General features: G+C 55.0%; 77 protein-coding genes and 2 non-coding genes across 79 annotated transcripts in view; 42 read left to right on the top strand and 37 right to left on the bottom strand.

The window, feature by feature from the left end:
- Positions 1-383, bottom strand: part of B0H64DRAFT_22491 (uncharacterized protein) — a 1,456-nt gene extending 1,073 nt beyond the window's left edge. The window contains exons 1-2 of the mRNA XM_062799628.1: positions 189-383; positions 1-133 (exon numbers count right to left, since the gene is read on the bottom strand). The exon at positions 1-133 is cut by the window's left edge and continues 763 nt beyond it. Of these exons, the coding sequence (XP_062664268.1) occupies positions 1-133; positions 189-200 (145 nt within the window). The 5' untranslated portion in view covers positions 201-383. The remainder of the gene's footprint in view (positions 134-188) is intronic.
- A 615-nt stretch (positions 384-998) lies between these two features.
- B0H64DRAFT_22512 (uncharacterized protein) lies at positions 999-2,566 on the top strand. The gene is made up of 3 exons (XM_062799632.1): positions 999-1,370; positions 1,425-2,080; positions 2,146-2,566. The coding sequence occupies exons 1-3, from the start codon at positions 1,249-1,251 to the stop codon at positions 2,451-2,453; spliced, it is 1,086 nt and encodes a 361-aa protein (XP_062664267.1). The 5' UTR covers positions 999-1,248; the 3' UTR covers positions 2,454-2,566.
- A 225-nt stretch (positions 2,567-2,791) lies between these two features.
- On the bottom strand, positions 2,792-3,886 carry B0H64DRAFT_314110 (uncharacterized protein; the record flags this gene model as incomplete). Its single annotated transcript, XM_062800190.1, has 2 exons — positions 2,792-3,301; positions 3,353-3,886. The coding sequence occupies 2 exons, from the start codon at positions 3,884-3,886 to the stop codon at positions 2,792-2,794; spliced, it is 1,044 nt and encodes a 347-aa protein (XP_062664266.1).
- Positions 3,887-4,381: 495 nt separating this feature from the next.
- On the top strand, positions 4,382-4,610 carry B0H64DRAFT_312400 (uncharacterized protein; the record flags this gene model as incomplete). The annotated part of the gene is given in 2 exon segments (XM_062800158.1): positions 4,382-4,424; positions 4,438-4,610. Coding segments are annotated over 2 exon segments (216 nt in total), but the record flags the coding sequence as incomplete, so codon positions are not given.
- Positions 4,611-5,330: 720 nt separating this feature from the next.
- On the top strand, positions 5,331-7,475 carry B0H64DRAFT_369959 (uncharacterized protein; the record flags this gene model as incomplete). Its single annotated transcript, XM_062802066.1, has 4 exons — positions 5,331-5,517; positions 5,595-6,509; positions 6,567-7,360; positions 7,428-7,475. 4 exons carry the CDS (start codon positions 5,331-5,333, stop codon positions 7,473-7,475), a joined length of 1,944 nt encoding a protein of 647 aa, XP_062664264.1.
- Positions 7,476-8,019: 544 nt separating this feature from the next.
- Positions 8,020-9,177, top strand: B0H64DRAFT_315909 (uncharacterized protein; the record flags this gene model as incomplete). Its single annotated transcript, XM_062800266.1, has 2 exons — positions 8,020-8,085; positions 8,227-9,177. The coding sequence occupies 2 exons, from the start codon at positions 8,020-8,022 to the stop codon at positions 9,175-9,177; spliced, it is 1,017 nt and encodes a 338-aa protein (XP_062664263.1).
- Positions 9,178-9,781: 604 nt separating this feature from the next.
- B0H64DRAFT_437893 (uncharacterized protein) lies at positions 9,782-10,085 on the bottom strand (the record flags this gene model as incomplete). Its single annotated transcript, XM_062806294.1, has 2 exons — positions 9,782-9,996; positions 10,055-10,085. The coding sequence occupies 2 exons, from the start codon at positions 10,083-10,085 to the stop codon at positions 9,782-9,784; spliced, it is 246 nt and encodes an 81-aa protein (XP_062664262.1).
- A 4,109-nt stretch (positions 10,086-14,194) lies between these two features.
- Positions 14,195-15,300, top strand: B0H64DRAFT_22328 (uncharacterized protein). The gene has a single exon (XM_062799601.1). It carries the CDS (start codon positions 14,321-14,323, stop codon positions 15,059-15,061), a length of 741 nt encoding a protein of 246 aa, XP_062664261.1. The 5' UTR covers positions 14,195-14,320; the 3' UTR covers positions 15,062-15,300.
- B0H64DRAFT_22313 (uncharacterized protein) lies at positions 15,194-16,327 on the top strand. Its single transcript, XM_062799599.1, has 3 exons — positions 15,194-15,329; positions 15,426-15,768; positions 15,908-16,327. The coding sequence occupies exons 1-3, from the start codon at positions 15,326-15,328 to the stop codon at positions 16,212-16,214; spliced, it is 654 nt and encodes a 217-aa protein (XP_062664260.1). The 5' UTR covers positions 15,194-15,325; the 3' UTR covers positions 16,215-16,327.
- Positions 16,328-16,802: 475 nt separating this feature from the next.
- B0H64DRAFT_t14 lies at positions 16,803-16,890 on the top strand. Its single transcript has one exon. It is a non-coding gene; the product is annotated as a tRNA-Tyr (tRNA).
- Positions 16,891-17,226: 336 nt separating this feature from the next.
- B0H64DRAFT_22287 (uncharacterized protein) lies at positions 17,227-22,455 on the bottom strand. Its single transcript, XM_062799592.1, has 2 exons — positions 22,021-22,455; positions 17,227-21,950 (listed from the first exon to the last, which is right to left on the bottom strand). Exons 1-2 carry the CDS (start codon positions 22,248-22,250, stop codon positions 17,477-17,479), a joined length of 4,704 nt encoding a protein of 1,567 aa, XP_062664259.1. The 5' UTR covers positions 22,251-22,455; the 3' UTR covers positions 17,227-17,476.
- Positions 22,456-24,121: 1,666 nt separating this feature from the next.
- Positions 24,122-25,974, top strand: B0H64DRAFT_381759 (NAD-dependent glycerol-3-phosphate dehydrogenase N-terminus-domain-containing protein). The gene has a single exon (XM_062802822.1). It carries the CDS (start codon positions 24,196-24,198, stop codon positions 25,819-25,821), a length of 1,626 nt encoding a protein of 541 aa, XP_062664258.1. The 5' UTR covers positions 24,122-24,195; the 3' UTR covers positions 25,822-25,974.
- B0H64DRAFT_381758 (uncharacterized protein) lies at positions 25,975-27,655 on the bottom strand. The gene has a single exon (XM_062802821.1). The coding sequence runs from the start codon at positions 27,433-27,435 to the stop codon at positions 26,053-26,055; it is 1,383 nt and encodes a 460-aa protein (XP_062664257.1). The 5' UTR covers positions 27,436-27,655; the 3' UTR covers positions 25,975-26,052.
- Positions 27,656-28,485: 830 nt separating this feature from the next.
- Positions 28,486-30,842, top strand: B0H64DRAFT_334247 (uncharacterized protein; the record flags this gene model as incomplete). Its single annotated transcript, XM_062801096.1, has 3 exons — positions 28,486-28,778; positions 28,896-30,045; positions 30,101-30,842. The coding sequence occupies 3 exons, from the start codon at positions 28,486-28,488 to the stop codon at positions 30,806-30,808; spliced, it is 2,151 nt and encodes a 716-aa protein (XP_062664256.1). The 3' UTR covers positions 30,809-30,842.
- Positions 30,843-34,433: 3,591 nt separating this feature from the next.
- Positions 34,434-35,890, top strand: B0H64DRAFT_22224 (uncharacterized protein). Its single transcript, XM_062799584.1, has 5 exons — positions 34,434-34,592; positions 34,652-34,666; positions 34,724-34,773; positions 34,827-34,846; positions 34,897-35,890. The coding sequence occupies exons 1-5, from the start codon at positions 34,565-34,567 to the stop codon at positions 35,495-35,497; spliced, it is 714 nt and encodes a 237-aa protein (XP_062664255.1). The 5' UTR covers positions 34,434-34,564; the 3' UTR covers positions 35,498-35,890.
- On the bottom strand, positions 35,889-36,819 carry B0H64DRAFT_352413 (ribosome biogenesis protein SLX9-domain-containing protein). The gene is made up of 2 exons (XM_062801493.1): positions 36,682-36,819; positions 35,889-36,608 (listed from the first exon to the last, which is right to left on the bottom strand). Exons 1-2 carry the CDS (start codon positions 36,682-36,684, stop codon positions 35,931-35,933), a joined length of 681 nt encoding a protein of 226 aa, XP_062664254.1. The 5' UTR covers positions 36,685-36,819; the 3' UTR covers positions 35,889-35,930.
- Positions 36,820-37,207: 388 nt separating this feature from the next.
- On the top strand, positions 37,208-38,675 carry B0H64DRAFT_315122 (uncharacterized protein; the record flags this gene model as incomplete). Its single annotated transcript, XM_062800230.1, has 2 exons — positions 37,208-37,376; positions 37,429-38,675. The coding sequence occupies 2 exons, from the start codon at positions 37,208-37,210 to the stop codon at positions 38,673-38,675; spliced, it is 1,416 nt and encodes a 471-aa protein (XP_062664253.1).
- A 289-nt stretch (positions 38,676-38,964) lies between these two features.
- Positions 38,965-39,840, bottom strand: B0H64DRAFT_437883 (mitochondrial import protein Pam17-domain-containing protein; the record flags this gene model as incomplete). Its single annotated transcript, XM_062806293.1, has 2 exons — positions 38,965-39,068; positions 39,141-39,840. The coding sequence occupies 2 exons, from the start codon at positions 39,838-39,840 to the stop codon at positions 38,965-38,967; spliced, it is 804 nt and encodes a 267-aa protein (XP_062664252.1).
- A 1,015-nt stretch (positions 39,841-40,855) lies between these two features.
- Positions 40,856-42,508, top strand: B0H64DRAFT_314996 (uncharacterized protein; the record flags this gene model as incomplete). The annotated part of the gene is made up of 1 exon (XM_062800227.1): positions 40,856-42,508. One exon carries the CDS (start codon positions 40,856-40,858, stop codon positions 42,506-42,508), a length of 1,653 nt encoding a protein of 550 aa, XP_062664251.1.
- Positions 42,509-44,099: 1,591 nt separating this feature from the next.
- B0H64DRAFT_449173 (uncharacterized protein) lies at positions 44,100-45,385 on the bottom strand. The gene has a single exon (XM_062807077.1). It carries the CDS (start codon positions 45,295-45,297, stop codon positions 44,182-44,184), a length of 1,116 nt encoding a protein of 371 aa, XP_062664250.1. The 5' UTR covers positions 45,298-45,385; the 3' UTR covers positions 44,100-44,181.
- Positions 45,386-48,527: 3,142 nt separating this feature from the next.
- On the top strand, positions 48,528-49,538 carry B0H64DRAFT_449170 (uncharacterized protein; the record flags this gene model as incomplete). Its single annotated transcript, XM_062807076.1, has 2 exons — positions 48,528-49,010; positions 49,068-49,538. The coding sequence occupies 2 exons, from the start codon at positions 48,528-48,530 to the stop codon at positions 49,536-49,538; spliced, it is 954 nt and encodes a 317-aa protein (XP_062664249.1).
- Positions 49,539-50,147: 609 nt separating this feature from the next.
- On the bottom strand, positions 50,148-51,509 carry B0H64DRAFT_414544 (uncharacterized protein; the record flags this gene model as incomplete). Its single annotated transcript, XM_062805040.1, has 2 exons — positions 50,148-50,402; positions 50,679-51,509. 2 exons carry the CDS (start codon positions 51,507-51,509, stop codon positions 50,148-50,150), a joined length of 1,086 nt encoding a protein of 361 aa, XP_062664248.1.
- Positions 51,510-52,703: 1,194 nt separating this feature from the next.
- On the top strand, positions 52,704-53,952 carry B0H64DRAFT_22097 (uncharacterized protein). The gene is made up of 4 exons (XM_062799574.1): positions 52,704-52,942; positions 53,022-53,250; positions 53,377-53,593; positions 53,698-53,952. Exons 2-4 carry the CDS (start codon positions 53,030-53,032, stop codon positions 53,932-53,934), a joined length of 675 nt encoding a protein of 224 aa, XP_062664247.1. The 5' UTR covers positions 52,704-52,942; positions 53,022-53,029; the 3' UTR covers positions 53,935-53,952.
- A 46,849-nt stretch (positions 53,953-100,801) lies between these two features.
- Positions 100,802-102,188, top strand: B0H64DRAFT_449140 (uncharacterized protein; the record flags this gene model as incomplete). Its single annotated transcript, XM_062807075.1, has 1 exon — positions 100,802-102,188. One exon carries the CDS (start codon positions 100,802-100,804, stop codon positions 101,714-101,716), a length of 915 nt encoding a protein of 304 aa, XP_062664246.1. The 3' UTR covers positions 101,717-102,188.
- A 3,077-nt stretch (positions 102,189-105,265) lies between these two features.
- On the bottom strand, positions 105,266-107,050 carry B0H64DRAFT_21887 (uncharacterized protein). Its single transcript, XM_062799550.1, has 2 exons — positions 106,851-107,050; positions 105,266-106,728 (listed from the first exon to the last, which is right to left on the bottom strand). The coding sequence occupies exons 1-2, from the start codon at positions 106,890-106,892 to the stop codon at positions 105,484-105,486; spliced, it is 1,287 nt and encodes a 428-aa protein (XP_062664245.1). The 5' UTR covers positions 106,893-107,050; the 3' UTR covers positions 105,266-105,483.
- A 4,898-nt stretch (positions 107,051-111,948) lies between these two features.
- Positions 111,949-113,892, bottom strand: B0H64DRAFT_21815 (uncharacterized protein). Its single transcript, XM_062799535.1, has 3 exons — positions 113,571-113,892; positions 112,592-113,454; positions 111,949-112,522 (listed from the first exon to the last, which is right to left on the bottom strand). The coding sequence occupies exons 1-3, from the start codon at positions 113,626-113,628 to the stop codon at positions 112,199-112,201; spliced, it is 1,245 nt and encodes a 414-aa protein (XP_062664244.1). The 5' UTR covers positions 113,629-113,892; the 3' UTR covers positions 111,949-112,198.
- Positions 113,893-114,737: 845 nt separating this feature from the next.
- On the top strand, positions 114,738-115,964 carry B0H64DRAFT_21811 (uncharacterized protein). The gene is made up of 3 exons (XM_062799534.1): positions 114,738-114,828; positions 114,913-115,182; positions 115,260-115,964. Exons 2-3 carry the CDS (start codon positions 115,105-115,107, stop codon positions 115,764-115,766), a joined length of 585 nt encoding a protein of 194 aa, XP_062664243.1. The 5' UTR covers positions 114,738-114,828; positions 114,913-115,104; the 3' UTR covers positions 115,767-115,964.
- Positions 115,965-117,690: 1,726 nt separating this feature from the next.
- Positions 117,691-119,444, top strand: B0H64DRAFT_449121 (major facilitator superfamily domain-containing protein; the record flags this gene model as incomplete). The annotated part of the gene is made up of 4 exons (XM_062807074.1): positions 117,691-117,958; positions 118,019-118,070; positions 118,149-118,360; positions 118,414-119,444. 4 exons carry the CDS (start codon positions 117,691-117,693, stop codon positions 119,442-119,444), a joined length of 1,563 nt encoding a protein of 520 aa, XP_062664242.1.
- A 1,702-nt stretch (positions 119,445-121,146) lies between these two features.
- On the top strand, positions 121,147-122,719 carry B0H64DRAFT_381628 (mannosyltransferase putative-domain-containing protein). The gene has a single exon (XM_062802820.1). It carries the CDS (start codon positions 121,366-121,368, stop codon positions 122,437-122,439), a length of 1,074 nt encoding a protein of 357 aa, XP_062664241.1. The 5' UTR covers positions 121,147-121,365; the 3' UTR covers positions 122,440-122,719.
- Positions 122,720-122,818: 99 nt separating this feature from the next.
- Positions 122,819-124,052, top strand: B0H64DRAFT_381626 (uncharacterized protein). The gene has a single exon (XM_062802819.1). It carries the CDS (start codon positions 122,971-122,973, stop codon positions 124,003-124,005), a length of 1,035 nt encoding a protein of 344 aa, XP_062664240.1. The 5' UTR covers positions 122,819-122,970; the 3' UTR covers positions 124,006-124,052.
- A 362-nt stretch (positions 124,053-124,414) lies between these two features.
- Positions 124,415-126,838, top strand: B0H64DRAFT_21776 (uncharacterized protein). Its single transcript, XM_062799529.1, has 4 exons — positions 124,415-124,682; positions 124,755-125,161; positions 125,223-126,147; positions 126,208-126,838. Exons 1-4 carry the CDS (start codon positions 124,620-124,622, stop codon positions 126,727-126,729), a joined length of 1,917 nt encoding a protein of 638 aa, XP_062664239.1. The 5' UTR covers positions 124,415-124,619; the 3' UTR covers positions 126,730-126,838.
- Positions 126,839-127,177: 339 nt separating this feature from the next.
- On the bottom strand, positions 127,178-128,326 carry B0H64DRAFT_334206 (uncharacterized protein; the record flags this gene model as incomplete). The annotated part of the gene is made up of 2 exons (XM_062801095.1): positions 127,478-128,326; positions 127,178-127,402 (listed from the first exon to the last, which is right to left on the bottom strand). Exons 1-2 carry the CDS (start codon positions 127,832-127,834, stop codon positions 127,178-127,180), a joined length of 582 nt encoding a protein of 193 aa, XP_062664238.1. The 5' UTR covers positions 127,835-128,326.
- A 1,040-nt stretch (positions 128,327-129,366) lies between these two features.
- B0H64DRAFT_369931 (Formate/nitrite transporter-domain-containing protein) lies at positions 129,367-133,410 on the bottom strand (the record flags this gene model as incomplete). The annotated part of the gene is made up of 10 exons (XM_062802065.1): positions 129,367-129,611; positions 129,681-129,837; positions 129,868-129,986; positions 130,048-130,168; positions 131,412-132,402; positions 132,456-132,532; positions 132,594-132,899; positions 132,955-133,022; positions 133,074-133,110; positions 133,162-133,410. 10 exons carry the CDS (start codon positions 133,408-133,410, stop codon positions 129,367-129,369), a joined length of 2,370 nt encoding a protein of 789 aa, XP_062664237.1.
- Positions 133,411-135,268: 1,858 nt separating this feature from the next.
- On the bottom strand, positions 135,269-136,809 carry B0H64DRAFT_21650 (glycoside hydrolase superfamily). Its single transcript, XM_062799515.1, has 2 exons — positions 136,359-136,809; positions 135,269-136,299 (listed from the first exon to the last, which is right to left on the bottom strand). The coding sequence occupies exons 1-2, from the start codon at positions 136,722-136,724 to the stop codon at positions 135,553-135,555; spliced, it is 1,113 nt and encodes a 370-aa protein (XP_062664236.1). The 5' UTR covers positions 136,725-136,809; the 3' UTR covers positions 135,269-135,552.
- Positions 136,810-138,667: 1,858 nt separating this feature from the next.
- On the top strand, positions 138,668-140,380 carry B0H64DRAFT_381615 (uncharacterized protein). Its single transcript, XM_062802818.1, has 2 exons — positions 138,668-138,999; positions 139,187-140,380. The coding sequence occupies exons 1-2, from the start codon at positions 138,934-138,936 to the stop codon at positions 140,123-140,125; spliced, it is 1,005 nt and encodes a 334-aa protein (XP_062664235.1). The 5' UTR covers positions 138,668-138,933; the 3' UTR covers positions 140,126-140,380.
- Positions 140,381-141,161: 781 nt separating this feature from the next.
- B0H64DRAFT_21599 (uncharacterized protein) lies at positions 141,162-142,538 on the bottom strand. The gene is made up of 2 exons (XM_062799507.1): positions 142,364-142,538; positions 141,162-142,226 (listed from the first exon to the last, which is right to left on the bottom strand). The coding sequence occupies exon 2, from the start codon at positions 142,222-142,224 to the stop codon at positions 141,427-141,429; it is 798 nt and encodes a 265-aa protein (XP_062664234.1). The 5' UTR covers positions 142,225-142,226; positions 142,364-142,538; the 3' UTR covers positions 141,162-141,426.
- A 1,402-nt stretch (positions 142,539-143,940) lies between these two features.
- On the top strand, positions 143,941-144,833 carry B0H64DRAFT_414533 (glycosyl hydrolase family 61-domain-containing protein; the record flags this gene model as incomplete). The annotated part of the gene is made up of 4 exons (XM_062805039.1): positions 143,941-144,044; positions 144,114-144,526; positions 144,594-144,685; positions 144,762-144,833. 4 exons carry the CDS (start codon positions 143,941-143,943, stop codon positions 144,831-144,833), a joined length of 681 nt encoding a protein of 226 aa, XP_062664233.1.
- Positions 144,834-145,122: 289 nt separating this feature from the next.
- Positions 145,123-145,946, bottom strand: B0H64DRAFT_449095 (uncharacterized protein; the record flags this gene model as incomplete). Its single annotated transcript, XM_062807073.1, has 1 exon — positions 145,123-145,946. Exon 1 carries the CDS (start codon positions 145,627-145,629, stop codon positions 145,123-145,125), a length of 507 nt encoding a protein of 168 aa, XP_062664232.1. The 5' UTR covers positions 145,630-145,946.
- Positions 145,947-147,423: 1,477 nt separating this feature from the next.
- B0H64DRAFT_314031 (putative amidoligase enzyme-domain-containing protein) lies at positions 147,424-149,020 on the top strand (the record flags this gene model as incomplete). Its single annotated transcript, XM_062800186.1, has 3 exons — positions 147,424-147,769; positions 147,852-148,107; positions 148,297-149,020. The coding sequence occupies 3 exons, from the start codon at positions 147,424-147,426 to the stop codon at positions 149,018-149,020; spliced, it is 1,326 nt and encodes a 441-aa protein (XP_062664231.1).
- Positions 149,021-149,859: 839 nt separating this feature from the next.
- B0H64DRAFT_314670 (uncharacterized protein) lies at positions 149,860-150,698 on the bottom strand (the record flags this gene model as incomplete). Its single annotated transcript, XM_062800213.1, has 2 exons — positions 149,860-149,900; positions 150,011-150,698. The coding sequence occupies 2 exons, from the start codon at positions 150,696-150,698 to the stop codon at positions 149,860-149,862; spliced, it is 729 nt and encodes a 242-aa protein (XP_062664230.1).
- Positions 150,699-153,237: 2,539 nt separating this feature from the next.
- B0H64DRAFT_381607 (uncharacterized protein) lies at positions 153,238-153,758 on the top strand. Its single transcript, XM_062802817.1, has one exon. The coding sequence runs from the start codon at positions 153,261-153,263 to the stop codon at positions 153,657-153,659; it is 399 nt and encodes a 132-aa protein (XP_062664229.1). The 5' UTR covers positions 153,238-153,260; the 3' UTR covers positions 153,660-153,758.
- Positions 153,759-154,169: 411 nt separating this feature from the next.
- Positions 154,170-156,025, bottom strand: B0H64DRAFT_313756 (amino acid/polyamine transporter I; the record flags this gene model as incomplete). The annotated part of the gene is made up of 5 exons (XM_062800172.1): positions 154,170-154,307; positions 154,363-154,996; positions 155,063-155,465; positions 155,530-155,806; positions 155,873-156,025. 5 exons carry the CDS (start codon positions 156,023-156,025, stop codon positions 154,170-154,172), a joined length of 1,605 nt encoding a protein of 534 aa, XP_062664228.1.
- Positions 156,026-158,296: 2,271 nt separating this feature from the next.
- B0H64DRAFT_21528 (uncharacterized protein) lies at positions 158,297-159,130 on the bottom strand. Its single transcript, XM_062799493.1, has one exon. It carries the CDS (start codon positions 158,886-158,888, stop codon positions 158,607-158,609), a length of 282 nt encoding a protein of 93 aa, XP_062664227.1. The 5' UTR covers positions 158,889-159,130; the 3' UTR covers positions 158,297-158,606.
- Positions 159,131-159,263: 133 nt separating this feature from the next.
- B0H64DRAFT_21284 (uncharacterized protein) lies at positions 159,264-160,839 on the bottom strand. The gene is made up of 2 exons (XM_062799464.1): positions 159,830-160,839; positions 159,264-159,732 (listed from the first exon to the last, which is right to left on the bottom strand). The coding sequence occupies exons 1-2, from the start codon at positions 160,619-160,621 to the stop codon at positions 159,640-159,642; spliced, it is 885 nt and encodes a 294-aa protein (XP_062664226.1). The 5' UTR covers positions 160,622-160,839; the 3' UTR covers positions 159,264-159,639.
- A 142-nt stretch (positions 160,840-160,981) lies between these two features.
- On the bottom strand, positions 160,982-162,027 carry B0H64DRAFT_381599 (uncharacterized protein). The gene is made up of 3 exons (XM_062802816.1): positions 161,579-162,027; positions 161,299-161,522; positions 160,982-161,224 (listed from the first exon to the last, which is right to left on the bottom strand). Exons 1-3 carry the CDS (start codon positions 161,855-161,857, stop codon positions 161,059-161,061), a joined length of 669 nt encoding a protein of 222 aa, XP_062664225.1. The 5' UTR covers positions 161,858-162,027; the 3' UTR covers positions 160,982-161,058.
- A 1,422-nt stretch (positions 162,028-163,449) lies between these two features.
- On the top strand, positions 163,450-164,348 carry B0H64DRAFT_470751 (uncharacterized protein; the record flags this gene model as incomplete). The annotated part of the gene is made up of 3 exons (XM_062807848.1): positions 163,450-163,628; positions 163,686-163,846; positions 163,918-164,348. 3 exons carry the CDS (start codon positions 163,450-163,452, stop codon positions 164,145-164,147), a joined length of 570 nt encoding a protein of 189 aa, XP_062664224.1. The 3' UTR covers positions 164,148-164,348.
- Positions 164,349-166,698: 2,350 nt separating this feature from the next.
- On the bottom strand, positions 166,699-167,051 carry B0H64DRAFT_381597 (uncharacterized protein). Its single transcript, XM_062802815.1, has one exon. It carries the CDS (start codon positions 167,028-167,030, stop codon positions 166,740-166,742), a length of 291 nt encoding a protein of 96 aa, XP_062664223.1. The 5' UTR covers positions 167,031-167,051; the 3' UTR covers positions 166,699-166,739.
- A 1,473-nt stretch (positions 167,052-168,524) lies between these two features.
- Positions 168,525-168,782, bottom strand: B0H64DRAFT_314939 (uncharacterized protein; the record flags this gene model as incomplete). Its single annotated transcript, XM_062800225.1, has 1 exon — positions 168,525-168,782. A coding segment is annotated over one exon (258 nt), but the record flags the coding sequence as incomplete, so codon positions are not given.
- Positions 168,783-169,254: 472 nt separating this feature from the next.
- On the bottom strand, positions 169,255-170,014 carry B0H64DRAFT_21271 (uncharacterized protein). Its single transcript, XM_062799459.1, has 2 exons — positions 169,609-170,014; positions 169,255-169,549 (listed from the first exon to the last, which is right to left on the bottom strand). Exons 1-2 carry the CDS (start codon positions 169,819-169,821, stop codon positions 169,388-169,390), a joined length of 375 nt encoding a protein of 124 aa, XP_062664221.1. The 5' UTR covers positions 169,822-170,014; the 3' UTR covers positions 169,255-169,387.
- An 832-nt stretch (positions 170,015-170,846) lies between these two features.
- On the top strand, positions 170,847-173,130 carry B0H64DRAFT_315335 (uncharacterized protein; the record flags this gene model as incomplete). Its single annotated transcript, XM_062800236.1, has 2 exons — positions 170,847-171,745; positions 171,798-173,130. The coding sequence occupies 2 exons, from the start codon at positions 170,847-170,849 to the stop codon at positions 173,128-173,130; spliced, it is 2,232 nt and encodes a 743-aa protein (XP_062664220.1).
- On the top strand, positions 173,120-173,513 carry B0H64DRAFT_381594 (uncharacterized protein). Its single transcript, XM_062802814.1, has one exon. It carries the CDS (start codon positions 173,138-173,140, stop codon positions 173,432-173,434), a length of 297 nt encoding a protein of 98 aa, XP_062664219.1. The 5' UTR covers positions 173,120-173,137; the 3' UTR covers positions 173,435-173,513.
- Positions 173,514-173,572: 59 nt separating this feature from the next.
- Positions 173,573-174,585, top strand: B0H64DRAFT_470748 (uncharacterized protein). The gene has a single exon (XM_062807847.1). The coding sequence runs from the start codon at positions 173,685-173,687 to the stop codon at positions 174,513-174,515; it is 831 nt and encodes a 276-aa protein (XP_062664218.1). The 5' UTR covers positions 173,573-173,684; the 3' UTR covers positions 174,516-174,585.
- A 1,248-nt stretch (positions 174,586-175,833) lies between these two features.
- B0H64DRAFT_21132 (uncharacterized protein) lies at positions 175,834-176,578 on the bottom strand. Its single transcript, XM_062799435.1, has one exon. It carries the CDS (start codon positions 176,425-176,427, stop codon positions 175,924-175,926), a length of 504 nt encoding a protein of 167 aa, XP_062664217.1. The 5' UTR covers positions 176,428-176,578; the 3' UTR covers positions 175,834-175,923.
- Positions 176,579-177,138: 560 nt separating this feature from the next.
- On the bottom strand, positions 177,139-178,899 carry B0H64DRAFT_21152 (uncharacterized protein). Its single transcript, XM_062799441.1, has 6 exons — positions 178,730-178,899; positions 178,563-178,670; positions 178,330-178,470; positions 178,010-178,276; positions 177,404-177,962; positions 177,139-177,343 (listed from the first exon to the last, which is right to left on the bottom strand). Exons 1-6 carry the CDS (start codon positions 178,858-178,860, stop codon positions 177,341-177,343), a joined length of 1,209 nt encoding a protein of 402 aa, XP_062664216.1. The 5' UTR covers positions 178,861-178,899; the 3' UTR covers positions 177,139-177,340.
- Positions 178,900-181,541: 2,642 nt separating this feature from the next.
- B0H64DRAFT_369914 (uncharacterized protein) lies at positions 181,542-184,199 on the top strand (the record flags this gene model as incomplete). Its single annotated transcript, XM_062802064.1, has 7 exons — positions 181,542-181,628; positions 181,843-181,984; positions 182,394-182,515; positions 182,574-182,751; positions 183,014-183,131; positions 183,519-183,636; positions 183,831-184,199. The coding sequence occupies 7 exons, from the start codon at positions 181,542-181,544 to the stop codon at positions 184,197-184,199; spliced, it is 1,134 nt and encodes a 377-aa protein (XP_062664215.1).
- Positions 184,200-184,326: 127 nt separating this feature from the next.
- On the top strand, positions 184,327-185,414 carry B0H64DRAFT_21126 (uncharacterized protein). The gene is made up of 2 exons (XM_062799432.1): positions 184,327-184,821; positions 184,898-185,414. Exons 1-2 carry the CDS (start codon positions 184,651-184,653, stop codon positions 185,267-185,269), a joined length of 543 nt encoding a protein of 180 aa, XP_062664214.1. The 5' UTR covers positions 184,327-184,650; the 3' UTR covers positions 185,270-185,414.
- A 2,485-nt stretch (positions 185,415-187,899) lies between these two features.
- B0H64DRAFT_381577 (proteasome stabiliser-domain-containing protein) lies at positions 187,900-194,011 on the bottom strand. Its single transcript, XM_062802813.1, has 3 exons — positions 193,540-194,011; positions 193,427-193,473; positions 187,900-193,355 (listed from the first exon to the last, which is right to left on the bottom strand). Exons 1-3 carry the CDS (start codon positions 193,705-193,707, stop codon positions 187,961-187,963), a joined length of 5,610 nt encoding a protein of 1,869 aa, XP_062664213.1. The 5' UTR covers positions 193,708-194,011; the 3' UTR covers positions 187,900-187,960.
- A 355-nt stretch (positions 194,012-194,366) lies between these two features.
- B0H64DRAFT_352355 (uncharacterized protein) lies at positions 194,367-196,548 on the top strand. The gene is made up of 2 exons (XM_062801492.1): positions 194,367-195,404; positions 195,472-196,548. The coding sequence occupies exons 1-2, from the start codon at positions 194,864-194,866 to the stop codon at positions 196,530-196,532; spliced, it is 1,602 nt and encodes a 533-aa protein (XP_062664212.1). The 5' UTR covers positions 194,367-194,863; the 3' UTR covers positions 196,533-196,548.
- A 1,688-nt stretch (positions 196,549-198,236) lies between these two features.
- B0H64DRAFT_21082 (kinase-like domain-containing protein) lies at positions 198,237-201,145 on the top strand. The gene is made up of 4 exons (XM_062799420.1): positions 198,237-198,528; positions 198,584-198,614; positions 198,674-198,990; positions 199,044-201,145. The coding sequence occupies exons 1-4, from the start codon at positions 198,432-198,434 to the stop codon at positions 200,750-200,752; spliced, it is 2,154 nt and encodes a 717-aa protein (XP_062664211.1). The 5' UTR covers positions 198,237-198,431; the 3' UTR covers positions 200,753-201,145.
- A 1-nt stretch (position 201,146) lies between these two features.
- On the bottom strand, positions 201,147-202,476 carry B0H64DRAFT_21068 (uncharacterized protein). Its single transcript, XM_062799419.1, has 3 exons — positions 202,253-202,476; positions 202,043-202,196; positions 201,147-201,976 (listed from the first exon to the last, which is right to left on the bottom strand). Exons 1-3 carry the CDS (start codon positions 202,302-202,304, stop codon positions 201,241-201,243), a joined length of 942 nt encoding a protein of 313 aa, XP_062664210.1. The 5' UTR covers positions 202,305-202,476; the 3' UTR covers positions 201,147-201,240.
- Positions 202,477-202,810: 334 nt separating this feature from the next.
- Positions 202,811-204,375, top strand: B0H64DRAFT_414521 (uncharacterized protein; the record flags this gene model as incomplete). Its single annotated transcript, XM_062805038.1, has 3 exons — positions 202,811-202,898; positions 203,311-204,095; positions 204,157-204,375. The coding sequence occupies 3 exons, from the start codon at positions 202,811-202,813 to the stop codon at positions 204,373-204,375; spliced, it is 1,092 nt and encodes a 363-aa protein (XP_062664209.1).
- Positions 204,376-205,319: 944 nt separating this feature from the next.
- B0H64DRAFT_315783 (uncharacterized protein) lies at positions 205,320-206,728 on the top strand (the record flags this gene model as incomplete). The annotated part of the gene is made up of 3 exons (XM_062800256.1): positions 205,320-205,352; positions 205,517-206,577; positions 206,641-206,728. 3 exons carry the CDS (start codon positions 205,320-205,322, stop codon positions 206,726-206,728), a joined length of 1,182 nt encoding a protein of 393 aa, XP_062664208.1.
- A 2,137-nt stretch (positions 206,729-208,865) lies between these two features.
- B0H64DRAFT_414519 (common central domain of tyrosinase-domain-containing protein) lies at positions 208,866-211,157 on the top strand (the record flags this gene model as incomplete). Its single annotated transcript, XM_062805037.1, has 7 exons — positions 208,866-208,917; positions 208,981-209,258; positions 209,311-209,583; positions 209,642-209,946; positions 209,998-210,362; positions 210,514-210,860; positions 210,930-211,157. The coding sequence occupies 7 exons, from the start codon at positions 208,866-208,868 to the stop codon at positions 211,155-211,157; spliced, it is 1,848 nt and encodes a 615-aa protein (XP_062664207.1).
- A 17-nt stretch (positions 211,158-211,174) lies between these two features.
- Positions 211,175-212,603, bottom strand: B0H64DRAFT_352338 (S-adenosyl-L-methionine-dependent methyltransferase). Its single transcript, XM_062801491.1, has 2 exons — positions 212,258-212,603; positions 211,175-212,204 (listed from the first exon to the last, which is right to left on the bottom strand). The coding sequence occupies exons 1-2, from the start codon at positions 212,278-212,280 to the stop codon at positions 211,385-211,387; spliced, it is 843 nt and encodes a 280-aa protein (XP_062664206.1). The 5' UTR covers positions 212,281-212,603; the 3' UTR covers positions 211,175-211,384.
- A 135-nt stretch (positions 212,604-212,738) lies between these two features.
- Positions 212,739-213,966, top strand: B0H64DRAFT_20989 (transmembrane adaptor Erv26). The gene is made up of 4 exons (XM_062799400.1): positions 212,739-213,031; positions 213,153-213,386; positions 213,444-213,899; positions 213,961-213,966. The coding sequence occupies exons 1-3, from the start codon at positions 212,962-212,964 to the stop codon at positions 213,812-213,814; spliced, it is 675 nt and encodes a 224-aa protein (XP_062664205.1). The 5' UTR covers positions 212,739-212,961; the 3' UTR covers positions 213,815-213,899; positions 213,961-213,966.
- A 90-nt stretch (positions 213,967-214,056) lies between these two features.
- Positions 214,057-215,266, bottom strand: B0H64DRAFT_449068 (uncharacterized protein; the record flags this gene model as incomplete). Its single annotated transcript, XM_062807072.1, has 1 exon — positions 214,057-215,266. The coding sequence occupies exon 1, from the start codon at positions 214,774-214,776 to the stop codon at positions 214,057-214,059; it is 720 nt and encodes a 239-aa protein (XP_062664204.1). The 5' UTR covers positions 214,777-215,266.
- Positions 215,267-216,788: 1,522 nt separating this feature from the next.
- Positions 216,789-216,877, bottom strand: B0H64DRAFT_t5. The gene has a single exon. It is a non-coding gene; the product is annotated as a tRNA-Thr (tRNA).
- A 1,497-nt stretch (positions 216,878-218,374) lies between these two features.
- B0H64DRAFT_313852 (uncharacterized protein) lies at positions 218,375-220,165 on the bottom strand (the record flags this gene model as incomplete). The annotated part of the gene is made up of 4 exons (XM_062800180.1): positions 218,375-219,314; positions 219,381-219,604; positions 219,661-219,859; positions 219,909-220,165. 4 exons carry the CDS (start codon positions 220,163-220,165, stop codon positions 218,375-218,377), a joined length of 1,620 nt encoding a protein of 539 aa, XP_062664203.1.
- Positions 220,166-221,716: 1,551 nt separating this feature from the next.
- Positions 221,717-222,584, bottom strand: B0H64DRAFT_20934 (uncharacterized protein). Its single transcript, XM_062799390.1, has one exon. The coding sequence runs from the start codon at positions 222,421-222,423 to the stop codon at positions 221,845-221,847; it is 579 nt and encodes a 192-aa protein (XP_062664202.1). The 5' UTR covers positions 222,424-222,584; the 3' UTR covers positions 221,717-221,844.
- Positions 222,585-223,248: 664 nt separating this feature from the next.
- B0H64DRAFT_381551 (uncharacterized protein) lies at positions 223,249-226,097 on the bottom strand. The gene is made up of 5 exons (XM_062802812.1): positions 226,059-226,097; positions 225,712-225,966; positions 224,884-225,620; positions 224,437-224,825; positions 223,249-224,396 (listed from the first exon to the last, which is right to left on the bottom strand). The coding sequence occupies exons 2-5, from the start codon at positions 225,734-225,736 to the stop codon at positions 223,343-223,345; spliced, it is 2,205 nt and encodes a 734-aa protein (XP_062664201.1). The 5' UTR covers positions 225,737-225,966; positions 226,059-226,097; the 3' UTR covers positions 223,249-223,342.
- Positions 226,098-229,988: 3,891 nt separating this feature from the next.
- Positions 229,989-231,752, top strand: B0H64DRAFT_437837 (major facilitator superfamily domain-containing protein; the record flags this gene model as incomplete). Its single annotated transcript, XM_062806292.1, has 4 exons — positions 229,989-230,105; positions 230,188-230,232; positions 230,297-230,502; positions 230,627-231,752. The coding sequence occupies 4 exons, from the start codon at positions 229,989-229,991 to the stop codon at positions 231,750-231,752; spliced, it is 1,494 nt and encodes a 497-aa protein (XP_062664200.1).
- Positions 231,753-232,898: 1,146 nt separating this feature from the next.
- Positions 232,899-233,942, top strand: B0H64DRAFT_20797 (uncharacterized protein). The gene has a single exon (XM_062799373.1). The coding sequence runs from the start codon at positions 233,160-233,162 to the stop codon at positions 233,832-233,834; it is 675 nt and encodes a 224-aa protein (XP_062664199.1). The 5' UTR covers positions 232,899-233,159; the 3' UTR covers positions 233,835-233,942.
- Positions 233,943-234,120: 178 nt separating this feature from the next.
- B0H64DRAFT_381540 (uncharacterized protein) lies at positions 234,121-234,729 on the top strand. The gene has a single exon (XM_062802811.1). It carries the CDS (start codon positions 234,187-234,189, stop codon positions 234,514-234,516), a length of 330 nt encoding a protein of 109 aa, XP_062664198.1. The 5' UTR covers positions 234,121-234,186; the 3' UTR covers positions 234,517-234,729.
- A 224-nt stretch (positions 234,730-234,953) lies between these two features.
- B0H64DRAFT_20790 (uncharacterized protein) lies at positions 234,954-235,658 on the top strand (the record flags this gene model as incomplete). The annotated part of the gene is made up of 2 exons (XM_062799372.1): positions 234,954-235,213; positions 235,410-235,658. Coding segments are annotated over 2 exons (324 nt in total), but the record flags the coding sequence as incomplete, so codon positions are not given.
- Positions 235,659-235,670: 12 nt separating this feature from the next.
- On the bottom strand, positions 235,671-238,373 carry B0H64DRAFT_381538 (heterokaryon incompatibility protein-domain-containing protein). Its single transcript, XM_062802810.1, has one exon. It carries the CDS (start codon positions 238,204-238,206, stop codon positions 236,005-236,007), a length of 2,202 nt encoding a protein of 733 aa, XP_062664196.1. The 5' UTR covers positions 238,207-238,373; the 3' UTR covers positions 235,671-236,004.
- A 106-nt stretch (positions 238,374-238,479) lies between these two features.
- Positions 238,480-239,979, top strand: B0H64DRAFT_381537 (uncharacterized protein). The gene has a single exon (XM_062802809.1). It carries the CDS (start codon positions 238,739-238,741, stop codon positions 239,810-239,812), a length of 1,074 nt encoding a protein of 357 aa, XP_062664195.1. The 5' UTR covers positions 238,480-238,738; the 3' UTR covers positions 239,813-239,979.
- On the top strand, positions 239,980-241,448 carry B0H64DRAFT_334148 (uncharacterized protein). The gene has a single exon (XM_062801094.1). The coding sequence runs from the start codon at positions 240,164-240,166 to the stop codon at positions 241,253-241,255; it is 1,092 nt and encodes a 363-aa protein (XP_062664194.1). The 5' UTR covers positions 239,980-240,163; the 3' UTR covers positions 241,256-241,448.
- On the bottom strand, positions 241,449-244,623 carry B0H64DRAFT_352319 (P-loop containing nucleoside triphosphate hydrolase protein). The gene is made up of 2 exons (XM_062801490.1): positions 242,235-244,623; positions 241,449-242,183 (listed from the first exon to the last, which is right to left on the bottom strand). Exons 1-2 carry the CDS (start codon positions 244,242-244,244, stop codon positions 241,584-241,586), a joined length of 2,610 nt encoding a protein of 869 aa, XP_062664193.1. The 5' UTR covers positions 244,245-244,623; the 3' UTR covers positions 241,449-241,583.
- A 198-nt stretch (positions 244,624-244,821) lies between these two features.
- Positions 244,822-251,808, bottom strand: B0H64DRAFT_381532 (ankyrin repeat-containing domain protein). Its single transcript, XM_062802808.1, has 17 exons — positions 251,588-251,808; positions 251,462-251,548; positions 250,943-251,431; positions 250,820-250,903; positions 250,719-250,789; positions 250,658-250,676; positions 250,582-250,612; positions 250,506-250,542; positions 250,430-250,469; positions 250,337-250,393; positions 249,431-250,306; positions 249,329-249,394; positions 249,252-249,292; positions 249,150-249,215; positions 246,924-249,113; positions 245,284-246,838; positions 244,822-245,250 (listed from the first exon to the last, which is right to left on the bottom strand). Exons 1-17 carry the CDS (start codon positions 251,633-251,635, stop codon positions 245,128-245,130), a joined length of 5,880 nt encoding a protein of 1,959 aa, XP_062664192.1. The 5' UTR covers positions 251,636-251,808; the 3' UTR covers positions 244,822-245,127.
- Positions 251,809-256,081: the final 4,273 nt, after the last annotated feature.

The following is a 256,081-nucleotide window of genomic DNA, read 5'->3' as shown; positions in this document are numbered from 1 at the left end:
GTTTCTTGAAGGACGGCCCGACGAGGGGAGCGTTCTCCTGGCCTGCGGCTGCTGAAGGTTTGGCGGCGGGTGACTGACCAACGCGTGCATTGGCGGCATCGGGCAAAGCGCCCAGCGCGGTGCGCACATTCTTCTATATCGCTATCAGTTCCACATGAAGCCGAGGAACGTAGTGGCTGGGTACGGACCTTGGAATCCATCACTTTGACGCGTTTGGCGGGGTGTCGCGGGGGTGGTGTATCGTGTAAGAAAGGGCGGTTACGTGAACTTTTGGTACCTCGGTTTCTGCTGGCATGGGCGATTGTACCCTTTAATTCGGCTCCTGTGCAATTCTGATGACGCGGTATGTCCTGATCTGCAAACCAAAACCACGCCTCGATGTTTGAGGTGATGTCATGTCAACAAAACGCGAGCGCGCTGCCAAATGTCAAGGACAGCCAGGGATGAACAGGGATGCCCCTGACCTGACCTGATGATCCCAAGAGCCAGCCCACTGGGTCGGTCCATTGTCTGAGTTGGACTGCACGGCATCATTCAGCCCTAAATCGCGCTGTTGATCCTTCAAGTTCAAGAATCGACGTCGTTCAAGAACACAGCGAGACTCGGAGGGAACCTCTGGAGTTCGAACCTTCCATGCAGTGACTTCCGAGTTGCACTGAAGCACTGCAAGGTACGAAGTACCTGCAGCACCCCACCTCCGGCATCCATTGCTGCTGACCCCCAAAGGTCCGCCAAGACTTTATTCATGGTTCCTTCGCCCTCCTCTCGTTTTCTTCAAACCCATGGAAGTCATCGTTTTCAGACCGCCCAGGACTTCCAGAACATGGACAGGCGTCAGCGCCAAGAGACGGGCTTGCCGGTTTCCGATTCGCTACGAACCGCTCCCCTTCACACCATCGACGACCTGCTTTTTGAAGTGGTTCGTTCGAGCTCAACCGTTGGCTGTCTGCAACCCACCAAGCCCCTTCCAGTTTAGACTTTCGAAGGCCAGACCAAACCCCCCATGTCAACGTTGTAATGGACCACGCCAATGGGCCCAGCAATGCCCGAAAGAGGATGTCCTGCGGATACCTCTGGTGAGACTTTTGTGGAGGAGAGGAAGCGGCTGAGGATGTCCTTCTCCGTCAAGAGGATAAGAAGGGGAGGAGGCATCTGTCTCTTGGGTTTGAGTTGAGTTGGGTGACCGAGTCTTTGACCCTTCTCCTCCACTACCCTCAAGTCACGTCGAGACCGTCTAGCTCTTCCACGATGCAACTTCTCAAGGGCATCCAGACGGGTTGGGTGCTTGCCACTCTTCTGTGGACAGGCGCCCCCGTCACTGCACGCCCACATCAGCAACCGCAGCAGGGACCCCTCGTGAGGAAAGAATGGTAAGAAGATCTCCCTTCGTCTAGCAATACGTCCACAGCACTTACACCCACTAGGCGCACCCTCTCCAACCACGAGAAGTCCTCCTACCTCTGCGCCGTGAAGTGCCTCATGCGCAAGCCGGCCCTCACCCCCGCCTTCGACAACACGGGCGTCATCAGCCGCTACGACGACCTGGTCTACACCCACATCCTACAAACCTTCGACATACACTACACGGGCCACTTCCTCGCCTGGCACCGGTACTACGTCGCCGTCTATGAGCGCATGCTGCGCGACGAGTGCCACTACCAGGGCGCCCAACCCTACTGGGACTGGACCCTGGACACCCCCGCCGACCAGTGGGCGGCGTCGCCCATCTTCGACCCCGTCACGGGCTTCGGCGGGAACGGCGCCCCCGTCGCCGGCGACCCGACCAACCCGATGGAGGTGCCGGGTCGCACCGGTGGCGGCTGCGTCCAGGACGGTCCCTTCGCCGGCATCCCCGACATGGTCCATCTCGGCCCCATGGACTCGGTCACCTACAACCCGCAGTGTTTGAAGCGCGACTTCAGCCCGTATTTTGCTGGCCGCTACCTGGCCATGAACCAGACGCAGCTGACCCTGGCCGCGCCAGACTTTGGAGCCTTTGGTAGGGTGGTTGAGGGTGGCCCCAGCTTCGACGCCTCTGGTGTCCACGGCGGTGGCCACTATGGCGTGGGTGGTACATATGGTTCGTGTCTTCTTTTCTGCTCACGATGTGAATTTGGGGCTGCTGGCTGACTGGGTTGACTACAGGGCAAATCGGTGACCTCTACACCTCCCCCGCCGATCCCATCTTTTACCTCCACCACGCCAACCTCGACCGCGTCTGGTGGTCGTGGCAGAAGCTGGACCTCGGTGCCCGGTTGACCGACATCTCCGGCCCTATCTTCCTGATGGATTACGAGAACCTCAAGGGTGGCAACGTGACGCTGGAGTTCCCGCTGTCCGCTGGGGTCAGTGCCGCCAATGTCACGGTTGGCGATGTCATGAACATTGCGGCGTGCGGCCAGAACGGTGTGTTGTGCTACGAGTACGACGAGGTCTACACACTACAGGGTTAAACGGTATGTTGGACTATGGAGATAGAGAACGGTGCAGGGTTTGGATTAATCTAGTATTATTGATCTATCGTCTACAAAGAGACGCTAATAAGACGGAATATTTCCCAAGATAACCCCTCTTCGGTTGCCATTCCCAGCGCCCTCCAGCCTAACCTCACCAACATTCTCTTGGTCCGTCATCGTCCTCCACCCGAACTTGGTCTTCGTCCTCCTCCTCACCATTCTAATCGTCTTGATTAAATATTAATCATTATTTTAGGGTGCCTTTCAACTGTTTGTCGCATCCCGAGGTCTGGTCATCCATTTTCCGACGTTAGCTTGACGGTCCCGCTTCCCTCTCAGCTGGTGAGGTCCTCGTAAAAGATCAGCTCCCCGCGAACCGCCGAGTTGACGCATTTTTCGTCCGGATCAGACTCGGTTTCGTCGGGGACCTCGACACTCCCGTCGGCGTCGTACAGCCCGCCAGAGGTTCCACGCCACTGCCGATTCAGGGAGAAGCCGCCGGACGGCCTCCCCCCGGGCGTCATGTCGGCGAGCGCAGCGAACAGGCCCAACACGGCAAGCGACTCGGCGCAGACGGCCGCCTCCCCCCTCTTCTGGAGCATGCAGTGCCCCCAGCCGGCCGACCGCCCGCTGTCTTCGGCGAAGTCGTCGAGCAGGTAGACGTGCATGAACTCGTGGAAGATCGTGCACGCCATGAGGTCGACCACCAGGTTCCGGACGATGGGGTCGCCGCTGCCGGTCGTGGGGCGGCGCGGGGGGTTGTGCTGCGCCAGCAGCAGGGTCGGGTTCAGCCCGCGCAGCGTCAGAAACTTGCCCGTCGCGGGCGTCCACAGCCCCGGGCGCAGCTCGAGCACGCACCGCCGCGGGTTCTCGTCGCGCGCCGGCAGCCGCACCACGTCGCACACCGCGCTCGCCATGTCGTGCTCGTCGTCCCCGTGCAAGCTTGCCGGCGTTTCGTCGTAGACGAGCTGGTTGACGGGGTCGAACGCGTCCGTCGTCCCGATGGGCAGCCACCGGCTCTGGGCGAGGTCGGTGGCGTAGATGCGCACGTCGGCCTTCTTGCGCTCGTTTGTCCGCTCCCAGCAGTGGGCGAAGTGGTAGAGGACGCCGAGGACGTGTTCGGCGGACGTCCTCCACTCGTCTGGGAGCTGGGGGCCGCGGATACTTTGCGACCAAGGGCCCGTGGGGTAGCGAACGGGATCGGCGACGGGGACTTTAAAAATGATGTTGAAAACACGGGCGAAATCGGTGTCGGTTCGGCTCGTGAGACGCTCGTAGGCCCGCTTCGCCCAGTGGCGGGCTTCGGAGAGGTGGGCTTCGACGCCGCCGTTCGAGGCATTGTCGCAGGACGGGTCCATCCAATACAGCCACGTCAGCGACCCGGGGTTATTTGGGTCGGTGAAGTGAGGAGGGCAAAAGACTGTTTCCATCGTGGGCCGTTGTGGGTTGTGGGCGGTTGGGTCAGGGAAACGGGGATGGAATGAAGTCAACGAATATGATGTTGATGTCGGACAGAATCAGCGAAAGGCCCACGGGCAGATGGCCCCGACCTCATAAAGCGGCCGTGTGGCAACAACGATGAGCGCACGCCACCTCCTCCCTTCGCGTGCGTTGGCCGAGCGTGTTGACCGAGGCCCAGTGCCGTGCCAGCCCGTCCATCGATACCGGAGAGGCGCTTGGACGTGCGTGCATGTCTTACGTTTGGCTCTGAGAACTTGAAATTGGGTTCAGTACGGCTAGGCGCGGACGCTTGGGAAATATTCTATACCGTCCTATGAATATCCCTCCTCGAATCACCTATATGGGTGGTACCTGCAAGCATTCAGCACCGTCACCCGCACCTACATCCTTGAGATCAGTTCCGGTACCGGTGGGACCACCGTATTGTGCTGCCAATACTCCGGGACGTCTTCCAGAGCTCCACCTTCACTGATGTTTCCGCCGGTTTCTTCCGCGCGCCCAGGAGCGGTTCCGTACATAGGTACGTATGCCGACCGCATAGTGTTCGCCACCTACAACATGGAACTTACCCCCGAGGAGCAGGGCTTCGAGGAGGGCAGTTACGGCATCGTGCTGGCATTTAGCGTGCTGCACGCCACGGGCCGTCTGGATGAGATGGTGGCCAACACGTGGCGCCTGCTGCGGCCGGGCGGCTACATCACGGACATTCGTCTTGAATCAACGCCCATCATATTATTTTTTCACTCAACAACTCACTGCCTAGCTGTCAACGAGTTTTCAATTCACTCTCAAATAAATGTGATAACAAAAAGATTACCCGTGTCTTCATCGTTATTGTTGTTGTTCAGCGAGGGTCGGGAACTCCTATTCCAACAATCCAAGTCAATAAGGTGGTTCTCACGAGTCGTACTAGCAATTCTTTGAATGGCTCGTAGGGATTCAATTTACTCGGCTTCATAATAATGCCAAACCGAGTTTAGGTTTGCTGAGCTTCCCTTTCCTTGCTCTGTTTACCTACCTAGGTATCTTACTTTATAAGTAGCCTGAGAATCTGTAGGCCACCATTCCGGTAGCTAAAGTGCTTGTAAGCCGGTTGTTACCAGACAGGGGCAGAGAAGAGGTGCGTAACACAAAGACTCTGCCCAAAATCAGCATCGCATGCCAATTAGCGTCTTCGCATGCGCCATTGCCGCCTATGCATGGGATAAGTGTCATACTGCCGAGCCATTGGTGAACCAGGGATAGTGCAGCCTCCCAATTTGTGAAATTGAGCGGGGTCCGGGAGATGTTCAGGGGTTCAAAAGAGGTTAAACAGGTCAGATATGAGGAGGTAGTTACCCCATCCCCCGATTCTCGTCTTACACATTTTCATCAGTTCATCCTGCCACAGGTGCGGGCAGTACGACGGACAGCATGAAAATCACCAACTCCATCCCCTGTTTGTTTGCCGTGCTGCGTCTGACATGTGCCAATCCTCAAATCACGGGCAATGTCAAGCGGCAAGCCTCGCAGCTCCTTGACAGCTATGATTTTGTCATAGCGGGCGCCGGAACCAGCGGCTTGACCGTCGCGGATAGGCTCACCGAGGCGTTCCCTGACAGTTTGTTGACATTCTTGCTAGCTCTTTACTCCAACAATGGGAATGCTAAGCTAATGGCTGTGCACCTTCGTTGTTAGAAACTGTCCTCGTCGTGGAGTATGGCGAGATTGAAAACGCGCGGGGGGTTTTCGATCCTCCGACGATTGTCTGGGGAGGAAGCAGTAATTCGGCAAGTGGCTGGCTGCTCAACTCGACTCCGAGTCCGGAGTTAAACAACGCCACGGCCCTCGTCATGGCTGGCAAGGTTGTCGGTGGAAGCAGCGCCATCAACGGCCAATTCTTTGACCGAGGATCGCGCTTCGACTATGATTCCTGGGATCGACTCCAGAGTGGCAGCCCTGATGCCCGGAAGAAAAACATCGACTGGAGTTGGGATGGAATCTATCCCTTCTTCAAAAAGAGCGTCACTTTCACGCCGCCGCCTGAGGCTGTTGCGCGTAAATACAACTATACCTGGGACACATCAGCGTTTGATAACGTCACTCCCATCCACGCCAGCCTCCCACCGTTTTTGTGGGGGGACCACTTTGTTGGGCGAGATGCCTGGGAGGAGATGGGCATCCAACGGTCCCAGGAATGCGCCAACGGTGACAAAGAAGGCCTCTGTTGGATTCCCATCTCGGGACACCCGGTCACGGCAAGGCGGTCCTATTCGGGGATCGGCCATTACGCTGATGTGGTAGCCGACAGGCCCAACTACCATCTTCTGGTCAAGCATCAAGTGGCTCGTGTGGTATACCCGGAGGGGGACACGAAATCCGGCCCGCCTCTCGTGGAATTGCGTCCGTTGGCCGGCGATCCGTCATTCAACATCTCTGTGAAAAATGAAGTCGTTCTCTCAGCGGGAGTGTTCGGTACACCGGCCATCTTGCAAAGGAGCGGCATCGGACCGGCTGCTTTTTTGGAAAGCGTGGATATTCCCGTGGTCCTCGACCTGCCGGGCGTTGGCTCCAACCTGCATGACCACTCAGGCCCTCGGGTGACCTGGAACTGTGAGTGGCAACGCTGAACATGATGTCTGGAGCAGTCGTCAGCTAAACAAATACAAGACACGAAACCACTCCCCTTCTACCCTCTCCCATCGGACATGCTCAACGCAACCTTCGCCGCCGAGGCCGCCGCGGGCTTCAACCAAACCCCCGCCCAGGGCCCCTACACGCTGGCCATGTCCAACAGCGCAATCTGGATATCCCTCCCCAACATCACCGCCGACTACGCCACCATCGTCGACACGATCCGCGCGCAGGCCCAATCGCCCGACGCCGCCGCCCTGCACCTGCCACCCGCCTACAACACAGACCCAACCCTAATCGCCGGCTACCAGGCCCAGCTCGAGCAGCTCGCCGCGCTGTACGCCAACCCGCGCTCGCCCAGCCTGGAGAGCACCTTCTCGACGGGGACATCGCCGGGCGCGCTCCTGCTGCACCCGCTGAGCCGGGGCACGGCGCGGCTCAACGCGACGCACCCGTTCGAGCCGCCCGTGCTGGACTACCGGTCGGCGTCCAACCCGGTCGACATGGCCCTGCACGTCGCCCACACCCGCTACCTGCGCCGCATGACCGCCACCGACGCCCTGCGCGGGCTGGGCGCGGTCGAGGTCGGCCCCGGGGAGGCGGCGGCTGCGGACGAGGAGTTGTTGGAGGCGTACGTGCGCCGGAGTACCGTGCAGAGCTATATGCACCCGTGCTGTACGGCGGCGATGCTGCCGCTTGATAAGGGCGGTGTGGTGGGGTCGGATCTGAAGGTGCATGGGGCGGTGGGACTGAGGGTCGTGGATATGAGCATGATGCCGATACTGCCTGCTGCGCATCTCAGTGCGACGGCGTACGCTGTTGGTGAGAAGGTGCGTTTTTCTCTCTCTTTAACTGCCTATTCTTTCTTTCTTCCAATTGGGCTGACAGCATATACAGGCCGCCCATATCATTATCGAGCAATGGACGGAACAGGGCGAAGAGTAAATACCAAGGCTTCCCATGATCAAAAGGAAATGCTTTGTTCTATGGCCAGTTTTGCTCAATTTCGTTTTGCTTGATTTGATTTGTTGCTCCGTCTTGTTTTTTTCTCGACTTCGATGATCTTTTGCTCTTTGGGCTTTACTGCTCGATTTCGAGAATACGCGGCCACGTGATAAAAAGACGATACTGCTACTGTGTAAGTCGCGAGGTTGGGAATTTGTATCTTATTCCGAGCTGACTTGGTCAATATAATACGGCGTAAAGTAAAGAGTAAAGCCTCGAAACAGCTCCGGATGAGACAGGAGCAGGGCGCGGCACAGGCGGTTAAGTCGACCGGGAGAACGAGACCGAATACTAGTATTGGACCCGCACAGTGCGATCTTTACCCCCCTGCCATGAATCAGTTTCACTCTTTCCCCCTAAAAACACCGCCAGTTCTCAAGTCTTTAGCCATTTCCATTGTGTAACTATACTAGTAACTCGAAGTTATCATCACAACCCACCGAGACGGAACGACTACCTTTATGGAATACGGCCGGCCCATATAATGCTGAGGCGAAGTCACAGAAAGTCACGGGCAGGGTGCCTCGAGTGCAAGCGTCGCCACGTCAAGGTTTGTTTCTTTCTCGTCGTTTTCAATTCCTCAGTGTCCAATAAATCAGTTCTATTAATTCAATCGTTCTGGGGCCCGAACTTCCTCAATTTCAAATTACCTACCCGGGAATGCTAATGTGGTCTCTTTCACGGGCAACAGTGTGACGAACAGCGGCCAAAATGCATCATTTGCACGCTTTCAGACCGGGATTGCAGCTATCCAACCCAACCGGCTGGCTCCTCAACCCCCAACACACCGGCAGCAGGCATCCAGGAGGAGCCGGAACCGGAGCCGGAGCCGTCAGCATATTTGGCTGCCGCCATCACTACCAGCAATGCAAGCAACGCGAGTCCCGTCGCCGGTGTCCCCCTCCCCGACATTGCAAGCCAAGGGCCCATATCACCCAACTATGCGAACCAGACTTCCCCCGAGGTCAATCTAAGCCACATGGAGTTACTCATCCGCTTCAAGTTCGAAGAGCACGCTCCTGAGTTGAACGTCGAGATGCACGACTTCTCCTCGAAACTCCTATTCAAGTGTGCGCTGGAGGCCCCCTACCTGATGCACGAGATCCTCGCCGTCTCAGCTCGACGTCAAGCCGTCCTCCAACCTGAGAGAGCAGATCACTTTCTTGAAACCGCCATCCACTTGCAAACTAAAGCTGTTTCTATTTATAACGAGACGGGTGCCAGGGCTCAAATTGACCAGACCAACTGCTCCGCCCTCCTACTATTTTGCTCCCTTCTCGGCCGTCACCTGCTTGCCGACCTCCTCGCGAGGCGCGACACCGACTTTGGAGACTTCCTGGCTCGCTTTCTCGAGTTCCTCTCGATATCTCGTGGTCTGATGGCCATGTCCGTCTCTGCCTGGGATCTTCTGTTACAATCTGATATCAAACATCTTGTGCTCTGGGCGCTCGAGATCTCCCAGTCCACGCCCCGGGGGAACCACTGCGATGGGCTACAACGCCTTGTGGCCGAGTCGAAGGACCTGGACGCACCGTCCAAGGAAGCTTGTATGACCGCTATCGCCTGCCTTCAAGTCGGCTTCGACAGTCTGCTGTGGGGCGACACCCGAAACCAGAGATATTTGATGGTGTTCATGTGGTGAGTTCTGGTCAATCAATACACATGACTGACAACCACACTGACGAATCAAACAGGGCGCCCGCGGTACCTCAAAAGTTCACCGACTTGTTATCCCAACGATCACCCGAAGCAATTGCTATCATGGGCCACTGGGCACTCCTTCTCCATTACACGAGAAGTTTATGGCATATTTCTGGCTCGGGCTCGCATCTGCTGAAAAGCATCGCCGGCTACCTCGGACAGAGCTGGGCTCATTGGTTGTCATGGCCCCTTTCTGTCCTCGCTGCTGATACCACTACATAAGCCGCACAAACAGCGGCACATCCGATCCAAACGGCTTCAGAGCAGGCCCGGACTGATACGTTCGATTCTGGGTTAAGACGTCTCCCCTACCTAGAAGATACGCCCTTATCTTGCACGCTGAGACACTAAGCGCTTGGATTATGCACGAGGGGCTGAACGCATAAACGATTTATGATTGAGAGCGGGCGACACTTCAAAATCAGCCAACTACCACACACGGGATCGAACGACAAGCATTCATCTCGGACCCTCTCCTCATCGCCGCCTCCACCCACACACCATCTATTACCGACAACTCCTCTACTCCACTCCCTTTCGTGCGATCAGTTCGCACTGGAAGCCGCTCCCATGGGGTTCCAAGCGCCATCATGGTGCGGCTCCTCCATGTACCTCGCTATGCCCGAGTTCTTGCTGAGAGACTCCGCATACGGGTCCCGACTAGAAGCCGAACTGGTATTGCCTCTGCTCGAGCTCCCCTTCCTGTCCGACTTCTCCTTGCCCTTGCCCTTGGACTTGGACTTGGAGCTGCTTCCGTGGGCTACAAAACTTGAGTCAGCTTTATCTGCTTGTCTAAGCTGGGGGTGGGCATGGCTGACAGTGTGGATGGGTGGAAGACGAGGTAGCCATGTTGCGTTGTGGCGGGTCAGCGCTGGGTTGTAGTGTTGACAAAGTTGGGCTGATGGTGGACCGAGTTCTGCATGGAGGTTTGGGTTGGAAAGCTGGTGAACGGCAGAGGGGCGCCACTTTATACACGAAATGCGACGTCGATCGATGACATTCCGTCGGGCCATGGCTCCCCATGTCAGCATGAACTCAGCGTCTCTCACATTGCCGTCGCCAGCGCGCTTGTTGCTCACATGTCCTGTGGGTTTGCTTCGAAGGTCACATCCGGCATGTCTCGGATCGCTCAACTGACAGGCAGGACTGCATATTTGATGGAAGGGCTGCATGCATAGCTATAGCCCTCTCCCAAAAGCGAGGACCTCGGACGGACACCAATTCTAAGGTACATTCACCGCCAGAATGATGGCTATTTCCTAGGTTGGACTGCCTCTATATCTGTACGACATTCGATGGCCTGCTTTCTTCGGCTTAGTCTGGAGCACCACTACCTTCCCCGAGCCGGCAATCCCAACCGCCAAACATGCCGAGTCTTCTGCGTGCCATCAGGGAGATTCCCTGTCTTACACCCCGAGTAGCCGATAGATCAGCAAGTACCAACCACCACATCCTCCGAAAGGCATACTCGAACTCTCACCGCTATCCCTCATCCACTCCGATTCGACATCCTTAACGCCGAGGTCGCAAAGATCACCCACGAAATATCGGCGCATCCCATGTCGTACAACAACACTCCTGAGGGCCATCGGAGCTGGCTTGCCGCAGCTCTTGGGCGCTGAAGGAAACTTGATTTCTATTGCCCCTACGTCCGGAGGAATCGAAAGTATTTCCCAACAAGGCGGCAAGGGCGACAGGTCGGCGAACGGGTACTTGCAGCGCGTAATCCCACTGGGCATATGTCGTGGCCTGGGATTGGGTGCGGTATGCCCGCCCCTAGGTTGTGACCTGCAGTAGAAAGGGGTCGTGCCTTTCGGTAATGGCGGCGAACGGCCGTGTGTCGCGTGGTCTTCCGAATGGCTTCCTACAGACCAACAACTGGCCTGTAAGGAAGGAGGACCGCCAATCGAAGCAAACCCCATGGCGGGCGACTGGATCGACTATGCATGGGCCTTCAACCTCCTGGCGCCCCTAGGACATCGTCACTAACGGCCTTTGACTGGAAGTACCTGCTGCACCGGAACCGAGACCACTGCAGCCGGGCTACAGAACCTGCTTCCGCATGCGGTCCTCTTTAGCTGTCGGGAAACTGGAACTGGACATCCGAAAGATTGACAGCTGGGTACCACCACTAAACCCTAGCCATGGTGTGTTTGACAGCAGGACTCAGCTTCCCCATGACCGGGACTTGTCAAATGATATCACATGGCGATCACTTCAAACTAGATGGCGTCTATAACCGCTCCGCACACCGTGATCCTGATCTGACCGAGCACGCCGCCAACCACGCCCTTCACGTGGTAATGTCTCGGCGATATCTGGGTAGTTCCGGGTCCTCTATCATGGGCACATGCTCAAGTTCACTAGATTTCCCCGAATATCTGCGGAAGCCATGGGCGGCAGCACGATAGGCTCGTGCAACGACACGGGGGGATGACGTACCCGAAGCCGGAATTGCTGGATGAACCTTTGGCCTCTGGTAGCCCCGATCGGGATTCGACGATCGTGACTGGGACGTCCTAGAGATCTTCACTTCGTGTACAGGCGTCAGATTTCGATTCATGCCCAAGCTCGGCGTCACCGCCACGTTAGAAACCCTCCGGGGCCGCACGACCGAGCAAGTGTGCCCTCCGTAAGAATCCCAGGCCATGGGTGGTTGTCAAGATAACCATACGGGGGATAAACCGCTGTCTCACAACTCGCCACTTCCATATGGCCGGGTTTCACAACATGCGGGAAAGCTCGTCAAGTTCAAGTCAACCCACGCATTGCGGGATATCTTGCCGTCCACTGCGCATTCAAAAGGGTGCCCGACCAGCACCCCCCCAGCCGGGCATTGTCAAAAGCTGCAGTGGGTATTATCCGTCTCGGCCGAAACCACCATCACGGGACACCAACAGCTCACTAGTTCTCGAAGCACCGCCAGCTACAATCCGTCGCCTCATCTTGGCAATGAAGGCGACCATGTGCTGATCGGTTCATGCCCGGCATGGTGGTAAACCGCTCCGTGTCGGGTGGGCCGATCTTCGGGCTCCCAAGCATGCCGTGCGAGTCCAGCTGGATCGCATGACTGGAGCAAGTATCTCACCGCTACTTAGACAAAGCGGCCTTTTGTCGAGTCAAAAGAAGCTCTGCATCTTACCGAATCTCGCGTTCGGGAATCTGGGGGGCTCGTTGCCGCCCGCAAGGTACGTGATGCCGACAAGCCACTAAGGGGCATGCCGACGGGTGTTGACACAACGGGATCGCCAGCGAAAGGAACCGGTGCTGGGCTTGGGCGCAGGCCTGTGGCGGCGGGCCTTCATGCGGCCGGGGTAGGGAGCTGAACCGCGGGAAAGATGCCGGTCGGAGTTGTGCGACAGTACGTACCTGAAACTGCCGACCTCACGCTTTCGGAGACACCTGAGCTGATATGACCGTGCGTTGTCAGAAGCCGTTCACAACAAGCCAGCCCCTGACGCCCGGAAAACCATGGTTACCTGATCACACGGGTCCAGGAAGAAACCGAATGTCGACATCGAACCGCCGCCACACGAGTGTACACAGCAGGAATGCCACGTCCCCTATTTCTGAGGGAAGGATTCAAGTCTCGGTACATGATGGGTGACACAAAAACGTCAACTTCCTCTAGCGTGGGCTGAAGAAGAGCGCCATGCGGCCCCACCAAGCAGACTCGCCCTTTACGTACGTATCGCTTCTGGCATGGACTCGAGGGTGTAGTACGCCGAGATTGTCGCGATAGCAGTGGTGGGGGCCGTCTCTGCTCCGGCAGCCCTCTTCCTCGGGGCAGCGCCCTAGCGGTGAACATGGACATGCATACTAGGTACGTTGGCACACAAGCTCACAAGGTACCAAGGGCCCGAAGAGCCTCCTCATGAATTTGATACTCGGTTCACCCTGCTGACTTAGGTAATCAACCCCTTTAGCTCTGTTGGAGGTGTGATGCTATAAACCCCTCAGGGTCAGCAGGGCTCTTCCCGATCACATGCCTTGATCAGTTTCGGCGAACGTCGGGCTTGTCTGAACCGGGGCAATCAGCGTGAACCTTCTGTCGATGTTCTTGACCCATGCCTTCGTTTACGAACAGACTGCGAGCTGGGCGCCCATTCAAGGTCCTGGAGGGATACATGGCGAAGTGTTTCGAATTCGAGTTTGGGATATTATAGTTCTAATGACTTCGCGAGACTATGAGGTCAGTTGATATTAATCGAGCATTATGCTTAATGCGACGTCCCGAGTGGAGTCGGATATAATATCGGGTGGGGATGAAGCATTTATGAGTCGAGGGTTGTAAGAATTGCATCCAAAGGCTGGAACTGGTTCAATCATCTCGTGATCTGGCCATTTTCAGAATCTCACGAGGTTTGCCACAGCTCAAAAGCAATGGCGTCATTGTCATGTTGCAGGCTTGCCTCGAATTTACCCAAGAACCAAACTAACGCACAAGGTGCAGATGGAAATGAGCGGTGTTCATTGCGCGGTGAGCGTCACCCATGGTTTGGCCAATTCAATGCAAGTTTGGCGGGTTTGAGGTTTCGGCAACTATGTTAAGGTAGATATTTCCTTGCGGTGGCGGATTTCATCATGGGTTCCGAACAGTTGACATTGGAGGTTGAAAGTTGAAGGATCGATTGAGGCATGCCATCGAACAAGGGAAGGAGCAATATTGCGACATGAAAGACTGGCACCCAAACCAGAGCAGAAGAGCGGCACAAAACGGGAAAGTCGATCTCTGCACAAATGCTCCCTGAATTATTGGTAGCATCGTCGATATTTATGGGGCGGATCTCACGCCACATGCGTGCCTGGCCAGAAATCCACCCCGAAAGCATGCAGCGGCAGGAACAAAGTGTTGGCCTGGGCGGGAGGACAATGAATCAAGTGTCAAGGCCCAAATCGCGGCTTCCTCACGTTTGGGATATCCACACCGTAAGTGGAATCGATGGAATCGATTGGCAGCCCGTTCTTTAGGCCCGAGACAACAGGCGCTCAGGTGGTCCTCTTCCTCAGCGCCCGCTGGCTCCTGGCCAGCCCAACCACCCAGCCGGGCAGCCAAGAAGGACCAAGGAACCAGACCACCGCAAATGCGAATTATTGGCGCGTCTGGCATACGAGTTCCGTCGAGGCCGTCCACCAATCATATCGGGACGCCCCGCTGGGGTCTGTGCTCCAAAGCCTGGACCAGCCGCTCAATCTGGCTCGGCAGCAGGCTCAATTCCTTGCTTCGCGGCCTTTGGCGCCCCGTCGGAGGTCTCACTCAGCCCAAAGCACCACCACCCACGCTCCCACGCACTCGCACAAAGATCAGGTCTGGGTTGTGCAGGCCGCCGGGTGTTGCCAACATCCCCATCTCCCACTTTGCCATCATTTCTTCCACTCGTTTTGGTCTTCTTCTCAACCCACGCAGTTTCCCTTCTCGACGTCGCATTCGTTTTCTATCCCCTGTCGACGGCTTGCGTGTTTTCAAGATTGGAAACGCCGAGCGGACTTGCATGCAAACGTCTCAGTGTCGCCCAGGGACCCCTTCCGCTCGTTTCGGCCCCGATTACGAACGCCCAGAAGCCACCACCGATTGCCAAAATATCACAAACAAGCAAGAACCAGATCCGATTTCTCGAGCAAGAACACTGCATTCCTCGTCTTTTAGCTTGGCAACAAGAACGACGAACAAGGACAATTTGGCGACTACGAAGGAACCCCAATTTCACCCGGCCGCAGCAGCAGTGGGATTACGTCGCCAATACGAACCGACCGAGCGTTCCGGGGCCGAACGCCCAGCGCAAACGAAATCCGAAAAAGGAGGAAGACGAGGGACGGGACTTTGAGTCGGTAGTCGCAACAGGCGTCGCTGTTTTCGGTGCAACACATCAACTCTTTGTCTGAACCCCAACCGCGACCTTTCTGGTGACCGTTTGTGGCTGTGCCACCACCATTTGGATTACGGCTGGGTCGGGTTGTTTCGACCGGGTGGTTCGACAACCATATCAGTGACGACTGGCGTTGTTACATAACTTCTACCGCGCGCGCATTTTGATCTTCGCACGAACATTGTAGCCGCAACCGCTGCATCGTCCCAGGATCTCTCCAAGATGGGTATGGCCCCCCCGCGCTGAAACCGACATCATTCCGTCATTTTCCCCGCGGACTTGGTCCACACAACAAACCTAGGTTACTGACAGGTCATCGCAGAGACCACACTTTTTCCCGCAGCAACATTACCGGCTTGCATTACGGCATGCGGCCCTCTATATGATGTTAACGGCGCCTGTGTACCCCCGGTTGCCCCAACCGCCGAAGCTAGCGTCTACGATAGCTGTTTCTGCAACGACCCAAAGCTCGCCCCGTTCAAGACCGGCACTGCCGGGGTGTGCGACAGCGCCTGCACAGCGAACCCCGCCGATCTGGCCAGCATCCAGGGCTGGTTTACTGATTTTTGCAACAATGTCGGAGGCGGAGAGGGAAACGGAAACACAGGGCCGACATCTTCAGCAACGTCACGGCCGCAAGAAAATGGGGGAGGCGGCGGGACCTGGTATGAATAACCCTTGATTTCCAGATACTGGCGCCAATGTGGAAACGGCATGCCGCCGTTTTGTCGCTGGCCGTCGATCCATTCCTCGCCTATCTCAAAGACTCGGCGCGAATGTGCTGACCTTTCATGCTCCTCTTAGGCTCGACAATCACTACCAGTGGGTGATTTTCCTCGTCATCATGGTCGTCGCTATCATCGGCATTTGGGTAGGCGCGTGCGTCTGGCGCCGACGGTACATCCGCAAGAAGGACCGCGTGTATGCGCTCAACTCCAACCTCGCACATGCCACCGAATCCGGGCGAGTAGTACCCAACGAGGGCAGCAGCGCCGGCTCAGTCCATGTCCCCGGGCCCGGCATGTTCGATCCGGCACCGATCAGCTCCGCCGGCATCTACGGCGAGAAGTCAGAAAAGAAGAAGAAGTGGGCCTTTGGGGGGCGGACATAAAAGATCCCAACGGAGGACAGCAACACCAGGTTTCCACATTACACATCACACCTACACGCCGTATATATTCCCTTTTGTCATAGAGTGGGGGGGTTGAATGGACAAACAGGCCATGCCCCTTCGACTTCTTGAAACATGCCTGCTACGAAACTTGCGTACCGACGCACGGTCGCATCACACAAACCCCGTTGTAATTAGCTTGGTATACCTTGTTTCTTTCTTTCTCTACAAAAGAGATGGTTGGGAGGGTAAGATTGGGACTGGGGGACATGACAGGGTGCCTCGGCATTTGGCGTTGAGGACAGGCGTTGGGGAGAAACTCAAGGACATGCTTTCGTTTTCTTCTTTCTCTACCCGCGAAACAGCGCTGGCGAGAGAGATTAGCATGTTCGTACCGATCTTTATACCTTTTGATAGCTCATTGCATTCATTTCACAATAGAACATTTCGTTCCATCATCGCACCAGTTGTCTTGGTAGATTTTGCATGGGTCTCCCGCAACCCGATTGTGAGCTTGTTCGCAAGAAGTCGCTCCGAAGAGGGGTTAAATGTCAAAGCTTCAGCAAAAGTAATCAACAATTTATGAATCCCCTTGTGGTGTAGTTGGCTATCACGTTCGGCTGTAAAGGCATTTATTGATACCGAAAGGTCACCGGCTCGATTCCGGTCGAGGGGACTTGATTTTTTGCCTTTTTTCTCTTTACCCCTTTTACCCCTGAATATCCGGCCACCTCCTCAAGCAGCCCACCCTATCTGGTTTTGATGCAGTTTTTTCCGCAGAAATAAACCACGCCGATTGTCCGTCGTAATTGACGACTAGTAGACTGCAATGGAAGTCCCAAAGCCTTTGGGTGTGCGCTTTTTTACGCTGACACGGTTGCCGTCGTCGCCCCTCCACAGCCACGCGCACTTGGGGGGTCGTTTGGACTTATACGCATTTACCCCCTTTCATATCGCCCATTTAAGATCCAAATAGCGAAAACAATGCTTCATTTATTACCGTATCCAACCCTCATGTATAACTGATGACGCTGCAAATAATACCCGCCCGCTCCCTTTCTCCCGTGTATCATCATCCGTGGAACGAACACTTCAACACCGGCGCATCTATCCAAACCATTCATCTCGTCTCACCGCATCCCATTTTATCTCAACGGCAGCGCCTTCGCGCCCAGCCTCGCCTGTTCCTCCGCGGCATCCATGTACAAGTCAATCAGACAACCGGCAGACCAGGCCTGCGTGGGGGACTGTTTTTCGCAACCTCACGTCAGCAAAGACCGCCCAACTCGCGCAACACACCAAACCCACATCTGGACAATAGCACGCGGACAAGAAAGGGGAAGAAAAAAAGAGAAACTTACCGAATCGGGACACTCCTCCCCGCCCTTCTGCGTCAACTCGGTCAGGCCGGCCCAGGGGCTGCGGCGGATCATGTCCTTGCAGGCATTCAAGCGGCGCGTCACCTGCTGGAAGGCCTCGGTGCGGCCCTCGGCGTCGCCGTCGGCGCGGCGCATCAGGTCGAACTTGAGGAGGGCGCGCAGGAAGAAGCCGGTGGGCCAGAGCCACTCGGGCCCCTGGTGGTAGTTGCGGCCCTTGCTGGTGGCGAAGTCGTCGCTGTCCTCGCTGTTGCGGTAGTAGGGCCGGTAGTTGAGGTCGCTGGGGTCGAGCGTCGCCATGCCCGTGGGCCCGCGGAGGGCCGTGTCGGCGATGCAGAGCGCGTGCATGGCGTGCGCCGGGTCGAAGAGGTCCGGGGCGACCGTCATGGCGATGGGGAAGTTGCAGCGTAGTTGGTAGTCTTCGTACTCCTTGCCCGAGCGGAAGAGGTCCTTGTAGATGCCGCGGCGGTTGATCACGGCCGGGTTGACGTCGTAATCAGCGTCGGAGGAGGCGGAAATGGGGACGAAGAAGCAGCGCTCGAAGTTGGTTTTGATGAGGTCCGCCCAGGACCGGAGGGTGATTTCCGAGCCATCGGCCTTGCGGACAGATGACTGCTCGTACTTGCCCTGCTCATTGAGGGATGCTACCCAGTTGAGGGCGCTGTAGAGGAGACCGGTTATCTCGATGGCGGCGCCGTCGCGAGGAGTGCCCGGCACGCCCTTGGAGCCTGCGCGTTCACTCTCGCCCATTTTGTCCATCCATGTGCCGCAGTTATTCTGGTTGCCACCAAAAACGAAGCCATTGCTCCAGTCAACCTTGATCTCTTGGTTGAAGCCGTCGTCGCGCATCTGCATATCAAGACCCGGACCGGCGTTGGCCTCGCGGAACTTCATTCCTTCAGCGTGGCGTTGGAAGACTTCCTGGATAATCTCCCGGACTGAGCTCTCTTTGCTGTACGCCCGTGAATCTTCGGCGGAGAACCAGGTGTCGTCATATGGCAAGAACCGCCTCTTGACCTTCTCATCCAGAAGCGAGAGGCCGTTGGGCACTATCCGGGTGTAATCCTGGATGCATTGCAGGAAGAACCAGACAGAGTCTCGGGCATTGTAGCGAGGGGTATTGCCGCTTCCCAACAGGTTGGGGACCATACCATGCTTGACAACACTGGCAAAAGCCCGGATGTGCTCTTTTGCCTCCTCGAAGCGACCGGTGCCAAGGTACAAGCCTCGCAACGAGATGAAGACATCGCGGCCCCAACAGCGTGCCCATTCAACTGCAAAGTGGGGAAGACCGGCAGCGAGCGACGGGACTAGGCGGTTCGGATAGAGGGAGGCGGACTTCACTAGACCGGTCTGTTGTACACTGACCATGCCCAAGCTCTGTAGAAACCATTGGCCCCCCTGGATATTGTTGTTCATGAGTGAGATGCCCCTCTCGTTGGCGGCCATGTAGGCCGTACGAAGAACAAGGCCGAAGTACCGCGGAAGCAGGAAGCTGGGGATACCGCGGATTGCATCGAACCGTTCCCGTAGCCAGGCTACAAGTTTGGATAGGCGGTTGTAAAGTGTCTGCTGTGACGCACGCTCTAGCCTGCCCACGATGTAGTCGAGAGCCCACTGTCCGTCACGGAGGTGTTGACACAAGGGATGCGCGAGGTTGTTGTCCTTGATGATATCCTGGAGAATGCTCCACCATCCTTGAAGGCCGGCATAGACAAGCTTACCATGCCCTGGGATGTCGTAGACACCGTCCCGGCCTTCACTGGCATCCCGTTCCTCGGCCTCGCACTTGTATAGCAAGAAGTTGAGGTCTACCAGGTCGAGTTCCTCCACCGCAGACTTGGCGCCGGATGTGACGAAGGTGTCTAGGCCGCTCGAGTGCTCCGCTGCAGGGATCCAAGTCTCGAACAAGGCGATGCTGCCAGGCGGGAACTTGTCGCGTACGGTGATGAGAGTGTCATCACCCTTCACCTCCATACGGATACCGGGGACCGCAAGGAGGCGGCTCGGTAGGCCGCGCAAGTGCCGCCTGTCGCTTAGCACCTCATCCACCGCCTCCTTGCTTGCGTCCACCTCGAGCATCCAGCTGCCGAGGTGCTTGGCTTTGGTTCCTGTGAGGCGAACGGGGTTGAAGGCGCCGTTTCCGTTGCCATAGCCGGGGAATGCGGTATGCGCAATGAGGAAGTAGCCTTTCCGCGAGCCAGGGTGGACGCGATGGACGGTGACGTACTCATCTTCGTGGTGGATGTGGGTCTCTTCATAACCGTCCATGCCCATGAGGGTATGGATCTGGTTGAGCAATTTCTTAACGCCTGCGATGCCGCCCTTGCCCTCCCCAACCTTCACAGGGAACTTGGACGCCTCTGATGTGTAGAGCCGCGTTTCTCCGACAAGGTCCACCAACTTAGGATAGATCTCATCGTACCCCATGACGCTCCCAGTGGCGCTGGCGCACATGCTAACTAAGGCTGCGTTGGGCAAGGTGTCGCGAGCATCCCGCTTCTGAGCCGGAACTTCGTTGTCGTGTGTGCAATCCATGAACAAGGCTTGGACAGGGACGGGCTTGATGCGGCGGATGATCTCACGTGTGTATTCCTGGCCGTTTGTAGCGCTGGCCCCTTGATCCTTTGAGTGACTGCGCACCTCGGCACTGGAGATTTCGTCCACCTCGAAGCTTCCAATGGGCCGACCACCGTGGCGGTGGACCAGTCGGCTCAGCTCGCCGGTACTCCAGGCTTGCATTGCCTCGCGGATCAGCGAGCTAAGGCCGAGGCGTTTCACGAACACATAGTCCATATCTTCGGAACCAGTGAACAACTCCGCAACAACATAGAGGTTTGGCCGGACGCGGCGGGCCTCGTCGAGGATGTGTTCAGCGACATGGATGGGTGTCGAGTGGCAGTTGTCGATGCGGAAGCCGGCAAAGTACTTAGCGAGCATCCGCGCATATTTGGTCATGTGCTCCCAGAGCCACGGGCTGTCCTTCGAACTGGCCCCGTATCGCAGTTTGGTGCAATCACCCCAAACAATGACCTCCCGGCGGAGGTAGACCCGAGACTCCGGACCGGCGTTGTCGACAAGGGCGTTGCCACCCCAGACCCAACCGTTGTTCACCAGGACCAAATCCTCTTTCTTGTGCTGGGCGGTGACTTCATTCTGTGGCAGACGGGTGAAGTATGTCTCAATTAGGGGGTTCTCCTGGTTGATGGGCCCAAGCTTCGGCCCGTGATCATCCATACGGACGTACTTGATCCGATTGAAGAGCTGCTGGAGAGTTTCGTCGACCTCTGTGTCGTATTCTTCGTAGAATGACACGTTAACGATCTTGAGAACTTCCACAATCTTGGCCCGGACCGCTGCTTGGTCGGCAGCGGCCCCGTTGTCGCCTTCATATTTGCCGAACAGGGCCGAAAGAAGGGCAGCAGCGACGTTGGCGTCTACTTTCCTCCTGAACCGCTCGCCGAGGCGGTCCGTTCCTTTCAGGCCGTGTTCCACCAGCCATTTTGCGAGCTCTTCCGATGTTGCTGAGCGCAAAGAGTCAGGACCGCCGGCTGCGACGGAACCTTCAGGGAACGTGGTTTTGCCAACAACCCACGATTCGACAGCTGCATCGGCATCCCGTTCAACATCGGTGACGTAGTATTCCCAAAGACGGATCTCCGCGATGACTTCCTTTTTGATCGCCTCCATAATCTTCATAAGATCGTCCAGGGACTTGACCTCAGTCGGCAGCCCAAGCTGCTCCAACTTAGAACCCAACTCCAACAGCTTGGTATCCAGGAGGTAGGCGGATTCTAGCCACGGGGCCGTTGTCAAGTTGTATCCAGCTTCTGGGTGCTCTTGGAGCCATTGGCTATTATTGGCAGTGTGGTTCAGAACAATATCCGTCAAGCTGAGCAGCGAATGGTTCTTCTCGAGGCTTTCCACCATCTTTTGGACGTCCTTCTCGCCTTCGGGGAAACAGGTAGGGTCCCAGCCGAGTTGATCATACAAGCTGTAGGGCGAGTTCGAGGCGCCCCTCACCTGGAGCGGGGTGAAATGCACCATGTTGTAGCCCCGATCGCTGATGCCCCTGAGATGGCGCTCCCAGTCCTGCGGGTATTTGCCCATGAACTTGCTGATGAGGGAAAAGACGGACAGAGCCGGGAGCGGCAGGGGTTGGCCATCCAGCGCCAACCGCGGGGCAACGTCGATGTAGTACCATGGTGTTGTCTTGGTCTTGGGATTCGAATCATCGCCAGACTGTGTCAATTGGTTCGCTAGATCGGGTAACTCGGCGTAGGTGGTGTAGAATGCGTAGGCACCGGCTTCGTAGATTGGGATGGAAATCTCGATTGTGCGATTGAAGTCGGGGACGAGCCTGGGACGGAAATATTAGTATTCCGTTTTTACCACTCTAGATTTATCCTCTCGCTAGCAAAGCCACTTACTTGAACTCCCGAAAGCGGTCGCGGTGGAACTCGGCGCCCTGCTCGGGGATGTTGACCCACAAACTGCCATGGCGGCAGATGCTCGAGGTGCCCTCGATCGCAAACCGGATGGTGAAAGGGTCGTTATTCTTGGGTGCCAAATAAATATACTCGCCGGCGACCTGGGGCGAGCCATCGTCGTTCAGCGACAGCAGGTAAACCTCGTTGGAAACCATGGTTTTTGGGACCATGTTGTAGGAGGGGAAACGGAGCTCGGGAAGCTCCAAGCTAAATATGGCACTGAGGTAGTAGCGGAAGCCAAGTCTTTTCGTCGATCGCCCCGCGCGTTGGTCTTAGCGGTGCCGCCGATCGGATCCAAGGCACCAAACAAGACACAGGCACAGAGCAATTGACCTGATAATTCTCGACATCAGGGAACGGGTTTGTTCGGAACTAAATGTAAGCGTGGCAACGGTGCAAGCTGGCGGGTTGAGCGGTGGCGTCGGGCCAATTCAAGGATAGCTTCCAGGGTTTTCCGGAATTGAGGAGAGAGCAGAGAAGCATTAAAAGCCAAAAGCAGGCAAATGCAGCGAACTTGAAGCACCAACGACAAGGGTAGAGAGTAGGTAGGTTTAGGCAAGAAGAAACCGGGCGATGTTGCGATGTTGCCCGACGCCGCCCACGGGGCTCCTAAATCCCCCCAGCGAGGGCACAGGTTGCTGGCACTGCAGCTGTTGCACGACCAATTTGGAAAGATTCGGGTCAATTGCTGGGCCTGTTGGTCTGGCGCGATGTCATCAAAGAGGCACAGACAGCGGGCAGGCTGCGCCCAGGAAACGTGTTGGTTTCAACACGCCGATATGAATCAGCAAATGGGAACCTCGCCATCCCCTCCTGTTTCGTTTGGGTGGCTCGAGGATGGAAGAAGGCGAGGAGGTGGAGCCTCGAGATATTTAAACCGCAGCAACGTGCATTGATTGAACTTCGGGAGGAGGTACTGTGTAAGGTGGTACGCGCTACTCCGGCCGGGAATCTTATCCCCTCAGCCTCGCATTGAGCTTCCGGTACCTACTAATACTGCTAATTGCTCGTCCAGAGCTTGAAAGTTCCGGTTAGGCATAGTTATCAGATGTGCGAGCTACAACACTGGGTGTTTTTCTGCTAGTTTTCCGTTTTCACGGCGATGCTCTCGGTCTGAGTTGCTGTCGCATCGTGCCCCCGCCCCCACCTGCCTGCATGTTCGATGACATCAGCGCCCTGGTGCGTCTCTTGGCAGGTCTGTGCTTTCGAACAGCCCAGGCCTTGGGAAAGGGGAGCGTTGCGAGCAATTGCCATGTCGATCTTTTCAATGGTGGGGGTTTTGTTTCTTGATGCTCCAAATTTTGCGAAAAGTATGGAAGTCCAATGCTACGAGTTGGTCGGGCGAACAGGTGAACAAGCAGTTGGCTACAGCATTAGGCGCGAACATTTTTGCAGCTGCGTTGTTCTGTGTCTTAAATCCTAATGTCTTCTCTCACTCACGAGAGATCAGAGCGTCCCCTTGGGCATTGGGGGTCATGGCTCCATGGGCAGTCTCAACCCACTGATCGGTTGCTGGTGGGTTGACACCGGCCCATTGCCGATCGCTAAGAAACTAGTGTAGGGAAGGTGTCAACGGCCCGAGTCGCTATCAACGGTGCACCGACCATAACTAGTTATATGTCCGGCCCCGGGCCGAAAATACAATCTTGTCGCTCGCAGCTAAGAGCGCGCTGAAGGCGTCCGCGGTCTCCGACCCGCGAGGTAAGCCGCGGCAAGCTACGATATTCTGAACAAACTCCCTCGGCCCATTGGGCAAGAGGCCGAAACTGAAGCGTTTTCTGGAGAGCCACGATGGGGCTTATGGATGCTTGGCAGATCCGTGGCCTCGGTGACGGGGAGAGCGATCGGTTCGGCCGAGGCGTGTCGCGGAGGCCCCCTTACCAACGTGGAAGTCACATGGGAGCTTCCAGAAATTTGTGGACGAGGAGTCGTCTGAGAAGGGAAGGCGGTGGGATATTCTGCCCCTCTTTGCGTCATGGCTTGCAGAATGGGCCAACAGCGTCGCAGAAAATTCGCCGGCAGACAGTGGCGATGCACACAAAGACTGCACGGACAGAGGACCTTTTTGGCTGCCCAGTGTGCCATGTGCCAGTGAGGCTTTTCAAGGTCTTAAAAATGCGAGGGATCGTGCCGTCGCCCTTGCCGGCCGCATACAAAAGGAATGGTAAAACCACCCCTGGTTTGCTGGCGAATCCCTTCATAAGCCACTTCATCAGCCCATCCCTTCCTAACATCCACCACCGGTCACCGCCTGCCATTTCCTCGCCCAACGTGACCAATTTCCACACCCATATCCACTCAGGAAGCTGCACGTTCCGACTGCCCAGGCATAAACCTTGTCAGCCAATTCGATCACTTTCATCCCAACCTTCTCACCGTCCAGATTTCTCTCCACCAGGTCGTCCGAAGCCTACTAAATCAGCAACTCAAACCCGGCGTCTGAAGTCAACAAACAGCTTGACCTCTTCACTCTCTCAAAAACACATCCTCAACACTCACTACCTTTCCCGATCCACAAAAATGGCAGGGCCTTCGGACGCTATTCGGCGCAAGCACAAGGTGACGGTTGTCGGGTCGGGCAACTGGGGCACGACGGTGGCGAAGCTCGTCGCTGAGAACACCAAGGAGCACTCGGATATCTTTGAGGAAGATGTGCAGATGTGGGTGTACGAGGAGAACGTGACAATCCCTTCCGATTCACCCCACCACGCCGCCGTTGGGGACAAGCCCCAGAAACTCACGGAGGTGATCAACACATACCACGAGAACGTCAAATACCTTCCTAAGATTCCGCTCCCGAGCAACGTCGTCGCGAACCCCTCGCTAGTCGACGCCGTCAAAGACTCGTCCATCCTTATCTTCAACCTCCCCCACGAGTTTATCGGCAACGTCTGCAAGCAGATCAAGGGTCACATTCTCCCGTACGCCCGGGGCGTGAGCTGCATCAAGGGTGTTACGGTAACGGAGGACAAAGTCGAGCTTATCTGCGAGTACATCAGCGAGTCGCTAGGGATCTACTGCGGTGCTCTGAGCGGCGCCAACATCGCGAACGAGATTGCGAACGAGCTGTGGTGCGAGACAACAATTGCGTACAACACACCGCTGTGCGACCGGCGGGGGGAGAACGGGTCGAATGGGGCAAACGGAGAGCACCACCGGGACGCCCGCGGCCAGATCAGCAAAACGGAGCTCACCCCCGTGCCGCAAGACTACCCCCCCGCCGACCACAACGAACTCCGGAAGCTCTTCGACCGACCCTACTTTACCGTCTCGATGGTGTCGGACGTGGTTGGCGTGTCGCTCGCCGGCGCACTCAAGAACATTGTTGCCCTCGCATGCGGTTTCATCGAGGGCCACGGCTGGAACATGACGGCTAAGACGGCCGTGATGCGCCGGGGCATGCTCGAGACGATCCAGTTCTGCCAAGAGTTCTTCCCTGAGACGATCCAGGAGATGACGTTCTGGGAGAGCGCCGGCTGGAGCGACATGATTGTGAGCTGCACATCGGCGCGGAACTGGCGCTACTCCAAGATGGCGGTCGAGCGCGGCGTGTCTCTATACGAGGTTGAGCGGACCGAGTTGAATGGCCAGAAGCTGCAGGGCATCTCCACAACGAAGGAGGTCATGAGTTTCCTGAAGGCGCGCGGTGTACAGGACAAGTACCCGCTCTTCAAGGCGGTCGAAGGGATTGTGGATGGGACATTTGAAGTGAAGGATATCCCGGTGCTGTTTAGACAGTAAATGCGGCATTACGAGCGGAGTATGTAGACGGGTTTCGCTTTGATGGGGTCGCATCGTCCCACACGGGATGAGGGACCACCCAGCGATTATGTCTTTAATCAACTTTGAACAAGCGTCCTGCATTTCATGGATGATATTGAACTCCTCTAAAATCGGATATCCCGCCGTGAAATTAACGTAATGAAATGGTATCCGCCTAAAACGCAGCCTTCCCCGCCACCCCGTTTCCCATCAGTACTCATCCAGCAGCGCTCTTTTCTCCTCGTCACCCACCTCGCCCTTGCCCCTCAATCCGCTCGCAAAACTTGCCCTCCTTCCCTTCACAGTCTTCACTACCTCTTCCTCCGTCTCGTCCTCGCCCTCCTCAGTCCTCTCCCCATCCCCAAACAACTTCTTCCCCACACAGTCATAGCTCAACCACACCAGGTTGAACATGACCGTCGTGGCCGCCACCACCCACGGCGGCGACCGGCCGCGCCCGTCGGCGAACCACCGCCCGGCCATCATCAGCAGGATGATGGTGGGCGCCCAGAAGCCCAGGAACAGGCCCTGGCCCCACCGCTGCCGCGGAGTCGTCCGCGTGTAGGGCTGCAGCGAGGCCAGGTACGCCTGGTACTCGTGCGGCAGCTCGTGCTCGCGCGCCCCGTCCGCCAGCAGCTTGAGGTACCGCGCCGACGGCTGCGCGTAGTCGGGCTGCGGCCGTCGGACCGGGGTGAGCAGCCGGCGGAGCCAGCTGGGCGGGGTCCGTGGGGTGCCGTCGTCGTCGTCGTCGTCACCGTCCTTTTTGGTGGTGGTGGTGGTGCCATTGGCGGTGTCGGGCATGTCGGGGATGCGCGGCGCGTACAGGGTGTGCGCGAGGAAGGGTGTCGGGGGCGCGGGGATGGTCGGCTTCTCGGGCACGCGCACGCTCGGCGGGAGGGCCAGGCACGGTACGAGGATGTCGTGGTAGCTTGCGCCGCCGCCCTCCGTCGCGACGATCTTGGCGTAGTCTTCCGCCGTGACTTCGTAGACTATCCCGTACAGGCCTTTGTTCCAGACTGGTGGGCGGCGCGCGGGCCCGTTCCGACTATCCGCCCCGTCTTCATGTTGCGCAGCTGGCGGGCCGATCGGCGGGTGGGGGAGCTCTGGCGGGAACTTCGGCGGGGTGCCGGGGATCTTTCGGAGCGCAGTGTTGGCGAAGCAGGGCTCGCGGTAGGGGATGCCCGGAAGGTCAAACGTCAAATCCAGCGACGGCGCTGCAACGTTGACTTGACTTAGGGGACGGATGCCACGCATACCGAGAAACGTCTCGGCACACATGTTTGAGCCATAGGCGAGATAGAGGACGGTTTTGGGCTTGACGGGCGCATTTTGGTTGAAGGCTTTCGCAAGTATCGGTTCGCTTGGAAACGGTGTCGGAGCGACGTCGGGTTTGGAAAGCCGAGCGGCAGAGGTGCGGGGAATAGAGGAAATCGGGGGGTATTTTGGGAGAACTGGCTTTGGTCGAGCAGCCCAGGACCAGAGGATCTGGATATGGCGGAGACTCCAAATCGCAGTGTCGTCGTCGGATTTGGGAATGCGCGCCTCCTGCTCGGAAGCGAGAACCGATGTTTCGGGTAATTTGGCGGCCCCCATGATGTAACGTCAGTTGCTCAAGTCCGGTCCTAGGGCTGAAATCCGGCGAGGCGGTGGTTGTCGTGATCCGTGAGTGGAATGGCGACATCTGAGGGCGGCGCTTTTATAAGAGCTCGCAGCCCTCCCTGGTAACACAATGGGCCAAGCAGGTGCCGCGCTTCCTTTCTCAGCCTGGCAGCGTGCACACATAATCAAGAATGGTGGGTCCGGACTTCGATGGAGCTAAACTAATAAACTCCACGAAAACCTCCGCTGTTAAGCCGAGTCCGAGCCTGATGGGCTCGGAGGATTGATTATTAATGTTATTAACTCGGCGAGCTTGCGGCCGTCTTACGATAAAACTCTCCAATGGAGAAATCTAGGGGACCCCGGGTCTCAAAATGTTCCCCATCGAGGAGCGGAGAGAAATGCGAACCCCCCTCCGCCGGACCGGGCGTGCTTTGAGATCTCCGAGTGACTAAGGTACCAGCTCTTCATTTAACGATGAAAGGCGAACATGTGCCGGCCGTCGAGTGACTCAAGGGTGAGATTGGAAACAGCGCATTTGAGGCCAGGAAGCAAAAATATATAACCCTAACCCTACATTACACGATATCGTGCGGCAACCCTTCCACCTCCTCGCGACCCCATGGAAGTCGAGTATTTCGGAAGCTTGAAAATTGTGTGACTCAATCTGAAACAAATCAAGTCAAAATGAAATCTGAAGGAACTTGTGAACTGGATTTTGAGGTGACAGCTTTCCGGGTAAAGAAGCGTTGTTGTTCCCGTTGGCAAATGGCCCGCGCCTTCCTCTGCCTGCTTCCTGGGCGTGTCAAGACAGGAGGCAACCGCGTCCCAGACGTACCTACCTGTTGGATCTCGGAGTTAACTGAATGTTGAAATTAGGTGGTGTCCCCCAAAAAACCGCACTGCGCAGACTCTCACGCTGGCCCCCATCGGATCTTGAGCAACTCCCCCGAATGCTGATGTCCCTGCTATCTGCCCTGCTTCCGGTGCAGTGGAAATAGTCCGCTCTAAAAGCCCTTCTGTTATTCATTTTGACCGTTCGAGATGGACTATACTCGTTATTCATCCCAGCCAGCAACTGTCGACCTCGTTCGTGCCGACTTGGCCGAAACCTGGACCATCGATGGGTTTGACTTTGAGAGTCCGCAGCGGTCCCCCTCAGTTTCCCGTGTTAGTGACATGCTCGACCTCGAGTACATACCAACTCCCCGCCCCCCTACGTCAAAGACTACAAAAAGGGACCCCCTACCCGAAATACTGGGCGACTTCCTCGAGTTGTCGCCAACCCGGAAAAAGAGGCAGAACGAGAGCCAGGAGAGGCTGGACACTCACAAGCTGTCAGAAAAGGCGAGCGGTAAGTCTTGTGCTAGGCTTCCCCCGTCCGGTCTCCCGGATATTCCGTTCATGTCGACAGCCCCATCCGGTGACTAAACCAGGCCCCCAGGCAAATCGAGCAACCCTCCCGGGGGATCGCAGTTTCGAGATTCCAAGACAAATAAACGCAAGGGTCCCAACCAGTTGACGGCAGCAGCCGATTCACCCATAAAATCTTCCGTTCCCAAGCCCGGAAAAACGACAACACTTTCAACCGCAACAAAGGGACCAGCAAAGGTGTCCAACCAAGCCAAGGCGCCTCCTAGGTCTCTCCCCACCAGGGCCAATGCGAAAAGGGGGACGGGCGGTGACGACCTTTTCGAGTTAAGTGACGTTACAGACACGGAATCGGAATCCAGGCCAAAGAAGCGACAAGCCAAGCTACCATCGCCTAAGGGACGTCAATCATTCCCTCAACGCAAAGCTCGAACTACTGAGAAGGGGGCAAGGTCCCCCATCACCCGGAAGAGCAAGCCCACACCCGCACCGAAGAAACCGTCCAGTCGTGATGCTCCTCGGAAAAGCAAGGCCAGTGCTGGACCAACAAGTACCGACAAAACTGCCCATACAAACGAAGAAGAGGCGTCTAGCACCCCTAACTCTCAAGACGACGAGCTTACACCCACGATGGCTCGTTCTACCTCGAACGAACGCTCGCGCAAGAATGATTCTGTGTTTACCTTTCAAACCACAGATGGCCCAGGGAATATCGCTTCCCCAGAGCCCCCAAAACCTTCACCGGTTTCAGTGAAACAGAACGACGTTTGTCTACAGGCCCCGTCGAAACCCCACGATGTCATAACTCTGTCCAGCGAAAGTGCAGACGCAGACCGTGCGGCTACGGAATCGAATTCGCCTATGTTCATGGATCGATCCCAAGAAAACGTGCCTGCAGAAGCTCCTCCAGATATCTCCATAACGATCAACACAGGGCTAAGTTCTGACAAACAATCACCAAAAGGGCCACCTGTAGACCGTAGATGTCTCGGTTCTACCCCTCCAACTTCGTTTCAACCGGATGCGCTAGGACACCGCCACCAGAGCATTGAGCATTGCTTGCCCGCGAGAATACAAGAAGCATTCTTTTCCGACGAACAACCAGTGGCACCATCGCCGTCCCCAGCCCCTGAATCGGAGCCCAACTTGGAGGAATGTTCGGGAGTTGAAGACATTTGGAAGCAAGTGGTGGAGGATGATTCCTCGCCTGCCATTCTTCACCGAATTGTGACCGTTAGTGTATCTTCCATCTCCCTGTAGTAATCTGCACAGGCTAACCCTACCCCAGCTGCTGCACCGTTCTCTAAAGCCTAGAGAGGAGGTGATACGCGACATCGCAGCCGATTATAAGGCGAACGCTTCGAACTTGCTCAACAACTTGCGAGCCCGGCATGGCCGAGAGAAGAAAGACACTTTGACCGCTCTCCGGAAGGCGTCCAGCTCGTCTTTCGCCATCTTTTCGGGGGCAGGACAGGACATGGCAATCCTCATCGACAAGCTTCGAGACATGGATGTCGCCCACACAGCAGATACAATCAGACGGCCGGTCCTTGCAGAGAAACTTGATTCTGTGGTCATGCTGTGCCAAACCAGGCTAACCAACTGCGACCGGGAGGGGCTAATTGGAGATGGCGTCGCGAGCGAGTCTGACGATAGCCTTGATGGTCTTGCAGAAACCTATCGCCTCCGGTTGATTGAAACAGTTCGGCAATCCGAGGGTCAGTCTCCTAAAGTCCCAGGCAAGGTCGACTTACAGGTCGAGGATTTCATGAAGCAGTGCCTTTACGGCACAACCAAAAGGATCACAACCCCCACAGCCAAGAAGTCAGACAAACCTGCTCGGAATGCGGACGAGGCTCTGGAAGTCCTCTTAGACGGTATCATTAACACGCTGCAGGAGAGCAGAGAAGGGGGGAACCCGGACCGGGCCGCTGCTCAGGATATCGATATTGTCTCTGAGGACTCTGACATGGGAAATGTGGACATTTTAGCGTGAGGTATTATTGTTGCCTTAGCGCTTTCCAGCTAGGAGAGGACCCTACATCAGGGAGAAACAAAAAGGGACATTTGCAAGAGTCAGGGAATTGTCTGGAGGTCAAGGTGTTCACACGGAGGTTTTCACGGAATACTTAAGTCACGATTTGCTGAGGAGAAAATTCAATTATCTATTATACATCAAGCTGGAATGTTGAATGACAGGTACGGTGTTACCTAGTTCCACAAGGTATCACTATAGCTTAGTACTCCTAACTATAAGGAAATCCAATCCTGAAAGTATTTCCTTGTCCAAAAAAAGAGGAGGTAAAACCCAAAACTGTGAATCCAAACGGCTGCCCTCGACCGAGATCGGCAAGACCACGGCAGCCTCCAAATACTACCTGCAAACCTGTAAACGTTGGGCTTCTTGAACGCTTGGTTTGGATCAACTCATTTAGCAACCAAAGCCAAGTCCCGAGGATAAAAGTTATGTGACCAACGCCGAAGCGGCCATAGCCCTGTCGTTTGGCACGAACGGGGTGAGTGACTTACTAAAGGCAGACGGTCCATCAGGTCATTATGGCGATTTCTCCTCCCACACTAACGGTCCGCGCGTTTTGCGGCGACCTATTGCCGGGCTCGAACGGCGCGTGGAGTTCGGGACGGCCGATGACGTGCGGGCAGGGGGGGATTACGATCTCCGAGCGTCGAGCTCGTCATCCTTGGTCTGTGCCGCCGCCGCGGCGTGGCGCGCGTCGAGCTCTCTCGACGTGGTGCGGAAGACCAGCGTGGTGACGACTTCGACCTTGTTCTTGTCTTCGGCCTCGCTGACCTGCGAGGCGAGGAAGAGCGTGATGGGGGTCGCGGTGCGGCCCGAGGTGGTGCGGATCGCGCGCGGCTGCACGCCGAGGCCGCACGGCGGGAAGTAGGCCGGCTGGCTTACCGGCGCGGCGGTGTATGGGGTGTTCCTGGCGGTGGTGTTAGTTAGGTGTGTTTTGCTTTGCTTGTATGCGTTGCAAGAGCGGCTTGGGGCGAGAGCCAAGGCTTGATTGAACGTCATGGCAGTCTGCAAGGGGTGTAAACAATTCGGGGCTGGACTTACTGAGGGTTTTTCTTCTTGTCAGAATCACCAAGTGCGGCCTGTTTCGCCTTCTCTTCCTTCCACTTCTTGATCTCCTCGAACCCCATCGTGAGTTGGTTTAGCCTCCGCGGCGTGCTTGGCCGGAGAGGACCGAAAGCTGCTAGAGACAGTTCCCGCAGAGGGGGCGCGCGGACAATGCTTGAAAGGGTCATGTTAAAGGTTGGGTTGGTTACCTAATGTGACCGAATATCAAAAGTGAGCTTGTGGTGTGTCGAGAATGGCGGCAAGTTCAAGGTGTGGACTTTTCGGTTCCCGATGCAAAATTGCAAAGCAACCCAAAGCAAATCTAGGAGAAGCCATGGTTTTTACGTCCTTCCGTCATAAAACGCGAAAAAGGTGAGTCACCAAGTAGGCTTGCCACCGCACAGATACACTATATCATGAGGTGTGTTCTGTGAAAAGCACCAATAAGTTCCATGGATAAGGGGGTTAGGTTGTTATGGGCATGATGGAGTCATGGGCACTATTCATTATCGAGGCCCGTGCGGTAGCCATTCATAAAGCGAACAACACTATGCTTGTCCGCTACCTACTAAGTAGAACATGTTCTCGTCGTGTTCCTCCCCCCCAACAGGGGGGGCTTTTACTGCGTTACAAGTTGGGCTAGCATGACTGGTTGGCGGATAACGATAGGGAAAAGGCTATTCTGATAATGAATGGGAGGATTTAGAAAGACCAAGCTCTGAATACTAGTAATGTATTGGAGATGTGTGTCCTGGAAGACTGCCTCGTCCAAGTAGCAATTTGCATGGCAGCTCGGGGAACAGCTGAGGCTTTGTGGCGGGATCGCTTAGGAACCTAGCGATTAATTCTTCCTTCCATGGTCAATGATAAGTTTGCAATAGGTAGCCGTAATCTCACGGTTCTGGAAGTACCCCAGCCGCCTCCGGCGCATTATCAAAATGCTCATCATCGGTTTCTCTCTTTATCGATACCACCTTCACCCCTTAGCCACGAGACCCCGAACACAGGTCAATACCAATAGTTTCTTCCAGCATACTGGGAATGCTAAGACCCTCACGTGCTTGTTCTATGATTACAACCTGTATCCAACATAGAGCAGGGCACAAAGAAAAAATCTAGGTTGCCCCAGGATAACGTTATGCCAGCAAGAGCACATGATACCTTCACTGCAATATCGTTGTATGCATACTGTTTGTGTTACTCTTTCTAAATTGTCATCTGGCACCATGAAGAACCCATGTTATGCGGTTCAACACTTTGCATGTGCAGCTCCTGCAGACTCCATTGTTTGTGCTGCAGGATGTGACCCCGGTGGTGTTGTTCCCTCACGCCAGCGCAGCAGCAGCAGCAATGAGCGCATCGCCAGCGCCACGCGGTCAGCAATTGTTAGCTGCAAGACTGAATACTCTTGACCATAGAACCTTCAACTCATCCCGCTGGCCGCATTTCTCAGGGTAGGTGGGTGGTCCAAACCTGGCTTCAAACCACTCGAGCCCGGAATTTTGGGTTGCGTTAGAGGTGACGTCTCACTGCCGGCCAGCGCACCCACCCACCACTCCCCGGAGCGAAGCGTCTTGGCGCAGGCGCAGCGAATGGACCTCCGGCCTGGCCCAGACTGGGCGTCGTGTCACAACACGCCGGGGTGTGGGAGGACCGGGATTCGGTGACGTCGGTTTTGGATTGATATCATCGTCTTGGTCGGACTGAAAATCAGGATGAAATTTCAGGGTTTCAATACGTTCTGGTAGTGTATCATCTGAAATGAATATGGGCCATTGTTAAGGGTTTACATCCTTTTTTTAACCCCCTATTGTCTCGTCCCTGACGATTGTTACTCGGGCGGCTTTTGTCCAAAACTGCTCATGCCCGCAGAGCGCAGCCACAATGCAAGGGTGTGCGCGAAGCATTGGCACTCATTGCGGGGCCGCCAAATTCCGTGGCCGAGCCCAGAAAGCCTCGCTTTTCCTCCCGCTTTCTGCCGCCACGCCTTGTGCACCATCGTGTTCCCCGCCAAATCGTCCGAATTGGCCGTCGACGAGACTGTCAAAGCGGCACTCGACCGCTCTAAACCCTTCCCTTTCCCGTCGAGTTCCCGCGGCCATAGTATACGTAGCCGATCCTCGCCCGGATCCCTCTTTTCCTTGCAAGCAACGTCGAGTAGCGAAGCCTTGCTAGAGGGCCCGACAAGTCGAATCTCGAGTTCCGGTTCCTCCGCGTCTTCCGCGGCTGTCAGTATTTTACCCTCGCCGCCGGTCCTCTCGACTCCACCGCCACCCAAATCGACGTGTCAACCGGCCTTTCACGGTTTTCCTTCCCCGACACTCGATCTCCATCCCCGACCCCACTGCAGACCGCCGACAAGATGCGTTTCCGGCAGAGTATGGCTAGGCATTTTGGGGATAGCGTAAGAACAGATTCTTTCTCTACTCTGGTGGGGAATGTTGTTCGGCCTCGGCCTTTTACGTGAGCGTGGAAAATATTGGCTAGGGCGACTGATGTCTAGCGGGTCGAAACTGTGGTGGGATGCTTGAGCATCCAGCACTATGGCGAGAGGGCGGCTGGGTGTCAGCGCTGCTAGCAGAATGGAGATGTTGCAAGTTGTTTTCCGGGGATGATTGTTGCAATGGTTTTCTTATGTGGAACCATCAACTAATTGATGAATAGCTCGGAATGTCTTCCCCGAAACCATACCTTTCGTGTAAGTTCACCCTGGTCATGTTTTATGCTGTCTCACAGACTAACAACTCCTCTCATCAGACCACGACATCCGCCGTACGTGTTGAAACCAACCTTGGCTCTCTTCCAGTGACCTGGCTAACTCCTCTTTAGTTGATACGGAAGACATCAAGGCACTCAAGCACGATTGGCTGACGGATAGTGTATGCTCAGACCGTCTTGATTCTTATTAGTCTGTATACTGACGATATTGTAGGCCATCGCTTTTTGGGAAGAGTATGTTGGGACCCCGGATTCTCCGTTTTCCGATATCTAACACGCACTAGATGGCTTGAGCGTGAAGTCTTGCCCAAGTACCCGCAGGCTAGGATCGTACTTCTCCGGCCCGTCGTCTCTCATCTCTTGATGCAGACGACTGACCTCCAAGGGGACGCCTCGGCCTTGCCCGACTTCCGCAAGATAACGCACATTTTTCTTCCAATAAGTGACAGTCGCGACCGCTGGAACGCCGACAGTGGGAGTCATTGGTCCCTTCTACTCGTATCGGTGATTGACCGGGTAGCATTCCATTATGATTCCCTCGGTGGCTCCAATTTCTCCGCCGCTAAGAGGGGAGTAGAGCGGTTGAGCATTGTCCTGGGCGTCCCATTGCGATTTCATCAGCTGGAGGACACTCCCCAGCAGGAAAACAGCAAGGACTGCGGTGTCTTTGTCTGCATCCTGATGAGGCACTTGCTCATCAAGCGCCTTCTCAACGCCAACGCTTACGAGAAGGTGTCCATGTCGATGGCGGGGAAAATGGTTGACAGCCGCGGGGGGAGGAAAGAGATGTTGCGAATCGTCGAGTCGTTACGGAAGGAGGGCGAGAGGCGCCGGAGTGCCAGCCCATTCGCCAGCTCGTCGAACGACCCACCACGCATCGACTAGTAGTTCTGTGAGCAGGCGTTACGAAAATGGGCCACAACTGGGCGGCGTTCGCGATATTGTTTTTTTTTTTGGGCGTTGGGCAAGACCTAAATGGACATCAAGAGTTGGGCCGGTGTTGGAGCCTATTAGGATGGCGTTTGCGGTCGAAGGAGTTAGGGAGTTGGGTCGATCCCGAGTACCCCTGGGTTTTGATGCTGGTTTTTTTTTTTTGGCGGGTATTGAATCATGGCTCGCGTGGATGCAGCGGTTATTATACGAAGTAATATGGACGGCGAGGGGAGGGTAATTGTGCAGTATTTGCGCTCAGCCTTCGGACTGGCCCAAGTCGTCACATAATTCCGACCCCTGTCAAGGGTTGGCAACGCCGATTCACGTCTTTCAAGCGCTCAGCCTTTTCGTGCTTGTATGCTGTTTGGCATTGTGCCTTTAATATTCACGTCTTGTTTAAGAAGGCGGGATTCTGCTCCATCGTCGTAGAAATAAACCCCCGCAACGCCGCCCATCGACCCGACGTAGCCGTAGCAGGCTGCGCCGCCGCCGCCCCCGCGGTCTGTGTCTCTCCCTCCGTATCCATCTTCTCCTGCGCCGCACTCCCACCAGCAGCCGCGGAAGTCGTCCCCTCCGCGGAAGTCGTCGAGATATTCGCCAGCTGCGCCAGACTCCGCCCAAACCGCTCCATCTCGCCCTTGACCAGCCTCTCCTTGCGCTTCAGCGCCCCCGGCCTGCTCTTCAGACTCTTATGCCGCACCTTGCCCTGCGCGGCCTGCTCGGCGTCCATGGCGCCCCCGCCCGCCGCCGCCTCCTCGTCCATCCCGACCCGGATGTCGTCGAGCGCGTCCCCGAGCGAGTCCAGCGTCGCCACCAGCTTCTTGGACGCCCGCCGCCGCTGCTGCCGCTTGGCGCCGATGCCGGGTTTGTTGGACGACTTGGCTACCCGCGACAGGAAGGACGAGTGCTTGATCAGCCGCTTGTCGCGCTTCGAGTCGATGAACCCGTCGGACACGACGTTGTTCTCGCGGTGCAGCTTGCGCGGCAGCAGGGGGTCGGCTAGGCGCGCGCGCGCCTTTTGCCGTGCGGTGAGGCGCTTCGCCGGGGCGGGCGCTGTTGGGGCCTGTGGAGGGGGGGGGGTGGTTGTTAGTTAGTGGATGAGAGTGGGGTGCGGGGGATGGAGGGGAGGGGTGTACCATTGTGAGTTGTTGCCGTTTGGCCGCTTAGGTTGGGGTTCAGGTTTGGAGGGTGGGAATGAAGGCGTGGGTGCTGGTGGTAGTTCTCGGGCTTTGTGGCCGAGGATGGCGAGCTTGAAGTTCGCAATCGATGCGCTGGGATCGGGGTGTGGCAGCGGCGATTGGACTTTTTAGTGGGGCACTGCCTCACCGCTTTCCTCGCAGACCCACAAGGCGGGCTCGGCTGCTCGCCAAGACGTCCAGGATCTCGATGATGGTGGGGGAGGGGCAATTCATCTCAGCCCTACAGCGGCACAATCGGCATCTCGGATCCTTTCTGCGAGCAAGCGCCTCCGAGGTTCCAAGTTTGACGACGGGCCTTGACGCCATTGGTTCAATATTGGCGATTTGACCCATACATACACTATCTCTTGTCACAAGCTTGAGAGCCCAGTGAGCGCGGAAGAGGGGCAGGGATTCGGTGTTCGACGTGAAGAAAAGCAGAATATCTTTTTAGTTCCTCGCAGGTTGCATGCTTTCGGTTACGATGGTGCAACGCGAAGCAATAGATGCGGATATGACAGATAAACCGTTTGCCAACGGCCAAGCCACGGCTGCTACAAACCTTGGAGCAGATGGTGGCAGCCGGCGCCTCACAGACGAAGAGTTTGAGAGATACTCTCGTCAGATGATCGTTCCTGGAATGGGGAAAGAAGGTAATGTGGGTGAACACGCACAGTATTAGAAGTGGGCAACTAACATTCTCAGGTCAACTCCGCCTGATCAACTCACGGGTCCTCATAATAGGAGCTGGTGGCCTTGGCTGCCCGGCTGCTCAGTATATCGCCGGGGCAGGGATAGGGATCATCGGTATTGTCGACGGCGATGTAGTCGAGGCCTCCAATCTTCACCGTCAAGTCGGCCATAGCACCTCCCGTATCGGAGTGAAGAAAGTCAACAGCCTAATAACGCACCTCGAGGACCTGAATCCACTCCCTACTTACGTCCCTTACCCCTTCCAACTCACCCCCCAGAACGCTGCGGACATCATCTCACAATACGACCTTGTCATGGACTGTACCGACAATCCCATAACACGGTATTTAATATCCGATATTTGCGTGCTTCTCAGAAAGCCTCTCGTCTCCGCCGCGGCGGTCCAGAAGTCGGGTCAGCTCACGGTGCTGAACTGCCCCCCGACACCACAGGGCCGAGTTGACGGCAAGTACGCTCCCTGTTACAGGTGTTGTTTCCGAAAGCCGCCACCACCAAGCTCCATGGTATCCTGCGGCGAAGCCGGCATCATGGGTCCGGTGGTTGGGATGATGGGCGTGGCACAAGCCGGCGAAGCCATCAAGATCCTCGCTTCCGCACTGCATATCCCGTCCCCGACCACCGACAGCACGCCAGAGCGAAACCTGCAGCAACCGACCTTGCTCATCTACACGTACGACCTCGACAGCGCAGTCGGCCCGTATTCCTTCCGCGCGCTCAAGATGGGCGGGCGCAAGAGGAACTGTTTCGCGTGCGGCGAGAACTCGACGCTGACGCTGGAGGGCATCAAGGCCGGGGTCCCCGACTACGTGCAGTTCTGCAGCGTGCCGACGTCCAAGGTCGATCTCCCGCCGGAAGAGCGCATCACTGCTGCCGCGTACCACACGGCCAAGCAGAGCGGCGAGCTGCCGGAGCATATCCTCATCGACACGCGAGAAAAGGAGCACTTCTCGTTTGGGAGCATCGAGGGGGCGGTGAATACCCCCTTTTCTAAACTGTTGATGAAAGCGGCTGCTATCAAGCGGGACGGAAGTCCTGCGAGTGAGATCCTACCGGCAGACGCGAAAGACTCGGATGCACCGATCTTCGTGGTCTGCCGGACGGGGTTGGATTCACAAGAGACGGTGGAGAAGCTGAAAGAACTTGGGCTGGACAACGGTGGCGAGAGGAGGATTGTGGATATCATGGGGGGCATGAAGGCTTGGAAGGAGGAGGTTGATCCTACGTTTCCGTATATATGACCTCCACCTGAGTGGACATTTTGACGCTAGTACCCACGATGATCGCTTGGGGCGTGATGTCGGCCTGTTCAGCACAAGATGCCGGCGGTTATGTACCAAGAGGAGACTTTCGCTGGTTGCCTGGAGATGTCCTGCTGACTATGTTACAACCGAGAAGCCGCGAACTCCAGAACAAATAAAAGACGTGATAGACTGGACCACACTCATGTCGGCTACCCTTTGTGTATTCCGAGCCGTGCCACAGCACATTCTCGCTTATCAAGACAATTGCCGCCGTTTTAGCGGGTGCTCATACGAACGACCCTCCCTTTTTCTTGTTGAATGACCTCTGGTCCCTCAACCACTGCCTGTAGCCAGCCACGCTCGAGATCTTTTCGCCGTAAAAGTCGGGTACTGCAAACACGTTAGCTACACACCATCCCCGAGAAATAACAAAACACAACAAGGAACGAAAAGGCCACCCACCAGGATTCCGCACCGAGCTCGCACTCGGATCAACGCGATGCTTCTTGATGCGCGCGAAGAACTCGCTCTCCTTAACCGCCATGGGACCCTTGTACTTGCTCTTGAGCATGTTGAAGACGCCCGAGCCGAGGCTAGGCCCGACCAGCCAGCCGAGCGCCGCGGAGCTCATGGTCATGAGCCCGAGGGTGATGAGGGGGTCCAGCGGGATCCGGCTCACCACGCTGTCGGCCATGCCCGAGCTGAGCACCAGCGCCCCCGCCGACCCGCTCCCCAGCGCGCCCACCACGCTGAACCCGGACTGCCATCTCCGCCGCGCCTTGCGCAGCTGGAAGAAGGTGTTCCAGTCGAGCACCGCCTGCTCCGGGTGCGCCGTCGCCGCGGCCTTGGCGGCTGTTTCCGCGGCGCTGGCGTCGGCTGCGGCGTCCTGGGTCGCGGCCGGCTGGGATGGCTGGCGGTGGCTGGAGGAGTTGCGGCGCGGTGGTTGGGCGACTCGGTACTTGATGAGGGAGGAGGGCGTCGGCCTGGTCGAGAGCGGGCGGGTCTGTGGTTGCTTCGGAGCGGGGGTGGTCATCGAGAACGGGGATACGGTTAACCCGGCGGCGTACGGGCAGGTAACGCTGCGCAGGAGGGCAGGCTGCAGAGCGCCTGCGGAGCGACCAGCGCCCGCACGGAGCATGGTCGTTGTGGTGGAAGCTAGCATCTTGCGCAAGGTGGTGGTGCGGTCGAGCGCGAGGAACTGCGATGTAGTTCAGATAATTTAATGTGGTTGGTCAAATAGAGAAATTTCACATCGGAGTGAGTGGGGAGGCGTCTTGAATCGACAGCGTTGAGCAAGTCAATTGCTCATTCGCGGCAAGTTCGTTGGTTGCCCTTGCAGTTCTGGTGATGGATGCCAGAGCTGTGGTGGAGACCCATCCCACCTTTCGATTTTCCAGCCTCAGGCGCCAAGATGCCAATTCGGCCAGCTTGGGCGATAACAAGCGATAAGAGCTCCAGCAAGCGTGCGGGAATGCAGCTTCCACAACGTTCTCATGTGGCTTCAGAATCGGAACACCACTCTCAAAGGCGTATTCTTGAATGTAAGATGAATTAGATAAACATGGCCTGATGCGCTTGAAATTCTGAAAAAAAAAAGCTTGCAAGCTGTCGATGTAAGTTAGCAATTCAATACGAAATAAACGTAAAATACTAAAATTACAAACTCATAATTACGGCAGTTATTTGCTACTAAGCGAAAATAAAAAATAATAAGAAAATAATATAAATTATGATATTAAGAATTAGTATTATTTTATTTTGAACTAATTTTACACTCCCTCTTATGAATATTTTAGTTGTTTTATTTATTATATTATATTATTTATTAGATATATAATAGATTCCTTTAGAATACACAGTCGGTTGAAGCAACGGCGAGTTCCTTCCTAACCCAGCTCTTTGCCAAGATTAGGTAAGTATCGAGGAAATAGCTTAGTTATCCTTGACCCACCTGCAGAGCTTCACGATCGACGACACAACTCCCTTCAAGGCGAGAACAATTAAAGTTTTGCCGCCATTACGGCGTGCGGTCATGGTCCCTCTGGCCCAATTCTAAATCCAATTTGATGGCTCTGTTCTGTTATTTTTTCTCGTTTCTTATCTCTTCCTCTTGCGGGCGCTGAGACGCGCGGCGCATCTTGGGGCGCGTCGCGCAGCACCACCGAGAAACCCACGTCATGGACGGCAAACTACCCCCGCGACGTCTCAAAACGACAATCGAGATACCGCTTCACTCGATTCGTAAATATGTGCCGGGCTCCGGGCCACCGCCTCCCCGGATCTCGCTGGTCCCTCCCCGAGATTCCACCGCATACATCATCGACCAGTTTATCCTCCCCACCGACAAAGACATGACCGAAACCTCGAGGCGCTTAGTCCACTACCATATTGGGTTTACCGATCTGCCGGCGGTGAAACTCCTAATACCCTGCAACAAGGTGCTGGATTATGTCTCACCGCGCGAGCTTGAAGATTGGGAATACCAAAATCTGGAGAAGAAGCAGGAGCAGGCACGCCAGCTAGCCGAAAGGCAACAAGCTGCTCCGATAAAGAAGAAGCCCGGTCGGCCCCCTAAAGTTCCTATGGAGGACTTCGGCATGCCGCTAGTGGGCTCGGCAGACGAAGCTCGCCTTCTCGCCGAACAGGTTGCCGGTCCGTCCTTGTCCACCCCACAGAAGAGGAAGCTGGGCGACGTACTAGACGACGAAGGACCTGAAGACACTAGTGAGGAGGAGTCGGATGGTGCCGCGATTAGCCGCCAACTGGATGAGGAAATTGGGTTTGAGAGTATGGGGTTCGAAGACGATATGGTGGATTCGGAGTCTGTGGACCGGCTCGCGCTACATTACGATACCACCTCCGCAGAGACACCGTCCCGAGCTAGTAGCCTGGCACAGCCTGCACAAGATTCCTTCCCTGTGAGGCCCAGGATCGCGCCCGTGGAAACTGGCTCTTCCGGTTCGTCTGCACCCCCTGCTCCTCCACAACAGGTCACTCCCACGCCCGGAGGGTTACACCCAGCCTGGGCGCATGCGTTCGGCCAGCACAAGCGCCTTGACGAATCTTCGAGGCCTCACCCTCACGGCAGTCATGCTCAGCAAAGCAGCACGCCGTGGTTACCCGCTGTCCAGCCGCAAGCTAAACCGGCATCCAACACTGCATCAGGGTCCGGCACGGCCAGCCGTCACGCCAAAGATCCAACCTCGCGCTTTTCGACACCAAGTGCCGCAGGGCATTCCACTATTGCTTCCGATTCATCGGCGAGAAAACGCAAGGAACCAGTATCCAATGGGAAAAGCTCGTCGCAAAAGCAGCGAAAACCGAAGAAACCAAAGGTCGAGCAGCAAGAGGAACCGGCAGCGGAGGAATGGGAGGTCAAGGAACTACTCGATGACCAATGGTTTATGGAAGAAGGGGTCAAGATGCACAGATACCTCGTTCTCTGGGCAGGAGACTGGCCCGAGGATCAGAATCCCAGCTGGGAGCCGGCAGAGAACGTCCAGGACCAAGTTTTGATCAATCGATACCAGAAGAAAAAGAAAGCGGGCTTACTGAAGCCCCGAAAGAAAGCTCAAAAAACGCTGCAGCAGTATTTGGCGGGCGCCAAGTACTCCAGCGTTGCGGAAGCTTTCGAGGGCGATATCAACGAGCAGACGGGGCAGGCTACCGCCAACATGGGGAGCGATGCTGATCCACCCGATGAGACCTTCTTCGTTACGGAGAGCGTGGGGGTCGGCACGAACAATGGGACGAAATCAACATCGACGCCAGTCTTTGGGTCGTTCGACAGCATGCTCGCGCGGTACAAACAAAGCTTCCCGCCGGGGTGACGGCGGAGCGAATCGACAAGCAGCACCCACATACAGTCGCGGGGCCAGCGACGCGTTATTTACGATCCACCATGAAACCATCAGAAAGTCACGAGGACATGTACAACTACCAAGACGAGGTAGACGGGATGGATAAAGCGGTGTGACCCAGCGGGCTCGACACCAAGAGCAACAGCCCATCAGCCGCCTTCTGTCCGCGCGTGGTACTCCATTCACCAACGACATCGTGGCACCACGGACCCCCGCGTCGCAGTCTAGGATAAGCACGGCGTTCTCGTCGTGATCACATCCATTGGAGCAGAGCAGGCTAGCGACCTTTCCACGGCGCCGTTGGGGAACCTTCCTAACCGCCCGCTCTTCTCGGGCGCAAGTGGAGTGGTGGGGTGAAAGGGCACAGGCGTCGGGCGAGACGGCGCCCCCTGGGTTGCCCGGCTGAGGAGCTAGCGCTAGCGGAGTGATTAATGATACCATACGCCCCAAATCAGATTGGGGCGTCGTTGAATTCCAAAGACTTCATCCACTAAACGCCGCAGAATGGTTGTGTTGTAGTGACGAGTCAACTCATCCGTAGACGAAGAACCTACCGCTTTTACGGACTACCCAACTAAGCGTCCTCCCCGGGCACCACTCCCGATCGTATCAGGAAATTGGAACTCTAGAATGGCACCACCATCCCCTGGACACTCCGACTCCGACCCCCACGCCGTCGGGCGGTCAGCGGTTTCAGGCCGGCAGCCACATGGCGGGACAGGGGGGCCAGGCACTGCAGCCTCACGCTCCGAACTTTTGGACGTCGTCGGAAGCCGGCCGTGCTCGAAAAGAAGGAAAAAGAAATGTTGCTTTATGTTTCGGTCAGGGGACGAGTGGCGCCACCTCTGTGCGACACTCCCACCCGGCCGCCTGCAGGAGTGATCCGCGGGATGGTCCGCGGGCGTGGGGGGGCATAAGGCTGTGTGAGCGTGACACCCGTCTGATGGCGGGACGGTCTTGCCTTGGGTTTGGGTTTTGGGTCGTGCTGCTTTCGTTGGTTATGTTTGCTTCGGTTGCGTGGGGGTTGATGAAGGACGGGGGGTGGTGGTGAAAGGAGGAATCCCTGTGTAAGCCCGTTGCATTAGGCATGTATATGGGCATGTACGCTCGTATTGTTGGAGTTGGCGGTGATGTTGCTTTAGCTAGGCGGTCACGTATGCTGTGTATCCCGAGAGTGACAAGGGTAATGGACGTTTAGGAACTTTCATCGCGGTGAATGCAAAGTTGCATAACGGCAACCTTCCGAGGATCAATGGCATTGAAGCGTAGCTAAGGAGTTGGGAATACTTCCAAGACACCATTTCACATATTATCATGGAACTGGATCTCACTCGACATCAAATCCAATGATCATCACTTATTCCAACGGAACGGCAGAGCTACCTCTGTGCAACGAGATGGAAGGAATGTAAGCCTTACCGGCCCAACACGGTGGTCGATCAGAATTGTCATATGCGACACTTTTGTGGTCGTGGGCTTGATTAATCAAATGGAGAACACGAGCTCAAATCAAAGATTCTTCGGGCTTCTCGTCTTCACTCACTCCAGGCAACCAAGAGGGTTGAATGTAAGGAATGGCTCGTCAAGAGCTCGAGTTAGAAATAAGGGGTGCTTGCGCTGTAAAGTCTATCTAATAATAATACTCAAATACTCCAATGTTGCCGTTTCTCACCCGCCTCAGCGGCGAGGTTCCGTTCAATCTCCAGCACACCTGCCATCCCTTCTCGTATCTCCTTCACGGCTTGGCCGTCCTGTTCCAGCCGCTTGAACGGCAACCTGGGCACGGCACACGACGTCTCCCTCGGGCCGTGGAAGATGGGCATCGCCGCCTTGACGCCGACAAACCCATACCGGATCGCCAACCAATCCCCCTTGGCGACCTCATGCTGCAGCTCTCTCGCCTCCTTCAGCTTGCCCTGCTCAAACAGCTCCCCAATCCTCACACAAGCCCTCGGCGCGAGGTTAGCGAACCCACTAATCGTCCCATGGGCACCGACCACCAGGCCCTGGAGGATGAAGTCGGCACTGCCGCCCCCGACAAAGAAGTCATCCCGACCCCCCCTCACCTTCGGCACCCCCTCCACCAGCCGCGCCAACTTGCCCGTATTCCCACACGTCAGCTTCACCCCCACAATCCTCGGCATCCTCGCCAACCGCAACAGCACATCCGAGTCCAGATCCACGCCATTCGCCGCGGCCGGATAATTGTACACCACCACCGGCAGCGGGCTCTTCTCGACCACGCGCTCAAAATACCCCACGATCGCCTCCACATCCATCAGCCCGCGATAATACCCCGGCGGCAAGATCAACGCATGCGTCGCACCGGCCTCTTTCGCCTCGCGGCAGAGCTCGACCGTCTCGCGGACGGACTGCGCAGAACAGCCGGCGACGAGGGGCACGGGCGCGTGGGCGTAGTCGGCGTCGTGGCGCACGGCGTCGGCGACGGCCTCGAGCGCGGCGCGCCGCTCCCGCCGCGACAGGTGCACCGCCTCGCCGTTGGACCCGTGCACCACCAGGCCGGCGGCGCCGGCGGCGAGCAGCCGCGCCGTGTGCCGCTGCGTGGCCGCGATGTCGATGCCGCCGTCGTGGTCGTTGCTGTCGGTGGCTGCGGCCTGGAAGAAGGCTGGCATGGGGACGTACACGCCGCGGGGGAGGGGCGCGGGGGATTGTTGGGTTGGTTGTTGGGTCTGGGGTGGATTGGAGGAGAGGAAGTCGGTGAGTGTGGTTGGGGTGCTGTCTTGTGGTGGTGACTCCATTCTGACGGGTGGTATCCGATGGTCTGGAAAAGGAGACGGGCTGAAAAGGGGTTCTGGGTTGGTGGTGGTTCTAAAAAGGTGAACTCAGGGGTAGTTTACGCCTTGCCACTAAAAAAACAAAGAAGATCAAGTCGTCCAAAAAGGGGCCACGGGTGGGATGGATAAGCAGTTGGATGTGGAAGTACAATGGCAGAAAGTGCGTCGGAGGGTATCAGGTTTGTCTTATAACCTTCCTTGAAAACAAGGATCAGCGAGCGGCCGCTGACCAGCCATGCCGGATGAGGCTCTGTCGTTGCACCGGGTAGTGACCTTCCAGCGTAAGGGGGCGTCGATACCCAGTTGCCCGTTTGGCCGGCGTGGGGGTTCAGATCAAGCAAGTATTGCAGCCACCGGGGAACTTCCGGAACGCCTCCAGACGCGAGGAAAATGGGAATTGCGCCACGGGAGCTGCGTGGCATGTTTCAGGCCAGTTGAGCGTCTGATGTGATCACGGGAACGCTCCCCGGTATATCACACACACATGTGCATACAAGCCACGCTGACTGCTGTGCCCCGGGGTACCGTACCGTCACTGACGAATGGGCGACCGGAGCACTCGACGGCATGGTCTCAGTTGTCAAACCTCCAAGACGATGACGATGTCTGACGCCATACAAAAGCTGAATCGGGATACTGGTGAGGATGACCGTTGCTGGTAACAAACAACGTGGAACTCATGAGTAACAACAACAGACTTCGCGAGGATCGGAAGTCAATTCGGCAATTGGAAAAAGGAAAATGATGGAGAAATGGAGAAAGGTCCGGGAACGAGCGGAAACCAGGCACTGCCAGGCAGGTGTGAGGTTGCACAAACGGCAACCACAGGGCAGAGGGCAAACAAAACCTGGAAGGGACAACCTACCTAAGCCGGCTGAGGCCGGGTCTCCGTCAGTCGAAGCTTCCCGGTCGGCTTGACCCCCACGCTCGGGCAAAAGCTGAGATAGCGCATGGCCCTTGCCGCCAATGGCATCCATCCCCGCCATTCGAGAGAAGCTGCAGGGGCAAATTCCGACAAGCTTCAGCGTGCAGCTGCGTCCAATCGTGGCCGATCCTTTGGTCTCGTTCCTTTGGTCGCTCGGAAGGTGCACGATTCCCACGATCCTAAGCCGTCCCCACCCAATTCCGACAATCTGGTCGTCTGCGGGGGGTAGAAGCGAGAGCAACCCTCTTGCATCCAGAGGCTCAACTGATTCTAAACAGTAGATTGATGTGCTTGCCAGGACGTTGAGCCAGCACAACATGGCGACACGGTACATACATACACACAAACGTGACCACATTCCCAACAAGTTACAACACGGCAATTGTCATTTCTCCATTCCTCGTCGGTCCAAATTTCCACAACGGAAATTGAAGCGGAAAGAAACGACGATCCCTTGCATGAAGCACCTCTCACGTGAGCCATCGTCAACCCTCCATCGGATCCCGCGGGGGTAAAACGGGGTGGGATGGGGTGAGCTTCCCCATGTTTTCTAACCTTTTACGGTGCCGCTATCGACACTTGCCCGCTTCCTCGACAGGCCATCCAGGCTCGCCCACTTATTTTCTCGAAGGCACGACCTCCTGTGTCTGGGAAAGCCCGCCGGCCCCGATCCTCGTGTCCTAAAAGTTCCAGAAGCCCATTGGCTCTAGCAGACCTTGTGATCACGGAGGCCTCCTCTCGATCTGTCTCGCAACTGCGAGATGCGACTTGTCATTTCTCAATCGGCCGACATGATTCCCAACGACCACGAGACCTGAAGATTCTTACACCCCGGCGGTCACCTAGGTCTAGACCTCTACTCCCTGTCACCATCCTAGGTGTCAATCCCCAGCCGACGGGAACCCTCCCCAAATATGTGAAGACCCATCGAGCGATCATGTTTCCACATATCTGAGGCTGAAGTCGTTGCAACATTCCTAGAAAAGACGAAGCCACGCCGAGCTAGCGGCAACCTTCCATAAATCATGATCAGAACGTGTCACTTCCTTCGCAAACCCACTAGAAGGGCCGGTCACCGGGATGATTCCCGAACCTGAGCCGGGATTTGTCGGAGGAATCTGCTTCAACTACCCCAGTTCCGACGGGACATTGTTGGCAATGTCTGTGCTAGGTGGCTGGCCTTCTACTGGTATTGGTGGTCAAAAGCAGTATGGCCGTGGTACTTTTCATAGGCATGATGGTAGGGAGTGAAAAGATTCTCAGTGAATGAAGGAGATGATGGAGAGTTCATATCCTCCTCGTAGAGCTCCATCTTCACTTCAGACATGCTCTCGAATTGCGCCGCGAATGAGACATTGGCTCCTTGGATATGGGAGTGGTGGGCAGCTTTATCAGGGCAGGGAGTCAATCCCGCTGGTTTTGAATCAAAAGGCTCGAAATGGAAAGTACAGTCAGCAATGACAGTAATAAGGAAGACTAAGTCCCAGTGTTGCCGGAAGTGAGATATCTGATGGTGTAAACAACTCTCTGTCTTAATCACTGTAGTCCTGGAAGAATTAGTAGCTACACAAGTCAACTCACAATTACAGGGTGTAAATGGCATCTCGCCTTGAAGAATGTCTTCCTCGCATTTGTGCCCCTAGATTTCTGATCAAGGTGTTCGTTCTATCCTCGACATTTTGTGGTGAGATGATCCCTAAATTTAGGGGTTGGATAAAATTTGGAATGCATGAAACCATGGAGGTAAAGTCGCAAACTACCTAGCCACACCCAGGACTAAACTCCTGTAAAGACTCCTCTTCCTAATAGGCGCCCCCTGAGACACCCTTGGCTTCCCCCGGATTCACGGGTGACAAAGCTTAGTACCGAGTAAGGAATCCAAGTCAGGGAAGCCAAGGTGGCTACCGAACAAAGCCAACCGGGGAGGCGAGTACAAAGAGCTTGATAAGAGCTGGTGCGTGGTCAATATTCAGGTTTTTATTGAGCGTCCGAGAGGGTCCTTGAATTCACTCAAGCATCAATAAAAGCCTAGCTGAGGGCATCCTTGGTGAAGTTATTATCTCAGTCGTGTCCTACCGATCATAACAACCCTAGCTCTGCCTTATGAGCACCTAGTTTCTAAACTGGCAGTTTACATGCCCGGGCTCCTCCCCAGGCTCCTCTCCGGCCCCCCGCAGGTGCACAAGCTCGCGAACATAGGGAAGCCTAGAGCTACATTGAGGGCACCAGCAGATCCGGCCACTCACGCGCCTAGGAATTATCATTCACCATGGCCCCCCAGAACGCGGGTCCCTGCCCCTCCTCTTCTAGCAGAAAACTCTTCCCGGACCTGGCCATTATCCTAAACCCTTTCCTACACTTTGTATCCCTCCAGATGAGCACCACACTTCCCACAGAGCCGCACGTGAACGAAGCCGAGGAATCCTCCGCTAAGCGCCGCAAGACAGTCGACTTCTCCGCCAAAGTCGAGATGCGCCACGTTGATGAGAAGGACGGGTCGGTCCTGGCCGTCGAGACCAGGGACCTGCACCCCGACAGCGACGAGGAAGACCCCGCCTATCTCGGCCTGACGAATGCAATCCGCAACATCGACAAGAGTCTCTTCTTCATTTCCAGGACCGACTATGACGAAAATGTCAGGCCGGTGATCGCATACCCCGCCGACAAGTCGTGGAATTACGGCACGCTGGACGACTTGCAGTCGCACTACACAGAAAGGTATATGGTCCGGGTCGTGGCGGATCTTGCTCATGTATGGCTCCACTGCTACTGGTTTGCAGGTGCAAAAAGAAGCTGACAGCGATGACAGAGATTCCAGCACCGCTCAAGCTCTATCCTGCTTGCGCTCTCACGGATCGTGAAGAGGATCGAGGACGTGAAGGAAACGAAGCACCGGGAGCTAGGAGAAACCGAGGGCGGAGAGAGCGAGTCAAGTGGGGGTTATGAGAGACTTTTGGAGATGTTGGATCAGCCGGGCTATAGCGACGGAGAGAAGGAAGTGAAGGGCGAGGGCGAGGGCGAAGACGACGGGGAGAACGACAAGGAGAATGTCAAGAAGGACAGTGAGGACGAGGGGATCGAGTTCATGGCGACTAGGGCTCGGCGGACTCACGGCCGGGTGACGGGAAGAAAGATTGTGAGGGGTGGCTCGGGTAGGGGAAGCACCGGCGGAGAGAGTGCCAGCAACGAGGGCACCGGCACGGGAAGCGTCGGCAGAGGTGGCGTCGGCAAGGTTACCAGACGGCATAATCGTGCTCGATATAACTTCCGACAGAGGTGATTTTAGCGACTGGCAGGCAGATGATTAGACCTTGTGTGTTTTGTTCTGTACAAGATACGCTTGTTGATTGTGATATTACATGATATCTCCATGGTAATTGACTCTAGTGTTCCAAGAAGCACCAATATCCCGCCCATGTGGCTCGAGAATGTGTCGTAGCATCCGATACACTTATATGAATCACATCCAAAGTAATATTTAGGGAGTGCCTTACCAAGACATGACATACCAAGCGGAGGTTTCTTACCGACTCTCGACTGGCATGCTGATGCTACCGTTGTCCGCGCCGACGTGCAGTTTTCTGTCCGCATAAACTCCTGAAAAACGATAAGCCAACTTGATTAGTAGGTAGGGAGGTGTTGACAAACAAAAGAGTTCGAATGCGTAGTATTGGCACTCAGGGAAACAAGAGCAACCGAACTGGTTAAAGTGAAGAATGCCTTCGTTTTCCAACGCAAGTATTAAGGTAATCAGCCAGTAATACCAGCACTGGTGTTAAATGTGGGATGCCACCCGGCACCGGAACAAGAAGCCATCGCTATGCCAATTTAAAGAACCTAACGCCCATACCCCAACGCCAGTTACCATGAACCCCAGTGCCACACCTAACTAACAGTCAAGGCATTGGCAAACCCACTCCCACTGCACCCAGCGCGGCTCCTTCCCCAGGGCATACTCAAGACACCTTTCCGGGCTCGACAACTCCAGACCTTCCGCTTCCGCACCATCCTCCCTGGTAACGTAATGCCCCAACAACCTCAACTTCACATCTTCAAGCCTCTCCAGCCCGGCCTCATCATCCAAATCCGTCACCACAGCCGGCGCATCCATCGCCTGCCTGAACTGGCACAGAAACCGCATCGTCTTGGTCAAGCGGGAGTAATACTCCCCATCCACATAATACGACGAGAACGGGCTCGTGGTATACCACTCCCTACCCACCCCAACAGCACCCCCATCCCCATCCCCACCAGCAAAGACACACCCCTGCCCTTGCCCATCATCACCCCCCACCTCCCCTCCCCCCTCACTCCCAGCCTGGGAACCCACACCACCACTCCCAACAACCCCCCCCTCCACCCGCGCGCTCCCCCCCAGCAAATAAACCCCCTCCACCGCGGCCCCAAACCCGCCCCCCACCAACCCGACCAACGCACTCTCCACCTCGGGCGACACTGCAGCACCCGGAAAGAGGAAGGCACAGCCCGCGGCCTCGTCCAGCAGCGGCGCGACGTCGAGGCCGAGGTGGCGGGCGCCGCGCAGCGGGGCCAGGAGGGCCGGGTTTGTGTGGCGGGCGTCGGAGAGGGTGAAGAGCAGGGCGGAGGAGATTTCGGAGATTAGGAGGAGGTCGTGGGCGAGGTTGAGGCGGAGGATGCCGGCGGTGCTGCTGTGGTGGGGGTTTGTGGGGGAGGAGATGGGGAGGGTGTTGGGGAGGGTGGTGCTGGTGATGGTGGTGGTTGTGGTGTTGTTGTTGTTGTCGAGGGAGAGGAGCTCGTGGCGGGCTTCGGAGCAGCTTGCTAGGAGGGCTCGGGTGGCGCGGGTGGAGGAGACCAGGTGTGGGGTGGGGAGGATGTGGAGGGTTGGTTTGGGTTGTGATTGGGGAATGTTGTTGGTGTTGTTGTTTCCTTCAGGGGAGTCCGGCTCCGAGTTGGTGATGGCGAGGCGGACGCGGTGGACCCGGCCCTGCTGGCATGCCGAGAGCATGGCTTCGCGCCATATCTGCAGGCGGAGCTCGGCGGGAAGGTAGGAGAAGAGGTGGAAGTTGCCGCCGTGGCCTTTTTGCGTTGATGCTGGCGTGGACTTGGTGTTGTTGCGGGGGTAAGGGGGCCATTCACCCGGTGTCTTGGGTAGGTCCCGGTAAGGGTATGGGGAGTATGGACGTCCGCCAGGTGAGCAGGCGGACTGTGACGTTGATAAGCCGAGCGGCTGGCGGTGCCACGGCACGTCGATAATCGTTAGCTTTTCCTGCATGTTGACGGTTTGCATGTGGTCCAGTTGGGGCAGATGGTTGGTCCAGTGTGGTGCGTGTGGACTCATCCCGCCTTTTGGTCTTTTACGCCGTATAAGAGGAGCCTGTTCGGGCCGGGTTGGACACCGGCCCTGAAACGGCTAGCCGGCTTACTGGACGGAGTTGGACTGGACGAGCCGGTTCTCAACGACCGACCGGCAACAGGGTGGGGGCCAAGCTTGGGTCAGGATCGAGCCAGGGCCACCAGCGTGCGGCTGTGGCCGAGGACGCGGGGAGAACCTGGGAGCGGAGTGTTTGCGCCGCCCCTGCGCGGCGGTAATTACTAGTCTCTCGAATTTCGCTCACTAGCTGCCAGCCATCAATGAACTCCGCAGTGCACTACCCGACTGGGGCCAGCGGGCGTTGCTTATTCTCTCCGTGCCCGGGTTCCATCTTCCTTCTGGTAGGGAGCGTGTGTCTCTCCTCTGAGTCCTCTCTCTCCGTTCTCCCTGTTTCTCGAGGATCAGAACCCCAACACGTCAGAATCGATCTGCGCAACAGCCCACATGTCAGACTGTGGCTGCTGAGCGTACCGTGCGCGGGTCTTCAAGGGTGGACTTAAGCCTTTAGACCCGACGGACCGGGCGAACCAGGGCAGCGGGAATGGGCGTTGAGCGGGCTCGGTAATCTGCTGTTTCGTCGATCGAGGAGAGCGGTCGAATAATATTCTGCAGGAAGACCCGTCAGCTCCCACGAGGGCCACGAGGCAGGGCCAACAAATCCGACGCCGCTCGGAAACGCTGGGTCCAAACAGGCCAAGCGCGACTGCCGCCTTCAAACCCGGCTTTTTGTGGCCCTGTTTTGTGCCCGATGTTGGCGGCGAGGCAGCGAGGCGAAGAGGCGGCGCACGCAGGGATCGGTGCAATCTCCGCCGAAAATCGCAGCATTCCACCGAGGCACGCGAGGTCATCAATTCATCAATCCATCCTTTCTCTAAACCCTCGTCAATAAGGAAATCCCGAAAACGTTCGGTGTCCTGATAAGTTGCATTTGGGTTTAAACGAGTGGAACTCCGACGGAGCCCTGAATGGAGCCATGTCGAAGTGGAAATGGGAAAGGGGAAAGTGGACTCGGGCAGTGGTTCCCGGCCTGTGTGGATCGCGGGCGGCAGCTTGCCCGACAAGCTTGAAGTTGCCCGGATAGTGGAGCCCCGGCAATGTGAACCTTCCCGTATGGAATCAAAGCCTGCCCACCCTGGCAGGCACGCCCGGCACACAGGCAGGGGGTCTGGACGCGTGTCGATCACTGCAAAAACGCGGGGGTTACACTCGCGTCATCACCACGGCCATTACCAATCCGGACGTGGACTCTTGGTAATCCGACCGCAACGGCAACGACAGGCAACGAGAGGCGACGACAGGCCGACGACGACAAAGAGAGAAGGAGCGAAAACAAAGTATGTAAAACAGCAGCCATCAGCCGGCAATAGGAATAAGAACAGCACCATGAACAATCTCAGCTTACACCAGAACCAGCCGTCATCATGAAGGTTATCGTCACAGGATGCAACGGTCTCGTTGGCAGCGCCCTCGTCCGGCAATGCATTGCAAATGACAACATCACCCACGTCTTTGCCCTGACCCGGAAGCCGCTGGACGAGGCCGTTGCCAAGAGCCCCAAGGCCACTGTCATTCTCCACGACGACTTCTCCTCCCTCCCGCCCGACTTGTTGCGCCAGCTCGCAGGGGCCGAGGGGTGTCTGTGGTGGGTCCCACCGTCCCCCTAACCTGGGAACATGGGGAGGGCCAGGTCGGCCGGCAATGGCAATGATGGGGGGTGCTTGAGTAGCGTGGTGTGAAGAACGAATCGATCTCTGACGATCATCGGCAGGGCCATCGGCGGCAGAGCAACCCAGTTCCCGGACGTCGAGACGTACAGACGAGTCCAAGTCGACTACACGCTGGCCGCCGCGAAGGCTTTCCAGGAGACACTAGTGCCGCAGCTGCCCGAGGGCAAGCAGTTCCGCTTCCTCTTCTGCAGCGGCAAGTTCGCCGAGTGGGATCAGTCGAAGTCGCTGCACTTCATGGCTGACACCCGACACGTAAAGGTGCTGTGCTGTCTTGTCCTGTCTTCCCCTGTCTTGTCAGGCGCTGTCCGACGCCTCGTGGTCTCGCCTTCCCCCCTATGCAACCACAACTGACACCGTCACAGGGACAAGTGGAACGGGAACTGTGTGAGTTTGCGGATGCGGACACTGCCAAGCGCTTCGTCGTCTACTGCGGTCGTCCAAGCGGCATCCTCCCCGGCGACGCCGGTCTCCCTGCGAAGATCACGGGCAAGTTGTATGGTGCCATCGACGCGGACCGCCTAGCGAAGGCGTTCGTTAGGGTGGTCCTTGAGGGCTACAAGGAACGAATCATTGAGAACGACACGCTGCTGTCGCTTTGATTGGCCTGTGTTTGGTTTCGCCTTTGGAGAGTTGGGTTACTTGGGTCTTGTTGCATGAAGCCCGGCTGGTTTGAATGTATTTGATTGGATTGATTCTACGGTCTTGAGAAGAATGGCGGTGTTTTTTTCCAAGCTCGGAATTTCAATAGGTCTGTCTGTAGAGTATGAGCTAAGTGGATGCTTGTTTTCATCTACATTTATGCCCATGCTATACCTGCAGTGCTGAATAACCCCCACTAAACCTGTCGAGTCCCTTCCCACCGTCATGGTAACACATTAATTTATGGAGCTAGTTACAGTTGGCATGCCACTTGGAGTGTGTGGTCAATGTGCCCCACCGTTTGGAGGCCTCTTCTTTGAAACAAGACATCCGGTGGTGGGTTATGGAAGACTAGCCCGGAGCATAATTATCTCGATCATCCCTTTTCCCACCCTTTTCCAGGCAGGGGAGTCTCCACCGCGATGCCACGGTCTCAAATTACAGAGCAAACAATTACTAGTACGGAAAACCGAGGCTTGACAGGAACCAATGGCTTTGTTTCCGCGAGTCCGGGCGTGGACCGAGGATGGATCGATTCCGGACGGCAAGGCCCAAGCCGATCGCCGTTTGAATCCCGTATCCCAACAGGGCGGATCAAGCCCCCAAAGCCGCTAGTTCGGGAGACCGCTCCGGCCACGGCGTGTTTGATAGGCTCTCGATATGATGGCGGGTGCCACCCGGCTGAGCCATGCAGGCAAAGCAGCCATTGTGCGACTGCCGGTCGCCGTGGTTGGCCACCCGGTGTGACGGATTCCAGCGCCATCCCTTCAGTTGGCTTCACCGGGCTCGATTTCCGCAGGGTTGGTGAGACTGGGCGTCCAGGGACCGATTGCTGCTGCCTCCTCTTAGTGTCGTTACCCGTTTTCCTGCGCGTGATGGATCCCGTGCACTGACGGGGCTAGGCTCTTGAATGGAGATTACATAACTAGTGCAGTGAAAATAACTTTTTTTTAAGCTTTCGTCTCTGTTTAGGGGGTTACATTAATAGAACCTCAAGACATGCACGGATACCAACAAGGGGAGGACTCACTACCTAGTGGGACTGGCCATGTTGATCCGATGGTGAGCGTGATGGTCCGTTTCCAACTGACACTAGCGCGCCGACGATCCAGTCCTCGATTCCGGCCCAGCGATGCGGTATGAGGCGGCGAAGGGCCGGAGTCGAGCCCGGGAATGCAGGGCGACGGAAGCTGCCGCGCGAATATCGAGAGCCCCCCTGAGAGACTCGACTCGCCCCTGCGGATTGGTTAAATCGACTGTCTCTCTCGGACATAATCGACTGTCTTGGCGGCCCACGGCCGTATTTGGCTTAGCCCAGGTAGCCCCATGCATCTCCCACCAAAATTTTGCAGGGCGTTTCATCCGCGCGCCTGGGCATCCATCAATCGCGCCCGACAACTTTAACGAACTTTGAAGTTATTGATAGTTGTTAAATCGCTGGAAAACGCAGTCTTCGCTGAAATACTTAAAAATACAATAAAAATCAATTTTGTTTCAATTTACAATACTGCTAGCCCAGACTACCCGCCACCCCCCTTTTTACCAGCCCTATATACCCCGCCAGCCCTACCTACTAGATAGCGGTATACCCTGCTTACTCTACCAGATATACCAGTTGTAATATTATTATTAGGGGGGTTATTATTATTATTATAAATCGATAGTCCACTATATACCTTATATTTATACCGGTAGTAGTAAACTACTATAATAGGTATATCTATAAGGCTATTATTAGGTAGCGAAATGTAGTAGTGTTAGCATTACTATCGTATTCTAGGAGGGTAATAGCTATAGGGCTATATTTACCTACGATAGAGACGTTAACACTATAGCAAGCCCAGCTATTTAGTCTTATATCCCCTATAATTACTAGATAGTTATAAGCTTCTTTATCTTTTTATAAAGGTAATATAGTTTATTATAGGAGAGGTCCTACTTTATACCGGCACTGCCCTATATATCCGGTTATATACCCTATATATCCCCCTCTTTAATAAATGCCTTTTCGGGTAATAGTTATAGGCTATTATAGATAGTTTAGCAATTAATAATATAGTTAGGATCTCACTTATTTTATAGAGCTAGCTAGTTAGAGTCTAAAGGCTAAGATAGTTAGTAATACTATAATAAATATCCTATAATACCAACTTACCTATTCAGGATATAGCCGCTAGTACCTTATTAAGGGTCTCTAACTGAAGAACTAGAAACTAAACTCTTTGGAGAATTACTGAAGAAGATGCTGATATAGACACAGGCTGCGGAACTAAGGCGATTTACAGGCGAACAAAGATTCAATTCCTAGCTAAACACTCTTGTTCAGACCTGAGGTTAGGTCTGGGGAGCAACTGGAACTGATCTTTAGGGAGCTTCCCTAGGTGTCACGGCCACTGAGCTGGAAGCACAGGAGTGGGGCGCGGGGCGCCCCGGACCAATCATTAACATGACCAAGGAGCAGTGTGCTCAGTGCGCTCAGCGACTGAGCAGGGGGAGCAGTGTGCTCAGTGTGCTCAGCGACTGAGCAGGGTGAGCAGTGTGCTCAGTGTGCTCAGCAACTGAGCAGACTAAGCACCCAGAAATTAGATAGTATATAGTCACTCGTTCTGGAGAGCTCTGGGAGTTCTCCAGTTAGCAATCACAACTACAGTTCGCTACAAGCTCGAGAGCCTACTGTTGAGACAAGTCTTTGTTGTGCACCCTTTGGCTGCACCGAACCTAAGCACCCTTGAGAGAATACCTTCGACCGATACTGAACCCTAACAGGACGGGTCCAGAGACAGGTTCGTCACACGTTGCTAACTCCCTTTGATCTGTTACAGTTCAGGCTCGAAGGTAAAACGACATGGCAACTCAACCGACGCCGGGCCAGATCACGGCCGCGCTTCAGAGAGTCACCGAACGACTCGATGAAACTGAAGAAGAGCTTGCGAAGACCAAGGCCAGCAACGCGGCATTGGCAGCCCGACTTGCGGCGACCGAGGTCCACACCAAGGACCCGGCCAAGACAAAGGTCAAATTGGAGCAACCCGAGAAGTACGGGGGCGACCAGGAAGCCTTGCCAGGTTGGATCACGGAGATGCGGAACTATCTCGACCACAACTCGCACCAGTTCGCCACTGAGGAATCCAAGACCAGATACGCCGCCACCCGACTCAAGGACAAGGCCCTCAAGTGGTTCACGGGAACACTGAGTGATTTCCTCGGCGGAGCAATCCACAAACCCTTCACCAAAAAAGTCTTCGAGAACTACTCCGAGTTCGAGAGTGAGATTCAGAAGGTGTTCGGTGACAAGGACGAGAAGCTGCACGCCCAGGAACGGCTAGGACGGCTGAAGCAGACTAGGTCAGCCACCGCCTACGCCACGATTTTCCGACAAGACTCCATGAAGGCAGAGATAGACGACGAGGGGCTGATGCACCTGTTCTACGGAGGGCTGAAGGAGGAGGTCAAGGACGAGCTCTACAAGGAGAGCCGACCCGACACACTCGACGAGTACATCGCCATGGCTGTCAAGATTGACGACCGACAGTTCGCCCGCAAACAACAGAAGAAGGGCAGCGAGGTTCAGCGATCCGCAGGCTACCACAAGCCCAACGACAAAAAGAAACGCCAGCACCAGAGCACGTCATACGGCACGCACTCGGGACCCATGGACGTCAGCGCTGCCCAGGCACAATGGGCAGGAAAGAGAGATGGTGCCAAGGACAAATCAGGCATCACCTGTTACAACTGCGGGAAGAAGGGTCACTTCAAACGTGACTGCCGCAGCAAGAAAGAGTGGAGACCGGTTCCAGGGAAGGAAGCCGCCACCATCGACCAAGACACGGTCGGAAGAAGAACCCGGTTTCTGGAGGTCGCAGCCGCCAGCTACACGCAGGACGACCTCGAAATCGACATTGACCGAGTCATCGAGCAGGACGATGAACTCACCGACTCGGATCAAGAAGACTTGAGGAGCAGCAACCACCAGGAGGGGAATGACACCGCCCATCACGCTTTCATCGAAACGGATGACGAGGGAGAACTGGCTCCCCCGCGGTACATCCGACAAGTCGCTGAGGACTGGGGCATCACCCTGGTTCAGCAAGAGGACGGGCAATGGCGAACCCACGAGGGTGAAGGAGGAGTCAGCCCGAACCTCACCTTCCTACAGCAGAGGGTCCTAAGCCAACGGCAAAGGATCGAGGAGTTGTCGAGAGAGAAAGAAGAACTCGAGCAGCTTCTCCAAGCAAGGAACGACCAGTATGGACAACTTTGCGCGGAACTCGATTTCGCCAGAGAACGAGTCCAAGAGATCACCGAGGCCAACAACAGGGCCGGGGATCACGTCGAAAAGACATTAAGAGAGGCACAGGCCTTGCAGGACGACATCCGCCAGGTACTTCCGCATCACACACCGTGGGATGGACCCACCGAAGAGGCGGAGGAATACGAAAACGGAGTGCGATATCCCGAGCAACTTTTCGACTACGCACAGGAGCAGAATGCGGCGAAAGGAAGGAAACAACAGAACTGGGAAGAATACTGGACTCGACATCAGCACATCGTGCGCACCGGGCGACAAACCTCCGACCTTGAATGGTGGGGTTTCCGGGGCGAGAACAACACGGAGGGATTCCAGTTGTTGCCAGAAGACCACGAGCGGGTGAACCCACGAAAAGAAAGTCACATCTACCTGCCCTGGTTCCAGTGCATCGCGCACGAATGTCGGTACCACTTCCAGGACAAATTTCGCAACAGTTTCTGGCCCACGAGGGAAGAAAAAGGAATGCAACCCCTACCCATCAGATGGGTATACGACAGCGGCGACGCTCCCGCAGGCATGTTGTGGGACACCCAACGCACTCACGAGGGCAGGCTGAGGGTTAAACCCAAGGCAGCCTGGCCCCGACGCTGTATGGCGGGCGTAGGAGTCAACGAATGCCGAAGCGCAGACTGCCTACCACACGCCGACGAGAAAATCTGGGGATACATGGAACAGCAATCCCAGAGGAAGCCACACCAGAGGACGAGAGCGTCCCGAAGGAACGAGAGGCGCCCAGTTGAGGCATGGGCGGCCCAATGGCTCCAAGAACACCAGACGATTGACGCCGCAAGCCAAGGTGCGGACAGGGACGCCTTGAAACACCACGAGAGCTTGGGAAACGGCTCAGGGCCCTCCGAGGGGCCCGGAAATCTTTAACTCCACAACAACGAAGACAGGCTGCGCAGTACAGGAAGAACTGGCGCAAGCAGAAGCCTTACAACGACCTCCCAGCAGACGAACACGAAGTAGCTGCTGTACGAAGCACCAAGCCAGACAACAGGCTCTGGATCACAGCGCGATGGGGGAAGATCGAAGCCCTCGCGTTAGTGGATGGAGGAGCGCAGATGGATCTCATCTCGCCCGCATTTGTGAATCAACTCAGAATCCCATGGAGGATCAAGAAGCAACCACACGTCGTCAAAGGACCATTCGACACGCAATGGGTACGACGAGAAACAGAACCACTCGACATCGAGGTGGAAGGGAAAACCACCCAAGTGGTATTCGACATCGTGAACATGGGGCCAAAGAAAGACATGATTCTCGGACGCCCATGGCATGAGGAATACGACCCAGACATCAGTTGGAAGGGAGATGGCCATCTGCGACCGCGGGAACAGCGGGAGCATCCGACCAACTCGATGGGAGAACGCGCAGAACAGGAGCCACGGGAGAGCAGCGGGTCAGAACGAACCCCCTCTACGGGCCCACCGCAGGAAGCAGCCAGTGCAGAACCACGCACTCTGGAGTCCGGAAGAAGCGGCACACGACGAAAGAAGCAGACACGGGAGGAACGAACCATCGCCGTCGTCTCAGTCGACGAGCACGGAATGCTCAAACACGAACAATGGGTCAATCAGCTCGAAGCGGCAAGCATCGAGCTGGCAGCAGAAGAAGTCAGGGAACTCGAAGCAGCAAGCATCGAACCTGGGAACAACAAGTTCGCGTACTACGAGGGTACGGCGAAGAACGCGAAGACGGGGCAGATCCCAGACGACTACAAGGGGCACCCGGCGTTCACGGCAAAACATCTTGCAGGGCTACCAGACCACGGACCTTGGGACCACGAGATCAGACTCAAGGAAGGAGCCCAGTTGAAGTTTTTTAAGGTGTACCACACCAACGAGAAGCAAGATGCAGAGTTGAGGAGCTATCTCGAAAAGAACCTCGAGATAGGACACATCAGACCATCGACGTCTCCGGCGGGCTACCCAGTCCTCTTCGTCCCAAAGAAGGATGGAAGGCTCAGGATGTGTGTGGACTACCGGCAGTTGAACAACGAGACGGTGAAGAACCGCTACCCACTGCCACTGATCTCAAGGCTTCGAGATCAGCTGTCAGGAGCACAACACTTCACACGACTCGACCTTCCGACAGCGTACGCCCACATCCGCATCAAGGAAGGAGACGAATGGAAGACGGCTTTTCGGACACCCTACGGACACTACGAGTACCTCGTCATGCCGTTTGGGTTGACCAACGCACCAGCGACGTTTCAAGCCGCTATCGACCACGCAATTCGACATTGCCTCGATAAATTCGCAGTCTGTTACTTGGATGACATTCTCATCTACTCCAAGACACTCGAAGAACACAAGAAACACGTGCGGCAGGTGCTGGACGCACTGCACGAGCACAAATTGTCAGTCAACAAGGACAAGAGCGAGTTTCATGTCAAGAAGACAGTGTTTCTGGGTTACGAAATCTCCCCGGGATGGGTCAAGATCGAACCCGAGAAACTGGAAGCTGTTAAGACGTGGCCGACACCGACGAACGCCACGGAGGTCAGAGGATTTATCGGATTCGCCAACTTCGTCAGAATGTTCATCAAGAATTTTGGCGACTTCGCGAGACCTCTGCACGAACTTACCAAAAAGGATGCCACGTTCCAGTGGAAGCGGGAGCACGAGCAGGCTTTCCAGCGGATCCGCGATGCGATCATCGCCGACCCGGTGCTCATGCTGCCCGATCCAAGTACGCCTTTCGAAGTCGAGGCTGATGCTTCGGACTTCGCGATCGGAGGACAACTTGGTCAGAGGGACGAGGACGGCAAGCTTCATCCAGTTGCGTTCTTCTCCAAGAAACTCGAAGGGCCAAGGCTTAACTACCCGATCCACGACAAGGAGCTTCTCGCAATCATTGAAGCATTCCAGGAATGGAGACCATACCTCAGCGGCACGACACACGAAGTCCAGGTGTACACGGACCACAAGAACTTACGGTACTTCACCACCACCAAGGTGCTGAACGGACGACAAACTCGGTGGGCAGAATTTCTGTCCGAATTCAACTTCACGATCCACTACAAGAAAGGCTCAGAAAACGCACGAGCGGATGCCTTGAGTAGGAGAGCGGATCACCACGACAACACGTCTGAAGCCTCACCACCATTGCTACATCAACAGACAGACGGATCGCTACGGCACGCTTCCCAACCGACTGAAGACTACGAGATCGCAGCACTTCAGCAGCAGTCGGAAGATCCCGAAGCCAGGCCTCTGCAGCCGTTTGTAGAATGTTGTGCGACCTTCAGAGAACAAAGATTGGAACAAGACTTCCAAGGAATCATCGCGGACGACGAACGCGATGCATGGCAAGAAGAGCCAGAATCCAAGATCGCGGGATTGCGACTTGAAGGAACGAGACTCTGGTACCACGACAAGGCCTATGTCAGGCTGGGTGACCAAAAGGAGCTCATTCGAAAGATCCACGAGTCGAGACTCGGAGGACACATGGGAATCAGCAAGACAATTGCGAAAGTCAAGCAGAACTACGACTTCCCAGGAATCAAGCAGACAGCAGAAGGGGTCCGGGCGGAATGCGACCTCTGCAAGCGGAGCAAGCCAGGACGACACAAGCCGTACGGGCTACTACAGCCATTGCCAGTTGCAGAACGACCATGGAGTTCGGTGACGATGGACTTCATCACCAAACTACCAGCCTCCAAGGACTCAGTAACGGGAGTAGAATACGACAGCATCCTCACGATGGTGGACAGACTCACCAAGTGGAGTTACTTCCTCCCTTACAAGGAGACATGGTCAGCAGAACAACTCGCAGATGTGATCTACCGCAACATCACCTCGGTCCACGGCTGGCCGGAGGAATGGATCACGGACAGAGACACCAAGTTCGCATCAAAGTTTTGGCAGGCTCTGATGACGAGACTGGGTACGAAAAGTAAGCTCTCAACCGCTTACCACCCACAGACGGACGGACAGACGGAACGACTCAACCAGGTTGTCGAACAATACCTACGGTTGTACGTCAATTTCCAGCAGGATGACTGGGTCGAGCTGTTGCCAACGGCACAACTCGCCTACAACACCACCGTCACGGAGACCACGAAGGTCACACCATTCTTCGCGAATTACGGCTACGAAGCAGATTTGCGACAAGGGCCCGAGGTTTCGGTGCCCAGAGCGGCAGTCAAAGCCGACAAAATGAGCTCGCTGCACGCGATGCTCAAGGAAGAACTCGAATTCGTACGAACACGGATGAAGAAGTTCTACGACAGAAACAGGCTCGAGGGACCTCGCCTAGAAGAGGGGGGCAAAGTTTACCTCATTTCTCGAAATCTTCGCACGAAGCGACCAAGCAGGAAGCTCGACTTTCGCAAAGTCGGACCATTCAAGATCGACAAGAAAATTTCCGAGAACAACTACGCACTCGCGTTACCCTCGACAATGCGACTACGGACCAACGTTTTCCACATCTCGCTTCTGGAACCAGCGCCCAAGGGCGCACGACTCGACAAGGACGTCGAGGCAGAAGACGAAGAGGAGGAGTGGGACGTTGAGGAAGTCCTAGATTCACGCATCACGAAAGGACAGTTGGAGTACTTGGTTAAGTGGCTGGACTTTGGCCCAGAAGACAATTCATGGCAACCAGCTACGAATCTCAACTGCCCCGAGAAGCTTCAGGAGTTCCACCAGAGGAACCCTGACCGGCCACAGGAAACACCAAAGAAGGATCGACCCCGGCGAGCCAATCGTCGAAGGAGGGCCTAGAGGACAATCAGTCAGAGGACGATATCAAGGAGAGGACGACAGACTCTTGGGCCCCAGACGAATCGGCAGGCTGCGGGGCAAGAGTGGCCAATGCCTCTTCCCGCTCCTGGTCCTCGATGATGCGCTCCTCACGGGCGGCCGCCTTGTGAAAGCGCTCCGACAGAACAAGACGCTGAGTCCGAAGGCGCGCTAACTTAGAAGCGGCCTGGAGGATCACGGCGTTCGCCTCTGCTTCCTCCTTGTCCAGTTTCTCTTTCTGACGGCGAAAGGAGGCGGATAAGGTGCGCGTGAGACCATGGACGTCGCAATCGGGACGACCAAGCTCAAGGCAATTGTTGCACTTGACGGAACGATCCAAGGCTCGGCAGTCTTTAAGATCGTTGGCCTCGCAATAAGAACAAGGAAGCATGTCGATGCCAAAGAACGAGATGTCGCGAGCAAGGTCCTTGCGGCGTTGGGTACTGGAGGAATCACGTTTCGAGCTCTTAACCACTCGGTTAGACATGGTGGGCAACGAGGGACGAGGGGAATACTCACTAAGGGAAGAATGAACCAGCGTTGCCGGAGAGAAGAGAAGTAGCGGGTTAGGCCGCCGAGACGTCAGCCACGGAGAGGGGGCATCGTGTCACGGCCACTGAGCTGGAAGCACAGGAGTGGGGCGCGGGGCGCCCCGGACCAATCATTAACATGACCAAGGAGCAGTGTGCTCAGTGCGCTCAGCGACTGAGCAGGGGGAGCAGTGTGCTCAGTGTGCTCAGCGACTGAGCAGGGTGAGCAGTGTGCTCAGTGTGCTCAGCAACTGAGCAGACTAAGCACCCAGAAATTAGATAGTATATAGTCACTCGTTCTGGAGAGCTCTGGGAGTTCTCCAGTTAGCAATCACAACTACAGTTCGCTACAAGCTCGAGAGCCTACTGTTGAGACAAGTCTTTGTTGTGCACCCTTTGGCTGCACCGAACCTAAGCACCCTTGAGAGAATACCTTCGACCGATACTGAACCCTAACAGGACGGGTCCAGAGACAGGTTCGTCACACTAGGATCGGGTTCGGCTATACTTAAAAGGCTCCTTACTAAGCTTTATAATATTATTATCTATTTTAGAGCTTTAAGGCTCTATTCTATAATAACTATCCTTCTTTCTAAAAAATCTATTTTTAGATTTAGCTTTATAAAGTAAAATTAATATAGTTTATAACTATTTTCTATTACTTCTTTCTATAGAGTTACTGGCTGTTTAGAGGTAATTACTTTCTTTTTCTAACTATATATTTTCCTATAAATATCCTCTTTTCTCTCTTAATTATAAAATTTTCTTTCTTTCTTAACCTTTAATCTCTTATATTAGTTATAGTTTACCTCTCTTCTTATAACTATATTACTATATTATTTCTCTTTATTTATTATATATTTATTATTTTATATACTTATTATAGATATCCCTTACCTTTATCTACTATATATATATTATATATATAATATTCTAAAGCTAGTAGATAAAGATAATAGTTTATTACTATCTATTTAGTATAAGTTTAGCTAAACTTTATTATTTAAATATATATAGTATATTAAATATAAAGATATTAGATATATTATAGTTTATATTAATATAAATAATTAAAGGCTGATTAACTAATAACTTATAGGTAGCTAATACTATAATCGGCGATATTATAGATATATTAAAATATATTAAGGCTGGTTATATAATATATACTAAGGAAGCCGAGGAATTATTAGATAAGAATAGAAGTAGCTCCGATTTAGATAGAATTTACTATATTTTCTCTCTAGCTATATATATTAAGGTTGCTTATATAGTAAACTAGCTAGTTACTACCTTTAAGTCCGTTAAAGCTATTTATCGTTATTAGTATAGTATTTTAAATAAGAAAAAGCCTATTTCTATAAGTTATTTATCTATATTTCGCTTATAATATTATACTAATCTATTATTTAAGAGGTAAGCTATAACTATAATTATCTATTTAAGTCCTATACTAGTCTTACTATTACTTTATTTCTATATCTAACTTCTTTATATAAGGAGAGAGGTACTAAAGTATATAGTTTATACTAGAAAATCTAGGATAATTCACTAATATTTCTATAGAACTTTAACAACTATTTATATAATTAGAAATTTATAATTATATATTATCTTTACTATAGTAATAATAGGTTTCTTACTTAGAATATAGTAAAGGTTCGGTATATTTCTACTATCTATAAGGCTCTAACTAAGGAATGGAATAATAAGTCTATAGAGGAGTATATAGAAGAGTATTAGAGAGCGGTAATAAATAGCTCTATTACTTATTAGAGAGTATTTTAGTAGTATTATAAGGATAGTTAGCCTATTTCCTCTATTTAGAGAAAACCCTTTAGAGTAATAAATAACTTTTATATTTATCTTATTATATACTATCTATTTATATAAGATTCGGTAGTGATTTACCTTTATATTACTATTTTAACGCTTCTTCTACTTTATTAAACCCTAGAGTTCAGATTACTAGTGCTGTGGCCATCTGGGGGGCTCTACAGTACTATAATTGAATTTGTATAGCCTGTAGCTATATACTGGTATTTTGGTTGCAGCGGTACGATTACTGGGTGGATAGTTATCTTAGTTTGAAGAAGGTTGGTTCTTCTTTTCACTAAGTGCTGGTTTCTCCCGAATCGAGCTACCCTGTACCTACCCTGCACCTGGGTTTCCCAAGCGAGCTACCCTACACCCGGTTGTTCCCAACCGGCCTACCCTGCACCTCTTGGCATCCCAAGCAACCTACCCTATACCGGTGGTTGGCTCCTAAGCGGCCTACCCTATACCGCTTGGCCCTAACCGGCCTACCCTATACCGGTTTTTAAAGTAGTAATATAAATAGGCCTGGGCACTTCTAGGTATAGCTGCGAGCAGGTGAGCCTATTTTTAGTTAAACCTATATAAATGAGTTTTGTAGGATTTAGTTTTTTACTACTAAGACTGCTAGGCTGAATTCGGTACTATACCCTAGTTGGTAGGTATATAAGAAGGAAGTAGTAAATCCAACTCTAGTAGTTAAGATAGTAAATATAGAGGTATTTCTAAAACAATAGTAGTCTATCTACTAAATTAACTATTGTTATAGGGCCTAGGCCCTGTAATTACTGTTGGTCGTTAAGTAATAGTACTATATATTGCTTTTCTAAAGTATATGTTGAACCCTAGAGTTCAGATTACTAGTGCTGTGGCCATCTGGGGGGCTCTACAGTACTGTAATTGAATTCGTATGGCCTGTAGCTATATACTGGTATCTTGGTTGTGGCGGTACGATTACTGGGTGGCTAGCTATCTTAGTTTGAAGAAGGTTGGTTCTTCTTTTCACTAAGTGTTAGTTTCTCCCGAATCGAGCTACCCTGCACCTACCCTGCACCTGGGTTTCCCAAGCGAGCTACCCTGCACCCGGTTGTTCCCAACCGGCCTACCCTGCACCTCTTGGCATCCCAAGCGACCTACCCTGCACCGGTGGTTGGCTCCCAAGCGGCCTACCCTGCACCGCTTGGCCCCAACCGGCCTACCCTACACCGGTTTTTAAGGTAGTAGTGCAAGTGGGCCCGGGCACTTCTGGGTGCGGCTGCGAGCAGGTGAGCCCATTTTTAGTCAAACCTATACAAATGAGTTTTGCGGGATTCAGTTTTTTACCACTAAGACCGCTGGGCCGAATTCGGCACTGTGCCCCGGTCGGTGGGTATATGAGAAGGAAGTAGTAAATCCAACTCCAGTGGTTAAGATAGCAAATATAGAGGCATTCCCAAAACAATAGTGGTCTACCTACTAAATTAACCACTGTTATAGGGCCTAGGCCCTGTAATTACTGCTGGTAGCTAAGCAATAGTACTGTGCATTGCTTCCCCAAAGTGCATTGTAAGCCCTGTTAGTGTGTGCACTACAGGGCCTCACCCACCTAAATCTAATTAGTATATTATAAGCCTTGTTAGTGTGTGTACTATAGGGCCTTACCTACCTAAATCTTAATAGGTTATGAGCCTGGAAAAGTATTATTTCTAGCTGTAGGTTTATAAATTGCCCTGTAATTTAGAGCCTTTGAACGCTATAAGCTTAGCCTGTTTCTACTACTTATAGCTTAGAATCTCTGAATTCTTCGTTTCTCCAAGCTAGAAACTACTATAGGAACTTCGACCTATAGTATAGACCTCCTAGTATAAGGTCGTCAACTATACTAGATAGCTAACAGTTAATATAGAGCTTCTAGGGGCCTATATTTTAACTTTTCCAATAAAGCCTAAAACGTTGGTTTTCTCAAAGAGATAGAAAAATCTAGCTTAACTTCGAAAGCTAGGGGTTATTATACCTACTGAAGGTACTATATTTATAGGCCTTCCTAATAGCCTAATTAACTATATTAGTTCTACCGATTCTAGTAGATAGGTAAAATATAGTATCTTAAGGTACTAACTACTACTATAACTAGTAGTTGTAGTTAAACTATATAAAACAAGGACCTCTAAGAGCCGCACTAAGTAGAACTTAAGGCCCTAATAACCTACTATAAGGTTATTGGTCTAGGTAACTAGACTACTACTATAAGAGCAAATAGTAGTTACACTATATTAAGGCTAGTAGTATGTAAAAGTTTACTGTGGTTATAGTATAGAATATAACCCGGTATTTTATACCATTGAAGTTCTAGACCTATATAGTAGTATAGGCCCTATAACTACAGCGAAGGTAGTAATAGGATAGTACTTACTAGCCTACGGTAATTGGTATAGCCGCTGTAGCCTATAGGCCTGTATAGAGGTACTATGGTATAGCCTGGGGGTGCTAGGAGCCCCTAAGCCCAAATAGAGGAGTTGCAAACCCGATTAGAGGCCTAGGCTACCCAAATGGCACAACTATATACTACTATAGCTACGTTAATGGATAGTTTATAATAGTTTACTATTTAATAATAATAACGGCCCTAGATGCCTACCGAATAGTAGCTTATAGAAGCTATTACTTCTAAAGTAGAAAATAGAGTAAAGGCCGCTTTATAGGCCTAATAGGCCTGTAATACTAGCTAGAGCCCTCTAGAGCTACTAGTAGTACTACCTTATACGGTACTACTGCTAAATATAGTACCTCTAAGCCCTGCCCTATAACCTATTATACTATAAGATAATTCAAATAGTAGGTTAGTAAAAGAACTGTTAAGAAAGGTATACGATTTCCCTGAAAATCTACGCCTTATAGGGCCAGATAACTTCGATATCTGGAAATAGGGCCTAAATATTATGTTTAGGGCTATCGGTATACCTACCTTTCCTTCTAACCTAGAGGGATTTATAGAGGGTAGCAACTAAACGTTGGCTCTACTTTTAATGCTATTACAGAATAGTATAGGCCCTGGACTATAGGCTGCTATAGCCTGGTAAACAGACCCTGTAACAGCCTATAGGCTTCTAATACTATGGTATTCACACTCTACTGGAATTTAACAGGACTAACTATATAGGAAGTTCTATAAGTTGGATTTTAGTAAATTTAGTAGTTTTTTAGCGGATTTCAACGCTGAATTTTCCAACTTAGCTAGCCGGCTAACCTTAAACAAGGTTGAAATACAGCCTATAGACTAAGTGAACCACTACTTAAAGGCTATAGAAAAAGCCTTCCTACAGTAGGCTGAACAGCAACGTAGTTAAATGCAGGCCCTGAGGACAGTTAGCTAAGGTATTGAAAACCTGAATTTAAGCTTCTTAATAGCCAACCTTCTAGAAGAGTATAGAATTCCAGCCTCTACTACCAATAAAGGTATAGCTAATAGGGCCTATAGCGAAAATAAGGGTGTTAAAGGCCCCTATAAAGGCCCTAAAAAACAGGGGAAAAAGGGTCTTTAAAGCCAATAAAATACCAACAGTAGTAGTGGGAATAGTGGTTAAAACGGCTAAAAGAAGAAGAAGAAGAAGGGTTAGAGTTCAAATTCCAGTTCAAACTATAGTACCTAGCCCGATTCCTTTACCTATATTATAGAGGTATATAATATCACTATAGGGCATTATAGTAATAGTAGCGAAGATAGTAGTTCTGAATCCGATTTAGATACTAAAGAACTACCTTCTTTCTTCAATACTACCTACTAGGCCTTAAAGTCTACTACTAAACTAACTAGTAGGAAATCTTCGAAGCTAGCCTGTAAAGATTACTATAGCTACTAGGTTACCTCTAATACTCTACTCTATAATACTAGTTCTACAGACTATATTATAAATAATAGGAAATGGTTTACCAGTTTTACTAAAAATACTAGTTAAATACCACCTATTTATATAGGTAGTAGCCCTATAAAACCCAAAGGTATTAGAACTACAAAGTTTAAAGTACTAGTCTAGAAGAGTCCCCTAAAATACTTAGAGTTAGTCCTTAATAAGGCCCTCTATATACCCTCTATAGATATTAATCTATTTAGTAGGATCCGGTACTATAAGGCCAGAGGCTATTTGGACCGGGAAACGTTGAAAGGCCCTACAGAGTCTACCATTGCAGCTCTAGACTTCCAGAGATCGGGCTTCTTCCTTCAAATTGAAGGTCACCTTCAGCTAAGGCTCCATCTTACTAGCTATATTAATATAGTTGGTATAGGGTATAGCCTAGCCCAAACCACTAAAGATTTAGTAGTTAAACTATCTTCTAAAACCCAATCTTAGAAGGATAGTTATACTAGGTACGATAACAACGAACCTAGTAGTGTAGAGCTAGATAGTAGGGGTACTATCGGCTCTTCAGGGCCATTAAGCCCTGAATCTTAGGGTATACCCTGGAGGAATAGGCCCTATAATTCTAACGAAGGATCTATAGGCCTGGGTACCCCTAGGAATATAGGGTTATAGGATCTACCCTAGGGCTTTATAGTAGAGGAATGGCCCCGTATATAAATAGAGCCCTAGGATAACGAATCTTAGGGCCTTCTAGAGGAGGACTTGCCCCGTATATAGAGGGGGCCCTAGGATGGAAGTAGTGGAACTACTACTATAGTGCCTGGTTCTTAGGCCTATAAAGATCTACTTATAGTAGCTAAACAGTGGCATATTCGGCTAGGGCACCTTAGCCTATGCCTACTAAAGAAAACTATTAAAAATACTAGTAGTATCCCTAATTTAGACCCTATAAGGGAGGTTGATTTTCGATGTATAGTCTATTCTAAGGCTAAAGTAACTAGGAGGATAGACTGGAAGTTAATTCCAGATCCCCCGGCTGTTTTAGATATAATAGAGGGGGATATAGTAAAAATCAAGCTAATTCTATATAATCGGCTTCCTGTAGCCCTATTTCTAATAGATCGAAAATCGCGATTCCGGTGGGTAATTTTAATGCCAAACAAAGAGGGTCCTACTGTTTTTAACGCAATTAAAGGCCTATTTCGTAGTTTAAAAAACAAGTAGGGAAAATACCTAAGAAAATTCCATTTCGATAGTAGCACTGAAATTAATACCTATTTACAGGCCTGGTTAACCTGTAAGGGCATCGATATTTCTACCTCTAGCCCCTATACCTACAAACAGAACGGTCTAATTGAACGATCTATTCAGGTAGTTTTAGATAGGCTTAGATCTACAGTGGTTCTATTACAGTTACCGCAGTACCTCTGGTGCTATATACTATCTAGTATAGTAGATCTCGTTAATTCTACAGCGGTAACTAATAAAGACCTTATACCCTACCAGGCCTTCTTCGATAAATTAGAGCCTGATATTACCTATATACCCGACTTAGGGTAGTATAAGGCTATAGGTTCTAGAATAGAACTATTTATACCGAATAAAAAGAGGCCTAAGTCCCTGAAACTACAGGCTCGTACAGAGCCTAGTAGGCTTTTAGCAGCACTAGGAAATAAGACCTGCCTAGTTTAGATACCTACTAGAAGAGCTATAGTAAAATCGCCGTTTATTAAAATAGTTAACGAAAATAATACTATTCTATAAATACTACAGTACCCTCGGAGACCTTCTCTATAGGTGGTTATAAAGAGGATAGTATAGTTCGAAAGAGGGATAATATAGTAGATATAGAGGAAAATCCTACCTCTGAATCTACTAGTAGGCTTTACAAACCTACTGATCTTGTAGAGGATCTATTATCTACTACTATAGTATCGAAAAATTTCGAACCCTCTATACCTACTACTAATATAGATTAATCTAAATCTATAGGTAATAGGGCTAGGCTAAATAGCGAGCCTAATAGACCTACTATAGTATCTAATCTATAAGATCCTATAATGGCCGAATCTATACTACCCCCTCCAGTAAACCCGCTATCTAATATAGATATCGATATTGATTATAATATCGATCCTGAGGATAGAATGTAGCTGAATAGTTTTATCAGTTCAACTATATATTATCTTTCCAGTTGTTATAAGGCCTCGAAAGGCACTGCCTCAGAGCCCCAAACATTAAAACAGGTCTATAAATCTTAAGATAAAGACCGCTGGTTAGAGGCTATATATAGTAAATTCGATCAACTAGTTAAGTAGGAAACCTTTAAGTTCCTACTCTATAAAGACCTCCCAAAAGCCTGCAAACCGTTAACTAGCTGGTTAGTCCTTAAGGTAAAGAAAAACAAGGATAACCAAATTGTTAAATATAAGGCTAGATTAGTAGTTAAAGGATTTCAACAAATCGAAGGTTTAGATTTTAACGAAACCTTTACCTCTACTACTATACTACCTTTGTAGCGTGTCCTACTGGCTATAGCAGCTATAGAGGACTGGGAAATCGAACAAATCGATTTTATAGAGGTATTTTTAAATGGGGAATTAGAAGAAGAAAACTATATATAAATTCCAGACGGTTTTATAGACTATGCTTATAGGGCTTTAAAATCTACTAAGGCTTTACTAAGGAAGTAAGGATATAACCCTAAGGAGGACTAAGTTATACTTCTTTCTAAGGCCCTATACGGCCTAAAATAGAGTTCTAGACTGTAGTAAACCAATCTTAGTATTTTACTAAGAAAGGAGGGCTTCAAACTACTAGTTTCAGACTCTACTATCTTCTATAATCCTACTACTAGGATTTTTATAGTAACCTACGTTGACGATTGCCTCTTTATAGGGCCTGATATTAAGAAAATACAGGCCTTTAAACGTCGTTTTAACAAGGTCTATGCTATAGAAGATAGAGGCCCGGTAGCGTTTTTCCTAGGAGTTTAAATAGAGAGGGTTAGAGAAAAGAGAATACTATATATCCATTAAAAACAGTATATCGAAGAAGCTTTAAAGATATTCAGGTTGGATTCTAGTTAATCAATCTCTATACCCTTATAACCAGGAGTTACTAGTTATAAATCTAATATATCTAGTAAAGGCAGCCCTATAAATAGGTCCGACCACAAACTGTTCTAGAAGATAGTAGGTACTGTAATATATCTAATGCTCCTAATAAGGCTAGATATAGCCTTTACGGTACAGTAGCTCTTACGAGCTATATAGGGCCCTACTATAGAGTATCTTAATATCGCTAAAAACCTACTCCGATATCTAAATAGTAGTAAGGATTTAGCTATTTATTATAGTTCTACTAAAAAGGATATAGTAAATACTCTTTTAGAGAGGGTAAAGAGCCTACAATTAGTAGGCTTTTCAGATAGCAACTATATAGGCGATAAAGAAACGTCTAAATCTACTTATAGCTATTTATTTAAATTGGCCGGTAGACCTATAACCTAGAAATCGAAACGGGCTTCTACTATAGCCCTTTTAACAGTTAAGGCCGAAACCGATATACTTACAGAGGCTATACAGGAGTTTCAGTAGCTAATGGATTTCTTTAAGGAATTAGAGCGCTTAATTATAGGCCTAGTACCTATATTTGAGGATAATACTAGCTCTATAACTACAGCCTATAACCCAGCTCTACATAGTAGAACTAAGCATATACTGCTGAAATTCCACTATATATGTGAGAAGGTTAGAGGGGGCTTAGTTTCTATTAGTTTTCTTAATACTAAACGTATACCGGCCGATAGGCTTATAAAGGCTTTAGCGAGCTAACTCTTTAGGGCGTTTATAGACCTACTAGGTCTAAAGAAGCCGAGGCGTTTATAGTGGTTATTAGATTAGACCACCTACTATAACAGCCTATCTATTCCCTACTATTTCTTCCTTTTATAAATAGTTTTGAAATTGGTTCTATAATTTAGTTCTTTATATATATAGCTTCAACAGCTAGAAAAGCCTATAAATAGTATCTAACTACTATAGTTCTTTAGTTTTAGTTTAGTTAGTTAGTCTTTTTTATTCTCTTTGCTAGTATAGCTAAGGTTTAAACCTTCTATACTCTACTAAGTATATAGGCCTATAAAGAGGGGGTATTAAACCCTAGAGTTCAGATTACTAGTACTGTGGCCATCTGGGGGGCTCTACAGTACTGTAATTGAATTCGTATAGCCTATAGCTATATACTGGTATTTTAGTTGTAGCGGTACAATTACTGGGTAGCTAGTTATCTTAGTTTAAAGAAGGTTAGTTCTTCTTTTCACTAAGTGCTGGTTTCTCCCGAATCGAGCTACCCTACACCTACCCTACACCTGGGTTTCCTAAGCGAGCTACCCTACACCCGGTTGTTCCCAACCGGCCTACCCTACACCTCTTAGCATCCCAAGCGACCTACCCTATACCGGTGGTTAGCTCCTAAGCGGCCTACCCTACACCGCTTGGCCCCAACCGGCCTACCCTATACCGGTTTTTAAGGTAGTAGTACAAGTGGGCCCGGACACTTCTAGGTACGGCTGCGAGTAGGTGAGCCCATTTTTAGTCAAACCTATACAAATAAGTTTTGCGGGATTCAGTTTTTTACCACTAAGACTGCTGGGCCGAATTCGGCACTGCGCCCCGGTCGGTGGGTATATAAGAAGGAAGTAGTAAATCTAACTCCAGTAGTTAAGATAGCAAATATAGAGGCATTCCCAAAACAATAGTGGTTTACCCACTAAATTAACCACTGTTACAGGGCCTAGGCCCTGTAACTACTGCTGGTAGCTAAGCAATAGTACTGTACATTGCTTCCCCAAAGTGCATTATAAGCCCTGTCAGTACATGCACTACAGGGCCTCACCTACCTAAATCTCAATAATACTATAATAGGATTATAATATTATAGGTATATACTATTATTACCTTAGTAGTTTACTCCTATATCTGAATGTAGTAGTTTTCTTTTAACCGTTTAAAGGTCTCCTTAATCGCTTCTAATAGAGAGTATAGATCGAGATATTAGCTCTTAAACAAATCTTTAAGAACGCTATATAAGCCCTCTATATAAGAGGTAACCTATATACTAAAGTTCCTTTAGTTAGAGATAGAAAAGTAGGTAAACTTCTAGTAAAGTAGTAGGTATATAGTATAAATATAGTTAATATAGTCTATTAATTAAGTTATTAGATTAAATAAATGCTAGTAGAATATAGCTAAACCTACCCGGTTAATTATAGAATTCCTTCTCCAAAGTAGCCTACTCGGCCTAGAAAATATCCTCAGTATTGGTATAGACTACAGTATACTATACTGCTAGGAACCTATCTATATTGTTAATCCATTTACGGCTAGACCTAGCGGGGGTAGTACCGGTAAACCTCTTCAAATAGATACTGTAAATAGCCTTATCGAGATACTATTATTGTTTAGCCTCTTCGAGAAACCGTAATACCGCCTTATACACTATATCGTTATAGTTAACCAGGTTAATAAAGTTATTATTATTATAAAGGTAGCTACTATTACTCCTGTACTTACCTAGAACAATACCTTTAAGAGAGCTATCCCACTTCTTCTTTATATTATAGGCAACATTCTTTATAATATACTAAAGATATATCTAGTATTAAATATTATTAAAGACTATCCTATATACCTTCTTAAAAGCCTTATTATAATCTGTAATAATAGCTATAGATTATATAATTTTATAGGTAGTAAGGAACTATTATAGAGTAGTTAAAACCTAGGTAAATAACTCCTCCTTCTTACCACTAAACAGATAGTATACAATGTTAAACGTTATATATATAGTAGTAAGCCTAGAGATTTAAAGTAACGGTATATTAAACTTATTAACTTTATAAGTATAATTAAGTAACTAGAGCTCGGGGTTCCTCTACTATTATTTAATATACTAGTTATATATCCAGAATATATATTAAATCTTATTACCTAGTATCCCATCTTAACGGTATATCTTATAGAAGATACTAGGTATTATTATTAAATAATAGAGGAATTGTTATATAGGTATAAGTCGGCCCGCAATTTAGATCTTATTAGTATATAAAACGTTAACAATATCTCAAGGTTTAATCTCTAAGCTAGGGAATTCCAGCTATAGTACTACAGTAATATCACTCGATATTAGCTTTAACTATTTAATATAGCGTAAAATAGCTATAATAACCTTAGGGCTATAGACAGCCCTTCTATAGAGGGTAAGATAGCCTATATTAGCTAATTAGATTTAGGTGGGTGAGGCCCTGTAGTGCACACACTAACAGGGCTTACAATGCACTTTGGGGAAGCAATGCACAGTACTATTGCTTAGCTACCAGCAGTAATTACAGGGCCTAGGCCCTATAACAGTGGTTAATTTAGTAGGTAGACCACTATTGTTTTGGGAATGCCTCTATATTTGCTATCTTAACCACTGGAGTTGGATTTACTACTTCCTTCTCATATACCCACCGACCGGGGCACAGTGCCGAATTCGGCCCAGCGGTCTTAGTGGTAAAAAACTGAATCCCGCAAAACTCATTTGTATAGGTTTGACTAAAAATGGGCTCACCTGCTCGCAGCCGCACCCAGAAGTGCCCGGGCCCACTTGCACTACTACCTTAAAAACCGGTGCAGGGTAGGCCGGTTGGGGCCAAGCGGTGCAGGGTAGGCCGCTTGGGAGCCAACCACCGGTGCAGGGTAGGTCGCTTGGGATGCCAAGAGGTGCAGGGTAGGCCGGTTGGGAACAACCGGGTGCAGGGTAGCTCGCTTGGGAAACCCAGGTGCAGGGTAGGTGCAGGGTAGCTCGATTCGGGAGAAACTAACACTTAGTGAAAAGAAGAACCAACCTTCTTCAAACTAAGATAGCTAGCCACCCAGTAATCGTACCGCCACAACCAAGATACCAGTATATAGCTACAGGCCATACGAATTCAATTACAGTACTGTAGAGCCCCCCAGATGGCCACAGCACTAGTAATCTGAACTCTAGGGTTCAACACCCCCTCTTTGTAGGCCTGTATGCTCAGTGGAGTATAGAAGGTTTAAACCTTAGCTATACTAGCGAAGAGAATAAAAAAGACTAACTAACTAAACTAAAACTAAAGAACTATAGTAGTTAGATACTATTTACAGGCTTTTCTAGCTGTTGAAGCTATATAAAAAGGACTAAATTACAGGACCAATTTCAACACTATTTACAAAGGGAAGAAATAGTAGGGAATGGATAGGCTGTTATAGTGGGTGGTCCAATCTAATAACCACTATAAACGCCTCGGCTTCTTTAGACCTAGTAGGTCTATAAACGCCCTGAAGAGTTGGCTCACCAAAGCCTTCGTAAGCCCATCGGCCGGCATACGTTTAGTATCAAGAAAACTAATGGAAACTAAGCCCCCTCTGACCTTCTCACGCACATAGTGGAATTTCAGCAGTGTATGCTTAGTTCTACTATGTAGAGCTGGGTCATAGGCTGTAGTAATAGAGCCAGTATTATCCTCAAATATAGGTACTGGGCCTATAATTGAGCGCTCTAATTCCTTAAAGAAATCCATTAGCCACTGAGACTCCCGTATAGCCTCTGTAAGTGCATCGGTTTCGGCCTCAACTGTTGAAAGGGCTATAGTAGAAGCCCGTTTCGATTTCCAGGTTACAGGTCCACCGGCCAATTTAAATAAATAGCCGTAAGTGGATTTAGACGTTTCTTTGTCGCCTGCATAGTCGCTATCTGAAAAGCCCACTAATTGTAGGCTCTTTGCCCCCTCTAAAAGAGTATTTACTATATCCTTTTTAGTAGGACTATAACAAATAGCTAAATCCTTACTACCGTTTAGATACCGGAGTAGGTTTTTAGCGGCATTAAGATGCTCTATAGTAGGGCCCTGCATAGCTCGTGAGAGCCACTGTACCGCAAAGGCTATATCTGGCCTTGTTAGGAGCATTAGGTACATTACCGTGCCCACTATCTTCTGGAACAGTTTGTGGTCGGACCTATTTACAGGGCTGCCTTTACTAGATATATTGGATTTATAACTAGTAATTCCTGGTTGTAGGGGTATAGAGATTGATCGACTAGAATCCAACCCGAATATCTTTAAAGCTTCTTCGATATACTGTTTTTGATGGATATATAGTGTTCTCTTTTCTCTAACCCTCTCTATTTGAACTCCCAGGAAAAAGGCTGCCGGGCCTCTATCTTCTATAGCATAGACCTTGTTAAAACGACGTTTAAAGGCCTGTATTTTCTTAATATCAGGCCCTATAAGAAGGCAATCGTCAACGTAGGTAACTATAAAGATCCTAGCAGTAGGATTATAGAAGATAGCAGAGTCTGAAACTAGTGGTTCGAAGCCTTCCTTTCTTAGTAAAATACTAAGATTGGTTTGCCACAGTCTAGGACTCTGTTTTAGGCCGTATAGGGCCTTAGAAAGAAGTATAACTTGGTCCTCCTTAGGGTTATATCCTTGCTTCTTTAGTAAAGCCTTAGTAGATTTTGAGGCCCTACAAGCATAGTCTATAAAACCGTCTGGAATTTGCATATAGTTTTCTTCTTCTAATTCCCCATTTAAAAATGCCCCTATAAAATCGATTTGTTCGATTTCCCAGTCCTCTATAGCTGCTATAGCCAGTAGGACACGCCACGAAGGTGGTATAGTAGTAGAGGCAAAGGTTTCGTTGAAATCTAAACCTTCGATTTGTTGGAATCCTCTAACTACTAATCTAGCCTTATATTTAACAATTTGGTTATCCTTGTTTTTCTTTGCCTTAAGGACTAACCGGCTAGTTAACGGTTTGCGGGCTTTTGGGAGGTCTTTATAGGGTAGGAACTTAAAGGTTCCCTGGCTAACTAGTTGATCGAATTCACTATATATAGCCTCTAACCAGCGGTCTTTATCTTGAGATTTATAGACCTGTTTTAGTGTTTGGGGCTCTGAGGCAGTGCCTTTCGAGGCCTTATAACAACTGGAAAGATAATATATAGTTGAACTGATAAAACTATTCAGCTGCATTCTATCCTCAGGATCGATATTAAGATCAATATCGATATCCATATTGGATAGCGGGTTTACTGGAGGGGCTAGTATAGATTCGGCCATTATAGGATCTTGTAGATTAGATACCATAGTAGGTCCATTAGGCTTGCTATTTAGCCTAGCCCTATCACCCATAGATTTAGATTGATCTATATTAGTGGTAGGTATAGAGGGTTCGAAATTTTTCGATACTATAGTAGTAGATAATAGATCCTCTACAAGATCAGTGGGTTCGCGAGGCCCACTAGTAGATTCAGAGGTAGGACTTTCCTCTATATCTACTATATTATCCCCCTCTCGAACTATACTATCCTCTTTATAACCACCTTTAGAGGAGGTCTCCGAGGGTACTGTAGTAATTTGTAGAATAGTATCATTTTCGTTAACTATTTTAACAAACGGCGATTTTACTACAGCTCTTCTAGCAGGTATCCAAACTAGGCAGGTCTTATTTCCTAGTGCTGCTAGAAGCCTACCAGGCTCTGTACGGGCCTGTAGTTTCAGGGACTTAGGCCTCTTTTCATTCGGTATAAGTAGTTCTGTTCTAGAACCTATAGCCTTATACCACCCTAAGTTGGGTATGTGGGTAATACCAGGCTCTAATTCATCGAAGAAGGCCTGGTAGGGTGTAAGGTCTTTATTAGTTACCGCTGTGGAATTGACGAGATCCACTATACTAGATAGTATATAGCACCAGAGGTACTGCGGCAACTGTAATAGAACTACTGTAGATCTAAGCCTATCTAAAACCACCCGAATAGATCGTTCAATTAGACCGTTCTGTTCGTGGGCATAGGGGCTAGAGGTAGAAAAATCGATGCCCTTACGGGTTAACCAGGCCTGTAAATGGGTATTAATTTCAGTGCCACCATCGAAATGGAATTTTCTTGGGTATTTTCCCCACTTGTTTTTTAGACCACGAAATAGGCCTTTAATTGCGTTGAAAACAGTAGGACCCTCTTTGTTTGGCATTAAAATTACCCACCGGAACCGCGATTTTCGATCTATTAGAAATAGGGCTACAGGAAGCCGATTGTGTGGAATTGGCTTGATTTTTACTGTATCCCCCTCTATTATATCTAAAACGGCCGGGGGATCTGGAATTGTCTTCCAGTCTACCCTCCTAGTTACTTTAGCCTTAGAACAGGCTATACATCGAAAATCAACCTCCCTTATAGGGTCTAAATCAGGGATACCACTAGTATTTTTAGTGGTTTTCTTTAGTAGGCGTAGGCCAAGGTGCCCTAGCCGAACATGCCACTGTTTAGCCACTATAAGTAGATCTTTATAGGCCTGAGAACCAGGCACTATAGTAGTAGTTCCACTACTTCCATCCTGGGGCCCCCTCTGCACACGGGGCAAGTCCTCCTCTAGAAGGCCCCAAGATTCGTTATCCCAGGGCTCTATTTGCACACGGGGCCATTCCTCCACTATAGAGCCCTGGGGTAGATCCTATAACCCTATATTCCCAGGGGCACCCAGGCCTATAGATCCTTCGTCAGAATCACGGGGCCTATTCCTCCGGGGTATGCCCTGAGATTCAGGGCTCGATGGCCCTGAAGAGCCGATAGTACCCCTACTATCTAGCTCTACACTACTAGGTTCGTTGTCATCGTACCTAGTATAACTATCCTTCCAAGATTGGGTTTTAGAAGGTAGTTCAACCACTAAATCTTTAGTAGTTTGGGCTAGGCTATACCCTGTACCAACTATATTAATATAGCTAGTAAGGTAGAGCCTTGGCCGAAGGTGACCCTCAATTTGAAGGAAGAAGCCCGATCTCTGGAAGTCCAGAGCTGCAATGGTAGACCCTGTAGGGCCTTTCAACGTTTCCCGGTCCAAATAGCCTCCGGCCTTATAGTGCCGGATCCCACTAAATAGATTGATATCTATAGAGGGTATATAGAGGGCCTTATTAAGGACCAACTCTAAGTATTTCGGGGGACTCTTCTGGACCAGTACTTTGAACTTTGCAGTTCCAATACCTTTGGGTTTTACAGGGCCACCACCTGTATAAATAGGTGGTATTTGACCAGTATTTTTAGTAAAACTGGTAAACCATTTCCTATTGTTTATGATATGGTCTGTGGAACCAGTATCATAGAGTAGAGCATCAGAGGTAACCTGGTGGCTACAGTGATCTTTACAGGCTGGCTTCGAAGATTTCCCACTAGTTGGTTTAGTGGTAGATTTTGAGGCCTGGTGGGTAGCATTGAAGAAAGAAGGTAGTTCTTCAGTATCTGAATCGGATTCAGAACTACTATCTTCGCTACTATCACTATAGTGCCCTGTAGTGATATTGTATGCCCCTGTAATACAGGCAAAGGAATCGGGCTGGGTACTGTGGTTCGAACTGGAATTTGAACCCTGACCCTTCTTCTTCTTCTTCTTTTGGCCGTTTTGACCACTATTCCCACTACTGCCGTTGGTATTTTGTTGGCTTTGGGGACCCTTTTTCCCCTGTTTTTTAGGGCCTTTATAGGGGCCTTTAGCACCCTTATTTTCGCCGTAGGCCCTATTAGCCATACCTTTATTGGTAGTAGAGGCTGGAATTCTATGCTCTTCCAGAAGGTCGGCTATTAAGAAGCTCAAATTCAGGTTTTCAACACCTTGGCCAACTGTCCTCAGGGCCCGCATTTGACTACGTTGCCGTTCAGCCCACTGTGGGAAGGCTTTTTCCATAGCCTTTAAGTAGTGGTTCACTTGGTCTATAGGCTGTATTTCAACCCCGTTTAGGGTTAGCCGGCTAGCCAAGTTGGAAAATTCAGCGTTGAAATCCGCTAAAGATCCACTAAATTTACTGAAATCCAACTCGTGGAACTTCCTATATAGTTGGTCCCGTTGAATTCCAGTGGAGTGCGAATACCGTAGTATTAGAAGCCTATAGGCCGCTACAGGGTCTGTTTGCCAGGCTATGGCGGCCTGTGGTCCAGGGCCTATACTGTTCCGTAACAGCATTAGAAGTAGAGCCAACGTTTGGTCGCTACCCCCTATAAATCCCTCTGGGTTAGAAGGAAAGGTAGGTATGCCGATAGCCCTAAACATGATATTTAGGCCCTGTTTCCAGATATCGAAGTTATCTGGCCCTGTAAGGCGTAGATTTTCAGGGAAATCGTACACCTTTCTTGACAGTTCTTTTACCAACCCACTGTTCAAATTGTCTTGCGGTATAGTGGGTTATAGGGCAGGGCTTGGAGGCACTGTATTTGGTAGTGGTACCGTATAAGGTGGTACTACTAGTGGCTCCGGAGGGCCCTGGCTAGTATTACGGGCCTGTTGGGCCTGTAAAGCGGCCTTTATGTGACGAACCTGTCTCTGGACCCGTCCTGTTAGGGTTCAGTATCGGTCGAAGGTATCCTCTCAAGGGTGCTTAGGTTCGGTGCAGCCAAAGGGTGCACAACAAAGACTTGTCTCAACAGTAGGCTCTCGAGCTTGTAGCGAACTGTAGTTGTGATTGCTAACTGGAGAACTCCCAGAGCTCTCCAGAACGAGTGACTATATACTGCTATCTAACGTGTTGATCCCTCTGCTCCCTATGCTCCCGAGGAGCGATGGGAGCGTCGTGAGCAGTGAGTGCGGCGAGTGCTCCCCGTGCTCCCTTCCTCGAGAGGGAGCGTCGGGAGCGCTTTCACGTGTCGCAACGATTGGCCGTTGGACCCTTAAATGATTGGCCGGGACGTCCCGCATCCCGCAGGCCAAGACCGCGTTGGGCCTAATCCGTGACACGATGCCCCTCCTCCGCGGTCGACGTCCCGACGACCTTATTCCCTTCCGTGGTTCTTGTCATAAGGAGCCGGCTAGTCCTCCTCCCTTCGTCCTGGGGTGGGTGTCTCCCTTCTTTCTGCGCCTCTACCCATCATGCCTCCTAACCGTGTGCGAAAGAAACGATCGCAGAAATCCAGTACTGATCGCCGCCGCGATCGCGCATCCGCCCGAGACGAGTTTGCCGTTGAAATGGCCCGTTGTTCTCGTTGCAAAGAAAAGAACATTCCTGATTGCCGCGTGCCTCCTGAGGACGACGTCTGCACCGCATGCGCCAAGGTGCACAATAACAATTGTGACTCCTTCGGTTACGATAGTTCCGCCTTCCAACGCTTGGTCCTGCAGAAACGTCAACTGGACAAGGAGCGTCAAGAGGCCGATCAGGCCCTAGGCGCCGCCCTCGCGCGGGTTGACCGCTTGCGCCGTCAACACCAGTCCTTGGAGGATCAGGCACGCCGGATGTTTGACCAGGAGGGGAGGGTGCTGGAGGAGCAAGAGCGCCGCGAGGCTGCCGTCGCGCAGCCGTCTTCGAGTGCCGTTGTCGCTTCTCCCCTGGGTCCTTCCTGGGGTCAAAGGTGTGCCCCCTCTCTCTCCTGCTTCTTCTCGTCCTCGTGCTGACTATGCTAGTTTCTTTTCGGACGACCCCTTCCTCGCTGGGGTCGACTTGTCTGCGGGGTTTCCCTTGGTCGATCCGGGTTCCTCTGGTGGAACTCCTGAAGTTTCTCGGGGCAGTTGAGATTTGTAGCTGGTTGCCATGAATTGTCTTCTGGGCCAAAGTCCAGCCATTTGACCAAATACTCCAACTGTCCTTTCGTGATGCGTGAATCTAGGACTTCCTCAACGTCCCATTCCTCCTCTTCGTCTTCTGCCTCGGCGTCCTTGTCGAGTCGTGCGCCCTTGGGCGCTGGTTCCAGAAGTGAGATGTGGAAAACGTTGGTCCGTAGTCGCATTGTCGAGGGTAACGCGAGAGCGTAATTGTTCTCCGAAATCTTTTTGTCGATCTTGAACGGTCCGACTTTGCGAAAGTCGAGCTTCCTGCTTGGTCGCTTCGTGCGAAGATTTCGAGAAATGAGGTAGACTTTGCCCCCCTCCTCTAGGCGAGGTCCCTCGAGCCTGTTTCTGTCGTAGAACTTCTTCATCCGTGTTCGTACGAATTCGAGTTCTTCCTTGAGCATCGCGTGCAGCGAGCTCATTTTGTCGGCTTTGACTGCCGCTCTGGGCACCGAAACTTCGGGCCCTTGTCGCAAATCTGCTTCGTAGCCGAAATTCGCGAAGAATGGTGTGACCCTGGTGGTCTCCGTGACGGTGGTGTTGTAGGCGAGTTGCGCTGTCGGCAGCAGCTCGACCCAGTCATCCTGCTGGAAATTGACGTACAACCGTAGGTATTGTTCGACGACCTGGTTGAGTCGTTCCGTCTGTCCGTCCGTCTGTGGGTGGTAAGCGGTTGAGAGCTTACTTTTCGTACCCAGTCTCGTCATCAGAGCCTGCCAAAACTTTGATGCGAACTTGGTGTCTCTGTCCGTGATCCATTCCTCCGGCCAGCCGTGGACCGAGGTGATGTTGCGGTAGATCACATCTGCGAGTTGTTCTGCTGACCATGTCTCCTTGTAAGGGAGGAAGTAACTCCACTTGGTGAGTCTGTCCACCATCGTGAGGATGCTGTCGTATTCTACTCCCGTTACTGAGTCCTTGGAGGCTGGTAGTTTGGTGATGAAGTCCATCGTCACCGAACTCCATGGTCGTTCTGCAACTGGCAATGGCTGTAGTAGCCCGTACGGCTTGTGTCGTCCTGGCTTGCTCCGCTTGCAGAGGTCGCATTCCGCCCGGACCTCTTCTGCCGTCTGCTTGATTCCTGGGAAGTCGTAGTTCTGCTTGACTTTCGCAATTGTCTTGCTGATTCCCATGTGTCCTCCGAGTCTCGACTCGTGGATCTTTCGAATGAGCTCCTTTTGGTCACCCAGCCTGACATAGGCCTTGTCGTGGTACCAGAGTCTCGTTCCTTCAAGTCGCAATCCCGCGATCTTGGATTCTGGCTCTTCTTGCCATGCATCGCGTTCGTCGTCCGCGATGATTCCTTGGAAGTCTTGTTCCAATCTTTGTTCTCTGAAGGCCGCACAGCATTCTACAAACGGTTGCAGAGGCCTGGCTTCGGGATCTTCCGACTGCTGCTGAAGTGCTGCGATCTCGTAGTCTTCAGTCGGTTGGGAAGCGTGCCGTAGCGATCCGTCTGTCTGTTGATGTAGCAATGGTGGTGAGGCTTCAGACGTGTTGTCGTGGTGATCCGCTCTCCTACTCAAGGCATCCGCTCGTGCGTTTTCTGAGCCTTTCTTGTAGTGGATCGTGAAGTTGAATTCGGACAGAAATTCTGCCCACCGAGTTTGTCGTCCGTTCAGCACCTTCGTGGTGGTGAAGTATCGTAAGTTCTTGTGGTCCGTGTACACCTGAACTTCGTGTGTCGTGCCGCTGAGGTATGGTCTCCATTCCTGGAATGCTTCAATGATTGCGAGAAGCTCCTTGTCGTGGATCGGGTAATTGAGCCTTGGTCCTTCGAGTTTCTTGGAGAAGAACGCAACTGGATGAAGCTTGCCGTCCTTGTCCCTCTGTCCAAGTTGTCCTCCGATCGCGAAGTCCGAAGCATCAGCCTCGACTTCGAAAGGCGTACTTGGATCAGGCAGCATGAGCACCGGGTCGGCGATGATCGCATCGCGGATCCGCTGGAAAGCCTGCTCGTGCTCCTGCTTCCACTGGAATGTGGCATCCTTTTTGGTAAGTTCGTGCAGAGGTCTCGCGAAGTCGCCAAAATTCTTGATGAACATTCTGACGAAGTTGGCGAATCCGATAAATCCTCTGACCTCCGTGGCGTTCGTCGGTGTCGGCCACGTCTTGACAGCTTCCAGTTTCTCGGGTTCGATCTTGACCCATCCCGGGGAGATTTCGTAACCCAGAAACACTGTTTTCTTGACATGAAACTCGCTCTTGTCCTTGTTGACTGACAATTTGTGCTCGTGCAGTGCGTCCAGCACCTGCCGCACGTGTCTCTTGTGTTCTTCGAGTGTCTTGGAGTAGATGAGAATGTCATCCAAGTAACAGACTGCAAATTTATCGAGGCAATGTCGAATTGCGTGGTCGATAGCGGCTTGAAATGTCGCTGGTGCGTCGGTCAACCCGAACGGCATGACGAGGTACTCGTAGTGCCCGTAGGGTGTCCGAAAAGCCGTCTTCCATTCGTCTCCTTCCTTGATGCGGATGTGGGCGTACGCTGTTGGAAGGTCGAGTCGTGTGAAGTGTTGTGCTCCTGACAGCTGATCTCGAAGCCTCGAAATCAGTGGCAGCGGGTATCGGTTCTTCACCGTCTCGTTGTTCAACTGTCGGTAGTCCACACACATCCTGAGCTTCCCATCTTTCTTTGGAACGAAGAGGACTGGGTAGCCTGCTGGAGATGTCGATGGTCTGATGTGTCCTATCTCGAGATTCTTTTCGAGATAACTCCTCAACTCTGCATCTTGCTTCTCGTTGGTGTGGTACACCTTGAAAAACTTCAACTGGGCTCCTTCCTTGAGTTTGATCTCGTGATCCCAAGGTCCGTGGTCTGGTAGCCCTGCAAGATGTTTTGCCGTGAACGCCGGGTGCCCCTTGTAGTCGTCTGGGATCTGCCCCGTCTTTGCGTTCTTCGCTGTACCCTCGTAGTACGCGAACTTGTTGTTCCCAGGCTCGATGCTCGCTGCTTCGAGTTCCCTGACTTCTTCTGCTGCCAGCTCGATGCTTGCCGCTTCGAGCTGATTGACCCATTGTTCGTGTTTGAGCATTCCGTGCTCGTCGACTGAGACGACGGCGATGGTTCGTTCCTCCCGTGCCTGCTTCTTTCGTCGTGTGCCGCTTCTTCCGGACTCCAGAGTGCGTGGTTCTGCACTGGCTGCTTCCTGCGGTGGGCCCGTAGAGGGGGTTCGTTCTGACCCGCTGCTCTCCCGTGGCTCCTGTTCTGCGCGTTCTCCCATCGAGTTGGTCGGATGCTCCCGCTGTTCCCGCGGTCGCAGATGGCCATCTCCCTTCCAACTGATGTCTGGGTCGTATTCCTCATGCCATGGGCGCCCGAGAATCATGTCTTTCTTCGGCCCCATGTTTACGATGTCGAACACCACTTGGGTGGTTTTTCCTTCCACCTCAATGTCGAGTGGTTCTGTCTCTCGTCGTACCCATTGTGTGTCGAATGGTCCCTTGACGACGTGTGGTTGCTTCTTGATCCTCCATGGGATTCTGAGTTGATTCACAAATGCGGGCGAGATGAGATCCATCTGCGCTCCTCCATCCACTAACGCGAGGGCTTCGATCTTCCCCCATCGCGCTGTGATCCAGAGCCTGTTGTCTGGCTTGGTGCTTCGTACAGCAGCTACTTCGTGTTCGTCTGCTGGGAGGTCGTTGTAAGGCTTCTGCTTGCGCCAGTTCTTCCTGTACTGCGCAGCCTGTCTCCGTTGCTGTGGAGTTAGCGGTTTCCGGGCCCCTCGGAGGGCCCTGAGCCGTTTCCCAAGCTCTTGTGGTGTTTCAAGGCGTCCCTGTCCGCACCTTGGCTTGCGGCGTCAATCGTCTGGTGTTCTTGGAGCCATTGGGCCGCCCATGCCTCAACTGGGCGCCTCTCGTTCCTTCGGGACGCTCTCGTCCTCTGGTGTGGCTTCCTCTGGGATTGCTGTTCCATGTATCCCCAGATTTTCTCGTCGGCGTGTGGTAGGCAGTCTGCGCTTCGGCATTCGTTGACTCCTACGCCCGCCATACAGCGTCGGGGCCAGGCTGCCTTGGGTTTAACCCTCAGCCTGCCCTCGTGAGTGCGTTGGGTGTCCCACAACATGCCTGCGGGAGCGTCGCCGCTGTCGTATACCCATCTGATGGGCAGGGGTTGCATTCCCTTTTCTTCTCTTGTGGGCCAGAAACTGTTGCGAAATTTGTCCTGGAAGTGGTACCGACATTCGTGCGTGATGCACTGGAACCAGGGCAGGTAGATGTGACTTTCTTTTCGTGGGTCCACCCGCTCGTGGTCTTCTGATAACAACTGGAATCCCTCCGTGTTGTTCTCGCCCCGAAAACCCCACCATTCAAGGTCGGAGGTTTGTCGTCCGGCGCGCACGATGTGCTGATGTCGCGTCCAGTATTCTTCCCAGCTCTGCTGTTTTCTTCCTTTCGCCGCATTCTGTTCCTGTGCGTAGTCGAAAAGTTGCTCGGGGTATCGTACTCCGTTTTCGTATCCTTCCGCCTCTTCGGTGGGTCCATCCCACGGTGTGTGGTGCGGAAGTGCCTGGCGGATGTCGTCCTGCAAGGCCTGTGCCTCTCTTAATGTCTTTTCGACGTGATCCCCGGCCCTGTTGTTGGCCTCGGTGATCTCTTGGACTCGTTCCCTGGCGAAATCGAGTTCCGCGCAAAGTCGTCCGTACTGGTCGTTCCTTCTCTGGAGAAGTTGCTCGAGTTCTTCTTTCTCTCTTGACAACTCCTCGATCCTTTGCCGTTGGCTTAGGACCTTCTGTTGCAGAAAAATGAGGTTCGGGCTGACTCCTCCTTCACCCTCGTGGGTTCGCCATTGCCCGTCCTCTTGCTGAACCAGGGTGATGCCCCAGTCCTCAGCGACTTGTCGGATGTGCCGCGGGGGAGCCAGTTCTCCCTCGTCATCCGTTTCGATGAAAGCGTGATGGGCGGTGTCATTTCCCTCCTGGTGGACGCTGCTCATCAAGTCTCCTTGATCCGAGTCGGTGAGTTCATCGTCCTGCTCGATGACTCGGTCAATGTCGATTTCGAGGTCGTCCTGCGTGTAGCTGGCGGCTGCGACCTCCAGAAATCGGGTTCTTCTTCCGACCGTGTTTTGGTCGATGGTGGCAGCTTCCTTCCCTGGAACCGGTCTCCACTCTTTCTTGCTGCGGCAGTCTCGTTTGAAGTGCCCCTTCTTGCCGCAATTGTAACAAGTGATGCCTGATTTGTCCTTGGCACCATCTCTCTTTCCTGCCCATTGTGCCTGGGCAGCGCTGACGTCCATGGGTCCCGAGTGCGTGCCGTATGACGTGCTCTGGTGCTGGCGTTTCTTTTTGTCGTTGGGCTTGTGGTAGCCTGCGGATCGCTGAATCTCGCTGCCCTTCTTCTGTTGTTTGCGGGCGAACTGTCGGTCGTCAATTTTGACAGCCATGGCGATGTACTCGTCGAGCGTGTCAGGTCGGCTCTCCTTGTAGAGCTCGTCCTTGACCTCCTCCTTCAGTCCTCCGTAGAACAGGTGCATCAGCCCCTCGTCGTCTATTTCTGCCTTCATGGAGTCTTGTCGGAAAATCGTGGCGTAGGCGGTGGCTGACCTAGTCTGCTTCAGCCGTCCTAGCCGTTCCTGGGCGTGTAACTTCTCGTCCTTGTCACCGAACACCTTCTGAATCTCACTCTCGAACTCGGAGTAGTTCTCGAAGACCTTTTTGGTGAAGGGTTTGTGGATTGCTCCGCCGAGGAAATCACTCAGTGTTCCCGTGAACCACTTGAGGGCCTTGTCCTTGAGTCGGGTGGCGGCGTACCTGGTCTTGGACTCCTCAGTGGCGAACTGGTGCGAGTTGTGGTCGAGATAGTTCCGCATCTCCGTGATCCAACCTGGCAAGGCTTCCTGGTCGCCCCCGTACTTCTCGGGTTGCTCCAATTTGACCTTCGTCTTGGCCGGGTCCTTGGTGTGGACCTCGGTCGCCGCAAGTCGGGCTGCCAATGCCGCGTTGCTGGCCTTGGTCTTCGCAAGCTCTTCTTCAGTTTCGTCGAGTCGTTCGGTGACTCTCTGAAGCGCGGCCGTGATCTGGCCCGGCGTCGGTTGAGTTGCCATGTCGTTTTACCTTCGAGCCTGAACTGTAACAGATCAAAGGGAGTTAGCAACGTGTGACGAACCTGTCTCTGGACCCGTCCTGTTAGGGTTCAGTATCGGTCGAAGGTATCCTCTCAAGGGTGCTTAGGTTCGGTGCAGCCAAAGGGTGCACAACAAAGACTTGTCTCAACAGTAGGCTCTCGAGCTTGTAGCGAACTGTAGTTGTGATTGCTAACTGGAGAACTCCCAGAGCTCTCCAGAACGAGTGACTATATACTGCTATCTAACGTGTTGATCCCTCTGCTCCCTATGCTCCCGAGGAGCGATGGGAGCGTCGTGAGCAGTGAGTGCGGCGAGTGCTCCCCGTGCTCCCTTCCTCGAGAGGGAGCGTCGGGAGCGCTTTCACGTGTCGCAACGATTGGCCGTTGGACCCTTAAATGATTGGCCGGGACGTCCCGCATCCCGCAGGCCAAGACCGCGTTGGGCCTAATCCGTGACACTTTACTCTATTTTCTACTTCAGAAGCAATAGCTTCTGTAAGCTGCTGTTCGGTAGGCATCTGGGGCCGTTGTTGTTGTTGAACAGTAAACTGTTGTAAACTATCCGTCAACGTAGCTATAGTGGCATGCAGTTGTGCCATTTGGGTAGCCTGGGCCTCTAATCGGGTTTGCAACTCCTCTATTTGGGCTTGGGGGCTCCCAGCGCCCCCAGGCTGTGCCATGGTGCCTCTGTACAGGCCCGTAGGCTACAGCGGCTATACCAGTTGCCGTAGGCTGGTAAGCACTATCCTATTACTACCTTCGCTGTAGTTATAGGGCCTATGCCACTATATAGGTCTAGGACTTCAACGGTATAAAATACCGGGTTATATTCTATACTGTAACCACAGTAAGTTTTTACACGCTACTAGCCTTGATATAGCGTAACCACTATTCGCTCTTATAGTGGTAGTCTAGTTACCTAGACCAACAACCTTACAGTGGGTTGTTAGGGCCTTAAGTTCTACTCAGTGCGGCTCTTAGAGGTCCTTGTTTTACGTAGTTTAACTACAACTACTGGCTACAGCAGTAGTTAGTACCTTGAGGTACTACGTTTTACCTACCTACTAGAATCGGTAGAACCAATACAGTTGATCAGGCTGTTGGGAAGGCCTATAAATATAGTACCTTCAGTGGGTATAATAACCCCTAGCTTTCGAAGTTAAGCTAGATTTTTCTATCTCTTTGAGAAAACCAACGTTTCGGGCTTTGTTGGAAAAGTTAAAATATAGGCCCCCAGAAGCTCTATATTAACTGTCAGCTATCTAGTATAGTTGACGACCTTGCACTAGGAGGTCTATCTATAGGTCGAAGTTCCTATAGTGGTTTCTAGCTTGGAGAAACGAAGAATTCAGGGATTCCAAGCTACAAGCAGTAGAAACAGGCTAAGCTTATAGCGTTCAAAGGCTCTAATTTGCAGGGCAATTTATAAGCCTACAGCTGGAAATAGTACTTTTCCGGGCTCATAACCTAATTAGATTTAGGTGGGTGAGGCCCTGTAGTGCACACACTAACAGGGCTTACAATGCACTTTGGGGAAGCAATGCACAGTACTATTGTCACGGCGTGCACAAATGAACTTAGGACGAGCCTGAAGGTTGTACCCAATAACGAAAATACAACTAAAAGTAAAGAACTAAACTAAGTGCGGTTCCAGGGGAGAAACAGCGGCCTTTTATAGACGAGGGGACGGTCGGTTCCGGTCGGTCGCTGTTGCTGTTGCTTTCACAGGTTCCTGGATAGTTCCCAGATACAGAGCCCCTGTATCTAATCAACAAGGGACCTGTCTTGGTATTCAGTGAATGAAAGTGGATGCTTCAGAACCAAGCGTGCTGATTGGCGGATGTGTCGAGAGTGGATGCGCCAAAGGTGGATCCCCCGGTGCCGAGGGTGGGGCAGTGTATAAGTGGCTCATTACGTAACCAACCTTGTTGTGACTGCGCCGGGCCGTCACACTACCCCCCCCCAAAGAAAAGAGAGTCGTGTCCTCATGACTTGTACCTTCTTCGTGATCGTGTCGGTCCTTCCTTTGCCTGTGACTCCGGAAAGTCGTCTTCCGGGTGGTCTTCTTCATCTAGTTCCTCGAGGTGTGCCTTTTCCCATTGTGTTAGTCGTTTGGGAGGGCCTGCTGCCTCTGGGAACTCCTCGTGGAACTTCCGAACCACCGCTGGGGCGTTCTTAAAGTTTCTTGCTGGGTACCAGACCGGGTCGTCGTCAAAGGCGATCCATTTGGCCAGGTACTCCAGTTTCCCCCTTGTCAGTCGAGAGCCCATCAGTTTCTCTACTTGGTATTCCAGCTCCCCATCGATTTCCTCTGGTGGTAACGGGGTAGGGACTTGCCCCGGGAGCGGGTCGCTCGGAGCCTTCCTCAGTTTGTCGGGCGAGAAGACCGGGTGCATCTTCCAGGTGTCGGGCAGGTCTAGGAGATAGGAAGCTCCCTTCTTAGCTAAGATCTTAAACGGCCCTGAGACCGGAAAGTCCAGCTTGTCGCTCGGTCGATTCGTTTGCCAGTTTCCCTTCGTAACCATGACGTAGTCACCTGTCTTGAAGTCTTCCGGGCGTCTGTGCTTGTCAGCCTGTTTTTTCTGGGTGGCTTGGGCCTTTTCGAGGTGCTCTTTCGCTAGGAGGACGGCCTCCTGGATCCTGGAGGTCATCTTCACTGCGTCCTCTCTGCTGAGTGTTTCCGCTTCCGAAAGGGACTGTTGGGAACGGGCTTCCCAGTCGAATGACATTCGTGGTTGGTATCCGGTTTCCACTTCGAAGGGAGAAAGCCCTATAGACTCGTGCGGGAGGATGGCCTGGGCGAAGTCCATTGCAGGCAGGAGCTCGGCCCAGTTGTCCTGGTAGTGGTTGACAAAGGGCCTCAATCGCTGGTCGAGGTACTGGTTCATGATTTCGGTCTGTCCATCAGTCTGTGGGTGCTCGGAAGAGGAGAGCTTGATCTTGACTCCTAGCATTCGGCAGAACTCGTCCCAGAAGTGGGAGATGAATTGCGGGCCTCGGTCCGAGACCACCGAATCTGGAACCCCGTGGTTTCTCCAAACGTACTTGTAGTACATGCCTGCCATCTCTTTAGCGGTGGTTGTCTTGTAGCAGGGTAGGGAATAGGCTCTTTTGGTCAGTCGGTCTACTACCACAAAGACTTGGTCGTAGCCCTGCTTGTCTTCGGGCATGCTGTGAAAGTCCATCGTAACGTGCTGCCAGGGTCGGTTCGGGATGTCTAGGGGCTTCAGGAGCCCGGGTGTCTTGTCGCGCGGCTTGTGTGATCTCCTGCAGGTGAGGCAGTTGCGGACGAAAGTATCGATGTCCGAGAACATCTTTGGCCAGTAGTACCGTTGCCGAACGAGGGTCCGCATCTTGTTTCGGCCTGGGTGAGCAGTAGGGAGCTGCTCGTGGATCTCGGCCAACAGGTGGGTACGCAGGTTGTCCTCTCCTGCTACTACCAACCTTCCTCCCTTCAGGAGGAGTCCTTCTTGAATGGTCCAGTCAGTGTCATTGCCGGGCTTGCTTGCCATCTCTCGGAACGACTCGAGGCTCTCGGCTCCTCGATTCGCTTGCAGGATTTTGTCGATGAGGTCTACCCCCTGGGGACGTCCTTCAACGTCGTCGGTGTCGATGCTCCAGATCTTGCAGGCTTGGACGCTGATCGGAGGCTCCTGCGTGTTCAGGAGGTCTTGTTCTTGCTCGCTGATCTCCTGAAACTCTTTCAACACCTGTGGGTCTAACTTGTGAGCCGGCAAAAGGGTCTGTGTTCGGTAAGCGGCTTGGATCGCCTTCTGGGTGGTAAGGTCCTCCGTCTTCCTGGAAAGGCCGTCCGCTGCCGCGTTCATCTTGCCGGGCCGGTACTTGATCTCGAAGTTTAGGGGTGCTAGAAACTCCGACCAACCTGCTTGTCGGGCGTTTAGTAATCTTTTGGTCATAAAGTATTGGAGGGCGTGGTGGTCTGTCAAGACCTCGAACTTCTTCTGGATGCCCAGGAGCAGGGGATACCATTCCTCGCAGGCACGGACAATAGCGAGGAGTTCCTTGTCGTGGATGGGATAGTTGCCTTCCGGGCCGTTCATTGTCTTGGAGAAGTAGCAAACAGGTCTCCAAAGCTCGTCAACCTTCTGGGAGAGAACTCCCGCGATGACCCCGTCGGATGCGTCTGTCTCCAGGCGGGTCTCGCGCTCGATCTGGTAGTGGACAAGGAGTGGGGTCGTGGTCAGAGCCTTCTTCAGGTGGTCAAAGGCTTCCTGACAATCGTCGGTCCACTGGAAAGCTCGATCCTTCATTGTCAGCTTCTGTAGGGGTCTCGCAATGTTGCCGTATCGTTCCACAAAGCGGCGATAGAAGTTGCAGAACCCGAGGAAGGCCTGAACTCCTTTCACCGTCGCTGGGGTCTGCCAAGAGGTCACGGCTTCGATCTTCTGGGGGTCAACTCGGATGCCGTCGGTTCCCACGATGAATCCCAAAAACTTAGTCTCGGTGGTGTGAAATTCACACTTCTTGAGGTCTGCTTGTAGGCCAGCTCCTCGGAGCTTCTGGAGTACCTTTTTGACATGCTCCTGATGTTCTTCTTCGTTGTCCGAGTAGATGATGAGGTCGTCGATGTAAGCCGTCAGGAAATGGTCTAGAAACTCGAACACCTGTGAGTTGATAAAGCTCTGGAAGGTTGCCGGGCCGTTGCACAACCCAAACGGCATCACCTTATATTTGTACTGCCCGTAGCGGGTGCGGAAGGTGGTTAAGTCTTCGCTCTCTGGGTCCATTCGGATGCGGTGGAACGCCTGTCGGATGTCTAGCTTGGTGAAGATCTTGGCCTTTCCCAGCTGTCTCAGGGTATCGTCAATTAGCGGGAGGGGGGTACCGATTCTTGGTTGTCAGCGCGTTCAGCTTCCGATAGTCCACACAAACCCTCCATGACCCGTCAGATTTCAATGCAAACAGTACCGGGGAGGCGAAGGGAGCCGAGGAGGGCTCGATGAATCCGCGCTCCAAGCAGTCTTTTAGATAGGCCTTCAGGGCTTCCAGCTGGGTCAGGGTGTGCCCGTACAGTGGACTGGTTGTCAAGCCCTGTTTGCTTTCCACCTCGATCTTGTGGTCCGCTTCTCGGTGTGGTGGTAGGTTGTCTGATTCCTTCTTCGAGAACACGTCGGCGTATTCTTCCAGGTAGGGATGCTTGCTTGCTGCCGCCTCCATCGCCCTCTGTGTATCTTCGTCTTCTCCCTCGAGGAGCCTTTTCTTGTGATCGATCACCTTCTGAATGGAGTTGATAGAGCTGATTCCCACTGATACGAAGCTGTGTTGGTGCCCCGGGTTCCTCTTCAGCATCGTAGACATGGCTACAGCGCTGATCATTACTGCGCGGGCAGCGGTCTCAAGGCCTTTCGTGTCTTCGTATTGGCTCCATTCCCACTGGAGCCCTTCTGCAACCGTTCGTTCCTTAGGGGGGTCAGCGCTGTAAGGTTCCCGCAGCGCCTTTGCCATCTTTTGTTCGTGCTTGTAATGGTGGTCCGTGCTTGTCGCTTTCTGCGCCCCCTTATGTCCTCCCCGACCAGGGTGCAGTGGGTCGCACGGGCCGGCGGGCTCGGTGCAGGGTAGCTGCTCGGTGCGGGGTAGGTCCAGGGTAGGCGGATCGGGTTTTTTCCTTTTCAAGAGGCTCAGGGTCCGCTGTTCCTGTTGTCGGCGGTCCTGTTTCTCGATCGCGCCGTCGCGCCGCTGCATATCCTGCTGGTGTGCCGGGTCGACAGGCTGCGCACGCAGTTTTTCGTAGGGAATCTCGATTACCCGGTGGTGGGTGTCACGTGACCTTTCGGGTGGCCAGACGAGTCGTCGGTGCCTTGCATCGGGAAGCACGCCGTGGATCGCCAGCCAAATTCGGCCCAGGATCATCTGCTGGCTTGGTCCGAGAGGGGTTTCGAGGATGGGCGCCGAGTATTCCATTCGGCCGTCAACCCAGAGGTTCGAGACCAGTGCTGAGGTGATCGGGGTGCCGGGGCGTCCGTGGTAGTCGGTTACGGGGATCGACCGCCCGAGGGGGACGCGGATGAGGTTTAGTTTCTTTATTATCTCGGTGGACACTGAGGGATCGATCGCGGTATAGAGGTCTGCTCCTGTATCAACCAACGCAGTTAAGGTAACTCCAATTCCATTGCTAGTTAGGGTGCAGGGGACGGTGAGGCTGTCCCCGCCTATCAGTTTCTGGAGGTCTACCTTGATTGTCGATAGTCGTACATCAAATCGCCCTGGTAGGGAGGCTTGTCCCAGGGCAGCTAGTTTTCCGCCTCTGGGGCCGGAGGAGTAGTCGGAGTAGGTGCTGCAGCGGGTGTCGGAGCTGTGGTGGGAGCTCCCGTACCGAGGCGCCGGATCTCTGCTGCCATTCGCTTCGTGCAGTCCCTGGACGAGTGGCCGACTTCCTTACAGTAGAAGCATTTGTTTTCGGCCATCAGCTGGTTCTTCTCCTCCTGGCTGAGGCGTGGAGTGGCGCCTCTGCCTCCAGCAGGGGCTGGGGTGCCTGAACCTTGTCGAGCCGGGGTGCCACCGCGAGCAGGAGCACCAGAGCCTGCTCTTGTGCCGCTAGTAGAACCCTTCTCCTTCTTCTTTGGGCGAGCGAAGTCTTGTTGCTCGTGTAGGAGGGCCATCTCCGCACCGAGATGCCGGAAGGCCTCGAAGTCGATCCCGGAGTTGATGTAATCCCGGGCGAGAGCGGTCTGCAGCTTGTAAGTTAGCCGCCGGTTAAACTCCTTCTTCCATTTTGACTTCGGCTCCTTGGCTTGAGTCGCGTAGAGGATGAACTTCGAAGCAAAGTCCTGGTACTTGTCGCTGCCAGACATCGTCAGTTGCTCCAGGCTCTGTTCGGCCTTCTGGATCTCCATTGTGTCCTTGAAGGTATCCTCCAGGTACTCAAAGACTTCTTGAACAGTGGTAAAACGGTCCTCGTTCGTCTCATCGATATAGGTCTGGAGGTGCTGGAGTGCTGTGCCCTTGACCAAGCCAGTGACGTAGGCGAATCGATGGTCTTCGGTAGGGAACCAGTCGGCGTTTCCGGAGAGCTTCCGGTTCATCTGGCCCCTCCAAACCCTAAGTGTCAGGTCGTCGTCCATCGTCAGAGGGTCCGGGTCCTTGATCTTTGCGCTCCGGTGCCGGGAGCCTTGAGTGTTGTGGTCGTCGTCTTCCACGCTGGCCTGGGGGTGATTCGGGTCGCTGCGTTGAGCTAGCTTCGACCGGAGCCCTCGGGCCTCCCTGCTAGCCGCAATTGCCTCCTCCTGGGCCTCGGCCAGCAGGGAGTTCAAGTGGTCGCGGGCCTCGATGAGGTCCAGGATCTGCTGTTCCTTTGCCGCGTCGGGGTTAGCCTCCAGCTCTCGAACCCGCTGTAAGGTCTGTCGGAACAGGAGCTGGTTATCGATCGATACCCGGTGGAGAGTCTGGGAAAGAGAGATCGCTGCATCCCGCTGTGCGAAGAGCCTATGGATTAGCAAGAGAGTACGGCCTAGGTCCAAGCGGACCCAGTGCTGGTTGATCTCGTCGAGTTCTCCGTCTGAATCGCAGAGCTGGAGAGGGGTCTGGTTAAGGAGGTTATCAGTCCTCTTAGCAAATTCCTTAACGATGTCCTCGCCTTCAAGGTCCTTCTGTGCGAGTCGGTTATAGAGGTCCGGGAGAGGGTAGCTGCCTATATGCCCGTCGACGTGGGCCATCGAATGCCTGCTGCTGAGAGTTAAACCAATCTGCCGGAAGAAAGCAATGGTGTCCGACTCATCGTCGGTTCGGTTATAGTTTCCCTCGAGGGGTTTAACCCGCTCCCGGACTACTGCCAGGGGGTTGCTGTCTGGATGCTCCTCGGAGCCGTTATCCTCAGGGTGCTTCCCCTTTGGATCCTTTGATGGGACTGCCATAGTCGAGTGTGCCTGAATAGGTCTTCTGTTGTGTTGCCCCGCGGGTCTTCTGTCGAGATCTTGATGGATGTTCTGTCGCCGTCGCCGGCCGGTGAAGTGACTTTTAGTTGTAGTGTCACGGCGTGCACAAATGAACTTAGGACGAGCCTGAAGGTTGTACCCAATAACGAAAATACAACTAAAAGTAAAGAACTAAACTAAGTGCGGTTCCAGGGGAGAAACAGCGGCCTTTTATAGACGAGGGGACGGTCGGTTCCGGTCGGTCGCTGTTGCTGTTGCTTTCACAGGTTCCTGGATAGTTCCCAGATACAGAGCCCCTGTATCTAATCAACAAGGGACCTGTCTTGGTATTCAGTGAATGAAAGTGGATGCTTCAGAACCAAGCGTGCTGATTGGCGGATGTGTCGAGAGTGGATGCGCCAAAGGTGGATCCCCCGGTGCCGAGGGTGGGGCAGTGTATAAGTGGCTCATTACGTAACCAACCTTGTTGTGACTGCGCCGGGCCGTCACAACTATTGCTTAGCTACCAGCAGTAATTACAGGGCCTAGGCCCTATAACAGTGGTTAATTTAGTAGGTAGACCACTATTGTTTTGGGAATGCCTCTATATTTGCTATCTTAACCACTGGAGTTGGATTTACTACTTCCTTCTCATATACCCACCGACCGGGGCACAGTGCCGAATTCGGCCCAGCGGTCTTAGTGGTAAAAAACTGAATCCCGCAAAACTCATTTGTATAGGTTTGACTAAAAATGGGCTCACCTGCTCGCAGCCGCACCCAGAAGTGCCCGGGCCCACTTGCACTACTACCTTAAAAACCGGTGCAGGGTAGGCCGGTTGGGGCCAAGCGGTGCAGGGTAGGCCGCTTGGGAGCCAACCACCGGTGCAGGGTAGGTCGCTTGGGATGCCAAGAGGTGCAGGGTAGGCCGGTTGGGAACAACCGGGTGCAGGGTAGCTCGCTTGGGAAACCCAGGTGCAGGGTAGGTGCAGGGTAGCTCGATTCGGGAGAAACTAACACTTAGTGAAAAGAAGAACCAACCTTCTTCAAACTAAGATAGCTAGCCACCCAGTAATCGTACCGCCACAACCAAGATACCAGTATATAGCTACAGGCCATACGAATTCAATTACAGTACTGTAGAGCCCCCCAGATGGCCACAGCACTAGTAATCTGAACTCTAGGGTTCAACATTAGCACTATCGAAAGGATAGTTATAGATAGACTCGATTATAGTTAAACACTATTATTAATCTTCAATATGGGTCGATCGAACCGCCTTCACCCTCTATAAACAGCCTTTCTTAACGGTCTTAGTTACCGGTTATAGGTTATCCGGCCCTTTATCCTTCCGGGGTTTCGAATCTTTACCCTCGATATAGGCAATGTTATAGTGTATTAGCTTCTTATTTAAGTTATAATTCGATATCCACTGTTTAAAAATGTAGAAGCCGAGATCTTTAGCAACAACATTTATATCGTTGAAGAGGGTATCGAACAAATCCTAGATATAGGATATAAACAAATATAACGGATCCTCTATAGTATTATCCGAATCGGAATACAGTGAATCTATAGGAGGCGAATCTATAGGAGGTAAATCTATAAGGGTCTAGGGATTAAACGTTATATTAATCCAACCTTCAAAGCTTTAAGGAATAGCTATAGTAAATAGCGATAATAATAGTTATAACTATTATTATCGGTAACGGTATATAGCTAGCTAGCTAGCTGAGAGGAATATAGGCTAAGTAGGTAGCTGGGTGGGCTGGGCTAGCGGTATTGCAAATTGAAATAAAATTGATTTTATTATGTTTTTAAACGTTTCAGCGAAGACTACATTTTCCAGCGATTTAATAACTATCAATAACTTCAAAGTTCGTCAAAGTTGTCGGGTGCGATTGATGCCCAGGCGCGTGGATGAAACGCCCTGCAAAGTTTTGGTGGGAGATGTATTGGGCTACCTGGCTAAGCCAAATGCGGCCGTGGGCCGCCAAGACAGTCGATTGTGTCCGAGAGAGACAGTCGATTTAACCGGTCCGCGCCCCTGACCCTGCGATTTCGGTGAGATTGCCATGAGAAACGCCTCTGGAAGTCTGACGTGTCTGTGATCGCCGGAGGCCCGGGAAAGTCAGGTACATTTGTTGGTGGCCATGATTGTTTGCTTAACCATTGTTCTTTGGGCTCGGTCAAAGCAACCGAAATGTCGTTGAGACATGCATGGCCACCTGGTACCTTGCCGCCCCCAACCCAACCAGCCGGAAGCGAAAGGCAGGTTCCCGAGGAGAACCTGCGTCTTTGACAATATGGGTGGGCACGACAACCGTGAACCGACTTGTAGGAATGGGTGACATCGTGTCGTGCAGAGCGTTGATATGCAGCTCCTCAACCGTCCCGGGAGGGGGGCGGGCGGGCGTTCAGGGGCTGGCCCAACCTGATTTGTGCACTAGTTCACTTCTGTCCTCCACCGAGCTCCCCGACGGGGGCCAAGCCAGGGCTCGCGGGAGAAGGGCAGGGGAAGGCAGACCGAAGATAGCCATTCTCTTTCTCGTACCAAGAGGCGAGAGCAGGTGATGTGTCATGTGCTGTTTTCCGAGGGCTTGAACAGGCAAGATCTCATCTCGACAGCAAACCACCCGAGGTCAAAAAAAGGTTCCAAAAGGGGGAGCATGCGCTACGCAAGCAGGGTCGCAGGGTCGCAGGGTCGCAGTGTCGCAGTGTCGCAGTGTCACTGTCTCACAGTGTCGTAGTCACAGTGCCACAATATCGAAGTGGTGTGCAACTGGTGCGCAACTGCCACTTGCGTGGAGCGGCGAACCTGCTTGGAGGGAGTTCCGACCAACTTGGGGCAGGTACGCCCGTTTGCGGGGTCCGGAGTTGACTCCAGCGTGAGTGCGTGTTCGGCAAGCACTGCCAGACCCTGCAACTCGGCCCGAGGACCAAGACCAACCCAGGCCCATGGTATCGTGAGAAATGGCACAGACACTGCGACAGTTGGTGTTCCGCTGTTGGACCGCTTCGGGAGAGCTGCATGGGGAGAGGGGGGCTGATCTATTTCGCCAATTGGATGTCTTGGAACTGCACCCGAGAACATCTTTGTACGACCAATCGCAACTGCTCTCGTCCAAAGCAGGCCAAACCAAGCCCGTCCGCCCAGACTCCCAGATTCTCGGGACCAGAGTCCTGCATTCTTGCGCAGGCCCCCACAAACGCTTCCCTTCCGCATTCCAACTCTCACAGTGTTCGCTTCTCGCTTCTCGTGGCACTGACAGCAGCCAAGCCGAGCTGCGGCGAGAGGGTTCCCAAAATCGGAAGTCCAAGACCTTCCCAAGACATTGTGCTCGTGGTACCGCTGTCGCCCAGGTGCCCGGCGCGCCAACCCCCCCTGATTGAGAGATCCATTCCTCTGCGATTGCCGTCGGCAAATGCAAATTGGAGAGGGCAATTGGGTCGCACTCTGTAGCGACCCGCCGTGCATCATTTCCCACGTTCGGCCTGCGCACGCTCAGCTGCGTCCGGGTTGGGTCTGTCGCTATGAGGCCCTGATTGGACAGGGGAACCGAACATGCACAAGGCAAAGTCGCAGCAAAAGCAGGAGCAGGACAGCAGAAGAACGACAGGCTTGGCATCCCTGGCTGGCTGACCAGGACCAACGCCTCCTGATCTGGCTCACTCGTGTGGTTTTTTTCTTTCTTTTTAATAAAAGTCCATTATCATGCCCGCCTTGTCTCGGACCAGGCTCCCGGAACAGCCCCTCCTTTCTTGTTTTCTGCCCTGCGTCTGACGCCCTGCATCTGCGAAACACATAAAGATCTCGGTATCTCTCTCGCATGCCAGATTGTTGGGACCCCACCATCCCGTTCTTAGCCCGTCTTGACTCGACTCGGAGCTTTACTAGTGCCTTATTTATTTAAAGGTCGCGCATCTCCACTGCTCAACGTTACACTTTCCCTCATTGCGTCTGCGAAACATTGTTTGGAGTTTAATCCCACTGCAAGTCTACAACAAATACACACACACACACACACACACATCGCCACCATGCACCCTCCAGCAAGACAGCCTACTACCCAGAAGGGTCCAGACAGTTCGGCAATGGATCTCGCGCTCCATGCCTCTGACCTCCTCCTCGCATCAACCCAACAACACCAAAACCAAAACCACGACCCACAATGCGACATGGACATGGAGCCAGCATCATGTGAAGAACCACAGGACACGCTCCCAGCCCCATCACCACTGATGCACTTCCCCCACTGCCGCCTCGAAATCACCACCTTCCCCACCCCCAACGGGCCCGGCAAGCTGGAACAAATCGCCCTCCCCGGCGCCCTGGTGCGCACCCTCCTCTCCCGCTTCGAGAGCGACCTCCAGCAACAAGAAGACCAATACCAACAACACCAACAACGCCACCACCACCACAACCACCAATCAACCCCCCACACCCCACCATCACCACCAACAACCTCATCATCATCCCCATCACCACCAACCACCAAAACCAAACCCCACCCCGCCCTCACCAGGGGGGCGGCAGAGCGCCGCCGGCCCGTGCGCATCCAGCCGCACTTCGACGACGCCGCCGACTGGGTCTTCTCGCGCTGCCTGCTCGCCGACTTCACCGGCTTCCGCGAGGACGAGGCCGACGCGCTGTCGACGGCGGCCGGCGCGGGCCGGCTGTGCTGCTGGGCGAGCGTGGTGTTGCTGCCGCCTAGGGGGAGGGGTAGGGGGTCTGGGAGGAGGGGGTGTGGGAATGGGAGTGGGCGGGGGAGTGTGGGGAGTTTTGATGGGGATGAGGATGAGGAGGATGAGGATTATGAAGGGGGGTATCAAGGGGAGGGGTTGCAGGGGCTGGAGGGAGAGGATGGTGATGATGAGGGGAGGTGGGAGTTGCAGTTCGTGGTGCAGCGGGTGGGCGTGCGCGATCCCGGGAGTGGGTGGTGTGAGTGTTTCTGACAGTAAGAGGTTTTGGAGGAGTTGAGTGCTTGTCTTGGGGTCATCTTTGTGGTTTCTCATTTTTCCCTTACGCTGGCTTTACTGTTGTACCTCTATGGTTGTATTTGGATACCAAGGTGTGCGCTGTTCCATGCATTTTCACCCGATCTTGGGAGATGGCGTTTTGGTGGTGTTGTTGGTGTTGTGTATGTACATATCATACCGGCTTTGAGCCCCTCCCCAGACTCTGTAACTATCAACAACATTTCTCTCACACGGTCGACGAGACGAACCCTCGGTCCCGACGGATGCTTCGGCGTCTCAGAACCCGCCGGCCGTCCTTGCATCCCCGCGGTGCTTATCCTGCTCGTTCGTCAGCACCGCTGCGGGAATGGAAGGAAATGCGCCGAGCCAGATCCGGTTCCGTGGTCGAGCCCCGCAGTTCCTATCGTGGCATCGGAACCCCCTGAAGTCTCCGACCAGGCGGTGAGGGTCTAGACGGGTACCTTACCCTCGCCTACCGCGAAGATCCATGCAGGTCCATCCATCGGTGCAACCCACGGACCCGGCCATCCAGTTCGAAGGGACCTGGCAGCTCCTTCGCACTCGTTTGGCGCCCAATCAAGCCGTGTTTCTTTCTGTGTCTCGCAAGCCCAGCATGGGCGGTGCATGACCCATACCTTAGCGTCGAGCCCGTTTGTCTCACCCGTTCCCGGATTTGATGCGGATTCACTGTCACGGTGAGCGCTAATTCACCGAGCCGAGTCCCCAAGACTCCCAACCCGCCGAAGGATAGGTGATTTATCTGAGACCCCAAGTCCCGCTGTGCCACCGTCACGCGTGGTGCTGGGTGCTTGGGGGCGCAGCAACTGACTATCTCATGCCGCTGGAATCCCGACCCCGCGGCACCGACACGGAAGGCAGTCAGCATGGATGTTTTCCCAGGGCGAAATTGCGTAATCCTTGGACAGCACGCCGCCAACATCTCAACGAAAAAGATCTGCGAATATCCCGGTTTAAATCCGACACAATCGAGCTGATTCGACCTGTAACATGGAAAAAGTACCCGCACGTCACTTCTCGATGCTTACCAATGCCGGCTGCTCACAAAGCAACCCGTCGGACCCAATCCCCGTTTTGCCCGGCGAGGTTGAACGTTGTATGCATGGTTGTCTCCTCTAGAACTTGGATACCTCGCTGCCAGATATCACCAGACACACATTCAACCAAGCTTCATTGTCAAATTGTGATGGTCTGCCCGTTACGGAAGGGGAAACGTATCTGTTGACCCCGGGTTGTTAATGGCTGATGGTGCTTGATGGTTAACGGGCGGTTGGCCATGTGTGGATGGCTAAAGGAGGGTATATGGGACATAGAGCACCAGGGTTCCAAGGATCCACGTTTGCATAGCATTGACCAGACTTGCTGATAGTCTGAGGTTTCAAACATGGCGTCGTGCATGATAGGGAGGGAGTCACCAATGCTGCCACCAAACAACCAAATGTGAGAACATATAATACGGTATGCTTAACAACCACTCGTAAGATGCGCATAGTGTGAAAAGTAGCTCCTTGTTACCCTGACTTACGGGGAGGGTAGCTCCCTGCGAGGCATGCCCGCGGGGACATGAGATGGCTCAACACATAGCCGTACGTGGCTTGCGTTAGCTTCGCAGACCTGTATCGAAACAGGGAAAGGCATTATTGGCGTGGGATTGGAGTCCCATGGTTCCTAACCATGCTATCGCCTGCGGGCGTCCCGACCAAGGGTTGTAGTAGCCTAGTTCTGCTGCATAGTCTACACTGAGTCAAGGGGCAGATGGGTCAAGGTCACGCTTTAGGCTATAGCACTCGATGCTCGCAAACATTTCCATTCCGTGATGGTGAACGTCTGTGATTAGGTTGCTGTTTTGGAACCTTGTCTCCTACTGGCCCCTTCATTTCTGCACGGATAGGGCCCCTAGAAGCTAGTGGTGATGGTGGCGAATGAGGCTTGAGCTCAATACTTGGTATGAGGTAAAAACAACATCAGGGTAAAAGAATTATGTTTCAGACAGGGGCACCGTGGCATATCTCCCCTCGTATTACTATCGCGTGGTGTTGCTAGACAGACACCTCGCGAAGACTTTTCGATGCCCTTTGTCTCGCACTCTTCGGCGCCATTGCTAGGCGTGTCGGCCGAGTTAACGAAGGAAGGGCGATCCCGTAACTTGTCTCACATGGCCGCGGAGAGCGTTGATGAAGGACGTGGCGATGATCCAGGGGAAGCGAGCGTCACGACCGGGCTTCCATGGCTGAACCCACCACTCGGTCAACGAAACGGGTTTGATACATTCTAGCTCCAGAACTTTGGGAAATGTCAGTGGTGACCTATCGGGCTGATTTTGACTCCGTTGTCTTAGGCGTGGAACGACGTGACGGGCCGAGTCCCTCTGAGTCCCTTCGTTTCTGAGACAATTAGGTAGTACCGACCAACCCTAGCACTTGGCCACGGAGTTAATATACTTGCATGTAGGAGGAACAGCCCGTTTTGTTCATATGCGTTTCTTTTCTTTTCATTTCTTTTGCTTTTTTCTGTCCCACTTCTCTTCTTCGCGAATTGTAGCGGGACCCGGTGTTCTCGCCCCCAAAGGCCGTCCAACGGGCGGTATTCCGCCCTCCAGTTGGCCGAAAGAAGTCCCAGAGGAATTGATCCTGTTGGACCGAAGGGAGGAAAGAACGCTAATGCACGGTAGCCGAGAGGGGCAGCTCGGGCCGGTCCCGCGGAAATCCGAGTCCTGTGACCGTTCACCGTTGCCGGCCGGGGACCTCGACTCAACCCCGGCACGCCGCTCGGCAGAGCTTCTTGTGTGTTCTCGTCTCACCGAAATGGCGGGCCGGTCTGCACTTGGTGGTCCGCAGGAATGCCCGTCTTCAGAAGATCCTCCTCGCTTGTTTGGGCCCGGGCTTCTCGCTTTCGGTAATCGGGACTTTTTCGCTCTTTTGGAAAAAACCACCAAGAAAATCATGGGGCTGTGGAATAGGCGTACACGGTATTTACAGCACAGTGAAGTAATCAAGACAATAACTATTCGGCCGGAACTTTTGACGAATTCCCTTGGGTGCTGATCTTCTGCGATCCTTCTCATGCAGACTGTCGGTTTCGCTCCTGGCTTTCCGGGACGTGGCCTGAACACAACCGAGAGACAAGCGACGAGCTCCTTTCCTTTTTTGGGCAGGAGGAGTACTGTGTATGTTACGAACACGAAATGGGCACAGCTTGCCTCGGGGAGGGTTAGGGTCTATTTTGAGTGTGAAAGTGGCACCCGGGCACCCCCGAGACTGCTGAGAAAAAGCAAAGGTTGTTTCAAGTAGAACAAGGGGTTACAGCTGAGAGGAAGGGGTGCCTATGCCTTGAATTGGTAATAGTCGGCGCTCATAGAGGGGTGGGAAAGAAATGTCATGGCTAGGTAAGAGAGCACAGGAAGTTCGGACGGCGGCAGCGCTGTGATGTCAAGCATGGAGAGGCAAAGTGTAAGATGTTCGTAAGGTCAGTTGTGTCTTTCAAAGACAAATGAAAGCCAGGCGCCACGAAGCGAGACGCGCCCGCCAAACCGCCGTTGTGTATGAAGTATATCCGGATATCCCATTACGTCCCAACACCTCTAGAACCAAGGATGATGCTCCCCTCCACAAGTTTGCCTTTTGGTAACGATGCCGCCTACCTCAAGCCCTTAACTCCATTCTACCCCCTTGAAGGCCCAACGAAAGCAAAGAATAACCTCCCATCCTTCCTCTCTCGTGACCCTTTTAACCTCTCTCCCGCACCCGCGCCATCCCCGCAAACGCCGCTTCCTTCTCCCTCCTCATCTCTTCCATCTCCCTCTTCATCCGCTCCGTATCCCCCTGTAGGAACTGAATCACCCTCTGCGCCTTGCTCAACACGTCCACCTTGCTCATCCGGCGGTTGTTCTTCCCCTTGACACCGCCGCCGCCCCCGGCGGTACACAGGCCACCGTCGCCCCCCGAGGGACCCTCATGGTGTTCCTCCTCGTCACCGAGAATACCGTCCGGTAGGACGTCCAGCAGCGCCTCGAACCGCGCGTGTAGCCGGTGCCGGTACTGTTGCTCGACTAGGTTGTGGTTGGTACGAGCACGTTGGTGTGCGGGGGACTCGCCCGGCTTGAGGGAGGGCGCAGGCCGTTTGACGCGGCGGGCGGCGGTGCGGAGGGTGGGGCCTTTTGCGGAAGTCGGACTCTGAGGATGTGTTGAAGGAAGTGGTTTGGTCCGGGGTTTTCTGTCCGTCGTCGTTGGCGGTGGTGAGTGGTTGTCGTCGTTAGAGGAAGGGGCCTTTGCTCTTTTGTGGGGTTGTGGCCGCTGTTGGGAGTGGGAAAGAGGGCGCTTGCAAAGGGGATATGGGTGCGGTTGTGGAGTGTTTTCTTGTTTGAAGATTTCGGTATTGCTTAGGGGAAGAATACGATTGGCGACTGTGGTTGAATTAGATGGAGGAGGGAATTCGAATGCTGGGATCAGGAGCTGCCCGCTCGACCTGCTCGGCCCCGGGGTCTGGCTAGGCCAAGGGGCGCTGAAGTCGGCGGATAGTCCATTTGGGACCGGTGGGGCTGTATGACCCCCGGGGTAGGTGTGGTCGAAGCTCAGCGGGAAGCCAGTGTTTCCAGCCCAGTCATGGAACCCGGTATCGAAGATAACTGACGCTGCAGTGTTGGGAGGGTAAAGGAATTGGCTATTGTACTCGAGAGCCACCGGTTCGCCAACAGCTGGGCTTATTGGACTGGTTGGGGCCCACGATCCGGCGACGGATGAGACATCGTGGTTCGGCCAGTGGGGTGGCGATGCTGCAGGAGCTGTCGGTGCTGGACTGGGCAGCCCACAGGCGTGAGTCGACCTCTGTTTCTGCGTCTGGACCAAAAGCCCAGTGAAGCGCGAGGGGGGGTCGGGCGCCTGACTGGATGTCCACGACCCGCGTTGACTATCGGCAAGCGGTCGAGTCATCAAAGCCGAGGGTGGCATACCGCCGGGTGACCCATCAAGTGCCTGAGAACTCGTCAGCCATCGCTTCGTTTCCATTCGACTCACCAGAGCGATGGGCGGGACTCTATCTTTGTTGCCCCTCCGGGGGAACCTAGCGACGAAGAAGCTTTTGTTGGTATCCGTACCTGGGATGGCCCGTTTCCAGTCCAAACGTAATCTTGATTCATCGCGTCCCCTCGTTTTTAAAGCAGGGTTGGGTGATTTGCCTCCTTGTTGGTTGCGGCCGTGGAAAGAGGGGATGTGGTATGGTATGGTGGCACTGGGTGGGATTTGTTGCAACCCGTCCCGACACTGAGGAACCGAGGGCCCGAGTCCGGCCTAAAGAGCGGCGGGATGCCGTCGGGATTTGCATTGGACGGCAACGCTGAGGTCGCACCGCCGGTACAGGTTGGCTTCCGCGGTCGACTAACGGGCGTGGGAAAGACGGGGCACGACTCGCAAGAGCATGCCCGGTCCCTGAGAAGCACCTCCGGTAGATAACGTGCTAATGCGGCTGAGCAGCTCTCTCTTTCTCGACCTTCATTGCCAACGTGTGTGACGGTATCTTTGTGGCACCACCAGGCCTGGTAGTAGCGGGATTCAGCCAGGTTCTGCACCTCCGCTTCGCTGGTTGGGCTTGGGCCGCTTGGCTACGGGTAGGGGGGGAACAGTCCACTATGTACATGCTGAACGCTCCCTGCGAGGAGCCAAGCACACTGGTACGCCGCACATCCCCTCCGTCTCCTCTGCACTGCAGAGGATGGATGCAATGCAGTGTCATTCAAGTGGTTCCCGCCCACTGCCATTGGTCTTGGATCACGGCGACCAACCCACCAATAAAAGCGGCCTTTGTCAAATGAGAAATGCTCGCCAATCCGAGTTCTGGCTTGGTTCTTGGGACCTTCGTGAGGCTCCCGGGTGGCATACCCAGCTGACGATGACCCCTGGCCTCTTAGTGTGAAGTTTATGACAGCGCCAACAGTCGGTGCAATGTGACATTGATCGAGATAAAGCTGCAAGCTTTGCACCTTTCCTCGGTCGATGGAGATCGTAATCCTGTGCCTCGAACGCGAAGGTCACTCGGGATCGACCTCGACTGCAACGTCCGACATGGCCGAGCTTCCCTGCACTGCGGGAATGGAGGCTTGGGGCCTTTGCCGGAAAAGGGCCTCCAGGCCAGCAAGGCTACCGGTCCCTCTGTCTGCATGGTTGGCCTGCTGTTTCTCGTGGTGGATGTTGGGTCTTGGATGTCGACCGGGAAGCTGCAGGAGAACGCTTCGTGTCGCCGTCTCAGAGCGGAAGAGGCAGGCGACGGTGATCTTCTCCTGGGCCAGACTGGTCTGTCCGGTTTGGGGCACATAACCGAGTTCCTCTGCAGCGTCCCCTCCCACGTCCCGGCTCAAAACGCGGGATTGCAGGCGTCCAGTGCGACATGCGGACCAGGGGGGCAACTGGGGGGGCGAGGGTAGCCAAGACCGCACCTGCGCGGCGCTGGACTGAGATGGATTCAGGACAGGAGTTTTCAGCGATCAATGGCAGGTCTGGATGGCTGGGTCCCTGAAGGACACGCTGAGACAGTGACCAGCCACGCACCGGATTTGTGTACCCTGTCAAACCGGCGAGATGGCGCTGCCTCGAATGTGGGAGCGACACCTGGACCAGGTGCATGTTGTCCCACCATCCCTCCCGCCCTTCTCGACGTGATTGCTCGGATTTTCTGGATTCAGGCGACGGTGGCGGTTGTATTCGGCAACCTTTTCAGTGCGCTGGCTTCCCCGACGGCCGAGCGGGTGGAATTCCGAGCGCATGAATCGCGAGCTGCTCCCTGGTTGCCGCATCTCCGGCAACCATCAACTGCGACTGCCGAGCACTGACGGCTGGCTGAGACCTAACAACCGTGCGAAGTTGGGACTCGACAGGTCTCAAGGGGGACCTCGCCGGGGACCACACAGCAGTGTGACGACGCGCCGAGGGAGGAAACCCCAACCGACGAAGACCTGCGTTTGAATTTCTCAAGCGAAGGACGATTCGCAAGGGTTGAAAGCGCCGATGAAGGGGTGCCGCCGAGAGCCGAGCCGGGATGTGCCACTTACTCAAACAGCTTGGATAACCTGGGAGGTTTCTGCTCTCGGAAAACTTTGAGGCTGGATCTGGAAAGAATTGAATTTTCAAGCCCCCGACGGCACACCCCAGGGTCCCAAAAAGAGAAAGAGCGACGGTACGAAGTACAAGTACGGACGGAGCGGTGGGACACGACCAGCACAAAACGGGTTCTCGCCAATGGGAGTTTTGGAGCAGACAAATAATTCTGCAAAACCCCCTCCTTCCGCTCCTTCCACCCCGGCCGCTCTTCTAGTCAGCCGCCACGCGATTGCAAGCCTGCAACTCCGGCGCCAGTCAACCGGTCCAAGGATGCCCCCGAAGTCCCCGTTTGCTTGAATGGGCGACGACTTTGATGGTGATCATGGCGATGCGCCGATGCCATGGCCCTTCTTGACGCTCAAGGCCTCAAGCTGCTTCATACTATGCGCATACAAGTTCTGGTGCCTCCATGTACACCAATTACCGACCTGTATGCCGCGTTTCCAAATTGGTGGATCCGTTAGTCTAGCGGCAATGGCGCTTCTGTTCCTGAGACAACGTGTCTGAGAGGAAGCCGACTTTTGACCGCCGTTCGGAGACCTCATGTCCCCACTGTGGAGCGGAGGAGTCCGCGAACCGCCTGGGGTGTCGTCGATCGCCAAGCGCCCGAGCACAAGCTCCGAGACTAATTCAACGTCGTTTGGAACCCTGCTGTCTTGGTTGTGTTCTTGCTTTGCAAACGGGAAAGGATGGCGTCCCAGGTCAATCGCGTTGCTGCGTTTCCGATGTCTGTTGAGGCGGCGTGTCAACGAATGCCGGCTCCCTCGCGATCTCCTGGTTCGCCAAATTCAACAAATAGGCAACCGTACCGATTTGTTGGCTCGGTTGCACTGCAGCCGGCCCGGCATGGTCCTGCACCCAAGACATACCGAGATCGGGGCTCGTTAACTCTCTTGCAACGTCCGGCTGGATTTTACTAGGGCAGCGAGGTTGTTTCGACCATTTCGTCCGCCAGACATCTCCCGTGTAGCTCTTCTAGAACGATTCAAGCCGCGATGAGACCTCTCGGGAGCTCCCGGCAGCTTCTACCCCAAATGTCTCGCTGGTTCGTTTGTCGATCCTCGGTTTGTGCCAGCCCCGCTCCCCAAAATGATCCCAAAACGGACGCTGGTGCCGGCATATCACAACACAGCACTGGCGCCAACCACCCGTGCCCCGAATGTTCGGGCGTTAGTCGGCGCGCTATACATAGTTAGCGACATTGCAGGCCAAGCATCGGACCGCACGGCCTTGAAAGAGAGTGAGCGAGGATCGCAATCTCCAACTTGCTCCCCGTAGTTACTAGCTGCACGCCCTTCATACAGCGTTCGATATCGCAGCTCGAAAATGTCAAGCCAACATGCGGAATGATAATTGCCCAACCCGGAGATGCATGCCACCGCTCTATTCTCCCATCCAGGCCTCCTCAGAATCTCGAATGGGAGGCGAACCCATCAACGGTACTGATTCCTAGCATGTGATGGGGATGGCTGAGACCTACATGCTCCAATGGGCTGAGCTGCTGATGAGCCGGTGGCGCCAATCACACTGTGATCATGAACGTACATGTACCAGCCATTACCAGTTAACACTGCCAGCGAAGCATGCTGAAGAGCGAAGCGGGGTAGGTTGCAACACCCCGCGGTCCAGCCTTCGCTTCCGATTCCTCAACAAGCACGAATAACGAAGCTGGCGTGGATCGAACGCCTCTACGAAGTAATCACCATGCTTTCGGCATCAGAACAGCCACACTAAGATAGATACAGGGCCTCAGAAGCGGACCGGAAGAGAAGATACCAAAATAATGGGCCGTGACCTGATCACCACCATCAATTACATATTGCGACGACCCCGGAGACCGAAGCCCGCCAACTCCCGTTCACGTCGGGCGGTAAGGCAGACTGCCGGGGTTATTTTCTTTTGTAGAGGGGGTTCGTTTTGTGCCACGTCCATCTGACAAGTGACGAATAAAGCAATAAAGTGACCAACGAGCGACCCATGGTCACCGTGACTGTGACCGTGACGGACGTCTCAAGGGAGGAAGACCGGCTCACAACAATTACTACCCGGAGTGTGCGCATCTCCTCAAGGACGTGTAAGGCCTCGCATGTGCAGGTACACTGTAAACCGGGACCGCTTTCTGATATACCGGAAACATTCCAGCACGGGCGCCTCCCAAGCGATCATCTTCGGCCACCAAATCCGCCGCGGCCCCGCCCACTAGCACAGTATCTCACAGAACAACACCAGCTCCCGGGGCCCACTCCGCCGAGCGCACGTCGACCAGTCATACAACAAGCGCCGTAATCCCACCGCGGGAGCAGTTCCCGAACGCGGCCAGAGGCTGAGGAGAGATGATGAAGCGCCGCTGGCAGATCATCAACGCAAATACCACCCACATCACTTCCCCTTCCTCCCCCCACCCCCTGCCCCAACACACCCCACCACACCCCCATAACACACCCCCATAACACACCAAACCAACCAACGCCCACCCACCACCCCAACCACAGCTCTGGCGACCCATCACTCACCACAATCCACCCCCCCCCCCCCCCCCCCCCCCCCCCCTCGCGCTCGCCGACGGCAGCACCGTCCCCGACCGACAGCGACCTCGTCGCAGCATCGATCGATCACGCACGTCAAGACAGGCCGGCAGGCGGCAGGCGGCAGGCGGCAGGGGGTCGTGGACGGTCATGGAAGCCCGGCAGCGCAGACACAGACACATAGCAGGCATAGGCAACAGGCACAGACACAAAAAGAGGAGCCGGGTGGCGAAAAGAAAAACAAGAAAAAAAAGAAAAGCCGGGGCTGGTGTGCAGCGTACCGACCGGCAGACACTGTGCGAGGTTGGTGCTCGCCAAGTGCTTTGACGGCGAGGTGGGGTGCGGGGGTGAGGCGGGCGCTGGATTGTGAGGTGGAGGTTCCTTGGGGGGGGGGGGGCTTCGTTGGGAATTGCGAGAGTGTGGAGGTGAGGTGTTTGGGTTTTATTAGGTGGGGGCTTTGGTGGGTGGTGGAAGGGGGGGTGGTTGCTTGTTGGGTTCGTTCCCTACTTGTCGGAGTGGGACATGGCCAAGGGGTTGCAGGCGACGTCGTCTGCCGTCGTTAGCCTGAGGAAGCATGAATGGGCTCGAAACACATCTGCGTGGAGACGACCATTGAGAACTTGATGCGAGGGGATGGTGGATTAGCAACTATAGACCGCCTTTTCGAAAAGAAGCCCTCCCATCCATTTCACGCCGAACTCCTAAAAAAATAGAGATTACAGTTTCGGAACCCCAATAGTATGGCAAAGGGAAGAGGATAAGCGGACCGATGTAACGAGATGGATCCTCCCATGGTTTACAATTGGAGGCCGACCTCACCGCACCGTTCAGCCGAGACGGTAAGCATCGTACACAATCTCGGCACCCCGGCGGCAACCGCTGCCGAGCCAGGTGCCCGTGTTTATCTCCTGGTAGCGCTCGTCACCCGTCTCGAGCTCCATGGTGACGCGGAGCCGGTACCGGTGGGCGGCGACATTATCGGCGGCGACAGGGTCTTGCAACCTCTCCATGACGTCCCGTTCACCGGTCAGCCATCCGGTGACCTTGCAGATGATCAGCGCGGGGTGCTCGTCGTTGGTCTGCATCAGGTACCGGGCGTCTATGCGCATGGCGGTGTCCTTGACAGTCGTTTGTATATCTTGTCCACTCGGCTATAGGATTGCTGGTGTTAGACTCGATGTGGAGGGTAGGACAGGGGGACATGCGCGACGACTACTCACCAAAAGCACGCCCTTCCCCCAGCTTCCGGCCCACAGCCCACCGGTACACGATATCCAGCTCTGCCGACCGGCCGGGCCGGGGCCCACATTGAGCTTTGGCTTGACTTTGATGCTCATTCGAAAGTCGAGATCGAGAGCGGGTGCGGGCAGTGCCAGCGAGCTCGCAACGTCATCCTCGTCGAACTGGTGGCGGAGGTTGTTGGCCGGGATCTTATCTTTCAGCACTGCCTGGTAGCCAAGGCACGTCGTCAGATGCTCTCGCTGCCTCGACGTGTTCTTAGCGCGGACTTGGTTGCAGTAGATGCATCTAGCGGACATGCACTTGTCATCCTCCTTGGCCCGGAACTCGACAAAGGCTGCGTGGACGTCGCGAAGGGGGATCTCCGGTAGGTTTGAAGCCGGAGACTGCTTCGTCTTTTGCTTTTTGGCTGCTGGTGTCCCCTCGACCCCGAGTGACGGGCGGCTATGGCTAGGTGAACCATTGATCCGGGGATTGGGCATGAAGCTCAAGTTGGTGTGATCGCTCGCGACCTCATCGTGACCGTACGAAGGGACAACGGGCGGGATGGGGGGGATGGGGGGCGGGTGCGGTGGATGTTGGGGGTGTTGTGGATGTTGTTGTGCATCGTGGGCTGCCGGGTGTGGAGGGGGCGGAGGAGGTGCATGTCCCTGTGGCCCGGGAGCGGGAGCTGCGGCTGCTGCTGCTGCTGCTGCCGCCGATGCGGCCGAAGCTTGGAGAGCGACGTCGGGGTGGGCTTGGAGGTAGGGAGCGCACTGGAGGAGGTGCTGCTTCTGGCGGGTCGTGTTCTTCGCTCTGACCTGCTGGCAAAAAAGGCACTGCACGGAAACGCATTTCTGGTCATCTATGCATGTGGGGACGAACAGAGGTCAGCCTCCAGGATACTCAGCGCGATGGGTAACATACTGTCAATACGGGAACGGGGTTACTACCTGGGAACAGGTAGATAGGAAGACTCACCAGCAGCGCGAAATTCAACGAAAGACGTATGCACGTCCTGGTCAACGTGGCGCGGCATGTTTCCGAGACGAGGCCGGTACCACGACTATCGACGGGATAAAGCTGATGTTGGCGGCAGACTTCGTATTGAGGTGACAGAACGACGCGTCGCGGCGGAACAGCTTTGGAAATACCGTAACCAAGAGTGAGTGTCACGTGTTGATAAGATACAATGGCGGGAGCCAAGGGCCTGGGCGCGCTCTCCACAGGCCGGGTGCGTTTCCCGTTTTCCTTTCCTCATTTCGGAGTAGCATACGGCGATCATTTTATCATCACGAGCCTCACTGACGTCGGGTCCAAGCAATATTAACTCCCTTGAGGTCACCATCATGTGTTAACGAATTGAGCCACAAGTATATTATTTACGGATGTACAGCGGAATGATCTCTCGGTTCCACGCGTCTGTTCCCCGAGGCCGCACAAATCAGTGGCTGTCAGCCGGTCAACACAGAAATTGGCAACGGCCATGAATCAAGCCTGTCATTTTTTTGTCCCAGTGACTCAAACTCGCTAAATTTCCGCCACTTACTGTGTAGGTAGAATATAGGATGACGACAAGGGCGAGGCCACTCGGCCGCAGCTTCCGACATCAGGACGATGACCCATCACGATGCTTGCAGCTTCCTTCACGTTTCCGATCATTCTTGCCTGACGTATATCCGAAGACAAACGTGCATAGATTTTTGAACGTAGAAATCGATGCGGCCTGCGTCTACGGCCGCAGGTTGCCTCTGTCCGTGAGGCGAAATGTGATCGATATGGGTAAGCATGTGTATAACGACCGGCAAGGGACGGATGTTTTACGGCATTGCGGTTGGGTTTGGCAAATGACGTGCGCTCCTTAACATACTAGTGCCGTCTGAACTATCTACATGATGATTGGGATGAAACGTCGACGCCCGGAGGTCTAACTGAGCCATAGCCGCTCTTGTGGCAAACAGCAAGTCGTTTGTTTGTTTACCTCCTTGAATGACGACTTTGTGGCGTAGGGAAGTCCAGCGGATGAACCTGAGTGATGTCCGAGTCAGGTGTCAGAGTTACGTTTTCCACTGCCTGCCTTGGGTAAGGTTGACGGAAGGTATGCCAGCAAGGCGAGTGTAAAGAGTGTGCACGCGCCTGCCCAGCTCGCCGAAATATGTGGAGAGCAGGAGGGATCTGAGCGTAATGACATTGACCCCAGACATGCCTATGCAAGAGCGCAGAGGCCTGACTTCCCAAGGTACGCATCGGGTCACATACGAGTCCTGTCCTCCACTTTCACCTTTCGAAAACCTGAGCAGCTAACTCTCTTCTAACATGGAAGCTACTCCACTGATCACCTAAAGACTCCATTGTCCGCTAGTATCAAATACTCCCCCTCCACAGCGATTTTGGAGAGTTTGCCAGCCACGACGACCTCCTCCTGACCCAACTTCTTCTCAACCCACCACCAGAGCGTACCTTCGTCTTATTCACGCCAACCCACACGACAACATCCGTCTCGGACAACAGGGACATGAACTTCACCTTCGAAAGCACGTCCGAGCAGGAGCCTCAGGAGCCCAGCAGCTACCCTGTTCCGGATTCCAGCGCAGTGAGTAGTATGCTAAGGAGGGCACACTTTTTTCGTAGCCCTGGAGGCCTATAACTGTCTGGTACTGACTTGCACAGTGGGACAGCCCGCAAGAAAGGCGCCTCATGCTCCAGCAGTTCCGGATCCAAGCCCTCCAGCGCGAAGTCCACGAACGCTACGCGCCGCTTCGGCCATCACCGCTCCGGAACGAGATAGACCCGGCGGACCTTCCGGACCCTGAGGTTCCCCACCCTCAGCTGATCGACGCGGGGCTTACCGACGCCGAGCTGATCGACCCCGGGCTGATCACCCCCGACCCAACCGACCCCGAGTCAACCGGCCCCGACTCGACCAACCCCAAGTCAACCGACTCCGAACCAACCGACCCCGGACCAACCGACTTCGAGCCAACCGACGACGCGGACATGGCCATCTCGTCTATGGCTGAGAGCGGCGATTCGGGCTTGGGCGGGTCTGACAGCCCGAGCAGCCCTAGCTCGAGCAGTGACGAACCAGACTACGACTCGGACGAGTCTGACAGTAACCGACATGGGTCACTTCGACGCATGGCTGGGGGCGCCATCATCTCGCCAGAACCGGAGTAGAGCTTCGGTCTGATATTGATGATGGATGACATGGCCGTGACGGGGGCACACAGGTGTACGGACTTGAACCGCGGGCGGTTCAAGGGGTGAGAAGGGGTGAGCGCGAGAAGGTGCAACTACCTTAGGTAGGTAGCTTAGAAGGATCTGGGCCCGTTTGAACAGCGCCCAATAGATTATAATGTTAATAATCGCCATGGATTAGTAGCTGCAGACCGTCAGTTAGGTACTTTACCAAACACGTTCAGACATGCCCATTTTCAAACCTCACGGCACTCTGGAGACCGGACCTGACCGACTGGAGGAGAGATGCTCCTGGGACACCCCGGTCAAACCACCTGCATAGGAGAAGAGGCTGGCTGCGGGCCGAAAGCTTAACACTCGCCAGGATGACCCTGCTCTGCTCCATTTGGCGAGTGCATGAGAACCCCACACAACCAGCTCGCCAAGTCAATTTCTTCACCAGCTGAGCAGACAAGCAGACGGTTTCGATCCAGGCCTAAAGGGATGCATATTCTTATTCCGTTTGCCCGTCTCGACACCTCGGTTTGCATTTGGGTCTTTACTATAGATTATGGCCTAGCGGAGGCCAAATCAGAGCTTCAAGGAGAAACCGAAGGCATGAGTGGCACCGATTATACCCGGGGGACAGGTCTGGTCCGCTATATAACTAGGTACGTCATAAGCGAGAATTCATCGTTGCGGTCGTTAACATTTCATTCTTCATGTCGGCACGGCCAAACGGAAGCTGTTCGGCAAGCCGGTAGACAACGTGGTTAGCGGAGACAGAAGCCCGAAACGATAGCAAAACGGGGCAAGCCCGGATGCGCAGGGGTATCGGCCCGCGTAGTTGCCTTTCCCTTGAGCGTGGGCCGACCTTTGGACGACGTTTACCGTGGGTGTACGTCAACACGACGAGGTGGAAACCGACGGGAGTTCTTATGGTTCGCGTTCTCAAGACTCGACATCAAAAGGCTTTCTTGCCGAGTGTGATACTCGAACTATTGAGGCATCGACTTGAAAGGCCAGCGTCTAGTGACCGACCGCGCGAAGACGGCCCCTCTCGCTTCATCTCGTTTGTCGAGAAGCTTGATCTCGGCTCGCGAGGCCAGCACGTGTATTTTATCGTCAACTTCCCATCAACGTCTCGCGCTTTCATGGACGGCGAGATGCCGAGCAGCACAGCCAACCAGCGACTCTGCCGCCCACTTATTCCTCGCGCCGATCCCAGGAATGGATCTGGAAGCTCTTGGCGCTGTCACGCTGCCAAGGTCGGGTACTCCCACTACCCCTGACGCGATCAGTCGATGTCAAGATTGTGCATGCAGAATGTTTCAGGGGCTCCACCGTTGCCACTGCCTGGACGGCGATGGGGTGATAACAGCTCACAGCTCCAGCTATTTGAGACGCGGATTGGTCAAACCGCAGCTTATAGCGGACCAGATAGATAGATCCCTGGGGCAAACATAGACCAGATTCGGCCTCGTTTTTCTCGCGACTGCTCGTGGTTAACTGAGTCCACTGTACTTCCATCCCAACCTGAGTGGTCCATTCCCCGACCGAGCCCGAACAATGTCCGCTTTTTCATGTTGGAGATGGACCATGGACTATAAATACTACACGGATCCCTAGATGGTCAAAAGAGAAGACGAGGTGTGGGATTCGGGGCTTGTATTGCATTCTGTCCTTATAGTTCATCATAACTAATCGACATCCTACTTCGTATTCTCCTTGCTTTCTTTTTGGGAGTTGGGACCCATCGAGATCTGCATACTTCAAGACAAGGCCGCACGACTGTCGATCATTTAGACCGCCCTTGAATCCGACCCTGAACGTTGTCGAATCGTTCTTCAAAAAAAGGAGGAGGGAGGACCTGGGAAAACAAATCGAACCACACGGAAGTCGACTGTTACATATCTCAACCAGCATGCAAAAGACGGACAAAGCCCCCGACGGGGAGACCCGACAAGATTACAAGCTGGTGGCCTTTGCGGATGGGGATCCGGAAAACCCCAAGAACTGGTCGAAAGCATGGAAGTGGTACATCACCATGGTCGTTGCCGTCACATGTTTCGTCGTCGCCTTCAATTCCAGTGTGATCACCTCGGATGTGCCAGGTGTCTCCGAATCTTTCAACGTCAGCCATGAGGCTGCTCTTGTGCCCATCTCCGTATTCGTCGTTGGCTTCGGTGTTGGTAAGTTCTGTTTACCTGCTTTTTCGTCATATCTGGCAGGTGAGCTGACATATCCGGTAGGTCCCATGATCTTCGCTCCTCTTTCTGAGGTTTTCGGGAGACGCATCATCTAGTAGGTCTCCTTACTCTCTTCCCCAACAACGGCCAGAGGGGCGAAATAGTTCTGGATAGCTGACATTGACCCTACCAGTGGGTCTACCCTCTTTATTGCCGTCGTTTTCATCATTCCCTGTGCAGTATCCAAGAACATCGGCACCCTCATCGTTTGTAGATTGATCGACGGCATCGCGTTTTCAGCACCCATGACGCTGGTTGGTGGCACCCTTGCCGATCTCTGGCGCAACGAGGAACGTGGTGTTCCCATGGCCGCCTTCTCTGCCGCTCCTTTCATTGGCCCTGCGAGTACGTCTCTACCACCAACTCTGGCATGGTAGCCTGGACGCTAACTTATGTAGTTGGTCCTCTCGTCGGCGGTTTCTTGTCCGACGCTGCTGGCTGGCGTTGGCTGTACTGGATCCAACTCATCCTCTCCTTCGTCGTCTGGGTGCTCATCACCTTCACCGTCCCCGAAACCTACGCGCCCACGATCCTCGCCCGCCGCGCCGCAAAACTGAGGAAGCAGACCGGCGACAACGGCCACGTCACCGAGGCCGAGCTCGACCAGCGCCCCTTCTCGCAGCGCATCGGCGTCTTCCTGATCCGCCCCTTCCAGCTCCTCTTCCGCGAGCTCATCGTCTTCCTCGTCAGCCTGTACATGTCGGTCCTCTACGGCCTGCTGTACATGTTCTTCGTCGCCTACCCCATCATCTTCGAGGCCCGCAAGGGCTACTCCTCCGGCACCACCGGCCTCATGTTCATCCCCATCGCCGTCGGCGTCATCCTCTCGGCCACGTGCGCCCCGATGGTCAACAAGCACTACCTCACCCTCGTCGCCAAGCACAACGGCCGCCCCCCAGCCGAGACCCGCCTGATCCCCATGATGATCAGCTGCTGGTTCATCCCCGCGGGGCTCTTCATCTTCGCGTGGACGTCGTACGAGCGGCTGATCTGGGTGGGCCCCTGCCTGGCGGGCCTGCCCGTCGGGTTCGGCTTCATCTTCCTGTACAACTCGGCCAACAACTACCTGGTGGACTCGTACCAGCACCAGGCGGCGTCGGCGCTGGCGGCCAAGACCTTCATCCGCTCCTTCTGGGGCGCCGCCGTCGTGCTCTTCACCGAGCAGATGTACGACCGCATGGGCGACCAGTGGGCGTCGAGCTTCCTGGCCTTTCTCAGCCTCGCCTGCTGCGCTATTCCGTTTCTGTTTTGGCGGTATGGCGCCGCGATCCGCAGGCGCAGCAAGTACGCGTTTGGCGGGGATGAGGAGGAGCAGGAGACGTCCGACTCGGACGTGGAGAAGGCGAGGAAGCCGGTCGATCCTACCGCCCCGTTGCATGAGGACTTGGAGGACCTGGAGAGGGCGAGGAGTTATGTCGCTAACCCGTAAGGGGCGGGGGATGATGGTGTGGTTGCTTTTTGTATTGGACAGGCAGTCATCTTGTAATCCGGCTGGCTGGGGACCGGTGGTGTATGGTCTTCCTATCCACGTTTAGAGAAGAGGGTAATATTATGGGGAGAAAGGGGAGTTCCACCCCCGAACTCAGGGCTAGAGTTGTATGACATTTACGTTGGTGTTTCTTTTCTCTCTCTCTTCTTTCATTGGGGTTCAAAATCGGGGGTCACGGATAGGAATGGATAGGATCTAGACAATGAGGCTTATTTTTGATGGGTTTGTGTTAGGTGAAGGGAGGCGCTTCTGGAGATAAACGGCACTGGACGCCAGAGTTTGATACTGATGGTATTAAGAAATAGTCAAGACCCAATATTCACCTGGAAAATCTAGCAAAGGACCCATATATCACAACGGTGAGTGTCAGCTCGTCCCTCAATCGGTAGACCCTTTAGGACAAGTAGCGAGGGGCGCACACACTTCGCCTCGTTCATTATTTGGGTACTCGGGGAGGGACTTGTGTCTTCTGGGGTTGTGGAGACCGCAGAGCAACACTAGACTGTCTCGAGATCGAGCGGACCGTATTCGTAAGAGAGACGATCATGGATACCGAATCCTATGATCGAAGGGTTAATGGCATGTTATGTTCGGCGTCTGAATATAGAGCCGGGGGAATGGAGACGCAGTGTGTGAGGGGTGAGTGTTAAGGGTATACGGTGACTGCCAGGTACTTCGGCAGACGGCCTGAAGGCGGCTGGTTGATTCTTTCTTTTTTTTGCGTTAGTTATCCAATTAAAAGGGTTCGAAACGGACAGGACGGTTGGCCGCGCGTTCACGCCCGTTTTGGGTGACAACCTGTCCGGATGTTGTTACAATTCTGGCCCGGGCGCGATACCTTCGAACCAACAGCCCCTTTGAGAGTCGGTTCGCGCAAGCTGTGCCAACCGGAGCTTCTCGTCAGGTAAGATGAGCGACGAGCCGTCCCCTGGGGGCCAATTTTACGTGTTCTTCGCTGTGATTGGGGAAGCATCTCAGCTCTGTGGCGTTGTTTTGAGACGATTTAAGACAACTAAGCTCCTTGGCCTCCTTGGCGGGCTAACCCTCAACGAAACATCAGTACCGAGTCAATCAACACTTCAACAGCCATCTTGCCACACTACCGACCGTCGTGTGCGTGAGCCATATGTCCGTCCGTCGGAGTTTCTAGTCGGATAGTTGTAAGATGGAACCATGTGTAACAAGCCCACTCCATCAAGATTCGAATCGCGACATGGCAGCACCACTTGCTGCCCAGCCGGCGCTTCCGACGCTTCCGACAGCTCCCTGCCAGGCGGTGCCCAGGGACCCGACAGCTCGGAGCGGAGTGGCGTTCCTCCGCCACCTCACCTTGCGTCCGCGCCGAGTCTTCCTCCGCATCGGGAAGGCTAGATTTTCCGTTGCTGTCCTTCTCCTGTTCACATCCGCCTACCTCGTCTACCGCTTGTACTTCTACGACGACTTCTACCTCCCGGCGCGCGCCCCGAGTCTCCACTCCGGCAACCATGCGCCGCCTAGCGAGTGGTGGGTAGAGTTCTTCGCCCGCCTCGAGAGTACGCGCATAACGGCCCCCAGTATAAAAATAAAAGACTGGGATCCTGCCATCAACTGGAAGCCCAACACCCACGCCAAGCGCCCAGACCTGGTCAAGCTGGGCAGCGATGATGAAGCCAAGTACCGGGAATCACATACGGCATTTGTCGACCAGCTCGCTCAGTTCGCCAGCCATCTTCCCTACGACGCCAATACCGCCGGCATCGTAACCACGGCTGGCGTGGCCAACTTCGGGCAGGCCATCTCGCTAGTACTAACGACACGCCGGGCGGGCTCGCGGTTGCCAATACAGATCTACCTCGACTCAACCGCGCCGTGGGTAGATTCAATGTGCTCCAGGACACTGCCTCAATACAATGCGACCTGCCTGTCCATACATGATACATGGGCTGGTATACAGGTGCCGGAGTTCACACGCTTTCAATGGAAGGTGCTCTCGATTGTTGTTTCCTCCTTCCAAAACGTCCTCTTCCTCGATGCCGACTGCCTCCCTGTTCTCAACCCAGACCGGATCTTCAACCAGGGGTCCGAGCCGTTCACCTCGGCCGGCCTGATTACTTGGCCTGACTTCTGGACCTCGACCGCTTCGCCGCTCTTCTACAAGGTTGCTGGCGATATGGACATCCCACCAGTCACCTCGCGTGCTAGCTCGGAGAGCGGGATAATAGTGTATGACAAGTCCCGCCACGCCGACACCCTCCTCCTTGCCGCCTACTACAACTACAACGGGCCCAACCACTATTATCCCTTGCTCAGCCAGCATAGCGCGGGGGAAGGTGACAAGGAGACCTTTCTCCATGCCGCACTGGTGCTGGAAGCGCTACGGCAGAAGGGGGTGTATAAGCAGCCAACAGCCTGGATGAAGCCGGGGGTTGGTGTTAAGAAGGGGTATTATGACGTCAAGAAGCCACTGTCTGGACATGGGCGGACGGCTAGGGGCAAGTGGACGGGTATGTTCCTACTACAGATGGATCCTATAGAGGATTACCGTGCGGTGAGAGCCGCCATCCAGAAGGCCAACCTACCCCACGAGAAGCGAGACGAGGCAGACGCTACCGTTGTAGAGGATTTTCTTACCAACTCGACATTCCTCGACACCCTCGGGGACCTAAAGCTAGAACACCACGGCCACACCATGTTCTTCCACCATAGCGGCGTCAAGCCCGACTTCACGCACATCGTGGACGAGAAATGGGGCCTCGTCCAGACGAACGAAGCGGGCAAGTATGTACGGATGTGGGGACCCGTCGGCTGGGTCATCGATGCGTTTGGCAGAGACGTCGAGAAACTACTGTGGGAGGACTCGATGCACATCTACTGCCAGGAGGAACTGGCCCAGTTTCAGCGTTTACAGGACGTGTGCGCCAAGATGCGTGAGATTTACGTCCAACTATACGCCTAGAAGGGTGTCTTGTGTATTTGGGTTTTTTCTTTGGCATGTCATCGGGGTACTAGAGGGCTGAAGAATACCTAGGGAACGGGTTCTGGCGTACCTGGAGAGAAATAGCCTGAGAGTTTTGTTCTGTCCTGGGCGGATGCCTTCATCTTTGCCTACATTCCATGGCAATGAGATCACATTGCAGTTCCATTCAACAACCTCCCCACTCGCCTGTCAACTGAGCCAACTTTTACCGCTCGTTTGTCACCCCTTGCTACGTACCTTCTAACCCGAAAAAGGTTGGGTTTGGGCGAGACGTATGCCAAGCAACCCATGGGTTGATTTGGGTGACATCGACCTATAGGACCTTGATGTGTTCGCCCGTATTTCGTTCCCACGGGTAATTCCCGGGGCTAGAATGGTATCTTAATGCGAGGCAAGGCTCGGATGTTGATTCTCGCTCTCCTCTCTTTTCCCTTCGTCTCATCGAACCCGTCGACCGCTACCTAAACCTCGATATTTGATACAGGTACATATTGTTCTTCATCATTCATCATGATGTACCTCGGGCAAGGCATCAAGGCATGCCTCCTCCTCCTGCTCCCCTCCTCCATCCCAGTCCTCGCTCTGTCCACTCCCACAACCGTCTTCACCCTCCCCGGCCCCATCGCGCCAGCGTCATGGTTTGAGAGCCTCGCCGTCCGCCCCAACGGGCTCATCCTCGCCACCCGCGGCGACGCCCCCGAAATCTGGCAAATCGACCCCGCCACAGGCGAAGGCGTCCTCCTGGTCTCCGTCACGGGCGCCTTCAACCTAACCGGCATCGCCCAGGTAACAATGGCCTCCCACCACCAGCAACGCCCACACGCCCAAACGGCCGGCGAAACCTACGTCTTTGGCAGCGCCCACATCCCCTCCCCCAACCAAGTCGAACCGGGCAGCGCCAAAGTCTGGACCCTCCAATTCCCCGCCTCCACCACCACCACCAACAACAACAAAAACACCCCCAACGACACCCCTCCCATAGTCTCCCTCCTAACCGCCCTCCCCACAGCAGGCTTCATCAACGGCATCGCCTCCTGGGGCGCCAACCGCATCCTCCTCAGCGACACGCTAGCCGCCGCCATCTACCTGATGGACGTGCGCACCGGCGCCTACACCACCCCCCTGACCAACCTAACCGGCGTGAACGGCATCCAGACAGCCCCCGGGTATGTCTACCGCGCGGACCACGCCGCGTCGGCGCTGAGCCGCATCCCGGTCGATTCCGACGCCGTCGCTACCGGTCCGGCCGAGGTGCTGGCTTCGGAGCAGCCGGTGGATGATTTCGCGCTGGTGGTGGATGGGGACGGGAGCGGGGCGGGGAGGGCGTATGTGGCGGCGTTGTATGAGAATCGGGTCGTGGAGGTGGTGTTTGGGCCGGCGGGTTCTCCGGGGACGGGGACGAAGAGGGTGGTGGTGGAGGATGTGAGTGGCACGGGGACCGGGTTTGTGTCGGTTGCTGTGCTGGGGAGGAGGGCAGAGGATGCGGGGCTGTTGTATGTGGCGGTTGGGCAGGGGGGTGGGAGTGCGGGCCGTTGTGAGGGTTGATCCGAGTGAATAGGGGGATGTGATGTGGTGGATGCATGGGATGGGGGGGGAGATGGGGAGGGAAATGAAGATCATGCTCCGCTCATTTGACCATTCGGGTGCTCGACTGCTCCGCTCCAAGTGTAGGTCGTGAACATGTCGGTGGTTCATGTCTGCTGAAATGGGTGCAGAGGCCACAAGACAAGGGAGCCCTGTAGCCCTGTCGCTGCTACTGGATAATGCAAGCAACCTTCCGCATACCGTGTTTCTCAGCAGGTCCAATAAAGATCTCAGAACAACTTGGATTGTCTCAGGATCAACTGCCGGTGAAACATCGCAGAATGGTTGGATGGAGCAGTGCGTGTTGGATCACGTGGAGACTGGACTGGGTCACTGAGAGCAGCAAGAGGTGTTGTTAAATGCTGCTTGGCGGTTGCCTCCGGGCATACATGCTGAAGGGAAAAGGAAAAACACAACTCGCACTCACACAGCACCCACAGCACCCACAGCCTACCTAACCTTCCCCGCCCGCCCCATCGGAACACCGTCGAATTCCCAATGCTCGCAGCCCCTTCAAGGTTACCTCCTCGTTACTAGACCTACCCAAGTTGGCAACAACGCATTATTGAGTGACCATGTTCACCGCTGAGGGGTTGGAGACCCTGCCAACGGAACTCTTCATTCGTATCATCAAGCAGGTCCGTTTACAATCCAGTCTCGGTCCTCATATCTTATGACGCACGCTCTGCTAACACGTACACAACCGACAGCTGAAAAAGGCCGATCTAAAATCCCTTTCTTTGGTGTCCAAGAAGTGTTATTTTGTCGTTGCTGAACCACTCTGGGAGTCAGCCATCATCAAGCCATTGTCCGAGCGCCAACTCCATCAGATCAACGCTGGAGACCTGCCGCAAGCGCGTTTCCAGCTTGCCCGGCAGCTGCACTTCCGCTCAGATTTCCGACTCGTCCTGAAGGACCGATGCCCCCATCACAAGGATGCAAAGGGTGATGACGGCCCGACTCCGTCCAAGATAGATGACGAGGACGAGTTGCACGTCGGTAGTCGTCCGGAAGCTGGGGAGGACGGCGATAAGCACCCACAGCGCTTCCACCATCTTGCTCAGCAGGCAAAGCTTGCCCTTGAGCGGTTGCAACATGACCAGTTGCTCGGCTTTAGGTACCTAGGCACTACCACCCTCATCCTTCAGCACGGAGCCCACTAACCTGGACACTCATAGTTGGGATCTGGGTGCTTGCGTGCCCTCTGACGTTCTCGGGCCGCGTGGAACAATCTCGCTGAATAATCCTTCGCTGCGATCCTTGACCCTTACCACCGACCCGGGGTGCCAAACCCCCGGTGCCCCGGATTCCGACATCGATTTGTCCGCATTGTGTAAGCTCCAGAGTTTGCGTTGGAGAGGCCCCGGAGTCCGTCACCTCGATACTTTGTCCCTCGCTATTGAGAACAACTCGGGGCGGCTACAACGTCTCGAGTTGGACTTCATCCGCTGGGGATCTCTCGAGCGAGACATGATGGAGCTCAAGAAAACGAACTTGCTCGAAGCCCGCGAGTGGTGTGCCAATAACATCTTCGGGTTGGCAAGGCAATCCCCGCAGCCTATCCTTTCAGCGATCCGCGAATTGTCCCTTGCGGGAATGCCCCTTAGTGATGGGATGGCACGGACGATCAATCTCGACACGCTCGTGTCCCTTAAACTACGGGAATGCAAGAACTGGGTCGGATTTCTCGAAGGAATCATCCATCTCGGCGTCCCTATAAGGCTGAAAGCACTCGAGCTCCGGGACTCACGCGCCGTGACCCAGCGCGACGCCCCCGTGACTTTGAATCGCTTTCTCAACGCTTTCGACGGCCTCGAGGAACTATTCGTAAGCTACTGGAATTCCTCGAGAAGGACCTATGTCGGATACTGGCACCATGCCAGCCTCGGGATTTGGAGCGGCGCCAACCATCACCGGGCAACCCTCAAGAGATTGGGGTATCATAGGCGATGGACAGAGTGGGCCTGTCCTGAGGGCGATGTGCTGGACCTGGATCTGCGTATGTGGGGAATCAGCCAAATTGGATATGAGGATCCCTCGCAGCATCAACTCGCTGAGTTGGATCTCGACTTCATCGGACTGTCCTGTCCCCCGGATCAATTGGTACGTACGCAAAGTTCCACCCTGAACCCGCGGTATTATGGCTAATCTTCATAATTGAAGGAAGAAATCCTGCTGCCCTTTTCCTTCAATGCTTCGTTAAAGGTGCTCCACATCCGCCAATCCGGTTATGGTTGGTCCTTGGTTCTGGAAGAGGATGAAATCAATAAGGGCTTCTTCCGGATGTCGTCTGAAGAACAACAGAAGCTGGCGTTGGAGCAGGAGAGCGAAGAGTCGGAACGGGGTGTGGAGGGCGGCCATGACACCACAGCTGATGAGTATGATGCCGGCCTCCGTGCTAGGATCCGGCCAGAGTTCAAAGACTTTGCCGAGTGGGCTTTTGGCCCCCAGGGGATTCGCTCGCTCCAGGCTATTGCGTACGGGGACTTTTCCTGCAGCGGACGCGTGGGGAGACCGCGGCGGATGGAGCAGCTGCTCTTGTGCAGAAACGCACATGTCGGCGACGGGGAAAACACTAACTTTCGAATCGTACGCAAGGACGATCCCGGGGTGCGGGTTCTCGACGAGTATCACGACGCGCTGCAGGCCTTGCCCATGGAGCCGCTTTTGGAGTATTCTCGATAAGTCGCAAAGTAGAGCGCTTTGGTGTTGTTGCGCAGAAACTATCAAAACGCCGCATAACGGTGTAAACCAGCCACACTTTGTTCGTCACCACCGCAGCCGTTGATATGGTCAGTTGCAAGTGAAGTGGCAGAGCAGTTGATGGATGGCTGGAGCCAGAACACGAAACCCTTCAGGTTCGCACACAGCGGCAAGCCATCGTAGCAAGCCAGAGAACAAGAACAAAAGTTTGGAATTACGAAACCAGAAAAATATACAAAGATACCCAACCCGACCTTTTCCAACCTCTAGTCCGTTTTGGAGCTCGCCCCCTTTCTTCAAAACACAAGAGAGAAAGAACTGAAGTCCCGCTTCGAGTCAGCAAGCCACTCCTCTACCCTTCACACCACCACCCTTCACACCACCACATCACCCACCCCTCACACCACACACACACACACACACACAACACTCAGCACCGCCTCCACTCGAGATCCCACTGCTCCGTGTCGGCCACGAAGTGCGCCTTGCCGTCGCCCGCCAGCGCGCCGCGGAAGTTGATGTTCATGATGCCCGTGTAGCCGTCGCTGCCGGTGCAAGGGGACCACACCTTGCCGCCGTCGGCGTTGGCCACGAGGGTCACGCCGTGGTTGACCGTGTCGCCGCCGCTGTTGGAGACCGTGCCCGAGATGGTGTCCTGTTTTTGGGCTTTGGTTAGTATAATACAATACAAAGAATGTTGGAGTAGGGAGGTTTGGGGGGATGAACTCACGGAGCGCCCGGCGTCCTGGCTGAAGAAGACGGTCGTGTAGTGGGTGAGGGTGGTGCCCGGGCTGAGGAGGACGCGGCCCTTGACGACGTTGGTCTTGAGGGCGACCTGCCACCCGGGGCTCGCGCCGTTGGCCTGGAGGTGCACCTGGCAGTTGAGTGTCTGGGAGCCCGGGAGCGAGGCGGCGAAGTTGTTGAAGGTCACGGTCGGGTCGTTGAAGCTCCCCGAGAACTTGGGGTCCCGGGCGCACCCGTTCCCGGAGAAGGTGATGCTGGTGATCTTGGGCGTGGCGGGGGCGGCGGTCTCAGCCACGGCGGCCGAGGCTGCTGTGAGGAGGAGGATGTTGGAGAGGAGGCCCATTGTGGTGGTGGTGATGGTGGTTGGTTTGGTGTTGTTGAACTGGGGGGGTTGGTGAAGGCGAAGGCTGTGTGCAACGTCAAGGTTGTGAGATTGTATGGGTTTGGATGTGGATGCTGGAGGTATGTATTATGACGAACACCATCTTTGGCGGGTCGTAACGCCTTCTTTATATCTCCAACTTACCTTACTTAGCTCACTTAGCCTAGACCTCGGGGGCGAGGGTCACGATCCAGATGGATGGCGATACTTCCTCTCTCGCCGCCACCCATGCCATCGGGCGGTTTCTCAGGTCGTCGAGAAGTCTGGGTGCGGAGCTTTCCAATTTACCCAGATTGCAGCCCGTGAATCCGGGTGCCAGGATTGGCAAGAACCAAACTCTAAATTAAGATCCAAAAATAGGTTCCAAAAACCTTTGGCCTTTTTACGCCAAGACGACCTGGGGATTGGGTCAAATGGTTTGGTACCGGGCGAGAACACGGAGCACTGACCGGGAGTGGAACATGTCAACCTGGGAATACCAGGGACGCCGAGGTGCATCAATCTCGCCCGATATTATGGAAGCACGCCCACGACGCCGCCGTCACACCACATGTTGCTCCGTGCTCCTCTCCCCCGTTAGCCCACTGCCCCCTGGGGTAGTGCCGTACCTGGTTGTCGCCCCTGGAGCTGGGCTGCATCATGGGGTGAACCAGTGAACGAACAACGCCACGTTGCGGCACATGCACTGGAAAAACAACTGCGGAGCTCATTTCCGCACTCTTATTGTTTGGATGCGACGTCATGGTTATGTCTGGCCTTTCCACTGAGCTCCCTGTCCCGGTACAGCCGTCGAGAACTCCCGCTTCCAGATCAGCCCAGCAGTTGATTCGCCCTAGGTACTGTAAGCTTAAACATCCTCCCAGGAAACGGTCGGCCATTGCGCGGGCAATATTTCTCCAACCGTCTGGGTGCGTCTTGACAGATATTTCCCCTTGATGCAGAGTGTGATTGCATGCGACAAGTTGATCAATGTCTATAGCAATGTTCCTATTTATGGCAGCTCAATATCCTCGCGGCGCTGGAGTCGGGAGCCAGATGCCTGCCGATGATACATGGTTGCGCGTTGAGCATGTTGTCGCAGCCGGGCGCTTGCGAGCGGTTTCATGGTTGGCCCCCATCACCGTGATCGATCCTACGGCAACGGAAACCAAGCATCAAAAACCATTCGCCGCGATTGTGGTTATTCGGGGATCCTCTCACAACACACATCACAAATTCTTCAAGGGGATCTGCTGAAATGTGTCACGAATTTATGCATGATCGGCCGAGGAATCGAAGGATTGACCACAGCGGCATCCGGTTGGTGGTTGTTGTCGTTGGGGGTTGGAACTTTGATCACTTCCCAAGGAAACGCACCGAACGGCGTCCAACAACGAACCTCCTGAGTCGGCGTGTTGCTTGTGAAAAGTAATGCCGTGCCCGGTGCCGTGTTGTGTCGGTCCCGGGCGGCTTCAGTTGGAGGCTAATCAACCATTCAGGGGAAGTCTTTTTCGCTACTCGGGCTTGGTGTTGCCGTTGTTCCCTGCCAAGTCCCCGGAGGAGCTGGTGTCCCTGTCACCGACGGCTTCGACGGCAACCGTCGGGCTCCGCGATTCAAACAGGGTGCCTTCCTCTAACCGCTGATGGTAAATGCCGTCGACGCAGATATCCGGCTCATCGAAGATGTAGAGCCAGTAGTAAAACGCGCCACAGAAGACTGCGCCCCCGAGGATGTTGCCGAGAGCGGTCGGTATAATTCCTACCCGGCGAACGACAGTGAGCAATCACTGCAGCTAACATCATGCCATGGTGGCCTTTTGGGACCTACCTTTCCAGATGTACAGCCCCACGGTTAATTCCGGCGTACCCAGAAACAAGCCGATGGGAATGAAGAACATGTTCGCCACGACGTGTTCTAGCCCCAGGGCGACGAAGGCGAAAACCGGCCACCACATGCCAACGACCTTGGACGTCAGGTCCTTAGCCTGTAGTCCAAGGTAGAGTGACAGGCACACAAGCCAGTTGCAGCCAATGGCGCGGAGAAAGATCTGGTGGAAATGCAGGTCAACCTGCTTCTGCTTCGCATTGGCGATCGCTTGGTCCCGGTAGGGGTTGTGGTCAAAGACGCCACCGTCTGTGTTGTGTGTGTGTCAGGGTTGCAGTGCTAAATCAACTCCGGCTGCGGCTGGACTTACAACCAAGAATGACGGCCATGACGAAGAGGACGCCAGCCAGGTTTCCCCAGAAGCAGAGGAACCAGTGCAGCAGCATGTTCCGGATCGGCAGGCGTCGGTGGTAGACCGCCACAGCCGTGATCTGGGTGGGTTAGTTGAACGTGACTGGTATGTACCCAAGACGGACAGAAGTTCCCTACCATGTTTGTGCCGGTGAAGAGCTCCCCTCCTGACAGCCTAGACTTTCCACATGAGTTGGGCCGTACATCTTGCTCGCAGTGTGTTGTATACGGACATGATCATGACAATGCCAGCAGGGAATACCAGCGCACTGATGATTCTAACAAGGCCGGGCGTGTTTTCCTGAAGCCACGGCGATGCAGTAGCGACCAGCGACGCAGCGGACGCAAAACAGAGGAGGCATCCAGACGAGACAGCCGAGAAAAAGATCTTGTCGGGTCGCATCCTCCCTCTCCTGGAACCCATGCGGGATATTATCTCTATGGTTTCCGTCGGCGTATACGATGCCAGGTTGGCGACATGGACAGTCTGGATTGCCATGGTTGGCATGGTTGGCTCTGGGGCTGATCCGAAGTTGTTCAGTCAATGATGATACTCAGGTTGACGTCTGAGAGGTTTCAAGACGGGAAGAAATCTTCAGCTGTCAAGGGCGCCATCGCGATGGATAAGCCTGTGGAGTTTTGAATCCATGTTTGCTTGGCGAAGTGGAAGCCATTGCGAGTGAAGGGGTTGCGATTTCGGACCGAGAAATCCTTGGTTTGCGGAGGATGGCGGACATTTCCTGTCCATCATGATGCCTCTCATTCATTCTGAACCACGATAAAAGAGGGAAAAGAAATGTGCAAACTTTGTTCCGGACTATGAGGAAACTGCTGCCGAGCGAAGGTTGCATTACCCTGCTTGCGGCAGGAGCCACTTTGTTTTCTGAATTCAGGGGTATCGATATAGGGTTAGGGTTGGTTGCCCATCCGCCACCATCTTCCCTCCCCCGTCACTCCCACACTGTTTCTGGACTTCATCATCGCCCCTCGCGTATGCAAAAGAAAAGGACGAGAATGGTATCATGCGTATCCGTGTCCCATTACTGTTTTTGTAACCCGCCCCCGCCCCCCCCCGAGCGCCAAAGACAGCAGTGGTAAAGACCGTAACAGTAACCCCTTTTCGAGACCAGAACATCATCACCCAGGGTATCAGGCAGAAAGATCCTCGCCCAGACCAGACAAAACAAGAAAAAGAAACAAAAACAAATGCACAGCAACCCCCCCCTAACTCCCAGATTATGCACAGCCCCAACCCATCACCCCCCCGCATCATCACCTTCCCCCCGGCCCAGACCCAAGCCCCCTCAACCTCCCCCCCCTCACCTCCCTCTCCACCATCTCCCCCCCAAACCCACCACCGCTGCGCGCAACCGGCGACCCCCACCCTCCACTCCGCCTCCTTCCCGACGCTGACGCCGACCCCAACCCCACCGCCGACCCAGAGGCCCCCCCTCCCAACCCCAACCCGGATCCCGGACTCGACTCCGAGCTCCGCTCCCACGCCTCCCCCGCCACGGCGCGCGCCACGCGTATATCCAAGCGCAGATGGGCGCGCGGCGGCGCCCGCAGGGGCCGGCTGTCGTCGGCGTCGTCGTCGTTGGGCCGCCCGCCACTTGTGGTGCTGCCGCTGTTGGTGCTGGCGTAGGGGTGGGTTTCGTTGTTGTTGCTGTCGTCGGGGGCGGTGGAGGAGAGGCTGCAGGCGCGCTGGGCTTCGAGGTCGAGGTCGTGGTCGAGGTTGTATTCTGTCGGGGAGGTTGTGGTGGTGGTGGAGGATGTTGGGTTGGTGATGGTGTGTTCGGGTCGGCTGGGTTTCATGGTTGTGAAGCTGTGGTAGTAGTGGGACTTTTCGATGGTCTCTTCGTGGTCGGGGTTGTGGTGGTGGCGGACGGGCGAGGGTTCGTAGAGGTTGGGCAGGGCGCTGCCGCTGTTGGTGTTGGTGTTGCTGAGGCTCGGGCCTTCGCAGCTGCAGCCGCAGCAGTGGTGGGGGGATGCGTTGCTTATGCGTCGTGTGATGGGGTGGACCGGCGCGGGGGTGGAGTTGCGGTGGTGGCTCGTCTCGTGTATGCTGTCGTTGTTGACCGGCGTGATCCATTGCAGGGACGGCTCGCGGATGCCTTTGCTTGGAGATAGGAGGCGGGGGAAGACCCGCTGGATGAGGGGTTTGAGGGTCATGATGCAGGCGCAGGCGATGGCCGCGTTGACTTCGACTGTCGTCCAGTAGATCATGTTGGCGCTGGCGTAGAACCCATCCCACGAGGGATGTTGGGTGATATTGATGAGTGCGATGAGGCGGACAATGGAGATGATGCAAACGCTAGGTGGAGATTAGTCGTGGTCGGTCATAAAGACGGGGGTGGTGGGACGAACAAAAAACCGAGAGCGAAGACCCCGACGATGGCGTATTTTTGCCTTCGCGGTAGATTCAGGGACGAGAGGACGGGCATCTATCAAGGTCAGTGGGGTTCTGCACCCAAGCAACTAAGTTCAAGGTCTGGAACGACGTACCGGTAGTGCCATGACGACTATGTCGCTGCTGATATGGAGACCCGCATTTGCCCACCACAGGTTCGCTGGTTGGCAGTATACCGGCCCTTTGAAGAACAGAGACCAATCCCAGAAGGCTTCTAGCGGCATGCAGGCAGTGCAGACGGATACGATGAACCAGATCCCAATGGCGCTGACGAGGATCAAGACGATCTGGATGGCTCTCTTGATCCAGCTGTAGGTAAAGATGCGCTTGTAAAGGAGGAGGATCGATATCCTGCTGAGGGTGAGGCTGAGGTTGTAAAACAACATGCCGTACCAGGCCGCCTGCGATCCCCTGTTAGTCCCTCTTGAGTTGGCAAGTGGCAAAGGGGTAACCTACCCGTTCAAAAGCTGGCACTCCGAACATGTCGATCTCCCACACGTGCTTTCCTGCACCATGGGCCATCTCTGGGATGAAGTTAGCTTCTCGAACTCAAGCAACGGCCAGCTTGTACCTACGCTCAAGTGAACTCGCTGTGACACCAGCCGCGCAAAGCTGCAACACGGTTAGCCTAGGATCTTAAAAGGGGGGAAAAGAATGCCTTACGAGAGCCGGCAAGATGCACCAATCCGAAGCCCCGAGTACATGGTTGACCCAGCCCCTGGTGTAGAACCGGAGGCCAACAAAAATCGTCGCAATCAGGAACGTGATGACGGAGCAAGCGATGATATCTGGCTGAAGCGACCTCCCGGCATCTGGAGGAATGGGGAAGAAAAATGTCGTGTTTGGCGGCGGAAAGGTCTCGTTGCTCGGGAACGTCGAGTTCGGCCCCGGCCCGGCCGTGTCCCACACCATCTTACCCGACTCCCTCACCCGGGGAGGCGAGGATGGCGCTGGCAACCAGTGCTCTGCGTCCGCGTTGGAAGGGTTGTGGATGGTTCCTCGAGGGAGGAGGCCAAGCTGAGCCCCAGAATCCGGAGAAGCGGGCCAGGAATGGCATGAACATATACCGGCCGTTCCCCGCAGTTTCTGTCAACAGGAGCGCTCATCTCCCGGTAACGCAGGCGGGTCCAATAAACCGTTGATCGGCGCTGGTGACGGTATCCCCCGTCACGGTGCAACCTGCAGAATCTGGGGAAGGAAACGTCGGCTCCTTGTCGTTAATCGGCCGGATGGCACGTGAAAGAGATAGCCATTGAGCAACACCATCTTTGCTCTGGGTCGGACGTGTGTGCGACACGAAAGGCAGTTCGTTTGAGATGGGGGAAAAAAGGAGCCAACGGACCTGCTGGCATCCCCCTGCTTGAGCACGAGCCTCGTTCGCCAGCCAATTTCCCTAGCTGCGATACGACCCAGGGTCGCAGCTCAGGCTCGGAGCTCTGGAACTTGGTTCAAGCTCGGAGTGCGGGGAAGCGAAATGGCGGGCTGGTTGCGTTTTCAAGGTTTTCTTCAGGTGGCCCGTCTCCCATTCAGATTGGCCGGAGGTGAGGCAGAGTTTGGTTCTGTTATACCAAGAGCTCCGTCGTTAATGCTTGACATTGCTTGGGCGCCATTGGACCCGGTCGACGAGGTCTTGAAGTCACATGGCTTTGGGGTAGAACCAAAAATTGACGTCGTCGTCGGCCAGGGGCAGGGAGAAGAACTTCGTACGATTAACTACTTGTTTTGTGAAGATTTGCTGTTTCTTCAATGCTTGCAAGTTGGAAACACAGCCCATGCTGTTCCCTGGCTTCCACGTTCGGAGACCGGCAAAAAGAGAGACAAGGTCAAGGCAGCGCGGACCCGGGATTCCGGAGGCGAGTGCAACACAAGATGAGGGTGGCCAGAACGGGGTGGACGCTAAACTGGAATGGGCACCGGCCCCCTTCCGACCGCCTCTCTTTCGCTCTCTTGGGGAGGGAGCAGCCCTCGAATTCTGCCGGATGCACAGACTTGGCAATCTGAATTGATTGACAACAGCGGACAACAGGGTCACCCGTGTAATCTCCAAAATGCCGCGGCAGTTGTGAGGAGGGAAGGCGACGTTGGGCCAGTCATCTTATATCAATCATGGAGTCCGACGTGGAGGATAAAGAGGGAATTTTGACTCCCCGACTTCGAGATGCGGTTTTGGGAATTCCTGGCTCCGGACCCGGGGCTTGCCATGGTTGCGGTGACACACAGCAACACCCCAACACCCCGGCCCTATATCTGAGCCCGAATGCGTTAGTTCGCCTTCTTCCGTGGAGAAATGTCCCCCAGCCGGGATCCCTCGTCTCACGAAGCCACAAGAAGACAAGTTCGGACCAAAGCCTCTTGAACGAATTTGACAAACTTGTTTTCCAATGGGAGGCCGGTCTAAGTTTTGGGACGCCGGTCTCAGGTGACCGGACTCGCCGTGGCTCCACACCGGTGGAAGAAAGGGGAAAGAGCAGCTTTGGATCCAGATGATCTCAACAATTTGGTTGAAGTAAATATATACTCGAAAAAGGAGACCTGCACCATCTGCGTGCGCAGTCTCCAAGAAGGGGAAGGTTAAAATATGTACAACGAATTTTCGGTCGGAGCAGCATGGCAGTGCCGTCAGTGGACCCCAACTTCTTCTTTCTCGCCGGCGTTCACTCTCACGATGAGGGTTGTATTCTGCGAATTTCCGCTGCCGCCCCACCTCATTGCTTTGGATTTGGATTCAGCTGAGGTGAAGACCCGCAGCCTACAGGCCCCACTCATCGTCCCTCAGAATACTTGTACCCCCTTAAGGAGTGTACTTCTTCAGGATCGAGTTGTAGTTGGTGTACCCGGTGCCCGTAGGAGGCTCTGTAAGCTGCGTTAGAAAGTGTCTTCCACGAGGCGACTGCCTGCTCAAAGTTGTTGGGGAAAAGTTGTTGGGGGGTGGGATGCCACATTCTCCCAAGGTCGTCGTTTGGGATGACCGAACCTCCGGGATTCAGGAGGCTACCTAAAATCGCCCAACGGCTGGGTTGACCAAAAGAAAGAAAAAGAAAAGAAAAAAAAATACTAACCAAACGAGTACATGTACTCGGCCCACCAGGGACCGGCAGCCCACCAGAGCGCGCCCATCCAGACGTCGCTGTTGGCCTTGAGGTGGTCGAGGAGGCCGGTGACGGCGCTCTGGCAGACGGCGTTGGGCCCGCCGGCGAACTCGCCGATGATGCCGACCTTGCCGTTGGCGCGGAGCCAGCTGGTGGCGCCGACGACGCGCTGGACGCCGATCTGGGCGCTGACGCAGTCCGGGCTGGTGCCGGAGCTGTCGGCGTCCAGGTACTGGTGCATCTCGTACACGAGCTTGCCCTCCGGGTCCGTCAGCGCCGCCATGTTGGTGTTGGTCGTGTTCCAGCTCCACGCCCCCGACCACGCGTTGCCCTCGACGAAGATGTGCTGCTTGGCCCCCGCCGCGCGGATGCCGTCGATGGCCGCCTGGTTGAGGTTGAGCACCAGCGTCTGGTCCATCGTGTTGTACTCGTTGTTGGTGTCGAAGATGACGCGCGAGTTGGACGCAAACTTGGTCGCGAGGTTGGTCCAGAAGGTGCTGAAGGCGTTGGTGTTGGTAATGATGTTGCCGTAGTACCGGCCATAGTTGTGCGGGTCCAGGACCGCGTACGCGCCCGCGTTGGTGATGAAGTCGACCGTCTCCGTCAGGTTGCGGAGGTAGCCGGCGTCGAAGGCCGAGGTCATGTCGTCGTGCACGAGGCGCTCCATGGAGAAGGCCACGCGGAAGGTGTTGTATCCGTCATTGATGAGCGTCTAGGAAATTGTCAGCGTCCAACCCGTCCCAATACCCTCCCTTCTTCGACTTGTCATACCTGGATCGTCGTAGACGACGGGAAAGTGAAGTGCTTGCCCCAGATGCCGGGGAGAGTGTCGTGGCCGAACTCGGCGCAGGACTGGTTGATACCGAACCACTTGAACTTGCCCGTGTTTGGCGACGTGCTGGTAGAAGGAGGCGCAGAGGTGGTGGCGCTGGGTTTGGCCGTGGTCGACGTCTTCAACGTTGTCGACGCACCACCACCGGGCAGGCACTGGCTGTACCAGTCGTTTTGGTAAGCGCAGTGATAGCCAGACACGCACGTAGTCGACCCTTGCCATCCATTACCACCGCATTGCCCCCAGGCTCCGCTCTGGGCAACGGCGCCCGTGGCGAAGATGCCGGCGAGGATTGAGGACTTCATCTTGTTTGTTGGCTGGAATAGATGCTGGACTCCGGTCGAACAGAAACCAAGAAAACGAGTGACTCGAGATCATCTCGCCTTTATACTGGTCAAGTCCGGATACGTGGTGCCGTTGGGAGACACTGCGAGGGCGCCTGCGGCATCATGTTTCCGGTTAGGAGCTCTTCAAGTCAGGGTTCCTCCAGTCTAAACATCCCCATTTCCGGGTAAGCCTGCGATTTCTGTGGAGCAATGTCGCATTCCAAACGCTTGATCGTGGGCGAGACCGGCATCCCGACGCTGTTGTGAAGACCACAACGTGGAGTTGGGGTCGCCGAGCTTCCCAGATCGGCCAAGAAAATGCGGCGGCGATCAAGCCGGGATTCCAGAATCGTACTGAACCCGAGCCCGCCGGGCCGCGAGACGAAGATAGTTGCGCTGCAAGTGGGATCCAGTGGTAATGGCGCAGGAATGAGCTGATTTGGTTGCCCACCCTGCCCTCGGAGCCGACACCACAGCGGACCACGAGCTGGGTCGGCGGTCCGAGCCTCGAGGAGGGGCCAACTGGGAGCAACCTGGATGCGGATGGAGATGCTCCGAAACATCAACGTCCAGACTCGCCGCTCGCCAAGACAAGCAGCCCGAGCGGAGGTAGTCGTGTGTTCAGCGGCCAACCTGACGATGAGCTTGTCGGTTTTCTGTCACGGAGAATCCCGGAATTCTTGCTCTCCGCTCAGCGCCCGGAGGCTGCCGCTTAACCGAACGACATGCCGAGAGAAGAGTGCTGGTTACCCGTCAACCTCCTAGACAAGTCTTCTAGAAGGGCGAGAGAAATTGTTGTGAAATATGGGTAAGGAACCGCGAACGCCGTTGTTCAACCGGAGATCCTCCATGAAGATAAGGCCTCGAGAGGATCGTGGATGCGGCGTAGAGGCTCCCTGGAGACAAGACAACGGTAGAAATAATAGACGTTCTGCGATGGATCAGGATCAGATTTTCAACTACCACGCGTCGCTTTCAAGACACCTACAATGACTGGCCATTACCACGATCATTTTAAACGATCTTGATGCTCGCTTCCACCGCTTGAAAAGACTGGAAGTTTTGAAGTCACGGCTGATAACCCCTGATGGCTGGTCCAGGTATTGGTGGATGACTTGAATGCCAGACAGAAAGAAATAGTAAAACTTATGACACTCTGCAGAGGAGAAGACACCTCCATTGTAACTAAACAAGAGCTGGGATAGAAGTTAAGAGGTTCAAAGCCGAGATGGATGTGCGGATCAAGTTTGAGTGGACAGCGGTATCGAGCCAACATCACTTGGTCTTTGATTTGGCAAATTCCCCAGCAAACGTGATAAGAAAGGTAGGTAGCTACCTACCTATAGACTAGAATCGCATAGACTACCTACCCCTCAAAATCGAACTTTAATAGGAAACTGATCGAGGTGACCCCGTTGCTAACCAGGAATGCAAGAGGAAAGGATTTCGCAAAGCAAGAGGATGGTAAATAGAGTAGCGTTGAACACGAGCCGCAGGATGTTGCAACCGGAGTCCCGAATGGACGGCAATAAAAATCAATCTCAACTCGTTTCATTTTCTATATCTGGCGATTTATTGTTTCGTGCAGAAGGATTTTGGACGCTGCTGTCGGCGCAGGTCAGGTGACAACAGCGAAGATTTCTCGCCAATATTCCGGAGCTTCTGCCGGGGCATCGTGAATGGCACGAATGGAAGACAGAGACAGCTGAGATTGCCACTGTGGGAACACCTGCACAGATTGAGGTCGACACCTCAAGGTGCTGCGCCCAATCAGAAGGCTCGGGAATGATCCCAGGCGCCGCGACTGCAGGGAATGCCGGGGTACCCGTCCTGTCGCCACGCAAGGTACCGCTCGGCTCTGCCATGCTTTTCAGCGGGCTGTGCAAAGATGCAAAATTACACCTTTCCCATCTTTGCGAAAGAGCCAACATAAAAGGGGGGAGCCGAGGACTGCTTCTTCGCGGGGTGGTGATCCTGGATGTTTATGTTCCAGCAGATTCAGGTTGCTCGCCCGTCTCCGATCGCTGCTCTGCAGGAGGCGCTGCGTCATCAGCCAGGATCGCACCACTTGGCAGGGTACTGCCCACCTTATCACGTCACGAGGTCGCCTCGACGACTGCAGGAGCAGCACGAAACATCGAACACTCCTCGATCGAGTCTCTCCATCAACTTTGAGGCGTGGTGAACCATGGCCGCAGGCATGACTCAGGCTCCCTTTCCATCGGATCAAGAAGGGTCTCTTTTGGATGAGCAGGTGAGTGTTTTTGAGTGTTTGGTCCCGACGTACCGTACCCAGCCGGACCTGCTGTGCCTGCCCACTGCTGCTGTACCCGCCGCTGCTGTACACTCCCCCGCCGCTGCCCCTTGCGGCATTCATGAGAAACACGATGCACACATTGACCGGTCAAAACAACCTATCTCTAACTCTCCGTCTTTTGCAGGGCTCCATCCACCCTAATTACACCCAGAATGAATGGGGATATATAGTAGCCGGCGGCCAACCGCTTCCGCCCTCGAACGCTCTTTGGCAAGGAGAAGCAACATCGACCTCCTGCGCCGACAACACGAATGTTTTTGCTGCTCCGCCGTTGGATGGCGCCTATTTGGCGGATTACGGGCCTGCCGCCGCCGACGACGGCGCATGGGTTTCTCCAGCTGACGCCACAAATGCTGGTCTTGGCTGGCCGGGTTGGCAATTATCCCCGACCGACACCCTCTCCCACAACCCGTGGGGTCCGGTCGACGGGCAGCCATTCCCATCTCCGATGTCCGAGGCGCCGGGTTACGATTTCACTGTGCCTTCGTTCTCCCACCCTAATCGATCCCCCCAAAACGGAACGAACTCGCCCGCCACGACAGCCAACTCAACCCTGCCTACCCCGCTCCTCCAACCGGGGGAGCTGAACCCAACAACAACAACAACAACCAAAAAGAACCCCCACTTCCCGCCCCCGAACCCGAGCAGCAAACGACCAGCCGAATCGGCGCCCCGACCGCCGCGGCCGCGCACGCTCAAGCGGCACCGGTCCGACACGCCCTCGATCGCGTCGATCGCGTCCATCTCGACGACGGGCAGCGCGTCGACGCTGGGCTCCGCGGCGACGACGCTGGGCGGGGTGCTGCCCGCCAACGTGGACCCGCGCGTGGCGTCGGAGCAGATCTGCCGCGAGGCGCGCGAGCGCAGCCGCGCCGAGGCCCTCGAGATGTCGCAGCGCCGCATGATGCTGCTCGACCACGAGCAGGGCGCCCTCGAGCGCGAGACCCAGCGCCTGCAGGTCAACTTGAGCCTGATGCGCGAGGCCGCGCGCAGGGAGAAGGCGGGCCTGGAGGAGGAGGAGGCCAGGGCGGGCAGGGCCGAGAAGTGGGTTGATGGGGGTTGATGTTGTTGCCGCCCGGGTTGGGTTGGGTTGGGTTCTTCGTTTCTTTTTCACGATATGATGATCCGGGTACTGGTAATCCGCGGGTGATATTCACATATATTAATGGGCCATTTAACTTGGAGTCGACTGATGCAGCTATGCATTCGCGGTCTTTGGTCCGTTCTTTCTTATGGAGTTCGGGACGGTTCAAGTTAGTGCTTCGAAGGCTAGCATCTAGCATTTGAACTGGCGTCAAATTGATTTTGGTTTCACGTCCTCGAGCTCTTGAAGCGACTACTACGTGCAACGATTACTAGCCTGGCTGGTGGTGCTCTCGCACCCACCGAGTCCGGAACTCCTCGAGATGTTGGATTGCAACACACTCGGTTGAGCCCGGACCCTACCCCTGTAGGTACGCACCGGACCGCCCATGCGGACTATGCAGCAATATCACATCTGGAGTCGAATTATTTCTTCCTGTTGTGACACGTGGTGGCGACGAAAGTACGGTACTTGTGCAGCGCGGAAAGCATGTCCCCAGCATGTCGCCCGCAACGCCTCTTTTCTGCGTCCCAGCTGACCGGAAGCGAGAACAGCCGGCGCAGCCGTCGCCAATCGCAGACCGCTTTCAGCGCCCTCGGTCCCGACAGGTTGGAGCTGAAAGCCACACCCGGATCAGCAGTCACTCGATGCCACGTGGCAAAACATCTTCCCCGTGTCCGGACTCAGCCGCCCAGGGCCCAGGTTTTGCGATGCGGTCTCTTTGAGCTTGGTGGTCAAACTATGGCATGATCGGGCTCCGATAGTCCTTTTATTGGCAGTTTAAGCCGCCATTGACGAGCACACACCCCTAGCAAGACGGGACCTGGTGTAAAATCCGGCAGATCTCGCCCGCGCTCACAGACAGGCGAACACGACACATATCTAGGTACCCACTCCCGTATCATAGATTCAGCTAGCAACAGTAACTAGCGGGTGGTAGGATCAAGAGCGTAAACTGCCAGCGCTGAACAGAACGCTTCCGACCCAGGGCAGCAGGGGGCCTGCAGTGCACACCCCCTTTCCCTGCACCAAAAAGTCATCAGCGTGGTTACTTTGGGCTGGGCGTGTGGATGTTGGGCAGGAATGCAGCCAGATTCGGCCGCGGAGCTGACGTTGAATGGTTCTGGAATTTCTGGTCATCAAACATTAACTCGTGTGCCTGGTGACTTCCTGAACACAGCACATAGATGCAGCAACTGTGAGACTGTGGCAGATAATGGAGGGCTACCTAGTCAACTTATATCGTACCCCGTCTTTACATCAATGACAGGAATCATGGTCTACCTTTTCTGCTGAACAGCTTGACCCTGACCCGCCCCCGCGCTCGTATTGCCGTTACTAGTAGCGCCGCCGCTTGCCTTCACAGCCGGCCTCTTCAGCCCGATGGAGAAGAAAACCGGCTCTTGTTTCTCGTTGGCAGCAAAAAAGGCATCGAGAAAGGCCGGGGTGGCGTGCTTCATATCTTCCCTCTCCTTCCTCGCGATATAGTCGGCCAGGAAGATAATATCCGCATTCGCCCCCTTCTTCTTCCAGTTCTCAATGCCGCGCAAATGGTGGTCCATCCACTCATAGATGGCCATATTAAGCAGTAGCGCCGGCTTCAACACGCGCGCCGAGAAGAGCGTAACCACACCGTCGTCGGAGTCGGGGAACGCCTGGTGGACGGCCTGGGGCTCGCAGATGTGCACCACGGAGACGACGCCGTCCCTCTCGAGGTATACCTTGCGGGTCATCGCCTTATCCTTTTTGAAGCAGCCGCTACTGGCAGCCGCCAGCTGGTCGATAACGCGCGCCGTGTGGCCGGTCGGCACAAACACGTGGTAGTCGGAGCAGAGGCGTTTGGATCCCATGAGCTGGAGCGCGAAGACGCCGATCAGGGCGTAGGGGGTGCCCCGCAGGGCTTGACCGAATAACCTGGCGTGGGCTTGCTTCGACCTTGATACCGCGTTCTCGGCGGGAGGGTTGGTGTTGGCTTGGACATTGCTAGTCGTGGTTGCGGTAGGTGGGTTTGAAACTCGAGGATTGGCGACGGCTGCCTTTGGCCTCTCGGCGACTTTCCGCGTGGTGGGGTTGCTCATGTCTTTTTTATAAGTAATCGGTCAACTCCCAAATAGTGGCTGATGGAAGTAGAATAGATTCGATGTGGAGTAAGATCTCTTGTGCTGTAGGTTTCCTTCTAGAAGTAGGAATTGAGGACTTTGCTACCTAGGTACTTACCTATCCAGGAAAGAGAAAAAATAATGAAGGAGCAACAACCTTAGTTCGAGTCCCGAGCCAACGCTTACTGTGTTTGCACCCGCAATTCCGAGTAAGATTTGTCGAGATGGCCGCCGCTGGTCGCTGGAATCCATCGGCAGGCGTCCGCTTACGCCGACCCTTTGGCGAGCATAAGGTTTCTCGCGTCAGCCAACCAACCACCTTGGCAACAGCAGTATACCCGCCTATGGGTAAACAATGACCACAGGTGTGTTTAGGCCTCGTTATTTGGCTGTCTCATAACCACCGATGCTTACAAGACAATAATAGTAAGGCACGGAGGTACCTCAACATTTCGGATGTTTACATCTCCTCTATCCGGCCGTGCACTCTCCCGTTGTTCTGCGGGGAGATCCTGGGAGCTTCCCGCCCCATGCAGGAATAGTCGGGCCTTTGACGAATCTTATCTCGCACCTGACGGAGCGAGGGGGAAAACAATCAAGGGTGTTGCGGGATAGCGGCTTCTGTGCCGGAGTGGGGAAGAAGAAGTGACTGGATGTGGCTTTGCAACTGAGTGTGGTGTAATTAGAACGAGAACTGAAGCGTAGCATGATTGGGGGTAATGTCAAAGGCAAGCCCAACGAGGATCGCTCCAGGAGGCTCTGGGCGTACTAGACGTTGAAGATACTGATGATAAACGTGGTGGTGGTTCTTCAAAGCCTACTATCACCAACACAAGGAACTGTGTGATGGGTTGAGCTTGAATTTGAGTTTGGATCGACAAGTCGCGGTGCCGATAACCTGGCTAGAGTCTGGCTGTTGGGCGATCGCAGCGGGGATGATAGCCCGGAACCCGGCACCACTGCCGAAAACAACCATGAATGCTACCCTAAAGGAAGCGGGCGGCAGTCCCGGCGTCAGAGGGTCCGGGGTGCTCTTGTCTTGGACCGGGTTCTGCTCTTCCAGGCTCCCCGGCCACACCCACCAGGAGGCGTCTTTCATGGTGTTTCACCAAAATACCCTCGATGGGTTGGTCAACAGAAGATGAATCGGCCCGCGTGATTTTTTGATTCCAGTTCACTTGACCCTTGTTGGGCACGCCATGGCTGCGCACCAAAGCGCCGTCAAGATTGCAACACCATCTTCGGCTCCTGCCCCCGTCCTCATGCCTAATATGGACGACGACGCCACAGCCCTCGAGTGCATGCACGGTCTAGTTTAATTAATGCAAAATACCTTGCCGGCCTGGTCCACCAGTCCCAAGGCGAAAAATAGAATCCTCGGGGCTAAAGGCGCCGCAATCCCACCATCTGTTGACATTACCCGGCAAACCGTACCGTCAAAGCCCCGGCACTGGAAAACCTGGGGAAGCTGCTTAGTGTATGCCGGCACCGCCTTGGGCGTGGGGAGGAGGGTAGGACAAAGTCCGTGTTGATTAATGTTGGCAGTTGGGTGCCCTGCTCAAGGTCTTAGTGGTGCAGCGGCAACCCGAGGGACTTCCTGACAACTTATAAGCCACCGCACCCTCTGTCTCACAGGCTCGTCTTTCTTTCCTTTAGCCTTCTCACTAGCTATCAATACCCAACAGATACTACACGATGCATCTTCCATCCGTCTTCGGCTCGGTCGCCCTGCTCGCAGGGGGGGCTGCTGCCCATGGTGCTGTGACGAGCTACGTGATCGCTGGCAAGGACTATCCTGGGTGAGTCTTGTTCTCCCTTAAGAGGTTTCACGATGTAGTTTCTTAAGGTGGTTACTAACAACAGATAAGATACCAGGGGTTCTCTCCGGGCAACTCTCCGAACGTCATCCAGCGCCAGTGGCGTGACTACAACCCCGTCACATCCTGCAGCGACTCCATGCTTCGCTGCAACGGCGGGACCTCGGCGTCCCTGGCGGCCACGGCTGCGCCCGGCGACACCATCACCGCCATCTGGCAGCAGTGGACACACAGCCAGGGCCCCATCATCGTCTGGATGTACAAGTGCCCGGGCGCCTTCAGCTCCTGCGACGGCTCCGGCTCCGGCTGGTTCAAGATCGACGAGGCCGGCTTCCACGGAGACGGCACCTCGGTCTTCCTCGACACGGAGCGCCCGTCCGGCTGGGACATCGCCAAGCTCGTCGGCGGCAACAAGCCGTGGAGCAGCAAGATCCCGCAGAACCTCGCCCCGGGCAACTACCCTCGTCCGCCACGAGCTGATCGCCCTCCACCAGGCCAACAGCCCGCAGTTCTACCCCGAGTGCGCCCAAGTCACCATCACCGGCTCCGGCTCGGCCCAGCCCGACTCCTCCTACAAGGCTGCCATCCCAGGCTACTGCAACCAGAACGATGCCAACATCAAGGTAAGGCCATCTTCCGAGCACCGAGGAGAGGAGAAGAGAATGCGAGGAGCTGACGTGCTGACCTTTTCCTTCCCAGGTCCCCATCAACGACCACTCCAGGCCCCAGACCTACAAGGTCCCCGGCCCCCCCGTGTGGACTGGTGCCTAAGCGCCAGGAGGCAAAGTCTTTCCGCTTGGAAGCGATGGACGAACGGAACAACGGTGGACTGCGAAATGGGATCTGGAGTCGCGGACTCGACGCTAGGGATAGAGGATTCGAGCACCGCAACCACGTTCTTGCATTGTAGCAGTTTTCATAATTTTCCAATTTCGCAATGCGCCCAGTACATAGGTACATTATCAATACATGAACCGAACGCCTCCCCCAAACCTATAGGGGATCAACTTGTCCGTCATTCATCCATGATCCCCACCAAACTTAAATAATTCCGTATTGTTTAATCCTCCGCCTTGCCCTTGGCTTGCTGAGCCGGCGACGCACGCCCAACCGGCACAAAGGCAGTGCGCTCGCCAGCACCCAGCTTAACCGTAATACTCTTAAAACCAAACGTCTCGGACAGGGTGGCGTAGGTGGCGGCGCTGACGAGGCCGACCATCACGTTACCGAGGTCCTTGCCGGGCTCGGCGTCCTCGTCGAGCCCCGGCACGCGGTGCACGGCGGCCGTCTTGATGTTGGGCCCGACGAGGCGCTTGAGCTCGGTCGTGACGGGCGCGGGCGACTTGTCGAAGACGACCGGGTACGTGCGGTCCGTGTTGGCGATGCCCGACCACTTCAGCCAGTGCTCCTGCATGCGCGCGTCCTTGGCCGCCTGCTCGATGTGGATCTGGTTGTTGCCGTTGCTGTTGCTGCTGTTGCCGTTGCCGTTGCCGTTGCCGTTGCCGTTGCTGCTGCTGCTCGAGGACTTCTGCTGCTGCTGCGCAGGGCGGGGTGCTGCTCCAGACATGGTGATGGTTTTTGAGGAGGGTTGAGGTGTTGTTTAGATTGGAGGGAGTATGGCGAGGAGTGAGGAATAAACGATGAACCGAGTTAAGTAGGTATTTGACACTGGAACGAAGGCTGGTGAAGCTGTAGTTTAAGTTTGGGAAGGGACTGAGACGGATGCTTCCTTATACAATGGCGCTCGGTAGGTTTGGCAGTACCGTTCTCCCAGCAATGCCTAGGGGAGTGGGGGTATCTGCCTAGTATAGTAAGGTAGGTAACCACGCTAGGCGTGGCCCGTAAGCATGGAAAGAGGCGGGCGCTTGGTATGGTGGAATTTGGCCTCATGTCATGTTGGGTGTGCGATCCTTCGAGTCCCCGCGCCGGCCATCTTTGCGGCGCAGGCTCGCTAGACACAACCTACTACCTACATAAATGAAACCGGGCTCGCCGCACGTTATTGGAGCCGTTTCAGAGGTCTGAGTAAGCGCGCCACATCACCAACGTCTAGTGCGACTTTCTACCTACGTTAGGTATGGTACGCCTGTTTCTTTTTGATCCCACTTCTGATTCCGAATGATGGATTCCGGGGAAGGCCACCCTAGAAATAATACGGACTTGGAGGGTTCTACTAATCCCGGTCTCGCTTATATCGGCTTTGGTGAGTTGTGGCCCAACTTGTGGTCGACAACTTACTACTCTCCAGTCTCTACCTGGTCTACTTCTCCCGGAGAACGCCTCTTGACGGCAGGGATGGTGTTTCATCAGAATCTCTACCTAGGTAGGTTAGGTACCTCGGTAGGTTTCAGCATAATGCGCGTGTTTCTTTTGATCTCACCCCTGATCCGAACGCCGAAGTCCAGGGAAGGCCACCCTAGCAAGACTCCAGACTTAGAAGCTTGTATCGACCCCCAGGTTTGCTTACATCGGCTCTCGTAAGTGGCTTAATTCGCGGTCTACCCTCCCGTCTATACCTTCTTGGCCTACTTCATCTGGAGACATTTTACCTCCAAACCCCGCTTGACCGCAGGGATGGTGTTTCGCAACAAGCCGCAAGCGGCCCGCCCTCTTAGTTTGTAAACCATCCGACAATGCAGTGGAAGTAATATAGTTACCAATCCTGGCCTCGCATGTGGTGTAGCCTTGTATTCGGTGGCCCGCGGGGTTGCCGTTTCACACCTCAACTCTGTGGGCGTCCCGATGGTCTAGGTGTGACGAGATGCGGCTTGATCGCGGGAGGTTCTGGCGAAGGCTGGCCTCCTAGTAGACGACTCGGGACGAGGGTAGCCCGAGCTTGACATTGGTTCCCTGGACAAGGACCGCGCGGATTGTGTTGCTCTGGCACGGCCTTGGTAAGCCCGGAATTGGACTGATCTTTCTCAGCACAGCTCTTCATCGACGGGCTTGTTGCTTGCGGACCTAGCCCAATGCACGGTCGCGACGCTTTACCAAACGCCGGCAACCACCCCAAGTGACGGTGTCCCCGGCACCCCAGACCCGTGGTAATGGCCCATTTCTGCCGTTGACCGGGTCGCATACTTTGTATTTCCTTATGGCTAGTGTCTCCGAGTCATGGAAGTCACCATTATAAACGTGCTGTCCGCCGTGAAGGATGGTAGTCGACTAATGACACAGATCTGACTGACAACTTCTAAAACTCGCCCCCCTTTATTCAACACTGGTTGTTGTGGAAGGGATATTGCTGGCAGTATACCTTACCACCCCACGCCGCGGATAATACAGATAATACCAGGCTTTAGTCCTCATTCGACCCGAACCCTTCGCCTTCCTACTTACGCCCTTCATTTTCCACACGACAATGGCCAGTAGCAGCAGGACGAAGACGGCGCCGCCTGCACCGAAGCCCCTCTTTGGTGTCGAGATCGAGATCTACGTCAAGATCAAGTCATCCCTCGCAGACAGGATCAGGGAAAGGAGATACAGAGACAGGGCCACCATACAGAAATACTGGCTCGACTGGGAGTTCGACCTTGAGAATGGCCAGGGCAACCTGGAAAGAAAGGCCAAGCAGCGTGAATGTGTTGGCCAAGCCATCAGGGAAATCATCGACATTACCCTGGGCGACAATCATGGCTGGACGTGCGAGTCCGACGCCAGTCTGAAGGAATGGGCTCTCACAGCGCCCCCTAACCCGCGCAAGTGGTGTAAGTACATACGCGTTGCTTGCGGGCATTGGAGTCCCTGGACGAGAGAGCAGATATGCTAACGACTAGTACCTAATTATAGGGGGAATTGAGATTATTTCGCCGCCCATGTCAGTCACGAAGCACTGGCAGGAAGAGATAGAGCTGATCTTTTCGGCCGTTGGCAAGCACTTCGACTTTTGGACAAACGAATGCTGTGCCTGTCACGTTCACGTATCGCCCGGTCCGACGAAGAGGACCAAGTATACAACGGCCCAGCTCGTCAAGATGGCAAAGGGGGCATACTTCTGGGAAGATGCCTTCTATGATCTCCTGCCGCCCGAGCGTCGGAACAATAGGTATGCGTTGGCCAACCATTCCATCTTCGCGGGTTCCGAATACGCGAATGTCAGGAGTAACGGGTGGGGACCGGTATGGGCAAAGCTCTCGGGGGCAGCAGCAAGAAGCCAAGAAAACTTTATCTATGAGATGAAGGGGGGGCGAACCGAGACCCGATACGTATCAACCAGCTTCCACCCCTTTGACAGGTTGGGCACGGTCGAGCTCCGGCGGCAAGCCGGCGTCGCCTCGGCCATGACCGCCATCCACCGCATCCTGTTCGCCCTCACCCTCCACATCAGCGCCTTCCGCTACGACTTTGACGGGGTCAGGACACGGAAGACCCGCCCAGACTCCGCCGAACTCATCCGCGAGCTCGCGGGCTGCATCAAGAAGCTCCCCTCGGACACCTGCCACGGCAGCCGGTTCGTCGGCTTCCTGAACTGGTGCCAGGAGAGCTACGCGAACAACTGCTGCTTTACCGAGGAGCAGATCAACGCGCGCGAGAGGGCCCTGCGCAACGGGACCACGCCGCCCAACCAGCGGTCGTCGCGCGCGCCGGCGGCGTCCTCCAGCACCACCGCGTCGCGGCCCTCGACGCCCGCCGCCACCACGACCCTGCCGTCGCGCCCCGCCCCGCGCCGTGCCGACCCGCCCCGGAGCGGCTCGCGGACGCGTCTGCCGTCGCAGCAGATCCCCGGGTCGTCGGCCCCTACCGCACACTTGGTCTCCAGCTCCGGCGGCACGACCCGGTACGAGGTCCGAGAGCCGCCGTACAGAGAGCCGCCGTACGGGGGGTCGGCGCAGTACGGGGGCACGCCGCAGTACGGGACGCCCCAGTACGGGACGCCCCAGTACGGGGGGTCGGGGTACGGGACGCCGGGGTACGGGTCGTCGGGGTACGGGGCGCCGGGGTACGGGGGGAGGTATTAGACGTAAGTGAATGGCATAGACTCTTACAATCACTTGGCATGGACTGACCGCTGGTGTGAAGAGTACCTAGGTAGTCTTTGTTTGGCGTGAGCAACGAGGTTTGGCTTCCCTGGTGGACCAGTGACAAGTTGTTGCTCTCCGACGCAAGCACATATACTGCGGATCCCTTCCCGAGTAGATTTACCTATAGTAACCCCAATGAAGACTGTTTAACACCTTATATCTTGGCTTCAGTACGTGGCTGACTGTGATGTATAGCATTCTGATGATACTAGAAGGAGCATGTATGGGTGCGAGTGTTTATTTGGGGTTGAACCTTGGTTTGGAGTGCATGTGGTCAACCCGTTCGAGTCTCCGAAGGCTACGTATTATTGCGGGTGTAGCCCTCGCCGACTCGTGATTATCATGACTAGCCCCAAATGAAAGTAACTAGGTGATGACGGGATTAAACAAACGCTTATCGAAGCAACGGACCGTGTGTCCCAACACCGTGACCGGACTTCCGGGCTCCTCTGGCCTGCTACACATGCTGAGCCATCCATCCCACAGCCGGTACTATGCCACTTATTCCTCGCTGACCTCGGCGCCAACAAGCCGGGACCTCTTGGTGAGAGACTTGCTAGCCACCGGGTCGTCACACACGACGGCCGTCCTCTTCCGGGGATCACGCCCCCGAAAGTGGTTCCATCCCAGGGCAATCTGTGTATCCCGTAGGATGTCTAAACGGCCAAGCTCCACAAAGCCGACCTCCCGGAATGTGTCCGCCGTTGAGGCACTGACACTGGATGCGATCGTCTGGATGTCCCAACCGTAGTGATTGGCCCGTAGCATGCCCCATTTCAAAAGGCGGCGGTCGATACCGTCATCCCAGCGGGCTGTGCTGATAACAAGAGAGCGTAAAACTGACGGGGGTTTGGGCGCCATGTTAGTGGTGTCTGGTAAGTAGAGGACAGAAGTGGACCGATGGAGGCGGACCACTGGGGAACATACCCAGGTGTCGTCCGTGTACGTCGCCGTGTTTCCCAAGGCAGTTCGGAAGAAGTTCCTCAGACCAGCGCTTCCAGTCATCCGGCCGATTGGCGGCGGCCTCGTCAAAAGACCCGAGCGTGTCGGGCAAACTCACCGCCAACCCGTTGGGCGGAACGAGGAGCTCCTGGTTCCCATGCACAAGCCTGATCTCCTTGAGAATTGATGCGAGTTGGCCGAGTGCACCACCAACCTTTCCCTGCCATTCACCAGCATTCTGCTCGCTATGGTCCGAGTCCGAGAGGCTGTCGCTAAGACCGGGCTCTGCGGCAGCCATGCGGCCAGGATCCTGCCACTCGGCCCAGCCCAGAATCTCCTCTCTCGGCTGCCCGTCGTGGAGGCTCGTCATATAGGCCGCGGGCTGCTTGAAGTACGTGGCAACAAAGAAATGGCGGCCCGGGTTGTGCCGGTTCCTGCGCATGTCGGCAAGCCGCCAGTCGGTCTCGGCCGCGAGCAGCCTGTCGGCCACCATGGCCTCGTCCTCGTATCCCATCTTCACGCTGCGGTGTCTGTCAAAGTAGTCGATGTCCCGCTCGTGCTGGAAGATCTCGTTGGCCATGCGGGCCATGAGCGGGAAGTCGTATGACTGGGCAGGGCGCACGCGGAGTCCTGGGAACCGTCGTTGTTTGTGCCCTGGCAGTGGCGGCGGCATCTTCTGGGCGGTCATGGTCAAGTCGGCTGCGGATGTCCTTGATGAGATGATGGCAACAACAAACCACTGCACCGACGGACTGACTTTATTAGTGAGGGGTGGTGGCGCGGTAATGAACGCTGTTTATGGGCGTGCCGAAGCAACTTACCTAGAAAACGAGTGAATACCGGGCGGTGGTGATCTGTGGAATGTCCGGGACGTAGGCAGCGGGATAGATCAGACAGAGAGGCAGCGGGATACCACCTGATTGCAGAGGCCGTGGGTTGCAAGCTACACGCACCACTGCACGTACTTGCAGGTACCACTTATTATTGTGTGGTCATTTTTGGCAGGCGGCACGCGCAAGTACACAGTTCGTTGGTGCTTGGTAGCTTCCATTGTGAAGCAGTAACCACCGATGAACAGTCTTGTTGTTCTTGGAACAGTTGGAAAGCACAACCCTCGAGGTTCTGTTTACTTCATCCACCGCCGCCACCAGCTTCCATCCATCACCAGACGGTGGTCTCAGTTGCTTGATCAACCCCAAACGCCACGATTTGGCGAGACGCGTTCTCTTGCAGTAGTGTCTAAGGTAGGTAGATACTAGTTTGGTTCACTGACAACCTGTGTCGACTTGATCTAATAGGCACTTTACGCGAAGCAGATCCCGGTCTTCAGGGACACACAGTCCAGGCTAGGGGCCAGAAGATGGCAGCCCTTTGCTCTTTGAGACAAACGGAATTTTCTTGGCCAAGTCGTTGAATTAAACATTCGCCACCATTCAGTGTACCTAGGTACTGTAAATTCGTGTTGTTGCCCACACATTTTGATTTTATTTGTCAAACTTTGGCGATTCTTGTCGAGAGGACCCGGGACCGCGTCGAGAAATGGCAGCCGGGCCCCCCAAGAAACTGGCTGCAGGATTTGACACAATATAGGTAGGTACTACACCCACATTCGTTTCATCATAATGGGAGGCAGTGATACTACAGGGTAACACACACACACACACACACACACACAAAGCCACAAGTCAAAAATTATTAATATAATAAAAGAAATGTCAGCCCATCCGCTATGCCTGGAGCCCATTGTAAGGGGCTCTAAGCGGATACGATGGGCTTGTTGATCTCCGCGCTGCTCCTGGGGAAAACGGAAGGCCATTTGCCCTGGTCAGCTCGCGGTGTGGTCTTCGAACGAATTATTGAAACTGATTTGAAACGTGAAATGTCAGCCCAACAAACTTGCCTTGAAGCTCACGGCAAGAGTGGCCAGCTTCAGGTGGTGAGTTGTGGGCTGTGTTACTGTCCGCGCGGCTTTGACGGGAGGCAACAGATGGCAATGCTGAAGCCTCGGGGGTCTCGCCGCGCGATGTTGTCTTGGAACTGTTGGAACTTTTTGAAACGGAGGAAATGTCAGGCGCGGTTCTGGCCCGCTGCCCCGGGGATGGGGACAATGGGAGCCAAGTGGTCGCGTGGCTGTAGAAGTTCCATGTTCGCCCTCGTGATTAGAGAGCATGGGTTGAAGTCCCATGCCCTCCTCTTTCGGAGCGGTGATGTTTTCCCTGAGGAAGAGGAAGATGAGGAAGAGGAAGAGGAAGATGAGGAAGATGAGGAAGAGGAAGATGAGGAAGAGGAAGAGGAAGGGAATGAAAAAAAGAATGGGAAAGGAAAGCAGCTGTCCCAGCTTCTATGGAACCAACCACTTACTAGGGGGAATCCCCGAAAGTGGTCAGGGGGTCAGAAGCGGTTTTGCTCTCCAGCTCAAGAGGCAAGAACCAGGAAGGCCAGGCTTGCACTCTTTGCTGTATGAGAAAAAGAAAGGAAAAGGAGGAGGAAGAGGGCAGAGAACTGAATAATTTATAGACAGCCAGGCCCGGTCTGTGCACACCTGCAATCTGCGTAAACCCACTTCTGTGACTTCCTGGAGGTTTGCTTAGTCGCTTTTCCTTGCTTAGACGTATAGATTCACACTGGGAAGCACTGTGGTGGTGATGGTGGTGTGCTGAAGGGTGCACGTTGATCCGCGGGCCGGGTAGGCTCCGTGGGAACATCCTGCACACCCCTTGCATTTTCCTCCGACCAAGAGATATTCCATGATAAAAGTTGGATACGGACGATTTGAAACATATCCAAACTCAAATAAGCAGATGGAAGCTGAGGAGGCAGAGAACATCCAACCGTGAGCCACTCTAGCCACCCAGCCCTCCCAGGGACTGACCTCCTGGGTGTTTTGGATGTAACGGCTGACACTGGTGGCAGGTCATCACACAGCAGTCAGTAGCTGAACCACGAACCTCCACCTCCAGTCACAGGATTGCCATACTTAGGAATGACTGTGATACACAAGGTGGGAAAGGGGACGACACAAAAAGGCGCCGAGGGCACCAAGCACAATCACTTTCAGAGACCGAACAGTATTCAACATTTCAAACAAGGAATCAGTGTGGACGATGAATACAAAGGAGGCGAGATTTATAGGTACTGGTACTACCCCGGTTCCGTTGCTATTACCTACTTTGAAGAAACCCCAAACATGCTTGTTGTGGTATTCAAACTCATCACAGGAAGCCACCTAGCCATCATGATCGCACTGACTAATAACAACAGTGATCTACCGCTCCAAGCCAAGGAATTGCCCCAGAGAAGACCCGAGGGGCCCATGACAGCTCATCAGAGAAACAACAATTCGCCCGCCGGGTCGACAGCGGCTCCAAAGAAGATGCTGGCGAGTCAGGGCAAGCAAGGAGGGCAGTCGGCCAACCCCGAGGAACGTGCAGCCAGGCTGTCGGGTCCTCCAAGGGGGGTTAAGCAGCGCAAGACGCCAGAGAGTGGTATGGACGCCAACTGGGAGTTGCTTGACAACCCGAACGACCCGGTTCTTGCAGAGAAAAGGAGGAAGGAGAACGAAGCGATGAACAAGCTTATCGATGATCTAGACGATCAGTTTGCGATGGATGCGGCCGGCAGGTGGAAACGGTAACTGCGAGGAGCCGATGATTTCGATGTACGCCGTGTTTGTCTGGCACGGGCGAGAGGAGGAGGTCGTCACGGTCTCGGTGACCCTTTCAGGTTACGGTCTCTCTCCCAATTCAATACAAGTCTGAGACAATCGCCCTCAATTTCAAAAACGCCTTCTAACTAACTATTATGGTTGGTGCTTCCTGCCATGGTAGCAGGAAGCGTGTTATGTTGTTGTTTTGACCTCCTTTTCATGAACCTGCCCGCTAATACCCACCGACCGCCCCCCGGCCAGGACCCCCAGAGACCCAGCACCCCATGCCAAACCCCGATACCGCCATACCTAGACCCCAGAGATAGAGAACCTGAAACCAACAACCCAGACCCGAGACCCCATTCCCATTTTGTGACAAGATTATCCGCTCATCCAGCGAGCACGCCCCAGCCTGCGCCGAAAGGACGAAGTCTTGATCCAGAACCGTTTCATACATGCGCCCATGTTCCCGAATTTTATTATACCGACATTCAATATTCATACCGTGACGACGATTGTCTGCGAGCTCTTGCTCGACTGCGTTGCTGGTCCAGTGTAGAAGTGCCGGCCATGGGTGTACCAGAAGCCGCCCGAGAAGAGCAGGACAGACACAAAGACGACGATGGCGTAGTTCATCTATCAGCGATGTCAGTAAAGGCAAGCCTTGCAACTCTTCGGAGGAATAACTCACATTCTCGCTCGTCACCGGGAGGTTAGTCGGCAAGAAGAAGATGACGATCATAAACACATTCCACACCACGGCGAAAAGGTTCACCGGAAAACTCCACCTGCCCAGATGCCAGGGCCCCCTCTCAAACCGCCCATACACCATCTTGCAGATGATGGGCAGCATGTACGACAGGTTCAACGCCACCGTGCACACATTGAACACGGCACTAATCGCCGTATGGCTGACCAAGCCCAGCAAATTCACCGCCACCCCAAGCCCGGCATACAGCCAGACCGCGGCAACCGGCGTCTGCGAGCGGGGCGAGATACGGCGCCACAGGCGCGACAGCGGGATGAGGTCGTCGCGGGCGAAGGCGTAGATGGTGCGGCTGCCGCCCTGCAGACCGGGGATCGCGACCAGGTTCATGACGGCGAACCCCGCCAGCGTGAAGAAGACGGCGGGCGCGCGGCCCAGCGCGTTGTAGAAGAGCTGCGCGACGGGTTGGCCGCTGGCTGAGTTGACGAGCGCGACGGGGTCGCCCATGCAGATGACCAGGACCAGGTTGAAGGCGAAGCCGATCAGGTAGGTGAAGGTGGTCGCGTGCGCGATGGCGCGGGGCACGACGCGGGCCGGGTCCTTGGCTTCTTCGGCGATGCTGAGACATGGAGAGTTAGCAGGGTAGGAGGGTAGGAGGTGTCAGGGATGAGGGACTGGAGCTTACCGGGCGGTGCTGTCGGCGTTGGTCAAGGTCCACGCTGGGGAGAGACAGCCAAAGAGCATGGCGAAGGCCGGAGGCGTCCAGCCGGAAGTGGGTTGGAAGTCGGTAAACGCGTACGCGATGCTGTGCTTCTCCTTGGTCTTTACCAACAGGCAGACGGCGGCGCCGACTAAGATGCTCATGTGAAACACCACATAACCGCTCGTCAACCGCGTCAACCAGCGCGTGGGGAGGCTGTTGATCGACGCGTGGAGTACGGAGAGGAGGACCATGACTCCAAAAACATGAACCGTGGTGGGGACGTATGAGAAATCAGTCGCGATAGACACAGCGGCGAGCAGCATCTGGCTTGACGCATACTCGGTGCTGGCGGTTCCTGCGATGACACCAGCAAGGGTAATGTAGCCTTTGATGTGCGCATGTCAGTACTGCTAAACGGTGGTATCGTCGGCTTCTAGAAAACAACATACCTGACATCCAGCACAGGATAGGTCCTCGCCCCTCAGGCGCCACATGCTTCAACGCGAAGTACATGGCCCCAGCGCTGGGGTAAGCTGACGACAGCTCGGCGAGACTGACGGCCAGGGCCAAGCCACCGGCACCGCCAATGATCCAACTCCACATGATGGCGCCGGCACCACCGGCTTGCAGGCCGTAGATCCATGTGGACATGAGCGAGCTGTAGATGCCGCAGATGCTCATGGCGAAACTGAAGCTGGACCATGTCGAGAACTCGCGCTTGAAGACCTTGTAGTAAGCAAGCCTCCGTCAGCATGGCGCAACAACTCCAAAAGGTGGACATGAGAAGCGCACTGGCTTGTATCCCATGGCTTCGAGTGTTTTGTCGGCGTCGTCCAGCGTCACGTCGCCGCTGGAGGGGCATGTCGGCGTGGCATCGCCGCTGGCGGTTCCTAGAGATGTTATCTGGATGGCGAGCTCCTTCTTCTCTGCTTCGGCGGACCCCATGATTTCTTCACTGGTGCTTCGGAAGAGTGATAATAATGGACACAGATGAGTATGAGCTCGGTTCCCTTTGTGACACGCTCGGAGGCGGTCCTTTGTATTTGGGAGCTGGCTTCTGACTTCCCGGTCTCACCGCCGCCCTCCAAGGACGAGCGAGGGGCTGCCCGCGCGAGCCGCTAGAATTTTCGGGGCCGCATCGTGTTTGCCCAAGCGTGGCCACCGAAACCTGGTGCTCGCCGGCCTACCGGCGAGCCCGTCGACTATCGACAGGGTCGGCGTCGCCCGGACTTGCCATCTTCGTCAACTGACGCCGTGCATGGCTGCAGCAGTTCTTCCATGGTCATGGTCCTTCCTCTTGCAGCACATGACGTGTTCGCGATCTGATGCATCAGAGTTGAGAAAGTACCGTCCATCCTTCGCGGTCTAGAATGCGCAATGTGTCATTCCCCAACGATCCACAAGTGGTCACGGTGGTACCGTCCATCTGGTGGAGAGGAAATATCCGTTATCGGAGATCAGGGGTGTGATAACCCTGCGGCGAGCGCGCCTCCTCGGGGAGTCGAGGGCTGGAACACGTGCAGAGGAAGACTGCTTCGGCAGAAATCCGATTGCTCCCACCTCGGGTGAAACACGAGAATCCGGAAGTGAGGAGAACGGCTCCCCTCGGGCCCCTCGCCGTCTGGACCGGTCTGTCGGATCCTGACCGCATTTTCGACAATTCCAGAACCATCAGTCAGGCACCAACTCGGGATTCAGGCCGTGGCACACAGAGATAAGCCTGGACCTCGGTGGCATCATTCGCGGCCAAGGTGTAGGAGCACATCGTACGCAGCCCACGGCGGTTCACCACATGTCTCGGTAATAGAGGCGGTCGGACAAAACAAGGTTCAGGCATCGGGTCCTGGTTACCAAGATGATGGGAGGGGAGCAGTTGGTGTGACTTGGCGGGCGAGATGAGACGGGGGGGTCATGGTGGTGGAAGATATCAGACCTGGCATGCCCTCGAGAATTTGAAAAAAGAGAAATATTGGTGTGAGGTTGAAACTAGTTTCCATCCGGGGAAGGTCAGCCGACTCCGTCAGGGGCGGACCGGGCGGTTGTTGGTCCCCTGATCTCTCGAGCGAATCACTGACCTGGAAATGGTTGGCATCTGGCCCCATCGAGATCGGCCGGTCTAGGCCCGCGTCTTTGGGCATGCCCAGACGGCCATTTCCAAACTTGTGTTTGTCGCCATCCGTCGCAACTGGCCGTTCTCGGGAGGTTGGGTCGGCTGAGGTCGGGAAGCCCCCCGCCGCTCTGCACCCCAGGACGGATCGGCACTTCAGCTGATGGCAGGGAGAAGAAGAAAATTGTGATGTCCCCGTGATGTCAGACTTGTCCTCGTCATCGCTCGCCATATTTTCCCACGAATTGGTCAGATCGGGCAGGAAAGTGCGAGAGTTGTGTGTCGTGGTTGGTCCCTTCGGTGTTCTCATCGTGGGCAACGGATGTGGAAGCCCACTTCAAACACGAACCCCGGCTGTGACCGTCGCCTGGCCCGGTCCCAAGACGAGATCGGTCGCCTTTGGGACAGTGTCCAGACCCTTGGCGATAAAAAAAAGTTGTGTCCCTCTCTCCCTTGCCTCCGTGCCTCCGTATCCAACTTGGAAACCGTCATGGATCTATAAAAGGACCGGGTTTCCACTTTTGGGGACTCGAGTTGCACTGTTGCACGTATATGCACGCTTGCTTGGACGACGTCAAAGCTTGCTACACGTCCGAGGTTGTACTCGCGAGCTCTATCGGCAGGTTCCGGAAACCTTCAACACCGGGATCATCAAACATCCCTTCCCTTTCGGTCCGTTTTGCGGCGTTGTTATCAGTTCGCGGTTGTATCATGCATGAGGTGAGATCCATCATCCATCACTTGTATGCCGGCACTCTTTTGGTCGCCGTGTTACCGAGATTCTCCGGCCTTCCATGATGGGTGGTGGTGACACATGTGGGTTGCCATGATGGAGGGATGCGAAGGTCTCGGAGCAAGACTGGGTAAGAAGGTGGTTGTCGTGTTCGATCTTGGCGATATCAATCTCCGTGCTTTTCCATGGCACGGCATGGTTGGTTGATCGGCATTAAGGTCACAAACCCCCCGAAAGTGTGGGGAAGCTGAACACGGAACGGACGGCCAACAAGCCGATGGAATGATGAGAAGCGTCACTCTTATGCAGGCATGAGTTGGGGCGTGTAAGCAAGCCCGGCCGTCGGGATGCATCATGATTCATGACATAACTGCACTTTTATATCTCTTCATCCGTCTGTGAACTTTCCAACATTGCAGCTTCCCCGATGCGGCTCAGATGTCTCAAATCTCAAAAACAAGTTCAGCACGCCAAGGCGGGCAGGCTGACCACGAGCAAATATTTCTTTCAATAGAGTAATTCAAACCCCAGCATCCTTCACCCATGCATACCTAACAACCTTTAAAAATTCGAGTTCATCCTCCCATATATCCCAAGCCCATAGTCAACCCTCCCACCGCCATCCCCTGCCCAGTCCCCTCATAACCCAACCCCCAACCCCAACCCCCACTCACCCCATCACTTCTTCACTTCTTCCCCGTCTTCCACTCCCCCGCATCCTTCACCCCCTGCGCCACAGAAGCCACACCGCCCTCGACGCCTGTGCCGATGTTGGCGATGCCGTCGCCGAGCGGCCGGCCGACGCCACCCGTCGCGCCGCTGACCGTCTCCCCCACGCCGCGCGACGCGGCCCCCAACACGCCGCCGACCGTGTTGGCCAGCCCGCCGACCGTGTTGCCGAGGGTGGAGGTCACGGCTTTGCCCGCGCCGGTGAGGCCCGAGTTGTTCTTGTTGTTGTTGGTGTTCATTTTTGTGGGTAGAAAAGGGGGGTGTGTTGTTGTTGGTTTGATGTGTAAGTGATAGTTATACTGAGGATGAACGGGTTTGCTTTGCTTTGGGTTGAACCTTCCCTTCCCATGGGTTCTTCATGGTAGTTTATATCCACTGGTCCCCGACTTCTTCGGCCAAGATTGCGGGATGCGACCCCTGTTACGGGCTGTCAGCTGTCCTGCGCTACGTCATTCTCTCTGTTTTTGCCCCTTGTTCCCTGGGAGGTCCCTGACTTGCTGAGCGACACCAACATGCATAGTCGGGAGGACATCGAATCACGTCGCAGAAGCGGAAGAATAACCTTTAGTGCCATGGAAGACCTTGAATGCATTGGCGCAACGCCTGGGATGACGTCAATCCGTGTATTAGTGCAAGGTAGGTCGTAAACTTACCGGATACAGATTCGGACTACACGCGCCGGAAATGGCTAACACAGCAAGGAAAAGAAGTACGGAAGGCTCATGTTAATTGTGCTGAAATCGGGCACCCATTCCCTTCCCTACCTTAGGTACCTAGGTAGGAAGGAGAAGAAAAAGCTTAATGCGTCCTCCACAATCCGAAACCCAACCCTAGTCGCGGCCATCAATCGCAATCATCCGATGCCGTTTAACGAGAAAAGTTGGTAGTCCGCGGGTGCCGGCAAGAGCGAAAGTCCGAGGATGAGGTCGAAACCTGGATCGATACTTTACCGACTGCAGGCTGCAGTCGCCGCTGACTCCGAGAGCCTGCTTACTCGGTCTCGTTCTTGGTACCCTTTGACAATTCGTACACCTTCGACTCAAGGGCGTTGCGAGTTCGGTCTTGGAATTGTGGGATTTCTCTCTGAAATCAGACGTCAAGGTTAGCCAAACCCAAAGTGAGACAGATGATAGAATGGAGCGAGAACGTGGCACCGAACAACCAGGTGGTTATTACTTACAATCATTCTCTGGTACGTCCAAACCTTCTTGCCCCTCGCATCCTTCTCGGCGTAACGGTCCAAGAGGAGCTGCATGTCCTCTTGGGACCAAATCCTTCCGCGCTTCCACTTCTGGGGCGCGCTCGAAGGGCCGGCTTGGTTACCAACGGCGGGCTGGTCGTCGCCGAGGGATTGATTTCCCTCCTCCAGATGAGCAACAGGATAGTTGCCGTCACCCAGTTGTTTCGCGCCGTCGAAGGGGGCTTGGTCGTCACCAAACACATGGTTGGCGGTGTGGTCTTCCTCAGCGGCGGGGTCCGGGTACGCCATGGCCCATTCCGCTTGGGGTTCTTGGTTGGTGTAGACCCCATCGAGGCTGGGGCCCTCCTCACCGAACTCGCTCGCCATGACGGTGTCCCTCGCACAGACGCGCCGGCAGGCAATGAGATTGTTAGCGAGAAAATCGGTGTCTGCTTGCGACCAGGCAGTAAGCGACGGCCAAGCCATCAACGCACCGCCCTGGGCGAGCACACCCTGCGCAGCATGGCGCAAGAAGAATCTCAGCTGGGTAGGCGGCGCCATATCCGCAACGACCAGCCCGTTGGTGCAACTGCACGAGGAGGTCGGAGAAAGAAAGACAGCAGGGAGTGGGTTCGAGCACCCCTGGTGACCGTTGTTGTCGATGTCGGCGAGCCCGAGTGTCCAAGAGCCAAGCTGGGCCGCCCTGTGATTGCAGGGCTTGGTGAAGGACAGTGAGGGGTTGGGCTGCCCAAAACGCGTGCACCCGTCCAGGATGGCGATGTTCAAGCACATCTTGGCTGTTGGGGAGTGACGGCGAGGGCGATTGTAGGAGAAACAACAGGGCGGCGAGTGTTAAAGACCAGCGATGTGGTTTAAAGAATGGCGACGGGGTTGAGGAAGAAAGGGAAAGACGAGGGTGGATGATGCAACGAGATAACCACCATAGGAAATGGGCAGGATTGGTGTTGAGTGCAAAGAAAAATAAAGGGTCCTCAATAAAGTCTGTAAACACTCGTGTGAGAATGAATGGGGAATAAATGTGTGTGTGAGGGGGGGGGATGCAAAGCACAATCTGTGCACCCGAAGCCTCTAAGTTACCAAAGCTAGGTCAGGTGTCAATTTGAGGGTAGTTCAGATGGAAGGCCCAGCACAATATTGAACCCATTGCCGTATGATGATTGCAAGAGGGATGCTTGCCGCCTGCATTTCTCTACTCTAGAAGAAGTTGGTCATGCTATTACAGGCCTGTGTGCCATGCGGGCTCTCCTTTCGTTAAACTGGACCATCTCTGCTTGACTCCTTGCCAACTGAGTGTCCTTGCGACTTCTACTCATGGAGTGATATATGTTTATCATTCCAGCGGCGGCGAGAATGATGAAACTTGCGTGGATGATGCTGTAGTCGGGACAAGGTCAGTAAAAGTCCCGCTTCTCCGATCCGGGTTTCTGTAATCTGACTGCTGCACTCACCAAAACACAATCATAAAAATCATGGCATTCGTCATGTCCGCGGCCCAGCGAGCCCGTAGGTCTCCGGTCCCTTCGTCGACCATGCCGAGAATGAGGAAGCAGAAGATGCCCGCCCCAATCAGGACAATATCGAAAGCTATCGCGAGTGGGTTGATGGCCCGTTTGCGCTTCAACAAGAGCAGCGAACCGATCTCGTACGCATCCGCCACGATGCCAAACGTGAGCTGTAAACCCGATCAGCATCCTGAGAGTCTAGTTGTTGGGCCTGGTCCTGACATACCGGAAAGAAAGACGGCATCAGGACATCCACCCTTGTTATCGGCTCCGACCTCCAATGGCTGTACAGCCACGAGACGAAGGCAAGCGCGCCGAGCTCTAACAATATCGACAAAAACCGCCCAACAACCTGAGTCCAGTTAAACGCTACCCCTAGGCGTCCGATGGCCCGGACACGTGGGACGCATCTCCCCCTCTCGACATCTTCGGCTGGGGCAGCGGGCATGGCAGGCGGTGCGAGGGCGCTTGGCGCGTTGCCGGTCGATTCCTGCGCCATTGACATCACCTCCTGACCTCGGGTCCACCGGGCGGTCCGAGAGATACCTATGCTTAGGCTTGGTGCAAACCGAGGTGAGGGATACTTGAGAAGCCGCCGGAGGGCGTTAGCGACACGCGAGAACGCGTTTCATCGGTGAGGACTGGAGTTTTCGGGGCGTAGCAAATGAGTGAAGTGGAGAGGACGTCGTCGAGGCTGTGGGGACCTGACGGTACTTATTTCAGGCGACCAACCCGTAGCGGGCGCGCTTGCGGCACAGCGCTAACTGCTTCAGGTGGGCATTGCTCGCTGCTCGCTGCAGGGCTGCATCCTCCTGCATGTTGGATGGCGGCAGGGTTGTGAGCCTGTTGGCGATGCGCCCTGTCTTGGCTCCGCCACGTTCGATGGCATCTCCGGCTCATCCCTCTGGCTGGAAAAGGGCGTCTTCCTTCACCTAGGTAATTTTGGTGCAATGGCCCACATATATGAAGGATTCGAGTCCCCTCCGAATATCAAAGCTGAATTTCTTGCGAGGTCCATTATCCATCACATCGGAGTGAACTTGTCTTGAGGCGCCGCGGCTCGCCCTGGGCCGATATCAAAACAATGGCCCCCATCATGAACGGCAAACACTTCAACCTCAACAAGAGAAAGGGTACCTACATAATTTGAACAGAAGCTGGGCGAGAAACGCCGGGATCACGACAAGAGCGCACCCAGCTAGCAAAAACCATCCATAAATTGACAGGGAGTCGGGCTCGGGGCTCCTCCTCGACGCACTGCCGCGCTACCCGAAATCAGCCCCAGTCTGCTCCCGTTACACATGAAATAAGTCGCAGGGGAGCATAAAAGCCTGGCCCCCAACTTTAACGGCAGAACCAGTTCCTTCCAAAAGACCGAACGTTTCATGTCTGCAATCATATGTCCATTGTGAAGCATGCTCTCGATCGCGGTGACTGGCTAAGTTCCATGCTATGGTATTAATTGCCAATAATGCAAGATGCAAACTCGGGTCGATCGCCTGCACTTGAAGGAGGTCAATGTACCTAAGAGGCAATAGGGATGTGTTCTGATGGAGCGGCGGGAGATAATATGAAGCCGAGCGGGTCAGGTTGCAAAAGAACGAAGCAATAGAGAAGGCTATAAGGGGATAACACAATCACCATGTCAGCCCGGTCCGAGGTGTGGCAAAAGAATATAGTTTATTTCTGCCAAACCGACTTCTCGTTAAACTTACAAAACGGGTTTCAGGTGGGGGATAAGCCTGGCAATGTGTTTGCCCGAACGAATCGAGCTCGCTGCCTTTCAGGTTCTTGTTCTCTGAGCGCTTCTACTCCCTTTACGAGTTTTGAGAATTTACCTACCTACCCAACTTGCTGCGGCACCAAGACCGTGATCTATTTTTCCCTCTCGCGCTTTCCACCACCCAACTCAACTCCACGATTCGAGTTTGTCCTCCCACCACCCGAACCGCGAACCCAACTTCAACAAACCCTTCCACAACCCTCAACCCAGCCGCAAGTCGACCTCCAAGCCGATCTCCAAGCCCACATCCAACCCGTCCAACAACCCGCACCACAACCCACCCACCCCCCCAAAAAGAAACCCCAAACGGAAAAATGGAAGACCCCCTCGACCTCCCCTCCCCCACAACCACGATCCTCACCCTCACCAAATTCCACGCCACCCTCGCCACCCTCCTCCTCGCCACCACCACCACCGCCGACGGCCACCTCACCCTCGTCAGCGCGCTGGCCTACGCCCACTGCTGGAGCGCCACCCTCGGCTTCGCCTGGTGGTATGCCGCCCACACGTCCGCCCCGGGCCCCCGCCGCTGCGTGCGCGCCGCCTAGAGGCCGGTGTTTCACGTGCTGTGCGTGGGGCTGGTGCTGGCGCTGGTGGGGGACATGCTGCTGGTCGGGGTGAGGGCGGTGGAGGGGCGTGCTGCTGAGCGTGGTGCTGCGGAGCGGGGTGGTGGTGGGAATGGCTGGGGGATGGATCAGTTGGTGGGGATTGGTAAGTCGCTCTCTCTAAGGGTTGGGGTGTTTTTGTGGTTTGGAGTGCTGACTTGTTTTGGTTGGGGCTAGCGGCTATGGTTGTGGTCGGCGGACCGCTCGGGCTGTTGGTCGTCATCGCCTGCCCCGGTGTGGGTTGGTATTTGCGTCGTGCGGGCGAGATTCTCAAGTGGATCTTCCCGTATACTGCCTCTGCGCTTGGGTTCATTCTGAAGTGGCTGCTCCGGAGTCTGCGGGTGGTACTGGCGTGGTTCTTCTGGGCGACTCGGCTGGCATTCCGGACTTTCCGGGGCACGGACTGAACGGGGAGAAAGCTCGACTACCACCACGGCAGAGTCGAGGAAACGGATATGAGTGTCGGGTGAGGAAAGCAATGGGTATCTGAGGATCGGTTGGGAGTCGGGCCTTGGCTTCTAGATGTGGCCGAGACGTGGAACGGTCTTCATAGCAACAGCTCGTATACTACGTTGCCTCAATGTGTCATCTCTCCTTTACGATCGCTGATTTTGGCCCCGGGCATTTACTCTGCCGACGTCTCCTTAAATCCTGCCAGTGATATGTAACCTTCAGCACCCATGAACAAAGGCACCTTCGCCCACGTGCACCCTCAGAAGAAAACCTCAGTACCTATGGTCGGCATGAGATGGGGGGAAGGCGGAGCAAACATGGTTGAGTCCCCCTTTCTATTAGAAGGCAGTGTGCATTACATAGGCGCTGCTGATGTACCACCTTAACCTCCTGGTAGCCTCTTTGTCCCTGGGTTCACATCATAGCGTCCTGTTGCTGCCTACAAGTCGTTCACAGTGGTCGCAGTCAACCCGAACCCTCACTCATTCTTCGTGCACGTCCCAACTGTTGACTTACCCCTGAGTTCACGGTCACTGGGGTCAGACGTCACTATCCTAAACAAGTTCATTCATCTTTCTTGGTTATAGAGCAATGGATGTTCTCGGTTAGCTTCTTGGTTGACTGGACACTCTCCGTGTTGACCTCCTTGAGATGTTCGCCTTCAAACTCCAGCCGCAATCGGGCAGTGCATCCTCGTTGGCTCAGATGAATGCTAGTTGCAATAGTATAGCAGGTACCGAGGTGGTTCCTGCCGCTAGCCGTCGAAGAAGGCTGGCATTGGGCAGCTTCTATTCAACTCTTATCGGGCACCGGGAACCCGCATTGGCAACCTTTGTAGCACCCATGTCTTAACGCATGCATGTGCCCCTCAAAAATGCTTGTCTGTAGTTCGTCCACCATCTTCACAGCCAGGTTGATGTTCGCATCATCTCAGGGCTCCTCATCCTTGGAGCTGTGGGCGTCGAGAACACTGCTGGGGCATAAGGGGGTCCCCTGAGGCCGGACTTGAGCCCTGAGCCCCCATAGGTACCTACCGAGGACACCATTTTCTGTGGCATTGCGAGCGACTCACACGCCTGTGGCACATGAAAGGGCCCCACAGGGGCAATACACAGACGGCCAATAGGTAGGTTGTCTTGGCCTCCTTAATCCTTTCTCTAGGTACCTACCCTCGTTTGCAAGTGAAGCAGCCAGGTCTCAGCAGTATTCTTTCAGGCGGTGAACCTTCCCACATCCAGCCGCAGCCCAAACCCTTCTTTGGTCGAGCGAAAACTTACCTATTTGCCTCCACTTTTGTCCTCGAGACCGGTGCCCCCCCAGCTCGCCTACATTGAGAACGCCGACCCAGCGGTACCCCGACCTTCCCATCTCAAGCGAGGATACTCCAAGATTAACCACCTGACGGTGTGATGACCTTTGGTGAGTGAAACAGCATCCTCACCCGCGACAGCGACAAACCAACCTGCTTCCCCCTATCATCATACCCACCACCACCACCACCACCATCACTCAACCTTCTCGCCCTCCCCACCCCACACAAAAACCCACCACACCCCCTCCCCCTCCTTCTCGCCTCCACCCACTCCTCCCTCAGGATATGCCAGCTCATCGCCACCGGCCGCTTCCTGCGGCAATTTGGCTCGCCCCTCTGCGTTATCCTGCCCTTCATTTGAGCTGCGTTGATCCTCACTTTAAGCATTCTAGACTCAGTGTGCGAACGTCAAGGACGACTTCAATCAAAGCTAAAGAGCTACCAGGGCCTCATCCATCATTATGGCACCGTGCCCGATACAGCCCTCAAGATGAGTACTCCGTCATCGGGCGATGAAAAGGTATGGGAACTTGGTGGCCGCCGATACTTGTCTTGTCCAAGAAGCAGCTCCGCTACTTGAGAGCGACGGTGCTATGAAACTCCTCATCGGCTTCACCATCGCTTTGCAAAGCTGCACAGTCTGCTAATACCCGTTTTCGTTATAATAGCAAGGCCGAGCTTATGCTACCGCGACTCCATTCCGAAAAAACGTTGAGGATTCAAGGCCAGCACCTTTAGATGAGAAGCGCATAACCATGGCGGAACATATTATAAGAGCTGGCTACACTGAGGAAAGCAGGATACTGGTCAAACGGATATGTAAGAGATGGGAACACACACAGGAGAGGGGAATATGTCCTACAGGGAAGATGCAAGAGGCGGACACACACAAGAGGAACTCAACAAAAGAGACACTACAAGACGCACGCAACAAAAAAGGCACGACAAGAGACACACACAAGAGGTATGCACAGAAAGGGAGGGCACGTGGACCAAGGCAAGGAAAAACACATACAAAACGGGGGCGCACACAAGAGGGGGCCACATACAAGGGGAAAGAGCAAGGATATACATACACGAGACGGAGAACAGGAGGAGGATATACGAGAAGGGGCCGCCGATACAATAAGAGAAGAACACAGAGGGCGATTAAGGTCAGCCGCATGCGCGATTCACTCAAGAGAGCCGACATATACGAGAGCAAGAAGCCAAGCATCCAAGGAAAGCGTGTACATCAAGAGAGTCGACGTATCCAAGAGGGAAAGTGTGGAATGCAGACAAGATGCCGGACAAGTACAAGGGCGAAGAGGAGGAATATGCACAAGCGGAAGGACATACACAAGAGGAGAGGAATATGCACCAAGAGGGCACAAATACAAGCGGAGGGATACATAAGAGAAGGGAAACAAAAAATGAGCGACACAAAAAAGCGAAAGGTACAAGTTCCGGAGGGAACCGAAAGGAGAAAGGCCACGGAGGAAGAATGACTATATACAAGAGTTGGGATATACAAGAGGCGGGACATACAATAAGGGTCACCAGCGAGGGGGTGGGTATAACACACTAAGAACCTATACGACCATCACAAGATGGACGAGGACCCGAGGTACGCAAGCGATGATATTAGGGACCACCGAGAGAAGCACGAGGAGATAACAGTTTGGGAAACGTGCCACACCAAGAGGAGGACACACTTACAAGGGGAGGGGCAAAAGGAGGATACAAGGCGAAGGAAAAGAGGAGGACACACATTTAGGAGCAGGGCGCACATCCTTACAAGCGGGAAAAGGACTACAAGAGGGGGAACACACGCATACACACATGAGAAGGGCGCAGACAGTCAGCGACAGGCAATAGGGCAATGCATTATCAAGGGTTCGGAAACGTCCAAGCAGGACAAGTGCGAAGAGAGGCGATCGCATTTCACAACGGGCGGGCAATGGACGCAGCCTCGGGCAACCTAGAGATACCGACTGAAAGACTCGAGCATCGACAGAGTCACGCCACGACACTCTCCCAACGGCAAAAGCCAAGAACCTATCAAGCACCGACGAAGACCAAGCTACAAACATCGGCGATCAAAAGGATCTGGAGGACACACGGCGGGTTGGATTCGATACCACGGAGAGAGGAACAAGAGAAGGACATACCGAGATACAAGGCGAGGCGCGCTATAAGAAGAGATACATATTGCAGGAGGAGGAGACACTTGAAGAGGGTAACCATCACAGGGTATACAAGCCGGGGGTATTTCAAAAGGTGGACCTTAAGGGGGAGATCGCGATACAATGTTAAGAGGAGGAGTGCGAGTGCTTGAGTATAAACAGTCAAGAGGAGGAAACAAAGGTTTCGTATTGGATACAAAATAGGGAACTAATAAGAGCGGGATGCAGTCCGCACATGAAGTCAAATTCATGGCGGGGAGCTCAAGGCTCAAGCACCGACGAGATGACCGTCCGCAGGGCGCATGGCCAACAAGACTATCACGACATTCCGGAAGAACAAGGTGCCTCTGAGAATCAAGACAGGATCGCCCAAGAGTGCAGGTGATGCACTCTCGGCGGGGGGAGGAAGGGGGGTGGTTACGCGCAACGATGCAGCGGCATGCCGTCAGAACGGCCAGGATCTGCCAGGTCCGAATCTCAAGACGATATTTTAGCGTAGCGGGCGGGGGCATCTGTTCAACGGGCGGCAGTTTCGGAATTCAAAAAGAGCAACCTCGAACCTCGAACCGCCATAACAAGCCCGAAAGGGTGACCAGGCGCTGAGAAGACGGGGCCGAGCAGGAAGCTCAGAACTTAATGTCAGGATTAGGGGGCGGGGGACAAGTAAGTACTCGCTACAGGAAATTAAAATATACCATCAAGAGAATAAATGTACTGACTGGTAACTAGGATAACGACCCAGAGCACAATTCTGAAGGGCCTTATACTCCGCTTCATCGCCCTCCTCCTTTCCCTTCGAAATGATTACCACCGGCTCAGCTCCACGGCCGCTCGAAGTTCCGCTTCGGGCTTGGCTAAATCAACTGCGCCAACTCGCGGTGACCCGTATACTGGTCAAGCTCCACTGCCATGTCCTCGGAATGGAAGACGCGGGACGCACGCGTGCCGATGACAATGTAGTCGTCCCGTTTATCCTGGTCGAGGCCGGTCTCGTTGACGTGCCCGGCATACCGCAACAGCACGCTGTCCAGAACGATCCTTGCCACGCGTACGTTTCCGTCGTCAAAGAAGTGGACGTTCACGGACTGGTGGTGGGATCGCGCCACCAAGGTTCACGGTTTAAGCCCGCAGAAAAGGAGTGTGTGATGGTCAACAAATAAATTCAGGTACCTCTGGTCCCTCCCACCAGTCCTCCTTCCTAACACACCACCCGCCATCGCTGCTCTCCCCATTCGCGATGCCCTCGTTAAGGTGCCACACCATGTTCGTCATGCACCTGGAGATCGCCCGCCCGCGCACGCAGAGGCGGAGAGGCCGGACAGGCTTTCGCCCCCGGGGGCTTCTCATATTCCACCACCACCTCGCACGCTCGTACCCGCCCGAACTTGAGCTCGTCATCGAGACACTGGTGAAAGATCGGGCGGGTGGTAGCCAGACGGTCACATGAAGCATGTGTGCGCACGGCAAACTCCACCATGTATTAGCCCACCAGATGTATGCTTATCTCGACTCCGTTTCAGCCTCGCCGCCTTATCCAGCTGTCTCCAGACGCCATTACCACATGATAGCGAGACCCTTTATAAAACGCCGCACAGAAGGAAGAAAAAAAAGTAAAAAACAGCAAAAAAGGTGTCGGGGATAATGCAAAGTACATGAAGTCGAAAAGTACAGAGTGATGCTCTCCCACATGTCTCAGAGCCTGGAACTCGATCCGACATTAGGTGTCGATGTTGACAAAGCTGCTGCGCTTGCGTTGATCGATGCTGTGAGCTCGGCAAGTCGATCGGCTGCTGTTTTTTGCATCGGTTGCAACAACCTTTCTTGTACAGACGAGGTGTCGTAGATGTATCTCGACAGAACTGATGATGCTTGCGGCGCACTGATGGAAGATTAGTCTCTGCGTAGGTATCACAGGGTCGGGAACGGGGTGCGTCTTACCTGACGTTGGTTGAGCTGGTGAGTCTGTCCATGTTTGGTGCCCGGATTCAGGTTTCTGGTGTCCTCTGCAATTGACGTGTACGATTGTATATGCGTCTGACGGTGTGGCTCGGCCAAACAGCACAAGACAAGAAGAGTGGACTGCAAGTCTTCCGCGGAAAGAAGTGGAAGAAGTGGTGTTGATATTGCTTTGAGGATGGCAGTATCAATCATTCCGGCGCGAGGGGGGATTGCGTTTTTGTAGCCAGGAATAACCGGCAGTGACCAGCAGTGACTGAGTGCAGTGACTGGCGCCGGCCAGATTTCGAGATTCCGATCCTGAGACCCGGCCCCGGGGTGGGCCCCAAGCCCCGACCTCCGGTGAACGCCCGGCTTCCGATTCCGGATCCCGGAGCCCAGAGGAAGGCGGCCGGATCTTGAATTCTGGAATCCAAGACCTAAACCAATCACATTGGATTTCTTCGGCTTGGGTGCCTTGGAAGCGACATGACAGACCATGGCGTTGCCTTTCAACCAACCAGATCCGTCCTCGAGGCAGTCCATGCAGGGGTTCAGCTCCTCCCCTGGACCCCCCCCTGAGCGTGCCGCACGCCTACTGCGAGAGCCTCGCGAGGCCTCGGTCCGCAGTTTGCGACCCATTCTCGCTGACTTCCCCCCCATTTTGCGATGTGACGTACGTTAGCGCCGTCCTTTTCGATTCCTCTCCTCCACGGCGGTTTCCATTTTCTCTTTCTTGTCTGTCGTCGTTTTGCTGGCCACGTTCACTACCTAGGCACGTTCGCATTCCTTACCCTTACTGTCTTTAATCGTTGCTTCAAGCAACACCCACACTCATTTTAATGGATACTTTGAACCATGTTACCGGGATTCGCCCAGGCCGATCCTGTTCCCTCGGTTCCCGCTCACTGCAGTGGATTCCGGAAAAAGGCAGACATCATGACGAACCACATCATGCTGGGTTCATGCAGGCGTCCGCTGGACGGCGCCATGCCGACGCAAGCATCAATGCATATAACGACCAATCTCGGCCGTACCTGTTGGGGTCAAAACCCCCACCACTCAGTCCACGATGCTTTAGTCCCGTGCCCTCACAGGTCAGCACCCCGACGGCCTCTTCTTTTGGACCCCTCTCGTCCCGCAGTCATCCGTCAACGGTACAAACGTCACCTCCCCCGACTGCAACGTTCTGTCATAGCAGAGAATCAACATTGGACCTAGACGCTGGACCACCGGCACAGATGCACGAGCTCAGGGCCCTCAGTGCCTTGCTGGAGGAGACTTCGATTTCCTCCCCTTCGGCTGGTGGGCAACATCGACGCGGGTCTGCCAGTCTCGACGTGTCCAAGCTTAATCGTCACCGGCGTGTCTACTCGAAGGACCTTTCTCGTTGGCATCGCAATGCCTCATGGATCCAAGATGTATCCCAGCCTTCGGAGTTTAGCTCAGCGGAGGACGAGGATGAAGACCTCCGTCAATACCGGCAAGACGCTGAGGTCATGCTGCCAGACGTCGAGGTCACGCTGCCAGGCGCGGTCAAGGCAAGGGCACTTACAACAACAGGTCCCTCAATCACCACCGGCACGGATGAAGTTGATCCCACTGCGCCCCTGTCAGAAGCCCATGACGCCCCTGAGCTCGATTCCGATGGGGATAGCAATCTGCAAGCTGATAGAGTTGCCAAAGACCTTCTCAACACCGAGTTTGACGTCTTCCTCGGTTCTTCAGAGCCACCGCGGGAGGTAGTCCAGGCCGTGTGCAAGTGCCTGGAAGAAATATCGCTCTCGATTCGGTCCGCTCGCAGCATAGGTGTACTTCCACCAGTCACAACGGCAACACAATCAACCGAGTCGGCTAGCCCCGGGTCGTTTGGTTACCCCTCCCAGCAGAAAGGGAGGAGATCAGGGGGCAACCAAAAGAAACGCCCCATGGGGTACCAAGGGGATGATGACGAAGAGTTTCAGGACGACGAAGGCGAAGATGGATTCGGTGTGGCCGGCCGCAACGATGCAGGCCATCGAAAGAGGCCAAAGGTCGAACAATACCCATGCCCTTTTCGTAAGAGGAGCCCGTACAAATTCAACTGCCGCGAGTGGGAATTCTGTGCGAAAGCCCCGTTCAAGACCATGTCGGAACTCAAGTAAGTACCTTTTACCCAACTCCAAGTTACACCGCCGCTAACAGACACCCAGAAAGCACATCATCAAGTACCACCAGCAGCAACACGAGGCACTGGCCTATGTTTGCCCGAGATGTCACATGGGTTTTATTCGAGCCGAAGAGTTTAAGGCTCATCTGATGGCCCCGCGTGACGACGTTTGTGACGTGAAAGAGGGCCCGACTCCCCCCTCAGAGGTCGTTGGCATCGCTCCCAGCATGATAGAGAAGCTCCGCAGCCGAATGGAACATTTCGACTGGGACAAGCTGTGGCGTGCGTTATTCCCTGACGACCTCGACGTCCCCGACCCAGACTTTGAACCGGTCGTGGAACTCCATGAAGTCAACCACGAATACGGCGCCCTCTTACCAGAGTTCCGCAACAGCCTCTTTTCTATCCTCACCACCTTGCTACCGGGCACTGATGTGGCCCATCGCGATCTCCGTCAACGTCTCAACGACAACCTGGACCGTCTTTTCAGCGAGTTCTTCGCAACGACTTTCAACAGAGCACGAACACACGCAGCGGGGAGCCCAACAAGCCCACAGGTTCAGCGGGCTGGAACCGACACCCCAAGCCCAGCACCGTCACAGGCCGCCTCCGTCTCCAACTCACGACCTCCGTCCCTAGCCAAGACCACCAACCCGCGTCGCACCATCCTCCCTAACCCGGCCCACCGCCTCAGCACCTGGTCCTCCACCGACACCTCATCCTCCTCGGCGCGATACTCAACTAGTACCGCCACCACCAGCTTAGGCCAGTCCAACCGCGAGTCCATGGTCTCCGACATCTCCAGCCAAGGCAGCCTAAACAACAACATCCCCCAACTCCCACCGACCCCCATCCACCACCACCACCGTCTCCAACACTCCTTCCCCAGCATGCACGCCCAAATCCCCCTTCGCGAACCCTCGCACTCCACCGGCCCAACAAACCCGCCCCACCGCCGACCCCGACCCACTACCCAATCCCCGCTCCTCCAAGAACTCACCCTCACAACGACAACCACCACCAACCCCCCACACAAACGCCACGCGGAGCCGAGCCCGGCACAGCCCATGGTCATGACCACGACCTCCGGTGCGGGTGTGAGGGATCCGCATGACTCAGCCGTGAGTGATCTCGACTTGGAAGGATGCTGCTTCAAGTGCCTCGGCGTCGGCGACGGGCTGTGCCGGTGCGCGGTTGGCGGTGGGGAGCTGCCGTTTGTAGGCGGTGCGGCGGCCGGTTATGGGCTGGGTGATGGTGCTCGTGGTGGGCATGAGGTGTATGGTCGGGATTTGCAGGGGGGTGAGGGGTATGTGTTCGATTTGGAGGGGTTGGGGCCGGATGGGTTGGGGGAGGTTATGTTGGGGGGGCGGTTTTAATGGGTGTATGGGGGGTGTGGGATGGGGTTTGCTTCCGGTCGTGGGTGGGGGTTTAATATCTGTTTTGTTGTTTTGTTTATTTATCTCTTGTTGCTCTCGCCTTGCTCTTCTAGGAAGAGAGGGCAGAGAGATACGGCCCTCGACATGGCGCTGGCTCGCTCTGGAAGGGTTTAATTGTTGGATGATGTACGATGACAGGACGATGGGATGTTTAGGGTGTAATGCAGAATATACTGTCACTGTATCCGGAAACGGCGGCCTTCCGAATCGGGTATGGTACTCCGTCAGATTCGCGGCTTTCTAAGCAGTATTCTTGTTGGATAGAGTGGCGGACCTGTTTGTGGGCGGGTCGAGGAATCAGAAAACGGTATAAGTACCACCTACTTCGTATACTCCGTACCTACCTCTCTCTCCCCGAACCATGCTTTTCATTCCCTAGTACTCCAACCTCGTGCAATCCGGTCAAGAATAACAACCATAAAAGAATAACGCAGCAACACGACCACAGAGGATATAGCCCATTCTCGCAACCTCCCTACCCCCAATTCACAAAAATGACCTCCCTAACAAACAACCCCCCCCAACCCCCCTACCCCACCCACGCCGCCCTCGAAGCAGCCAAACAATTCGTCTCCCACACCCCCAACGGCCTCAAACTCCTCTTCTGGCCGCTCAACGCCGACACCAGCCCAGCCCTCGAAACCAGCGGCCTGGCGGTCATGGCCGCGGGGCCAAAACACCCGGACCCGGACGTGCGCACCCCTTACTACGACGCGGCCGCGGGCGCGTGGCACCCCGTTTCCCAGCGGCCCATCAGCGAGCCGCGCGTGTCCGAGATTGTGGTGAGGAGTTGGGACGTGAGTGACTGGGCGAGGAGCTGGAGCGAGTTGCATCGGGAGTGTGCGGATGGGGGGTTTGAGGTTGCGGCGGCGGAGAGGGGGGAGGGGTGGGTGGAAGGGGGGTGTCGTGGTTGTGGTGCGGTGAGGCCGCCGGTGCCCGAGGGGGATGTTAGTGTTGTGGTGAGGGGGACGGGTGGGGTCGGTGAGGGTGAGGGTGAGGGTGGTGGTTATGTCACGGTCCACGACTACGTTTCGACGGTGCACCCTTGGCTCGTGGGCCTGCGGGGGGGCATCCTCGGCGCGGTGGGAACGACGAGCGGCAATAACGCCCCCCTGCCCGCGCAGACGGAGTTGATGGTTAGCTGCAGATTGATGGACAAGCTGAGGGTGGAGGAGCGGGAGGATTGGTTCCGGAACGCTGGGAAGAAGCCCTCGCCGGGTTCGAGTCTAGGCGAGCTGTCGGGGCCGAGAGTGGAGGCCCATCTTGGTTCCTTTGCCGGGCTGCCTTCATTTATGCTGCAGCCGAAAGGACCCAGGAGGGAATGAATGATAGTATAGGTACCTACATACAGTACATCCATTAGCTGCCGTTTACGGTTTATCCAAGCCACTCTCTCTACTACCTCTAGTATTACTACATCAGTAACATGACTACATCTTGGCCGTCGCCGTTGCCGACGCGCAATACGCGCTCCCATACGCAATGACAGTGCTAGCAACCGCCGTCCCGCACGCGCCGTTGGAGCAGTCGCGCAATCCATACCCAAAATTGGCATTCTCGCACAGGCACGCCGCGTCCTGCTCGCTAGCGCACCCAAGCTCCGAGTACTGCGCCAGCATGTTGTTGAAGCACAACTGGCCGCACGAGGGGAGAGCGCTGAAGGCGGAAGAGATGCTGGTCGTGCACTCTGTGCTTGTGGTTTATGTCGGTTTGGTTGTGGTCTGCGACGTGGACGTGGACGTCGGGCGGGCGGAGCTCGTGGTCGTGCTTGTCGTGCTGGCCGTCGTCACATGGGCAGAGGATGAACTGGAAGACGAGCTCGTCGACGAGGAGGAGGTAGCTGACGTGCCAATAGCGCTGCATGTCCCAAATAGCGGTTGGCTGTATACATATAAGCTCATGTATCAGCTACTCGAACCCCTCATGGACACGGCGTAAGGGCTCAAGTAGCCCGGTGGTATAGTTAGCGATGCTGGTCGCCGTATCTCTGTCGTATTTCGCCCGGATATAGGCCACGTTCCCGGCCGGCATCTGGTCCCGGGGGTAGGTAATGGTGTCGTCGAGTAGAGTGATCTCCGTTACGGTGTTGATGCGGAAACTGACGGTGAGGATCTGCCGGACAATCTGAAAACCCTTGACGCCGGTGGGATCCTCCTTGGAGCGGTCGGCGTCCCATGTATGCAGGGAGGCTGGAGAAGCTGCCCCTTAACCCCTGATTTGAATATCTATTTCAGCAAGGTAGCGCGGTCGGGGCGGCTTAACCCATCCAGGTACCAAAGGATGTATTCGGTCATAATGTGATTGTTCTGCGCCACCACGGCTAAGGGGGAGAGGGAGTTTGGAGTCCCACGGGCAAGATCCCTTCTAGTCCCGGCCGTATCAACTAAGAAAGGGATGGTGGTTGCTGTCCCTTTACAGACGACAAGGTGAGCTGGTTGCAGGGGGGTGCTTGTCAGCGTCGCCTCTAAAAACAGCCTTCACCTAGTAAGGGGATCGGAAGCCTCGTAGGGGAACTTCATAGGGGCGATATGTACCGCAGACGGGGTAAACAATGGAGCTATCCTCGAGTCCACCGAGGCTTCCTTGAACCGCGCCGCCCACCCACTTACGAATCATCAGAGAACACAGCGCCGGAAACAAGAGTTTCTAGAGATAAGTTGGATATCCTATTTTAAGTGATTATTTACGGTTAAAGAACGTCATGAAGCCAATCCGCAACACACCGCTTTTGATCTAACGGAGCGGTACATAATACCAAAAAGGCAGAGGGAGCTCGGAGAACAATGAATGAGGGCCCCCGTCGGCGGTAAAGCACAGTGACTTTGCCCAAAACAAACAACAACATCCAACTCTGCCTCCTCGCCGGGGTGGGGACTCACCCAACTCGACGAGGATGGCCAAGCATAACATTACCCAAGTCCCCACGATCCCTTGAATCACGCCTGATACCCAGTCGGAAGCAGTCACCCCCCCGCAGACAGACAGGATCATGGTGTAACCCAGAACCCGAAACCGCGCAATAGACACGGAGACTCTAGACAGACCCGTGGTGTTCGACGTGCCAAGAGCCAAAATATTGCAAGCAAGCGAAGTGGTGGTGTAGCCAATGCACGCGTACATACCATGCCCAAGCCGCTCCACGGTCAAGCCATTGGATATCACACCAGAGCTTTTCCATGACCAAGTATTCGTTGATAATACGCCAAAGCCGCTCCGCTCCGCTCCATAACCAAGCATTGATGCCACCTCAAGCCAGGCGTGCAGGCCCGCGAGTGAGGAGCGAAGCAGCCCCCTTGGGGTACCGCACGACCCAAGATAGCACGCACTAGAATAAAACTATCGGTAAGCGTTGTATTGCGTCAGCAAAGCACTCAACACATAACCCACCCATATTTCAGGTGGTTGACAGAGCGCGGCATAAACCAAAGCGACAGGAACAGGCATAGCACAAGCAAGAACACGCAAAAACTTAATGATAGAATAGCATTGCGCCAAAAGTAATAAGCGCCCCCCAAATACTGGCCATAAATGAAGTCGCCTCAGGACCGACGAGGACCGAAGGGCCGCACAAGGCAGGAAAAGTCCAAGCAAGCATGTCCAGATACCCCCGGGAAAAGAATCTTTGAAGATATCTCTCCTCGCCAGAGTTCCGAGCCAAATGGGTCAAAGACGCCGAGATCCTTTACCCGCCGGCTGTTCCCCCTTGATTTCCCGCCGGGCTGACCCCGGCACTGTAAACTGGCCATGTAGACCGCGGGGACGAACGAAACGAAAGTGACGCCTGCTGTTGCTACGCGAGCGGCAGCGGGCAGATGAAAAAGAAAAAAAGAAAAAGGAAACTCAATGAAAACGAGAAACGATTTGCTCAGCCAGCCATCATCCTATCCGTTCCTCATGTGACTCGTCATGAGAGAGCATGCCGCCGAGAAAGCCAAGTAGACGACTAGCGGTACCGGAAAACGCCGAGCAATGCCCCAGAAAGACAAAGCAAGAGATGGTGAAAACCAGACGAGGTCCAGGACAGGGAAGAAGAGCAGCCAAGTTTGAAACTGTCAACCCCTCGATGATGCTTTTCCGAGACCGTTACACCTTTACCTTTCCCCCCGAACTCCGTGCGCAGAACGACTTAATGATGAGCTCAGAACGAAAGTTACTGCCGATGGTCGTTAGCACATTACTCTCATTGGGTTCGAACGGGAGAGCGGCAACTTACGGCCATGGGGCCAGGAGGGGGGCCCTGGGTGGGGTTGCCGCCAAAGGGAGGAGGACCGCCGTAGGGGCCACCAGGACCAGGAGGACCGCCGTGGGGAGGCATGCCGCCGCCCATGTAATGGGGAGGGGGCGGAGCCGGGCGGTAGGGGGTGCCGACACCCGAGTTGTTCTGGGAACGACCCCAGGAGAGGCGGACGCGCGAGTTTCCGATGGGGTAACCCTGCATCTGATTGATGGCCATCTCGGCGGCATGGCGATGGACGAACTGCACGAAACCGCAGCCTTTGCCGGGAGGGATTTTGACGTAGGTAATCTCCCCAAATCCATGGAAGAACGAGCGAAGCTCATCCTCAGTGACGTAGCCAGATAGGCCACCAACGAACACGGTGGTGTTGTTGGGGTCCGTGAACTGGTTCATGGGCTGCATGGGGTTGAACGGAGCGCCTTGCCCGTAGAAGGCGGGATTTCCCCACATGGGGGCAGGATGACCAGGGACGGCCGGCATCATTTGATTACCGCCTTGGGCTTGGCCTTGGGCGTGGCCGCCATACTGATGCGAGCTGGGAAGTGTTAGTTTTTATCTTCTACCTAATAGCGGTCAACATACCGAGTCTTCGGGGTGGCCGTCGAGATGCGCATCGGGCGGTTGCCGCAGTAAACACCCTGCATCTCAACCAGCGCACGCTGCTGGTCCGATTCCTCGCCGAACCGGACGAACCCGTACCCACGGGATTGACCAGTCATCGCGTCGGTCATGATCTTCGCGGACTTGCACGACGGGAACCGAGTTTGAAAGAGGGAGACTAAAACAAACTCGTTTACCTCGGGGCCGAGGTCGCCAACAAAGATGCTAAATTCTGGCCCTCGGTCGTCGCTATAAGTTTCGTTAGCAGGAGCCCAAGACAATATTAGGAGTACAAGTCATACCGTCTATCCACAAGACCGCCGCCAGACGCCCAGTTAAGCTTGAAAACCCGGGTGGAGTTGGGCACCGGTGTTCCATTGAGATTCAAAGCCTTGTGGGCCGCCTCGGGGGTCGCAAATTCGACGAAACAATATCCGGCATTGCTAACAGGGTGTCAGGTTAGCAGGTAAAGAATGGCGATGGGTTTGTAGGGCGCCGTCAGGTGATGTGATGCCCAATGAGAAGATAGACATACCCGGAGTTGCGATCACGGATAACCTTGACTTGCACATCCTCGTTGAGAACGGTCTGGCAAACGTTCTTGATGAAAGTTTCATCCATCCAGCCCTCCATCTCACCCATCCTAGCATGGTTGTTAGCCGGTTGATGTATCGGACAAACGGGATAGCAATTCTGACATACCACAAAGTCTTGGCTGCTTCGTTCGAAGCGGGCATGGGCGCCGGAGGGGCGAAGTTAGCATCGCCATTGCCGTTCATGTTTGAGCCGTTGGTGGCAGCGCCCGGGGGGCCGGTAGCGGTATAATCAGCCATGATTGCTACCAATAGTATTAGCTTAATCCAACGATCGCGGTTGGACAAGGACAAAAGCGTGAGGATGACCGGGGTTCCGAGGGCGAACCAAGCGTGCTTCACGTAGATTATGTTGGGAAACTCGAGGATAAAACAGAGCGATCCCAGGAACTGACGATGCGCGCCGTGAAAGATTTGGAGAAAGCAGAGAAAATCAAGAAGCGATACAGATGCGTATGAAAAGCGAGAACTTACTCGTAGTTGTTGGAGAAACGATCGTCGAGTTAACGAAATGGTGCTTGAAAGGCTGTAGGAGCCGGTAATGGTTAATGGAATCGCTCGCGCGAAGGCAGAGGAAGATTGAAGTGGGAAACGCAGAGAACTCGAAGAACGATGGTGGAGGGGAGGAAGAAGGAAGGTGGGCAGAGAGCACAGGATGGGGAGGTTAAATAGATCGAGAGGCGAGGCCCTGAGGGCAGGTGATAGGATAGAGGTAGGATGGTAGTTGAGATGGTTTCACGTGACCTCGGCCGGAGTACTCGCCGAACAACAATGAATCATTGTAATAGTTCGGATGGGTGTTCCATAGGCTGCCACGTCAAACCTCGATGCAAGTTATGCTGCGCCTATTGCCCCCCAAAAACGAGACGACCAGGGTAAGTAGAAAAGAGGTTGGAAGATGTCATGTGAACTTCCACAGAATCATCCCTCTATTATTGTGCACCTGATCGCTGACGGTCCCCTCCATCTCATTCTGCATTTAATCCCTGACTGTGCTCAAAGGATAATGCGGAAACGAGGCAGGAGTTGAGGAGGCGATCGCTGACCCTTGCCCCAAGCCCTGAGGCACCAAGTGAGGCATATGGGGAATTTGAGAGAATGTGATGGAGAGAAAGACGAGAATCATATTTTTCAGTGTGCAGGTTTAACAGAAATGGAAACTGAGACTTACCTAGCAACGTTCCACTAGAAAGAGATCAACGTCGATTAATATGCCTATCAACACGTCAGGATTCGGAACAAACAGTAGCCAAGGAGGAACGACAGCCAGGCTTTGGAATCTGGACGGCCACCCTCTGAAATGTGCAAGGCGGGGCAACTTTTCCCCCCAACCCAGGTGGCAAAACAGCCCTCGACAAGGATGATGCATGCTTGAATTCTCCCCACTCAAGGCGAGAGAGGTGCTGGGGCAAACGGGTTGGGAAGGCCACTTGCAAACCCAGGAGGTGAAATGGAAGGGGTAGTCGGGCAGATCGAGACAGTGACAAGAGAGGCAACGTACGGCGGAGTTTATCACGACTCGTGGCTTGGTAAAGCACAGAAAGAGGAGAATGGCGATCGGTTGAAATGTTCGCTGCAAACCTAGGATATCCGTACCCGTTAGCAACTATTGTGACGAGCTTCGACATGAACTGCGGAAGAACACAAGGAAACCCAGGCTGCGTTAGATGACGGCGGCTTCTCGACTGCTGAACAGCCGAAGCCTCGCGGCCGTAGCTTAGGGTTGCCAAGCTCAGCTGTGAAGGCTACCGTCTGAGCGAGTAGTCGGAGCGCTGCTCTAGGCTCTGTCCGCATGCCACCGTGCCCAAGGCCACCCTTCTCGCCGCGTGCTCAGTACCATGGCCAAAGGCATAGGACCACGGCCGAGCGAGCCCGTTCCCACGTCGCTATAGTGGTACAAGAGACTGCAAGGTCGGCAATTACGTCGGTTCTGACGAAAAGGACTCGGGGTGGTCTTCCGGAATGACGCAAGGCGCGCAGTCTTGACTCTCAGACCCCCCTCCCAACTACGGCCGTGCGTAAGGCGACCAGAGAAGCCGGCCCCGCCCGCCGAAGAGAAATAAAGGAACGACTTACCGATCGAGCCAGGGCAAGGGCAAGGTAATGTTGCCGGGAGGTGTTTTGGTATCCAGGATCCGAAGAGCAACTGCTGTGATTGACGCCTTGACGCCGTGAAACTCAGAGACCCCGAAGAGCAGTGTTCGAAGATGCGAAGAGATAGCGAGTTTTGGGCAAGTCCCCGCTAAGAGAAATGAGGTAAGGGCAAAAGTTTTCGAAGAAATATGGGAAGAGTAATGTTGAGCTCTCGAAGCGACGTCGAACGTTAGGTCCTGGCGAGGGTTCAAGAGTATTCGAAATAAACTCGCTCGGGATGTCCAGAAAGATGGCCCAACTCGAACCAAATGCAACCTGTTGTGAAAATCGTTAGCGGTTGACGAGAAGATACGTCGTCGTTGTGCAGCAAAACAAAGGAGCAGCCCGTGTTGCCAGGATTCAGGGGGAAGACGTTAGTTTGGAACTCGGAGCCACCAATGCCAGCGATGCTCGAGATTCGGCTTGACGTGCAAGCCCTGAAATCGCAGAATGCTTCGAAGAGATCGGGAAGAAGCGATCAAATATGATGCCGATCTTCCCTGGGACTCGGGGACCAGAGCGAAAAGGCCAATTAAGGAGGCTCCGTCGGTCGATAGCAAGACCGCTAAAACACCGCTATGCTGCTAGCTCGCGGTACGAGGAAGATGCGTCGTACTGGCAGTACGCACGTAACCGCGGGAACCTCTCAGTGAAGCAAGGAGAACCACAAGCTCCAGAAGCTCGGCGCGTCCCCGTAAAAACAGCGTCGTTATCCGGCTCGTGGGATACCGACAATGTAATCCAGTGGGTCCAAGAACACCACTAGGCCACGATGGCGATATTGGAATATGGCCGGCGGACGGGCTCAGAACAACCCAGCGCACATTAAGCGCGTGTTCATGACAGGTTTCGAGACGAGGCGGAGACCGCAGGGTGTGAGTGGCGGCGGGAGGGCACCCGTCTAGAAAGACCTGTCCTGAGCTGGAGCAATCCCTGGGGAGGCCGACAAGAGGCGTCTGACCAAGGTTGCCCGCGGCGCGTTTCGCAGGTCCCAAGTGTTCCCTGAGCCACCCTACGACTTGACTGGACAATAAATTTCCCTGTCGTGCCTCCCACACCCAATAACCCGCCGCAGAGCGCACCATCCAGCTGTTAACCCCAAGCTTATGCCCAGGATCATTACTCATGGTGGGGGCGGAAGTCGAGGATGTGGGCCGCAACACGGTCTCGTCCCTCCTCATCGAGTCGACATCGCAGAGCATGCCGAAGCAATACTACCCCCAACAGCTCGGTGTGGCTCGAGTGTGCCAAGATGGTTGATTGAGGGTACATTTCCCTGTGGTTGTTGCAAGCCATCCGTACTTCGTGCCAGCCCATGATCTTTTGTGTCCAAGAAGGCCTAGCCGATTGTCACCCTTGGGTGATCTTTCCGGCGTCCAAAACCGAAGCGGGGGTTGTAAACACATGAGAGGCCCCAGCCGGTTCCTCGCGTTGAGCTGAAAGCGTATCATGATCGTGATTCCAGACGGCATCCTTGCAGCAATGCTCACACCAAGGCGCCGAAAAATTGGTTGCGGGAAAACCCCCTGATGTCCGAACCCCAACAGCGGGCCTGATAGAGGGGGATCCGACGAATTCGATTTCCATTTTCCATTCGGGGACTTCGCCGCAAGGCTGAGGTTCTTGCATCCGGCCTCTAGGATCAACCCGATATTTCCGGCCGAGGTTCGCTCCCACGAGTCCCAAGTGGTTGACAAAGAAGGCCAAGAGCACCGACAATGTCGATGTTATCGAGGAACCTCCTCCGCTGGTGATAATGAAGGTTGGGGGTCGACGGATTCCTCCATGAATGATCCATCGCGCCCCCTATCGAGCCCTAGACTCCAAGCCGCCTGAAGCAGTTCGATGAATCCGAATTTCCAAAGAACGACGGCGGTGGACTCCAGCGGGGGTTCGGCACATCGAGAATCACGAACGATTATACGGCGACTCGCGGATGGTGGATATTCGGGGATTCGGGGAGGTTACTAGAGTTCTCGCAGTTCGACGGTGGCAGAGGTGGGTTCGAGGGGGCGCATCGTGAACGAGAGTCGGGGAAGGGCGCAAGGAGTATCGTAGTCCAATCCATTATCCGGCACCGGCGGCCACCACTTAGACGGCCAAACCCAGCCACTCGTCACGAGCAAAGTCCCATTCCATCTTCCACCACGGCATCCGGCTCCGGTCCACGTCACTTGATCCCAGGCAAAATATCGAAGAGGGCACGACGGGTACAATTCACTGCGGGGATAGAACTTACTGTTACGGACTCGGCAACTAGAAACGCTCCTGGTCCTATTCACAAAACGGTTGACGCGCGATTATGGAGAGGACGCCAGGGCGAGGGGGGCGGACTCGTCTCGACTGCCGAAGAAGACTGCCGGAAGCAAGGACGCCAAGTGCGCAATGGCCGCAACGAACACAGCAAAAGGATGCTTTTTGAAATCGCAGCAGTACTGGGCGCAAGGAGAAAAAAAGCAGAGGAACACGCGGGGCGCGGGTGGTAGAGGGGTAGAAAAGAAAAGGAAAAAACAGAGCAGAGACTGAAGGGGCGCTGTGGAGAGAATCCAGTGTGCGAAGCAGATGGAAAACTGGGAAGGTGCCGAGCGTCTGGAGAGGAGAATTTGCCCGGCGAGTGGATTGGCAGGGTGGGGAAAGTCCAGCCCAAAGCGGCCGACCCAAGCGCAATGAATCGCGTCAGTTTCCCGGCCGCCCCTGCGCTGCAATGCACCCACCTGCGCAAAACCCACACCCCAGGCTGCCGCAATACGGAATACAACCTTGAGGTGCAAGCTCGCTGGCCGCTTCCTCCGGCGACTCCGTGCGACCGACGACACGGTGGATGAAGTCAACACCCGCGAGAAACCTACCGACACCCTTGCATCGTCCCGAACAGCCTGCACAGTACATAGTTCCGACGCGACGCGAAGTTATAGCCTAACTGGACCCTTCAAGCTGGGTTCATGTCGCCATCATCATTCAATACCAAAATTACCGTTACCATTCCGGCTACCGGAGCAAAAAAGGGCAGGCCAGAATCCGGAAAGACCTGACAGCCCGACTGGCCCCTCATTCAGTGTGTTTGTTACACGGCGCAGGCAAGCGCATGCCCGTACAGAGAGTACGACGGCCACTTCCGTCGGGAAGCCGGCCAAAAACTTCAATCAAAGGCTGAGAAGTTGCCAGCAAGCGTTCCGTGTCCAGACATCCATCCATTGCTCGACCGCCCTGTCCCCACTGCTGCAGCTTCCGACGGACCACAAGATCTGATGGCAATCGTTGTTGCTTCCCGCTCGGCGGCGGGGTGCACCCAGGACTCCCTCGTGGAGATCATGATGCGCAAGCAGAGAGCAAATTCTGACCGTGATAAGAGCACGCCCTGCCGTGTCGTCATTACATCGCCGCCGCTGAGATCAAATCTAAAACCACCAGAGCTCGAGGTCCAGCCGGAAGTGAAGTGCGATTGATACCGACCTAAGCTCAGTCTGATGACTGCCCCTCAATAGCGCCATTGGTTCGTTTTAGGTACGTGTACATCCCAAGTACGATTCACTCGCCACGAAATGCAAGGAATGCCAATCTTACCTGGCTTCCGGGTTGCGGCTCATGGCGGAATGTGACAGCTCTCGGGCATGCGACAATGGCTTTCTCTTCTCGACTGCTGCTCGAGGCGGCCGTTCTTTGTCATCTGTTTGGCGCCTCGACCGCAGCAAGACGGATATAAGCAGCCAATGTCTCGGACCGGGTCGCCACAAACCAGCGAAACCGCCCGCAGTTACCAGTCCAGCTGCCTTCACGTTCGAGACGGTGTCGTGTTGTTTCTTCAAGCGCTGCTCAGAAACACACTTCCCCACTCTCTTTAGGGCTCAGCAGGGGTAGCAGCTCGAAGCTGGAGACGCACAGACTGGAAGCTGTCGAATGATGCCGTCGAAGCTTTCCCACTGGTCAGCATCTGCCAGTCTCGCATTGAGCTCGGCCCAGTCGGACGTCATCGCAGTGTGGAGCAAATCGAGCTCATTCGGACGTCGGCACCGCCAGGGGATTTCTTTCGTCCCTTCGCCCCAACATTTGCGCTTTCTTGCAGCCGAGGTAACGTCGTCCTCCCATCATAGGAGTTGGCTCCTTGAGACAATCCGATGCTTGGGCACTTCCAATACGAATACAGGCCGCACACTCGCCCATCGCAATGGTCGGTGACTCCCTCTCGACCCCAGAACCTCAAGCACAGTCCAGATCTGTACACGTGATTATTCGTCGGCCCTGGGCGCCTGGGGCTGGATGTATGCATCTGTATGTATGTACACAGTACATGCAAGTCAACTGCACCCTTCCGATCACTTGCATGGACTTAGTCAACGAATCAGTCCGCTTCATCAGATCGTGCCGCCGGTGCGACCACTCACCGACGACAGTTGAGGCCAGACCGAGACCAGCTGCTTCCCCCTCAACTAGCCTCCCGTTGCCGCTGAACGATGTCGCTGTGGATTTCCTCACCCCCGGTGGCCCCCTCGATCCCCCTTGCGCATCTGGTCCGTGACACGTGGTGGTGGGCATCCGCCGCCTGAATGCCGTGCAGATCACCAAGATCTTGCTTACCATTGAGGAAGCCACTCCAAACAGATCATCAACGTTAATATTTACCCGTCCTCTAGATGCTACCAATTCCTTTTTTTTTTTTTTTGGTTGAAACCGTATGGCCAAGGTATATTGTTAAGGCTAGGAGTCTCTTACCAGTCAGCTCATTCCCCAGAATTCCCCTCGGTGGCTGCATGAGTCAGTCAAGGCAACAACGCGCCCCTCAAATCCCTAAGGGGGGCGTGTCTCTATCAATTGTGTGCTTGTCCATGCGTTTGTTCTGTGGCCGTCTTCTCGCTTTTATTCGCCGGGATGCCGATGGACGCGAATGCCGTCGCCATCATGTATGTACCATGTTCCGCACGTAAGGCAAAAGCAAGTCTCACCGTGCGTCGTGCTCCGTACAAGCGCGCCGTTTGACAACGTCAGCTCACGGACTCAGGCCAGGCCGGATTTGCCGGGGGCGTTCTCAATACCGTCTCTACCCTCTGGCCACGGTCCTTCAATGGATCGGAGTCGTCGGCGGTGTCAAGTCCATAACTGGACTCCCGTCTATGCTCGTTTTCCGCGCAACACACGGCCACAGCTCGCTGAGCCAACTTGTAGAGGGCTAACAAACAACCCGTCAAGTAACCGTAACGTTTCTCAGCGTTTGTCTCTACTTACTTGGGCATCAACGAGGCACAGCCCCTGCCACCGTGGTTGTTATTGCTTGCACGGCACCCAAATGCAGCGGTCCGATCGGCCAAGCAGCCGGAGCCGCACAGCAGCGATTAGGCTGCAGGGACCTCCGTCCCGGCCATTGGCGGCAGTTGATGGTGTGGTCCCGCCCTCAACCTCGTCACTTCCTTTTCTCCGTGGCAACCCGCCTTGGCCGCTAGTCCGGGGGGGGCTGTCAAGATTGAGGGGCATGTTGGCAATCGATGTCCCTACTGTGATAAAGCGATAGCGTTTTCGTGCCATAATTCGCCCATCGCGCAGTCACGAGAAGCATACCCGGTCAAGGCAATACCAGTTGTCGTCACCATCCCATGTCGACACCCCGAACGCTCTGACCTCCAGACCCCAAAGCGTCAAGTTGTGTGGGGCGAAGGCGTCCAGAAGAGGCCCGACCAAGCTCGAGACCGGCCTTAACGAGGATGTTAGACCTTGCTGAAGACTTCAAGCTCCGATGCCTTCCATCATCGGGAGCGGGGGGCAGTGATTGCATCACCGTGGGCTTGTTGCTATGGCATGTGGCATCATCGTGGACGTTATTCTATCAAGCCTTCACATGCTGCCCGTTACCCGCGTCTCGCCGAAGCCGCATTTTCCTTCATCTTGTGTTGAGATTAGCTTCTGTGGTCTTATTCACCTGCCGAGTTATCATCGCGAGTTCAGTTGACCAATCGCTGACGGCCAGTTTTCGTCAAGATTGCAATGTTGTGCGGTAACTGTCGATAATTGCGTCACGGGACGCTTATCGAGACGTTGAGTGAGCTCTGCTTGGGCCCATCGCAGCTACCCGATGGTATCGGAACCGGGCCCGAAGGTTCACATGGAACTTCAAGTGACTGGAGGCACCCGCCCCCTTTGCTCATGAGGTGACGTTTTGCGGTGGATCGGCGTTGGCTCAATGACTCGAGGTGACGGCGCGTTCCGCAGTCGGGTCTGGGTTGATGACAAGGACGTCGCCCTCATGCTCGACGCGAAATTATCGAGCAGCGCCGAACATATGGCCGGAAGGTTTATGCCTTCGCCAGGAATTAAGGCGAACAGGGAGCTTTGGGTACCAATGTCCTGCTCACCACGGCGGCGATAGGATCATAATCAGGGGGGGGAGAAAATGGCGGAGCTAACGTCAAGATGATTAGAAAGACATCAGATAATGGTCACTCTTCTCCCAGAGTCATATGACACGTAAAACAGTTATAGGGACAGCTGCTTCTAAAATGAAAGTAAAGTCACCCAAATGTGAGTCTACTATTTAAAACATAACAGTGTAATATTAAGTGCTTCGAGCGTTGACTTCTGAGCATTGAGTGCCTTTCGTTTCACTATCACTCTGAGGTACTCGAGATGTTAAAAGATATTTAGATGACAGCTATATTAAATCTCATTACAATCCCCAGACCTATGCGACAAATACAGCCCAGAAATCCGGATTTGGGGGTTTTCCAGTTTCCCTATAAACTGAAGCCCAGCATTTTTGACGGCATTATCGGATGGAATTTACACAATAAGAATCTAGGAGAGCTTGCAGCGTTAGAAATACTCGAGATAGACTTGAAGCCACCCTTTTGTAGATGCTGCCATCTGACGGTAGGTCCAAGGATTTAGTGATCTTGGTCTCGCCCGCGGTGGGTAGATGGTGCCCGGAGCAGTCAGCGAAAAGTGCAAATTAGAGCCGGTAAATGATTGTACGATGCGCGTGGGAGAAATATGGAACTCACTCGCAATGAATCCGAGAGAGTTGGATGTCACCTAAAGAAACGGCTGTGACGGAGGAGCGATAGTTCGACAAAGGAGTGCAGGTATAAAAGGGTGGAGGGAATTTCTGAGACAAGCAGATGGAAAGGGTCAGCATAAATTGTGAAGAAAGTAGCCACCCACTAACAGCGGTAGCGTTTTTCGTGCTCAAACTCATCCTCAGTGTGTATAATCTACTACATATCTACTTGAGCACTGCCAAACATTCCCTCCACGCTTTCTGTACCTCAAGCGACCTCTCCCTACCCACAGCCGTGTCGACGGCGGCCTTCATCCCAGACAGGCGTTCCGTATTCGTAGCAAGCCCGATACCCTTGCCGAGTTGTATCGTCGCCTTCACCGCCTTGGCCCTGGCAAGACGCTGGTCTTCAGTGCCGACCTCATCTGTTGCCATATCCAGGGTGTTGAAGAACCATGTGACGACCTCCTGTTTACCTTCCAGCCCGCCGCCAGGGACGACGACTTCACCTAGCGCCTCCTCCAAGACCTCCCTGACGCAGTCATACCAGAAAGTCCGCCTGATAGTCGCAAGCTCGGCCCTCGCAACGCACGGTGACTGGGCGTTGAGTGCCTTGCCCTTCCCACCAGCAGCGGCCTCGAGCGCGAGGACAACCTCCCGAAGGACAGCCACAGGATCCTTCTTCATCTTGACCCGGTTGTACCCCCTGACAACCGCCTCGATCGCAGCCCAGACCGTCTGGGCCTTCAAATCCAGCCCGCCCCTCACCCCCTTTCCACCCTTGGGCTCGTCGTCCACATCCATGGCATCGCCATCCTCTTCCTCCACCACCAAATACGGCTCCACAATCTCCGCAATCTCTCCCAGCATGTCCAGGTCCTCCCTCTCCGCGGCAACCTTCCACAGACACGCAAACGCATGCGGCCGGTAGGCATCATTGTTCCGCTTCGCCTCCCGCGCCACAACCTTCCTCACCTGCCCCGCCAGCTGGGCATCCGCCTCCCACAGCCCCCTCGCGGCCTTGACAAACCCCGGCAGCGGCTCCAGCAGCTTCTCCTTCCCCTCGAACGTCTTGAGCGCCAGCGCCCTGTCATAGACGGGCCACACGGCCGCGAGAGCATCCGCGTTCGGCCTGCCCGACGTCTCGCCCGCGGTCACCACGCCCTGCACGGCAGCGGCGACGGCCAGAGCACCCGCGTGCTTGAGGGCCCACTGGGCGGTGGCGAGGCAGGCCTCAACAAGCGCGACGATCTCGCGCAGGTAGCGCACGACGGTGAGGCCGGTGCTGCCGGCGTGGGCGTCCCAGACCTCGCGCGCCGCCTTGCACACGTACTCGTCCGTGTCGTGGCGGGCGAGGAAGGCGAAGGGCAGGAGCTGGGTCTCGAGCGCGGCGAAGTGGTCCGGCGAGATCTTGGCCACCGCCAGCACGGCGTCGGCTACCTTTTGCCGCCGGGTTTCGTCCTCCGAGGTGAGGTAGAGCGACACGAGGCGGTCGGCGAACCGCGTCTTCGCGTCCGGGGTGGGGATGATGCGGAGGAGGTAGGCGGCGGCGCGCGCGTAGTTCTGGCTGACTTCGTCGTTGCGGTCGAGAGTTTGCTTTTCGAGGAGGGTGAGGAAGGTGGGCGAGTAAGGCGCGAAGGAGAGGGTGTGGCGCGTTGCGAGGGTGGAAAGGACGCGGGCGCAGCCGATTTTGGTGGGCATTCCCAGGGCGGTTTTGACTGACTCTTGAAGCTTGGGCGCAAAGTCTTTCATGACGGAGGCGTCGACGCTGCGGAGGCAGTTGTCGATTGCCTCGGCGATGGGGCTTCGCGAGACCATAGCACTGCGGAGCTTGTCGATCTTTTCGCGGTTATCTTCGCCTGCACGTTGGTAGTGGTAGTTGATAGCTTCGGGCTCGATTGTGCTCAGGAGATTGAGGAGGTGAGGGACCATCGTGGGAATGTAGGGCTTGAGAGCATCGCCACCGCTCTTGGCAATCTTCATGACCGTGATGGTTGAGAATACTTTCACGTCTTCGGCACTACTCTCTATGCCCTTGTCGGAGAGTAAGAATGGAAGAGCCTCGTTCATCATTGCCTTGGCCGTCGTTGTGGAACCAGACTCCTCGAGCTGGCGGACAAGCGTCGTCGAGAGCGCAATGCAAAGGTGTAGCGCTGCGTTCCGCACCGTGGCTTTGACGTCGTCAAGTACCTTGAGTGCCGCCGTCCAGATATTCTTGTAGTATGGTTCGTACTTTGGGAAGGGCCGACCGGACACCAAGTCGGAGATGGCGGCGCAGCTGGCCTCGCGGACACGCCACTCCTTGCCCAGGATGCTCTTCAACAGGTCCTTCATGATGCTATCGAAGTGGGTTTCCATGACGGTCTTTTGGTCTTTCACCAATGCCTTCCAGATATCGTTCATCGAGCGCTGGACGTTCTGGTTCGGGTCAAAGCGGTAGCGGTACAGCTTTGGGTAAAGCTTGGGGTCGATCTCAGATTCCGAGAGGATGTTGCTGAGCCCGAAGCGCCCGAAGGCGGATCGAGTTGACCAAGTCGCGGCATTGGTCGCGAGCGACATGAACTTGTAAACCAAACTCGGATCGCCAACTTCGTTTGCCAGGCTAACGATGTCCTTGTACGAGGTGACGGACTTGCCATCACCAGTGGGGAGGGCGCCAGCGTCGAAGAGTTCCGTCTCCTGGTCGACTTTGAGTTGTGGCCCGGAACCGGTGAATGCCGAGACAAGGTCGCGAACAAGCTCGCCCTTGAGGTCCGAGTCGCCCTTCTCGTACACCAATGCGAGTCCTCGAGACGCGGTCTCCTGGACAAGTTCGTCTCTTGCGCTAAGGAGACGCATGAAGGCAACCTGGCACTCTCGAAGCCTCGACTGGACCTCTTCCAAGTGAGAGCAGTGCTGGATAACGCAGAACAACCAAATACCGGAAGCCTTGAGCAAAGACGGCTTAGTGGTCTTGCAGTCTATGAGGAGCTTCTCCAGGACCACGGTAAGACGCGCGCCCCTCTTGGGGATTTCGTAAGCAGCTCCCTCGGCTTGTACATCGACGGTGAGCCGCACGACTTCGGCGTCCCAGCATGCGACGGCTGCTGCGATGGCTTCGCCGACGGCGAAATGCACCTCGGCCTGCCTAATTTCGTATAAGGAGTACAACTTCTCGAGGATCAAGCCGAGTGTATCGTCGGTCACGCTGCCCCCCGTTTCTCCCGTTACTGGAACTGAGATTGCGAGTCTTCCTAGCGCAGTGATGGCCTTCTCGTTGCCCTTCTTCGCATGGGTGACGAGTGGGTCGATGAATTCCTTGGACAGGACGCTATGAAGGCTTTCCCCGGCCTCGCCGTTTTGCGGTACTGTCTGGATGGCCGCAGTCCAAAGCTGGGAGTATGCCTCGAATAGTGCCTCCTGGGTGGCCGTTGTTTTGGAGGAAACTGTGTTCAATGTCGGTAATATCTCGCCAAGGTTGGTAGCTGTACTGTCGCTCCCGTCTGCACCATAGTAAATCCGTCTCGAGACGAGATGACCCAAAGCCACGAATGCACCCTCGACGGCGTTTAGCTCCGATCCTACCGCAGTCGTGAGGTTCCTGGCGATGTTGCATAGGGCTTCCTTGGAGCTGACGACCGACTCCGTAGGGTTTGAAGGATGGGCCGCAAGAATCCCAAAGGCCCGCGAGCCGAGCATCCTAAGCTCCTTCTTGTTGGACTTGATCAAGGGCGTCAGCTCCATGGATCGGGAGGCTAAGTGCGTTAGGATCGATCGGGGCGACAGTGACGCAATCTCCACAAACGATCGGGCACATGGTTCAGCGATCCTCGCGTCTTCCATGATCATCCCCTCGAATGCAGCTCGCATGAGGCGAAAGAGAGCGTGCTCCTGGTGGGTAAACTTGGACAGGTATTCCCGAATAGTGAGCCGGCTGGAAAGGTCGGATTGTACAAGTGCTCCAAGCCGCCGCTCCCATCCAGGCTCAACTTGGAAATCCTTTAGCGCTGTCAGAAACAGAATCCGCCTGCAATAGTCGACAGCAACGGGAAAGGCTAGGAGTGATGGGGCGGAAAAGTTGACAAAGACGCCTCTATCATCCACGTCCATTCCTTGGTGGTCGCCCCATAGCGAACTAGCGTTGAGCGGCACAATAGAGTCCTTGAAGAACATCTGGACCATCTCTTTCCAGTCCGGCAAAGCCCGCGACTTGTCGTCGTTGGCGTAGTAAGTCCACGGGTCCAGGCCTTTCTGGCCCTCCTCGACTACGTCGCTGCGCTCATCCGGGCGGCCAGCAATGGCGAGAACATCGATCCAGCGTGCGTACACGTCAGAGAAGAGAAGGCAATTATTGGCCCACTTGGTGACGGCATGCCGGGAGCTCCGGACGGCGTCTCCATCGTCATCTTTGAGCGTCATATATGTGAGGAGGATTGATTGGAGCTGAGTGTTGATGGAAAAGCTGTGCGGGGGCTTGAATAGACTCGTGAGACTGGACAAGGCGCCATCAATGTTGACGACAACGTCCGGGGTCGGGTCTTCCGAGAGGGAGCGGAAGAGCCACCCCGTCAAAGTGAGCCGCTCACTGTCTGACATAACCGCGCCTTTAGCGAGGATGCCGATGGTCTCGTACGCCCTCGACCGCAGTGTGCTCTCGTCAGTTGACTGGCGTGTGGGCCTCGGCCAGCCTTGGTCCCTCACGAATTCTCTGAGCAGCCCGACTAGGGGCGGTCCGATCTTGCTGTAGTCAGTTTTGCCCGAGCCGATACGCGCTACCCAGTTGATGAACTCGAATAGTGCCCGATGGAGTTTATTGCGTTCTAGGCCGGATGACTTTACAGCAGCTGGCTGGCCGTCGATTTGCATGGCGTCGCCGGACTCGGCTTGAAGAGTGACGTTCAGGCGGAATGCGGCGAGGATGTCATCGGTAAAGGCTGTAGCTGCTTCTGATTTGCTTAGAATCCCAAGAATGCGAATGCGGTATGGAGCGGGTAGTCGAGAGTGTGCTTCGAACAGCTTTCGAACCAAGGGTTGATCTTCGAGTGAGACAGAACTCCTCTTTAGCAGGTCATCCCCAACGCCAGAGATCCGGTAGTCTGAACTTGCTGCCGCGTAAATGGCGGGGATAAACCTCTCCTCGTCGGTAAAGGCGCCGCTAGCTAGCAAGTTGACGACTTGGATCCGGGTTTCCGCAAGGTTCAACCCGCCGGCTGCAGGGTTCCAGGTGTCAGGCTTGCCAGACGTGAGGAAGTTGATGTCCGCCTCGGACAAGCCCGGAGACTGAGCTGGGCCTGCCGTGTTCATCCGTAGCAGCAGCAGTTTCCCAAGCCACTCCGCGACGAACTTGGCATCCTCTGGGTCTGCTAGGCCCATGGTTTCTCGGAAGTCAACATCTTCCTTGCTTCCACGTGACGGAATCTTCACCGCAGGAAGCATTCGCAGGGCGATACTGAAGAGCTGGCTGAGTGAGCTTGGTGATCCCCTGCTGATGCCATGGAGAGCTTTGGGGGCGAGGGCCCGGTGCTCATCGGCGTCCAGCTTCGTTATGCTGTGTTGTACGTAGATCAGGTCGAAGTGACGGACGAGCGTCTGCTCCGTCCCCTTGTACTGATCCAACAGGGCCCCAACCGGAAGGACGATGCTACGCCATGGAGTTAGGGTCAGTGTCGCTCACGCCACCTGGCTTTCCTTAAGCACGCCTGGACCACATACCCTGGTGATTTGATCAATTTATTGATGGTCTGGCATGTCGATATGACCTGTAAAAAGCGCGATGAGCATCATGTGCTCGATCAAAGAAACCTTACGGGCATGCCTGTTCGTACCTTGTTCCGGACCGAGGCATGCTCGCTACCGGCCTTCAACAGCAAAGGTGGAAGGTAGACTTTTAGGAGCCCCTGGAGCTTCGTTTCATCAGAAGATGCGGAGAGTATTCGCCATTCCACCTTCTCTATGAGATCCAGCTCTCTTTTTGCATCAACTGGCGCCGCCATGATCAAGACCTCCGCTGATTGCGTCGCTGGGACGACTTCCAATTTAGGAATCGAGGTTGAAGTGGGGACGAGGGGTTGGGCGCTTGTGCTCAAAGATGGAACTTCTCATGAGCTTTCGGATGTGTAACTCGGTGGTATCACGTCTCAAAAATAATTATGAAATGAAGTGATCGGGATAGTTACAGCACTGGCAGCGGTGGGACCCGAGTTCTGCTCGAGCTTGTTTTAAAGAGAGACTTCGGTTGAGTTTGCTGGAGTTGCCGTGGGGTTGGACGCCAGAGGCTTCCGCAGCGCCGCATCAGCTGTGATTCCTGACAGGCTGCCCCAGCACACGCAAGACGGGCCCTGGAACATGGAAGGCAAAGGACCACCCGCTTCGCCGCTGTTACTAAGCAGGGAAGCTGGGCATAATTGCTCGGTGGTCTTCACGAACTACCTTGATCTGTAGGTCGCAGCTACTCACCTATCTACCTAGATATGTACTGGTATTAAAAACTATCCGCTATGTTTACCGGGTATGTCAGACGGATGTGACTTTCATCTGGTCTTTTTGGTTATTTTTGACGTACCGAGGCTTGCTCGCACGACGATGGAGGTGTCAAGGGTGTAACTAGCGTAACCCCAACCCTCCTATCCACGTGCGAATAAATTTGGTGGGGTCGGACCTGAATGATCCGGCTTCGGGCTCTTCTTGCGTCACAGGTTGGCCGCCTTCAACGCGAGCCTGAGAGCCTGTGCCTTTCGCGGCTGTTTCATTTTCAAGCATCCAGAGCCCGAACCTTCTTCCATCATTCCACACACCAGTCCCCTGGCAACCGGGGATACTTACAGAACTTCGCTTTTTCGTCTACCTTGGAATTCCTGGTCTCGCTGTTCTCTTTTCTATCTCACACAACTGAAATCGCGGGGTACTTCGTACCATCTCACGACCCCCGCCCCAACTCCTTTTGGGCCTGAAAGTTCGCGATTCGTTTCGCCCAATTTGGTCCTGACCAACAAAACCAACCTATATTAGCGAGCCGGTCACCCACCTATCGCCCACGACAATACAGATTAATCTAGGAATCAACTGAGTCCTCTTACCCCGGATTCTCAGCGTGATACCTCGCATCATTCCGATTACCGATCCCGACGAGGGCACCCCTCGTCCGCGAACATGGCGAGCGACGAAGACATCGAGTCCTTCGTGGGCATCACGGGCGCCAACCGCACAGCTGCTGAGCGAGTGCTCGAGTTGTGTGGCTCAGAGCTTGAGCAGGCAATCCAACTTTGGTTCACCGACGAAGATCTGCAGCGATCATTGAGCAATGTCGGCCCATCATCCGCCCCGGCGGCCACAGCTCCTGCGAGTCAGTCTAGCAGGCCCAACCGCCCGCAGATCGGTCGCGAGGACGCAGAAGGGGTCATCCACATAGATTCAGACGACGATGTGCCTATGACCGAGGACGAAGTCGATGATGGGGACGAAGTTGCCGACGTTGTGCGGCGCGCCCAAGAGGAAGAAGACGCCGCGATGGCAAAAAGGCTACAAGATGAGTTGTTCTCCGGACCGGGAGCAGATGAGACTGGTGATGGTGTGCGAGCTCCCATGGCCCGCACAACTGAGACCTTGGTTGGCCCAAACTTTGGTGGCGATGATGAGGAGGACGCGCACGCTGCTATCCTCGAGCAGATGCGCAGGAGACAACAAGCTCGCGGTGAGTTGGATCTCTAGCCTTGCTATGTATTAGTGTGGGGGACTTTCCGCTAATGCATGCTTCACAGCCCGGCCTACGACCAACCCATTCGCCCAATCCGTCTGGGAGGACAACGCTGCGGCACCAGGATCTGGCCCCGGAGGATCCACACGTGCATCCCACCTGGCGAACTTGTTTCGCCCTCCGTACGACTTGATGGCGCAAATCAGCTGGGACGAAGCCCGCGACGAGGGGAAAGACAGCAAGAAGTGGATCTTGGTGAATCTTCAGGACACGTCCGACTTCAACTGTCAAGCACTGAACCGCGACATCTGGAAAGATGAGGCTATCAAATCCCTCGTCCAGGAGAATTTTATCTTCCTCCAGTACGACAAGAGCAACCTTGCGGCTGAGCAGTACATTACCTTTTACCTTCCTAATGAAGGCCACCAGAACCCAGACAACTACCCACATGTTTCTATCATCGATCCGCGGACGGGCGAGCAGGTGAAGGTGTTTAGTGGTATTCCCTTCCCCAGCGCCCTCGAGTTCCACGCGCAACTCGCCGAGTTTCTTGACCGGTATAGCCTGTCGGAAAACAGCAAGAACCCCGTTTCTAAGGCGAAGCGGCCGGAGCGTGTGGTCGATGTCGATCGGATGACCGAGGAGGAGATGCTCGAAATGGCGTTGCAGAACAGCCTGGATGGAAACGGCGGCCCAAAACAGCCAAACATCCAGGATCCCGACGAGCTCACCAAGTCGATAGGCGCACTGGCAGGGAATGGGAACGCATCGGCAGGTTCGGCAGGGTCGGCGGCTGGAGAGCCGGAAGCCTCCGCGCCGGAGGAATCCGCTTTTGCCCGGATACCTTCGGACCGGCCCCATGTCGAGCCGCCGGCGGACCCGAAGACGACGACCAGGCTGCAGGTCAGGAATCCGCCCGGGCGCATCATCCGCCGCTTCCGTCTGGACGAGCCTGTTTCCCGCATCTACGAGTGGCTCAAGGCCGAGCCGCTCCCGGGCAAGGAGGGGGTGGAGTTTGAGCTCAAGTCAATGCCGCCGCAGAGCGCCGATTTGATTGAGCATCTCGACGAGACGATCCAGGAGGCCGGCTTGGCCAACGCCGTGGTCATGCTCGAATTTATCTAATAGGGATATGGGAAGGGCGGGGGGGAGGGAGCGGGGCGGGGTGTGCGTGGTAATGAACGCGCCTTTCGTCTCTGTTTTCCGTTGACTTTACGCTTTGGTGTGGCATCATCTCCTCGGTTGACCTTTGGCATGGTATGACAATGGCGGGTTACACTAGATGGGCGCCGGGAGACGTGGGCTTGGGGGGTAGACTGCGCTTTTGACAATGGTGCAATGGGTTTCTGCATGGTCTTCCTGACTTTACGGCGCATTTTCCTGGTCCCAGGTGGGACTGGCGCGATGGGCCCGAGTATCGAGGACCCGGACGGCGTATTGTGTGTTCTTTGTGGGGAGAACCAGGAGATAGAAGAATTGCAGGGACATTGGCTTTCGCTCACTCTCAGGGCATTTGATCAATCTGTGATCTTGCGGGAGATCGACACCCAGACCGACGGAGTCGAAACTGCCCACAAGCCGCTGGTCCAATCAAAGTTCCTCACCCCCGTGAGAGGCGGAAGCTGAGCTCGTCACCACGACCGGCCAACCGAACCAACCAAACACCCAACATCCGCATTGTCATCGTCAGGTAAGGCAGAACAGGGGGGAATGGGAGGCCGCGAGTTCATGATTTGTGGCCTGGTAGTGACTCCCCGCATTGTGTGAGCGAATTTTGACCGGAAGCCACTGGCTCTCCTTCGAGGAATTCGCAAGCACAGCACTTGTGTCTGCCGCACCTGCATCCCTGTCGTCAATTGTCTTGTTCTCCGTGCTCCTGGTGAGGGTTCGTTGCCTCAGGGTCCAACTCCTTGAACAAACATTCCGCAGTTATGTGAGGGGGATATTCGTGAAGCATCCTACAAAGTGCATCTCCTGTATTTGGGAAGATGTATTTGCTATTGTTGTGTGAGTGTCCAAGTATCTGAGCAGCGTTTCTGAAGGTTCTTGGTATGTAGAGATCACCGTGCCACGGCGAGGCGCCGAGCTTCCCCAGGTGCCCAGCCAAGCACCCAAGCAACGCAACTTGACCCCTGACAGGTGGAGAGGCGGGGAGCGGGGATCATGCCAACGTGGGCTGCGGGACAGTAAACAATCCGCCTTGGCCCTGCGTTTCCTCGACCCCACATGGTCTGTCTCTGGCAACCAAACACGCCGTCAACATTGCTGCTTCTCTCAGTGACGCAAGTGCTAGGTGCAACCCCAGGGAGGCCATTCCGTTCTCCACTAGAGGGATTCTCAACAACAGAAGAGCAAGTTTGGAGAATCCAATAACTACGGACACCTCGAATTGGGTTCCTGCCCGAGCCCAAGATCTTCACTTTTGCTCGAAGGCCCCAACGCTGAATTACAGAATAACCTCCATTCCTAGCTGTTGACGATCAAGGTACGAGTTACATACCCAAGGGCATTTCCATACCCTACCTAAGCATTTCCACACACCACGTCCTCTGGCCCACGAAATTGCTGGTGGTCTTCGCTTTTTCTTGCGAGGAATTTCCTGGCAACGGACCATTGGCAATATTGCTTGCTAGTTACATCAAACAGCAACTTAGTTTCTGTTCTTGGCTAACAACTGAACTAGCAAGCATTCCTCCCTTCCATCCCGACTTCCCTCGACCGACCGCATCGGCCCACCTAGGTCTCGATCCGGACTGGACCTCTCGCTGTTTGTTCCGGATAGAACAATCGATTCACTACTCGAGACCTCGTCCCCCACCGATATCGATTTTGCCTGCCTATCCTGCGACCGTTATCCGACCCACCACCCTCTACTCTTCGCAGCCCTCGATAACACAAGCAGACCAACTCGGACATACCGACTGGACTCGGGGAACGAGGAGGAACCGAGGCGCATGAGACGACGGACAATAAGCCTCCTTGTGGCTTCGAAAGACTCCCATCTTTAAAACTCGGCTCTATTTCATGAAAGTCACCATGGCGGACCGAGAAAGCCGGGAATACGACGAGACCGAGGGGTCGCTGGACCCGGAGATGCTCTATACGAAGGAATTCTGCATTGGTTGGGCCTCCTACCCGCCCGCCGACGAGGGTACATGGACTAACCGGGCCAACAGGTGGCGGTAGCTTCGGCAAGGTCTACAAAGGGTACTGCTTAACCACCCATGCCGCAGGATTCCATGTTTCTAGTACTAACACTGTAGCAGTGTGGACAAGCGAACCGGCCAGTCCGTCGCCATTAAGGTCATCGACATTGAGAGCGCCGAGGACGAGGTGGAGGACATCATCCAAGAGATCTCCATTCTATCAGAGTTGCAGTCACCCTATGTCACCAAGTACTATGGGTCCTACGCCAAGGGTGCTGAGCTATGGATCGTCATGGAATTTTGTTCAGGCGGCAGCTGCGCCGATCTCATGAAGCCGGGCCTCATCGGGGAGGACTACATCGCCATTATTGTCCGCGAGCTACTCCTTGGGCTCGACTACTTGCACTCAGACAAGAAATTGCACCGAGACATTAAGGGTAGGCACCCTGGCCGTCTTTTAGACACGCGAGTGATATGCTGACACTAGTAGCGGCGAATATCTTGCTTTCTTCTAACGGCCAAGTCAAGCTCGCCGACTTCGGAGTCTCTGGCCAGCTTTCGGCAACCATGACCAAGAAAAACACCTTCGTGGGGACGCCATTTTGGATGGCACCCGAGGTAATCAAGCAGAGCGGCTACGATCACAAAGCCGACGTTTGGTCACTAGGAATCACAGCGCTGGAGCTTGCCAACGGGGAGCCCCCCTATGCAGACATCCACCCCATGAAGGTGCTTTTCCTGATCCCCAAGAACGCGCCACCGCGGTTAGAAGGGAATTTCACGAGGGCTTTCAAGGACTTTGTCGAGCTCTGCCTACAACGCGACCCCAAAGACCGGCCGTCAGCCAAGGAGATGCTCAAGCATCCTTTCGTTAGAAGAGCCAAGAAAACGAGCTACTTAACAGAACTCATTGAGCGGCACAGCCGATGGGCCGTCACCCATAAGCAGGACGACGACGACTACGATCACGATGACGGCTACCAGGTTGAGAATCGAGGGCCTGTTAACGAGGACATGTGGGACTTTGGAACCGTCCGTCTGGTCAGTGAAAGAGGCAATCTGGTCCACAGACCGGGTTTGCTTAACCCTATGGGGGAATCGGCCACAAATGCGCGGTCTTCTTCTAGGGCACTCGATGCGCCCGACGACCAAGACGATGGAAGGCGAGAAGCTAGCCCAACCAAGTTTGCTACAGACACGAGGGATACCCTCAAAGGGACGGGCGCCTCTAGACAATCATCCCCTCAAAGGAAACCGGTGTCAGGACCAGCTATCGCCCCATTGTCGCCGAGCAAAGTACCACTCCCGCCGTCGCCTCAAAAACCCTTCACCGGGCCCGAGACCCCCCGTGCATCCCTCGTATCAAAACCCATGCCACCTATCCCGGCGACGAGCTCCCCGGACTACGACCGCGTCTTACAGGAACATTTGCAGCGCGAGATGGGCGTTATGAACCTCGGCTCGGCCATGCAGCAACAGAGCCCTTCAAACCACTCGACAGCATCTTCGTCAAGGCCCAACCCAATGAGGATTCCAGAGATCCCGCCCTTCCGGGGAGCATCACAACAGCACCAGCCGCCGTTCCTCCGGCCTCCTCCAGGTCTCAACCCCCACCCGCAACCGCTCCAACCGCAGCCCCTCCAGCCACAGCCTCTTCAAACCAAGAGCACCGCCCAACCTGCAGTATACCAGTTCTACCCGCAACAACAACCCCAGCTACAACCCCAGCAACCCCAAAAGCCCTCCTACTCCAGCCAGAACATCCAACCCCTCATCTCCAAAGAACTCCCGCGGCCCCTCCCCAACCCGCTCGACGGCGGCTCCTCCGCCCCGCTCTCCTTCCCCACGCCGTCCCCCTCCAACCCGGACAGCGACCTGGACGCGCTCAACGACGTCATCTTCCCCGCGCTCGAGGAGGCCCTCAAGCGCCGCCAGATCCACCTGCAGCAGGCCTACCGCGCCGAGCCGGGCATGCCCCTGCCCCCCGTCACCCCCAAGCAGCAGCGCGCCGAGGCCGCCCACGAGAAGGTCCGCAAGCTGGTGTACAAGCTGGCGCATGTCTGCAAGGAGATTGATCACTTTGACAAGGCGGAGCCGGTGGGCATGGGGAAGGAGGTCGGGACGTTTTTGGAGGGGTTGTTGGAGGAGATTTTGGTCAGGGTCGAGCCGTTGGATGAGGAGGAGGGTGGTGCTGCTTGAGCAGGGCTGGGTGGGGGGCGGAGGGTGAAGGGGGTGGTGTATGAGTACCCAGTCAGATGTTGCTCGTGCTGATCATGGCTACGAGCAGGTGTTGGGCGAGACGGGCTGAAAGAGTCGATGTGATGATGATGATGATGGCTGTGTGGGAGGCGTTGGCTGATACCATTGGAGCTGGGGCGAAACGGGCCGTTATGTGTCTGGGAGTGCGCTATATATTTCGCTTTGTCTTTTGATGATAGTTGTTAGAGTCGCGAGAGCTACTGTTGGTGTCTTGGCGTTAGGGAAATACACATGTTGGTGGCCTCACTTCACGTTGGTATGCAAGGTCTTTCTCTAGGTCAGTATGAACTAATGGGTCTAGATTATCATTCATCTCCAGGTGCTCAGTTGCATGGTACGTCACTCAAGAAGTGGCATCAGGGGCTTGAGCTATGATCATGCTTGTATTGAGGCTTCCACGCCCAGTAGTTTCCCGAACGCCCCCTCGATCAGAGCCTATCCATCAGCTTCGCCGCGGCATCGTTCACGTTGGTCCCGAAGTAGCCCGGCGTGCACTGGACATACAGCACGCCATCCTCGATGTCGCACTCGCAGTACGTCTCGTACTTGAGCTTGTCGACAGTCCGGAACGCATACTCATTCGAGCTGACCGCTTCCAGCACCCCCTCCCGCACCATCTCGTCCTCGCCCACCTGCATGGCCTTCATCTGGTACGCCAGCCCCTCAAAGTACTGCAGCGTGAACGCCGCCAGGTTGCTCTGCCAGTCCTCGCGCACGTCGCTATTCCCCGCCTCGCGCGCCGCCTCCAGCGCCGCGAAGCTCGCCTCGAAGTTCGGGTTCAGCGTCACCTCCTCGGCGGGCTTGCCCAGCAGCGCGGCGATCTGCGCGCGCGCCTCGCCGATCCGCGGCTCGTAGTCGGCGCGGATCGCCGTGCGCGCGACGAAGGAGAGTGGCGTGTCCGACGGCGCCGCGTTCAAAGCTGCGCTCAGCTTGTCCTCCTGGCAGCAGTCGTTGATGTTGCTGCCCAGGTTGCCCTCCACGAACAGGATGCGGAGTTGGCCGTCCTGCACGTCGCACCCGCCGTAGGAGAAGCGGGGTGGGCTGGTCTCTTCGAGGTCGAGGGTTAGCACGTGCGCGCTGCAGATGGTGTTGACCTCGTTCTTGAACTCGTCGCCGTGCTTGTCGGCGAGGTACTTGAGGTGGTAGAGGGCGCCTTCGACGTAGCTGGGTGGGGGGGGGGGGTTAGTTGGGTACTCTGAGACGTGACGGGTCTGGGTGCGAGCGACCTACCCCTTGATGCAGCTGCCGAGTGACTCTTTGGCGTAGCCGTCGTTGTGGTAGGGCCAGATGGCGAGGGGGTTCACGTCGATGGTCCAGGCGGCCCCGAGGACGTCGGAGAGCTGCTTCTCCAGGTCGGCCTTGCTGTTGTCCCACTCGTCCCGGACTGGGGGGCCGGTGTCAGCATCTTGAGTTGCCTCGAGGGAGGCATCGATATCTTACCGTTCTTGCGCAGGGCAAGGGGCAGCTTCTCGGCAGGAGGAAGGCGGGCCATGGTGATAGATTGGTAGTCGAGATGGTTAAAAGTTAAAGTCTGGGAGGGTCGAGGAACAGGTGCTTGATGAGGACGGACAAGAGGTCATGGTGGGAACAGCTGCCTCTTTATAACTTTCTGTATCCGCAGCTCAACCATCACTAGCAAGTCCTTCCGTGGTTTCCGATCACCACGTCAACCTCGCTCCGATGTGAGGCTGAGGTACCCCCTGCCAGGGACGGAAAGGCTGTCCCCCATACACAACCGCTCTCACCAGCCGCCGTGCCTTTGCCGAGCGTAACTTGGCGCATACTGTAGCACCCCTGAACCTCCGCAACACTTGTCGTGTTAGGAAAGTTCAAGCGGATGCCGGGGTATCGAGCGAGTCACAGAACGGCTCAACAGCCTCGCGTCGGAAACAAGTCCACCGATGTGGGAGGAGCAAATGAGAAACTGCCTTCGGTGCCCAGTTCCTGCGCGGGGCTGCCGCGGCTAGCTGGTGATAGTGTGATGCGGGAGGGGGACACATGCAGGGGAAGTGCCGGCACGGAGGAGACTCCGTCGGCTGCGCAAGAGCTGAGCCACAAAGAGGCTCCGGAAGGCTCCTGGACGTTTGTGAGGGAGCCCTTGCCTAGTATCTTGTACCATGCCCTCGTATGTACACTATGTACGCACATAGTCAATCCGAGTCACAACAAGGGGACTAACACACTCAAACTGACTTAGGAGGCTGGCGAGCTGTTCGGCGGGAGTTCGCCTCGCGGGTTGCCCATCTCTGCCAAGAAACACCCCCGCGTCCAGCTGAGCGCCTCATCGAGACTAAACCGTCAGGGGTTCCACACCCCTTTGGCGGGGACCGTTTACCCGCCCAAAGCTGAGACAATGATGTTAAAGGAACGGGTTGTTTGGGAGCCGCACGAACGGTGGGCTTCTCAAAGCTTTCCTCTCCACTCCTGAGTCCAGGAATACGACCCCAAGCATGCCTTCACTGTAGGCAGCAACACCCTCATCCGGTCGGGACAACAAGCTAACTCAACCCACAGACCGCTCAAAGCCCAAGTGGGCATCCGTGACCACTGGACCAAGACAGACAGCCCCGTCCAGACCTCACTCCGCGAGCTGCAGGAGCTGCTCGGCCGCACGGTCGTGGTGGAGCCAGAATGGCCGCTCCTCGTCGCCGAGCTCGATACCTTCTACGCCGACAAGACCAACCTCGTCGCCGCGGTTGCGGGCTGTATCCGGGTGTGGGCAAAGAGCATGGCGGAGCTGCTCGATGACGCGGCACACGCCGATTGGGCCGAAGAGATCGTTGTGAAGGCCAGCGTGAGGATGAGCGTGTTCATAGAAGTCAACACCTCGGCCAACGCGGCCACGGCGTGGTCGGAGCAGCGCGGCGGATTCGTGGTCAGCTTGCCAAAGAAGCAGGTATATCAACCGACAGAGCTATTCCCTATCTTTCGGCAGGAGCTGCTGGCGTGTTTCGTCAAAAAAGAGAGGCTCCAGCTGCCGGAAAGCAAGGCGGTAGCGGGGGCAGATGACTGGGAAGGCGTCGAGCTCGACAAAACCACGGGCAAGGTGGAGGTGATTGAAGCTCCGACAAGAACCCTGGCGTCAAGACCCGAGCTCGAGTTCATGCCTGATGTGGCCTCCCTACCGCGCCCCGACCAACTCTTCCTCCGACCACCCTACCATCTCACCCTGTTCCCAGGCCGCCAGAAAATCGAGATACAGGGCAGTCATAGCCCGAGCTTAGAATTCCTTGCGGCGTATCTAAAGCGATGGTGCCGACTAAACCACGCCGACACGAGGAATGTATGTGACCAAGTTGCTCATCCACCCTTGCCTCGAGACCATGCTAACGGAGACCGTGCAGCCACCTGCCGTCCAGATAACGCTACACCAGTCCGCCTTTGGGTTAGGCGAAATGTTTGACCGCTTGACGCTTAACACCGAGGCAACAAGGTACACCAACGGGTTTACTGTAACGTCCCCGATGATTGTATCCCTCATCGAGGGAACGTTGGGGTACAAGTTGATCTCGACGGAGGGCGGATGGAACTTTCGAAGAGATACGGAGTTCAAGGCATTGTAGCTTTGCGCGGCGGTTCTCTGTCTCCCTCGAGGTTGTGGGACTAGACAGAGCGGATGTACCGTCACGAATCTCCCCCGTAGCTACCTTTCCCCCCGACCTTAGGTCCACACGCATGCGGTAGTCGCCGTGGTTGTCCCCCTCTACTCCAGGCCTGAGGTGCCGCCCAAGGGATCGTACTCGAGGACAATGATTTCGTCGGTGAAGAGGCGTTGAGGTGGCATGGAGCGGTCTCATCCAGGTATCTAGGGCGGTATGCTGTTTGAGATTCCGGTCTTGAAGTCGTTCGATCACAGGGCATCTTTCATCCCTTGTCCTCCGGGCAACCCAGATATCCCAGACGAATGCATCTCGGCGGCATCTCAAGTCGCCCACTGGTCAATCCAGCGGGTTTCGAAGTGCAAATGGACCATAAAGTCGGGGTTTTTATCGATTCGTGGTAATACCCGAGGTTTGATGAGAATTTGGATTCCGTCCGAATTCGAAATATGTTCTTCTCTCGAGGTATGTCGTGGATGTCAAGTCGCGTAGAATACAAGGTCGGCTGGCTGATGTGGATCGAGCTCGGCTTCCACCACAATGTTTCAGCGAGCACCGAGCGGCAGAATTGGAAGGAAGCCCGGCTTGGCGGCAGCTCGAAGCCCGCGGCTTTCCGTGCCTGCCGGCCAACGTTGCAGACGTCACAGCCTGCGGGAAGTTACACCAAGCCCTTTCTAGACTAGCGCAGGCAGGCTTCTCAGCGCCGACCCACAAGTCCGGGAACATGGAGACGAAAAGAGCTCGAAGCGACCAACAAGGCAGGCGCAGACAATTGCACAGGTTGTTTTCTGTTTTGCGGCATTTGACCTGTGACAACCTTTTCTGGCTTCGTCTTCTTCACGCCTGCACCACCTCGACAGCCTCGTAGAGCACCCTTAGGTCACCTCATCCCCACCCAATTGCCCAAGATGCTGTCCCGCAACTCTGCCCGCACTGCCCAGGTATGTTTTACGCCATGAGCTGATCGCTGATCCCTTGTTGTTCCCCCCAACCACCAAAAGATCCCCGCCATCGCCAACTCGCCAACCCGCCAATGTCTCTAGAACTGCGGACTGAGAACTGAGAACGGAGCGAACACATTTGCTAACCCGCTCTCTTTCTCCAGCGCCTCCTTAGGGCCGCTGCCCAACCCCAGCAACGTCTCAACGTTGCGCGCACCTTTGCTAGCGTCAGCGACACCCCCGCGCAATCCCTCCAGTCCGACCTCTTCAAGCCCACCAAGTACGGTGGCAAGTACACCGTCACCCTCATCCCCGGAGACGGCATTGGCGCCGAGGTTGCCGAGAGTGTCAAGGCCATCTTCAAGGCGGACAATGTGCCCATCACATGGGAGCAGATCGAGGTGTCAGGTCTGCAGGACGCAACCCCCACGGGCCGCACAGAGGAGAAGTTCCAGGAAGCCGTTGCTTCGCTCAGGCGAAACAAGCTAGGTCTGAAGGGCATTCTGCACACCCCCATCACCCGGTCCGGCCACCAGAGCTTCAACGTCGCCCTGCGCCAGGAGCTCGACATCTATGCCTCGGTCTCGCTGGTCAAGAACATCCCCGGCCTGAAGACGCGCCATGACAACATCGACCTCTGCATCATCCGTGAGAACACCGAGGGCGAGTACAGTGGTCTCGAGCACCAGAGCGTTCCCGGCGTCGTCGAGTCGCTCAAGATCATCACCCGGGCCAAGTCGGAGCGCATCGCCAAGTTCGCCTTCAGCTTCGCCCTTGCCAACAACCGCAAGAAGGTCACCTGCATCCACAAGGCCAACATCATGAAGCTGGCCGACGGTCTCTTCCGCGGCACCTTCAACAGGCTGGCCAAGGACTACCCGCAGCTGGAATGCACTGACATGATCGTCGACAACGCCTCTATGCAGTGCGTCGGCCGGCCCCAGCAGTTCGACGTCATGGTCATGCCTAACCTGTACGGTGGCATCCTGTCCAACATTGCCGCCGCGCTTGTTGGCGGCCCCGGCGTCGTTCCAGGGTGCAACATGGGCCGTGACGTCGCCGTCTTCGAGCCTGGTTGCAGGCACGTCGGTCTTGACATCAAGGGCAAGGACCAGGCCAACCCCACCGCCCTTCTCCTCAGTGGCACCATGCTGTTGCGTCACCTCGGCCTTGATGACCACGCTAACCGCATCTCCAACGCCGTCTACGACGTGATTGCTCAGGGGTAAGTCGTGCCGCCTCAACGTATTGTATTGCGGTACACAACATGTTCTAACGCCTCCAATAGCAATGTCCGGACCCCCGACATGGGCGGCCAGGCCACCAACCAAGAATTCACCCGGGCCATTCTCAGCTCGATGGAGAAGGCTCTCTAAACACATCGACATCGCTAGACAAGCATGATTCGTACAGCAAGTGTATATACCCGATTGCGCTGTGCCCTCACAACTTCGACCTCATCCTAAACCCGAACTAGAGTGCCCGGTAGGCACCTCCTTGGACCATAGCGTAGGGCAGGAAGGTAGAGAGGGCAACGGGCATCATAGACTGGACAAGGAGGAGGCCGGGTGGAAGGCGGCGGAGAGGGGCGGACAGGGGCAGAAGGGCGCATGCGATGGACACCATGTACTGTATGTGTATATGAGAATGGCGGCCGTGGGACAGGCACCTGAACTTTCCTATGTGTTGCCACGATAATGATGTGAATGCTATCTTCGTCTGGGAACCAACCTGTCGCCAATTTGCCTGCCACGCCCCTGACAGTGTCTCATCAACCCAGCCTCCCAGCAAAGGCAACAACCACCGCACACTCCTCCTGAGAATGAAATCCTCCGGTGCATTCTTCTCCGCCCCACCGGCTTCGGGCCTTCCCGACGTGTTTTGTCCAAGAGCGGACCCTTCACGGCCGGTTTTGGCGTTGCCTCCGAGCTACAGAACGGAGAACCGCCGGAGCTATCGGCCTCAAGTGGGTCTTCGGTCTGGATGGGCCGAGCCGACGCTGCAGCCAAGATCCGACCGAGCTTGGCGTGAGGTCGGTTGGTGACCGGGGGGGTCTGCCGGGGTGCGGTCCGTTGGACTGGGAGGGCTTGCTTCTCGGGCCGCGGTTGAGGCGCTCGGGGGAGAACGGGGTTGGAGGTGAGGAGAATGCCCTGCATTGAGGCTCAACTTGGGAGTCAGCCGAGTCGCCCAGAGCCTCATTGTCTACAAGTATGCTGCCTTGGGCGAATGTCAGTTTCTTAAACCAAGTAGACAAACCGACAAACCGAACTTCCTAGCTAAACGGCGGGCGTCCCTCCTTTCAGTCCTTCCCATTCAACTCAGCAACCCCTTTTGCAGCTTTGGACTTGAATCGGAATAGTTTGCCCTTAGACCTACAGTTAGTGGCCATTGAACTAACTTTGGAGACTAAGGCCGCAGTCATGAGCTCTAGTTTGAGCTTCCTTACTATTCAAATCTCGCAACAAGACTTGTTTTCGAAAGCTGTTCTTCTTCGAGCATGATGCGCTTGATTTAACCAACTGAAATTCGAACCGTGTCTATTCTGAGAGCCCGGCCGCGTCGTGTCGATGAGATTATACGAGGCAGTTCTGTGGTCATCCTATGAAATTCTTAAAACTCGGTTGTTGAAACGTCGACAACGGGTAGTGTGATTATTATCTGTGGATGTTGCTAGCAAGCCAACAAACCCCAAGAGCAAAGCACTCTGTGAACCGTGTGCTTGGTCCCACTACACCCGAAAGGGGCTTGGTTGAACGCAAGTAATTTGTACCTGGTGCCCGCACGGCAGGTTTAAATACTAAATGCACGAGTCATGGTTATCACTGTGCACACCAAGAGCTACTCAGTTAATACGGCGTTGGCGGCTGCCGCGGTAAACAAGAAAGTGTCTCAGCCGCTACGGGTATGCATCTGCATGCCGAGAGAGCCTTAGTCGGCTGATGTGTGCATATTCCTGCAGTAGTTTGGCAATTCCTGGTTTGTTACTGGTTTTAATCTATCCAGCGGGGGAATCGCTTCAGTTTTTGCATACATCTTCTCAACGACCGGTTGAAACGGCAACGGGATCCAAGCTCGTGGCAACGTTTTCCTGATCTATTGGATATCACAGCACAAGCATGGCCAACCCCAATGCGTCGCAAAGTGAAAGCCAATGAAGGGGCCCCGCAGAGACGGTCGGAAGTGGGCGATCGGAGATAGGATAGGCGCTCCATGCACAAGGTGAGATGTTACATTGGAAAGAGTTAAGTGGCACAACTCGCCAACCTATCCATGTCTCACTTCAGCGAACCAGGTGCAGGACAATGTCATCGGGCGCCGTTGTATATGGGGACCCAGCGAGGTGAAGTGGTGGAGCATCAATGTTGGAGGCTAGAGAATACCGGCCGTGAGGAGAATATATAATAATGACCGTTGCACTTCTTGGAAGCCGGACCAGCCCTCTATGTCACTATGAGGTGACTCGAGAGAGGATATCAAGTGCAGTAACCTAAAAGCCTGTAGTGAGTTGCAACAATGAGCGGCAACATTGCTGTTACCGGCGTTCCCACCACCCCCGACGTAGATGGTAAGCTGGTCTCCTTGCCACAACCAGTTGACCCGTTCTGTTCCTGACATCCGAATCCGATAGGAGCTGTGCCTCTCCGCCGGGAGTTGCGGGAGCTTCAGCGCAATTTCCCCGAACAATACAATCTCTTCATCTTGGGTCTCAAAAACCTCCAGAGGCAGGATCAAAATATCTTGACCTCGTACTACCAGATCGCCGGGATCCATGGCATGCCGTACAAGCCTTGGAACGGAGTGGGTAGTAACACCAACTGGCGGAGCACCAGCGGCTTCGGGGGTTATTGCACGCACTCGTCCATCTTGTTCTTGACCTGGCATCGGCCATACCTCGCACTCTATGAGGTGACTTCCTACATGACCACCAACCCATACGCCGGGGACTGACAACGGACAGCAATCACTGTACAACGCCGTCCAGGAGGTTGCAAAGAGGTTCCCCCGAGGAGCCCTGCGTGACAAGTACCTCGAGGCAGCCAAGACCTTCCGCGCCCCCTATTTCGACTGGGCAATCCAGCCCCCGCGGGGGACCCCGGCCTTTCCGAGTGCGCTCACATCACCCAAGGTCCAAGTGGTTGACGTTGACGGCAAGACGAAATTCGTCAGCAATCCTTTGTACCGGTTTGTCTTCAACCCGGTGAATCCATCGCCGGGGGACTTCTCGCGGCGGGTAAATCGACCCCGACCGCCTTCAGCGCACCCAACCCACAAGCTGATTTCGCATCTAGTGGAGCCGGTACAGAACGACGGTCCGATATCCTCATAAGGTGACAGGCCGGTCACGGGATTCCCGCGTCTCGCCCATCCTAGCCAACGAACTGGCCTCGCTCCGTAGCAACGTCAGCACGTTGCTGCTGTCGTACACCGACTTTGACTCCTTCAGCTTCAACGGATGGGACCCATACACCAAGCCGAGCCAGTTCGGCAGCTTGGAGGATGTCCACAACGAAATCCACGACCGAACAGGCGGGAATGGCCATATGTCGTCTCTTGAGGTCTCGGCGTTCGATCCGTTCTTCTGGTTGCACCACTTGTAGGTCTCTCCCGGTATAGTGGTAGACCTGTTGCTGACCGTCGTGCCCAGCAACATCGACCGCCTCTGGGCTATCTGGCAGGAACTGAACCCCGACAGCTACATGTCCCTGCATCCTGCGCCATATGCCACATTCAACGCTGCCGATGGCGAGTCCCAAACCAGAGACACGCCACTCAAGCCCTTCTGGGACAAGTCCGGCTCCAAGTTCTGGACATCCAGCCAGGTCAAAGACACGCACACTTTCGGGTACGCCTACCCCGAGACGCAGAAATGGCGCTTTCCGGACCAAAAGTCGCACCAAACCGAGATCCGCCGCACGGTCGTCAACCTGTACGGCACCAACGTGTTCGCCGACTTCCTCGCCAACGTCGCGCAGCGCAAGGAGGAGCACGCTCTCGCAGCGGCGGCGGGCGGTAAACCAGCCGCTGAACCCGCAGCACCGCCCCCTCCAAATCCCGAACCCACCCAACAAGAGGAAGGCGAACCATTAACAGGCAAGCAGCTCCCCGCCCCCCCCTTCTCCCCTTTACCAACCCACACACTGCCGACTAACCACCCACCCAGCCCCCGCACCACCCCCAACCATCCCCCCTTCCCTGCAACACCTCGCCCCGGCCAACACCTACACCGAATGGGTCGTCAACATCCGCGCCCAGAAGCACGGCCTCGGCGCCCCCTTCCGCATCCTCGTCTTCCTGGGCGCCTTCGACGAGAGCGACCCGTCCAGCTGGGACAGCGCGTTCAACTGCGTCGGGAGGGTGTCTGTGCTGGGGCGGGCTGGGGGGCGGAGTGGGAATGGAGGGCAAGGGACGCGGTGTGCAAGGTGTAGGACGCATGCGGTGGGGGGGTTGATGGTTTCGGGGACGGTGCCGTTGACGTCGGCGGTTTTGCAGGATATTGTTGGGGGTGGGGTTGATGATGGTGTGGGGGGTGAGGATGGGGATGGTGGTGGTGATGGGGTTGGGGTGGCGAGTCTGGAGGCGGTGGATGTGGTGCCGTATCTGAGGGAGAAGTTGGCGTGGCGGGTGACGCTGTTTGATGGGGAGGAGAGGAGCGCGGCCGAGGTGCCCGGGTTGAAAGTCAGTGTTGCGTCGACACAGGTGACGATTGGGGAGGATGGGTTGCCGAATTATAGCGGCGAGTATCGAGTCTGGCCGGAGATTACGCAGGGGAAGCCGGGTGGGTTGGGCGTGGGCGAGCACATTTAGACGGCGAGGGTCAAGGAGACGGCGTCCAGGGGTCGATGCGGGATACATCGCGCTTGTAGAACCAGGCCAGAAGACAACAAGACGCAAGATGCTAGAAGAAATGGGTATCAGATTGTGTCAAGAAAGAAAGAATATAACAGGCAGTGTATGTGTTTTTGTCGCCAGACCCGGAACGCCCCTTGAGATGCAGCCCCCAAGCAAATTGTAGAAAAGAAAGGAGGGCAGAACTAAAACTGGATCCGTCTTTTCCGCCCGGTGAACTTGGACGTGGACTTGACGATCTTGCCCTTGCGCTCCATCTGTTCCTTTTTCTTGATGATCCACGCCTTGCTGCCCTTCTTGATATCGCCCTTCCCGGTCTTGCTCTTTTTCCGGTGGTCCATTACATCCACGTTGTCCATGCCGTCCACGACACCCGTGATGTCACCGCCCTTGTTGGCAACCGCGCTGCTGCCCACGGTCAGCACGAGGTAGACTTTGACGTTCTTCGTTTCCGGGTCATCCTCGAGGAGACCGGCGCCGAAGCCGGCCTTGACGGCGGCTGATGTGATCATTTGTTTTTGGATGTCGTTCTTGGGGTAGAACTGGCAGACGGCCATGCCGCCCCGTTTCAGTGACGCGTAGAGGCCATTGAAGAATCGCGATAGGCGGCCAGCCGGGGATGTCTCGCTGTTTTCGGCGTTGCAGAGCCATTGGATGGCGCTGATGCTAATGGCAGCGTCGAATGTGCCCGCCCGAAATGGTACGCCTTGCCCGATGTCCGCAAGGAACAGGTCACCCTCCACATCACGTTGGAGCGCCACGTCCAACATGGAAGCGCTAACATCCATCCCTACCCACACATGGGGCCCTCCCTCATCCTCGGGAACCCCCGAGAGGATCTCGCCCGACAGCCCGCTTCCGCACCCGACATCGAGGATCAAGCTTGGTGATTTGAGGTCGAGTAGCTCAAGAGCGCGCTGGGTCATGGAGGCCTGGATATTTTGAATACGGGAGCTGGTCGTGTATTTGCGTGCCTCGACATCGTCGTAGTGGATATCGGCCGCGCTGTCGTCGTGTCAGTTGCGGTGAGGGCGAGCGGGGTGGACGAAATTACTCACAGGGTGTCTTCGGGCCGTGACATGTTGACGAATGGCTTCGTAACAAAAAGGGAGAATTATGTATTATGGGGAACTGGGATTGATTGGGGCACCGAAATATGGGCAGGTTCACCAAAGGCTGTCGCAGTTCGCGACCCCGAATCCAGGAATTTTGAAGCGTGGTGGGGCACTTTTTTGAGCAACCACCTTGGGGGTAGCTAACACTGTGAGAGTAAACCTTCGCCGTGGTGCGGATGGACCGGTCGGAACCAGAGCAGACAAATCAACGGCTTTCCAGTGTTTAAGGATGCCCCTCGGCTCTTGTGCCTTGACTCCTCGCTTGGTGCTTCCTCCCACCAGAATTCTGTTGTGGGCGATAAGGCGATCAAAATCTAATCTTATCGATAACGAAAACACCCGTGCGGAAGTCCGGGATCAACAATTAGCCGAATCCGGCCTTCGCGAACGGGCCGGCGGGCATCAATTGTGGACACGCTTCCATCCGGAGACGTCATGAACCTTGCCAGTGAGCGGCATTCGCAAGTGCTCAGCCTTCCATCCAATGGCTGCCAAGACGCGGCTGCCGATCCCCTGAATGCATCAATTGGCCACGCAGCCAGCTTCCACCTCCGTGGACCCTGATTCTCTCCTTTAACCTCCCACTATCTAGTTATCATGACATGGTCTTTTCTGGCTTCTAGCTTGAATTAACGAATCCCGCCAAAATGTGGATTTTACCGCTGGTTGGCTATCTCGGCTCTGCCGTGGGCTTTTGCTTCATGACGCTAGCCATAGGTGCGTTCCCAACTTTAAACCCAAGTGGAAACAAACGGTGCCTGCGCGGGGGCGTTTGGAAGTTCTGCGCGCGATGCGATTGCGATGCGATTACGATGCTGACCCGTGTGCGCGCCAATAGCATCTGGCCTTTACTACCTATCCGAGATCGTCGAAGAACATACCGTGATTGCGAAGCGCCTCCTCACAAAACTGATTTACTCCATCATGGTCCTACAACTGATCCTCTGCGTCGTCGACCGTTTCCCCTTACTCCCCACCGCTCTGGGTATCTTCTCCCACTTCATCTACCTCGGAAACATGCGGCGATTCCCCTTCGTCAAGCTCACGGACCCGCTCTTCTTGGCTTCATGTGGTAGGTAGCCTGTATTGCCGCGCGACGGGGTCAGGCAGAAGTTGACAAGAGCCGCAGTTCTCGTTCTCGTGGACCACTACGTTTGGTTTAAGCATTTCTCCCACCACCAGGAGCGCGCTTACCAAAACATGGCTTCGTACTACGACACCCCCGACGACGTGCCCTCGTTCACCGAAATCGCCTCCTACTTCGGCTTGTGTGTCTGGCTCGTCCCGTTTGCGCTGTTCGTCAGCCTCTCGGCGAGCGACAACATCCTTCCGACCATGGGTAGCGAGCCGTCATCATCTTCTGGGTCGGCGGGGATAGACACTGGGATGGCAAGGAGGCGTGGGCAGGGAATGGCAAAGGCGCTGGTTGACAACATCCGCGGGGCGATCGCGGAAGGGAGTGCTCTGGTTGGGTGGAAGAAGCCAGAAGATCGGCTTTAAGGGGCATGTTCACTCTCATTTTTGTGTCAGGACTGTTGGACGGGGCATATGAACGATCGTGTTTTGGCTGGCTTGATAGGAGTGAGTAAGTCTCGCCTTCCCACCATTTCCCCTACTGGAAAACAAGCTAACCACCTTTGTCACAGAAACCTCATCCCCACTGTACCATGATACCCACGGGTAGAACCCAAGCGTTGCATTCCCACCTGCCATCCCCCCTACCTCGCATTGCCATCCTGACCCTATCTCCGCGCACCACCACTCAATTTGCTGCCCGCCTCCTCCAGGGTCGCCAGGAGCGACGCCCTCCTCCCCGACGACTCACCGCGCTGTCCCGCGCTGTCCCTCCTCACGCACTCATAGAAGCTGGACGTGCGCCGCACATTCTCCTCCGTCAGCCTCAGCCCCCCGGAAGAACTGACGCCCCTTCCGGAAGACGACGAGCCCGACCCCGAGCCCAGCACGGCGGCAGTAGTCGTCGACCCGCGCTCCTGGGCCTTTGCGGTGTACCCCGCCGACGCCGCGTTGGGATCCGATGGCCCTTGCCCCGCGAAGGCGCCGCGGTACCGCCGCTTCACGCCGGACCCTGCTGACTCGTACCGGCCGCCGTCCCAGTGCGCCTCGGGATGGGAGACGGTTGCCGCGGGCCGGGAGGAGGAGGAGCTGCCGCTGAAAGCGTTAGGGGTCGCGAGCCGGAGTGGGAGGGTCCCTTCCGTGTGGTGGTGTCGTCCGTGGGAAGGGGCGTCCGTGGGCCGGGAGAATTGTTCGTCGTCCAGAAGACCGGTGCCCTCGTAGGGATTGCGGCGGTGGCTCCTGCTGCGGGATGCGGTGCGATGGTGCCCGGTGGTCTCCTCGTGGGCGGGGGTGTGGATGAGTTCGGACAATGCCGCGGTTGGGTGGTCAAGGGGCATGATGGAGGAGGGGGAGTATGTGAACTGCGTGTTGTTGGGGGTCGGAGCCATGTCTCTGTTTGGTGTGGTATTGGTGTCTCGGTGGGTAGGTTGTTGTTTTCTCGTCACAGACAACGGTTTCAGAGGACGGTTACGTTGCCAAACCACCTATTTATCTCCCTTTTCTCCTGGCATCACCCGCCGAAAGCCGATCACCGCTCTCCGCCTTGGCACGGCCCGTCCTTGTTTGCCCGTGGCACATGCTCCCCGCAACGTTCGTTGACGTGTTCCGCGAGCGGAAAGCTGCAGCCTTCGTGTGGCCATGTCGGTACCAACCGTACCAGCAAACCGAGGAGTCATCCGCGGGCCTGGCCCGGCTGCGGTTGCTCCCGCGATGCCCTGCCCCTCCGCTCCACCGAAGGCTCGGGAGAATACCGCCAGTGCCGGCATTGGTGAGAGCCTAACGTGTGAAACCAGTCGGGTGTTTTGCCCTGTCGTGGTTGTTGGTGTCTGGTTTGTTTGAACATGATGAGCAGCGCGGTCTCCATCTTGGCGGCCTGCGGGCTCGCCCGGTCCTCTTCCCATTGGCCCGGTATGCGGTACCGGTAGTGATTGCCGGAGGTTGTGGCCGGCGGGTCGGTACCTCTCTTGTCCGCCTCACTTTTCTCATGCCCGGGCTCGGTCGGCATGTCATGTTTGCTCTGTGGCGGCCCCACGTTCCGCAGTCAGGGCATGAGACTAGTGCCAAAACAGGAGCCCCGAAGATGAACAATCACCATCTTGTCGACTTGCTCTTGCCCATTCCCAACTTCGGCCTGTCATGGGTGCATATTCATTCTATTCAAATCTCTCACCGCAGACCAGTTACAACAGATCAAGCCATGATCCAAGGGCATGTCATGAAAGTCGGTTCTAGTTGGGGGAGAGATCATTGCCATAAGCGGTTCGTGGGCTCTGTTTCATACCCGTTTCCGGGTTGTGGCTTAAAGTGTACAATCCCTAAACGGCCAGACGGCGTCGGAGGTGCCCAAGGGCGCCGCAGCCTCCTCGTCACTCTTGTCCTGCGTGACACCGCGGCATTCGCATGCACTTCCCCACTCTTCTTATCGAATAGGACGTGGGCAGCCTGCAAGTTACCCTCTCACCCATTCTTGGGTTGGTGGGTTTAAACTTAGTGCCTTTGTTGATCAAGATCCGGCACAAGGCCTCTTGTACCAGGACTCATACCCGGGAACCCGGAAGCTGGAGCGCCTTGTGAGCCTACCAAGCAAAAAAGCCATGACTCAAGCCGTCGAGGCCGTGGCGGACCTCCCACTTGGTGTGACTTAGGAAGACGCACCGCCCATAGAACGTATGGCCCTCTCGCCCCTCTCGACTTACGTTGGTACTTGTCCTGGGAAGGCCCAAGTGTAATAACCGTGACCATGCTCACCGCTCCTTGCTTAATGCAGTATCACCATATCCTCAGATATTTCCTTCGGGCAGTGGCCTGCTTGCCTTCCGATGGTTACCAGAAGCCTCACTTCTGAACGACACTTGAAGACCCCGGACGTCGTCCCACCAAACAGTCCACACATAAGGCCTCTTCGTGCCGTCATATAACCACAAATCATCCCATGGTACGCCACACTTTGTCCGCTTAAATCAGGAATATCTAACCGGTTACAATTTCACCAAAAGCCCAACCTTGGCCGGGCCGGAGCGGCATTTTAATTCCGAGAATGACTCAACGCTTAGGTAGGTTACCGTAGGTAGGTACTTACGGTACCCACCACCGCCGACTGACCGAGGTGATATCCGTCGATAGGTAGGTTAGCCCTCCACAATAACCCCTATAAACGATCTTGAACGTGCTAGCCTGGCTAAACGTGTGGTCTTGTCATTCCAACCTCGTCAGGGCTAGCGTTTGTGGTATTTCTTGTGGCGCTAAGAGGGGGGATTGAAAAGAGGACCATGTTGAGACTTCGTCACCGAGCCACACTCAACCATGTCATTGACAGATCATGAAGTTGGCCCAGCAAAAAAGGAGTAAGGTGATATATGATGGAGTGTAACATGACTCAAAAAGCAAGGCTTCCTCAATTTGCCCACAACCAGAATCGAACTAGTGACCTTGTCATAGATAATCTCGTCGAGATACTAGTGACACGCTCTACCACTGAGCCATGCGGGCGTTGATTGGTTGTGGGAACATTAACCTTGCTTTTAGCCGAACAGCAGTCAGCGCAGGACAGCCGTCTGGAGAAGTTCAGGAGTGTCTTTCGAGGTCCTTAGCGTTAACCCATCAGTTCCCGGTCCCATCATATTGGGTCTCCTTGTTATATCCTTCAAGCCCTTAGTCGACACCCTCCCCTATTCTGCCTGCCTGTGTAAGTGTTCCACCCGAGACTCCAACCGTTCAGCATCCACTGCGAGTTACTACTCCTGTCCTTCCGCCCTCGCGTGGCTCAAAGTCCCCTGCATGTGTAGGTCTGCTGATGTTTCAGTGTATGCGTAACATGGCGGTTTGTCTTTCCATCCCTCTACCCCGCTCGACACTGTTGCAACGGGCCCGGGGCTCGCTGCATTTGTTTGTGCTCCGTCGCCGTTGAACGTTCGGGGAGTCGGGGTTGCATATGGCGATGATGGTACGCGAGGAGGGCCAGGGCACTGTAGGTGTACCACAAAGGGATGGCGGTGTGGCCGGTGTGTCTCGTGGGGTTGAACGGGGAGACAAGCGGGAAGATGGTCTGTATGTGGGGGAAGGTTTGGGTTCTTGTGATAGAATGCTCAAACTTGCTAATATAGACAGCACGGGGAGCCGAGCAAGATGACGGGGGGACTTTTACAGGATATCAACGAAACATACAGGAAGCTCATAGTCGCAGGCTTATCTCCAAGCAGGTTTCTTTCGGGTAATATTCAACAGTGAGATGGGGCTGCCTTACCTGTTAATTGTCCTGGTCTTCGTACATGCCATAGTTGGTTCAGGTTATCTCGGGTCTCCTTACTAACTAGTGGAGCGAAAAGGATAATCTTGCTACTTACTAGCTTGGTGGCCTGATAGCGACTATATGAACAATTGCTATTTGGGCTAGGCTAATTCCAAGATACGATGGTTGAGAAACCCTTTTAGTGTTGAGCATCCTGCTACGAATACTAAGGTAATGGTAAGGGATGGTTGCGGCACATTGTAATAGGGGTACTTCACCTAAACACGCATCGTCATCCAATATAATGATGCAACACTTTATATGCTCCAGACGATGTAGGGGGGCTCACATTAATTCTCCTTTACTATCTTCCAAATTAGCATCACATGAGAAAGCAAGACGACCTAGGGGTTCGTTTACAGTACATCGGGTGCTCTTGGTCAGCATCACTCAGACGCCGGGAACATTATTGGCGAATCTGGCAATCCGCCGAGTAATTAGATCGAAACAGCAAAGATATCGGAAGCCAACAAACAACTATAAATCCATCTCCTGGGTATAAGAGCCCTCGCGGGGCAGAAGCCACCTTTTTCTTTTCCGGCCCCGGGATAAGAAAGCAAACCAGGGCGATCCAGGATCAAGAAAGGACTGTAAAAGAAATAGAGAATGACCAACCACAGAACGCCGAACAACACCACCTCCCCCCATCCTCCCGTTTTACACCACCCGCCACGTGCGTCAACCACCATCGCCATCCTTCAAAGGGACCCGCCCCGAATAACCCGCACGTTCGCCACCCGCGGCATGGTAGCCAGCTCCCGATTCTCCGGGATACTCCCGTCATGACTCCGAAACCCCGGCCCCGACAGCGACAAACCAACCTGCTTCCCCCTATCATCATACCCACCACCACCACCACCCCCGACACCACCACCACCACCACCACTCAACCGTCTCGCCCTCCCCCCGCCACACCAAAACCCCCCGCACCCCCTCCCCCTCCTTCTCGCCTCCACCCACTCCTCCCTTAGGATATGCCAGCTCGTCGCCGCGAAAATAATCGCATTCCACAGCCCCTGCAGCGGCAGCACGATGGCGCTCGCCAGGTTGAGGCCGTAGGAGGTGCGGGACGGGTAGGCGAGCGAGTAGACCCGGTTGATGCTGCTGGGCGTCCAGGTGACGAGGATGGAGAGGGCGAAGACGAAGGAGGTGCGCAGGTAGGCGAGCTTGATGGGGTCGAGGGTGGAGAGCTTGCGCTGGAACTTGTGCCGGGCGCGGGTGAGGCCGGTGGGGAGGTTGGTGTGGTGGTGGTTGGGGTGGTTGCACGTGTTGTTGTTGTTGTTGTTGTGGTGGGGGTGGGGCTCGGAGGTGATGGTTAGGGTGGTGGTGAAGGGCGCGTGGTGGTTGTTGCCGCTGCTGCTGCCACCGCCGTGCGTGTGGTGGTTGCTGTGGGTGTGGCCGCGCACGACGCGGGTGGTGGAGGAGGTGGGGCCGCTGCTGTCGTAGTTGTTGTTGTCGTCGTCGTCGTCGGGTGAGCCCCAGGGAGCGTGAGCTCCGGCGGTTGAGGGTCGGTTCAGGACTGGGGCGATGGAGCCGGCTGGAGTGGAGGGCGGTGTTGGGCTGCCGGAGGACTCGGCCGTGATTTGCACCTCGGTTGTTACGGTGCCGTAGCATTGCTGTTCCTGGTAGTGTCGAGGTCTGAGGTCAGCATGGGTTCAAGTTCAGAGGGGGAGGGTGGTGTTGCAATTGTATGATGGGTTCGACATGACCGGGATCAAGCGCACCTTTTCCGACTCCTTGCGTTCCGCACAGTAGGTGTCCCTTGCCGGGTTGCTAAGCGTCAAGTTGCGCAGCTGGTTGCGGTGGTGAAACACGTGGTACCCGACGGCCACGTAGATGGCGCTCGATAGGAGAATGCACGTCCAAATCGGCAGGTAGTAGGTGAATATCCGGAGTTGATTGTACGCGTCATTGATCCAGCACCACATCTACCAAGGCTGTCAGTGCTGGGAGTATTAGGCTCGCTGGCACCCGGGTCACGTACCGTGGCATTGCCGTAAATGCGCTCCCCACCCGGTGCATAGATGAGGCAGATGAAGGCTGGGACTGCGGGTATGCCAAAGCAGATGAGGCAATAAAGCCAGAGGTGCTTGTGGAATCGATTGGGAGGGTAGCTCATGAAAAATACCATGTAGACGTTGACCGCCATGGCGAACGACCACCAGGGATCGGATTGCATGAACCTGAAGAGTGTCAGAGTATGCGCCTACACACGTTGGTGACGGCACTTACATCTCGAGAAGAAATGCTTGAGCCTGGCACAAGACCGATGCGTCCCCGGCCAGGATGCCGCTGTAACCGATAAGACATGCGATGCTGGCTCCGACGTTCGCAATGGAGGCGAAGAAAATGAAGGTATTCGGGACCGTGCGGACCCGGGGGAAGAAGCCATAGGTGATAAAGATGAGGCAGACACCAAACAAGCTTATGGCAGCTCCCAGCCTCTCCACGTGCTGGAGGGTGCCACGCTCCTGGTCGGTGAGATTCATACTGCTTTCCCTTGGAACGATACCCAACCCATCCATAGCGGATGAGGGGGAGGGAGAAAGTTGGCTGAAGGCCGGGAGTGGATCTTAAGATGATATATCACCTCGACGGAGACTCTCTCTTGCGAGTCTGGCTCTGTCGGGTCTGCAAACCTCGGCCAACGGGATTCCTTGAGGTGGCGGCGGCAATGACATGGGCATCCGCTTCCGAAGGCCCATGGAATAGAAGCACCAATAGTTCACCGTCAATCTCGATCTCGATGAACGAATGCTGGCTCCTAGGTTTGCTGCAGCTTGCACCTCGAGAAACCGTCGGCCTGATGTTAGGTGTGCTGCAGGAGTAAATTTCTCCTCCAAAGCCGAGTGCCGTGTTGGATTTGTTGATGTTTGTTCCCTTCTCTGCCACGCCGGTGGCGCCAAAGGCTGATCTAACAGGCGTTGATAAAAGCGAAATAATTCGGTATTGTTGACGAAGGTGGAGTGTTTGGTTTGGTTTGCCTGTGTGTGTTGTTGGAAGTTGGTCGATGGGTGCAGCACCAGATAAAGAGGTTCCAACTATAACTCGCCGTGAATGGCGTTCAAACACGGGGAAGAGACCGGTAAAACCTCGATTGGTTTCTGCATGGGAGTGTAGCAGCTGCACGCCACTTTCTGGAAGCAAACCGGGCCAACGCAGTCAGTCATGTGGCTCCCTCCAAACGTTGATGGGACGGAAGGTCTCTGGGGAAGTTGTCATGCCAGATCAGCGGGGGGCTGCTGGATGGAATTGGTACCGCACTGCAGGTTGCAGACAGACAGCTCACACAATCATGAGTGAGTCCGGTCTCAGTTCAGTAACATCAGAATGGTGTCGGGAGACGTTGCTTGGTAGCTTCCCGAATCGGGTCGTCAGTCGCGTTTCTCCATCAGGTGCCGGCCTGTCACGCCCGAGGGCATACCATGAGCCCATGTCCTCCTCCCTTTTCTGTTTCTGGGCAGACAGAGGGACAGCTCGATATTGCGTGTGCTACTCGACGACATTACTGAGACCTCATTGATTGGGTACTTGCAGGGTCACAGCAGCGTCGTCCTTCCTCACAGCTGCACCTCGATTTCGGGATCTTCCAACGAGGGACTGGGGCAGATAGGTATGCCAGATCGCCGGGACACGCAGCGGACGGGGGTTAACCAGGCACTTAAGATAAAGGTGCAGAGGTGGGGAGCTAACCAGGCCATGTTCCAGTATCAAGCTTAAAATAAGCCCACCGATCGGTCCGTCACTGGAGCAAGATCGAAAGCCCGTTTGCTTGCGGCGTTCTTGGCCGCATGGCCTGCCATGGGGAAATGGTGGCGTGGGATGGGGACTGGCTGAGAGCAAACATTCGACTCTTCAGCCATCTGGCAGCCACCCATCAACGCCTGGAATAGACGGAATATGATAGGCTGGCACAGTGGTATTTGGATGCGGGAAGGTTTCGGCCGTGAACGCCATCTCTGACGGACCATGGTTGGAAGGCCGGGCCGAGCAATCAAGCATATTTACACCTCAGACCCGGCGGGCTCCGGGTTGTGGGCTGAAGAACGAAGTACCTAGCTCGCAAGGTGAGGGTCCATGTGCAGCTTCCTTTTGTTTCAAACTGATTTTACACATGCGCACCTTCCAAGTCGTTCCTGCCACACACACAATGGGCAACAGTGCCGGTTCAAGTCCAGGCAGCCGTGACTGCCATCCTCAACTTCACTTGGACCGAACAGGGCAAGAGTAATCGGCATAATGCAAAGCCGACCGGAGTGGGACCCATCACACCGGCGCATTGATGTCCTCTCGCCGGTTCTTCCCTAATTCCCCAACTCGGACCTCCATTGCTGTTTTGGAACCACCGAACCACAGCACTCCCATCACGACGGAACTCACTGGAACGGTCTGGCGCACCATGGTCGAGGGTTCTGAGTTGGTCTTTTGGCGCTGGATCGGCAGCACCCGACTCTCGGTTGGCTTGTCCTTTGTCAGCGGCTACGTGCGTTTGTGTCTGCAGAAGTGGCGATCTGGAGACTCCGTCATTGGATGGTCTTGACCAAGGCGTGACACGGGTTACAGCCCAGCTGAAATGCCATGCATTGGTCTTGGCTGATAGCCAGCGTCGTTTTGGACTATTGGAATTTTGGAAGCGACTAACCGTCTTAAACGGCCCCCCACGAGTCTCGGACACTGGGCAGGACCTGGATGCAAGCGCGGAGCATCCGAGTCGGGGTTTGGACAAAGCAGAGCCGGCCCATGGCATATTACACCCCGACCTCCATTTCCGTCAACAATGCAGACATGCGGGGCCGTGCGACATTGTCCGCCCGTGCTGGTTACCACCGGCGGTCCGGGTATGCTGTGATCCTGCTTTTTTGACGGAGCACCCCTGATTCTCCAGGCAGGCCCCGCGACTGCACAGTGGCTGCTCATGGGTGGCTATTCCATGTACCGACAGTATCAGTCGGAGAAGGAATGCATCTCGAGTCTGACAAACTTGGGCCTAAATCTCGACAATCTCGTACCTGCATTAGGCATATTCATCGACGCCGCGCCTGACGTGTCGGCAGTGTTCTTGCGGATGATTCACATGGAACCCCCCGGGAATGGGTGTAACTGGCCCTGACCACGACGGGAAGCTCTGAGTCGCCAAGTTGCTCGTCCTACTTGGATTGATACACCTGCTCGGACGGACCTCGGCGGGCTCTTGGACCTCATATCCCACGCACACACCGAACGACTCTGCAATCTCTTTGGGGTGTGAGCGGTTTGGAAACGGAAGGCCATAGTTGTTTAGATCTGAAGCCGACCTTGCCTTGGAACCAGCGGCCTAAAGCTCCCGCCATTATCAGACATTGATGTGTCACCGGAGGAGCAGAAGCCGGGTCAAATGGCCTCTGTGACGTCGAGTACTGGTCGTACGCCCCCCATTACATCCTCGCCCCGACTCACGGGCAAGGCGACACATGTAGACGGTTTGATGGCTACAGGGAGGTGGCAGTTTGTTGTTTTGGGAAATCGCCCCAGAACGTACGTACTACAATGGAACATTTTGTGAGGCAAGGTTGTTATAAAACGCTACGAGTACTTGGGTAAAATAATGGAAATGATTTGATAGCTAGGCATACGACTTGGACATGGTGAGATGGGGATTCAGAGGTGATGGGTTACAGGTCTTTGTGCTATCGGCTGTAGACGCCATCGATGGTGTAATCCTTCTTCGGACCTTTGACCGTATACGACAACCGCCAGTCTGACAGGTTGACGGCACTGAAGTTGAAATTGTACTTGACGTTGTAAAAGTCGTCAATGCACAAGTGGCCGGCCTTGGCCTCCCAGCCCTTGTCATTACCCCCGCCCTCCCCATTTTCCCTGGGTGGAACGAACTCAACCTCATGGAAGAGATAGTCGGCCCGCTTCTGGTCGTCCGTCTTTGCGAACCAGACGCTCAGCCTGTCTTTCCCCTCGTCGTAGCGCCATACGTACCGCCTCGTGGCGCGGAAGGTCAAGCCGTTGGAGGCTTTGAAGTCGCCCTCCTCGATGTAGAGGTACTCCAGCCCCGGATCACCGTCTGCGCAGAGGGCGTCAAACTGAGCCTCCCGGCCGTCTCCTGTGCCCTCCCTGAGGAGGAACTTGGCGGTTCCGCTGAAGTGCCCGCTCGGATGACTGGGCAACTTGCTGGTCAGGTCTCGTTCAAGCTTCCACTCGCCGAGGAGGGAGCGGAAGACTGCCCTTGCGACAAACTTGGTCGACCCGACCCCAGCCCAGGCGGTCGCTTCGGTCTCTTTCAGAGACTTGGTGACTTCACTCCGTTGGGGTCCGGTTAGCGACGCGGATGGGTACCGTGATGGGGTCAAGATGTCCATCTCCTTGTCGGTTGGGGGCAGCCTGGGCATCTTCCCCGATGGCGGGGATCGTTCTAGTCCGAGAGCGGTAGCAAACTCTTGCATGAGCCAGGGGTAATCGCCCATCGGGAACTGTGATGCCCGCGGATCAGTCCGGAGGTTGAGGGTTCGCTCGATCGAGGTGTCCTTGCTTAAGGCTTCCTTCAATTGCGGGGGCAGAGAGGGCGAGGATGGCCCGCCAGCCGCCCATAGGGCCGTGAGAAAGCGAGCTTGCATCTCCATGACGCCCCAGTAAGGTGACCGGTAGAAGCCGACGAAGCCAAGGTTCGGGACATCGGGGTGGTAAGTACCATGGAATCCCAGCGCAACTGTGTTGTTCAGGTCGGAGGGGCTGAGGGACAATGCCTCTTTCACCGACGGGGGAAGAAAACGAGAGGGAGGAGGATGCGTCAAAGCCAGTTGCAAACACCACCGCAGCAACATCCTCGATTCGTTCCTTCGATGGGGATACCGTAGCTTCAGAGCCCGCAAGGCCACTGAGCTTGCCGTGAGACACAGATATCAGGCCGGAACGGACAAAGTCCATGTAGTGGTCGCTGACGGTGAGGTATGGCGGGTCATTGGTGGTTGCGGTTGTAATTGCAACCTTTGGCGAGAAGATTGACTGGTCGGTTCCCAGAGCCCCTTGGTAGATGGAATGAACAACATTGGCTGCTTCAACGGAGATGTGACCCTGTGAGTTGGTTAGGGGATGGGTCCTATTGGCAGTGTTGTAAGACCCCAGGTCGAATGGTAGAAACGGAGGAGCGGATGCGGTTGGCTGTAAGTCGTTAGCGTATCAACACGGGTTCGACTCGGGGCCTCCAACCAGCCCTTACATTTGGAGAAGTGTGCAACGGAAACACCCACACGGGCTGCTGGATGATGTGGTGTATGGTGTACTTCTCCGGGCTCGACACCGGGCTTGGCCCTGGGGAATGAACGGCGGATGAAAGATGTGAGGCGATTGTGCCAGCGATTTCGACCCCAGACATCTGACCTCCCACAACAAGGATCTTCCCCCCTGAACCACTCGACTTCCCAAGTAGACTTTGCAGGTTGCGATACTGGCTGCTGTGAACGGCTGGGATTTCGTGACTACCACGGCCTACGGGAGGCAGTGCGGGCTGGCCGAAGAAACCAGACGCCACCAGGAGGTAGTCGAATGACTCTTCCTTCACTTCCCCCTGAACGGATCGAGTCTGCACCTGCCAACCCTGCTGTGAGCCATCTTTGGCGGAAACTGCCAGCTGCAAGGCCTTTTCGACATGGGTTCCAAGGCTGAACTTTGCTTCAGAGCAGTACCGTTTCTGGTACTCGGAAAGGTACTGACCAATCTGCCAAGCGCGGGGCAGGTTTGGGGCGTCTTCGGGCCAGGCCAGGTCACTAAAGTGGACAGTGTGTTTACTCTGGTTGGCGACCATGCGGGGATGGACAAGTCCTGTGCTGTCGTCCTTGTGCAAAGGCCAGAGACCACCAATCCGAGTCTGGGAGTCGAACAATGTCACATCAAAAGTGCCCCTTGGCGCATCCCAAAGCAGTGACTTGGCGGCCACGAGGCCGGAAGGCCCGGCACCTGTGACCGGTCAACTGCCGGACTGGAGCATGAAGAACTGGAAGATAGGGAAAAGGGAGCAGATGGGGAGAAGCTAGACCACCTCACTCACCAACGATGCAGACTCTCTTCGGCATAACAACGGAGATGCGCTGCGGCTGCGGTGACGAGGGCCTGAGAACAAAGCTTGACTCGGGGTTTTTCGGGGGCCGGAGTCGGGATCGGATGGGAAAGCGGGGCCGCAGAATATTGGGGACCGAAGCCACCGTGGGAGCGAAGGTACTTTGTATTTCGTACGATAACTACCTGGTCTGTGTGTGGTAATTGATGGGATGAGACCTCCCCTTGTCGAGTTCCACCTAAAAACCTACAAAATGTAAATTGGGGAGTGACAGGTCAGTTTGCAAGCTGTGGAGGTTTGTGGAGGAGAGCGCGCGTAACCTGTCAGCGCCAACTCACCACGCGAGACTCGACGGGACGGCACTCGGAAGGACGGGGACTTGAGTCACAAAACGCAACGAACTCAAACTGCGCACGAGCGGATTTCTGGACCTTCTCTGGAAAGCCCACTCGTCGGACCAATCAATCGCTAATGATAACTCCCTAACCCCGATTCGCTCCGATCCATTCAGTGGGGGCGGGGTACAGCCATACCTTACCGAATCCCACTTGGCCCACTCGGGCAGCTCCAGGCCCTCCTTCTTTCAACGGCTCACGGCGCCTTCACACTGACATCGTATTTTCCACTTTTTACTCATATGGATCATCTTCCAGGTTGGGAGTTTCATCAAATTTCGGATGCTATGCACGACTCAATAGTGCAATGCTGCGGTTGAATTTACAGTTTTTACGAAGGGTGCACAACACGTGCAAGAAGTTGCCCCTGGCGGCATCGAGACGCACGTGGCCTCTTCCCCCTTTGAAGGGAATGATGCTAATTACGAAGTACTTCATACCTACTCATCTCGACATTGGCCATCATACGCTGCAACCTGGGATTTCAAACTCGGGTCGTCCGAGCAGCCAATTTGCGGAAACCTAGCCAAACCACAGCGCTGGCAGCCCCTGATCTTCCAGACGAGCCACGCAAACACATTCCGGTTTGACCGAGTTTGTGTTCCATTTACCTCGTGTCTTAGGTTGGTTTGGCAGCCCCCGCAAGGGGAAACTCCATGTCATTTGTTGGCCAGTTTTTGCACTCGATACATGGGCGCCACCGGACCACAGCACGCGCCGCCGCAGAGGGTCGCTCAGAACAACCTGCACCCGATTATGGGTGCCGTTTCCGAGCCTGTGGTTCCCCTCGCCGAGCGGTAAAGAGCTCGACTGGTCCCAACGAAACCCCTGCATGCCTAGGTCTGGGGGAAAGTGCCACCTGTCAAAACCTCTCATGCGACTTCCCAGAGGCTGTATGGTAATTAGGTATGCATATTTAATTCCGCGCTCATTTCACTACCTCTTTGTCGGAGTCCTGCAGGCCATTAGTTAGCTGGGCGTCAAATTATCCGAATTGCTCTCTGTGCCACATTATCAAAGAGACCGGAATATAGCTGAAGCCAGGCGATGTCCAGACACCGTCATCATGAATTCCTTTCCGGCATGTTTTCAGCCTCAGCGCAGTCACCCCTGCCAAGACAGGCTTCTTTCACTGGCATAGATCATGGCGGCTTGGGGGTGGGTGATCCGGGTGAAACCGCCTCCGCAGAAACGGCCCCCGAGGGTCTGCCGGCTTGGCAGACCCCTCCCAAGCCCGGCCAAGAGAGAGCTTCGATCTCCGATCCGCGAGACCATTGGACCATTTTACCAAAGAGGCAGTGGGAAGAAGGCGCTAATATTCAAGCTTTTTGGGCAGAGAGCCCCTGGTCCACGGTCGCCCGACCTCGTCGACCCCAAGGAATAAATGGAATAACCCCTGGTGCCATCCACAACCTCCACCCAACGCTACACTATCCACAGGTGACAGACCACAACATCTGCCGGGGGTGAAGCGGGCTGAACACTAGCGTCCTGCGCTGCTAGCCTGTCACCCCGTCACGGCCGTGCAAATCACCGGGTTTGAAAAGCGTGCACGCAAAGACCGAAACGACTCCGCGGAGGATAGAGCCAAGAATTCCTCGCGCAAGGCATGGGCGGACACCTGCATGACAATATGTTGCTAGCCGAGATGCCGATCTAGCTGGCACTGAAGGCCCAGAGTGGCCATTGTCTAGGGTTCCTTCGTTAACAGCCCGCCCAGAGATCCGACATACCGTCGGAAATCCAACACCACATGGGTTCGATGCCCCTTCTCGGACCTCCACAATCTCCCATTCCCCCCGTTGGCCGAGTTTCGGCACTATTATCGATGCCGTGCTACAAGCAAGACTTGGCGGCGGCCCATTTGAGACACCGTCCGGAGAAGTGGCCATGTTGTCATGTACCGGCAGCGAAGTTTGTGGAGTAACAACCATCCCGAAAACTTCATGGAATGCCGACCTTCTATCACGGTCCCTCGAGGCGGCCGAAGTTTGTTCGGGGTTGCCGCAAGTGGCGCATCCATTGAAGTTGTTTGTGCAACAGCCTTGGCTGCCTTTTACGAGAATTATTCAGAAGCAAAGCGCCCCCGACGAGAACAACCTCGGCCGCCGTCATCCCCGCTATCGACGCCCGACATTGATCGCGCAAGGACCCCAATGCATGCTAATGCGGCCCCCCAAACCTTAACCAGGGGCTTCTGTCATCCTGTGGTATTCTCACCCGACTTCTTCTAGTGAGCTGGTGTGTAGCCCTGCTTGGTAACTCAACTCTAGACCATCTAATAGTTTAGATGCCCGCCGATTTACCCCCGACGGGAAGCTAGCACATATCTAGTGCTCCGTAGTGTAAGGCCGTATTATCTCTAAACTCTAGATCTTAGCACTGTTAAGTAAGGCATTTAGGGGAGTCAAGTTGTACGGTTGCCGGGGATGCCCGGGCGAGCAGCCCGATATACGATGACACTAGAAAGGGCGTGGAAGAAAAAGAGAGGCCGGCTGGGCATTCAATGTTCTGGAATGCACATCACTAGCTTTCCCCTGGGGGGCGTGCATCCTTCGGATACCCTACGGCAAGGTTTGTAGCAAGCGCCGGGGCGGCGGGACCGCGTGGGAGCAAGATATACTCGCCCGCGTTCAGGGGACCGGGGCCTGACAAGCACCGTACAACCTTGTTCATACCCCTTGTCGTTGCCCCTATGACGCAGCCTCAACTCTTGCCATCTCTATCTAACCCATGCGTACAGTGTCTCCCTCCAACACGATAACCTTGTTTACGGTTGCGACAGTCTCCCCGCCTTTACCCCGTGTCTTCTTGCCTCTGAGCTAGCGGATACAATGGTTACAGCTGCTGGCAATTCAATTCACGGTGCTGCCGCATTTGACAATGCCATCACGTTCGCCACAGGATAGACTCTCTCTACCCAACCCAGCTGGGATGCTTGCCCGGGGAAGCTGCAGCATTCAACATGGAGATATTCCGCACGGCCGTGGCCAATGTTTGCGGGATCCCTGCGGTGGCGCTCGCAGGGGAGACACGAGCGGGAGGTGGTGAGAGGGTAATACGATGCGTCCGGGGGCCATGCGGGTTGCAGCATGCTGCCTTATAACCTGCCCCAGCAGGACTAGCTTCCTCCGCATTCTGCGTCCCCGCGCTGCAATTGCTTGTTCCTTCAAGACGCCGCCGAGCCCAGGGGGTCCTTCGCAACTGTCTTCCCACCCAATTGCGTGGGGGAGATCATCGACCTCAACACCACGCAGTCACGCGCCCCCGCTGACGCACCTCCGCTTGCGATTGGCGCTATTCGGTCATCGTTACAGCGAGTTTTCCCGAGTACATTTCCGGATTTGATCTGCTTGATAATCACCGACAAGCACAGCGGCAGCATTCCCCCATTCAGCAAGCCTGCTTGCTGCGTGTGCCCCCCCCTGCACCGTGCAGGGGATAAACCGTTGATACAGGCGACACTGTAACCCGGAAAGAGTCAGCAGCACGCCCCTCGGACTTGGGGAGCTGGCCTGCGGTGAATGACACGCATGAGTAGCAATGGGTATGTTCATCACCCGGAAATCCCGTTACCGGATTCCATAGGTATCCCCTCTTTCTGCGAACACCCTGCACATAATACCAGACACCCCTCCGTGTTTCGTTTCGTCTGATCCTCATCCCAAGATCTTCGTCAAAACTCGCTTCCAATTTTCTTATTTTTCCTTCACATTCCTAATCGAGCATTCACACCAGCGAATTCACTTGTCTCGGCAGATGCCGACGTGGCGTTAACATTACGATCATCTACTGATATAAATTGCTGGCCTAGCTTTCCTCAATTTTAAATCTGGAGCACGCTTTAACATCGACATAATCGACATAACCGACATGGCGTTAGATACAGAAAAGGCATCCACCGATGCCAACCGCAGTCAAGATGAAGACGCGGGAGACATTCCCAAGGACCCCGACGCCCACCTCTCGCCAGAAGAGCGCGCACAGGTGGTAAGTTCAGGCATTCACTAACCACTCGTGAACCCCGAGGCCGGTCGATACGGACCTGCCAGTGCTGACACCCTGACTCTAGGAACGACGACTCGTTTGGAAGCTAGATTGGATTCTTATGCCATGGGTACGACCTTCACTCTCGATCGACGTCATGCCGAAGGGGCATCCCGGGACTAACACGGCGATAGCTCTGCTTCCTCTACCTCTTAGCCTTCCTAGACCGGACCAACATCGGCAACGCAAGAATCGCAGGTCTCTACGAAGACCTTGACCTTACCATACCCTCCTACAATGCCACTCTCACCATCTTTTTCGTCTCATACGCTCTTTTCGAGCCGCTCACCAACATCCTGCTCAAGAAGCTACGGCCCTCCATTTTCATCCCGATTATCATGTAAGCAAAGGATTGACACATACCCCCGTCCCAAAAGAGTAAAAACAAATGTACCCGTCGCATGGCAGGCAGCATCCCTTTCTTATCATCGCATATCTCTAACACAACCAACCCCCAACAACAGGATCCTCTGGGGCGCGAGCATGCTGGGCATGGGCTTCGTGCACAACTGGTCCGGGCTGATGGCGGCGCGGTGGTTCCTGGGGCTGACCGAGGCCGGGCTGTTCCCGGGGGTCAACTACTACCTGTCGTGCTGGTACAAGCGGTCCGAGTTCGGCGTGCGCGCGGCCATCTTCTTCTCGGCCGCCGCCATCTCGGGCTCCTTCGGCGGCCTGCTCGCCGCCGCCATCGAGCAGATGCACGGCCTGGGCGGCATCGCGGGATGGGCGTGGATCTTCATCATCGAGGGCTTGTTGACCATCGTCGTGGGGGTCGCCTCCTTCTGGATGGTCCACGACTTCCCCGACGAGGCCCGCTTTTTGTCTGACGACGACCGCGCCCGCGTCGTGCTGCGCCTGCGCATGGACCAGCAGGCGTCGGCCTCCCACGAGTCGTTTCAGATGAGCTACCTGTGGCAGGCGCTGGGCGACTGGAAGATGTGGCTGGGCATGGTCATCTACATGGGCTGCGACATGCCGCTGTACGCCTTCTCGCTGTTCCTGCCCACCATCATCTCCAACCTGGGCTGGAACACCAGCGTGGTGCGGTCGCAGCTCATGTCCGTCCCCCCTTACGTCACGGCGGCCATCCTGACGGTGGTGATCGGTTTCGTGGCCGACCGCACGCGCGCGCGGGGGCTGTGCAACATATTGGTGTCGGTCATGGCCGTGGCGGGCTTCGCCATGCTGCTGGGCACCGACGACCCGGCGGTGCAGTACGCGGGCACCTTTTTGGCGGCCCTGGGCATCTACCCGTGCATCTCCAACACCATCAGCTGGGTGGCCAACAACATCGAGGGCGTCTACAAGCGCGGTGTGGTTCTCGGATTCGTCATCGGCTGGGGCAACCTCAACGGCATCGTCAGCAGCAACGTCTACTTCAACGGCCCGCGCTACCCGGAGGGCCATGGTGTTATGATCGGCTACCTGGCCGTCTTCTTGTTTGGTGGTTCTGTCCTCATGTCGGTGCTACTACGCCGCGAGAATGCTAAGCGTCGCCGGGGCGAGCGCGATCACTGGGTCCAGGGGATGAGCGAGAAGGAGATTGAGAAGCTCGGGGACCAGAGGCCTGATTTTATATATACGGTGTGAGCTGCTCCATGCAGCTCGTCCCTTGGGACCACCGGGTTTTGGCCCGGCGTTCTTACGACAAGGGGAGTGGTGGGTGGGTGGCTAGCTGGCGCGATGCGTTCAGCCATATCTCTTGCGTAATCGCGGCTTTTTATTTTCTGGGGGGAATTGGACATGGAAGCAGGCTTGGGTCAGGTTGCGGAGGCTCTCAACACTACTTCGTATTTATTTAGTTGCTGGTTATGGGAACGGTCACTTCTTTGCGATATATTTCGATGCCCTTGAGGTCTTGGGGCGGTTGTAAAAACAGGTCTTTGAGAACAAAAGTACGCATCTGAAGCCATTGTTGCAGTTACCTTCTACTCCCAGGGGCTGATCTGCGCTGACAAGACAGCAGAATGGCAAAGTGCGCATCCTGACGGTGTGCCGGATGAACAGAAAGCATGACCAAATGTTGCTGCAAATATCACCGCCAACTCGGCCAGCTGTGGGAAGGGGTCGTACAGTAGTATGCTTAGGAGGTCCTTTGCCACTCTGCGGTATTCTTTCGCTTTTTCTCTTACTCTCCTTGCTTTCCTTGCTTCGCCCTGCGCATGCTCCCTTTCCCTAAAGCCAACTCGCAACGCCCGGGTTCGCTCACACAAGTGTTGTACCCAACGTGCAAGTGCGCGACGATGGCTCTATGGGTAACGTTCCTAAGATCGTGTGCTCCCAGAGAAGTCATGTGCCACGCTGACCATGCGGGCTGGGTTCGACCATATGAAGCACAACAACGGCAATGCCGGCCCGCCGCTGGAGGACGCCGGCCGTTCCGTGCCCAGGACCGAACCGATCGGACGATGCGGTTTCCCGTGCCGATCGATCACGGTTTGTGTTGAGAGAAGCTTTGCGTGTTGCGTGTTGCATTCCGTATGTGGGGCGGTGTGGTCTTGGAAAGGGGTGAACTCGGCCGAGCGGTCGGGGTGATCCGCGGAGAACCGGTTCTGAAGTCGGTAATGCTGGGGCCCGCTACATGGAGGGAGAGGGATGAGGGTCGTAGGAGCCTCGCATGTCAAGCCAGGGCACCCGACGCTAGGCAAAAACTCCAGCTTCTGGGGCGTGTGTTGGTGGACAGCGCCGCAAGCTCGGTGCCCACACTATCATTCCCGTCTTGTGGTGCAAATATCGGGAAGCACAATCGGTTTAGGAAAGGGCTGGTATGTGAGTCAGCTTAGATATTAGCAGGAAGAAAAATGACAGAACTGTTGGCTGGGGTTTATCCTGGTTGTGCGTTGGTGATACCATGGTCCTCCTCCCTTCTCTTTCTAGTGGCGCTGCCATCTGCAGCTAGGCTAGCACAGCGCATCGTGCGTCACAAGATCGACCGGACGTCGGTTGAGGCTTCATGAGCGATTGGTAATCCCATCTCTTGCCTCGCCATGCGCCGACATGATGGGGCTGGTTGTTAGGAGACGGCGCGGCAGACAAGGTCGCGTCGACAAAACGGGACGAGCTAACACGGCAGAATGTCTCAGCTTGGCAAGTGATGCCGTACGACTGTTGCCACAGGATCGTGATCGAGTGTACGGTGGCAGTCGGTCGATGAGATGGGGGGGTTGCAGGGCGATGCGGCAGATTGACGGGAGCTGTGTTCCTTTCGATGCGCCATGGGTCGGTTGTGCCCCCTCTCCTGTGTCTCTGGTGTGCCGCACGGCTTGTACTGTGATATGCTGCATCGTGACTGTGTCCGCCTCGCTTTGCGTTGTGTCACAACGATCTCCAGCGATCTTCCCTGGAGACAACACAACCCAACACATGGCGGCATCAGGCTGTCTGTCAGTGTGTCCGGCCGAGCCGTTGGGTCTTGACATGGCCGCGGTGAAAGTTTTGGTTGGGCTCTGCTCACCTAGCCGGTTAGCCACAGATGTGACAAGTAGGCAGAAGAGTGATGGTAACTGTGAGGGATGCGGATGTTGTGTCACGACCTTGACGGCGAGGAAAAGAGACAACCGCCGGAGACACGGCTCGCAGCGGTTGCAGCCAAGTCGGTCGGGGCCTTCGCGCGGCCGCTCTCCGTTTCTCCTCGGCGGAGATTTGGAGCCTGGCCGCTACCGACTGGAATAAGACCCCCAGAAGGCCATGTTGCTCGACCTACCCAGACGAGGCAGGGGTTTCTGAAACGAAAGGTTTGTTGTCTAATTTTTAATTTCAGGGTGCCAGTGACAATAACTGAACAGACCACAGTAACTGACCACAGTGACCGAAATGGTCGGCTTCTTGGCACTGCAAGCCGTACGGCATGCTCCGGCGCTCCAGCAAGATGAGGCGAGCAGGCTAGGATGGTTATTCGCTAACTGATATGCAGGGGCTCCGGCAGCTGCAGGTCGACTGCGTTGACCGAAAGCAGCCCGAACGTGGAAAGTGGTCCATTTCACCCCTTCCACGTCTTCCATTCGTACCAGATGGGCCCAGCCTGATGGCCAAGCATGCTGCATTCGTCACTCTTTTGGCTTTCGACTTGACCCTCATGATCTCTGGACCGTCAGGGAGGGTAATCGGGTATCTCGGCAAACGGACCGGGCTGTCTGCCACCTCCTCGCCTCAGGTACCCGGACAATCCCCCCACGGGCTCTGGCCCCGGGGCTCAGCGACCAGGCTGGGCAAGGGTATTCTGGTGCTGTGCTGGCAAAGTGGCAAGGCCCTTGTGGCCGGTTTGTTTGATATTCTGCGATTGGCGTCCAGATACGTTGGGCCGCAGTGGCATCAGTCCTTTGCTCGGTTGTGTTCGGAAGGAAGCCACCATTGAGGGTTATCACGCGGCCTTGTTTTTGGTGAGTCATTTAACCCCCCAGTTGCAGGAGGGAGACCAAGCCGGCGGCCAGGAAAAGGGAAAAGAAGGCAACCACGACCGGGTGTTATGGGCTGTTCACCGCTCCGTGCCGCCTCATTGACCCCTGTCCACCAGCCGAGGCTATAAGGCTGTAGTCCGTAAGTATTAGAATCAAAATTCCAAATCCGTCCACAATTCAATATCAGCTGTTCACAATCTGTCATTGTGCCTTCCCGAGGTGGTTGTTTAAATTGTGCTTCAAGCTTCAAGCTTTGGTCAAAACTCCATTCCGAAATTCCAATTATAGAGCCCTTGCCCTACCTACCATATTTCCCGTGGTCGAGACTCAGCACTTAAGTTGTTGAATCCTTTTTCTTTCAAACCACAACCAAACACACTTCTTTCTTCCACCAACAACACACGCACACCACCAATTCTCTTCACAACTCCCACAACGTGATTTTCATTCAAACCACATCAACCAACCACGTCGCAACATAGCCGATTCTATCAACAACGTCAACATGCCGACCAAGGACTCGGAGAAACCCACGGCCACCACCGTCCAGGCAGCCGTTGCAATGGATGTAGAGGCCAACACGGCCACGGAGACCACCTCCTCCTCCCACCGGCAGATGTGCGAGGGCGCTTACTTGTGCGAGTGCTGTCTCTGGTACGTTCTCTTTCTTGCTTGGGATTCCTTACTTCTGCCGGCCCTGGCAGGTTTTCTTCCCGTTTTGGCGTTGCCCATCCCGCTGTTGACCTTTTGCATTGTGGGATGAAGGAAAAGACTGGCAGCAGCTTGATTTCGTATTTGTCTTGGCCTTGTCAAACCTTGCTGTTCCGTCCGCTAACATCGTCGCAACTAGCATCTGTGGCGCGCCGGTCGATTACCCTGGCGACGTTTGTCACGTCTGCAGCAAGTACCACTGAGCACATTCGATACCGGCCCGGTTCAAGCATGGTTATGGATTTAACGAAGGCAGAAGGCATTCCTCGGAAGGGCTGCATGGGATGGGACACAAGGTGCAGGGGACGGTAAAAGGGCTCAGAGCATCGAGCCCGGAGGCGACGGGTTAGAGGAGGCATAAGTCTTGCAATATACCGGTGCCCGACCCATTGTAATTCTCAGCGATATATGCTGGCCGTTTCTAAATGCAGACTTTGAGATGGGCCGCGGCAGAGCCTTTTGGTTGTCCGGTAGGCCTCCGTTGAGTCATGTCTTAGTCCTTCGCCACGGCGAAGTAACCCCCGTTTTCTGGTGTATTTTGGTTTAGGGGAACAGATTCGGCCACCCGTTATCGTTCATTGTGGCATTATGCCCATCCGGAATCGAGAGCTTGAAGAACTGGCATCGCGCAAGTTGCATGTGGCGGGTTATGCTGTTGATGAACCCCCCAAAAACGACCGCTTCTCACGGTGGTGTCCCGGAACTTCTTCAAATATCTATGGGAACAACACGCTCTATAGTATAGTAACGGACCTCACCAAGCTACTTAGTCCAGGATCTGAGAGGTTGATTCGAGAACCGAGGTCCAAACGTCTCCCTAACCCTTTGTTTATAACCTCGTCCAGGATGGTCTCCGAGCAACTAAAACAACCGACTCGCACAAACGTCCCCCTTCGTGTCCTCGATAGTATTAGGCCTTCCATTTCATTCCATGACCGCGACTTGGACTTTGTGAAACTGAGAAAGAACAGTAGAAGTTCTGAGCTTCGTTGCTCTTGGAGACGCCGCCGGTTTTCAGACTCGGCTAAGCCGTCGCCTGGGGTCGGATACTCATCCCAGAAGAAATTGATGTCATCATCGTCGGCGAGATAATAGCCGCGGGACTGTGACCCGGGTTCACGGGGACACCATATCGACACCACATAGTCTTTCCGATATCCCGTGCAGATCCCGTCTACTTCGGTATACGTGGCCCATAGTGCGATGGCCCGAATCTGCAGTTCGGCTGATGTAAAGCTGTGCAGACCTGCGGGATGGTCCGAGACGACCGAGACCCCCAAGACTTCTGCAAGGTGCATACGACCGGGATCAGAATGATACGCCTCGTCCGTTTGTATGTGTGCGTCAAGACTTGCCCAGGACCAAGACGGCGCGTGCGTGTTACGTGTCGGGCTCATTGCTTCGTCCCAGGTGAACAGGTTCTGATGCCAGTATAGCTGGTCCAGGAGATCCTTTTCCCACAGGCCAGCCAGGTAGGTATCGCCTGTGTGCTTCCGCAGGGACTCTGCGAGTGACGCGATGGCGATCATCTTGTCTGAGCGTTGAGTGAGTCTGCACATGGAATACTGCTCGACAAGCGAGCACCAAGCATTGCGGCAGTCTTGCTCGCTCTCGAAGAGCAGCCTCGGCTTTGGGTTTGATGGAAACAGTAGGGTTGTAGCGCTGTCCTCTTGCCACATACCCTCTGGTAGACCGTCCGGGAATTGCTCCGAGGCAACGTGCTCAGCACACTCCCAATATACCTGATGTTTGGTGAAGACAAGCTGTCTTGGTGCCAGACAACGTTCCTGAACGACCCAACCGCGACGATTGAGGGGCGTATCGGTGACTTCATCGGACCACCCATGGCGAAGGTGGATCTGGTACCCTTTTCCATGGCTGGTGTCAACCGTGGTCCCCACGACCATGAAAGGGTCTCGCTTGCTAAAGCAACCCTCGGTCCAGTCCGACGCCCATGTAGCCGCAATGTTGCAACGCGCATTGCCGTATATCGACGCCATGAGGGGTGATTGCTCGAGCCAGTCAGACTTGTCGTCTTGTTTGATGCAGAGGGAGTCGATCCAGATGTACGGAATCCCCAGCGTAAGGGCTATCTGAAGAGCATCCCGGTACGTCTTGGGTAAGTCTTCGGCTGAGCCCTTTTGTGAAAATGCGGGAAGCGTAGAATCGGTCAGCTGGGTTGGCTGGTGAGAACCCCAGCAGTGGCCCAATGTAACGTAGTCGATTGGTTCGGTGCCGTTGGGGAAGATCAGATGCCACTTGAGTTGACTGAGCTCTCCGGCGGGTGGTAGCACTTTGATGAGTCGTTTTGGCACGAAGCCTGAGGCGTCTCTTGGTTCCAGTGAACGGCAGACATGGTGTGAACTCAAGCAGGTTCGAAACCAACGGTCCCATAACTGAGGTACGGACGCTGTAGAGGCACCGAGTGCCTCGACGCTTATGGATCCCGTTTGAACTCGGCTGTTTCTTTTTTTGGCGGACCGCAAGGAGAAACGTAGCATCCACCGGCGACCTGAGTTGCCACCACCCAACCCTTCCACGAAAATCTTGCCGTGCTTGTAGGTCCGGTCCATCACTACCTCGGCATGGATCCCTGACGGAAAGGGGTGGGACCCGGTGGGATCGGATCGTCCGGTAAGGTGGTCAATATGACTGACTTCGCTGGTGAATTCGCTGTAGGTCTCGGGGATGGCGCGCTGAAAGTCGTCACGGCGCCCGTGGGCCCATGAGGAAATACTCCTCCAGATGCGTCGACAGATGAAACATCCCAGTAAAATGGAATTGTGGAAATCACGGAGATCCCCAACCAGGTTTAACGCGTGGGTTGTGGATCTGTATACGGGCGGCTCGAGCAAGACGTCGTGACAGGCGGCGGCCCGGCGGTCTAACGAGTCAAGAGCGTCTCGGAGTTGGGCGTGACAGTTTGTGCAAAGCATCGTTATATTAGGACGGCAATTGAAATAAATTGACGGTCTGAGGAGGCAATGCAAAATGGAAGACAAGGAACTGGGTGGTAAAGAATGGGAAAAGTGCCCCCGCAAAGTAGCGAGATGCACGGGATATTTGTTGAGGCCTAATAAGAATGAGGTTGGTGTTTCGGGCTGTAAAGGGGTGCGTGCCAAGATCCCTGAGTGCTCCGGCTCGGACCAACAGACACAATAATAAATGGAGTCCTACCTTGTTGGTAGGCAGTATTACGACAAGGAGTGCATATCAGAGGCTGTGCTTCTTGTTCAACAAGGGAAGGTTGCTCGCCACCAAGGTCACAATTGCTGTTTTCAGAGCAGACATTTATAATGTACATTAAACCCTCGCGGTGACTATATACCTACGTTCGTAGGCCGCTTGCCTCTTACCAATGACGTTTACCCGAACTCTCAGGTTGGCAGTCCTTCGCTCCTACCAATACTACCGCCCATCATCACTACTACCTACTATCAGCCTTTCTACTGAAAGGGAGATGAGGGGATGGCCTTGCACGAAGCTCCAAGGTATCACTCTGCGGCGAAGTATCGCTTCTCTAACGAACAAGCCGACAACATTGTCCGAATTGCTGCCTACCATCGCAGAGACTTCGCGCTTTCGGTAATATGGTTCCCGCCCCGCGAACAGCTTTTGGTCCGCGCCTCTATATCTATGTCCTTCGACCGTGCTTCAAATAGGGACCTCGGCGTGCTTGATCTACTGCCAGTCGAACTCTTACATAACATAGCCCTGCGCCTGGACATACTTTCGGTCTTCAGGCTGAGACAAACCAACCACCGAGCACGGGAGATCATGGGAGGTCTCAAGGAATACCGTACCGTGGCTTTACAAGGACTGGATTGTTTTCGCGCCTTGTTGCGCACAGGGCTTGCCATCGCCGTCTCATTGTCCGATTTCTACAAAGCCGTTTGTACCGAGAGCTGCGCGGTTTGTGGCGCATTTAGTGGGTTTATATCACTGGTAACATGGACCCGATGTTGTTTTGAGTGCGTCCAGAAAGCACCGGAGACGCAACTACGAAGCCTGGCTAGTATCCAGAACCGGTTTCCCTTCGCCGAGGTTGAGATAGACAGCCTGCAGTCGTTCGAAACCTTACCTGGAACATACACGATGGAAGAGGCTGCATACAAATCGCGTACCGCAGTGGTCTCCCTATACCAGATAACCTTACTCCCTCAGCAAAAGGGGGCACTGGCATGGGAGGGGGCACACCCACGCCCGTCCGCTAGGGAGCTAAGGTGCCGGCTTAAGTACAACTTCATGGGTGCATGCGCACTTGATTACTATAACAAACAGACAGGAAAGGTCGAACGCGGAGTGTCTTGCGCTGGCTGCCAACTTGCCTTCGAGAAGGGCATTATCGGCTCGCTGGGGGAGAGTTGGGCAAGGCAGGCTTGCGATAAGGTCTATTCGAAAGCGGGCTATCTGGAGCACTTCAAATGGTGTGAACAGGCACAGCTTCTCTGGGCGCTGAGCGAGGGGGGAAGCCACCAACCCGCGGAGCTACCTGAAGCTGCTCGGAGAGGGGGTTTCTTCAAACCAAGAGATGGAGAATAGTTACGGATTATCATTCTGAAGAGATGAAGGTGGGGGATCGACGCTGAACGAAATGCCAAGCCTTTAGCTGCCGGTTTGATGCAACGGGCTCCCCATAAAAGATCGGCCACCCTTGGCTCGCACCCTGGCTCGCAGCAGCCCGAAGCGGAAGGCGGGGTGGCGGGGTCGTGGAACTCGCTGCTGAGCAGCCATCGAACCACCCACGAACCACCCTCGAGCCCATGCAACCATGATGTAAAGGACTCGACGACATCAACCCAAGCTTTGTAGATACAAGTAACAATTCCATTGCCAACCACCAACGCAGCCAACATCATCAAAACCAACAACAACAACCCCCACCCCCCCAAAATGAACCTCGCCGTCTTCTCCGCCAAGCCTTACGACCGCGAATACCTCACCCTCGCCAACAGCAGCCTCCACACCAACCCCACCACCACCACCACCACCAAGCCGACCACTCCTCACCCCCCACACACCCTCACCTTCCACGACTTCGCCCTCTCCCCCGAAACCGCGCCCCTCGCCCGCGGCGCCGACGCCGTCTGCGTCTTCGTCAACGACGTCCTCTCCACCCCGGTCCTCGAGACCCTCCACGCGGGCGGCACGCGCGCCATCTTCCTGCGCTGCGCGGGGTACAACAACGTGGACCTGGCGGCGGCAGAAAGGCTGGGCATCGCGGTGGCGAATGTTCCGGCGTACGCCCCCGAGGCGGTCGCCGAGTTTGCGGCGGCGCTGCTGCAGACGCTGAATCGCCGGACGCATCGCGCGTATAATAGGGTGAGGGAGGGGAATTTTGCTTTGGATTATGGGTTGATGGGCCGGACGTTGAGGGGGAAGACGGTGGGGGTCGTGGGCACGGGGAGGATTGGGGTGGCGTTTGCGAGGATTATGGGGTTGGGGTTTGGGTGTCGGGTGTTGGCGTATGATCCGTTTCCGGCGGAGGGGTTTGCCGAGTTGGGGGAGTACGTGGCGTTGGAGAGGTTGTTGGGCGAGAGTGACTATGTGAGTTTGCATTGTCCCCTGACGGAGGAGACGCGGCATATTATTAGGGGGGAGACGTTGGGGATGATGAAGAAGGGGGCCATGCTGATCAACACGTCGCGTGGTGGGCTGGTGAGCACGGAGAGCGTGATTGCTGCGCTGAAGAGCAAGCATCTTGGCGGGTTGGCGCTGGACGTCTATGAGGCGGAGGGCGCGCTGTTCTACCAGGACCACAGCGCTGAGATCATCCAGGACGATGAGCTGATGCGGCTGATGACGTTCCCCAATGTGGTGGTGTGCGGACACCAGGCTTTCTTTACCGAGGAGGCCCTCACCGAGATTGCCGAGTGCACGATGCGGAATCTTGATGACTTCTACAACAGGGTACCCTGTAAGAACGCGCTTGTCAAGGAGGGCCATGTGCTGGCCAGGCGGGAGTCGCTACCGGTTCGGATCTGATGTCCGGCGGAAAGCTTCGTTTGTTGGGTGGGAGATTTGATGTTTTACGGGTTGCTTGGCGGGTGGTTGGCTACGTATTGATGATGTATTGCTACGACTTTGATGACTAGGTGGGCACGACCGGGCTGTTTACAGATTCTTTGATGTATCGCTACGACTTTAATAACCAATACAAGAACGCCTTTCTGGGTACATGGAACTACACCTCATTGTGATGGTTGAAGTAGATTTATAGCCGTGACTCTTTGTTACCCCGATGTTTTATGATACTCTATAACGTCAATATGGAATGAACGCCCTGGACTTAACCTCGGAAAACATGGGACCCTTAAGCCCTCCCGGAAGCCTTCCTGCCCTGTCGCCTCATCGTCTCGAACTCGGCCGCCTCCGCCGGGTAAAGGCTGTGGCTCGCGTACGCATCCGCGTAGTACCCCCCGGGGGACGTCGCCGAGGGCTGGCTCGTTCGTGCTGCCGCCCGGGGCGGCGCCGCGGCGTACGCCTGACCGCTCTGACCGCCCTGCCCCTGCTGCGCGCCATGGCCACCATTGTCTTCGGTCCGCACCTTACCCGGCCGTGGCGGGGGTGGAGGTGGCGGGGCTTGCTGGGGCGGGCGCGAGGTGGTGTAGCCGTCACCGAGGGTCTGTTCTGAGCTGGGCGGCATGTCGGGCCTCGGCTGGGGGTAGGCGTTGGTTGGCGTCGGGAGGAGAGCGGGCGGCTGCTGGGAGTATCGTGGGTCGTGGGTGGCGTCGGAGTTTCGGCTTGATATTTGTTGTGGTGCTTGTGGTTCTATGTCCGACGGCGGTGGTGGCCGTCGTGAGATACGCCTGGTCGAGGTTGGGCGGTGTCTTGCGGGTGACATCTTCTCATCGACTCTGGGTTCATCGTCGTCGGAAGTATCTTCTGCGTCACTTGTGGCATCTTCGGCATACTGTCGGAAAAATGAGCTGAGTTCTGTAAATGGAAAATATGAGGGACTTACTGCTCTCAACTCTTTTCGCATGGCTAGACTCGCGCAAATCTCCTTGGCCTCCTCGATGGCCTTTTTCTGCACTCGCAGCGTTTGCCTCCTGTCCCTAGTCTCCTTGTTCTCCGCCGCGATGGACTCAATAACGTCGGTGCCCATACCCAGGACCTCGACCGAGTTGAAGATGCTGTACATTCCCTGGAGCAGATGGCGCTCGACCACCTGGGTGATGGTGTTCCTGATAAACGTCTTGGCAGCTAACTCATAGTAGATAAGCATCTTCTCCAGAACCTCCTCGGCCTCGGAGAAGCTCGCGCCGTCTTTGGACGAGTTGCTATGCCAGTTCCTCAGACGTTCCTCATATTCTGGGTCGTAAGGCTGGACCTCGAGGCTCATGTCTTGCATGAGGAGATCCAACTCGTGTTGTGCCTTCGCCATGAGCGCCTTCATATGAGGCTCCAGGAAGTGGCGGCGGAGGGGTTCTCTCATGCGCTTGGGCCAGGCGTAGTCGATCAGCTCGCCTAGGAACTCGTTGCAAACGACACCCAAATTGTCCTTGTGCTCTTGGGCTAGCTTCGGCCAGTTCTCAGAGTAGCTTTGGAAGAGCATGTAGACGGCCCGCGGCTTTGGATCCATCGGGAACTCTGAGCCGCGGATCTGGCGCAGCAGCATCTCGACTTCCTGCTTCACAAATTCTCGCTTGGCGCTGTTCTCAGGCGCTGGCTCCCCCGGCGCAACCGGGGCCGAAGTAGAGAAGACGAACTTGCGCCCGTGGGCCCGGATCCTCGTGGAGAATCGGTCGTTTTCTTCGGTGGCGCGGGCCCGCAAGTTCTGGGCCGGGGTTCCCCTTGGGTCGGCAGTCACACGGAAGAAGTTCTTCTTGGGCGGATTCTTGTAAAAGCCGTAGACGGCGGGGATGACCAGTTCCTTGGACGACGAGAAGAGTTCGACTAGTTCGGTGCGCATCTCCTCCGGAGTGTCCTTGGCATCGCCGAGAGACTTGAGTTCGGCTTCGCAGTCGTCGAGGGCCTTTTGGATCTGTTTACGGAGAACGTGAACATGCTTGCCGATATGTTGCTGAAGCTGGGTGCTGAGCTTCCGCATCAATGCGCTGGCGCCGCAGATGGATTCTGGGATGGTGCTCCATTTCCCACTGTTGAAGAAAAGCGCCTCACTTCGACGGCGGTCTTCGGCCGTTGGCCAGGGTTGACCGGGGTCCCGGGGCCCTGGATTCAGCAAGACGTACCAGCCGAGCTTGAAGTCGTTACGCTTGTCCTTATTCTTGACAAGATCGATGAACTTGTCCTCCAGGCCGATCGACTCGGTGAGATCTGGCTTGGTTAGGACCCCGATAGTTCTGGATCCGTTGGGGTCGAAGTGGCGAGCCTTGGTAAGAATCGGGGCTTGGACGTAGTCGGAATTACCGCCCACGACGGCAAGGATAATGGTCCGTGAGCTCTTCATGTAGCGGTCCGAGAGTGACTCGATTGTCCTGATGTCTTCGAGAGACTGGTCGTTGTTCGCGTTCCGGACGAGCCCTGGCAAGTCAACCAAGGTCAGGAGTGGCATATCCGGGCCCCGTTTCTCGACCACTAGGATGTCGCGGGCGGCGAAACGGCCGGGGATGTTCTTGGGTGCGATGAGTTCGACAGCGCTCCTCATCAGCTGCTCAAAGGGCATCCCGGTGTTGACGGTTCCGCCGAACTGGCTTAACCTCTCCTGCTCCGGGAAGCTGCGGTTCTTATCCGGGATGACGGAGACGGTGATACTCGGTTCGGGCGCCCTCCGGAGGCGGATCTCGGTAGCAAACCTCGTACAGGCCCCGGAATCTCGGGGGAAAGGGGTGCCGGTGATAGCCTCCAGCACGGAGCTCTTTCCGGCGCTCTGGTCACCGACGACAACGATTTGCGGTAGCTTGACATTTTCGAGCTGGGCAAACTGCAGCTTGTCGATTAAGTCGAGGAGGGCGCGCTGCTCGCCGGCGAGCTCTTGGGCATCCACGGCAAGCTCGAGGCGTGTGACCATGGCGGGGCGGGGGTGGAGAGGGAGTCTTGGTGTTACTGGCAATTTGGTGGATGGCACTGGGTGTCGTTCCAAACGACGAGGCTTGACAAGGTGGGAAGACTATAACTTTGTATAAACGATATCTGGCTAGACAGGAGATACAAAACTACGGGGGAAGTGGGTTTTATGGAAGACCGGGACTTCAGAAAGAAGAGTCACCCAAAACTCAAAGAGTGGCTGTGGATTGCCACAGCTGGGCGTGTCCGCCGCGTGGCCCCAAGGAAAATGCGCATGTTGCCTTGCACAGCATGGCTTAGCCTCTTAGCTTGACTTGGATATCGGGCGTAAGAGGAACAAGATGGCAGCCTTGTTTGGAGTGGTCGTGTGGGTGCTGAGCGACGCCCAGTGACGACGACAGACGAGGCCGACCACGCGTCAGTGGATTGCCCAGGTCTGCGGTGGCAACTCAAAGAGCAAGAAGAGTTGTGATTGGCTCTGAGTGGAGGCCCCGGTCCCACCTGGGTGGGGCCTTTCCTTTCCCAGCTGGGCGCCGACCACATCTCTTCGCAGGAGCCTTGAACCGCCTGTCACTTCCTCCTGACAGCCGACTTCCATGTTACCACGAGGCAGCAAGGAGAACCTCCCCGAACGGAAGGCACTCACCTCACAAGATGGAGCCCAACGACCGACAACCCAACGGCGTTTCAAGGTTGAAGATCCCTAAATCCCACCATGAATAAGAATTTAAACTCGGGCAGGCACGGCACCAATGATATTGCGAATTTAGATCAATTTCCCGAGACTGAGCGCCTGCTTCAGTTTGGCAATGAATACATGCCAAACCGATGCTCCCCACATCGGGGCATCTTACCCTCAAAGCCCTCCTTCCCAAACAGTTAGGCGTCTATCTAAAAAATGAATCAAAGTCGACATCGCTGCCGCTGTCGCTGTCGCTGTCACTCTCACTCTCACTCCCATTTTCCAGCCTCGCCCTCGCTTCCTCCTTCCTCCTCCTCGAATCCTCCATCTTCCTCCTGCCCTCCTCACTAAACAAACTCACAATCCCGTCCAAGTTCCTCGCAACAGCCACATCGATCGCCGTCCGCAACTCGTCATCATCCGCGCGCGGATCAACCCCCAGCTCCATCAACCTCTTAAACACGTCCTCAAGCCCTTTCGCCTGTGCATATTTCCACTTTGGCGTCTCCCGCCCCGCCGTAACATGCAACAGCGTCCGCCCCCTCGCACCCACCAACCCCAAATCCGCACCCAGCTCGACGAACACGTCCAACATCTCAAGATGCGTTGTCATGTCATCTATCCCCTCCCACCCGGACGCCGCCGCGAACCCAAAGACGGGCGTCTCGCCCGCAGCGTTGCGCGCGTTGATGTCGAGGCCCGGACGCGCGGCCAGCTCGCGAAACAGCGCGGCAGCTCCCCCCCCGGGGTTGCCCCTCGGCTCCCCCACCAAGCGCGGCGCGACGCAGTGCAGCGCCGAGTTGCCCGTCGTCGGGTCCGGGACGGCCGGGTCCGCGCCGGCCGAGAGGAGGTGTCGGATCGCGAACGGGTCCTCTTGCGAGCGGTCGGCGTACGTGGCCAGCGCGAGATGGAGGGGGGTGCGGTTTTGCTCGTCGCCCGCGGCGAGGGCCGCCGGGCCGTGTTCTGTGAGCGCGGCGAATGCGTTGCGGTGGGCGAGGTCGAAGGCGCCGGGGAAGGTGCAGAGCCAGTGGAGAGGGGTGCGGCCCTCGTCGTCGACGATGAGGGGGTCGGCCCCGACGTCGAGCTGGTTTTGCACGAGGTCGGGCATCACAGTTGGGTAACGCGGGCGATAGTCAGGATCAGGGCCTAGAGGGATGGTGGGGATACAAGCTGAGGTTAGGAGCGTCCGTCCGTGATGACCCTGGCGGTTGCAGTTCGTCTCGGACGCCTTCGGAAAGAGGTCGCTGTCCACCTGACCCCGGTCCTCCACGATGCCTTGGAGAGCAAAGCTGCCGTCCGGATACGGCGCGTAGGGATCAGCGCCCCGTGAAAGGAGCAGGTCTATGACGGACTGTTGCCGCGAGTTGAAGTCGAACGCCGGATTGTGGCGGGTCGCGGGCCGGGCGGCTTCGTGAAGGGCATAGCGTGGTTGTACGTCGGTGTGCTCGCTTCGCTTCCTTCGCACAGGCGGCAGCTCATTCGGGTCGGCGCCACCGTCCAACAGCAACTTCACTATTCCCGGCTCCATCCACTCCCTAATGGCGCGTATCAGGATGCCAGGGCAACTCTCCACCCTCGCCCCATGTTCCAACAAAAGCTTGGTGATGCTGGGGTTGCTCGAAATCTCAAGCGCTGAAGAACCACTCGATGCATCTTCTCCCGTCGTCTCAATAGTTGCATTGACATCGGCCCCATGCCTCAATAGCACACGCACTGTCTCCTCGCGCCAGGGCCTATCCGGGCTCTCCTCGTGGATAGCTGCAAGCAGCGGCGTCATGCCCTTCTTGTTCCTGGCTTCGATATCCGGCCCTTTAGAGAGGAGGTACTCGAGCGCCTCGACCTGCCAAAACGCGACGGCGCACGCGAGTATGTGTAAGCCAGTCCCCCCCTGCAGCTTGTCGTACCCGTGGCCATAGCTGTTGTAGACGGCATTCACATCCACGCCGAGTTCATCCACGAGCATCTGGATCATGTATAGGGACGGACGTCCTCGGTTGAGACGGCGGCCGTGCGGCCCCCCCGCGACAAGCGGTGCCGAGCAGCGTCCCGCAGCTGTCATCTTCCTTCTGCACCCATTTCTGGGCCTCAAGTTCGTCTACTTTGCAACGGAAGTGCGCTAGAAGTTCCGTGTAACCTTGTTCGACAACATCGTGGAGGAAGGTGTCCATTCGGTAATGGCTCAGTCTGGAGATGTCCCCGCCGAGTTCGAAATACTCCTTGATTGTGTCGTGGTCGCCATCCTGTAGCACACGGCTCAATATGTCGTTTCCCGTCCAGTCATTGTCGTTCTGGGACTCGATGTTCAAGATGTCCTGTCCGTCAGCAATGAAGCGGGTTTCTTTCTCCACTGAGATCCTCGCCCCTAGACAGGCCGCCCACCGCCCTCGCCATCGGCAAGTCCGGTCCGCCGGGCCCAGAACCCCCGGCACGCTGGCTTGTGCCTTTCGGGCTTCCTCGGCGGCCTTCTCTTTGTCCGTTGCCATTGCAAAGTCTTTAGAATGTCTGTGGCTGTCACGGGGCTCGGCACCATGTGCAATCAACCGACGGACTATCTCCCAGGAGTTCCTCTCCACCGCTAAATCAAGGGGTGTCATGGCTCTCGGCGTTGTCTCCTCTTTCCTCTGCACTACTGTCTCGGCGCTGATATCTGCTCCGGCGAGTTTTAACATCCCGACGATGTTGCCCGCGCGTGGCAAGGAGTCCTCGGTGGGATTGAACTCTTCCGGGGGCTCGAATTCAACCAGAGCATGTAGCGGAGTCAGCCCTTTGTCATCCCGAGTTCGAGCGTTCGCCCCGTTGCGCAAGAGGTCCCAGACAGCTTCTGGGCTTCCAGACCGACACGCGTAGTGTATCGGGGCCCTGCCGTCCCCGAGCAAATTGACGTGGCTTCCGAGCACGTTTCGCTCACGGTACAGGGCTAGGAGGATCCCGACGACACCAGCGTCCCCACGGCGGGCGGCGACATGCAGTGGCGAGAGACCATCAACTGTAAGCAGGGTTGGATCAGCGCCGGCCTTGACAAGTTCCCAGACAGCTCGTTCCCCAAGCGCCACAGCATGGTGTAAGGGGGTTAGTCCGTCGACGTCTGGCTCGTTGACGTCGAGGCCGCTGAATGCCGGAGTGGTGAGTGCAATCTCTAGCCTTTCCCAGTCATTTGCTACGTGCAGAACTGACTGGCCTTTCGTGTTCCTAGCCAGAGGCGGGGCGCCAGCCTCGAGCAGGAGCCGGAGCGCTTTCTGGGCATCGTCTGCCGTAACATCCCTGCTGAACACCTCATGAATCACCGTCTCCCCCTTTTTGCCGCGCGTGTCTGGTCTCACCCCTGCCGAAATCAGATAGCGAAACCATTCCAACGAGTTCGGCCTCTCCACGGCGGCATGCAACAGCGTCCTGCCTTCGTGGGTGAGCCTCGTCGGGTCGGCGCCCAGGCGGACTAACCCCTCAACAGTCCGTGGTGCGCTCAGATACTGCCCCAGGAGCACCCAGAGGATTGTGCGCCCCTTCTCATCGCACGCATTTAAATCCAGACCACAATCAACCAGCTTCCGAAGCACTTCGTCGTCATTCACTTCGTCGTCATCGTCGGCGGGTTGATATAGCCACAGCGGCGGATGCCCCTTCTTATTCCTCTTGTTCGGATCCGCGCCGGCGAGAACCAATTTCTCGATAAAAGGGATGAGGTTGGGGTCACAGAAATACGTGATGCTTTTTATGACTTGATGGAAGACGGTATCACCCCGGTTGTCAGCGATATGCACATCCGCGCCCAGCTCTAGCAGCTGGTTGAAGACCTTGATCGCCCTTCGCCCGTCCGAGGGAGAATGCTTCAGCCGCGCGGTTATCTCAAGTAATGGCGACCTTCCCGAGGCGTTCACCGCGTTGATATCGATGCCGTGGTCAACGAGAGACCGGATGAGTCGGGGCCACCCTGGGCTGATCAAATGAAGTGCTGTATCGCCATCCTTTGTCTTCGCGCGGGGATTTACACCTGCCGAGAGAAGAAGGTTGATGAGGTTAGGTTCAGTGGTACTGGCCCACACATAACCCCATTCATCCGATCTCTGGACAGCCATGTGCAGCGCTGTCACCTCCTTGCCGATACGCCAGTCGCCGTCCGTCGTAGCATTGAGATCTGTGCCGGCGTCCTTGAGCAGCCGAAGGCATTCGGCGGCCGTTTTCTTGTCGCGTCCACTTAAGGGCTTCCTCCAACATGGGGAACCAACAAACGCATGTAGAGGTGTCGGTCCTCGCCCGGCATTTCCGCCCTCAAACCCGTGGTCATACGAGTTACCTCTCTTGTTCGGATCAGCGCCATTCTGCAGGAGCAACTTGATCAAATCAAGATTCCGAGCCTGCGCTGCCTTGTACAGCTTCGTTGTTTCAAACAAGGGATAGTCGATATCTACCTTGCCCGTGTCGAGAATTGCTTTGACGTTCTCTACCTTGTCGACTTGGTGTAAGCATAGGTTGATCTCGCCCGGTGGGATAAAGGGCAAGAACGCCTTCACCACCTCATTATCATCACCCTGGAAAGCATGGGAAAGTGCAGTCTCTCTCCGCTCCTCGGCTTCTTCCTGAGTGTAGGTGTGGTACCAGCTGTAATCGGGATTCCAAGCGTATGAGACGGGCCATGTCTTGATAAGCGGGTCGACACCAGCATTCAACAGAAGCCGAACAGCTGCGACGTGCCCGTTCCTAGCAGCCAGGTGCAGAGGGGTCGATCCCTCCTTGCTTCCGGACGCTAAATAAGCACCTCTGGCAATCAGAGCTTCAACAAAGTCAGCGTGGCCGTGCCGAGAAGCGTAGGCCAGAGGCGTGAAACCGTCCCAGTCACGGCCGTCGAGCAGTTCCGGCTCCCTCTCGGCGAGATAGTCCACCACATACGCCGGGACCAACCCGCCATATGGCGCCGAGGTGATTAAATGGAAGATATTGAATGAGGCTGTGAGCGCACCGTCCCACTTCATGATCATCCAAGTTTGAAAGGCGGGTTTGTCCGGGGTCAAGTAACGATGCAAAGCTACTAACAGCTTCTGGACACCCGACGTTCCGCGTGGTACTTTGTTGATGTGGAAGAACAGGTTGTCGACGGCATACAACGCGAGGGGTTGGTTGAGCCTTGTGTCAGTGCGGATCTTCGTTCTGCGTTCCGTTTCCTCGGAACGAAAGTGAAGCTCGGGATAGGTTGGAATCCTTCTGTCGTCGATGGTGATGTCAAGAGGAGGACAACCATTAAGATATTCCAGGGACAGCACGGCAAGCATGGCATGCGATGCCTCACCTTCCAACACAGGGAATGAACCGGCAACGTCTTTCCGGCTCGCGTCGTGCAGGAACTCGGTGAACGAATGGTGGATAACGCTCACGGTCTCGTCTTCCAGCAGCTCCAACAGCCTGCCGCACCCGGCGCGGACCAGGTCTTTGCCCCGACGGAGATCCACGTCGAGCATCCGAGAGAGCAGCGAACCCAGCTCGATAAGTCGGAGCGGCCGGCTCGCGTGGGTGACGCACATGAGGATCTTGGCCTGTTGCTCGGCCGTCACCCCACTCCGACGGGCGTGTTCCTTCAGCATGTCCTCGTACACGGCGCGAAGGGTACGCGGGAGGCGGTCCAAGCTATCTGGCAGGGCCTCTTCGGTGATCCGCCCATCTCGCAGACCCTCAGCCAGGTTGTCCGCCAAAAGACGCGCCTGAAGAAACAGCCCGTTTGCGCGCTCGCAAATCGACAGTCGGACCAGTTCGTTCTTGTCGTCGCTCAGGGGTGGTTCCAGCGTAGCCATCCTCGAGTCCACATACCGCGCCACATCCGGCGACAGCAAGGCAGGATCAAGCCGCAGTCTCACAACGCCCGGATGACCCAGCGCCCGCTCGATATGCGGCAGCGGCCGACTCGTCACCATAACCCTCACAGCAGCAGCAGCACCCATCCGCCCCTGTCCAACCTCCGGCGTCGCAAGCGCAACCAACCTCCCCACCATCCCCTCCAAATCCCCATCATCCATCTCATCCAACGCATCCACCACACAAAACACCCTGCCCCCAACCTCCTCCCCCCTGAGCGCCGCCACCACCGCCGGCCAGACCATCCCCATCTCGTTCCCGCGCACGGCATGCTCCCGCGACACCGCCGTCAGCGCCGCCACCAGCGCGGGGCAGTGCGGCAGCAGCTGGGCGGCGAAGTCGCGCACCAGGTAGCGCGCCGTGTGGTTCCTGTCGACGATCTGCCGGAAGAAGAAGAAGAGCACGATGCGCTCGCGCTCGCGGTCACGGTCGCGGTCGCCGTTGATGCCCGAGTCTTGTTGGAGCTGGCGGATCGTGTCGGCCGCGAAGACGGATTTGCCGCTGCCGGCTACGCCGCGCACGTGGAGGCAGTGGTGGGTTTGGGTTGGGGTGCTGCTGGGGGTGGTGCCGGGGGCTGGGTTTGCGTCGTCGTTGTTGGTGGTGGTGGCTGTGGTGGTGGTGTTGTCGTCGTCGTCGTCGAGCCCGGCCCAGGCCCGGAAGGGGGGCGACTCGTGGATCCATCTGCCTGTGCCGGGGACGTAGGAGCGCAGGTGCTTCATGAACTCGTTGCCTGGTGAGAGGAAGTCGCTTGGTTGCAGCCACTTGTGAAGTCGGGCGATGCGGTCCTGGAGGGAGTCGTCGGGCCGTGGAGCGGGGGCCGGCACCGTGTCTCTCTCGATGATGTCGTATGTCTGCACATTGGGGTCGTCCATGGTTGCAGTATTATTCTGATCAGATTTATCTAGTGTATAAGTCCGGGTTTGCGGATTTGAGTGTCACAGAGGACTAAAGGGGTGTCGACGACTTTTAAGTTTTATCCCACTCGGGCTGATGCTGTTGCACAAAACGTGTGGTGGATAGTGGCTGGAGGTTACGGTACGGCAGGTCAACGACATGGGGGTCACCGGGCCTACAATTGACGCCCGGGTATATAGTTTTCAGGGGCGCAGGAGGCCCTCCGTTTGTTCTATATATACACAAGTTCATCAGACAATACGATTACGGTTGATTCGGATACCCTCTATATAGTGACCTTTATTATACTATATTTAGACCCCTATTCGGAAGTATTATTACTCTAGCTGTTAGATTTCTAATAGTTATAAGCCTAATTAGTATCGAGCTTCTGGGAGATATTGAGAATAAATTTATAATAGCTAGAAATAAACTATAAAAAGCTAAAAGATAAATAATACTTATATTAACTATAAAAATAGCTATAACTATATTACTCCTTACTTTAATAGCTAATTAGAAGAAATAGAATAAATAGTTTATTAAATAAGCTAAATAATACTATATCTAGTATAAGATTAACCTAGAAAGTAACTAGAAGGGAGCTTTCTTTAAGGAACTGTTTCTACTAGACCTTAATAATTATAATAAAAAAGTTATAAAGATACTATCTACTAAAATAGAGGAACTAACCGACCTACTAACCCGGAGCTAGCGGGGCGAATCCTCTACTCTGGTAGGAGACTAGCTGCTATAAACCCTGATCCTAACTCAGACCTCCCTCTTTAAAGAGATTGATATTAGAGCTATATCTATTAATGTTAAGGAGATAATAACCTTTACTAGATCCGCCTACTAAGTAGAGATAGGTAACTATTATTAACTATATATTAACTATAAAGAGGAGATAGACTATATTGTTAATATTAAGGAGTAGATTAATAAGATAGTTTCTAACTCTCTATAAAGCTTATACTATAAATCTAGAAAAGGAATTTATATTTAGTATATAAACTTTCTAAAAAGGATTAATATAAATAAATAATAAGATATTATTAATATTAAAAAGTGTCACGGATATGCCAACATGTGGGGCCCAAGGCACGGGACGCCCCGGGCCAGTCAAACCAATCAGGGATGCAGCAGGGTGATCAGTGAGCTCAGTCGCCAAGCAGACTGAGCACAGTGAGCACCGCGATCCCAATCACCAATCAGGATGAACAGAACGTTCTAGGTGATCAGTGTGATCAGTGTTCAGAGGAACTGAGCACACTGAGCACTCAAGAATTAGACAGGTATATAGTCACTCGTTCTGGAGAGCTCTGGGAGTTCTCCAGTTAGCAATCACAACTACAGTTCGCTACAAGCTCGAGAGCCTACTGTTGAGACAAGTCTTTGTTGTGCACCCTTTGGCTGCACCGAACCTAAGCACCCTTGAGAGAATACCTTCGACCGATACTGAACCCTAACAGGACGGGTCCAGAGACAGGTTCGTCACACGTTGCTAACTCCCTTTGATCTGTTACAGTTCAGGCTCGAAGGTAAAACGACATGGCAACTCAACCGACGCCGGGCCAGATCACGGCCGCGCTTCAGAGAGTCACCGAACGACTCGATGAAACTGAAGAAGAGCTTGCGAAGACCAAGGCCAGCAACGCGGCATTGGCAGCCCGACTTGCGGCGACCGAGGTCCACACCAAGGACCCGGCCAAGACGAAGGTCAAATTGGAGCAACCCGAGAAGTACGGGGGCGATCAGGAAGCCTTGCCAGGTTGGATCACGGCGATGCGGAACTACCTCGACCACAACTCGCACCAATTCGCCACCGAGGAATCCAAGACCAGATACGCCGCCGCCCGACTCAAGGACAAGGCACTCAAGTGGTTCACGGGAACACTGAGTGATTTCCTCGGCGGAGCAATCCACAAACCCTTCACCAAAAAGGTCTTCGAGAACTACTCCGAGTTCGAGAGTGAGATTCAGAAGGTGTTCGGTGACAAGGACGAGAAGTTGCACGCCCAGGAACGGCTAGGACGGCTGAAGCAGACTAGGTCAGCCACCGCCTACGCCACGATTTTCCGACAAGACTCCATGAAGGCAGAGATAGACGACGAGGGGCTGATGCACCTGTTCTACGGAGGACTGAAGGAGGAGGTCAAGGACGAGCTCTACAAGGAGAGCCGACCTGACACGCTCGACGAGTACATCGCCATGGCTGTCACGATTGACGACCGACAGTTCGCCCGCAAACAACAGAAGAAGGGCAGCGAGACTCAGCGATCCGCAGGCTACCACAAGCCCAACGACAAAAAGAAACGCCAGCACCAGAGCACGGCGTACGGCACGCACTCGGGACCCATGGACGTCAGCGCTGCCCAGGCACAGTGGGCAGGAAAGAGAGATGGTGCCAAGGACAAATCAGGCATCACCTGTTACAACTGCGGGAGGAAGGGTCACTTCAAACGTGACTGCCGCAGCAAGAAAGAGTGGAGACCGGTTCCAGGGAAGGAAGCCGCCACCATCGACCAAGACACGGTCGGAAGAAGAACCCGATTTCTGGAGGTCGCAGCCGCCAGCTACACGCAGGACGACCTCGAAATCGACATTGACCGAGTCATCGAGCAGGACGATGAACTCACCGACTCGGATCAAGAAGACTTGATGAGCAGCAACCACCAGGAGGGAAACGACACCGCCCACCATGCTTTCATCGAAACGGATGACGAGGGAGAACTGGCTCCCCCGCGGTACATCCGACAAGTCGCTGAGGACTGGGGCATCACCCTGGTTCAGCAAGAGGACGGGCAATGGCGAACCCACGAGGGTGAAGGAGGAGTCAGCCCGAACCTCATTTTTCTGCAACAGAAGGTCCTAAGCCAACGGCAAAGGATCGAGGAGTTGTCAAGAGAGAAAGAAGAACTCGAGCAACTTCTCCAAAGAAGGAACGACCAGTACGGACAACTTTGCGCGGAACTCGATTTCGCCAGAGAACGAGTCCAAGAGATCACCAAGGCCAACAACAGGGCCGGGGATCACGTCGAAAAGACATTAAGAGAGGCACAGGCCTTGCAGGACGACATCCGCCAGGCACTTCCGCACCACACACCGTGGGATGGACCCACCGAAGAGGCGGAAGGATACGAAAACGGAGTACGATACCCCGAGCAACTTTTCGACTACGCACAGGAACAGAATGCGGCGAAAGGAAGAAAACAGCAGAGCTGGGAAGAATACTGGACGCGACATCAGCACATCGTGCGCGCCGGACGACAAACCTCCGACCTTGAATGGTGGGGTTTTCGGGGCGAGAACAACACGGAGGGATTCCAGTTGTTACCAGAAGACCACGAGCGGGTGGACCCACGAAAAGAAAGTCACATCTACCTGCCCTGGTTCCAGTGCATCGCGCACGAATGTCGGTACCACTTCCAGGACAAATTTCGCAACAGTTTCTGGCCCACAAGAGAAGAAAAGGGAATGCAACCCCTGCCCATCAGATGGGTATACGACAGCGGCGACGCTCCCGCAAGCATGTTGTGGGACACCCAACGCACTCACGAGGGCAGGCTAAGGGTCAAGCCCAAGGCAGCCTGGCCCCGACGCTGTATGACAGGCGTAGGAGTCGACGAATGCCGAAGTGCAGACTGCCTATCACACGCCGACGAGAAAATCTGGGGATACATGGAACAGCAATCCCAGAGGAAGCCACACCAGAGGACAAGAGCGTTCCGAAGGAACGAGAGACGCCCAGTTGAGACATGGGCGGCCCAATGGCTCCAAGAACACCAGACGATTGATGCCGCAAGCCAAGGTGCGGACAGGGACGCCTTGAAGTACTACGCGAGCTTGGGAAACGGCTCAGGGCCCTCCGAGGGGCCCGGAAATCTCTAACTCCACAACAACGGAGACAGGCTGCGCAGTACAGGAAGAACTGGCGCAAGCAGAAGCCTTACAACGACCTCCCAGCAGACGAACACGAAGTAGCTGCTGTACGAAGCACCAAGCCAGACAACAGGCTCTGGATCACAGCGCGATGGGGGAAGATCGAAGCCCTCGCGTTAGTGGATGGAGGAGCGCAGATGGATCTCATTGCGCCCACATTTGTGAATCAACTCAGAATCCCATGGAGGATCAAGAAGCAACCACACGTCGTCAAAGGACCATTCGACACGCAATGGGTACGACGAGAAACAGAACCACTCGACATCGAGGTGGAAGGAAAAACCACCCAAGTGGTATTCGACATCGTGAACATGGGACCAGAGAAAGATATGATTCTCGGACGCCCATGGCATGAGGATTACGACCCAGACATCAGTTGGAAGGGAGATGGCCATCTGCGACCGCGGGAACAGCGAGAGCATCCGACCAACTCGATGGGAGAACGCGCAGAACAGGAGCCACGGGAGAGCAGCGGGTCAGAA

The sequence above is a fragment of the Chaetomium fimeti genome, assembly GCF_033439085.1.
Source record: "Chaetomium fimeti strain CBS 168.71 chromosome Unknown B0H64scaffold_1, whole genome shotgun sequence".
Lineage (NCBI taxonomy): Eukaryota > Fungi > Ascomycota > Sordariomycetes > Sordariales > Chaetomiaceae > Chaetomium > Chaetomium fimeti.
Note: the sequence above shows the minus strand (reverse complement) of the source record. Positions and strands in the feature narration are given on the sequence as shown.

What these genes read in the sequence shown, in the direction of transcription:
- B0H64DRAFT_22512 (XM_062799632.1), top strand. Translation starts at nt 1,249, where the DNA reads ATGCAACTTCTCAAGGGCATCCAGACGGGTTGGGTGCTTGCCACTCTT. An exon ending in CCCCTCGTGAGGAAAGAATG is followed by an intron (nt 1,371 to 1,424) that starts GTAAGAAGATCT and finishes TACACCCACTAG; the next exon opens with GCGCACCCTCTCCAACCACG. An exon ending in TGGCGTGGGTGGTACATATG is followed by an intron (nt 2,081 to 2,145) that starts GTTCGTGTCTTC and finishes GGTTGACTACAG; the next exon opens with GGCAAATCGGTGACCTCTAC.
- B0H64DRAFT_22328 (XM_062799601.1), top strand. Translation starts at nt 14,321, where the DNA reads ATGCGAATTATTGGCGCGTCTGGCATACGAGTTCCGTCGAGGCCGTCC.
- B0H64DRAFT_22313 (XM_062799599.1), top strand. An exon ending in GGGGGAGGCGGCGGGACCTG is followed by an intron (nt 15,769 to 15,907) that starts GTATGAATAACC and finishes TGCTCCTCTTAG; the next exon opens with GCTCGACAATCACTACCAGT.
- B0H64DRAFT_22287 (XM_062799592.1), bottom strand. Translation starts at nt 22,250, where the DNA reads ATGGTCCCAAAAACCATGGTTTCCAACGAGGTTTACCTGCTGTCGCTG. An exon ending in GACCGCTTTCGGGAGTTCAA is followed by an intron (nt 21,951 to 22,020) that starts GTAAGTGGCTTT and finishes TTTCCGTCCCAG; the next exon opens with GCTCGTCCCCGACTTCAATC.
- B0H64DRAFT_381759 (XM_062802822.1), top strand. Translation starts at nt 24,196, where the DNA reads ATGCGAGGGATCGTGCCGTCGCCCTTGCCGGCCGCATACAAAAGGAAT.
- B0H64DRAFT_381758 (XM_062802821.1), bottom strand. Translation starts at nt 27,435, where the DNA reads ATGGGGGCCGCCAAATTACCCGAAACATCGGTTCTCGCTTCCGAGCAG.
- B0H64DRAFT_22224 (XM_062799584.1), top strand. Translation starts at nt 34,565, where the DNA reads ATGTCTTCCCCGAAACCATACCTTTCGT. An exon ending in ACGATTGGCTGACGGATAGT is followed by an intron (nt 34,774 to 34,826) that starts GTATGCTCAGAC and finishes ACGATATTGTAG; the next exon opens with GCCATCGCTTTTTGGGAAGA. An exon ending in GCCATCGCTTTTTGGGAAGA is followed by an intron (nt 34,847 to 34,896) that starts GTATGTTGGGAC and finishes AACACGCACTAG; the next exon opens with ATGGCTTGAGCGTGAAGTCT.
- B0H64DRAFT_449173 (XM_062807077.1), bottom strand. Translation starts at nt 45,297, where the DNA reads ATGGAGTCACCACCACAAGACAGCACCCCAACCACACTCACCGACTTC.
- B0H64DRAFT_22097 (XM_062799574.1), top strand. Translation starts at nt 53,030, where the DNA reads ATGAAGGTTATCGTCACAGGATGCAACGGTCTCGTTGGCAGCGCCCTC. An exon ending in GGGGCCGAGGGGTGTCTGTG is followed by an intron (nt 53,251 to 53,376) that starts GTGGGTCCCACC and finishes GATCATCGGCAG; the next exon opens with GGCCATCGGCGGCAGAGCAA. An exon ending in CTGACACCCGACACGTAAAG is followed by an intron (nt 53,594 to 53,697) that starts GTGCTGTGCTGT and finishes ACACCGTCACAG; the next exon opens with GGACAAGTGGAACGGGAACT.
- B0H64DRAFT_21887 (XM_062799550.1), bottom strand. Translation starts at nt 106,892, where the DNA reads ATGAATCAAGATTACGTTTGGACTGGAAACGGGCCATCCCAG. An exon ending in CTGGAAACGGGCCATCCCAG is followed by an intron (nt 106,729 to 106,850) that starts GTACGGATACCA and finishes ACGAGTTCTCAG; the next exon opens with GCACTTGATGGGTCACCCGG.
- B0H64DRAFT_21815 (XM_062799535.1), bottom strand. Translation starts at nt 113,628, where the DNA reads ATGCCGCGCCACGTTGACCAGGACGTGCATACGTCTTTCGTTGAATTT. An exon ending in CGTTGAATTTCGCGCTGCTG is followed by an intron (nt 113,455 to 113,570) that starts GTGAGTCTTCCT and finishes CCACATGCATAG; the next exon opens with ATGACCAGAAATGCGTTTCC. An exon ending in GGGGGAAGGGCGTGCTTTTG is followed by an intron (nt 112,523 to 112,591) that starts GTGAGTAGTCGT and finishes GCAATCCTATAG; the next exon opens with CCGAGTGGACAAGATATACA.
- B0H64DRAFT_21811 (XM_062799534.1), top strand. Translation starts at nt 115,105, where the DNA reads ATGAACTTCACCTTCGAAAGCACGTCCGAGCAGGAGCCTCAGGAGCCC. An exon ending in CTGTTCCGGATTCCAGCGCA is followed by an intron (nt 115,183 to 115,259) that starts GTGAGTAGTATG and finishes TGACTTGCACAG; the next exon opens with TGGGACAGCCCGCAAGAAAG.
- B0H64DRAFT_381628 (XM_062802820.1), top strand. Translation starts at nt 121,366, where the DNA reads ATGTGCTCCAGGACACTGCCTCAATACAATGCGACCTGCCTGTCCATA.
- B0H64DRAFT_381626 (XM_062802819.1), top strand. Translation starts at nt 122,971, where the DNA reads ATGATGTACCTCGGGCAAGGCATCAAGGCATGCCTCCTCCTCCTGCTC.
- B0H64DRAFT_21776 (XM_062799529.1), top strand. Translation starts at nt 124,620, where the DNA reads ATGTTCACCGCTGAGGGGTTGGAGACCCTGCCAACGGAACTCTTCATT. An exon ending in GACCAGTTGCTCGGCTTTAG is followed by an intron (nt 125,162 to 125,222) that starts GTACCTAGGCAC and finishes GGACACTCATAG; the next exon opens with TTGGGATCTGGGTGCTTGCG. An exon ending in CCTGTCCCCCGGATCAATTG is followed by an intron (nt 126,148 to 126,207) that starts GTACGTACGCAA and finishes TCATAATTGAAG; the next exon opens with GAAGAAATCCTGCTGCCCTT.
- B0H64DRAFT_21650 (XM_062799515.1), bottom strand. Translation starts at nt 136,724, where the DNA reads ATGAAGTCCTCAATCCTCGCCGGCATCTTCGCCACGGGCGCCGTTGCC. An exon ending in CGTCGTCTACGACGATCCAG is followed by an intron (nt 136,300 to 136,358) that starts GTATGACAAGTC and finishes ACAATTTCCTAG; the next exon opens with ACGCTCATCAATGACGGATA.
- B0H64DRAFT_381615 (XM_062802818.1), top strand. Translation starts at nt 138,934, where the DNA reads ATGGCCGCAGGCATGACTCAGGCTCCCTTTCCATCGGATCAAGAAGGG. An exon ending in GGTCTCTTTTGGATGAGCAG is followed by an intron (nt 139,000 to 139,186) that starts GTGAGTGTTTTT and finishes CGTCTTTTGCAG; the next exon opens with GGCTCCATCCACCCTAATTA.
- B0H64DRAFT_21599 (XM_062799507.1), bottom strand. Translation starts at nt 142,224, where the DNA reads ATGAGCAACCCCACCACGCGGAAAGTCGCCGAGAGGCCAAAGGCAGCC.
- B0H64DRAFT_381607 (XM_062802817.1), top strand. Translation starts at nt 153,261, where the DNA reads ATGATCGCACTGACTAATAACAACAGTGATCTACCGCTCCAAGCCAAG.
- B0H64DRAFT_21528 (XM_062799493.1), bottom strand. Translation starts at nt 158,888, where the DNA reads ATGAACACCAACAACAACAAGAACAACTCGGGCCTCACCGGCGCGGGC.
- B0H64DRAFT_21284 (XM_062799464.1), bottom strand. Translation starts at nt 160,621, where the DNA reads ATGTGCTTGAACATCGCCATCCTGGACGGGTGCACGCGTTTTGGGCAG. An exon ending in GGACGTACCAGAGAATGATT is followed by an intron (nt 159,733 to 159,829) that starts GTAAGTAATAAC and finishes GTCTGATTTCAG; the next exon opens with AGAGAAATCCCACAATTCCA.
- B0H64DRAFT_381599 (XM_062802816.1), bottom strand. Translation starts at nt 161,857, where the DNA reads ATGTCAATGGCGCAGGAATCGACCGGCAACGCGCCAAGCGCCCTCGCA. An exon ending in TGATGCCGTCTTTCTTTCCG is followed by an intron (nt 161,523 to 161,578) that starts GTATGTCAGGAC and finishes TCGGGTTTACAG; the next exon opens with CTCACGTTTGGCATCGTGGC. An exon ending in ATTTTTATGATTGTGTTTTG is followed by an intron (nt 161,225 to 161,298) that starts GTGAGTGCAGCA and finishes TCCCGACTACAG; the next exon opens with CATCATCCACGCAAGTTTCA.
- B0H64DRAFT_381597 (XM_062802815.1), bottom strand. Translation starts at nt 167,030, where the DNA reads ATGTCCCGCCTCTTGTATATCCCAACTCTTGTATATAGTCATTCTTCC.
- B0H64DRAFT_21271 (XM_062799459.1), bottom strand. Translation starts at nt 169,821, where the DNA reads ATGATTGATACTGCCATCCTCAAAGCAATATCAACACCACTTCTTCCA. An exon ending in ACCAGCTCAACCAACGTCAG is followed by an intron (nt 169,550 to 169,608) that starts GTAAGACGCACC and finishes ATCTTCCATCAG; the next exon opens with TGCGCCGCAAGCATCATCAG.
- B0H64DRAFT_381594 (XM_062802814.1), top strand. Translation starts at nt 173,138, where the DNA reads ATGGGGGGTGTGGGATGGGGTTTGCTTCCGGTCGTGGGTGGGGGTTTA.
- B0H64DRAFT_470748 (XM_062807847.1), top strand. Translation starts at nt 173,685, where the DNA reads ATGACCTCCCTAACAAACAACCCCCCCCAACCCCCCTACCCCACCCAC.
- B0H64DRAFT_21132 (XM_062799435.1), bottom strand. Translation starts at nt 176,427, where the DNA reads ATGCTTGGTTATGGAGCGGAGCGGAGCGGCTTTGGCGTATTATCAACG.
- B0H64DRAFT_21152 (XM_062799441.1), bottom strand. Translation starts at nt 178,860, where the DNA reads ATGGCTGATTATACCGCTACCGGCCCCCCGGGCGCTGCCACCAACGGC. An exon ending in ATCCGTGATCGCAACTCCGG is followed by an intron (nt 178,471 to 178,562) that starts GTATGTCTATCT and finishes ACACCCTGTTAG; the next exon opens with CAATGCCGGATATTGTTTCG. An exon ending in ACGGCCACCCCGAAGACTCG is followed by an intron (nt 177,963 to 178,009) that starts GTATGTTGACCG and finishes AACACTTCCCAG; the next exon opens with CTCGCATCAGTATGGCGGCC.
- B0H64DRAFT_21126 (XM_062799432.1), top strand. Translation starts at nt 184,651, where the DNA reads ATGATGCCGTCGAAGCTTTCCCACTGGTCAGCATCTGCCAGTCTCGCA. An exon ending in TGCGCTTTCTTGCAGCCGAG is followed by an intron (nt 184,822 to 184,897) that starts GTAACGTCGTCC and finishes ATACGAATACAG; the next exon opens with GCCGCACACTCGCCCATCGC.
- B0H64DRAFT_381577 (XM_062802813.1), bottom strand. Translation starts at nt 193,707, where the DNA reads ATGGCGGCGCCAGTTGATGCAAAAAGAGAGCTGGATCTCATAGAGAAG. An exon ending in ATGCCTCGGTCCGGAACAAG is followed by an intron (nt 193,474 to 193,539) that starts GTACGAACAGGC and finishes CGCTTTTTACAG; the next exon opens with GTCATATCGACATGCCAGAC. An exon ending in AAATTGATCAAATCACCAGG is followed by an intron (nt 193,356 to 193,426) that starts GTATGTGGTCCA and finishes TCCATGGCGTAG; the next exon opens with CATCGTCCTTCCGGTTGGGG.
- B0H64DRAFT_352355 (XM_062801492.1), top strand. Translation starts at nt 194,864, where the DNA reads ATGGCGAGCGACGAAGACATCGAGTCCTTCGTGGGCATCACGGGCGCC. An exon ending in CAGGAGACAACAAGCTCGCG is followed by an intron (nt 195,405 to 195,471) that starts GTGAGTTGGATC and finishes CATGCTTCACAG; the next exon opens with CCCGGCCTACGACCAACCCA.
- B0H64DRAFT_21082 (XM_062799420.1), top strand. Translation starts at nt 198,432, where the DNA reads ATGAAAGTCACCATGGCGGACCGAGAAAGCCGGGAATACGACGAGACC. An exon ending in TACGAAGGAATTCTGCATTG is followed by an intron (nt 198,529 to 198,583) that starts GTTGGGCCTCCT and finishes CCGGGCCAACAG; the next exon opens with GTGGCGGTAGCTTCGGCAAG. An exon ending in ATTGCACCGAGACATTAAGG is followed by an intron (nt 198,991 to 199,043) that starts GTAGGCACCCTG and finishes TGACACTAGTAG; the next exon opens with CGGCGAATATCTTGCTTTCT.
- B0H64DRAFT_21068 (XM_062799419.1), bottom strand. Translation starts at nt 202,304, where the DNA reads ATGGCCCGCCTTCCTCCTGCCGAGAAGCTGCCCCTTGCCCTGCGCAAG. An exon ending in CCTTGCCCTGCGCAAGAACG is followed by an intron (nt 202,197 to 202,252) that starts GTAAGATATCGA and finishes CCGGCCCCCCAG; the next exon opens with TCCGGGACGAGTGGGACAAC. An exon ending in CTCGGCAGCTGCATCAAGGG is followed by an intron (nt 201,977 to 202,042) that starts GTAGGTCGCTCG and finishes CCCCCCACCCAG; the next exon opens with CTACGTCGAAGGCGCCCTCT.
- B0H64DRAFT_352338 (XM_062801491.1), bottom strand. Translation starts at nt 212,280, where the DNA reads ATGTCACGGCCCGAAGACACCCT. An exon ending in TCACGGCCCGAAGACACCCT is followed by an intron (nt 212,205 to 212,257) that starts GTGAGTAATTTC and finishes ACACGACGACAG; the next exon opens with CGCGGCCGATATCCACTACG.
- B0H64DRAFT_20989 (XM_062799400.1), top strand. Translation starts at nt 212,962, where the DNA reads ATGTGGATTTTACCGCTGGTTGGCTATCTCGGCTCTGCCGTGGGCTTT. An exon ending in CTTCATGACGCTAGCCATAG is followed by an intron (nt 213,032 to 213,152) that starts GTGCGTTCCCAA and finishes GCGCGCCAATAG; the next exon opens with CATCTGGCCTTTACTACCTA. An exon ending in GCTCTTCTTGGCTTCATGTG is followed by an intron (nt 213,387 to 213,443) that starts GTAGGTAGCCTG and finishes CAAGAGCCGCAG; the next exon opens with TTCTCGTTCTCGTGGACCAC.
- B0H64DRAFT_20934 (XM_062799390.1), bottom strand. Translation starts at nt 222,423, where the DNA reads ATGCCATGGGCCGGCTCTGCTTTGTCCAAACCCCGACTCGGATGCTCC.
- B0H64DRAFT_381551 (XM_062802812.1), bottom strand. Translation starts at nt 225,736, where the DNA reads ATGCCGAAGAGAGTCTGCATCGTTG. An exon ending in GAAGAGAGTCTGCATCGTTG is followed by an intron (nt 225,621 to 225,711) that starts GTGAGTGAGGTG and finishes GACCGGTCACAG; the next exon opens with GTGCCGGGCCTTCCGGCCTC. An exon ending in GACGCATCCTCCTCCCTCTC is followed by an intron (nt 224,397 to 224,436) that starts GTTTTCTTCCCC and finishes ATTGTCCCTCAG; the next exon opens with CCCCTCCGACCTGAACAACA.
- B0H64DRAFT_20797 (XM_062799373.1), top strand. Translation starts at nt 233,160, where the DNA reads ATGATGGGGCTGGTTGTTAGGAGACGGCGCGGCAGACAAGGTCGCGTC.
- B0H64DRAFT_381540 (XM_062802811.1), top strand. Translation starts at nt 234,187, where the DNA reads ATGGCCAAGCATGCTGCATTCGTCACTCTTTTGGCTTTCGACTTGACC.
- B0H64DRAFT_381538 (XM_062802810.1), bottom strand. Translation starts at nt 238,206, where the DNA reads ATGCTTTGCACAAACTGTCACGCCCAACTCCGAGACGCTCTTGACTCG.
- B0H64DRAFT_381537 (XM_062802809.1), top strand. Translation starts at nt 238,739, where the DNA reads ATGGCCTTGCACGAAGCTCCAAGGTATCACTCTGCGGCGAAGTATCGC.
- B0H64DRAFT_334148 (XM_062801094.1), top strand. Translation starts at nt 240,164, where the DNA reads ATGAACCTCGCCGTCTTCTCCGCCAAGCCTTACGACCGCGAATACCTC.
- B0H64DRAFT_352319 (XM_062801490.1), bottom strand. Translation starts at nt 244,244, where the DNA reads ATGGTCACACGCCTCGAGCTTGCCGTGGATGCCCAAGAGCTCGCCGGC. An exon ending in TGCGAAAAGAGTTGAGAGCA is followed by an intron (nt 242,184 to 242,234) that starts GTAAGTCCCTCA and finishes TTTTTCCGACAG; the next exon opens with TATGCCGAAGATGCCACAAG.
- B0H64DRAFT_381532 (XM_062802808.1), bottom strand. Translation starts at nt 251,635, where the DNA reads ATGGACGACCCCAATGTGCAGACATACGACATCATCGAGAGAGACACG. An exon ending in ACATCATCGAGAGAGACACG is followed by an intron (nt 251,549 to 251,587) that starts GTGCCGGCCCCC and finishes GACTCCCTCCAG; the next exon opens with GACCGCATCGCCCGACTTCA. An exon ending in TCCGTCGGGGCAAAGACCTG is followed by an intron (nt 250,307 to 250,336) that starts GTCCGCGCCGGG and finishes AGGCTGTTGGAG; the next exon opens with CTGCTGGAAGACGAGACCGT.